This window comes from Lepidothrix coronata, unplaced genomic scaffold, assembly GCF_001604755.1.
Source record: "Lepidothrix coronata isolate B3197 unplaced genomic scaffold, Lepidothrix_coronata-1.0 Scaffold15, whole genome shotgun sequence".
In the NCBI taxonomy this organism is placed as follows: domain Eukaryota; kingdom Metazoa; phylum Chordata; class Aves; order Passeriformes; family Pipridae; genus Lepidothrix; species Lepidothrix coronata.
In genome coordinates this window covers 2,591,174-2,878,156 of record NW_016690195.1, presented here as the reverse complement: position 1 = coordinate 2,878,156, position 286,983 = coordinate 2,591,174, and the positions used below count along the sequence as shown (strand labels likewise).

At 42.0% G+C, this 286,983-nt stretch overlaps 7 protein-coding genes across 24 annotated transcripts in view; 4 read left to right on the top strand and 3 right to left on the bottom strand.

Moving 5' to 3' along the window:
• Positions 1–5,347, bottom strand: part of BAALC (brain and acute leukemia, cytoplasmic) — a 36,472-nt gene extending 31,125 nt beyond the window's left edge. For both annotated transcript variants that reach the window (XM_017806536.1, XM_017806535.1), the window contains exon 1: positions 5,184–5,347. In XM_017806536.1, the coding sequence (XP_017662025.1) occupies positions 5,184–5,346 (163 nt within the window). In that variant the 5' untranslated portion in view covers position 5,347. The remainder of the gene's footprint in view (positions 1–5,183) is intronic.
• A 19,218-nt stretch (positions 5,348–24,565) lies between these two features.
• Positions 24,566–44,437, bottom strand: ATP6V1C1 (ATPase H+ transporting V1 subunit C1). The gene is made up of 13 exons (XM_017806500.1): positions 44,347–44,437; positions 40,245–40,427; positions 38,102–38,169; positions 36,951–37,036; positions 36,144–36,238; positions 32,434–32,525; positions 31,225–31,323; positions 29,811–29,879; positions 28,395–28,487; positions 28,215–28,308; positions 27,601–27,698; positions 26,322–26,448; positions 24,566–25,179 (listed from the first exon to the last, which is right to left on the bottom strand). Exons 2-13 carry the CDS (start codon positions 40,374–40,376, stop codon positions 25,084–25,086), a joined length of 1,149 nt encoding a protein of 382 aa, XP_017661989.1. The 5' UTR covers positions 40,377–40,427; positions 44,347–44,437; the 3' UTR covers positions 24,566–25,083.
• A 29,022-nt stretch (positions 44,438–73,459) lies between these two features.
• On the top strand, positions 73,460–98,783 carry AZIN1 (antizyme inhibitor 1). Of its 2 annotated transcripts, XM_017806413.1 has the most exons (13): positions 73,487–73,767; positions 79,495–79,632; positions 86,105–86,302; positions 87,200–87,370; positions 88,337–88,510; positions 88,770–88,942; positions 92,518–92,652; positions 94,193–94,274; positions 95,122–95,196; positions 96,298–96,463; positions 96,993–97,111; positions 97,285–97,499; positions 98,111–98,783. In XM_017806413.1, exons 5-13 carry the CDS (start codon positions 88,409–88,411, stop codon positions 98,220–98,222), a joined length of 1,179 nt encoding a protein of 392 aa, XP_017661902.1. In that variant the 5' UTR covers positions 73,487–73,767; positions 79,495–79,632; positions 86,105–86,302; positions 87,200–87,370; positions 88,337–88,408; the 3' UTR covers positions 98,223–98,783. The 2 variants fall into 2 exon arrangements, with proteins under 2 accessions (XP_017661901.1, XP_017661902.1); XM_017806412.1 differs by lacking the exon at positions 87,200–87,370 and having other exon boundaries at positions 73,460–73,767.
• A 24,278-nt stretch (positions 98,784–123,061) lies between these two features.
• On the top strand, positions 123,062–128,215 carry KLF10 (Kruppel like factor 10). Its single transcript, XM_017806542.1, has 4 exons — positions 123,062–123,153; positions 124,890–125,129; positions 125,232–126,108; positions 126,984–128,215. Exons 2-4 carry the CDS (start codon positions 124,899–124,901, stop codon positions 127,241–127,243), a joined length of 1,368 nt encoding a protein of 455 aa, XP_017662031.1. The 5' UTR covers positions 123,062–123,153; positions 124,890–124,898; the 3' UTR covers positions 127,244–128,215.
• Positions 128,216–150,104: 21,889 nt separating this feature from the next.
• Positions 150,105–151,071, bottom strand: ODF1 (outer dense fiber of sperm tails 1). Its single transcript, XM_017806338.1, has 2 exons — positions 150,721–151,071; positions 150,105–150,537 (listed from the first exon to the last, which is right to left on the bottom strand). The coding sequence occupies exons 1-2, from the start codon at positions 150,948–150,950 to the stop codon at positions 150,228–150,230; spliced, it is 540 nt and encodes a 179-aa protein (XP_017661827.1). The 5' UTR covers positions 150,951–151,071; the 3' UTR covers positions 150,105–150,227.
• Positions 151,072–173,964: 22,893 nt separating this feature from the next.
• UBR5 (ubiquitin protein ligase E3 component n-recognin 5) lies at positions 173,965–259,552 on the top strand. 15 transcript variants are annotated; one of them, XM_017806386.1, is made up of 60 exons: positions 173,965–174,079; positions 192,126–192,170; positions 192,681–192,762; positions 192,935–193,011; positions 193,803–193,922; positions 196,932–197,121; positions 198,781–198,940; positions 205,517–205,666; positions 207,614–207,825; positions 212,076–212,192; positions 212,272–212,382; positions 213,109–213,263; positions 215,207–215,324; positions 216,144–216,328; positions 217,115–217,224; positions 218,806–218,918; positions 224,542–224,685; positions 224,783–224,894; positions 225,099–225,253; positions 226,053–226,250; positions 227,342–227,552; positions 228,158–228,202; positions 231,542–231,668; positions 233,063–233,214; positions 233,593–233,688; positions 234,121–234,244; positions 234,571–234,668; positions 235,481–235,629; positions 236,061–236,152; positions 237,086–237,232; positions 237,328–237,446; positions 237,543–237,669; positions 237,769–237,898; positions 238,111–238,271; positions 238,813–239,052; positions 239,208–239,331; positions 239,938–240,049; positions 241,161–241,292; positions 241,931–242,188; positions 242,540–242,808; positions 243,960–244,171; positions 244,538–244,768; positions 246,517–246,590; positions 247,192–247,364; positions 247,464–247,577; positions 248,152–248,372; positions 249,002–249,122; positions 249,231–249,338; positions 249,602–249,845; positions 250,382–250,493; positions 251,018–251,162; positions 251,481–251,611; positions 252,510–252,570; positions 252,876–253,051; positions 253,416–253,500; positions 254,453–254,608; positions 254,979–255,026; positions 256,477–256,597; positions 257,189–257,274; positions 258,394–259,552. In XM_017806386.1, exons 1-60 carry the CDS (start codon positions 174,018–174,020, stop codon positions 258,604–258,606), a joined length of 8,361 nt encoding a protein of 2,786 aa, XP_017661875.1. In that variant the 5' UTR covers positions 173,965–174,017; the 3' UTR covers positions 258,607–259,552. The 15 variants fall into 15 exon arrangements, with proteins under 15 accessions (XP_017661875.1, XP_017661870.1, XP_017661869.1 ...); XM_017806381.1 differs by having other exon boundaries at positions 173,966–174,079; positions 207,632–207,825; positions 249,231–249,329; positions 254,979–255,092; positions 256,453–256,597; XM_017806380.1 differs by having other exon boundaries at positions 173,966–174,079; positions 207,632–207,825; positions 254,979–255,092; positions 256,453–256,597.
• Positions 259,553–265,576: 6,024 nt separating this feature from the next.
• RRM2B (ribonucleotide reductase regulatory TP53 inducible subunit M2B) lies at positions 265,577–285,864 on the top strand. Of its 2 annotated transcripts, none has more exons than XM_017806394.1 (9): positions 265,577–265,705; positions 270,382–270,537; positions 272,215–272,331; positions 273,273–273,406; positions 274,999–275,093; positions 277,048–277,181; positions 281,201–281,305; positions 282,998–283,111; positions 283,601–285,864. In XM_017806394.1, the coding sequence occupies exons 1-9, from the start codon at positions 265,652–265,654 to the stop codon at positions 283,751–283,753; spliced, it is 1,062 nt and encodes a 353-aa protein (XP_017661883.1). In that variant the 5' UTR covers positions 265,577–265,651; the 3' UTR covers positions 283,754–285,864. The 2 variants fall into 2 exon arrangements, with proteins under 2 accessions (XP_017661883.1, XP_017661882.1); XM_017806393.1 differs by lacking the exon at positions 265,577–265,705 and adding an exon at positions 270,146–270,274.
• Positions 285,865–286,983: the final 1,119 nt, after the last annotated feature.

Below are 286,983 nucleotides of genomic sequence, written 5' to 3'. Positions count from 1 at the left end.
TCCATGGTTTTCACCATGAGCTGCTGAGGAATCTTTGCTCTAGTTCCTGGAACACCTCCTGCCCCTTCTTCTCCACCAACCTTGGTGTCTGTAGAGTTGTTTCCCTCATGTATTCTCACTCCTCTCTCCAGCTGCTGTTCTGCAGGTTCTCCCCCCCATCACTTCTTAAATATGTTATCCCAGGGGTGCTACCACTGTTGCTGATGAGCTCATCCTTGGCCAGTGGTGGGTCTGTCTTGGAGATGGTTGGCATGGGCTTCACTGGACATGGGGGAAGCTTCCACCATCTTCTCACAGAAGCCAACCCTGTACCCTGCCACCTGCTACAAAACCTCGCCATGCAAATGCATTATATTATTATATCCAGCATCTGGACTAATATGGAATAGGGAATTACTGTAATATGTCTGCAGTCCAGGAAGAGGCTGCATTTATTCACTTTTACTGTCATTTCAAACAGTAATAAGATCATCTCCTGGAAATATCACATCAGAGTCACTGCTTTAGTTGTTTATTAAACCTACCAGATTTTGAACCAACCCATTAAAAAAAATGCATGAGCACAAAGAGATCCTGGTATACCCATGATAACACAATGATCCCTCTTAACCTAAAATAGACTGTTTATTAAATACTTCTCTGCAGTCCGATTCACAAGAAACCCTCTGCTGCACCAAGTTTTTAATTTACAAACCGATGCTTATTCACCTCTGTTGAGCTCTTAACTTTGCGCATACCGGGTAAACTGGTAAACGAAGGAGCGGATGACGGCAGGGCGGTCCAAGCCAGCACCAGTCCCTGTTGTCATGACAACTGGTGCTCGCACAGCCCGGCCCTCGGCTGCCGCTGCTCCCAGTCCTCTGCTGCAAAGGATGGAAACCCGATTTTCCAAAACTTCTGTACCAAAGGTTACATCCAAAACACCATATTCTGCGTACTGAGTCTTGATCAGAGCCTAGCTACAAATATGGGCCTGATCCATAAAACTTCCCACAGTTGTCAGCAATCAGAAAACAGTGGAGCAGCAACATGAGCCAGTCATTTAGCCTCAGAGAACAGAGCAAGAATTATTCATAAACACTCGAGTATATTGAGGGCAATTATACAAGATAAACTGTTAGCCAGCCAGATTGCTAGACAGTGATAAAATTTCTCCTGTATTCCTCTTGTTTTCTCTATTTATTTTACAAAGGACTCAATTCTTTCATTTCATAGGTATTTTTCAAACATCTTCACTGGACAGATTTCATTCCTCACAGTCCACTGACTGCAGTTATGTTTGCTGACGCCCATGAGCAAGTTTTTCTCCTGAATGCATGAAGTGAGTCTGTGCCAAACATGGATAATGTTTTTCCTTAATATGCTTCAAGAAAAAAAGACTTTTCTATAGAAATAGCGAAAAGTAGAAAGCGTAAAAAAAAATTTTTTTTAGCTGATACTGTGAGTCACATAATGATTAAAATTCAACAAATGTTTTACTAGTTGAGAAACTGTATGAGTCCTGAGCTTTATGCAGCTTTTCATTTCTGATATAAGAGAATTATTTTTCACTTGGTTGGTACACCATTTCAAAATTAATTACTTTTATTTGCATTTCAGTAACAATCCCCAGCCAAGACTGGGGTCTTACTGTGCTGGTTGCTGTGCGAAAATAGTAAGGAGAAATCCCGTCCTAAGGCGTTTGCAGCCTATGAGATAAACCCTGATTGTAAGGGCTCTCTGACCACAAAGCAACATGTTGGTTTACCCACTCTAAGCACCTTCAAGTCTAATAAGGAAAAAATAATTGAATACAGCAGCTAACTTAGCCAATGAAAATGGAGAGAAATAGAAATATGATGACTTAAAGCCTTCTTTAAAAAAAAAGAAATTAATTTTTGTTTATAGTTGATTTTGAACGGGTTTATAAAACACTTTTACAGTACTGGTTTCTTGTAGGAAATCGTGCATCCTAAATTACTAGGCTACACATATGTCATGTCAAGGCTGTGCAAATGTGTTCCAAAATACTTGAAAGTTTTTGTGTGGTTTTTGTTAAATCACTCTTTTCCCTGTGGTTTGCTTGTAACCCATGGTGACTGACCTGGGAACTCGCCTGTACCCACAGATTCTTACTTCCCCAGAAAGTCATTACTTGTGCTAACACTTCCACTTAGCTGAATCAGACCCTCTAAAGAGAAGGCAATTTGTGCTAAGAGTTGCAAGGATCAAGGAACGGTTACTAAGCAGAAATGCGGTCTATTATTTTTCCCAGCTATGGCCTACGCAATAGCTGAATCCTGTGAAAAGTTCTTTGCTCTCATAGCAATGGATGTTCTTACAAGAAATGGCTCTATTGTAGGGGCTCATTGTGACTCTTTTTCCTCTCCTGTGGAAGCCACTTGCCCTATGAACAGTATGTACACTTGTCTTCTAGAAGACATCTTTCAATTTCACCATCTGCAGTGCTTCATGAAGCTATTTAGTACTTTTCTATCCCTCTTCATCTCTATCAATTTATCCTGTTCATCATTACCAAAACCTCAGCAGCATACTGCAACAAGTTGCAACCATCTATATTTGTGGCTGTTAGTGACTTCTTGTGACCTAAGTTACTTCTTGTGAACTTAAAACTGTCTATTTTATTTTAGCTATATTATAACAACTAACATTGTCCTAAAAGTATTCCTGAAAAAAATAGGGAGATTACAATAAACTTTATTAAAATGGATGTAAAAAATCAAGTAGGGAAGTTAACAAATATTCTAAGAAAGCATCAATTGAAATGGGGCAAATGGAAAAGGAAATGGTAAAATACTTCCTTCCTAATTGAATAATATTTTAACTTTCAAACGTCTTTGTTTAAGGTACAAAGATTTGGCCACAGAAATACGTACAATTCCAATGAGAGAAGGCACAGAAAGCTAAATGTACTGGCTGAAATTTGTGGTGGGATTTGTGGGGGTGAGATTACTCAGACTAAGATAGGATAGTTCCTACCTTTTCCTCATTGATACACTTGCTAATCCTGCATACACTACATTCTTTCATCCCTGAATGATTTACTCCTCATTACATTTTGATCTCCAGCGTCTGTTGTTTTTTCCATTTAAAAGAAACGTGTTGACAATCACAGCCACCTCTTACTGCTTTTGTCCTTTTCCCAAAATACTTCTTTCATCTTATCTTTACTTCTCTCTTCACAGAATTTCACCAATATATTCCAAGTGAAAAATGAAAACAATTTCATCCTCTTTTCCCCATCCTCCTTTGGTGCCCCCTTCCCTGGCTGCCTCCCTTTCTGTGTCCCAGTTACAGAGTCTTCCTACCTTGATTTATGTCAATGTCATGTCCCATCTCCCCAGGACCCCCATCCTGCTCATGTGCCCTCCCTTACTCTTCCCTTTTGTCTCTCAATCTTAGGTGGTTTTCAGTTCTCACAATAAAGGCATGTTTTCCTCTTCATGTCTTAAACTCATACTTGACCTCATTTGCCCCTCCAATTTCTCCCTTTCATCTGTAAATTCACTTAACATGCTGTTTCTAGTTCCCTAGAGTACCTCTACTTATTCCTTTTCCTTTCTTACTTCAAACCTTACCCTACTATAGCTTTCCGTTAAGTACTTTATGACTTTCAAGGCACTAATTGGGAGCAGTGTGTGTTCCTCAGGTTCCTTAAGCTGCCACCACCAGAGCTGTGTGAAGAGTAAATCTTGCCTTTACTTAAGTCCTACAGTTCCTTTGCTCCTACTAGTCTGTCCTCTCCTCATTCACTTTCCTCTAATCTCTTCTTTCTTGTAAAGTTTCTCTTACCCGAATCAATCTGTGTTGGACTTGAGTGTTGTCCTCGTCTCCTTACTGCTGGTATTCTCATCTCTAAATACAAATTCAACTATCACATGTTTCTGGGAAGAATACTTACTGGTCTATCTCTTTATTACCTCCTATTCAATATCAAGTCTTGGACTTTCTGGCTTCTGTTTATTATGTTCAGGCACCAACTGAAAGTAAACATGGCTAAGATAACACTAATTGTGGGTACAGAGGTAACACTCACTGTGTTTAGCCTTCACGGCTGGAGACGAGACTGACACCTGTCATTCGAACTTACTGGCCAGCACTGTCTTAAACGTCTTTAAATTCCTGATATGATCTTTAATATGGCATTTTATAGACCCATTCACCTTCAAATTCTCATAATTTCACATGTGATTACTACAAAGTCTTTCTTTAGCCTTCAGGAGTAAAACAGACCACTTGTGACTTCTCCCTCCTTGTCGTATTCTGGTCAGCAGAGAGTCATGATCTCTCTATTCCAGATGACCTGTGATGCCCACTTTTGTGAATTTTCACTCCTGCACTTCCATAATTTCTTTTTGGTGCTTTGTCACTTGCTATAAATGTCTGTAAAGCTACTGCTTTTCCTCTGAAGCTGCCTATAGGCATTTACTACTTTATATGGAAATTATAATCTACCTGGAGCAGTGACCACTTTCACGCTGTGTACAATATGAAGCATGATGAATTTCTGGAACTAGGCTGAGATTTCTAGATATTGCTGCAATACATAATAATTCTTAAAACATTTAAAACTCCACATCACATCAGAGCTCCTCATTCCCTTTCCCATATCCGTCTCTACTGTAATACCTCAGGTTCACAGCTAAGGATGTGTCACACTGACAAGATCTGGGAAATTCAAATTTGCAGGTCAGCTTCTGTGCAGCCCACCCTCTGGCCAGTTTTCTGCAGACCAGAAGGTATCAGAGGTAGTGTGGAAGAAGGCTGCGCACCTCTTCCTTAATTCAAACCTATTTCCTAAATGATTTGTTTTGCAGAAGAAAAAGCCACGTATTCCACAGCAAGACCCTCCAAGACCAAGTTCTCTTCCCTTCTGGTGACGTTGTCCCACAGCTGCAGGCGTTTAATTCCTTCGCTCGTAGCCGAGCACGGCCGCGAGCGGGTCTCTGGACCCTGAGCAGCTCTGTTAGCGCAGTGCCCGCTCCCGGCCGGGCAGGGCAGGCGCTCCGAGCGCTCCGCGGCTTTAGCGCATTTCTCGGCGGGAGCGGAATATGTTCCCCTCGCAGCAGAAAAAGGGGGTGCACACACACAGCTCCGTGCACGCACACGTGTGTGTGAGGTGTATACAATGTGTGTCACGGCCGCTCCCCATCCCGCGGACCCCCTGCGCCGCCCGCACTCACCGGGGCGCGGCCCGCCCTGCTCCCGCCCGGGCTCGGCGCCGCCGCCCTCCTGCTGCGGGCTCTCGGAGTCCGTGTTGGTCAGCCAGGTGGACTCAGTCTCCCGCGTCCAGCTCTCGTAGTACCGGGGTTCGATGGCGTCGGCCCGGCTGCCCCCGCAGCCCATGGCGAGGCCCCGCTCACAGGCTCAGTCGCAGCCGCCGCCGCCGCCCGGGCACCATCGCACTGCCGGGCACCGCCGGCCCCGCTCACGCCCCCCGCCCCATCTCCGCTCGTCCGGCTCTCCCCGGCTCCGCTCGTCCTTCTCCCCCTTCTCTCCGGCTTTATTATCTCCGCTGCCCCCCCTCCCTCCTGGCTGTCCCCTCCCCTTCTCCTGCTGTTACCCCGTTCCTTCCCCTCCCGCTTCTCTCCACTCTCCCATCGCACCCCCTCCCGCCTCGGCCCCGATCTCTCCCCATCTCCGGGTGTCCCCCAAAAGCAGGCATTGCTCCTTCCGCCGCGGCGCTGGCTCTGCCCCGCCAGATTCCTCCAGCTGCCCGCGGCCGGGGGCAGACCCACACCTCGGGCGGGAAGCGCCCCCTTCTCCCCGGGTTATGGATCTGTAAGGGCAGGATTTACTCGCACATGCCAGCGTGCCACAGCTAGCAAGGCACAGCAGTCCTCCCGGCCTGCGCTTAGCAGCAAGCGCATGTACCCTGACTGGGTCTTGTGCTCCGTTTCACTAAGCCATTTGTCCTTCCCTGATTTAGCCGGGAGAGCCTTGCTTCCACCTTTTAGCATTAGCTGGTTTGCTGCTCTATAAAGGTGCAATACTGACTGCTCAACTCCAGAAATACTTCCGCTCTTTCCTCTTGGATACTCGCTTTGGGAGGCAACAGAGAATATGAGATATCTGCAGAACAGACTATAATTTAGGTTTATGCTCAGGGTAATCTAAACAGGCACAGAGATTTTTGAGTCACTGATGGTGGTTGCAATTAGTATTGCAATAGCTGCTTGTCAAGGTCCCTGTCAGGGTTCGAACCAGCTCCATGAACACTAGGCACTGTGGGATCATGTCACAAGAAGGAGGCTTTAGCCCAGATGGATGTTTCTCTCCTGGAATCATTTTGCAGTAGAGCAGTAGGAATGACTGTCCCCTAAGACAACCTACAGAGCAATACAGAAGTTATGTTCTACACTCCATAACATTACACAGTGTGGCTCTTGGCTAAAAAAGATATATCCATTGAAATCTGGAGAAACTCAGGCTGTCCTGTTATTGGAGCTGAAAGTAGGAACATGAACTCTCTGGAGCTAAAAGATCTTGTTTCTAAAGGCTGGTACACGATTTTTAAGAGGATCCCATAGGCCTTAGCTCTGCATCACAGCTGCTCTGTCCTGTGTTCTGGTTCTGAAGTGATTCAGGTTGAAAACTGCTATCTGAGTTGCTGAATCACTTATTACGCTTCCTGAAGCAGACGACTGTTCAAGCGTTTCTAAGCAGCTTCCCAGTCAAATACTGACTCACAACAACCTTACTTTCCAGCTGTGATGAGATCCCTCACCCATGGGGGTGCTGCTGACAGTTATTGCCCCCATACTTGTGCTACCAAGGTCCCAGGATCAGAGGGGCAGTGATTTGGGAGGAAGCAGCTGCTTTTCCATCACTGTGGTAATGTTTTGTAGATTAAAAATGTGTTATATTTATAAAAAGAGGGTTTCAACAGAGATTGTATTTCAATCAGACTGCCCCACCAGCAGACTGTCCCCAGAGCAATGGAATATAGTGCTGTTTGAAGCCAATGATGAGGTCTAACACATATCCCACTTCCCAGGAGTTGTGTGTGCCCTGGGTAGGCATAGGACATGGCCCAGAAAAAACTGCCAGACATGCCTGACTCCAAATAAAACCTCAGCAACACAGTCAATGTTTCATGCTGTAATTATATGAAACAGCTTTCTAGGCTGAGAGCACTAGACAAAGTACATGCTGGAACAGAACCTTTTGGGAGCCTTTTTATTTTTTGCCTTAAAATTTGGATAGGTTCTGCTGGCATGTGTATTTTCACATCACTTCGATTTCAGTTCTAGATGTGCTTCATCTTCTGACACTTATTTTTCCTAGCACAGTTTTCAAACCCTTTGAAAGCCACTGGCAAGAGAACAAAAGGCTTCTCTTTCTTTCCTATTATTACCACCACCACTAGAGAGGAATTAGACCATAAATGTAAAGTGGAGTCTTAAAGCATTATGTTGAACCATGTTAATTTTCCTTGAGCCCTACAGAAGTGCCTGCTTTGCACTAGTACTTTGCATCACCTTTCAAATTTCTGCTTTTGGTGGAACATGGAGAAAATTACTGCAGAAAAACAATAATGTAACTATTACTGCTTTTGTATTTAAGCTGCTGGTGTAATTGTGATTTAGAATTTAAAAAACACTTTGAAATAAAAATTTTAATATGACTAACAGAAATAAAAGATGTTTGTTAGCTCTGTAAGTAAATGGCTTAACTTTATTTTCATCAGTTCCAAGCAGAACTGAGAACTACTTTTTGAAACGGGAAATTTTTTTCCACAGCTAGAAGAACTTTTATAGAATCATAGAGTGGTTTGGTTTGGAAGGGACCTTAAAGATCATTTAGTCTCAACACCCCTGCCATGGGCAGGGACATCTTCCACTAGACCAGGTTGCTCAAGGATGCATCCAAACTGGCCTTGAACACTTCCAGGGAGAGGGCGTCCATAACTTCTCTGGACCACTTGTTCCAGCACGTGACCACCCTCACAGTAAGGAATTTCTTCCTTATACTTAATCTAAATCTACCCTAAAAATACCCTGCTTAAATCTTCAGTTTGAGACAACTCATGTTTTATTCTTTGTTGTGTTAAAAATTAATTTACGAGACTAGGAGGAAAAAAGAGATTTTAATTGTTTTGTTAAAAGAGCCAAATGCAATCAGTTGTGGGTACCTTTGTATCAGAATTCATTCTGATTAATTAAGAAAATTACTTCTCACCGCCGAGTGTGCAGGGCACAATGTTCATGGATCTGCACCCTTCTAATTCCCTTCTGAGCCAGAGAGCAGACTCTGAAGAACACAGCCACTGTGTGAGAGGGCATCTGCTGTAGCTATAAAGTACCACAACCTGTATCAGGGAAGTGCGTGTTGGGTGGCATGAAACAGGTGATGACAGCTTTAATACAGCAAGGTAACAACACAAGAATATGAATTCAATAATATTAATTATGCATTGAGAATCATATTGGGGAAGAAAGTGGACAGAAAAGGAAATCTGCCTTCAGAAATACTGAAAATACCCATGATCAGATGAATCCTTGGCCTGACTCCATCTTGTCCAGTAGTGTAATCAGATGGGGACTGATCTGCTGGTGAAGCTGGGGGGAGAGCAGCTGGTGTAGGGCAGGAAGACGTTGATGGCAATATATGAGTGAAGAATTGAAATATGCAGAACTCTTCAGGGGAGAAACTTTACAATTTGTTTTTCTTCCTTTACTTCAGCACCTGAGGAGGTGTAGCCTGGCAGGAGAGGGATTAAGAACGCAATTTTTGGGATCAAATTTAACTTGTCATGCTGTTAGCCTCATGCCAGGAGATGATTAATGCAGTAAAATCTGATCTCTCTCCATTAATTGTTAGAAAAAGGGTGGCCTCCCAGAGATCCTATTAGTGGAGCTTGTACTGCATTTTAGCTTCCTCTGGTTTTGTGCTGTCTGATGCACAGTGTGCAGTGATGCTTTTCCCCCTCCCACTGACAGTGATGTCTGCTCTGTGTATACTGCTTTCAAGATATGCTACTTCAAAAATGGGAGTAGGAAGTAAAGGGATGAGATGGTTAAGGGAAGGGGATCTTAAGGATTTTACATCTACAGTTTCTCTAAAATGGGGTTAAAATAATGAAAAGATACTTTTCCTCATAAAACACATGAAATTGTGGTAGGACCCATTATTATTTTTCCCCACAGATTACAATTCTTTGGTATCTCAATGATCATTTCAGTGCTAAGTGCAAGAGATGCAGTAGGAGATTTATTTAGGAAAATATTTGGATTTTTGTCTGGCATCTCTGCTTGTTCTATTAGATGGTGTTTTAGCAAAGACACCAGTTAAATTTGGTTTTAGGTCCCAGATTTTTTTTGCAAATCTGTTCTCTTCAGAAAGCAGACAGGAGGTAATTTTGTCACTTACCCAGGACCCCTATGACATCATTAGAGAGGAGAGAAGAATTTGTGTTTAAAATGTGCTCTTTGTAGTAAGGTATTTTGTGTATCTGAGGAGAAATGTAATTATTTAGCTGTGTTATACCCACTTGACATCATCACTCCAAGCTTACAATATGCCGGGAAGCAAGATTGCCTCTGAAGCTTTCACACTGCATACTTGAGTCAGCTCTCCTCCTGCCAGCAGATATTTACTTCAAGTAAATGACTGAGCATTCCTCTTTACTGTTGTGAGCACTTGGAAAATATAATTTTCTTGCCTTGATTGCTCAAATATTTTTCTTAAACAGTTTTCAAATGTTATACCATCTAATTTTCACATTGCTCTGCATTATTTATGCATTTCTTTCAACAAGGAAATGATAGCATTCATTCTTGGCCATTCAAAAGGTTTTCAGTTTAGTATTCACAGCTTCCTGGACATATGTAGGTGATACTCAGTTACCGTTGAAGGTTTGGTAAGATGTCTCCAAACAGCTCATAAATAGGAAGAATTTAATTAACTCACTCTTTCACTGCATCTTTTTCATGTTTGGAAATGACTCTGAAACACAACCTCAAATTCTAACATACAGAGCAAGGCCTTGAATTCCTCCATCCCAGCCTGCTAATTTAGTTTCAAATTGGATTAAAAACCCCAGAGGAACAGTTTACCAGATTCTTAATCGTGAGTAACAGTACCCTGGCAGCACAGAAGTTTTCTGTGATGATGTAACTATCAAGAAAATTTCAGTCTATTCTTTCCAGCTTTCTCAGCCTTTGAACCACAGCTTGACTTTAATGCTGACCTGTACTCGTCAGGGTCCAACCTCCTTCCCTTGTGAATAGCAAACATTTCCTAGTGAAGATACTGTAAGTTTTGCATAAGTGGGAGGTTTAGAATCAGTACAATCATATTCACTTTCCCAGCAAGTATTGTAAAACTATTACATAGCAGGCATCAGTGCCCTCACTGCATGGCATCTTACTGATGCTTTATGACTGAAAATTGGGCCAGATGTACATGTTTGCTCTGTGTCCATTGTGTTTTCATTGTGTGCTGTGTGCAAAGAAATTTCCAATATGGGTATGTGGAAAGACAAAATCTTAGGTTTGCCTCCATCTATCTTCTGACCCACTGGGAGTTTAAACATTTCAAAGTTACATGAGAATGTTTGCTTCATTTTTCAATTGAGCAGCAGTGCCTTTTGCTGCACTCAAAATGCAGTGTTACTCCATTTGCAGTCAGGGATGGAAAGTAAATTGCAACTACTCCACAGAAGCAGAGATGTGGTATTCGGTGATGGTGGACAGTGGGGTTTCAGCAAGGTGGGATACTACAGGTATAGCATTCTTGCTAATGGCTTGGTGTGTTTGTCATCATGGAAAATATCTTCTCAAGTACCTTCTTGTGAATTCAAATAGTTCAAAGGATCAGAAGAAGAGGAGGTATGAAAATGGGCCCAATAAAGAAGCTTTGGCTGTATTACTTTGTAACACCAAGAGCTGCTGGTTGTTCTAAACAGCCATTCCCTTCACCAGAGTGTTTGGAGGGCACCAAAACTACCGATGGAAACATACCCTACAAAGAATTGCTACCCTATGACAGCCCAGCTGAGCTCTTCTTCTTAAAGAAGGTAGAATGTCTTCCTCCAGTCCCTTTGGCTGTCCCAGACTTACCCAAATAAACTAGTGAAATAAAATTATTTTCTGAGGAAAAAAAATTGTCAGCTGTGCATCAGGCTTTATTTGGGAGTGTTCAAATATCTGTCGGTTAAGGAGCCTAACTAAAGCACATGCAAGGATATTAAGTGTATGTGTAAGTGTAAGTAAGAAAGGATAATGCAGAGAGAGGCTCAAAATTGCTCACACAGAGAATTTCTGGGTGGTACTCTCCAGAGAAAAGAGCTACTGAGTTTATTCCTAAAAGGGTGCAAATCAATCGCTGCTGCCTGGCAGAGGCTGGCATTGGCACCAGCTGTAATGTCTCTGGAAACCTCAGATGGCAAACAGAGCAGTAACACAGAACAGTGATGGATTTATTCTCATTTACCCCAGTCTCTGTGGAGCTCCTTCACATAATATCTGTTTACCTTGGACTCTGTTCTAAGACTACACTTCGTCCCTAATTAAGAAGGTAAATCATAAAACCTAGTTATGAAACCAGTATTTTATGTAACTAAGTATCACACTGGGTAAACATTTATCACTTCAGATGCTCCTGGCAGAGTGACTTGGAAATTTATGGCCCTAATACCTAAATCTTAATTAAAATATCTTTGACTTTTTCCTTCAGATGCAGTCTTCTCTCTGCGGGTATTACAAGATTAAGCAAGTACTGCTATGTTTTAATTGTTTATAGGTAATTCATTTGTTTTTTATAGACTAGATGCTCTAACAGCCTAAAGCAACAGTGCAGGGAAATCTAAATGCAACTAAAAAGGAAGTAGGCAGACACTCCATTAGTTGTGTACTGTGTTGGGAAAGCTCTGTAAGCTGAGGAATTTCTAATTCTACACATACAGGATCCACTCCAACCTGACAAAATACAATATTTTGTACTCTTCTTTTGCTAGGCTCTGTTTCTGTTCCCTACAGTGCCAAGAGGATGAAAAAAGGAGATGGAAACTGGCAGGATCTGATGACATTTGTGTTATCTGTGTGTAAGAGCTCAATTAGGAGCAATCATGCTAAATTTTCATCTCCATTCAATAAGTACTTCTGAACATTTCTAAACTTCAGCACAATCCTTTGTGTGAGTCTTCCTCTGATCTTCAGTGCTTCTGCTGACCTTATTTGAAAATTACATTGAAAACTTACTTCAGTACAATTATTCTGAATTCATCCTCATTCTTTACAAATGTTAATTCTGAAAGAGCCTGTCCTCCTGTTCATGTCTGTCCCCTTTTATTCTATCTAAACACTGTGAAGCCTAGAGCAGCTTCTTCCTAAGACTCCTCCAAAGTTTTGACTCCTGGTTTTGACTTGGTCAGTCCAGGGGAAACCAAAATAGCGGTACACCATTCTTGCCCACTCCGAATGCCTTTTTGCACTGAGATGTGAAATGCAACTGTAAATATTTTGAGGTTTCAGCCTTTTTAGGTTAGTACACACCATATGACTCACTGGCTGCTGCACGGAGTCTGTGTTTGCTGTTGTGTGTCAGTGCAAGAGGAGAAAGCAGATGATACTGTTATTATGCAAAATCACTTCCACCCACCCTCATGACTCACCAGCACGTCACCAAACAGGATTTACATCAGTTTCAAAATATATCTCCATTACCAATTTCCACCTTAGCAGATTACTTATTTCTTCCTTCCACTCCTTTTCTGAATGACGAGAACATGGCTATGTGTTTTCCGTTCGGAAGCAGAGCAGGACCAGTGGCTGCTCCCGGTTGGTTCAGCTCAGTTTGCCAGAAGCAACAGCCTCTTGCTTAACAGATGGAGCAGAACTGCCCTGATGCAATGTTTGCATCTTTCCTCTTCATTGAATGACCAAGCCCTGTTCCTATGATGGAGGTTTTCCTCTTCAGCTGAGATTTTTTGGCTCTATTAAAAGCAGTTCCATTCATTTGTAACTTAAAGAGTTGACGCATCTGGGAATTAATGTAAGGTAGCACTGATCTCAGCTTGCTGTGATGTGCCAGTCTGTAAGTCGTGTCTGTAAATGGAGACAACTCAAGGGCTCCTTAAGTTGAGAAAGATTCATTTGCCTCAGTTTAAAATTGCTATAGCTTTTAACACCTTAGTCAAATAAACTGCAGTGGGAAGTCAGTCGATTCGGTAAAGGAAAACTAAGATAATCCTCTTTTAGAATAGCTAGTTATTGTCCAGTGGTACCACACTATCTCAGTCTTGCAGAAGCATCTGGTAATGATAGTAAATAACTAAATAAGTTCTTATTTATTTAAGGAATTAAATTATGAATTTTGTGGCTCTCTGCTCTGCCATACTTTGTGTCTAAATGTGAGTAGGTGACATGTAAGTGTACTTGAATGTTTAGGTTTAAATTAAATCAAGATTGGATGGATTTGCAAATCCCAACAGGTGTGGAAATTTGGAAGTTTAGCTCTGTGCCTTATTTCTCTAACCCACAAAAAGGCAATATTCCAACCTTTGTGTTACTGGCAAAGTAAATATACACACACTGTATGGGATGCCATGTCAGAACATCGACTAGGACATAAGGTATAAAAGCAAAGAGGTCTACCAGGAGGAGGCAGACCTCTACCAAGAGGTCTGCTATCCTGAGAAGTATCCCAGCTGCTCTTGAGGAGGCATAGGCTCACTCATGCTTAGAACATTCCCTGAATTTTTCATTGACTCAGCTGCTGTTTCCAGATGGAGCTGTGCTACAGACCAAAACACTCATGGAGGGCATTACCTCACTTGTCCTTAAAGTCTATCCACAACATCCCTTCAGTGCACAGAGTGTTTATTCACAGTCTCAGTCTGCAGCCTGACTTTGTGGCTGGGTATATTGTACTACACCTGTGCGAGCAGAGCATTCTGAGTCAGTTGTTCTCAGAGGAGAGGAGACCAACAATGGAGGCATCAGTGCTTGCTCTTTGCATGCCTGATGGCTGAGACAAAGCCATGACCTGCTGTGTCTGACCACAGCTGTATCACTAATATCACTCCGTTCAATGTTCAGCTGGGTTCACACTCGACAGGATGGTAGCACCTTTGTTCCGTGCTGTGGGTGCAATCCATCATAAGGATAGGGAGAAAATCCATAAATTTAAATAGCTTCAAGAAGAGTTAAAAAGCAACAGCAAAAAAAGAAAACAGCTCTGCAAAACAGTGATTTGCAGAGAGCTTCAGGTAAGAGCTGCAGCTTAAGGAGTTTGGAAACATCACAGTATGGAAATTAAGCCCTTGGGATTCAGTTAGAGACAAAGATATTTGACCTTACTGTAATGGGTTTTGAGTTTAGGCCTTCCTTCCTGGTTTGCCAGAAAGGAAGGAAGGAAGTATTCCATCCTATTCCTTTACGTAACCCAGCATATAAATAGATGGAGAGAGAAGCCTCTTTCTCTCTTCCCTTCTGGCGAGGTTTGGAGACAGCAGACTCCCACAGGTCGGTCTCGCTCCTGTGGGGGAGCGGAGGCCTGGCCGGGCCTACAGGGCCTGTTGTTTCTGCCGATCCGGGGTCTGTTTTGCGCAATTGTGCTACCTCAAAGAATGTATTAAGGTTTTCTTTGGCTAGTTCTTTATTGAGTGTGCATACCTATTTTTTTTGTTTGTTTGTTTTGTTTTGTCCCCTTTCCCTTTTCTGTTTTTGGGTGTTGTTTTTTTTTCTATTATGTGTATATAGTTTTTGTAATTGTATATAAATGTAATATAAGTGTAAATATATTTTTATATATTGCTCTAGCTCACTCTCTTATTTCAGTTCTCTTAGTTTTTTTTTTTCTTTTCCCTCGGTTTTGGCGGGGGGGGGGAGCTCTTGTGGTGGGGTTAGGAGACTTGGCAGAGACCCAGCTGAAAAACAGCACACGCTATCTGTGGCCCACTACAGTCCCTGGGGATCTAAGGAATAGCTTGGAGAGCAGTTCAGCTGCCCAGCCACAGAGGATCAAGTCAGGTAGCAAGCAACTACTGATCCAGGTGGGATCCAGAAGGATATGGGCCTCCTGTTCGCCCCACGTCTTACCTATCAGTCCTATTGTTGGATTCCATGATCTTAAAAGTCTTTTCCAACCTAAATGATCCTGTGACTCTGCCAGGATATCTCAGCTGCCTTATGGTGTGTGAAATGGCACTGGACACCTCTGTTCACACAGTGGTGACAAAAGGCAGCTCAGGCTGTCACCAGTGAGAGCTCAGACACCCAGCTTACAGGCAGACAACACAATTTTGCTGCCTAGAACTGAATTTCACACCTTGGCTAAGCTGCCTTCTGTCTGCTAACTCTGCTCCTTCCATTCTTTTGCAGAAAATGATGATACATCCTGGTTTCTTTGACATGCTATGCAAAAAGATTGGATGCTTCAAAATCTATTGCTTTATTATCCTTTGTGAAGATTTATTTAAGATATGACAAGGTGTTAGTAACTACATGAAAAAATAAATAATTCTGTGAAGCAGCTGACCCACTTCTAAGGGTTGTGAAATTCACAACTATCTCCTGAAACTCAAATTTCACTGATGTGGGGATCTTCTTATTGTGGGTTTCTTAAGGGTCTTTTTTGTTAATTTGTTTGGAGGTTTTTTGAGTGGGTTTGTTTTTTGTATGTGTTTATGGTTTGTGGGGGTTTTTTGTTTGTTTTTTTTTAATTAGAAAATTGTTTCCCTTGAACTATGTACCCACATAATTATTTTAAACAAAAATGGATTTTGTATTATTATTCCAGTTTGACTATTACATTCCTTGCTTGGGGTCAGTTGTGTGAGAGCCAACAAGAGATACAAAGGCCTCTATGAGGAGGCCTGAACTGTCCTCCAGCAAAGCAGAGCAACAGGAAAATTACAGGTTTGATTTAGCATTTTGAGTGCAATCCAAGTCTGACAGAAACAAGTGGCAAGACAGTGTTAACTGAAATGGGGGCAATATTTAAGCCACTCATTTTAGCTTCAAGTTTTGAAGCTCTTAAGTTTGAAGGGTTTGAATATCTATATGAGAAATACACTTTTATTATTACAACAGCTTTTTTCACCTAAACAAAGGAGAATCCTTTTCTACCTGTCTTAAGTGATACCTTTAAACAGGGTCAGCTGAAGTATTTAATAAATCTAAAGCCAGTTTTTTAAGAATTCAAAGTGTGGAGTTTTTTTAAAGAACATAAAAGTTATTTTCACGTAATTAATTATCTTGATATATTTTCTATTAGAAAATATTCTAAGAGTATTTGAAACCACTACTTTGCCGTACAAATCACATTAATTTTTAGAAAAATGCCAGAATGCATGTACCATAATCCATTCTGGTATCAGCTGGGCTAATTCTTCCTAAATAGTTTAATTATCAATTTTCCACAGGGTGGAATCTCTGAGTGTTTTTGAGTGGGACCAAACTCTATGGAAAGGAGTTCCTATGGGCTGGGGCTCTGCATCACAGACATGTCTCTCTGTGGATAGATTACCCATCATGGTCTGAAAAAATAAATTTAAATTTAGGCCTTAGAGTGTCTCTAGAAGTGCTAAGCATTCTAAGCTGTCTCAATGCCCAGTATATCAGTGCCAGGTGGATAAAGCCTCTGTGATGCCATACTGGTACTAACACCTCTCTCTCAATGGTCCCAGGAGCAGTCAGACCTGACACTTTGGGATGAACCTCTCTCTGGTTGCATTTGCTGTGTATTTCCTATTGCATTCATCTAAGTTCATGATGCTTGTTTTTGTGTTCTTTTCTGACACCTATTTAACCTTGAACTGAGCCATAAAAGCACTCATATAGGTAAATCTGATCCACAGTTTCACTGTAGATCAGAATTCCAGGGGCAGCTGGAATTTGACTTCAGAAGTTTGACTTCTGTAGCTGGTGAAAACTTTGTCTTTTCATCTTGCTTCTTCAAACATTTGCTGTACTACTGGTAACAGAAAATCCATATATAATTTAATTTTTCCAGACCCTTAATCAATAGAGCATAATAAGTAGATTGACCAAATAATTGGTCAACCAGTCCTTTGCCATATGATGCTTTGGAGCATTGATTATTGCTGCAGCATGATGGGCCTCAAGCCACGTGCTCCAGCCCCTGGTTCAGGTCAGGTAAGCCCTTACGAGCAGATTACAAGTCTCTTGTTAAAACACTCAAAATACAGTGAATAAGTCCATTGTGAAATATTACCAGTTTGAAACAGTATTGTCCAAGAAATAGTTTTACTAATGACTACAAGCTTTCACATGGGTGAATGGGGCAAGTTAAGCTGCTGTTTAGCTATGAGAGATAAAGACAAGGATGCATCTGAATTCAGGGCAACCGAATGGGGATTGCAGACACTGAATACTTCTAAGAAAACCAGGCTGTTGAGAAGAGAGGAAGAATATCACTTAGCAACATGAAACCATTAAAAACTACAGCCTTTGGTAGAGGGCAGTTTACAAATCCAAGAGGAACAAAGGAAGGGAGGAACAGGAGAATGTAAAGGAGTGTAAGCAAGGGGAAGATAGGAAGTTGGAGTTGCAAGACAGAGAACTAAGATGTTCAGTAAGTGACCTACAACAGTGTTTAGCCAGGGTAATATGATAGAGCAGAACGACTGGGAAGCAAGCAGGGCTAAGGCACTGCCTTGATGTGGAAAGCGTGTCCTTACCAAGTGAGAGTGTTCCATGTAACCCAGAAGGACACTTGTTCTTACAGCTGCTTTCTCCATTATGTTCACAGGTGAAGTCCATTTGAAAACACTTTTTCTGTTTTCTCTTAGCCAAAGGAGGTAACCAGTACACGGGAAAACAGGTGGATTTCAGCTGGACCAGATGGCAGATCTGCCTTGGGCTGGCACTGTTGCTGACACAAGGTAGAGAATAGCAAAACAGACATGCACAAGAATAAAGTAACTGTGTAATGATTTCCACAGTGCCTCTGTCCCAAGAGACCTGGAATTCCTCCTGAAGAGTCTGACAGGGAAAGGCAAGCCTCTGCCAGGCTCTACTAGAAGTTATCAAAGCCTTAGATTTTAACATTTGACTTAAAATTGAAGTTTGTGATGGAAAGAAAACTTGGTAGCTCAGGAACTACAGGAATATTTTCACACATCAAAAAATTCATAAATCTATTTAAAAAGAGACAAAGATAAAAAGGCCTGCATCAAGGTTCTACAGCCTTCAGCTGCAGGATCACTCTCTTTTCTTTCTTTGTTGCCATGGGTGTACATGGCAGGGTTGTACATTGGTACAGAAGGTTGAAAGCTGGGGACTTTTGCTTTGGTGGAGAATGCATGATCCCTCAAATTCCTTCATTCATAATATTTGCTAATATCAACAGAAATAGTAAAGAGTTAATCAAAGAACCCACTTTTAAAACCTGAAATCCCATAACGGACCTTGAATTAGACATACAACATTTTAAGGAGCAATTCTGAGTCCACCAGAATTCTACTGTTGGGACATGCCAACCTCTTCAGGCTTCTTTCATCTCTTCAGTGAAAGGGTGGATATGTGCTTGGCATCACATGAATCTCTAGAGAGTACAGGGGAGCAAAGCATAATAATTATGGACAATATTAAGAATTTCCTTGGTACTACAAGACCAAGAGATCATTCAATGATCAAACACTTCAATTCAAACTCAAATCATTCAGCGAAGGCTTCGCGAGAGCTTTACCCCGGCAGTTACTCAAGAACAGCCCGAGGTTGCTCTCTAGAGGTGGAAAATACAGATTTCATTTCAGATGATTCAATCAAAACAACGCATCAGAGAGCACAGACACGGACAGACTGTAAAAAAAGGAGAGGTCCTTGATAAGCCTACAGAGGACAAAAGCTAAAACCACCACCTTTTAAGAAGAGATACAGGAGCCAAAAAAAGGTGTGTGCACAACAGTGTGCATGCACACACTGCTTTTTATAAGTCTTTAACATAAAAGTGATGTTGTCTGTTCAAAGCTGGCTCTCCAGCATCTACTTTTGCCTAATATAGGCCTGTAGTTTTCCCGTTGGCTCTGTCCAACTCTCTTAAAGTACCCACAGAGCCACAGCTTCCCAGGTCCTGCCAGCACCTCACATAAGTCTTTCAGGGAAATACAGCATTACAGTGATCTGCTTATGGGCTCAAAAGAACCTCAGGAAAACCACATTAAACTCAGTGAAGTTGCAGGAATTCAAACATTATACTTGTATATTCCCAGAGCCTACAGAAAGTGAGCTTCCAGGTGAAACACAACCCGCAGACCTTTGCAAGAGGAAGCGTTCCTGATTTATTCTATCTGTGATTCTCGCTGTTAATGTCACAGTACAGAGAGCTGACGGAGTTCATTTGTTTACACTGAAGAAACACGAGAAGATCCCAGGCATGGATTCTATCCCCATGAAGTGAAGCGTGATGCCATTTGCTTATGACTCATCTCACCAATTGTGCTCTTAAAGATATTTAAGTCAGTATAAGATAAACTATACACTGTCTTCCTGGAGACAACTACTAAGCTGCTGGCAAATATTAGGGTCTTTCACTCTAAGAATCCAGTCCTGGTTGGGTGGAAGACAAACATTGCAGTTGTTGACATTAAGTGATAGAGCAGAATTCAAACATCCCTTCTGCAGTGGGAATTCTGCCAGAAAACCACAATTAAAATACAAAGCTATCTGGGAAGAAGTTACTTTCTAAACACTTCTGTCACTGCATGCAAGGTTTTCTGTACCTAATAGTTCAGCAGACCATAGGTACATTTATCTCCCAGAAAGCTTTCAAAATCATCAATATCTTTACGAAAACTGAATTAATACAGAGGTCTAAATACTGAGCATTTCAAAATATTATTATATATTAAAAACAAACAAACAAAAAACCAAAGCAAAGATCTCACATCTGCTGGTCACTGTGGATTGCCCCATCTAACAGCTATATTCCTTACAACAAAAGCAGACCCAGAAGCAGGTGCTTGAATACTGCAGGGGCACTCACCACCCTCTGCTCAAGAAAATAATTAGTCTCAGGAGCATCTTATCAATGTTTACGAATAACTGCTGGGAGTGTGTAAAGAGGGAACCTGGCTTCTCAGTGGTGCCCAATGAGCACAAACCAAGATATATCACGTCCTGTCTAAACATAACACAGTTTTAATACTTGGGTGTTTGAACACCAGAGAAGGTTGCCCAGAGAGCATTGTGGAACCTCCAGTCTTGGAGATTTTCAACACCTTACTGGACAGTCCGGAGCAATCTGTTCTACCTGACCTTGCTTGAACAGGGGGGACTAGATAATCTTCAAGTGGTGCCTGCCATCTCAACTACTGCCAAGCTGTGATGTCTCTCATTAGTGCCAAGTTGAGGAGCCCAAGCACCCTCCTCAACCCATTGGCAATGTTCTTCCTAAGGCTGTTGGCCTTCACTGCTGCAAGGACTCATTGCTGCCTTGTGCTCAACATTTCCAAAAGGAGTCCTGAGTCCTTTTTCTGCAAAACTGCTTCCCAGTCAGTTTTGTACTGGTATGTGGAGTTATTCTTCCCCAGATGTGGGACTCCACATTTCCCTCTGTTGAACTTCATGAGGGAAGTGTCCCTACTTCTGCAGTGTATTGAGGGCCTTTGATCAGGGACCATTTGGCACATAAGCCATTCCTTCCAATTTTGTATCACCAGCCAACTTGGTGAAGTTGCACTGTTCCTACCATCCAAGTCATTAATAAAAATGCTAACAAATACTGGCCTCAGTACTGACCCCTGGGGCACCCCACTACCCTGGGCCTCTGGGTGGGTGTCATGCCACTGATTACAAGCCTTTGAGCCCAGCAATTCACCTGCTTTCAAGTCCACCTCACTGTACATTTACCCAGTTTGTACTCCATCAGTATGTCCATTATGTTACAGGAGACAGCATCAAGGACCTTGCTGGAGCCAAGGTAAACAACCACCCACTGCTCTCCTCTCATCCACTGCTCTAGTCATCTCATTGCAGAAGGCTATCAGGTTGGTAAGGCACAAATCCACACTGACTACCCTCAATCACCTTCCTGTCCTTAATACAGTTTGCTCCTTGATCCTTCCCTGGGATCAAGGTCAGGCTGCCCAGACAGTACTTCCCCAGATCCTCTTCTTGCCCTTCTTCAAGACAGAGCGATGTTTGTCTTCTTCCAACGAGTTCGTGGTGGTTCATTTTCCTTAAGTTCACTGAAATCCTCTCCCGTCTGACCTCAGATATGGTGACGCTCCCCCGTGCCCCTTCCTGTTCAGTAATGAGTTACTAGGTCTGCTTAACTGCCCCTTCTACAAGCTCCTAGCTACCACATTCCCTCTGCTGCTTCTGCCCCGCTCTCTGCTCCTTCTTCTCCCCAGTCCTGGTGATCCTCAAACCCACTGCAAGTATTGCTTTCTCACACAGTTTTATTACTAAATTTTGTCAGCTTTCAAATGGCATCCATCAGCAGCATTTCAATATCTATCTTAAATTCACTAAAATACTAGTACATTGCTATTTTAGGTACTTCTGCTGTGCAGCAGCTGTCTCCCCTTCTCAGACTTTGACTACAGACATGTAAATTGTGACAATCCAGTTATGTCTGCTTTTTCTATTAGGACATAAATCATCTGCTATTACTTATTATAAGAAAAATAAAATTCCCATACTCCTCACATTCCAGAGTATACTATGTTTTTCATTTCTTCCACAAATTACTGTCTAACTTAATCACCTGGCATCCTTCTCAGAAACAAAATGAAAATTTTCCATTTCTACACAGTTTTAACCTTGTTCCATTTGCCAGAAATCTTTGAAGAACCACAGAAATAAACTATAAAAAGAGAAGGTTCTGTTTCTAGCCTTTCCCTGTAAATCAAATCTAACACAGACTAGCTCCCAGCCCCTGTATCCAAAGTATCCCTCTTCAACACTAGGAAGGCCCAATGGCATCAGACGTCAGCTCTTCTATGGCTGGTCATTAACATTCAATACTCTAAAATGCTCCCTTCCGTGCAAACAGCAATTCTAAGTCAGCTCAGCCACAGGTAACTCCAGCCTAGATAGATCACTGACAGGAAATGCACTGTAGGTATTTCCCTGCAGCCCACAGTGGAGCAGGGACTGTCTGCAGCATTTGGAGAGGTCCATGCCAGAGCACATATCCACACTGTAGCCTCTGGAAGACCCAAATCAGATCAGGTGGACATGCCCTGAAAGAAACCTGGCCCACAGAGGACCCATGCTAGACTAGGTTTACTCTGAAGGACTGCAGCCCATGGAAGGAGCCTTGCTGGAGCAGAGGAAAAGTGTGAGGAGAAGGTGAAGCAGAGAACTGTTGAGAACCAACCATAATCCCCCACTCCCCATTCCTCTGTGCTGCTGGGCACAGAGGTTAGAGATAAAGGAGTGAAGTTGGGCCTCAGAAAAAAAGAATGAGGATGTTTTACTTTTTGTTTGCTTTTCATCATCCAAATCTATTGTAACTGGCAATAAAGTAAATCTTCCTCAAGTCCAGTCTGTTGTGCCTGTGATGGTAACTGCTAAGCAATCTCCATGTCTTTATCTCAACTTATGAGCTTATTCACCTTGTTTTCTCTCCTGTCCCATTGAACAGAGGTAATGGGTATCTGTCACCAACCAAGGTCAATCCACCACGGCCTCCAGAGAATTTCCCACATTCAGACTTGCATCCTTTGCCTCTCCTCTTATTGCCATGTACTTCTGAGAAGTGCTCAGGCACCTCAGAAGGCTCCATCTTCTCTGTATCCTCTGATCAGACAGTTGTAAATACCAGTAAAATCTGTTCTTTGCTTTCTCTGTCTCTTCCCCAGCATGAAGAGATGTGATTTTCCCAGCCACAGTGTCATATGCTTCAGGCCCCTGACAAGCTTGGGTAGCTTCCCCTGGAGTTTCTCCATTATGGTACTCTATTTCTTGTACTAGAGAGCCCAGATGTGACTTTAGAAGTGCCCAGTATTGGGGAAGGATGGCTACCCTCTGACTAACAACATCCCAGGAGACAGCTGGCCTTTGCCACAAGCACAACTAGTTTCCCACAAGCAGTCTCAGCTCCTTCTCTGCAGTGCTGCTTCCTGGCTAGTCAGCCCCCAGCATGTACTGAGGCATGAGGGTTATTCCTCCCCCAGCGCTGGACTTGGCAATTCTCTTGACTGAAGTCCACACAGTGCCTGTCAGCCCATTTCTCCAGCATGCCCACATCCCTTCGTGTTTAGCACATTGACTGTTATCCTCACCTTGGATGGTTTCATTCTACTGTTCACCTGCACTTCACATCCACTCATTTCAGAAGGATCGAGGGCTGACTGAGCAGCCACCAGTTATCCTGAACATGGCCAAGTACATAGCAAAGCAGTTCACACAGTGTTTACTGGAGACCTAAGCCTTTACCTGCACTTGCTTGTAGGAAGGCTTTGAAAACAAAATCAAAAGGGAACTAAGGTGAAGAACAGAGACAACAGTTTAGCCTGATTCCTCCTTTGATCAGAGAAGCAGGACAAAAACCCCTCTTTACCTCTAAGTAGAGTACTTCAGTTATAGTGGGCTCAGAACCAAGATCCAGCTACACATCTTCATGTGTAGCAATAGCAAAAGACAGGGGAAAGAGTGGAGTTTCTGGGTGATAAAAGGGAAAACCCCTTCCATCTGGTCACACACTTTAGCAACCTGGATAGTAAGCAGCTATTATCTTCTGTAAGGAAATGAGACAGAGCATGGGAGCGTGAGCACAACTGAACACTTGACCTCACTCTTTCCCCCTTTATCTGTAAAAATAGTAAGAAAAGCAAATACGAATTTACACAGCAAATACTTTCATAGATGTCAAACCCCATTTCACTATCAGGAGCTAGATGCAACTCTTGCACTCAAAAGCTAGACTTCTCTTTTAATAATCAGGGATCTCAATGTTGTCTTATCAAAGTTAGCGAATTCCTCAAAAATGCTTCTGGGTTATGATTATAGAATCCACAGCACCGGTATTTTCAGTTAGGGACTAAATACTTCAAATACTAATTTTGACAAATCAGTGCTCCTCCAGCCTAACTCTTGATTCAAGTCAGTTTTAAACAGTACTGCAGTTTTAACTGCACATTTAGCTACTCATATAGGTAGAATACTTGTAATAGCTGCTACTAAACAGCCCCTCTCTATACACATTAAAAGGAATTTTATATTCCCTATGTGGTAGAACAGATGTTGCAAAAAAAAAAGCACATTTAACAGTCCCCAGTATTCAAAGCCATAAAGTAGTCTCAAGCTTCAACTGATTGAAAAGAACAAAGAATTATCAAAAAATCCCAGCTCAGCCTAGCTTGCCAACAACACACCTTACCACCATCTTCCCAGTAATTCTCACATCTTTTCTTTAGAGTCAAAAAGATATAAACATGACAAACATTCATACATAAGTTTGGCAGCCAAACAACACACTTGAGCATTTCTGCACAAAGCAAAATAAATTCCTGCATCTCTTTAAAGCATTTGTGCTGAAGCCAATTTCATTTCTGTACCAGTGCATGCAGGATGCAGCACTGGTTAAGACTTAATACATTGCTTCAGTTTAGACACAGGTACCTGCAGTTATATGTGGTACAAGAAAGTGACACTTTTGCACAGGTATGTTTATTTTTTCCTGTGTTTACAGTGCATCAACTGTAATTTTAAACCATTCAGAAAGCACAATTTCATACCAATTTTACATACTTTACATCACAGTTCAACAACGTTAACACAGTTGTATATACTAAATCAAATGAACAAAATGGCCATGAACATTTACACTATTCTTCTGTAAACAAGTTTTTTTTATAAACAATGGTAAATTGAATTAACACAGACCACCATATGAAAGAGGGATAAACTTTTCCTTAAATAAATCACTCTGTTTATAAATACTTCAGTTCTCTCAATATACATTTACAGACATAGTCGATTAAAAGCTGATTACCTACACTGTTCTTGAAAAAGAAAATGTCTAGAGATGGACCACAGTGTGTTAAATTCACCTAACATAAGAAGCAAGCATATGATTAGTATAGTGTTAAAAGTATTACTGTACTTTAACCTCACTTCTGTTTGTTAACATCGACACTGAGAAGATTGTCATGTTAGGGAACTTTTACTTGAATTCCAGCAAGTTACAGTCGATCTTGTAGTACACGTATGGGTAGTACTCCTGTTGACTAAGGTTTAAACCCGGAATATCCATAGTTGCCTGCAAATAAAGTTTTGAAACCAGTTATACCCTTACAATTCAGACTCCTATACAGAAGCAGATGAAATATTCATACATTTTTGAAGCAAATAGGCCAGGCAAGACTGCAAGCTTAAATTTTCACAATCAAGCAACTGTTTAACAACAGATAAAGTTAGAACTTTGACAAATGAATAACAGTATTTTTCAGAATTAAATACAAGTGCTTTTTCAAAATCGAAGTAGTTCCATATCAGTATTTCACATCCGTTGCTACAGTAAACACACACTTTACTACGTGGAAACACCGTCAGCTTCTGATAAGAATGTTATAAGGGTGCTGAACGATCCAGGAAGTTACGTAAAGTTCAGCACCTTTAATTTTCACCTGAATTATCTCACATCCTTGTTCCCCAGAAGGGCCTGGAGATACTCTGGAAAAACATTACATTCAATATTACATTAAGAAAGATTATTTTTAATCTTTTTTAATCCAGCTAAACTTATGGTGTGGTATATATATTTATTTCATCTTTAACTATGAAAATCACTGCTTTTCAATACAAAACAAATTAGTAGAATAAGCCTGCCAGCAAACCAGTTTTAAACATGAAAATGACACCTCTACAGATGGAAAGGCTGACTCCATTTTGACATCAATTCAGCCTCCTTCAGCAGAGAAGGACAACTATGTTAACTTAAAAACAAAGACAGCAATGCAAACAAAAAAAAGTTTTGATACTAAGGCCAATGTTGTCACAGACTGTGGACAATTTATGCATTCCTCTGGGCTCAAAAAAGATACAAAGCATGTTCAAGTTCCTTAAGCCTAGTTTGAGATCAGAGTTGACTTGGTTTGAATTCTTTGAGGACATGAATATGCAGTCCATTGGTAGTAGGAAAGAATATAGTAAGAAGAAACTACATGAGACTTTTAAACCAGACAGCTTATCAAATACAGTGGTTGCAACTTTAAACATCATTTGCCTTGCAAAAATGTAAAATAGAAGAGACATTTTTTATAAGGAGACATAATTCTCTATACTGTGAAAGAACGGAGAACATGCAGAGGTATAACTTTTTAATAAAGCCAAGAGTTTTTTTTCCGTTTAAACAAACTGAAACTAATATTGAAGGGGAGTAGCAGTCACAAAAATACTTACATCAATGATAGCTGCTGCGCTGCTGTCAAGGTGTTTGTATAACTCATACAAAACCTCCCTCAGTTTCTTCATTGTTTTCTTATTAGGCTGAAGCAGCATTGCCTGGAAGTTAACTGGCAAACCATACCTGACAAAGTCAAGTAGAAAACTATGAAAATGCTGAAATAAACCTTCTTTTATATTTCAAAGCAAAATCTGATTTTATTTTGAGAAAGGATCCTATTGCTGAAGAGGAAATTCTGCTCATTACCATTTCTGCAAAACCATTCTGTTTCTACAATTCATAAGGCATCATCAAAGCAGAAATTCTTTCTTCAAGTTGAAAATAATAAAATAGAAGTGCTTTTAAAATAATTTAAAATCTTTGAATACTTAGTACAATCCTCTAAGTTACCTGAACTCTCAGACTAAGTTTTGAACACTCCAATTAGTTTACTTGAAAGACTTTGCTTATGCACTTGGTGGAGAATCCAGTCTCTACTCAATCCTCCTTCTTAGAGGGCTTGAAACATTTGCCAACATTCCAATCAAGTTCAGCTTTCTTCCTTACTCAAATTTTATCTTCAAAATAAGCCCATAGCAGCTATCTAGTGGACTAGAATGAAAGTTAATGTGATTTGTTTTCTTTTTATCCTCTGGTTGTCTCCTTTATAACAACTTATCAAAAAGGCTAAAAACACTTTCCCCTTTCCTAACTAAGGCAGGAGCCCTTTCAACTCTTAAAAAAAAAAAAAAATCAAGGTCCTTCCTTCTGCAGAACGACTACAGCTGCTGTTAACTAGTAACTTCACTTGTGGATAGGTGTGAAGAAAAAAAGCAGAGAAAAATTACAGTTAGAAAATTGAGTGGTTTAATATTGAAAAGTTTAAACTACAAAATTCCTAGAAAAGCACATTTTCAAGAAAAAGCATACATTTCATGATGTCAAACTATTTTACTCAAAGCCCAAATACTTTTTACTCTGAACTACTCTAGTTGGCTCTTGTTACATGCAGCTCATGAAGTAAGCTAGAAATCAGCAAATATGCCTTCCTGCTACTTACAGAGCATGTTTAACTCCTAAAGCACTATTGGAAAGACTATCCACAGTACAAGATACACTCAAATATTCCACAACTGGCAACAAGAGTATTGCCATCAGCTGTTCTTACTGCTCTACTTCTTGCTTCCTCCTTCCCAGAAGAGCAGCATTCACACACCTCAGTTTGGTAATCCCAAGCTAAACGTAAAGTCTTACAAAGTCTAGGAAGAAAAGCACTGTTCAAATCTGCCTCCTTACCTTAACACAGATTCAACAAAAACTCGTAATGCTTTCACATGGATCCATGCAATGAAAGCTTCACTGAAATTAACTTTCAGCCACCGAACTAGAGGCCCCTGTGAAAGGGAAGAGGAAAAAAAAATTAGGTTATTCAAACATCAGAAAAAGATCCAGCCCATTATCCATGTTTGAGGAGCTACTCAATATCTGTACCATGATAATAAAGACAAGTTTAAGGCAGATTACACTATAGACATAATGGCTCAAGGGAATTTGATACTAAGTAGAGAAATTTAATGAGACTTCCCATTGTCTCTTCAGTTCACCATCTCAGCTCTCATGAGCTAACTGTATTAAAGATCATTTTACTAATATCTGATTATGTCATTCAAATACTTGTCCATTTTCAAACTTCATATATTATCAGCTGTGATGCCAGCCCTTGGTTCAATGCAGTGAGGAGCACTTATACTCACTTATCCTAGAGCAGATTAGCTGGGTGGCAGGCTGGATACAGCATGTCACCCTTGCAATGCTTTCTCAGAATCACAAGTTCATGAAATTTTTATGTAACAATTACAAGTCTTAGATGTCTCTCACATTTCTACAATAACTAGTTTATAAAGACTTACAAACTGTTTCTTCTTGTCAGTTGACAGTCTATTCATTTCTTCTTTATCAGCTTTCATCTCTTCTTCATTATACTGGAAGTCACGGACCAAAAATCTGTGTTGGGAAGTGGATAAAATCAGAAGTGGCTATCGAGATCCTTCAAAGTATGAGAGACAGAACACACATAAAATAAGCCTTACTTATATTCTCTGGCTTTGTGCTTGAAGTCATCCACTGCCTTCCTGAACAAGGTGACATTACAAAGGTAACTGTCTTGGTCCTCAAAGAGTACACTACATAGGAAAAAAACAAACCAAGTGTCAGAATTAATAAGGTTCAAGTCAGCACAGATCTGACATACAATAGCATAAGTTGTACTTTATTGCTACAAGGCAAGAATACAAATGTAGATAATCTTATGGGATTTAGTTCCTGAAATAAACCCCTTATAGAGAAAGTAACCAACTGCTCTTAATTACTTCCTTCGTAAAGGATGGCAGCTTATAATTCACAGTCAGAGACTTCACCACTCAGAAACACTTCATATGATATTTGTTCAAAATAAAAATCATTTTACAAAAAAAGGAACTGAAACTAGCTCAGTACTGAAAAGTTTGGACTAGGGATTTATTAGAAATATGTATTTGAAAGAAAAATTAAATGGATTTAAAAGAGAAAAGTACACAAATTAAAAAAAATATAGGTTGACAAGAGAAAGTGTTTTTTAGGCTGTAGATTTACTGTTTTAGAATTCAAAATAATACTGCTTATTTTGAGGTTTCATCTTAGGAAAAAAGCTTGAAGATTTTTAGTCTGTTCCTCAATGTCATACTGTCTTCAACACAACCATTATCCAATAGTTTAATGAGTAGCCTTTTCTTAAGCTACCCCTAGGTTATGTTTTCCCAGTAATTAAGAATCATTAGCAGATCTCCCACTAGGCTTAAATTAATGCAACTCAAATGTGAAGTCATCCAGAGCAAGTTCAGATTTTGTAACTGGCAAAGAGCTGGTAATATCAGATCTGTCTGATCAAAATCTCAGCCTGTCAGTTAAAATTAACCACATCAATGCTTTGTACTACACACTGACTTTATTTTCGATGTGGTACAGTGGTTTAACAGTATTATCAAATTTGCCCACCACAGACACCAAGCACTGCCTTGGTACCAAGGATCTAAAGAGGCAAGTTACCTTTCTTTGCACATAAGAAAACCATTTACACTTCCTGTTCTTCATCCTTTAGAAGCTTTTGAAGAGTATCTATAACTTGTTTCAAGTTCCTCCAAATACAGACATAAAGCATACAGGCCAGCAGCCAGTACTTGTTGCTAATCCCCACAATGCCCCAGTTTGAAGCTGAATATGCCTGACCAGAAATAGATTAACTTTTCAATTCTCTTACTCTTCCCACATAAATTAAGTTTGATAACTTTGTTAATCCTAGAGTTAGAGGTCATTTGAATTTTTCCTCAACTACAACATGATCAGGCTTGATCAATAAACACATTTTGACAAGTTTTTGACCAATCTTTAAAATTCTAAGTCACTCCAGATAAAGAACACTCCTAAAACACAGCACACACAAATATGAGACTTAGCATTTAAAGACTTACTTGCTGGAACGTGGTACAACCATCTCTGCTAGTGTTTCATACTGCTTAACCCAGTCATTATAATTTACCCTAGAGAATACACAGGTTATGGTTAGACTTTTAGCACTGTAGTAAGAAATCTGAGATTAAAGGATCTAGTGTTTTTAAAAGGGTTAAAAGCATTTAATCATCACATCTTCCAACTCAGGTGTAGGTTGTCACAAATACTCAGGACATCAGGGACAGTACTCCTCTTGCTGTTTTTATAATTGCTGATAAATAAACTAAAATGATAGCAAAAGTAATAAATTTTCAGTCTTCATGTAAATTTAAAGTGTAAAATTTTTGAAATAAAAGAACTATGAAATTAAATCAGTCATCATTAAGTACAGATCTCAGAGCACCAAATGGACTTAACTGTCAAGGTTGATCAGAAACTCCTTATGCAACTCTCCTCTTCTGAGTTACTAATAGGACTACTTTTTCCACAATTACAAACAGGTTCCCCATGGTCCTTGCACTTGCCTGAGATACTGAGAATTTTGGAAGCCCTGCCTTTCTGCAGTTGGTGGTGAAGAGGTTCCATCCTTTCAACACCAAAAACAAAATCAAAGACAAATAACAGCTGAGATACACTAACCACCTGCTTTCTGTTGTAGTCACTGCAAAACTGTTTTTTCTTCATCAGAGTTTTACATATGACAGACTCTACTGCTTCATTTTGTAAAGAAAGCCAGTGGGCTTTTTAGAAGTTGGAAGCTCTTTCCGTTCCCAGCTCCAGAAAGACAGTCTAGTGCCATTTTCTCATTTTACACGAGGTGTCTGTATCATCACTTTCCTTGGCCAGGGGAAAAGATGGAGTTTCTGTTGTTTAAACATTTCAAACAGGAACCACCTATTCCCCCAGCAAGCCATTGGTATGACATAAGCAGGGTTCCACCGGTAGAGACTTATCTAAGCAAAAAATCTGTGCTCTGGAAATCCAAAAACATGCAGAGCAAAGCAGTAAAGAGTTCACTTCACTCACTTGGTGGTGAAAGTCAATGTAGTTCTAACCAGGATAATTTAATTATTAAGCCTTCTAATATAAAACAAGTCGTGTTTTTACTCAGCACTTACTATTTTCATAAGGATGCCTTCTGCAACATGACTAGTCACAGAAGACACTAGATAAGAGATTTAAATCTAATCTCCTGTTTCTTCAAGAAATTCATGAGCACTCAGCATTCCTTATGATGAATTCTCGTGAACAAAGGAATACAGGCACACAGGCTCATTTGCCTCTACTAAGCATCTGAATGTTTGTGTTTGCTCATCCAGGAAAGCCCTAAACAAATTCAGATGTCCTTTCTTACAGTATTATAGGGTTGTGAGATCTGTTATTTGATTTAGATTTCTTATTTTATTCTGCTCTTAAGATGAAAAATAAACTTACTTTGGTACAATCACTAATAATGTGACCAAATATTCTGAATCAAGTACAAAGTCCTCTTTCTTTACAATATCAGCAAGACTTCTGGTTAGCAAGCTTCCCCTGCAGAGAAACAAAGACAGCCAGAACAATTACATGTTTAAGAACTGAATTTGTCTGGATAAGTTTCAAGTGCTTTATAATATAACATTTTCAAAAATACATTTTACCTAACCAATTGCTATTAGCAGAGCAAACAAAATGCCCTTACGTGCATTTTTATATTGCACTGTCCAAAGTCACTGTAAGTTTTTATCAGTAGCTCCGCTGCTGTGCGTCATTTCCATATTCCAAATACCTCACATGCTTAAGCAGCCAGCTTTTCTTTTTAAAAGTTATTTAAAACCACAAGAAGCATTAAAACCATGAATTGTGAATACTACTACATGGAGCCTCAGAGTTACAAGTAATCTAGTACAGACCTACATACAGAACCATAATAAAAAATGTCAGAGCAGCCTATTGCCTCATATTCACAAAAGATGAAGAACATACATAGATTTAATGGGGCTCAGCTCACAAATTACCATGGCTTAACAGAGAAGTTATGGCTCACTCCTAAAACAGCTTGTCACATATTATCATTAGTATGACCCATATTTCTGAATCAGCCAGCAGGCTTGTACCATTAACTGTAATGGCAGGGTTGGGGCAAATTAATCAACCATATTTGCACAGAAGAACTACTGTACCTCAGCTGTATTTCAGATAATCATCACACGTACGTGACAAGACAACATGCAGTCCCTGTTTAATTTGTTATCTGTGTGCACACAACTGCTGTCTCTGCTGGTTAATAATGGGGGAAGAAACCCAGTAATATTAATATGCTTAAAGCATAAATTGGAGTGAAGGAAAGACTTCCTTGTTTAGACGAGAGACAACTTCGGAGCAGTGTTACACACCACTAACAGCAAGCTCCTCTCAAAAGCTCCAGCAATTTATACTATTTGTACATGCTTTTGTGATTTCGTAATTGCTTTTCATTCACAAGTAAGCTAATACCAACCAGTCAGCTGGTAATAAATGTTCTTTTATGACAGCTGCTATTCAAGGTCAATAAATACCTCAAAAATACATTAAGCTTAGAGCCTGTATCACTCCACATTTTTTAAGTTTTCATGCTTAGATAACTTCCCTGTGCTCAATTAGCAAAAAAACAATGTGACTTACGCATTCTTTCTTTCCAAATTCTGAAGATTCCCTTTCAGATTATTGTATGCCGAGGCTCTTGCTTTTAGATCATTGTCAATCTGGTTTACTCCCTTAAAGATAAAAAGAAAAGGAACAGTGTCTAAAGAACTAGAAGAGAACTCATGTTTGGCTTGCCATTTCTGCAAGACATCCTTCTCAAATCCATCCTCCAGGATAAATTAGCATGATTACCAAAAACTATTCATTCCCAGCTAAGTAACTTGGCAGTAAGTGGAAGAACACAAAACAAATGAAGCAATTAGTACGTCTTAAACAGCCGACCATACGCATATCTGTGTGTACCCTATACAAGGAAGTATTTTAAATCAATATACCCAGTAACAGTTGGGTAACAAAGAATGTGGCACAGTGTTGGTCTGGCATAATAATGCTGCCTACTGTCTGCTTCACTGCCTCCTCACTATGGTATGGAGGTATAAGCACATTAAAATTCCCAGGGACAAGTTTCTGAACACAGTCAAGGGAGTCTCGCTTTATATGGATTTATGCCATTGACGAAACATTTTGTTTGTATAAAACACTTCATCTGGGAGATCCAGATACAATTTTGTTTCCACAAAATAAATATCTCTTAAAAGCAAGGTCACTTAGTTAAATATTGACCTTGTTTATGGTAACACCTAAGTTGGCTTGTCTGTAGCAGGAAAAAGTCATCAAAATCCTGACCATTCTGGTAGTTTTATTTGGCCACACATTAACAGCTTGCACCATTACAGACACAGCAATGCTTTAAACAAAATTCTCTGAAAATAACAAAATTGATTTAAACAGATGAGTATTTCAGGCTATTTAAATTCTTTGACTGATATAACCTTTAGCAAAGCTTGTGGAACATTTCAGCAGGTGTCACACAAGGCATATACCTTCATGGAAACTATTTTACACTACAAGAAGTAACACTAACACTTTTTTTTTGTACAGCTAGAAATCAGCATAGGGGAAAAATTAATCAGAAGCTACTAAGGTAGTGCCTTGGTGCACTTGGACTTTTTCCCAGACTGACAACCTTCCCCTCTGCCTTTTCCAAGGCTCAAGACTTTCAACAACAGTCTAACTATGCATTACTTAATGACAAAACCCCAAACCATCAATACCAAACACTGCCTTTACAAACCCATTCCATTCACCATTTCCTAACTGGCAACACTCTAGTTGCTCTCATTTGTAAAGTCAGTAGCCTTTTAAAAGAAGACTGCTCAGACAAAATCCTGTTACTGCGGCACTGGCTAGAGTTTACTGTAAACAACAACCAGCTTTGCTTCCTATTGAATGTTAGAGAATGCAGAACCACAAACGTCAGTGTCACAACAGAGCTCTTGAAAATGTAATTATGTAAAATTACCAAATGAAACAACAATATAAACTTCCTTTGGGGAGCAGAATTGGTGAATAACTCACAAAGGTCATTGCAAAAGGAGGCAGACTTGTGATACTGCTAAAGAAAGTATCAATCTAACTTAGTGAGCCTAATTCTACACATAGAAAACTCAGATGTTTAAACCACTTACATAGTTGTTGGCAATACACGAGTGTCCTCTTGCAACTATACAGCTGAGCTATTGTACATCAGTGGATGCCTGGGTTGCTGAAACGGTTGGATTAGGGCACCAAGGCTATCAAGGTTGTCTCCTTGCATAACAGTCTTATGACTAATTTCAAATTCAAAGAATGACTAGATTAAGACAGCTGTCACATGGCACAGATGTCATCTTTGAAGTATTCAGTATTGAGACTGGGGTTCATGGTGCTTATGAACATTATAAGCTGAAAAAACTTGATGGATATTTTCAGCAGATTTCATTTTATTTCAAATGTTTTTAGCACTGCTCTAATTTTTATTCAACTGACAAACTCCCCACTGCAATTGCTGTTACTCACTTTGGCAGACATCAGAATCTGCTGCCACAGTGAGTGAGGATATAAACCATACAGGAAAAATAGAATCTCACGATTTGACAAGCTTTTCAAATTATTTAACATGTCAAAAGGCTTCATAGATTTTAATTAATGTAGCTCTATCGTTTTTTCTGTATCACCATGTTAATCACATGCCAAAGTGAAGACCTTAACTACATCAGGACTCTCTTTGCCTTGGGACAAAACTGTTTGAAGTCCCATGACATGATTTCCTTGTAGAGTCACTTCTACAAGAACATAAGGCAGCTTCTTCAGTCATCTTCCTTCTCTGTCCCTACATAATACAAGTACAGCTAAACATGAAGAGGAATGGAAACCCTCAACAGGAATGACTCAGGCCTAACTACAGCAGAGCTGTTTCGCTGCATTCAATATCCTGCCTAATAATTCAATGAGGTCCCTGATGCAGATGAAGAATGTAAGACAGTTAAAGTTCAGGTTCTGGTATACAACTTTGCTGCAAGCAGATTGTTTATCTAGCAAACTCCAGGACACAGAATAACATGCACTGAATCCTTGATAATTTTCAATAAAGGGCATGTCCCTTCATGTCCTTTGTTTCTTTTTCAGGAAGTTTAACTGCAACAGAAACAAGCTCTGTATTATAACAGCTGGAAATAGATCGAAACCTCATTTTTGATACCTTCTTCTTCTGAAGTGAATATGTACTAAAGTAGTGTCAGATATTAAGATTATTATATCTGTGAGATATTTTCAATGTGCAAATCTTAAGAGCCATGAGACAGACAGTCTTCCTCCAAAAAAATGCCACACTGCAGATGTTTTCCAGGAATAGTAACTGACTGTAATTTGTGGAAAAACTTCAAGATGCAGTGATAGTCCCAAAGAAAATATCAAAAATTAAAAGTGTTAGTTGCATTCTCAGTCAGCTTTGTACCATATATTAAGATTTTGTAATCTCTGAAAAAAAAAAATTAAATTAATAGGTTCAGGAATCTGCAGTTATAGCAAAGCACAAGCCTGTCCCTCAACCCCAATTATAGTCCCTACTTAGCCATCATCAGAGTCTATCTCTACAGGTATCCAAAGAAGCCACTTTTTTTTTCCAGGTTATGTATTTCCAGCTAGTGACAGACAATTCCAAGAGCCAGTCTGCAGATTACATAAAACAGGAAAGTAAAAAAAAAAAATGAAAAAGCTGTGAAGATATTAAAGCAAGAGTTGCTTACAGAGAACTCTCTCACTGTTTGACTACAGTCAGTCACTGCTGAGGACCCTGTCCAGGCTCACAGCAAGCACAAACCAAACAAAACCCTCAAAGTACAAAACATTTTGCCAAGGTAAAGATGAGGAAAACGCATGAAAACTCTCAAATGAGCTTTTCTTACATCTAACACTGAAGGCTTATTTTTCCCCTCACAACTGAATGCCACAGCTTTCAGAAGGTAAATAAGTTCCCTGGTTCACTAATAGCCCACAAGGTCTGAGAACATCAGACAAACAGCATGCTAGTGTAGCAAAATTTGAATGTAAGCAACATCATCTGCTAGCTATTTATTTGTTAACTCAGTGACCTTAGGAAACAAAAATCAGGAAAGACAGCATGATGGCTTTCAGGGAGCACTCTCTAAACCCTATCTGCCTCCTATGTATGTCTTTTGTTACTAACTGCTACAAGGTTCACTACTATTGTTATCTGACTAAAATAGACAAATAGCTTTGAGTAGCAAGTTTTGTGCATAAGTATCTCAAGTTCAAATACGAAATTTTCATAAAACAAATTACCTTACCTTTGTAATAATTTCTGAAATATTCTTCAAGGATTGCTTGATTGGGTATTTGGCCATATCCCACTGGAACCTTGTTATGTAGGTGACCAAGTCAACTAAAATTGTAATGAACTTTGTTAAGATAGGCAACAAAAAGATAGAGGTATTATATTCCATGTAGAATTGCTGTAACAGAACAGAACTGTAACAGAGTCTTTGTAGACCTTGCCAAGTGCGGACCCTGTTGCTTAGAGAAATCTGAAAATAAACAATCAAGTTGTAGGTTATCCGTGACTTCTGCCTTCAAGATATTGGTTTCTCCACCTCTGTAGACCCTAAATGATATTTACTACCAACTCAGTGATTGCTGGAGAACTACAGACAGGAGCAATTATTTTTTGCTCTGTGAGAAAAATGGGTTAGAGGAGGGAGGGTTATGAAGGCAAGAAGGGCAGCAGTGATTACGTGGCTCACTTGAAGCCTCAGCTTTGTAAAGCTACTTAGAAGAGACACTACTCCAAGCCCCTACTTAAGAATCATGCTAATCCACTCATATCAGCCTCTCTTCCATCAATATGAGCTGTGTTAAATTCTATGAAATGGCTTTGAAAACAAAGTACTGATTCAGAGACAAGTGCAGCTTTTTACTAAAATAAAATGCACCCCGAAATCCTTCTCAGCAGGGCTGTTCTCAATCCGTTCATTTGAGGGTTGCCCTGACCCAGGTGTAGCACCTTGCACTTGGCTTCACAGAACCTCAGTAAGTTTCAGGATCACTGCCTTCCCTCCTACAGTTTTAGGATGCACAAATCATGGTTAACACTTTACCTCCATTAGCCAGAAGATTCTCCTGAACTTTATCTTTACTGTCTTCTAGAACATCAGCCATATACTGGGCCACTTTCTTTACAACACTGAAAAATGAAAGATAAAGATATGTAAAAAAACAAAACATGCCATTTGAGAAATATCATTCACAAAACTGATTTTAAATTGCCTCAGATTGGATCCAAAGTGATTGGGTCAAACAAGGACAATGATGATTGCTTTACATACAAGCATTCCAAGAGCACAAGCTGGGCTCAGTATCTAAAGGAGACCAACTTCTCAAAAATATTCCACAACTTTATTTAAAATCTTCTTTAGTGTTGCTACTCATCAGTTCTCAACAAGGTGAGGTGAGCTCCCTCACACTGCAGACTTCAAATGTAATTCCAAACTTTTTGGAAGTCTGTAATACTTTGAAAATCCTCACTCTTTCTAAAAATAGACAGTGAGGTAGAAATCATCAATAATCCAAATTAAACACAAGGCAACTCTGACAAGGAAATCCAATACTCAAGACCTGCTTACCTGACTAGAAAAGGCATTCATAACATTACTCACATGGGCCATGCTAAATAGTTTCCTTTTCTACGTAAAACAACTACTTAAAACTTCTCTCCTTGAAACAGAAGATGGCTCCACAAGTTCTGGTTATGTGAAATATTGTTACTTTTGCTCAAAATCATTTTCCAACAGCCAGTAGTTACTTCAAAATTAACAGGCCTTGCATTTTAATATTAATGCTGTTTAAGCATTTCTGTGGATTAGGAAATAATTTGGTACATCCTCAAAGTTTGTAAATTGTACTCTTGCTAAAAAAATAAGCTTTTACTCCTTTATACCATCACTTCCTGAAGCTGCCAGGCTCAATTCTTAACCATTCTCCAGGACTCAGCAGCACACAGCACTACTGTAGGGACAACTATCCTCCATCAATGCATATTCCACAAGAAGTTCAGATTGTTTTCCTTTTTTCAAGAGCAGATACTAGGAAAACCAGCATCCTAGCTTTCTGAAATCTTAGCTTGCTGGCTGCCTGCAGAGGATCACTATGGAACAAAAAATGTTGAAAATAACCTGTCTATTATTAGGACTCAGCAAACCATCACATCATTACTCTAATATTTTGCATCCTAGTCAAAATAAGCTGTTACCTCTCCACAAATGCATCCAGTTTAGCCAGCTCATCTGACAAACCAACCAAAACATCCAGTGTGCCAACCTAGAAGCAAAGATCAAAATGCATTAGTAGTTGTATATAAACATAAAAGGTAAAAACCAAATAACAATAAAACTTAAATCTTCCCAACAGGCAGCTTTGCAGAGCTACATGAAATGCTGGACTCTAGGACTTCAGACTTGTCGATTTACCAAAGTCACACTGTGTTTCATTTGCTCAAGAGACTCCCACAAAGCACTACAATATCAGATTAACTCACTAGTTTGGTGCATGGTTTCAGTCCAGCAATCCAGCCATCCAAAACATGTTAAAACAAAGTTTAGTTTATGAGTTGGCTGTACTTCCCACAAGGCACTAGCTTCAGCATTTGATTTACTAGTTTAGATCAAATCTGAAATTTCTCTAATCAGGAGTCAGTGCTGGAGGCAACCAGAGGACATTGAAAACTCTGACGATACAAGAGTAGTGCAGCAGTCAGACCAACAAGAGTCTGGACTTTTTGCATCTGGGGTAACAGAATATCTGGCTTGTCTGGCTTTCACTCTTTCTTCCCTTCTCCTCCAGAAAACACTTTCTTGCCTAATTTCAAGTAGTTATCTAGAGTACACATTTCTTGCTGAAATATTACAGGGCATAAGTGAATCTTCTGTCTAGCCAAGACACTATAACTTTATTATATAAATTCTATACATTTGAGCACTCAGATTCACATTATTCCTTTTCTCTTTAGCCTTGAAGCAGAAAGGAGCAGAATTATTTAAGAAACACCACAACTAAATCACTTTCTGTGCCCCACCTTCTTCTAAGCCACATGCAGAATAAGGAAGCTCATGTTTTAACTAGTCACTTACAAGCCAGAGGACAAGTAAGTCTTCAAGCAATAAGGTTGCTGTTCAGTGGAGACTAAATCACTGTTTCAATGAGTTTTAACCAAAGGATCTCACTCAAACAGTTTTACCAGGTCCACAGAAGCCCAACTTTATATAAGGTATATTCAACTTCTGCCCTACAGCAAGTAGAGTAGAAGCAAAATCAATCGTTTCTAGCCCTAATGGGCCCCATCAGTTTTCAGTGACAACTCCCCAAAGTGCTGTACCCATCCTGACTTATGCCAAGGATCCCCTGGGAGGAGACAGACATTTGTTTAGTCCCTGTTCTAATTCAGGACAGTCCGAAGTCATGGCAGTTGGAAGATCCTCTTAAAAGACACACTGAAGCACTTTGTGCCCTGGTCTTGTTCCATAGCAGAGACAGGAAGAAGGCATCACACCACCCGAACTTGATCCACTATGTAGACAAAGATCAATGCCATTTTTTTTCTCTTCATTTTTATAAACTTTGATGAGCTTTCACTCCACTAAACTGAGCTCACAATTCTTCTTGTTCAATAAATATTCAGGTGTCAGGATAGACCTTTTCTTAACAAATACACTGGCTTGTAACTTTTCCATATGCTGATGATCATATTAAACCAAAATAAACTGCTTTAATATTTTCTTCCTACTTGCTTCTCACAGGAATAATTTAAACAGTTTTTTTCCCATTTTCCACAACACACTGGCAGGTCACACTGGAATGCTCAGCCAGAGATAACCACTACTTTAACAGAAGAATGTTACTTCTGGACAGAGAAAAGGCAGCAGCTGTTTGACTACCACTGTATTTTAAATTGAGCCTTTCCACTGAAAAGGAACAGACAAAGCAGAAGGAAAAAAACAAAAAAAGCAGAAGGAAAAAACCAAAAAAAGCAGAAGGAAAAAACAAAAAAAAAGGCAAAACAAAACAGTCAAACTATCATCTCAGTACTCAGATCACAAGTTTCCATTTTTCTTCCCCAGCTAACTGCTAGCAGCATAAGATCACCCTTGGAAAAACTGCTGTATTAGCTGAAAGAACTCAGGTTGCTGAACCTTTAAAACATACAGAATGAGCAAAGTTCACAAAAAAGGTAACTGTTGTCTCAATTATTTTTTGAGATCCACACATAAACATCAAAAGAAGTCAGCTGTACTCCCTAAAGCATCTGCAAGTACTCCTCACCTGCAGTTTTAGTCTAGAGAAACAAAGATGATGCAAAACAAATACACTTCTTAGGAGATGACATAGGGTTTACATACCTTCAAGTCCGGAATGTTGAACTTTGAATTAGTAGAAAGATTGTTGTGTTTTGTAGTTGCTGCATGTAGTTTCTCCCACGTCTGTTGACAGGTTTTTTCCCCAGGAGCAGAAATCAGCCAAAACTCGGTCATTTTTCTGCCTTTATCTTGATGCTTTCTGCTTCTTAAGATAAAGGCAGGACACTAGTAGAAGGAAAGCAAGGGAGAGAAGAAAAAATATCTGCCATTAATGCAGCACTCAAAGCCTGGCCTGAAGAAAAATATCTCATTCCATGTTACTAAAGTGCAGTTCCAATCACTCTAAGAGATTTTACCCAAGAGTATCATGTGGTTTCAAATTCATTTTTCCTATCTTCCAAATCACATCTGCACAGTTGGAAAGTCTTTTTAAACTGCCCATGCTGCAAGTTAAGGTGGGCTGAGTTTGCAACATTAGCATCTTTCAACTGTACTTTCACAGAAAGATTACAAACAAACAATCTAACTGAAAAGAAATCCAAAAAACAGGACCCAAATCATATTTTCACAGCTGCATGTATTTTCCAGCTTCTGTACAACTACTTTTTCTGAACATATCAGAGAGGAAAAAAAGGAAAAACCAAACAAATTTCATCTCTGACATTATATCTTTTCCAATAATTTTTCAGATTAGGACAGTTTTTTAAACTAAGTAAATGCCAAAAATTACTTAAGTGCAAAAAAATTTAGTCTATTCTTTCATGCAACTAAGGTTCTCCTGGCAGCTAAAAATTTCAATGAAAAGGGGAACACTTCCTAGCCTTGATGTCTCTGTTGCTATTGTAGACCATCAATAAAGTAACACGTACTGGCATTAGTCAGGAGAGTGTTGGTACTAAACATAAATGATGTTGAGTTACTTTGCAGACAAGTTCAAGAAGTTAGGAGCATATATGTTCTGTGACTAAGAAACATAGGCTGCTGGTTGACAGCTGCTGGATTTTTTTTACTAAGGGAGTAAAGAACAAAATCAAAGTGCACCTTGACAGAATCTAAATGTCAAATTTTGATATCTGCAATGTCTTCTGTAGCAGCTTTGAATGAGCAGAGATTAACCTACCTTTCGTGAGCACAGACTACAGCACTCAATCTTTTTGAGGAAGAGCAAATCACATATTGCATTTTTAAGAATTAGAACGTGGTAGCAAACTTTGCCCAAAACACCACACATAGGTCTTTCATCCGTGTAATCATTGTAGGGGCAACAAGTTACCAAGTAAAAGACGGAAGAGCCATAACACAGAAATCCAGAATCCTATTCAGTAAGAGAGATGGAACACTGCATTCTCATGTTTTCCTCAAACATAAATACCCTCTAAAGAATATGTATAAAGTTTCCAGAGATTATACTGGCTAAGGAAACAATTATGTATTTACAATGACACAGTCTCACTCCCTGCATTACAGATTGGGAAAATCAGCTCACCATTAAAATTTTAAAAGTCTTTTCCCGTGAAAAAAAAAAAAAATTAATAGACCCATTGCAAAGAAAAATTGCTTTCAATAAGTAAAGTTTTCCAACCTTTCAAAGTTAGCTTTCCAAGACCAACTGTTCAGACTTCATATGATGACTCCAAATCTACCATAAACAAGCCTGAAGTTACAAACACCTAACAGACTTGCAGCAAATCTTTTTTTTATGCTAACATCCCAATGAATTATAGCATTTTATGATTTCTTAATATGTGAGGCAAAAATTAATTGTTCATCTGAATAACCAGGGTCCTTCCCTCCTGCTTAAAGTCACATGGCACAGGTGTAACAGTCGTAGCTCCCAGGAATCATTAACCCAGTGAAGTTCCCTTCCTCACCATTTCTGCGTCATTGGTTTTCCTGAAGTTCTGCTCCATTTCTAATAGGTATGGAAAGGAAGATGATTTCCCATTCAAGGTACTTACTCAATGGAGTTTTATCAAATACATACAAAGAAAAAAAGCTTGATAGAAGAGTTTTAAGTGTTTGTTTTATGTGAGAGAGCTTGAAATCAGAACTACGGGGAATACCAAACAAGAAGTGAAGAAAGGAGAAGTGCTACAGAATGGTTAGAAAAACAGAAACAAATGCTGGTTGGACAAAGAATATATATAGACCCAGTATAAAATGAAAGCCAAGAAATTTAAAGAAAGGGACCACAGGATAAAGCAGGAAATACAGAAAAGAATGGATAAGTGAGCTGTTGCTCACACCATGCAACTCTGTGACCAGCACTTTTTTGTAATGTACTGAGCAGAACGTGTCATAGCACAGTTCCACTGTCACTCTTCGCTATTTTTGCTGTTTCAATTGTTTCAGCCATACACACTTTAGAAATATTCACAAATGGATATCCCCACACATAAATGGAATGGCCCACAACACATATATTTCTCAGTTTTAAAACATTCAATACCATAGTACAAGTACAGATAATCAAGCTGATGCTTTCAAGGTGGTGTTTTTTTCCTAAACATTGTCCATTCCATACCCTACTACACTAAAATATTTTGAATACAAACCATAGTCCTAGTTCTGCTGAATGTGGGTAAAGCCACCCATTAATGGGTGCAACTGCTTCCAAGAGGCCACTGTAAGCAATTTCTGGCCAACACCAGCAAAATGAGTTTGCTATATAACCGAAAAAAAAAGTTAGGAAAATGAGAAATAAAGTTTATACAAGAATTTCTCTACAGACCATGCTGATCCAAAGTTCAGGCCTTCCAGGGACAGGTTCTAGAATACCAACTTTATGGACAGCACTGAGATAGCTACCTTGATATTTACAGTTCTACGGGTCATTCAACTATTTTAACACTGAATGATGAAAACTTTCATATCTCAAAACCAAAAATAAATTCAACCTTGCAAGACCAGCAGTGCTCTAACCCATCTCTATCTCATTCAGTACTATTAAAGAATGCAAGTTGTCACTTATAAGGGCTTAAGAAATTGATTACAATGCTCTTTTACCATTTTAGATTCAACAATTAGGCACCATCCCTTGGGGGAGTTTCCCTTGACACTTTCTCGAAAGCATACCCATAAAGTAACACTGAAGTGTTAACAATTCTTCCATATGCAGTTACAAAGAGACTTCAGTAACATAAACACATCACCAAGATGTTCTACTAGTCAAATAAGCACTACTCATCTCCAAAATGCTTGCAATGTTTCATCCCTTGAACTTTTCCTCTAAAGTACCTGGCTCTGAATCTTCACTACTCTAATGCCTGAAATAAGTTTGAAATATTATTTAAAATGTATTTTGCATTACTACCCATCATTTATACTGCTTCATCCCTACGTTATTAGGAAAAAATGGACTTCAAAAGAAAAATCTTCCATGCAGTATACTACAATCTAAAAGAAAACCTCTCGACAGCCTTTTCAGTGCCGTTACTGGAAAAACATAGTGATGTCAAAACAGAATCTCTGCTAAGGTCCCCAGGGTGAAGCTCGCTCTCAGAAATCACTTCTGACGCTCGGCCTCCACGTTTCACAAACAGAAGCGGCCACAACGAGGAAGCCGGGGAGATTTCGAGATTTCACAAGGAGTCGTCCCCCCGCTCGTGCGGAGGCGATCTGGGCCGGCCTGTGGGCGCTGCCCTCGCTGCCCACGGAGCCGCCGACCTCGATCACCGGGATTACCTGTCAGTTCCCTTGGCCCCGCAGCCGCCGGTGCTCCCGGGGCCGCGCTGTTACTTGGCCCTGCCCGAGGTGAACCCCCGCAGAGCCGCGGCCGGGCGGCCTCAGGCCCGGCACAGCCTCGGGGGCCGCGGGACCGCCGGGCCCGGCCGGCGCTGCCCTTCGCGCCAGGCCCGGCGCCGGGGGAGGCCGGGGCGCTGCGGCAGCCGCTCGGGGCAGCGCAGGCACCCGTCCTTCCCTCCTTCCCCGTTCCCCTTCCGCTCCCGGCCTCGCCCCGCCGTTACCGTCACTGCTCCATCCTCGGCCCGGCCCGGCCCGGCCCGGCCCGGCCCCCCCGTTACCGTCACCGCCCCATCCCCATTCCTGGCCCCCTCGTTACCGTCACTGCCCCACCCCATTCCCCATCCCCATTCCCCATCCCATTCCATCCCATTCCCCATCCCATTCCCGGCTCCCCCGTTACCGTCACTGCCCCATGCCCGGCCCGGACGCGCCGCCCGCACACCCGCCGGCGGGTCACGTGACCCGCGGTCAGCTGACGCCGCCGCAGCGCCGAGTGCGCGCGGGCGGAGCAGCGGGCGGGGCTGTGACGGGGCCGCGCAGGGACTGACGGGCGCGCGGGGGCCGCGGGTTCGAGACGCGGCTCGGTGTCATCGCCGCTTCCCTTCTCTGCGCCGCGGACAGCGACTGCCTCAGGGCCCGGCGGGCCCCGCCCACTTCTGATAAATAAACATGGGCTCGATGAAGGAATTCGTGTGAAAATCGCGTACGACTGAGGGCGGCCCCGCGCACCGCGGGGAGCAGATGTTGTTGGGGAGGTTCTGTACGATTCTGCAGAGAGGGATGGTCGGGTTTGAAAGAGTGTTTGTTCTTGGCTGCGGTCAGTAGATTTTCTTCAGATCACAGAACCACAGAATCAATTAGGTTGGAAAAGACCTCTGAGATCATCGAGTCCAGCCTATGACTGAACACCACCATGTCAACTAGACCATGGCATGAAGTGCCACGTCCAGTCCTTCCTTAAACGCTTCCAGGGACGGTGACTCCACCACCTCCCTGGGCAGCCCATTCCAGTATCTGATCACCCTTCCTTTGAAGAAATTCATCCTAATGTGCAACCTAAACCTCCCACAGCGCAGCTGGAGGCTGTATCCTCTTGTTCTATCACTTGTTAGCTGGGAGAATGCACCAACCCCACCTGGCTACATCCTCCTTTCAGGGAGTTGTAGAGAGCGATAAGGTCTCTTCTCTAGGCTAAACAACCCCAGCTCCCTCAGCTGCTCCTGGTCAGACTTGTGCTCCAGACCCTTCACACCTTCTCTGGGCCCACTCCAACACCTCAGTGTCCTTTCTCAACTGAGGGGCCCAGAACTGGACACGGAACTCAAGGTGTGGTCTCACCAGTGCCAAGTACAGGGGGAAAGATCACCTCTTGGAAAATATACAGGGGTAGTTCAGGGATCACAACTACAGGAACATGTGTGCTGCAATGCTTTACTGCTGTCAGTCTGCAGCAAAAGGCTTGGGAAAGAAGGACACCTGCGTGCAGGTGAACGAGTGGGAAAACATGGACTTGGAAAGAAACTGTTGCAGTGTTATTTTGGCACCAAACCCCATTTGTCTTACTTCGCACTATAAATGCTGAGTGAAAAAGAGCGGTTGTAAATTGCTCTATTACGAACAAAGTCAGTTGTTTTTATTGTGTGAAACTGCCTGTCATCTTAATTCACAACATTATCTGGAGAAAGCAGGAAATGTACACGAAAAGCAAACTATTTTGGTTTGCTGGTTTTGTTCCTATTTTTCTTAGTTGTTTGGTGTTTCTTTTTTGGGGGGGAGTGGTTTCAAATATGCAAGAGTTGGGGCCCTCCTATAGCTGCAGGCAGCTACTGGGGAACTGCAGCACAGAGGAGGAACAAATGTCATCAGGGATACCAGAAAGGTGGCTTCATATAATTCCAGCCCAGCAAAGAAAGGGGGTTTAGGTCTCTGGGAGCAACTCCAGACCTCTACGCCAGTGCTTTTCTCCCCCTTAAGTATTTTTAGATTTAGAAGCTCTGAACTCTGCTTAGTCAAGTTCAAAGTATGAATGTTGTTAAACAACACCTGATGGGACAGGTTAGTCTTCCTTCAGCCATTTATGTTGTCCTTCAACCACTAGAGGCTGCTGAAAATGTTCCCATTGCTGAACTGCCCACAGCCATTTTTAATACTCTTAACATACTCCTACTGGTACAATTTTGTTAGAGAAACTTTTCTCATATCAGTATAAAAAAACTTACCCCAAAAGAATTTGGTAAAACAGAAACTTGCCTACCTTAAAAGTGGGCAAACTTATTTTTAAATACTCACATTAAGAATTCCATCAAGAATAATTTCTTAATAGAGGAATTACTAAGTAAGTTTTCAATAAAAATTCTTATAAAACTTTACAATAGACACATTTTCTCATTATTATTGCAATCTATTTCCTCAAAATGTGGCAATATATGCCATATGCCAACACTAACCAGCAAATGCAAGACATTATCTATGTTATTTTTGGAACAAGAGAAGATTTTTTTGAGTCATGGTAGCTCCAAGCTATCAGACAGAAACTTGGCATCAACCTCTATAAATAAACAGAGTGGTTAGTAAACAATACTATAAAAGCAGTACTTAATAGAAGAACAGCAAGCATTTCTAACCTGCACAATGACAACACGCTTGTAGAACTGCAGCAGGGGCTTCTGAGAACAAAGACCTATGATCTGCCATTTAAAGTCCACTGCCTAATGTGGTTGGTTTTATAATGATATTTGCCATTTGGCAATGAGATCAATGAGGTACAAATCAGGCCTGTAGGCAATCTATAACTCTTCACTAGAAAATAGAAAACAACAAACAAACAAACAAACCACCACAAAACAAACAAACAAAAATAACCCCCCATACATACAAATCAAATAACTGGGATATAAATGCACAGTAACAGTGAGCTGCAACATGGTCTTTAAGCGAGCAGTTGGTGAGAAGCTCAAGCCAGGTGTGCAGTAACAATAAATGCTGTCAAGGAGAAAACTGTAAACAGTAACACCTAAAACCACAGCTGCTACAATAGGAGTGGGTATATAGTAGATTAAGCAAATATGTTCACTAATATTTTTATAAACATGCTTTTCTGTACCATTGCCCCATTTGGCCTGACAGGGATATTTTTATTAAGACTCTGAAGCCTGAAAGAAAAATAGTATATGCTTTTTTTTTCTATATCTTCAGAAATCTATTTGTTAAAATTCCATTCAGGAAGGAGAGAACTGTAATGTGTCTTTTTTATCTCAATTATTTTCTCTTGTAATTTTTGAAAAATAATTGTCTCAAAATCATTGCACAGAAGTTTCATTCTACAATCCGAATATATGTCAAAGATGACTTTTGACCAGCTCTCCACATAGGCCTGTATTCAGCTTTGAATATCTGAATGACTCATCTTTGTTGATGAATACTCTTCTGCACAGGCTAAACACAGATTGACTTGAGTGTACACCGGGGTGCACAGAGGTGTTTGAGGTAAAACTACTTAGGATTGAGAAAGCTTACATAGGAGTTAGCAAGAGGTGGCAGGGCGTAGAGTTGTCCTTGGATATGATCTTTTACCAGCTGCATGAAGTGGTTGCTCTTTTAAATTTGGAGAGTGAAAATAAGAACATATGAGATGGGCTATGGAGTATCTGCTGCTGTTTGAAAATCCTGGTGATGAAAGTAACTCTACCCAGGCCTAGAAGGGTCCCACAGGGTTTATATGACCCCAGGCATGTGTGCTGCCCCAGGCAGCAATGGGGAGTCCCCAGTGAGGGAATCCACGCCTGCTGCACAGGAACCTTGGCCAAAAAACCTATTGCAGGCTGCTATCAGGAGCCATCCAAGGACTCTGTCCCATGGAGTCCCTTTCCTTGTGAGCCAAGACTGCCATTCCACATTCTTTCACAGCAACAAATGTTTCCAAAATGAACATGGTGAAAGGATTTTAGTTTTTCATTCTAATGCAGTGGCTCTTGACATCTCTGAGCATTTCTGAGGGAAATAGAGATTTTATTTGAATTCTGGTGATTCACCCATTCTATATTTATATAATTGATTTGTAGCCAAATTTTCTTCGACAATCTCTGCAGAGCTATGTGTTCTTCTTTGGCATGTGGATGACATATACAACAGTGTCCTAGTTAGAACAGCTGGGACCAGTTCATCACTGTATGGGTGTAACCCAAAACTGTGTGTTCTATAGCCTTCCATGCCATTTCCCAGGAACTGTTATCAATAGACCATTTACACCATCTGCCCAGAGCAGCCTGACTCTTCAGGCTATAAACTGGGTGTTAAAGAGGCCAGAGGCCAGAGAGACAAGAGGATGCTCCTGTCCTCACACCCACTGTGGAACTCCTCGCCCTGAGGGAGGTACTGGGCATTCCTGCCTGAACTGGGGGATATATAATCTTGGGGTCTTGGGACTTTATAACCACTCGTGAGATGCAGAGGAAGACTGCAGACCATCACTCTCAACCAAACTGCAGACCACCACTCTCAACCAGACTGCAGATCACTACTCTCAACCAGACTGCAACCACCACTCTCGACCAGATTGCAACAGCACTCTCACCAACAGGTTTTCCCCTCTCCTTTTACTTTGGACTCAGGGGGCCCAACGAACACCACTCTGTTCATGCCCCAGGGTGCTGGGTTATACATTTGGGTTTTGTGGGTTAAAACCAATTGTTTGTCCGTATAGTCGTACTTATTGTATTATTTTATTAAATTGTTATTCTAACTTATACTCTCTCTTTTGAGTTGGGTTCATTTCCCCTGCCAGTTTACCTTTAAACCAGCACAAATAGAGATTGGCAGAGAGGGTACGGATTTCCCTCAATTTTTGGCATCCTCTGAGGCTGTGTTCCTCATATCATCATCATCATGGCTAGGCTTTGCAAACGAAGATTTGGGAAGGGCTCTACCCACGTTTGTTGCAAGCACGTTGGTGGCTAAAAAGGCCAATACGAGATAGGCATGACCGGTTGCAGTTCCTCAGATACTATACAAACAAAAGCTGACAAACTGACGTGCTGAAAACAATGGGTATATTATTATTAGTTTTAACATGATCATAATTTTACTCACAGTTTTATTAGTATGTCAATGGGATTTTTTTTATTCTAGTGATAAAGGTTCTAAAATAAAGATTCTATACAATTTGCAGAACTAAAGCCCTAAAATTGGAAAGCTATAATTTCTAAAGCTGGAAAATATCTGTAAATCAAAAGAAAGAAAAGAATAATATTGCTATATATATATCCCAGTATCATGTTGCACCGTATTCAAATATCTTAAAAATAAATACAATTAGGTAAGATCATGATGTTCTGTGTAACATGGGTAAACTGCAATATAAGACCCCATCCTGCAGCCTCCATCGGTTTGGATGATAGGAAAACGAGAGAAAAAATATTATCGTTTACCCAAAGTTATTCAAAGAAAGTGGAGTGAAAAACGAACTTATATTACTTTGTTATTTATTTTTATTTTCCCTGGCAGCTTTTTGGAAGCATTTTAATAAAAGATATCTATCAAAACACATTGCACTTTAATCTTCCTTGATGTTGCCTAGGAGACACAAGCCTTAAGATTGAAATGTAAGTCTTTGAAAAAAAGTGTTTGCAAACTGTAACAAAAATTTTTTTCTTCAGGTGAAGCTTTGTGAAGGAGACGGAATGTTTCTTTCCTAGCTGCTTTTCTGTTTCAAAACTGCATCTCTGACTTTCAGCTTCACTTCAAGGACTTGAGGCAAATAATAAATTCGAATTTTACAAAATGTTTTAAATTCCTAAATTACCGCAATTGACATTGAAGTCCCCATTTGTATGTATTTATGCATATGAGCATTTAATTATTCTATACAATATGGGCAACATGTTCAGGACAGGTGCAGAAAGACTTAAACTATCACGCCTAAAAAGCTTTGGGGCAGGCTGTACTCTGACAGACTTGAAATCCACGTCCAAAGCCTTGTTCTAAATCAAGCTGAGAGAAATCATGAGCAGCATTTGTGATCCCAATTGCACACTCCACATGGACAGCAGAGATCACAGCCTCCACCGTTCCAAACATGACGGGGAGTCCTCAAGTACCCTACTGAGCTGAGCCGAGATATTTGGAAGAGCACCTAATTTATGGAAGGGGGCTCTGGGAAGCTCAGTGTTCTCATGAATCTGTGTTTCAGAGACCCTGATTTAGAGTTCTGATGTAGAGATAAGGCCATGGGGGCTTCCTGTGGAACTCTAGTCCCAGGCTTGCACTGCTCAGAAGGGGCTGGGAAGGCTGTAGCCTGTACAGTCAGCAACACCTGGGGACACATTCAGCCTTGTAGCTGCACAGCACTTCCATCCACATGCTGCAGTATCCAGGTCTCATGTTAGTCTCACTCTCAAATAACACAAAGTCAGGCAACACAACACACCTGATTCTAAAGCACCTGATTTGGCCAGCACATCTGATTCTAAAGCAGAGCCCAGCTGGCCTGGCTATGACAGCACAACTTCACAGGGTGCACAGCGAAGCAGTGCACGGTTATGAATTCGTCCGGTGGAAGAAATCTCCGAGTCCAGAGGGGTCTGTCAGGAGAATGGCTAGATGCTTTGGGAGCTGTGGGAGAAGCTATGAATAAGATCTGGGGACACCAGCAATGACAGATGTCACTTTACTGGAGTTAAATGCCTGAACCTCACTGCGAATCCTCACCAAATTAAAATTCAATTTAGGCAATTTCAGTATCATAGAGTAGTATTTAATTGAGTTATATGTCTGTATATTCTGAAAAAAAGGAAGAAATATATAATCACATCATTAATAGCAATAATGTATTGGCAGCTTAAATTTTATAGCAGATTATGAAGATGTAGTGACAATAAAGAACCAACTGTTATATTTGGTACCCGGTTCAGGAAGCACTCATTTAACTTAGCAGGATGTTCCTTATGCCTTTGTAGATGACACTTTGGAACAGAGAATTTACTGGCTAAAGAAGAGATAATGCAGGCTACCACCACAGTGGTTTTGACAGGAAAAGGAATATCCCTGTCTCAATCCTGGAATTGAGAACTGAGAATTTATTGAATCCTAGGAATCAATAAATTCCTAGACATTTATCCTTTAAAATTATTTTTTAAAAACCAATTTGAATAATTTACTGTATTATCATAAATCCTTAGTTTCCTGTCATTCAAATCCTTTGGTTATAATCCTGGCCAAATATTTTCCTCATCACAGCATTATATTAGAAAAGGCTTTAGGGCATATTCTGGTAAAATACTACTTGATGTCAGATTACAAAAGTGACTTATAATGTCATCATCTCCCATCTATGTCCTTGCCTGCTGGTCCTGCTCTTCATTACCTCCCCTTTTGCCCAGCACAAGCAGTCTGTGACCACAGTGGACTCACGTGGCTGAAAAAAGACCCTTTTTTCTATCCCCTCTGTTATTTTTCAGTCAAATCAGTTCTTTAACCTAATCTACTCAGTGGCTGAAAATATGTCAGTGCTTGAAGAAGAGACCTGGTGGGAGAGCAAGGGGCTCAGAAGGTACAAGAGCTGTATAGAGCTGTAGAACAGATCCATGCTGCACTTCCACTGAATCTTGGTGTCACGTAAATAAAATTATGTATATGTTTATGGTTTATGTGATATGTTTCTTTTGCTAACAACAAAAATAACATCTGCTAAATACAAAACTCATAAATCATGTCAATTTTGTCTTTACTTAAAATTTCTGATAGAGGGCAATGTTAGAACAGCTTATCTTCTGCCCTGGTTTCTCACAGTCTAAAAAGGACGGTATGTCTGGCTCTGCACAGACGTGCAGCTAAGCTAATATTGCACTCAAGGTTCCTGGGAGCTGAAGTCTCACTTTGTCACACATACCTCCAAGGCAACCACATGGACTATGTGACACATATCACTGCCTGTTTATTTTTAATTTGCCAAAAGGGCAGTGATTTACCTGCTGGTAAATTTAGATCTTTGAATATATTCCCTATTTCTTTACCAAAATGAAATGATCTCACAGGAGGCACTGGAGTTTATTGTAGCACTTACTCCTTATTTATGAAGATAAGTGACCAGCTAGAAGTGGCATTTTGGATATTTTATCTTTGAGTCTATTCTACAGTTGTATTCCAAAGTTCAGACAAGGAGTATATTTTATTCTCTCTGACACTTGGAATACAGAAACACAATAACCATTTTTCAGTTAATTCCATCACCATCCTTTGCATCTTTTTGCCCTTTGTTTGTTCTGAAGCTAAAAGTATTCAAGGTCTCTCCTTTTACCAGGGTCTTCTGGACTTAGGCTAAATAAGGTACTAGATTCTTCCATGTCAAATTCCTTTGAATCACATTTATTCTACTTGGGTGAATTAGTAATGGGATCAACTGTGTTTCAATTAAACAATGAAGATAGACATGAACTTGCATTGAGTTCCCTGAATTTGGAAAATACAATGTGAAACATGACCTTCTTAAGGCATGCATTGAGAACAAGAGAGATAGCTGGAAGAACTGTTGATGCTTGTTATGTGATTTTGAAGCTGCGGTAAGATAAGGAGGCATCTTTTCTTGCCTAAAGCACAACTTAGATAGCAAACAACCAAATTTGGTAGATGCAGTTGCAAGTTTCACTTGAGGTAATGCCTAACATATTGCAGGTGAGAAGGAAGATATAAAAGTGTGAATAGTAATGGTAACAACAGCAGCAATATCTCTTTAATACTACTTTCACTCATAAATCTTAAATATATGTCACTCGTATCTTAATTTTATGGATGAGGAGAACAGAGCACTGGGAAGGGATCTGACTTGCTCCCATTAAAGCAGTGTTAGAGCAGAGATTGAACCCAGGCTTCCAGCCCCCAGCCCAGGGTGAGAATGGCCCCACTGTGGCAATTGCTGCCTTCTCCAGGCTTTTCTCATCAAAAGCAGAAATCTAGATCTGTATTTGAAATGCACCTCTACTGCTAGGACTGCTGTTTCTTACCATGCAAAGGCTGTCTGAAAGGATGCACTTCCCAGTAAAAAAAGTGAGCACAGTAGAGCTTCAAAAAGGACAAACTCGGTACAATTCAGCTTGGGATCGTTATTATTTGAAATCAACTGTATAAGTGCTGTATTTTACCTGTGTTTCAGGTAAAAATGTGTTCAGGAAGGACATAAATTGCCTATGGGAAATAAATACCCTTGTCTTTGGCCATGATGGAGGGGAAGGACATATAGCTGGAGAATAATTCTATTGAAAGCCTTTATTCTTCACATTATATATACGGGAAAAAAGAGACATTTTGGCAGACAGTACTTCTGGCAATGCAGAGCACGCCTTGCTCACAGAAGTGTTTGGTGGATCACTTCCCTTCCTCTGCAACTGAATGAGATCCCTATGCTAACTGCAACAACTGCTTTATTTTTTAACTATTATTAGGAAAGTAGCTATTTTTTCCTTTCTTTAGTGCATGTTTTATTTCTTCAAGAGCAAGTTAATTGCTCTTGACTTCTTCACTTTGATATGCTTTTCCTGTTTGCTGGTTCTTCCTCCCATGCTGCACACCAATCTGCTCCTCTCCACCATGAGCCCTCCAAGGCAATGCTGTCCTCTTGTTGCTGTGATGTGGTAGCCCTGATTTGGAGATGGCTCTTGAGTTTCTTTCACCCCTCCTCTTTGATAGCAACAACTCCTGGGAGCTTTTGGCCCAGAGGCTCACAGGTTTCCAGGGTACTATGAGCAAGAGTTCAGCTTATCCTGATCTGATCTTCGGGTTGCATTGTTGGGTTTAGAGGAGTTACCTGCTAATACCTGGAATCGTATTTATCCAGTAGTTTAGTAGGAGCTACTATATGCTATGGTCATGAGGACAGAGTGTGTTGGGAAAGCCTGGATGTGCCTATAGGTCATCCCTGGATGAGGTGCCGCAGTTGTGTTTCACAGGGGCCAGACCTGCTCTGAAACCCCTGGCAAGAACAGGGCAACCTCACGTTGAGTCCATCTTAACCTCACAGACCAAAGTGCTCAGCATGGACCTACCTCCACTCCTGGTTTCTGAATCCCACTCAGTTATCCAGAGAAAAACACTGAACAATTTAGGTTGGACGAGACCTCTGTGTATCCCTGGTCTGACTCCTCCTCAAAGCCAGCATGGGGTGAGATGCAACAGAAGTGAGAGATCTGGGGATCGGGGCTGGAGGTCTGCAACCCAAGAGTGGGAATTGGAATGCAGTGGCCCTTCAGCAACCTGCACAAATCATTTAGGAAGCACTGTTGTAAAAAACACAGCAGGAACACTTGGGTCTCGGTGCCCTTCATCCAGGGGCTTCACACACAATTAGGCCTGTTTAATAGAAACACTTCTTTTTACGGATATGGTAGAGACAGGGAAAATGAGGCCTTGTCTGAGTTACTTAAGTTGCAAAAATCGCACTATTAAAATCTCACATTTTCAAATCAATCTAACTAAAGTAGGGCAGTTTTTCCATTATAGGTGCCCTAGGACAGGGAGGGATAAACATCGCACTTCCCAATGTCTGGAGCATCCATGGCTCCCATTTCCATATTTAGGAATATGAATGCTTAACACGCATGAAAATCTGGCCCTCAGCAATGGGCCTGAGGAGATGTATATTTTCTGCAGCAAACTAGTGTTAGGAAGGAGAGTAGAAATTTGGGATTCAGCAGGGAAGTGGCCAAGGAAAACCATCAAGTGTTTCTGTAGGATGGCTCTTCTCTCCTACCTTCCCTATCCTCCACAGACAGCCACTGCTGGTCATATAAATAGGTATAGCTATACCTCCTAGGGGTGATCAGCTTTGCAGTGCCCTGCTCATAAGTGCAGCAGCATCAGGAGGCATCCAGGAGGCCAGGATTGCTGTCTGGAGTACACACAGCGCATCAGCTTGCTTTGCCGTGTTGGTTTGCTTCTGATAAAAGCTATGAAATAAGTAATTTTTAAAAAGCCTGTATTATTGCATTTTAGAGATATTCACTCCTTTCTGATGCCACTAACAGTCCACACCTTTGAGTTTTTCTACACAGCCCATGATTTCTTTCCTTTAAAGGATGTGCAGATCCCTTTACTGCAGCATTTGGGCAGAAACCAAAGTAACATCAGGGGCTCTCGCAATCCCTTAGCAAGCGTTGCGACACTGTGTCTGTCTCACCACGTTTGCAGAGGGACCTTTTGCCTCGGTAGCTTGTGTATCCTGTTGGTCTTAATGTCATGCTGCTGGTCTGATGGATTAATCCAGACTTTGCGATCTGATAAGACCTGGTGTTTGTAGGGAAACTGGGGTATTGGAGTGAGATCTAATACTTGATATGTCCTTTGCTGTGTTGGAGATGTGCACAGACTGCTGGCTATTTCTGCTAGTGTGATTATATTTTAAATTTGACTTCTTACTCAAAGTAGGCTGTTTTTACAGAGTCACATATGTAGAAATAGATTTCTTAGAAGTGCCCCTTTGTGGAAAGGAAGTGTGCAGAGCTAATTATGATTGAGAATTAGCATATATCTAAGGCCATAACATACCTGTAATCTAAGACATGTATCTGTGTTTTAGGGGAAATGAACAAACACTCCTGGGAACCTCTATCTCCCACCCAGTCACTTGGTAGTTTGTTCTCTAGATTTGACATTTTTGGGATTTTCATTTTCAAGTTATTAATGAATTTATACAAGAAGTAAAATACACAAATGGCTGAGAAACTCCATAAAAGGAATGCCACTGTCACCAAGGCTATAAGTATTACAAAGTCACACCGCTCTTTAATGCCACATTCATGTGCATGTCACACCAGCTGTTTTGCTGAGCCAGAGGGCTCACATGGTCCTATATACTTTCTCTGACACTATTCAGCAGAGGAAGGGGCAAGAAATGTTCTAATCTTAATCATTTGAGGATTGGGGTAAACCCTGACTGCTTTCAAAATTGCAAAGTGTTGCAACTCTGAACACTGGTGTTAGTGTCCATGCCCTTACTGACTCGTACAGAGTTCTAGCCATCAGTAACATCAAGCATCTGGGAGTCCACGGGTGAACTATCCATCATGAGAAAACAACCTAACTCCACATTACTTCTGAATGGGTCACATTTTAATTTCTTCAACTGCCCATTTCTCCTTGCATCAGGAGGAAGAATGGAAATCCATACTACACATTTTCTCTGCCTGGAAATAAGCTGTTGTCAAGCAAGTGTGAAATTGAAGGTCAATACCATTTTGCACAAGCTTTTCGTGTGGCCATCCCTGCTCTGCACTTGGAGGGCTTTTAAAACTGTGTTCCAGATTACTTCTACTGCACACAAGGAGCATGTTGCAAAAGTGCCAGTTTACTCCCTACAGGTCAGATCCTTTCCCACCATACCTCAACAAGCAGGGCAGATGTGCTGAGTGAAGCGCAACTGCACAGCAGTACCATCTGGGCAGGACAACAATGTCCCCTGGCAAGCTTCACTGCAATTCTTGTGCAAGCAGCCTCTCCGGGAAGTTGTTGATTACCTCCCCCAAAGCCTCCTTTAAGCCCCTCTGACTCTATAGTTCCTCAAATAGGGTGAAGTGCTGTCATTACGTGCGTAGGCATGGCTGGGCACAGTGCAAAAGGAAGAGCAGAGAGGGTTGTAGATAGATTACTTGGCTGCAATTTCACGAATTCTGGGAAATATGATAGATTAGATTTAAAGCGATAAAAAGGAGAAGGCAGGACAGAAGTGTCCCTCCATTTTTCATATCTGCATTTGCTGTGCAGCTACAAACTCTTTGGTGTTCTGGTTCAAGGGGGATTTTATCGTATGGGTGAGTTTGGAGGGAAGCTGGGTGTAATTTCTTAGATTTTAGAGCAGTAGTATGTCCCAGGTGGGACTCTGCAGAACTATCTGTTTTATTTGTTGGTTGTTGTGTTTTTTGTAATTTACAGATTATCTGAACATTTGAGCTACAAGAGAATGTAGAAATCATTTATTCTGTAAGGACTTTTCCCTTAAAGGCAAGCTCACAGCGCAAAAGGTCTCCCAGGCTCTGTGGAGGGCTGGCAGGAGTTTCTGAGTGACAGCCAAAAATATGTTCTTGCAGCAGTGTTTCCAAGTTGATGGCACTACAACAGAGGCAGCTCCACTAGAGACGAAGCAAGCAAACCCACGCTTTGGCAGGATGGGGAGTTCTGCCTGCCTAGACCTAAGGGTAGCTGTCATCTTTGCAGTTTTATTTGTCTTTGCCTAAGGCAGTGAGAGGAATTAGGTTCGTATGGTAAATAAAAATAGTCTTAGTAAAAATATCCTGGGTCTTTATCCTCTCACTTTTATCTTACCCAAAAGTTATCTGCATCACTTTGGAAAGCTGATACTCTCTGAACACAGCACAAGCCCTATATAGTGTTGGGTGCTGCAACTAATTACTGGAGTTACAAGTGCTGAAAGAGGGTAGAAGAAGACAAACCCCCTGAACTTTCCACTATTTCAGTCTTGCTTTAGCTGCCATGGGTTTAGCACTCCTTTCAGCTGGGGCCAAGAAAAGGTTTCAAATGACTTGTGCAAATGGACTAAAATTTCAGGGTAGCACATGCCTGGGAGGACATTCTCTTCTACCTAGCTAATTCCCAAAATATAATCAGCAGGCATCGGCTGAGCTGAGAGAGCCTCTCACATGTACAGTGCTTTACCCTGCTGGTTGACCTAGTTGTTGATGCAGGGATTCACACACAATGCCAAGTCTGTTAAGTGACTGCATATTTCTTCCACAAACAAGCAAACAAGAAATTAAAGAAAAGCTTCAGCCATGATGATAAGCTTGTAGAGGCACTTAGAGCTTGTTTGTTTGGTTTGGTATTCAGCTTGGCCTTTCTTTGAACCCAGCTAAGATGGAAAGCTGTAGCAAGCTTCAGTGCAGCACACGAGGCCCGAGGAGGCCAGAGATGGCTGCAGCTCCCTGGCCATTTGGGACTTGCAAGAACCTACACAGCATCAGTTCTGCTCTGTGTAACATTCCCCAATGCCCTGGAAGTGTTTGCTCTGTCATGCTGGTGTCAGAGAGATAAAAGGAAAGACTGAAACTATCTGTGCTGTAACACCCCCTAGTCAAAGGCGTCACAAGGTTTCTGCAAGATGAGCAGCTTCAGTGACGTTTCCATGCCTGCCTACCCGTGATTACCATATCACTGAACATTAAAGAGACTTTGAGGAACACTGAAGGGACCTGAATTTCAGAGGAAAAGTGCGTAGCAGTTTGTGAGCAGCTGCTCTGTAAGGACTACATTGTCCTTAAAGAATCAGCAATGAACTTACAACTGCTGGTCTAAATCCTTTTCACTCTTAAAAGGACACCAATACAGAAATGCACATGCAGTTTGTACTAGCCACACATGTTTTAGGATTATATTTAGATGTCATGTAAGTATTTTGTGATAGCATTTAAAAATAATTTCAGTAATATTCCAAAAATTATTTTCAGTAATAATTTTTGTTTTCAGCACCAGGCATGGTCCATGAAGGGTAGGAGATTATGGTAATTTATGGTGATGCTGGAGAAGTGAAACTGGCTTCTGAAGGAAGCCCTTGTTTGTAGCCTATAACATGAATATGCAGGAACTGGTTTTATGTTCTATTTTGAAAGATTATTTGTGAACATTTTAAGAACTGAAGACAGGATTTATGATGCACAGTGAGAAGATAGTTCTTTGCTCAGCAGTATTACTGCCCAAAGAGCCAGGCACTTTACTGGGTCATTTGTTGCTCTGACATTTTTCAGAATATTTTCATCAGGTTATTTTCTTACTTTTAATATACCAGGGCAGGGGGAAGTGACATCATAATTTTGTTTTATTAAAAAGTAGGACCATGAATTTTCCTTCTCAGTTTGGCTATACCTATGAGGTTAGTGCTGTGCATGCCCTGTGGAACTGGGTAGAAGACTACAATATATGGATAACATTCAGGGCTGTGATGCTTTAGATATATAACTGTGATAAGCCAGAGGCAAATTCAGCTGATCTGCATACAAAATATTCTCTTAATGAAAAAACAGATGAAGGAAAGCAGATCTTGCTGTTACAGCTACATTTTTAGGATCCTAAAGAAGATCACAGGCTTTTTCAGCAATATTTTTTATGAGACATGAATGGTCTAGAAACCATTCTTCCTATAAAAGATGCCAGCACGGATGAAACTGTGGAAGTAACCTCCTCATCACCAGCAGTATAAAGGACCCCCAGAGAATTGCTTTTCATTTGACATACATTACACTGCATAAACATTAATGGGCCACAGGTGCTGGAGCCAAACCTTTTGGACCAGATCCAATGACCAAAGGTGTTACCATGGTAGTGTTTCTACCAGCTTCTAAGCAGACTTCTGCTTGAGCAGCTCCACCATGCTGGCTCATGTTCAGAGCCTGGGGCCTCAGCTCAGTCCTGCAGACTACTTTTCCTACACAACTAATTATTATGGTCTCATACCCTTGCAACACAGTTGCACAACCATAGCAAAGGTTTGCGCTCTCCATGACAGTGCTGTCAACAAAAGGTCTCTTTATACGACTTTTGGGCTGAATGCTCAGAGATCTGTACTGCAGCAAGTTCCCAGGGATGTGGACATGCCCCCAGGCCTGTCAGTGGTCATGAAGACTTTGCACAATGCTTTTAGATATGTGGTTTACCTTCTAGGTTGCCCTGTGTGGAGTCAGGAGTTGGATTTAATGATCTTCTAGGGTCCCTCCCAACTCAGCATACTGTGTGATTCTATGTTTCTAGTGTTTTCTACTTTTCCCACTTCCTGATTTGTGACTACAACAATGTTGGCACAACAATTTGGTGAAAACTCTAAGATCACTGGCTGCAAGAAATAAGAATATAAGAGGATTTAGCCTTTTTTTCTTAGCTTTTAATTATACACAGAATATCAAATAGTGTTGCTCATTTACTATGCAACAGAAGTATCATCTGTTGGAGAAGGACAAAGAAAGAAGCTACTACGCAAACTCAGGCTGTCCTGAAGTGTGTATTACAATGACTGGTAGGATTTTTACAATCTGCCTCCACTGCTACTGTCACTTCATCCTGCCATGGAAGTCTCTACTCAACTGAAAGTGCTAGGAACTGATCAATGACCTGCTAGAACCTGGATGTGAACCATTTGCAGGATGAGCCCAAAGTGCCAGCAGCAGCAGCTGGCCAAGGGTTTGCAGTAGGAAGAGGTGTCCCTCCATCTGTAAAGAAAATCCTAAGGCATGAATGAATCAAACCAGAGCTATTACACTGTATTATGCAATATTTTTAAAGGGGTATTTATTCTAATATGTTGTGAACATGGAAATCTCTTTTTCTCTCCCCATCCCCGAAGATGTGTACTAAAACATATAAAAAAATGGTGGCAGCTTGTATTTTTTTATTTGCAGAGTTCATTCCTAGTGCAGAGTGATTCTCTTCAGTACAAGATCTAACTAGAGGCTACATAACTCTCTGCCTCTAGTGCCAATGAAGGCACCGTTTGATTTATGGGAGGAGGCAATTGCAAGGCTTAGGTTTCTTCCTAACAGCTCAGTAGCCACTTTACAAAATCACCACTTATACTGCCCATATTTCCATAGTCTAAATATCCCCAAAGTATGTAGGCTGAAAGAATCTGCGCCTAACGGTGTAAGAGAATTTCCTCTGTTTCACTTTTTGCAATGAATAAGAAAAGCTCAGTCACGGTAAAATGCTCATTGCTGCAAATTGCATTTTAAGCACAATTAACGTTCCAGGCTCAAATCTGGAAAAAAATTCAAGGAAGGATTTCTGTCCTGGGGTTCTTTGAATTAATTCTTTGTGCTGGTTATCATCATAACCATTAAGTCCTTAGTATTGGTCTTGTATATATATGAAGTTGTGATTGCCACATTGTGAATCAAAGCAATGTTTTCACACAACATAGAGGATTGAGATGATACTCATTATCACATTGGTAGTGATTGTGGATAACACTGAAATATCTTTTATTGAATCAACCACTTCAGGAAAGATGTAATATGTCATTGGACTTACCAAAATAATTTATTTATTCAGGGTCTATTTGAAACCTGTTGATTTGCAAGAGATGAAGCTGAAAAATTAGACAAATGTACCTGCAACTAACACCACACCTCTGAAGCATACCTTGTGCTTGGGCTGCCATTATACCTGGAGTTGTTATGACAAGTTTAAAGGATGTGTAGCCTTTTGGGCCAAATCTTATCTTGATAATGTTGATAGTAAAATGAATATACCTGAAGCTTCTGTAAAATTATTCTGCTGAATTTGGGCAGCTAGGATCACCTAAGCTTGAGCAAGAATTTTTTTGGAAAATGTTTCTCTCTCTCCAGGAGCACAAGTATTCCCATTAAATCCAATTGCAAACTTTTCTGTTTGATATTTTTCTCCTAGTGAGCTGTAACTCTCATCTAACTGAATTAACAGATCTGCGTTTGCAGAGGTCTGGACAGCTTATACCCAATGTTTAGGACTTCTTAACCTAAATCATTGCAAAAGAGAAATTTAAATGTTTCTAGTGTCATCAATTCCAACTGTAATTTCAGATTCAACTGTAATTTCTTTCTCAGCCTACCAAAACATTATGTAGTTCCTTGAAACCTGGTGTGCTTTTTTCCGAAGAGCCCAGCTGGTTGTAAAGGGATATGAATGACTGCTAATGCATTCTCTGCTACATATTTTTTTCTCCTGAAATACTGCATATAATTTGTTGATTTTGCAGTTATTGCAGTGGATACTAAATACTGTGGGGCTCTGTGTATTATTATTTAAATCATATTATTTTTAATAGTGTTCCAACATATCAAATTCCAAGCACATTCCTGGCAAGGAGCCTCTGTAGTTCATAGCTCCTCCTCTCGAAGCTTAGCTGCTTCAGTTGATGCTGTGACTGCCATTGCAGTGACACTTACAGAGCATCACTCAAACACATTAATACAGCTTTAATTACTGTTATGGTTACTCAACTGCTATACAAGCACCACTGTATCAACCAGATAATTCTTTGAGGGCATTTATGTTTATGTGTTCACTCACAGACTAAAATCATTTACCCTTTAATAAAGTTTGTTGCTTTATCTCTCTGTACCATGCTCCAGACAGTCCTCTCAAAATTTATTCCTCTCAGGTTTAGAAGTCATCACTTCCACTGTCTTATTATGAAAACCTGAACTTCTTATCTGGGCTCGGGGTTGACTTTTTCCTCTTTATTTCCCCCTGCAGCTTTTTTGGAACATCAGGACTCTGATCTGCCTGCAAACCCAAAGGAGTTAAATAAAACTTTGGGCAGCTTTTCTACATAAGGGCATGATTTCGAGTTGCTTGTTATGATAGCCTTGCAGTACCAGTTGTTACCTGGCATGGGTGGGTGTATAACTCTGTATTTTCATTGGAATCACACTCATGTATTCTCTGCTCAGTGAGTACTGGAGTACTGGAGGTTTAACATGTCCTTTGCATTCTCTGTGGTATTTCGAAAAATATCAGCTGAATCATTGTAACCCAAGGAAAATAGTTATCTCCCAGATTTGTCTCAAGTTCCCCTCCTATTAGGGCATCCAAACTATGTGAAAACTTCGGTTTTGGCTTGAGCCAAAAGCAGTTGCACATAGAGCTGAACATTAGTGCAAACTAATTACACCATCCTCAGCTTCCTGGCAGTGAAAGAAAAGAGGAGTTATCAGAGGATGAGCCAAGAGAATGACCTGGTTTCCCAACGTTATGCACAGAGAGAGACATAAGCTGTGGCTGATGAGGAATGCTAATGGCATCGTGCAGCTGGCATCCCGCGCTGGAGGGAGAAGCCGCAGTGACAGCCTGGTACTGCCATCAGAGGAAATCAGCGCCTGTCTTGCGGGAAGCAGAGCTGCATGGTTTCTCATCACTGTCCTAAGGGATTTCACTGCAGCACTTTATTATTACCTTTATTTTATACTTCACTCATGCGGTCATGAAGAATGACATGTGACCGTGTGATTTAAATCTCCCTTATGGGACTCTGGCAAATGGTAACAGTATCTGGGCCCCATGGCTTTGTGGTGTCACCGTCCCATGGAAGCTCCTCTGAGGTGTGGTAGGAGGAGACAATTTGCCCCATGGACAGCAGCAGTAACCACGTCTGCTTCCCATGATTTCTGCCTTATTTTTTGCACTGCAGAAACCCTATCTCACCTTATCCCATCCCCATCTCTCTCCTTCTCTGCAGCCCCAGGTTCCCTCCATATCTCCTTGCCCACAGTAGCCTGCCAAGGGCTGGCCAGGGAGGAGGCAGTGCGTGCTGAGGCTGGTCCAGGCCATTGCTGTTTGGCTGAATAGAGCAGATGATCACTGAACTCCTGCTGACACTTCATCTCGGTACAAGTAGCCACCCTGCTGCAGAAAAAAATGATAAGCAGAATGTGAGTTTTACCCAGTGCCCTCCCCCAAAAGAAGACAATTCTAGTTACTAAATAAATCCTTTTTACTTGGAAGAAAAAGCAGAAGACAAGACCTGCTGCAGGTGGGTCATTTTAACACGACTCCCTAGAAAAAGATGACTGCTGCCCTGGAGAATGCAGAAATTTTGGAGTGCTAAAATCACAGAGCTGTGTCTGACCAGAGATGAGTGGAAGGTATAGCAAGTGTGATGGATTGACTTTGCTGCAAGGATAGACTGCTATTATTGGTATCTGCAGTCTTCCCTCAAACTGAAAAAGAAGTAGCATTCTGCCACTTTCTGATATTTCTGTTGGAAAACCAAAGTTTAGAAGTCATGTATCATCTGTCAAAAATCTTTATGAATCTTGCTGTGATAAATGCAGGGGTGATGAATATGTACTCTGGGGTTTTGCGGGGGAGAAGCAGAGCTTGCTGTTTCAGGCAGCCTTAGCCCAGTCATGCAGATTTTGTTGAGGGCTCTTTTATCTACACGGAAAACCTCAAGAGAATGTTATCCCAGCCAAAAGGTAGGCAAGGGACAGGAGGTAATCTGGATGATGGGAATATTCTTCTGATCAGAATTTAGAAACCAGACAGTTTACAGTGAAAATAACGAGGCAGAATCTTAGAGAAAAGGGTACCAAACACAGCAGCATCTTAGCTGTGGTCCTGCAAGTGGAATTTCCCATATCAAGTCTCTCTGTTGTAGCTGCTTTTATTCAAGATTGACAGATTTATGGTGACATCATATGGACAGCAAAATAAGGATGATTTGAATGTCTAGTGTATTTCTTCTTCTCCTCAGGGAAAATGCTAAGATGCTCTCACCTCTCCATTTCTACATAATCCTTGGCAGAAGAGAAAATCCATGGTTGTTAATTTTTAAGACTTTACTGAGAATAGTATGATATTTCATGAAACACTGGTATGTTTTCTAAGTTTGCCTTTATCCCTAGTGATCACCTCTTCCTAACATCTTCAGGGAGATTGAGCTGCTGAGAAGAATCCCCTGCACAACAAGGAGCAAGAAAACATGGAGCTCAGAAAATGTGGGAAGGGGGACTAGGATGAGAAAGAAAATCCCCGAGGAATTAGATAAATAGAAAGAAAAAAAAAAACAGTAGGGAAATGGCAGAAGAGTGTAAGATTTAGAGCTGTGCCTAGTGGGGCTGAAGCCAGGTGCAGGTGGATGGGAAGGGAGGAAGGACTGGGAGAGCCAGGGAGGTTTGGGAGGGGGCAAACAAGTGTGTGGGGAGTGACTGTGGCAGACCACCCTGGCTTGCTGTTATTAAGGTAGCCACAGAAAGGGGAAATAATTGCTTACTTATGTAACCACTGATGTTATGAAAGAATTTTCTCTAATAAAACCCAGAATTTACTGTGCCTGCATTATTTTGAAACCTGGAATAAAAGCAATCAAGGTGTACAGACCTGCCCTTTGATGATAAGAGAAAATTTGAATACAGGTGAAAAATTAGGAAATTGCTTTTGTCTTCTCAGGGACCACACTCTGTTCATTGGTTTTTCAATTACCATGGTAAGATCCTAATAAGTTCTGGAGGTTAAAAAAAAAAAAATTGTCTTGTTAACAATTAGAAGATGCATTTTGTCAAAAATGCCACAAGAATATTTAAATCTTGACATTTTCCTAAACATTAAATATTCATTAAGTGACTGTAAATCACTAAGAGGCAGCTAATTATTTTTTTATTTGTGTAATTATGAGAAATACATACAAAATTCTCACAGTTTAAGATTTCTTTCTGAAAATTATTACTTGGGCATTGACAAGGATTTATTAGATGAAACTCATTCAGGGGATGACTTTTTTTCCAGACTGTAGAATCTCAATTTGAAACTTATCAGTTTGCCACTTGTTAACTGGAAGAGTATAATCATTAGCTTTGGATAATAAATGGTCTGTTGTAAGAAATAATTTAGCATATCATCAAAGGAAATAGTAGAACTAATTGCATTCCATTTATCATTGGCCATGTCAAATCTGGTGTGGTATTTAAAAGCAAACTTTGTCTGAGAATTAAATGGAAGTCATTGACATTGATTACACTTATGATTGTGTTTACATGTGGTAAGACCTGAGAAACACACTCCCTAGATACTATTATAGTCATTCCTTTAAACTCTGCTGCTATTACAGAAAATGGTAAACATGCGTTTGGTTTCTCACCGTAAACCTAAGCCCAAAGCCCTGCTCCATAACTAATAACACATTAGGATGTTCTGAGTAAAGGACCATCTGGGAGGCGGTAACCTTAAGTACATGCTGCTTTGGGCATTTCTTTCCCATGATGGATGACACAGGGGCAGCCATCTCTCCCACCAGCTCCAGTGGCACCTGAGCTGATGTGGGCATCCTGCTCAGCCTTGGGACTGCAGCAGCTTCCCAGATGCTGTGTTGGGTCCCCGCCCCACACCTTCTAGCAGCAGAGAAGAAGGGAAACAAATTCTAAATTATGCAAGAAAATTATATATGACAAGAAAGTTGCCTGAGGTTTTTTTGTTTGTTCGTTTTAATTTCAAGAGGGAACAGCAATTATCTGCCCCTTTGGAAAACTGTCTTTTATAAAAAAAACCAAATCGCAGTCTAGGAACACCAGGCAAAGTTAATGGCCCAAGTTTACTTTTTCATGAGTAGGTGCAGGGTAAGTAGGCAGGGAGTGGCCACTGCAGTGTGTTTACTGGTACCAGTAATAGCTCCTCAAATAAGACCACCTCCCTGCTCCTTGCAGTGATTGATCTTGCAGGGGTGGGCAGTTTGCTGTCCCCTGGCCTGGGAGCTCTCTATGGAGAGGTGAACAGCAAAGGCACAGGCATGGGAGAACACCATGGCAAGGAGAGGGCTGGCATGCCTTAGCACTGCCCAGAGCTGAAGGCTCAGCTCAGCTCAGAAGCTCTTTGCCCCTTGGCCCTCCTGCTCTGCAGCCACCCTGTGGGACCCCAGCTGCAGCCCCCACTGTCCTGGTGGCTTCCTGACTGCTTGACCCCACTGTCCTGCACAATGTCTTCCTCGGGGTCTAGTCATGTGGCTTTGGAGGTGTTAAAACTAGATGAGATCTTCTGGATTAGCACTTTGTCTTCTGATTTGAGTGTGCACACTGGGCCAGTTGCCCTTGCTGCTGAAATGGGGCATGACAAAGGGGATCAGGTGCTAAACACAAGACACTTGCCCCAGCCTTGCCTGATGCTCACCTCAAGTTCAGCTTTCACTTGCGTTTCTATCTGGTCAGTTTGGAAGGTACTGACTATTTTGACCAGCTGCGAGGACTGTAATAAAAATAATCCAGCCCTGTTTGCTTTGCTAACTTTCCTCTTGCCTCTGCAAATCTGGTTGGAAACAGCAAAGCCAGGGGATAGCATTGATAGAATATCCTGAGCAGATGATATCCATAGCTCCTGTTTCATGTCCAACAATGTTACATCTTATCCAGGACAGGGCCCCACATTCTTGATAACAACAGTGTCTAAAGTGCTAAGCAAGATCAGAGTTCTTAAAGGCGGCAAAATTAAAAAGGGATTTCCTTCCTCACTTTTGAGGAACACAGAAATCTGAGCCTGGAAAAAGAAATTGCAAGCTACAAATCTTAGCATTAAGCCCTAGTCCCTAGAGAGAAAGTGTGGCAGGTACATGAACACAGTTTCCTCGAGCTGGAGATTAAACTTGATTGAGTGCAATATAGGGACTCAAAAGCATGTTGACAAACAACTTGTTTGGAGGCCCTGAGTACCAGCAGCATCACTACTGCAGTGGTCTGACAACCAAATGCACAGGTTCAGAGCCTGTTTCTTCCTGTATGTAGGTGATGTTGCAGATCTTTCTGTATGGTCTTAACAGTGTTAGAGGGGTAATTATTCCATGCTGGTCACTACTGCCAGCCTGTATCTCTGGGGTTTCTGTTTTTCATGGAGAAGGAAAAAACCCACTTTTTTGAAAAAGTCAACTTCTAAGTGAAAAATGCATGCGTTAAAGAACATTCAAATGCAGAGTGAAGTGAGTAGTGCCACATGCTACTCATCTTCCTCTTGTTAACATTAGCAACTCTAATCATGCAAGCAAAGTAAATAGGAGTTACAGGATTCATATAAAATGGGTCAATTTTTCTTTTCAAATGTGTTATTATTTGCTTTTAAAGCAGTGGAAGAGTTTGCTAGGGTTTTGTCTGTCTAGCAATCCTGCCCCTTTCACCCTGGTGGGAAAGGCCTCTGCATTGACTTGTGGTTCTTTCAGCTCCAAAAGGTGTGAGGCAACAGTGTCAATGAGAGAGAAAATGCAGACACACATTTTGAGGCATCTCTGATGGTGCCGGAGTGCAATCTCAAGAGACCACTTCCCTTCTCACTGCTCTTGGATGACAAGGAGGAGATCATCGCCACCTCTTAGAGCCAGGAGGGTGATGAAAGACATTGACAAGTGGGAAGTGCTTCCCCAGGGGTTAGCTGGAAATCTTTCTCCTGAAGACTGTGAGTCTTCACTCTTGACAAAATGCCCTACCAGTCATGAGAAGATCAGCAAAACTGGAGGCTGCCAGGGAACACTGTGTCTAAAAATCATGAGAGGAGCATGTGCATGTTCAGAAAACGGGAAGGTGACTGACAAGAACAACTAGCAAGCCAAGCAGCCTGAAAACACTCTTAATCATTGCATAAAGTCAGGACCACATTTGGGGAAGATACTTACACAAGAACTACAGTGCTGAGAATAAACATCTGGGAACAAAAACGTCTTGGAAATGCAACCAACAACAACAGAGGGAGTATTCATTCCAAAAGAGTTAATAAAAAAGAATTTCCCCATTCAGTAACCACCAGTCACAGCACATGCATATTTTTAACCTCCTTGCATGGTACGCAGACCGCTTTTTCCTGCTTTAGTGTTTGGACTGTGTGTTTAGAAGTTGATTTATCGCTCCTGATCAGTTCACTTTTCTGGGAACAACCGCCTCCTGTTCATCCACAGAGGGGAACCCCATGCCTCTTCTCTGATCCAGAGATATTTGTAATGAAAAATGATAAATTCCACAGAGACATAAACTTTGGTCTCCAGCTGACCCTTCAGGTATTAGTGATGATCCATGGCACCTGGATAACAGGAATTAGAATGGGTGTAATTAATACATGACTCAATATTTATCACATAAAGAGCCCAAGTAACTTCTAACCTGAACTGGATTTGGGCACATTTCCTGAAAGTCCATATCCTGTTGTAGATACTTAAAACTTTTGAGTTTTCTTTACTAGTTAATGTGTAGTAGGCATGCAGGTAGGTAGACTCTCAAGTAATGCTCATAGCTGAATATTCTCTTAAATAGTCCTTATTTAGTAGCTTGGGTATTGTGCTGGTTTTGGCTGGGGTAGAGTTAATTTTCTCCACAGTGGCTGGTATGGGACTGTGTTTTGGATTTGTGCTGAACACAGGGTTGGTAATATAGTGATGCTTTTGTTGTTGCTGAACAGTGCTTCCACAGAGCCAGGGCCTTTTCTGCTTTTCCTACTGCCATGCTGGCGAGGAAGTTGTGGGTGCATGGGAGGTTGAGAGGAGACACAACCAGGACACGTGATTCAAACTGACCAAAAGGATATTCCAAATCATATTACATCATGGTCAGTATATAAAGTAGGGGGAAGAAAGAGGAAGAGGGAGATATCTGGAGTGATGGCATTTATCTTCCCAAGTAACTGTTACACGTCGGGGCCCTGCTTTCCTGGAGATGGCTGAACACCTGCCTGCCCATGGGACACAGTGAATTAATTCCTTGTTTTGATTTGCTTGTATGTGTGGCTTTTGCTTTTCCTTTTAAATTGTCTTTATCTCAACGCATGAGTTTTCTAGGTTTTACACTTCTGATTCTCTCCCCAGTCCCACTAGTGGGGGAATGAGTGAGCGGCTGCATGGGGCTTGGTGGCTGGCTGAGGTTGAACCACAACAGACATTTCTTCACAGTTCTTTTAGTTTCTGCCAATTCAGTCTAGATTTTTTGGAGGTGAAATCATTTTAGCATTGGACTGAAATGAGCTTATGGTATATTGTTGGATACTCCTAAACCAACACTGACTTTTCTCTTGCTCTTTCCTCCTTTTTCTTTGACTTTGTAAAACAACCTCAATTTAATTTTACTTACTTGTGATGTCTTTATGAAGTATTTTGAGCTGATATTACCACTAACTTCATGTAAACAACTTGGCGTGAGTATGAGACCTAGTCTGTAACTATTCTCCCTAGAAATTACATTCTTCTGAAATGAAAGGGATCTACATTAGAAAGCTGGAATCTTATTTCTACCCCAGTTGTTTTGATCCAGCAAACCAGTGAGTAAATATAGGTGAGAGGTGACTGGTCCCTGTGAGTTAAGGCAGAGATGTCTTTCCTACCATCACCTCTGAGCTTTTAATAATTCTGAATCATCCTCCAGCCGGTTATCAGCATTTCTGTCAACTGGCCTGGAGCAGTCATAGCTCCCAAGTGTGCAGTGATGAAAAAGGTCTGAAGATCAGAGTATCAATTGGTTCTACTTCTACAAGGTCTTACTTATACAGGTTATTTTACTAAAAAGAGGGACTACTGGAGTTGTAGCATTTCTATAGCATTGTGGGCATGAGGGATCCAGAGCTGTCACAGCCTTCATTTCCTTTTGTTGTGCCTCTGCCCTTTGCACAGCCATTCCTGCCCTGAGCTGCACAGACAAAAATGTGGTTTGGACTGATTCTTTCCTCCCACCCCAACAGCCGAGTGCTGCAGCTAGATGGCTACAGATAATTAACTGTACTCAGTGTTAGCACAGGTATAGTTAATATACCAAGTGCCACTGCATGTAACAGGAGCCGGAACAGGGCTCCTTTTAATAAAAGGAGTTCAAGCATTAAGAAACTGAAGCAGCATTTTCCCTACATCAGAAGGTGGATCATTATTTTTATTTCTCTTCTGTTGTGCTGAGTTTTCAGTAGCTAGGAACATTTTATTCTCAATGGAAGACGAAATTCTTGTGTAATCACATAATTCCTGCACCTGAGGCTTTAAGAAAAAACACTAACCACTGCAAGAGTTGGCAGCAGTAGGGGAAGAGGAAGAGGAGATGGAGGAGGAAATAATCTCATTCTCTCACTGCAGGAGCGGAATCTGACTCCGCTGCTGATGCCTGGTGATAGAGGGTACATCCGAGAGGGAGAGGAAATTGAAGAACCAGAGGAGAAAAAAGGTAGCCTTTAGGAAGACATAAAGAGAAGGAAATACTTGGGATCAGCAAGGAAGGTCATTGAGCTGTGCAGCCTTTAGACATCTGGAGCTCCTGGCCACGGTGTTGCCTCACTAGCGAGTGTTTTTTGCACTCCAAAAGAGGAGGGGGGGAAGAGTGTCTTTCCTGCTCCAGTTTATCTGCGTCATAGGGATAACACCTGATTTTGTCTACATCCAACTGTGAACCATGCTGAAAAAAAAAAGCGTGGAGGCAAAAAAAAATCCAAAATGTGGTAGAAGTGCCTCACAGTTGGAAGGGGAACTCAGAGCTGGAGATGCATTTTGTGCTCTGTTGCTTTTCTATCTCTGGAGCAGAAAATGGGAGTTGTTACTCTAGTAATCTACAAAATGTGGGTATGGAGCCATACAAAGTTAGAAATCCAAATATTAAAACTGAGAGAAATGAGGCAGAAGGAAATTTGATGTTAGCTTTTTTACATTTTGCCTCTCCAGATGAAACAGGACTGCTGTTTTGTGTAGCACTGTACTAAATATATATACATTGAACCGCGGCATCAGTTTTCTGGTTCTGCATTAAATATTACCTGTGGCAGCAGAAACACTGTATAAAGAATTCATCCATCATTTTTTCCTATTTTGTATAAATTAACTACATTGTTCAGTCTTGTACTCTTCCAAACAGTGTGCCACTCCTTTTTTTTTTTCCAATAGATTTGAGAGGATGGAGTTTATGTTTCTGTTTTCAAGTGTTGCTTCCTCCATGAGCAGGAAATCCTCCCTCCCTCCATACATTTTAAAGAGTTGACAGCGCCTCCAGTTAATTACATATCAGACTGAAGTTCTTTTTCCTGTCCTACGTGACTGTTCTCTTCTCTTAAATAGTCCATCTGTTTTCTAACTCCCAGTAAGAATATTAAAAACATCCCCTACCTACCACAAAACAAAAACTCTTCTGGGAAGATGAATGTAGATGAGGTGGCAGTAACTGATGTGCCATTTAGATCACCCATATATCACTGGGATATCTTCAGATATTACCATCAAGAGATATCTAAGAATATAGATTTAATACATAGTAACACCTCCAAATTAGTCAAATCCTTTTCCTAGTTTATACCCCTTCCAAAGACGTGTTTTGAAAAATCTGCCTTCCCAAAGAATATAGCTTTCTGGATTGCTCTTCTGTATATATCACTGCAACCTTTGTCCTCCCCTCTATCCCTTCCTCCTTTCTTTGCCTGTTAATGATTCACATTTATTGTGCCATGACCAAGCTCTGTCTAAATTTCTCTTCCTATCTCTCTACAGTTTTTTCTGGTTTGGGTTTGTTTTGGTTTTGGGGTGTATGTGTTTGTTTTGTTTGTTTATTTTTTTTGTTTGGGGTTGTGGAGTTTCTTGTTGTTGTTGTTTTAATATAATCTGATGACTCCTCCTCCACTTGTATTCTGAAATAGGAGCTCAAACAAACAGGTAAGTCACCTACAAAGGATGTGACACTGAACACACCTGAAAAAACAGCAGTGTAAACCACTCCGTTTTTAGTCCTCAATACAGTGTTTGTTGAAAATGTATGGAAGGGGTCTTCTGACTTCCTAATCAATGTGCCTGCTTTTACTGACTGCATCCATAGCTCACTAGCATTGTTATCAGGAAAGAAGAGGCAGTGTAATGAGACTGCATATATTTGTCAGTTCACTTCCTCCTCCTTTAAAATTATTTGCTAAAAAGAAGGTGCTAGCAGATGAAAAGAGTAAACAAACTCCATCCTTTTTCTTGTGGTACCTCAGTCCCATTTTTTTCTAAAGAGATGACCAGTGTGTATCTATTCACTGCTTTTCTAAAATCTCTCTGGTATAAAACTAAACAAACCCAAATTTCCTTTGGAAAAAAATATCCAAACTGTACTAACATACCTTTTAAAAAGAAAATAAATGTGCCCTGAGAGGAAGACGTACTTTCTAGAACAAGTATATCTTTTGGTGGGTCTCAGTGAACTGCATAACTACATATTTTAGTGTTTGGAAAGAATTGTGACTACTGGAATGAGCTTTTAAAAAAGCATCCCTGTGCGATTTGGTAAAATTGACACAGCAGAGCCATGCTGGCAGATCAGGGTTCATCCTCAGCTCCACTATGGAACAGTTTTGTGACCTTTAACTGAGGGACCTCATCTCCAAATGGCTCTTTTCCACTTGCAGCTGAGCAGCGTTTCCTCTCAAGGGTGTTAAGAAAGAACTAAAGGCTTTGGGGTGAGCTGAAGACATTCCAGAGCTTCAGTTAAACTGTGTGTGAATCATAAGGATCAGGTAAATCCTTCCATTCACGTATTTACATACAAGGCTCTTGAAGGCCTGAAATTGCTGGAAGACTGAGGGTGCCAGCTATGGAGCATGATTAGTCTGCTCAGGTGAGCGTTATGACCAGTTTATCAATACCCAGGGGACCAGGGCGAGCTGTTAACTCTGTGAAGGCGATTTCTGGCTGGCTATTAAGCCTTGGGTTCTTTTCACACCTGCTCAAAGCCGTAGCGACACAGGATAGGTCTCTGGCTTGTGGAAGTCATGACAGAAGCACAGACCCCAGATGCCCTATGAAGACACGTGTGGGTAACCGCCTGCCTGGGATCCTGAGGGGACGCCAGCGGTGTCCCTGCCCCGCCTTCTGTCAGGAACTCCCCAGAGACCTGGCCTTTCCTGCAGCAGCCTCGGTGCCGGCCGGGCCGAGCCGCCGCCGAGGACCCAAGAGCCGCGCCGGGGACCCACACCTGCCCCGCGGGGCGGTCGCACCCCGCGCCCATCGCGCCCCGGCGGCCGCGGGGGGCGGCAGCGGGTCCCGCCCCCGGTGCGGTGACGCTGTCGCTGGTCCCGCCTCGCCCTCCCGCTCTATAAAAGCGCTGCCGGCGTTGTCCCCTTCTTCTCGCCCTGTCTCGTCGCTCGTTCGCCGCTCGCCGACCGCGCTCCCGCCTCCGCCCGCCGCTGCCGCAGCCCCCGGCCCGCTCCGGCTCTGTCTCTCTCCGCCTGTGCCCTCCAGTCCCAGCGCCGCGCTGCGCTTTCCCCGCCGGCCGCCCCCGCAGCCTATGGCCCTGGAAGGCGCCGCTGCCGCCGCCTGTATTTCTGCTGTAGGTTCCCACATCCCTCTTTAAAAATTCCGCCTAAAAAGAGAAGACGATTTACCAAATCTTTCGGGCCGTTATCTCACGTGAGTACCGGAGCGGGGGTCCCGGGGCTCTCGCCGGCCGCGGGGAAGGCGGCGGGAGGGAGGGGGCGGCGGCGACGCCCACCCTGAGCTCCGGAGCGGGCGGGGGCGTCCTGGACACCGGCGACTGGGGGGAGCGACAGGGGCTTTCCCCTGCCCGCGACCTGGGGCTGGGGGCAGTGCAGGGAGGGAAGGGGAACGGTGGCCGTGGCGCCCGGGGAGGGCAGAGGGGCGCCCGGCGGGCAGCATTGCCGCCTCGGCGGTTCCTGGCGGGGAGCGCTGGGGCTGGGGCCGGTTCCTGGAGCTGCCCTTTCTCCGCCCGGCGGCGTGCGGCGAGACCGGCTGCGACCGGTGGCAGCAGATGGAGAGCGGCAGGATGAGTCAGAGCCGGAACTCCCCCTGTCCCACGGAGCGCCGGGCGGTGCGGGGCCGCAGTGCGGGGGCCGAGCGGGCGGACATCGGGACCCCCGCGCCCCGGAGGCTGTCGTTGGCGGCGGGCGGAGGGTCAGCGGCCGGCGCACTAACATGGCGGACAGCGCTGCGTGCGAGCGGCGCCGGGGTAGCAGCGGGGGCCGGGCACTGGGGCGAGCGCTACGGCGGCGCCGCCGGCCCCCTTCTCCCGCAGCCCCCGGTACGCGGGAGGCCGGCGGGGCCGCCGGCTCCGCGGGCTGCGGGGGCTCGGCGGCCGCCCTAACATGGCGGATTCCTGCGGAGGGGGGCTGCGCGGTGTCTTCCCCCTCACAGTCGGGGTAGTACCCGCGGCGGGAGACCCGCGCCCGCCGGGTGCTGCTGCCGCTCGCAGGGCGCCCCTGCCTGGGACGGGGATCGAGGGGCGTCCTCGCCTGAACCCCTCAGGGAGGGGGCTGCCCAGTCCCCGGTGCCCTGTGGCAGCTGCTCGGGCTGGGGAGCGCAGGCTGCGGCCCGGGTGCCGGCGGGTCCCTTCCCCGCGGATGACCCGCACGCTGGAAGCTCCCCTGGGCCTGCGGAGAGCGGCCGTATGTGTGACGGGCTTCGGCGCTGCGGAGGGCATAGGCTGGAGAGGTGCTGGTGGCATGGCTGCGGCGTCTCCTCGCCTGCTTCTCAGGGGCCATGTTGTGCTTCTGTAAGCGAGATTATCCATCCGGGCTCCCGCTGCCGTCCTCCTCTTCCCCCCTCACCTGAGCTGCGCCTTCACGAGGCCTCACCTGTCCCTCTCGGCACTGGGGGACAAGGGGGCACGCCAAGGACCAGGGTGGCAGCCAAGGAGCTGTCAGGGCACCGCGCAAGTTGTAAGGGCATTGCACAAGTGACGCTTTCCGGGACAGACGCTGGGATGATGGGACAAGTCGCCTTCACGCAGAGGGTCTGTGGGGACCCCCGGCATGTGAAAGTGGAGCCCTTCCTTCCAGTTAGTAGTCTCCTGCGTTTGCCAGGGGTGTTTGCTGGTCATTTCAATGGCTTTCCCCCTTCCCTTGGTCAGTCTGTTAGTGTAGCAGTAGCAGGTTTGGTGCCGCCAGTCCGAGAGGTCTCTTAGTTGAGCCTCAACCTCCTTGGCTTGGCTGCCTCTGCCAGCACTTTGTCGTCCAGTTAGCTACTGCTGTACCAGTGGCTTTTTGGAAAGTATGGAGAAGAGTCCAGTCATTGCTCAGCTGCTGGCTCTGTGTATATCTAGAGTGTGTGCACCGGATAGTGGGGTATCCTGAGTATGTGTGTGTGCTTGCTGCAGTGCTGTTCCCTGCTTGGTAAGAGCTCAGAAGAGGTGTCCATAATTGGTTATAGTGGTGACAGATCAGCAGATGTGTATGTTCCTGGTGGTAGGGGAGCTGAAAGCACGGTGAGAGACTGGGGGACTCATGCATGTGTATGGGGGATGGTGCAAGTGCAGGATCATGGGGCAGCTGGCACGGATGAGGAGAATGCTCTCTACTAAACAGCACTGCAGGTCTTTTTCAGTCATCAGTCTGGGCTTATTCCAAGCCCAAGAAGACTTATACCTTTGCTGGGGGGAACCTAGTTGTGGTGAAGAGAAAAGAAAGTGAGCTTGAATCATCTTTCAAGCCTTTCTGAAGTGCATCTCCTGCAGTGCAAAATCCTGCACAGCTGACATATGCCCGTAGGCAGGAGAAGCGCTGCGTTTCAGACCTCTGCAGCCGTCTCTGGTGACTGAGCAGGATTTGATTGTGTAGTCCCAGTCGATTATAGCCACCCTAAATGAAAACACCGTGTGACGTCCAATAAAGCAATGTCGACCTGGCTACACACCTAGTCAGATGCGTGGCTGTGTGTCTTATGTGGCTGTGGGTTGCGGGGGAGACCTGTCCTACTTCTTCTGCCCTCCCTGGCTGCTGGATTTTTGTCTCGGAGGATATTGCACTTGCCCGCTATTCTTCCCTGGATAAACGTGGGAGGCAGTGGAGCTGGGGAAGAGGTGGGGGTTGTGAATAATGGTGATGGTAGGAGGGGTTTGTTCCAGTCTGGACTGGTCCAGTCTAGTTCTTTCCTTCCTGTCACCGTGTGAACAATGCTGCTGCTGCTGTGGCTGATGCTTGTGACAAGGCAGCCCCCTCCCCGTGTGCCTCGGGCTGTGGTGAGCTCCCTTCCCTGCCTGCTCTGCCTGCTGTGGGCTGAGACCCCCCTGCAGCCAGCCAGCCTGCTGCCCCCCATCCCTCCTGCTGGGCTTTAAGTTCCAGGGAAAGATTGTGAAATCACAGAAAAAGGGGGGAGTGGGGGAGCTCTTGGAGAGAAAGGGTGTTGTTTGGTGGTGAACAGCAGTGGAAATGTTTCTCCTTTGGGGACAGTTTTACTGGAGGCAAGAGGCAGGCTTGCATTTCAGCACTGCAGCCTGCCCCCGGGCCAGCAGCCTGTGCCTCTTGCTGTTTGTTCCCTGTGCTGGAAAGCTGCTGCAGGTGTGTCATTGCAGCAATGCTGGGCTGTATGCTCTGGAAATGATTCCATCTCTCCAATTAAAGGAGAGACAGAGTGCTCTGGAAGAGAACTAAGACTGTCCCTTCCTGAAAGCGAGGCTTAATTGTGTGATGTGCTAATTTGAGTATAATGGTAAATTTCAGTTCTAAATAATGTTGATGTAGTGCAGGAACAAGAGAGTGGTTGATGAGAATTCCTCGGGGACCTGTTCTTCCTTCAGGACCTGCTCCCCCCTGGGGATTGCCTAGCCACAATGTCCTGTCTCTGATCTGGAAAAGGCTTACTGTAACTCAAAAATACCTGGTTTGGTTTTTTTGTGGACCAGAGTAACTTTGTTGCCTCCAAGTCTGTCACTTGGTGTGAATGTGCAAGGTCATCATAATTCTAGATTTTTAGGGTTTGGTTCATGGATATTTTAGCTCAGGCCACTAAAGGGTCTCTTTTTCAGAAATGGATGTAGTGATCTTTTTTTTTTTTTTTTTCAAAGAAAATGAATTGATGCCTGGTTTTGTAGGCTGGTCAGCATCAGATAAGGGGGGCTGAGTGGGCCTGTGAACTGGAAAAAGCCTGGCCCTAGATGGCCTCTTGAATACTCAGGGCTTGTTGTGGGGATGCAGTTGTTCTGGCAAAACTATACACTGTGGACAATGGGGGGTAATTTATTTTTTTTTCCCTGGGTTTGCTTGGTTACTACTATTGTTGTTGCTTGAGGTGTAATCAAACTTGAGGTGCTTGCTAGTAGAGTATACTAAGAGATGATAGATAAATACATGCACGTAGGTGTCACTTGAGTATTAAAAGGCAGAGCTGCCTTGCTGATTATTCCTACAACTCAAAGCTCACTGCTTAGCAAAGAATGCTTTTATACCTACTTTAAGACCCTTAAGCAATGGATGCTTCATTGTTGCTGATGACATGCAATTCTTGTAAAGCTGGCTTTGTCCTTATGGGTTATGGACATCTCATACACTTCTGGTACTTAAAATGGTAGCCCTGCTCTGCCACAGTACAGCAAACTCCCTCTTTGTGCTGGTTAAAGCAGACTGAAATGACTGTGATTGGAAAGGCTCAAATTGCCCTATTTTTCTCTGAATGTTTAGAATTGGCAAACCTGCACAAAAGAGAGCAGTCGGACTATTTTGTATATGTTTGTGTAGATCCTTTAGATAAGTAATTCTCATTTAAAAGAAATTCTCAAGGACAATTAGAACTCAGCAGAGCTCATAGTTGTCTGTTGCTACAGAAAATGGTTGGTTTTCATTCCAGCTCCACAGGAGCTTTCACTGTACACTTTTCTCCTTGGATCATGTGAGAATATTTATTGGAATAATACTGCAGGTGATATTTGGCTAAAGCATGGCTTCTTAAGTTTTGCACTGAAGGTCATGTGCTCTCCCTAGAAGCACCTGTGTTTAATGACTTGTTTGGCTTGGAAGGTAAATTTAATTCACAGTCATTGGAAAATTTATATAAATTCTTGTGTATAATCAGAACAGCACTGGAAATAGTGGAGCTATTTAGTTAATTTTAAAAACTAGCAACACTTTCCTTTTGTAAAACTGTTGTGTGCATACTCAGAACTAAATGTAGTAACATTTAGTAACTCTTGCTTTAGAAGAATAAAAGGCATATACATTAATTCTAGCTGGCAGAATTTCTTAATATCTCAATTAATTTTGAAGCATTGAGGTTTATTTTTAGTGCTGTGTGCTACCAAATGCTAATTTATGTGGTAAAGCTGAAAGGACTGCTCTGTGGAGTTGCTGTGAAAGAGTTACCCTCAAGTTGCATTAATTCTGTTTGTTATTCAGTACTTTATAGAGTGTGCTAGTTTAGTTTTCCAAGAGCAAGAATAAGTGGAAAAGTACACTTCAGCAGTTTGCTTAACTGATGCAGTTGAAGATGATCATTTAGGTCAGGTGATTCCCAGAAGTCAGGTTTTTATAGTCAGTCCATGTAGTATTTAAATAATGAGATGAGCAAAAGTTTAGTTTTACAGTAGATTGGTACATTCCATGTCTCATGCCATATACCCCAGTGAATTTGTAGAACCTTTGTTGCATGTTGGGTTTGACCAGTTTGGTAGTGTATTTAATTCCATGAAAATTATCTTTCCTTTTAGGAGGAATAACTTCTCAACAGGGTTAATAAATGTTTCCTTTTTATGTTCATATTTGTGTGATTGCTTTACCTGAATTCGAATGAGCTAGCCTTGTACTTTAAAATGCTGCTTTAAAATGCTGTGTAATAGCCTTTAAGGGCCAGCTGAAATGTTTCCTCATTCCTGAAGGCAAGCATAAGTTTCTTTCTTCTAATGGTCTCGCTCGTTTCTGGATTAGTCTGCGTGGTGTTCAGTTTCACTATATAAAGCACTATTTTTCACCCACATGCTGTGTTCATTCACAGCAGAGGGAGAAAGAACGTGGCAAGGGAATTCTGAAATAGGAATGAAGTGGGGAGGGGAAGCATGCAGTGGTTACAGCGTTAAAAGCACTTCTGGGAGGATAGTCCAGTATTAAGATGTACTACCCTATAGCGGGATCTCTTTGCCATTAATTTTCAAAATTTTCCAGTTCAGACTGTGAAGGATTAGTACAAACAAGCAGTTTCATGTGTTTTAGCAGTTCTTAGTATATCTGACTTGTGGCTCAGAGTTTACATTCACTCTTGAAAAATGTATGCTTGATGTGATTATAAACTTTCATGATGGGGTGTTGCAAGCCTTCTTAAAAGCACTGATAAGTCATTTGTTAAATGTTTTAAGGTAAAGCTTTTATTCTGTTCTGGCTGTGAAATTTATTTTTGTGTGCACTTTTTTTCCTACAGGGCAAAATCTCTGATCAAGTTTACAACTATCCAGAGGGCTTAGGAGAAGTGCTTTATAGAGAACAGTTCGACTTCAACGCTGAGCCACCTTGGGAACCTAGCTGATGATAGTAGGGTTCCATCTCCTAACTTGTCCATGTAAGTCTCTCTTTGTCTGTATGCAGGGAGGATAATCACTTCCAAAAATACAGCTTGTATTGGCTTTTTGGTAAGCAAGATAACTGTCTGGATGTAGATTATCAAAATTACATGGGGCTTTCATTTGGTGGGGGACTATAAATTTTATTAATCTAACACTTTTCTCAATATAATTATCTGATAAAGTTCTGAGAGACTTAACCATATGTGAGTAAAGTAGGTGAATAGAGTTACTTTTCTGAATTTGGGCTGTTGGCTGCAGAAATCCTAAAATGAAGTGCTGTAAGTTCAGTCTCTCAGTGGTAATTCTGAAGTAATGAATTGGACTGTGTGACTTAACATCAAATTATGACTTGCTGAAGATGGTATGATTTCTCAGGGTAGTTTATACTGAAATAGTTAAAATTTGCTCATGTAAACAGTAACTAATGCTGATCATGAAGGGTGTGCCTTCCCAAGTGCTTATCTCTATTATTTGCTAATTAGCATCCACTTTCACAAATAGTTGTAGTTGAGCTATAGTAGAATGTGTAAATTAGAGTTGGATGGAAATTGTGTACCGATTACAAATGCCTTTATATTTTGAAGTGGCAAGTAGTTATTAAAGAAGAACCAGACCATGATAACTGAAAACAAATGAGTTCACTTAGCTGATCTTAAGGAGCACAGAAGACTTTGGAATGTGTGTGGTTTCATGTTCTGTTAAGTTAAAATAGCTTTATGTAGTTTTTAACAATAGTCTTAAATGCATTTGTAATATTTGAGTTAAGCTGACTTTACAATATTTGTGCAGTATTACTTTTTTCCTGTCTAGCTGAAGGCGTTTTTATTCGGCTTAGTACCCATAAATTATATAATGCTTTTTAATGTAGAATTTGAGGATGGTTAAGTACATATTACTGGGCCAGGTACTTTTTTTACAGACCACAAGGATTCCAAATGCCAGTTGTGTTAGTATGCCTCCTAATAAGGTACTTAATGTAGATAAACTTGCTCTTTGAAAAAAACCGCAGTAGCAGAGGTGAAGTATGAGCTTGGTTTATCATGACTTTTCGCTTTATCTCCAGAGGGTATATTCCTTTTGTTTTGTTTGGAACGTACTGAATTAACTGCAGATATCTGGTTGGGTTTAGTCAAATACTCTATTCAAGTGAATTCAGTTAACACTGAAAATTTTCTGAATGTCACTCTTAATTTTTAGGTGTGATTTTTATAAGCAAAATATTGAGAAATTTTTTTCTCCTGTTCGGCTTCTGAGTTTTGGCTCGCTCTTGTATGTGGGTAGAACTCTTGCATGACATTTTGCACTTCAACAGGAATAAAATAAAGTAGTTAGACAGGAAAGTTAGGAAAGGCAGAAGAATTGTTAGAAAGGAGTGAATAAAGTTGAAAATCTTAATGTACTGTAAATGCATTTTAACTTTATTCTGGAGGGAATTTTGTCCATGACAGAAGTTTTTACTCTTGGAAGAGAAACTGTTCTGATACTTTCATTGAGATATTCCTTCTCTAACTGGTAGTCATGTGCTGTGGCAAATAGTGCAAGGTATAGCTTGTCCTAGAACAGAAATACCACTGGATTTACAGTATTTGCAACTGAATGCTGAGATGATGTGTGTTAATTTTGAACTTGGATCTATTATGTGTTCAGTAATAATGTACTGTACAGAAATATGAGTAGATCAGTATTGAGCGGTGATGCAGGTAGCAGTAGCGTTTGCCAGGGAATCTGTACCTGTTTTGGTGTGCTGAAGCAGAGGTAATTGCCTCAAAAACAGCTAAGATGCAAGTTAGCCATCTGATTGGTACTTTTGAGTCTTGCTCAAATTGCAAAGTGATTTAATGGGAGAAAGGTCAATTGAACTTTTAAATATAACTGTAATGTTATGTTCTGATGGAACTCAAATAAAAATCTTCTGTCTAAAGGTGTACTTACATTCCCATTAATCTTGCTTCCTTTTTATAATTTTCTCTATCCCACTCTTGTCCTTATATGACACTGGCTAAGGAAGAACTTGGGGTTTAGTTCTGTCTTGCTCTTCATGCACTGACTCCCTGAGCAGTCTAGCAACTGTGGCCTGAAGTCTTGCTCCTTTAAAAATCTGTTTTATGTATTGCCACATCTGGTTTATCGGAAATGATGGGAATTAGCAATGGAAATCTGATCTATTAGCGAGCCAAGTGGAAGCAGTAGCTATCTGGACTGGCTAACCTTTAAAGCTCTCTTGACTTTGTTTAAATGGAGCTGGGTGGCAACTGGGGAACAGGAGAGCTGGGAGTTTGGAGTGTTAGGGTGCAGTGGGGGAGCCCAAATACTAATACTGACTAAGCAAGTAAGAGGAAAGGGTAGGAAAGTGACTGTACTGTTGTGAAAGAGAAGTGGTGGTCTGGTACACCATGGAAATGTATGTACAAGAGTACTCATTTTTTGTAAGCTTTGTGAGCTTATTGGCTCTGAATAATGAATTCAAACTTCAAGAATACAGAAGGTTCCTGAAAGCATGGTTCCTATAGAAGATACAGGATGGGGCATTATTTTTTAGTATCTACCCCCTTTGCTTGCTTACTTCAGCATAATTGCTCAGTTACATTGCTCGTTTAACTGTGTGGAATGCTCCTGAGAGAATGGTAGGATGCAGCTAACCTAAACTGTACAGGTACTCTATGACCCTCAGTGGATTTCTACTGAGAGGTAACTTGAGTAATGCAAAAAGACACCTGGTTCAGCATTTGCATCAGTTGACCTCAGTGGCTTCATTCAGCTAACTGACTTATAGGGATGCAAGCTGGTGAAATGCCATCTTGGAATATTTTTTGAAAAAGATGCTCCCATTATAAATAGGCATTTCCTGCACTGAGAACATAGGACTCATGTTTCTACTTTTCTAGTTTACCTGTTCTGTACTTAATTGCCAGTGTCAGTGACAAAATGCTGCTGCTTCTTTGATCTGCTACCCCTGAAGAACTGGTATTGTAATGAATGTGAGATTAATGTATTTTTACCTCTTTATGATTTTTACATCGGTATATTTGTTAATCTTGTAAATATTTATTTTGTTTAATAAGACATGGAGTTGAAAGGCGTTACTGGGAGCCTGTTTGGGATGCAGAGACTTTGTCATTTGCAGAGGAAATTTTTAATGAAAGAAACAAACCTAAGGGTGTTTGGGATTTTTTTTGTGTTTTTTAGGCCAAGGAGTATGTAGTTCTGACAATGTAAAGAAAAAAGGAAAATTGTATGTGTTATGGATGCTTGCATATGACAAGAATGTGTTTAGTCTATTTTCAGAGCATTTTCATTTTGTTTTATTCCAGATGTCTGCATTAATTGCAGTGTTTAAATATGTACACTTTTATCTTAAGAGTTCTTCATCTGGGAAGTCATTGTGTTAAACCATAAAGAGCCTGAGGATGTAACGCTTACTTCAAAGAAAGCAATTACATGCCTGTGTAGAAGTCTCATACCACTTGACAGCTTTTGTTTGCCTTAAAATATATGTCCTGGAGCACTGTGCAAACTAACATTTCAGGTGCGAAAATGGGTGGTGTTACCACACCAAGTCTGTCAAATAATGACTTGCAGCAAGTCAGCACTTCCAGCAAGGACTGAACTCTGTACTGTAATGATTTCTGACTCATCTTGCAGACATAAAAAAAAGTCCTAAACCACCCTTTAGATTTCCTTCTGCAAATTTTATCACTGATTCTCCTCCCTCCCCTTCAGGAAGGGTGCCAGTCAGAACAGAATGAGATGACAGCACAGTCCCAAATTGTGCTGTAAGGTATTAACCCCTTAAAAAACCATTTCTCAAATATCCACTCTTTGGTAGTGGTGCTGTAGCAGTGCTCCTAGGAATTTGTTTTTTCTTTGTACAATATTCTTCCTATCCTGTTCTCAACAAGACAATGTAATTTCTTCCAGAAAGGGAAAATTGGATAGTAGTCATTAGGCTAATGTTAGCTTTTTTACTATAATTAATTTCCCTAAATGGAAAAGCTTCTATGTCTTGGATGTGCTTAGAAAAAGCAGTTGCCATTTAGCAGCTTGGGAGAGGTTATACCAATTGTTGATGGTTTGTTGCAAGTTATTTCATTAAATTTCTACTAGTATATATTCCTTTTGGTCCCTGCCTCTTGACCCTTAAGATGCTTTTGGATGAATGAACAGGAGACAAGTCTGGTTTAGGAAACAGTCTTCATCCAAACTGACTTACTAGTCAAGTGTTCTTTTTGGATTTGGTGAGTTAGTGGTAAAGAGCCTCCTCTCCCTACACTTTACTTAAACCAATTCTCCCTGTCCTCACCACACAGTGTCCCCAAAAGTAAAAATGCAGCTTTTGGAGGAGAGTATTCTTCTACACCATCTCTGTCTGAAAGCTATAGACACCACAGTCATTAACTATGAAAAAAAGCTTTCTTTTAAGAATACTACACAATTAGCTTAAATCTATTCCACTGTAACTCAGATGAACACCCAGAGGAAAAGCTTGCAGTTGCTTAGATTGAGCTGCTTGATCTGAAATACAAGGTACAAGCAATTAGCCTGCTGGGTGGATGGGTGTCTGGTGAGCCTGAAAATCTATTCAGTGCTGCAATTGGTTCCAGTGGGTGTTCTGAGACCTTCCAGTAGGGTAGATCAGGATGGAAGGGACTCTTGTCTGTCTGTACACTTTAGAAAGCAGGGAGTGGCTTATAGCATTAAAAAAAAAAATCAGCTGAGTAGCACCCTTGTATGTACAGTAATTCCTTAAAATACTTTAATTTTGCTTGCAGGCTTTTTGACAGGTTTATACAATGTATCGGGGAATTGAGAGCTTATTAATAAGAGATCAGAAACACGGAAATTGTCCAACTTGAATAAACAATGAAAAGCTCAGATGTGAGGCTTCTCCCAGCCCAGTGGCTTCTAACATGCAAACAGTTACAGATACTTATAATATATGTTGGTCAGGTGTGAGTGGGGAGAGGAAAGAATCCTGTAGATCTAGATGCAGCAGAAAACATATTTGAAAATTTTTCTTTAGCATTGCTCTGTGTCATGAAAGGATTAAAAAACTTGGGGGTTTTGAATGTTTAACAGATCAACTATTTTTGAATAACCTGCTGAAAATAGAAATCACTTCACTCTTGCATGTGTCCACCATGGTTGTGCTTATTCCTCTCCTTAGTATTACTGTTTTTGCAAGAAGACAGTAAAAGAATTGTTATTGTTGTTATTGTTCTTGTAGAAGGAAAGTTTAAGGTGTTTATTACACAACCAACAAGTTCCTAAGGGTGCATAAAGTACTTTAAAGTGTCTTTAAGCATTAGACTGTTTAGGTCATAGTATAAAAAAAATGGTAAAATAATTAAACTCTGCTGTTAGGCTTTTTTCTTCTTTGTATCTTCATGGTTTGAATATTCCAGAGCTCTACCAAATTATCAGTAAAATGCTGATGCCAGCCTTTCTTTCCTGGGGGAAAAATATCTAAACCTATCTAAACCTACTTCTGAAAATCATGGATATTTTATGAACATGACTGCAGTGCTCATGTTTGTTTCACTGATTCTAAGTGAAACTTAGTTCACAAGCTTGTCTTTTGTTTGGTGGTCTTATTTTTAAGGAATTTTAGCTGTTACTCTCACACTGAGATATGACCGTCTAAAGAATTTTTTCTTGTTATTATAGTGTCTGCCACCTAGCCATTGTTTTTGTAACTGTAATTAAATCCTTACATCAATGTGATAATTATCTTGCTCTTTTGTGATTGTTTTGGATCTCCAGCATTCACTTAAATAAGCATATGACTCATTATACCTGTGAGACGAGTATTTCTTACCCAGCATACTTTTCTTTATCGTTCAGCTTCTGAGTAGAACTGAAGATTCTTGCTGCCACTAAATTCAATTCACCCGGCAGTAAATTCCTCACTTAAGAAACATAGGGGGCATGTTTGAGTTGTGCAGAAAGCACATAAAACCCTGATGGCTCCTTTCCCATTATTTGGTGTAATAAAAAGCAGGAGCAACTGCTGCTTAGTTATCTTAGTACTAGCTTGAGCAAAAGTAACTTTGTTCATATTGTTGACAACATTAACCAAACTTAATGTTACACATTGTGGAATTTTTTAACTGTCTGGAGGTGATAGATGAAATATGAGACGGAATTAATACTGTGGCCTTGTGACCATTTGAAGCCAAAATTTTCTTCTTAACTAATGAACTGCTTTTGACTTTCAGCTTTAATGTTTCTGGTTTCTATCAACACTCCTAATTAGAAAAATAATTCTGCTATTTTAAAGCCAAGCGCGTGTGGCTTATCCTTATCCCTGGCAAATGGAGGGTGAACAGAGTAAAAAAATATTTGTTTTTTTGTAGAGGGTGTGTGTGTTCCTGTTTGTAGGACATCAGATGTAGAAAGCTCTAATTTTTAAATAGTGGCCTAGTATGCTTTGTGCCTAGTTTTCCACTGACTTTTGTTTTCTTTGTACAGTTTGTTGCATAATTTAAGGACCCGGATATAAGGCTTGGAAGCCCATCCCTTGTGTTTCTTGGTTTATGACTGTCGGCTTTGTGGAATACGGCTGAGATGAAAGGATTTCTTGAGGATGCAAATTACTCCATTGGTCTGTTGGATGAAGGAGCAACTCTTGCAGATGTTATTGACAACTGTATTTATGAACATACTCATGTAAGTTGGCTTTCCAAATTTTCTGGTTCAGTTCCATAAGTCTTCAAAGTAGGTCAAGGCATTTAGGACTGGTGAACTGACAGCAACAGAGGAAGAGTCAGCTAAGCTTCACTCACCTTATAAAGTGGTTTGCTCTTCTAATTCTGCTTCTTTGCTGTTCGCTTGCTTTGGGCAGAATTCTGTTGGGGAAACTTGGGCAACAACTCCCTGAGCATGGCTAGCAGGAAAGTAATCTTGCTGATGTAATTAAATACGGGTTCCCATCCCTTTGTTTCAAGAGCTTGTATAGCAATGGGTTTTAGACCAGGAACGTGAAATTGGGCAAGTGGATATATTGAGTTGGAACCCTTTTTGTTGTTTTTGTTCTTTCCCTGAAAATATGGCAAAGTTCAGACAAATATGTGTGCTGAGCCAGTTTAAAGCCACGTTTAAAAGTTCTGTGGGCCATTGTGGTTTATAGTTGTACATCTTCCCATTAGCCTTCTCCCCATTGGAAACTTGGGTATGAGCACATTGTGAGGTGCTACCTTTCAAGACAAACTAGTCTGAAAGCTACTAAGGTTTAGCAACCAACTGGAAAGAAATTTGAATAATTCTGTGATTACAATAATTCTATTGAATAAGGCTTCACTCATTTCTTAGGAGGCAGGAAGATGTAGCCTTTGTTTTGTAGATGAGGTTGTAGAAAGAGCAAGCTTTAAAAAAAGTTTCATTAAGCAAATACTGTATCCTTAGTATGCCATACCTAGAGTTGTTCACTTTTCCCTTGGTTTATCAGGACTAATGTTCAAGTGCAAGTGCTCAACTATAGTACAGCAAATAGCTAAATTCCATGGCCTTCTGAACTCAGGTGTAGGATTCCCAAATCCTGATTCCTAATATTCTTTTTCTGTCTAGCAAATAAATAGGTAAACTACTGGCAACATGTCATGTCTCCAACCACTGGCTGGCTCACAGAGGATAGCTGCCTCCTGCTGCTTTCATTTACTCCTTTAGCTCAAGGGGTAGAGGCCTGTGCCATGGATCTAAAGCTCCAGATCCCATTCCTGCTGGTGACCCGTACAGGGGGTCAGTATGCTTCCACCCGATGGAATTTCTATTTGTGTTTTTTAAACAGAAAAAGACTTTGTATACAATAAGCCACAACATACATAGTTTCTGTGAAAGTCAAGTGCTAGAATTAACATTTGATGTACAGTCTTAATTCAGATCGATCATATATTTTGTAATGGTCCTTAATAGATATGCAGTAGGCCATTCATTTACAGGAATTTTACTGAGTGCACATTATAAACAAATATAGAGTAATCTGTTTGGATTTTGGTCCACTATACACACATCATGACTTGATATTGAGAAAGACTGTGATATAACAGGTGCACAAGAGGGACTTAACAGTTCCAGAAGAGTGTGCATTTTCTTAAAGATTATGTACTTGATTGTGCAACCTTTAGCACAGTGAGTTTAGTTCTTAAAATCCTGTTGGAACTAAATGCTTCACAAGATGTGGAGAACAGTCTCAAACTTGACTTCCTGAACTAAAATACTACCAAACAAATTTTCAGGAAAATGAGCTATTAGCTAGATGTTAAAATAATGTTAGTGCATTAGATTTTATTCCTTGTATAATAAGCTATAAATTATGTTGAGACTGTGGAAGCTTTTATTGCAGTGGATTTTTTTCCTCTAAATAGTTGCAGACTTCTGAAAATAAAAAGTTGGAAGAGATTTGTATTTTTAGATAAAATGAGCATTTGGCATTTAAGTAGAATCTTTTATTCAGGAATCTCAGAATATTGTCTAAATAGCACTCATAATATCTCTGAAGGGGTAGGTATTCCCTCTGATTTTTTTCTTTTTTTTAAAATAGTTCAAATTGCTAGGTGAAAGTAAAAACAAAAGCAACATTCAAGGTCAAATCTAAAAGTTAAGAGCAGGGTAAAAAGGTACATAATCCTTTAAGACTTTGGGTTGTTTGTTTGGCAGCAAACCCACAATTTCAGACATTTTATTTTCCTATTCTTCCTTTTTCAGACTGGAAAAAAGGCATTTTATGTTGGTGATCTTGGAAAGCTTGTAAGGAATAACATACAATGGCAGAACGTGATGGCACCAATAAAGCCATTTTATCCTGTAAGATGCAATTCTACTCCAGGTGTACTCGAAATTCTGGGAACCCTTGGCATTGGTTTTGCATGTTCCAGTAAAGTAAGTTTTTCTTACCTGTGTGCCTTATTTTCTTCCATATGCCTGCTGTTTTAAAATCATCTTTTTGGTGTTAAGTGCCATGATTATAAATAATATAATTTGTGAACTCCTTTGTAACTGGCTGTTGAAAATCTATGCTTCTGCCCTAGAAACAGTGGATAGTTTTTTCTTTGTGGAATAGTAGAGGACATCTAATAAAAATTCAGGAAAGGTAATGCACTGGACTTTGTCAAGCTCTGGTATTCTCCTGTTTTTTCAGTCTGAAATGGCATTGGTACAAGACTTGGGCATTTCTCCTGAAAACATCATATATACAAATCCTTGCAAGCAAGCTTCTCAGCTCAAGTATGCAGCGAAAGCTGGGATAAACATCATGACTTGTGACAATGATATTGAGCTGAAGAAAATTTCACGTAATCATCCAAATGCCAAGTAAGTGTCAATTCTGGCTTTGCTTTTAATGTGGGGGAGACTTAATTTTGCCTACATTCTGGGTTGTTTGATTTGCAAGCAAGTACATGGCTTCTTTAATATAAATCACTTGTATCTGGTTTTCTCCTCTCTTTGTCTCCTTTGAAGGTAGCTTTTTTGCAGCTTTCCCTGCTGGGTCTCAACTTCCTCATATAATAGTAAGGCCCTTGTTTTGGGAGAAATCTTGGGAGAAACTGATTTCATAGGGCAGCCTTGATGTAAAGGTTTCAGTGATTAAAGTTTAGAAGTCTGGCATTTCATCATCTGCAAGTACATCTTCCTCCAGCTCTGTTGTGTCTTCACTGTTATTTTTCAAGAAGTTCTGTTTGGATAGTAGTGGCTCCAACTGAAGTCAGGGCTGAGACTATCAGCAAATGCCCATGTGCTCTGAATCCTATCTTGGGTTTGGGTACACTCTGCAAGTCTATTAAATACACCTGCAGGTATTTCTGCACCACTAAAGCAGTGAGAAATTTGACTCCAGTTCTATTTTCAGTCACTTCAGTATTAGCTCAGCTGTTTTCTGTAACGAAGTGATCAAAGCTGATATTCTAGTTGTTAAATATGAGAATTTTATTGCTGCCGATGTGTCATGGTCTCTTGGACTGATAGGCACTCCAGTCATTAAACATCACATCCCTCACATGAATACTTTGGCTATGGACCATACCTTTAAGTAATTTGGAGTCAGAGCCCAAGTGAATGTTACAGTCCTTTCCAGTGATTAATGGGGTATAGCTTCCCACAAATATCATTGGAGAAACTGAATTCCTGACATCCTTTACAAAGCCCTTGGTTCTAAACAGTCATTATTAAACTGTTATGTCTTCTCCCAAAACTGAGACCGTAGTTGTAGAATTGGGAAGATTCTACTAAATTCAGAATCTGAAGACTCTGGTCATCTCACTAGTTGTTTTTTGGGGGGAGGGGGGTTGGAGTGGGTTTTTGGAGCGGGGGGGAGGGAGGACAGGGTGTTTATTTGAGGGAGTTTCAGTTGTTCAAGGCTACCTCAAGGTTTAATATTGCTGTTAATATTGCTATTGGTAGTGATTACACTTAAACCTCATGGAAACCTGTCAGTGCTTTGCATACTGGAGAGGACTTCCTGTGCAAAGAATGTTAAATGTATTATAAATATTTTTTTCTATAAAGTGCTGGCCTTGGCATACTTAGTGCATTTGAAAGCCTTGGCAATGCTAAAGCTGACTCTTACATTGTTAGTGCTTTACCAGTTATTCACTGGTGCATTTAGTGTTTTGTTAGTTTTCATGTTGATTTATTTCCATGATTCTAACAGCTGACTTCAGACAACCTTGTCTGTGGTAACATCCACAGCAAGAGAAGTTAGGATACCTACTTTTCTTGAGCCAGAGTAACTGTAAAATGGGGAGGCAGAACAGAGAAATTTCATAAGCTACAGAAAAACAACAAACTCTTTACTTCTTTTCAAGGAGCCTATAGTCTAATACTTGCAAAAATTCCCATTTAACAAGGACAAGAAGCTCAATTTCTATAAAAGAACTGCAATTTGCTGTCATAAATTTCCTAGAGGTCTGATTTCTCACTGGACAGAAGTGCTTTTTTTCTCATTTTATTAGAATTACCTTATTCAGGTCATTTTAATGTTGATGCTGAAGTGACAATGAGTTTTTTTCTCTTCCTTGGCATAGTTCAGAAAGTCAAAGCCACTGTATAGCCTTTTTCTTCCTGTGTGTGGTTCTTAGAGCTGAATTATGCTTGCATAGATGAAGCCAATACACTTTGGCAGAGGAAAGATGTGATTCTCCTTCTCACTTTCTTAAAATCTGTAACTTTGCACTAAACTTGGTAAATGGGTGGGTCTTCTTTTGTAACTGATGTTTCTGCCTTTCGAAGTCTTAGTCACTGGAATGATTGCAATTTTCTTTTAAAGGAAGAAGAGATGTCAGAAAGGAGTGCTTAGCGTTGCATTTCTTTATACCTTTAGGTTTTTCTGGGCAAAGTTTAACTGATAAGGTTCTTGCTGTCCTGAGAGCTTCAGTAGAGGCAAGGCTGATAAAAGAAAATGCTTCCTTAAAAAATAAAAAACCCCAAACCCTAAACATATCACCCTCTAGCCCTGCTCTGACTGGCTGAAACCCAGGAAAAAGAATCCTACTAGATTTCTAGAAGTCAGAATTACATTTTTTCCAGTGGTTTGCACTAAAAGAGTACCTCGATTCACTTATAGTGCTGCCATAACCATTAATCAATGAAATTTAACATTGGATGTCTTTTTAAAAAGGGATTTTGACTAATCTTAATGTGAGGTTACAAACCATAGTATTATGGACTTTTTTTTTTTTACGTTTCAAGAAGTTAAACTCTTTAACTTGAATTGTCTGTGCTAGTGGAGAAGTAGGAAATGAAAGGCTAGTCACAGTTTCCCAAGATGAAATGGTATAAATTAAAATTAACAAGGATTGCTGGGCAACCAGTGTGAGAATTTAGGATTTTGTTGCTGTTTACAAAATGCATTTTAAACACCTTATAAGATATTTGGAAAGTACTTGTAGAAGTCATGGGTAGCTGTTAGGCCAACATGTGTTCTGCAGTGGCTGAGTTGTGTTTGTTTCATGTCTTAAAAAGAGCTATTTCACTTTGGCTGCAGAGCTTCTGCTGCTTGTTTGTGCTCCCCACCCTGGTTAACTGCTCTGTGCAGTCTGTCATGTGTGCATGTATGTCATGACCACTTTACTGCATGACTAACTAATTGATCTTTTGGGGGTGTGGGGGTGACTGCCTTAGTGGACAGCAGTTTGAATTGGTGAGTTTTGGGGGTATACCTCTAGAGGTTTTGATGCAGACATGCCTTTGCCACTCAAGAGTTAATTTAACATAGAAAACTGTCAACACTGGCACTGCAGTTTGCCAGACATACCCAGGATGAGGCTTTCACTGGAGGGAGGAAGATGTCTCACTGCATAAGAATGTAAGAGATGGTACTTGCTTCCTCTCTGCCCCACAGTGTCCTGGAAGAAGGGGCAGGGAATGGACTGACATCCCTACCCCATCCCCAGTCCATGTGCTCAGTCAGAAGAGGAGGTGGAGGGATATGGCTGGGGTGTGCTTTCAGTTTGTCAGCCTGGTGTTCTCCAGATGCTGAATTAAACTAAATCTGATACGTGGCTGACCTAAGGGTAATCTCCACATTCTCCTCTTGGCTAGGAAGGAGGTCAGAGATGGGAAAAAATCATATTACAGTCTTACTGGTTTTATGAGGAACTATATTAGAAGGTAACATTCTCTTTTATTACAGCACTCAACAGACTCTTGCTGCTACTAGAGTCTTAATTGCTGCATTTCGAAATCCCTTGTCCTTGTTGGCTCCATGTTTTAGCCCCTAATTGCTAGTTTTTTCTCTGTACAGGATTGTTTTTATTAGGTTTCCTTGATTCATCCATCGATGGAGCTGGAGTATTGACAACATAATCAACACACTTCTGACAGTCTTCAGGCTTCACATGTGCTGATGATGATGTAAACCAACTGCCCCAATCATCTTCCCCTTCTCTTAGGCTCTTACTGCACATTGCCACAGAAGACATTACTGCTGATGAGGAGATGAATATGAAGTTTGGCACCACCCTGAAGAACTGTAGGCACCTCATGGAATGTGCTAAGGAGCTGGGAGTCCAAATAATCGGTGTCAAGTGAGTAACTTCTTTGTTCTCTGCTGGCTGAGCAGATGTTTGTACAGTGTACTCAAGATGTAGAATAGAAAATAATTTTTTCCCTCTTTGACACTGTTTTCCAGGGTTAAAAATAAAAGGCAACAAAACCCCCAAACAACAACAAACTAACTTTGAATCATGAATTTTTGCTTGCAAGCAAAGTGCTAATATAAAAGCAAAAACTAGTATTAAACAAAGTAACTTTTACAGACATCAAAGCAATTTTAAATGGTGCATCAGAAATCCTCTGTCAGCATGAAAACTAACTTTAGAAGCCTCTCCTATTCTCTGACTGTACTCTTGAATTTCTGTGGTAATTTGATTTGTATTTTCCCAGCAATAAACAGCATATCGGATAAGAGCTAGTATAGCATGGAGTAGGTTGGACAGAGTTTGAACAAGATCAACATGGGGTTGGATTTTCTAAGAGTTAGGGTCCTCTGTCACTCTGATCATATCAAGGCAAAATACCTAAGTTTTTGACTTACTCATGGCAGGAATGAATCCTAGTGTTCCGAGATCTTTCAAATGATCTGTGATATTTTAGTTGGAATTTTGACAGATATTTTACTATATGGAAGAAAAATACATGCATTGTTCTGTCTGCCCTCACCTACTAATGTATCAAATACTCATGAATGTTTTAGGAAAGCAACCAAAAGAATAAAACAGGGTGGGTCATTGAGACAGTAAAAAAAGGAAATTTAAGCCAGATCTTGATGACTTAAACCACAGTTGTTTTGATGTGTATCTGCTTGAAATGGATGTTAAAGCATAAACATACTATAATCATTACAAATGACAAATGTAAACTAAAATATTAGAGGATCCTACTGAGAAAATGTGCTGCCTCTTATAATGCCTTAACCAACTTTAACAAAAATCATATGAGTCTTATGTGTTATTTTTATTTTAAAGAAATGTGGATTCATGCAAATAAGTTTGAAAATGGACCTTTGCCTTAAAAATGGTATTCCTTAGAGGAGTAGACTTGGAGTAGTGAGCATTGTGGTACAGATGGATGTGTTGTGGTCTGTCAAGAACCAGTTAACCATGTTCCTCTTGAGGAAGCTCATGGGGCATGTTGGCACTAGTTTTAGCATCTCAGTGACTAACTACATATGGCAGTACTTAAACCTTCTGGGCATGGAACCAGAGGGGATTCAGGAGCTTGTGGGAGGCATCAGGACTTCTCTGCGGCATTGGCACCCACTGAAGAACAAGTTTTAGCCACTTTGGTAGTGAAGACTGAAAAGTTCAGTAAATGTTGTTTCCTAAAGATGAGAATATTGTGGGACATTCTTATACATTAAGAGTGAGACAGGTCTCAAGTAGAAATCCAGTGGCATAGAAGGCAGTAGTTCCTGAGCTTATTCTTTGCACAGTTGCTCTATTATCATGCAAGCTTATTTTGAGCCACTTGGGAATCAATTGCTTTCATTGCTGTTTTACATGGTGAAACAATTTGGTCTGAAAGCTGTATGGTTCAGTGTATTAATTGTGTTTTTCTTTCTTTCAGATTTCATGTTTCAGGCTCTTGCAAGGATCTGCAAACATACATTCATGCTATATCTGATGCCCGGTGTGTGTTTGACATGGCTGTAAGTAGATCTATACACAAATGCAATTGCCACAGTAGAAGACCCCTTCTAATCATATTAGCAAGCCAACTATATTGTTTTCAAAATAAATCCATAGTAGGAGATGAAACTTGTAGTAAGGGACCAAATACTCCATTTTGAGATGTGATAAAGGTAAAAACAAATTTTATGTACTAATTGTGGACAAAAGTTAAGGAATACTTCCCACTGACAGGCAGTAGCCTTGTGTGCTGTTTTCAAATAAAAAATTAGTTTCCCAGTTTTGGTAAAGGCTTTTTAACATTCAAATCTGTCCTGCAAATATGTAGCTGACATTTTTGTTAGGCTAAAATATTGAACAATTGTATGCTGGCATTTACTGTGGTATGAGAAGCTTGTAAACTAAACAGAGAAGACTGGGAGTCTTTTTACTCCTATTACTGCAGTTAGTGCATTAGCTGTGACTGGTAATGCACAGATGGGGGCAATAAAATTGAGGATCTTGCTGATCTTTGTGCAGATTCACAGATTACGTGACAAGACTGCTACACTGAATTCCTAAAACAGTCTTTTGTCAGAATGCACCACCCTGTTCAGCAAATACTGTCTGAATATAACAAAAGCCACAAGATGGGAGTTGATGTTGCTGTTGGACTTGCAGAGAATTGTGTAACCAGCCACTTTTGACATCCCAATGCTGATGCTATGATATTTAATGGAGCTGTACTATGCCCTTATTCTCTCACTAGACATACTCTGCTAAATATGTTCAAAAGTATAAAATACATAGAAAACAACCACAGTAAGGAGCAACAAATATTTTTGCAGTTAGTTGTTCATGTACTTACATTCTGCTTATGCGTTTTAGGAAGAATTTGGCTTTAAGATGAACATGTTGGATATTGGTGGTGGCTTCACAGGCTCAGAACTTCAGCTGGAAGAGGTATCCAATATTTTGGAAGTTGAAACTCTTAATTTTGAAGAAGTGTTTACCTTCAAACTGCAACTAACACTGACAGCTGAAACCTAATCTAAATTCCATGTTAGACTGTACTTCATAAGATCCAAATAGTTGGGTTTGTATTCTTTGTCACGGATAGTGTAATCAGTCCTTGGAGGTGATTATTTCTTTTAATCCTGTTCACACTGGGTTAATGCTGATTTAAACATGTTGCAGATTAAGTTACTATCTAAAGCAACCTTAGCAGTAGTAATTCAAGTTTTTTGGCAGCTGACTGTGGTTGTCTGACTGATGACTGTTGCATGGTTTGGACCAGGGTAGCTTAGCATGCTTTGGATCATAAACCCTGTTTCTACTGGATGAAAACTTGTGATATTTTGCTTTAGAACTGAAGGCTAAAGGCCTTGGTTTTGTCTTTGCTTTGGCTAGCCTCTGATTTGGCCTAAATGCCATCTTTAGTATGCAATGGCACATAAAACAGGATAACCTGTTTTCACTGCTATGTTGTCTTAGAGACAAACTCCTTGAAGGCAGGACAGTGGAAGTGATGCAGCAGTGAGAAGTTACTAACAGCAAACAGGGCCTTTCTTTCTTAGTTCTCACAGTTCTGTTACTTGTCTGAAATACCTCCTATTTTCCAATATGTGGCTTAAGATATGAGCATCAGTATTAGATAATGAATTCTGTTTCTAATGTGACACTATTTGGAACTGATCACGGAAAGACCCTTTCCTTGTTGTTCTGGGTTCATATGTAATTTTACATTATCTGTTGTGCTGGACAGATGTTGAAATTACTGCTGCAGTCTTGAGCGTACCACAGCTTGACCTTTGGTGGGGAGGAGGGACTGTCATACTCAGACTCATGGCACTCAATCTTCAGTGTTTAGCAGAATGACCAGTTTTCTTAAATCTTTTTCATATATTGTGGACCTCCAGTAAAGACAGTTCTCAGAGAATAGAGGACCAGAGTAACCATTTGGTGTGCTGACTGGAACTGACAGTTGCTGACTGAAAGTGGTTGTGTATCTGATATATCCATAAGCTGAGTTCATTGGTCTTACCTCTGACTTCAATTTCCTAGGTTAATCATGTCATCAGGCCATTGCTGGATGTCTACTTTCCTAAGGAATCTGGTGTTAATGTGATTGCAGAGCCTGGATGTTACTATGTTTCATCTGCATTTACGCTGGCAGTGAACATCATTGCAAAGAAGACTGTTGAGTATGATAAACTTCTTCCTTCTGGAGGTAAGGGTTGGATTTATAGTGTCTGTTATGAATCAGTACGTGTAACTGCCCACTACTAGTTGGGACAGACTAGTTTGTCTCGGCGTGTATTTAATGCATTCCCTTATCCTTCTGCCTTCCAGGTTCTGACCATATGTTACCTGTGTATATCACTGTTACTTTTAGGTGGTGGTACTTGTATTCTTACTGGGTTTGGCTTCTCAGTGGTTAAACCTCTGTTGGGTGCTTCACGGGTGGTGTGTTAGAAGGTTGTGTATTAGAAGAACATAAGAAAACCCATGTCACTGAGCAAGCTGCTTCTCTAGGCTTGTATTCTTAGCAGTGATTATTACTGAAAGTATTAATTTTATTAAGCCTCACATTTAAAGTTATAACTGAATTTATAATATAGTTTCATACGGATTATTATACTTGTAATTCTCCCATTCCAGTGTATATGGAACCCCTTGTCAGGAAAAAGCAGCTGACTTAAGTTAGATTGCAAAAGGACTACTTATGCATGCAAGACAACTTCTTTTTTTACTTCCAGTGGAGCAAACCAGGAATGATGATGAACCAGTATTTACATATTACATAAATGATGGTGTTTATGGTTCTTTTGCGAGTAAATTGTCTGAGAAACTGAATACTATCCCAGAGGTTCACAAGGTGAGTCTTTCCATATTCTTCAGAGATAGTCCTTATCCTTGTCTATTTAATATATATGTAAAACTTTGTACATATATAATTACATATTACTTACTAAATTATCCTTCTCTATATTTGAAAATTTTCTTATTTAATAAACTGAAGCCTGAATTAACTTGATCATTTCCATACAGAAATACAAGGACGATGAGCCTCTCTTTGCAAGCAGCCTTTGGGGTCCATCCTGTGATGAGCTTGATCAAATTGTGGAAAACTGTCTTCTTCCTGAGTTGAGCGTTGGAGATTGGCTGATCTTTGATAACATGGGTTCTGGTACCTTAGGTGAACAGTCTACCTTTAACGACTATCAGAGGCCACTGATTTACTACATGATGTCTTTCAGTGACTGGTAAGAAAACTGTCTTGGTAGTGTTGAGATTGCTTTTTCTTCCTTCAGGAGTGTATACTTACAGCCAAATATAAATTCTATTCAATGACAAATGTAGGAAAATGCAAGAATGTGCCTTTTTAGTTTGTGGATTTTTTTTGTCTCTATTTTCTGACTTTCCTAAGACCAGACTGAGAGCTGTGATAAAACCTACTTTGCTTTAAGGATTACAAAGGAAAGCAAAATCCCTAATCTCTCCTGTGAGTTCAGTGGTAGCTGTAAAGCCTTTTCCTGTTTGACATCAACTTTGAGCTTTCCTAGCACCAGTAACTGCAGCTTGTGTATGATATCGGCACCATCGCTGCAGGCAGAAAGGGCAGTAATGCTGCTGTGGTGATGGTGAGTTTGGTAGCCTGTTTCTGTGCTGAGGTAGGCAGGAACCTGTGCTGTGCCCGTGGAGAGTGGGGGCATTTCTGTGTCTGCCAAGCACTGGCACAGCTGGTCTCCCTCCTGCCAAGGCTCGGGCCAAGCTGTGCAGGGGCACTTGGCTTCTAGTGCTGTATTGAGGCTGGTTTCTGATGTGAAGTTGTACCTGAAAATGTTATTACAACTCTCAACCTTCTCTGCTGCAGGGATGAGATGCAAGACGCTGGAATTGCTTCAGACACATTGATGAAGAATTTCTTCTTTGTGCCTTCTTGCATTCAGCTGAGCCCGGAAGACCGCTTTTCCACTGCAGCTTAAACAGGCATTAACGCTTCATTTAGACCTGCAGTTGCAAGTCTGTAGTTTGTCTGGTCAACATTCCAGTGTGGAAGAAATGGAACAATCTTGAATTCAATTCATTCTCTTCAAAACTTGAAAAAATAGTAATAGCTAATGGGGACCAGGCAAAACAAGCTACAGCTACAATTCAGTGGGGGGTGGGAGGGTTAGATAATGGCGTCCAAATTTAAAATCAAGTTCATTCAACCCCTGAGCGTTAAATATGCAACAAAATGGATGACTTAGTGGAGATGGAAACCCATCACTTGGGTTCTTCAACAGTTTACATACAAGTACACAGTTTTTATACTAAGGATTCCTGTTAGAAAAGTCTTGTAAAGTTATTGTCTTTCGCCCAGATATATCAAATGTCAGTGGGAGACCAGTGTGACTTCATTAGATGTTTTAGTGTATTTAGAATGTGTAAATTTGTGCTTTGAACTGTAGTTTAATAAATGTAAAATTGCATCATAGTATTTGTTGTATTTGACCCTTGATGTATCCCTTGTATGATTGCAATAAAACTTTGTGTAGATTTTACTGTTTTTCAGGCTAACTTTGGGAGGGACTAGGCAGGTAGCTATAAAATAGATGTATACGTGATTGCATTGAGAAGCCTTCTTTTCTCTAGGTTCAGCTTTTTGTTAAACAGTAAAATTTTAAGATTGATAAATCTGTATGAGGTGAAAGTCATGTAAGTTGCTGGAAGGCTAAAATGCAATTTCTGGTGTTTTTAGAGCATGACCTTAGATTCAGTTCTTAACACCAAACAGCAAACCTGCACTAGGCATGGGTGTGCACAGAAGAGGTTTAGTCTCTTAGCTCGTGTGCATGCAGTGCCCTGAGTCAGCATGGGGTAGTCCAACTCTGCACGTTGTCACAGAACCTTTGGCTCCTTTTTTTTAATGGTGTTTATTTGAAAAATCTTAACTTTCAACTTCAGCTATTTCTGTATAGTGCTGACTCGTAAAGGAATGGCTGCACAAGTCTTCAGAAACCTCAATGCTTTCTTGCACTGGATTTCATTTAGATACATCCACAATGTAAAGGTAGAGCAGACTGCTGCAAGTACATGTGCCAACTGCATCGAGTAATGAACTGGTCATAATTTCTGTATTGTGTTACTGGAGCCTCTTGATTTCTTCAAGGTCCTTACTTTCTTGTCTTAACTTTCCCTTCTTGAAAACTGGGGGAGGGAGGAGGAGGATTGTCAGAAACGATGCACTGAGATCTGGATCCTGAGGTCAGACTTTTTAAAACCTTTTAGTTGGAGGAAAAATTTCTGCCCTTGGGTTGCAAGTGTATCTTACACAAGTGCCAGCTGGTAGGAAACTTTAACTTCTGTTAAAAAGATTTTTATAAAACTTGATGGGCTTTTACTTGAAAGTAAAGAAAATTCTCAATTTGGACTTGTGAGAACAGTTTACAGGCCAGCTAAGATGTACAAAATGGCTTATGTTTTTGAAGATGCAGTCTAAGAAATATTTATTACTGTATTTAAATGTGGAAGTAGGAAAGGGAGTAAATAATAGTGGGGAAACCTGTGTTTTGGGTTGGTTTTCTGTTTGTTTGTTTTTAACCTGAGGTTACTAACTGTCCCTGTGTGTCAAGAAAGTGGTATGGACTGCAGTCTACCTGTTGAAGTTTTTCTCTAGACAAGACAGACTGCTGCATGGTTTTCAACTAAATACAAGGTACAGTTGCCCAAGACGAGAACTCAACAGTATTCTGTCATGCAGTCTTAAGGAGAGGTATTTTATGTTAACTTACAGATCAACTGAAAAAAGTTTCTCTCTAAATGATGTGGTCAGAGCAGAAATACTTGCTGTACTTGAAGACAGTCTGCCATTAAAGCCAACCTGGAGTCTGAACACAGTATGTGTTTCAGTTTGATTTGCTAAGTGCTACTGTTCATATTGTAACTGCAGTTCGGAATTTTTACAAAATATGAAAGCTGGATGATTTCTCTGTAGTACTTGGAACTAATGTAGCTCTGTTGTGCTCCGTAGACAGCTGCAACCCCTCCTGTTTGCCATTGCTGGTTGTGCATGGCAAACACCCCCCAGCTGCTTTGGCCTGAAAGCTTCCCTAAGACAGCCCTTCAGCCTGCCTTGTTTCCCGAGGAAGATCCAGGGTTGTGGCCCCAGACTGGTGGTACTGGTGGTGTCAGTTACTTCCTCGGGAATGGGAAAATGGTTCCAGCTTTTTGTTGTGCCTGAGCAGCTGCACAGCTGGCTTGCATTTGGATCAGAATAAAAGTGGGTGCCCTGGATCCATCACTGGATGTGTTGCCACTTCCTATGTATTCTTCATTCTGCTTTTTCGGTTTTTGTTTTTGGGGTTTTTTGGGTGGGTTTTTTTTTTTTTAAGTGGGGTGGAGATGTCTGTCAGTATGTTTCAGGTTTGAAGCCTGGGTTTTTTTTTTTCTTTTCTAAAAAAACCCTCAAAACTTACCATGTGAGGAAAAAACCACAACCTTTTAATCCTTGATAGCTGGGTAACTGCCTTTGCTGACCAGGGACTATACCTTGAGTCTCCTCTTCTATGAGAAGGGGGGGATGCTCTTGGGGCTTTGCCAAGGCTTTGGACAACAGCTGGAAAGCAAATGTGGCCTTGAGGAGCAGCAGGCTGGCAGGGGCTGCCCAAAGGAGGGGATCTGTTGTGCTCTACCCACTATGGGTGCTGGCTGCAATGAGCCAGGAGAAGAAACAGGGTATGTGCCAAAGGTAGTTTACCTGACCTGATCATAACCAAAGGAAAAAATTGTTTCTGTGACTGCTATGTGTGCTACAGAAAGGTATTAGACACCACACATTTAATTTTTCCTTGTGCTGGAAGCACTGTGCTGAGTGCAGGCTTCTAGCTCATTCTCTGAGCTCTTATTTCCTCCCTTTATTAAACTTTCAAGGAAGTAGTGGCATGTAATTCACTACAACAGTTTACTACTATTTATGGCTTTAATACGTGAGTGTTGTGTGCATCAAGTACTTGCCCTGAGGTTTAGGGAAAAGCATAATCCATTACTGCCAGCAGCCCCCACCCCACAGGATGTGCTGCTGAGGGGAGTGGAGGGGTCTGTGGCACTGGGGCTGCCCAGGGAAGGCAGGTGAAGGTCTCTAATCCAGGGCTGTTCCCCAAGAACCTGTCTGCTCTGCAGGGGTGGGACTGGTGGGGACCTACCCTATTACAGGCCCTATTATACTTGGAGTAACAAGTTTTCTCTCTACATTTTCAGCTTTTTGCAGTTGCACAGTCTTTGAGCTGAATTAGGGACATTAATAGGATTACCCTGTTGGCTTTGTAGGGCAAAGCCAGCCTGAACTGGGATGTGGCAGCAGGAGCTGGTCCCCACCCCCTTCAATCTGATCTGCTGCTTCTTATAAGTTCAGTTGAACATAATATTTTATTTTAATGTTCTCTGATTGAAATGCTGCAGTGGGCAGTAGTGCAGATACACACGGTGGTGCGTATCATGTAATAACGCAAGTCCTAGTGTACTATGTCAACTAGGGCAGCTATTTGGTTTCAGTCAAAAATGGGAGGGAAAACTGTCAGGCTCAAGAATTTGATTTACTAAGTTATCTGCATGATTTTAGATTCCAATTGTAGTATTTTGCTCAACTGCACAGCCTCTGACCATGCCCCTTCTTCATCCCATTAAGAAAACTACTCATCTCTTTGTGTCACAAGTTTATTACACCGCTCTAATGGCAATCCCTGCTGTGAAGGTGGGAGCTGTGCAGTACAGGTCACTCGTCCCTCGCTCGCTGCAGCCGGTTCGGGGAATGCAGAGGCGGCAGAGGGCTGCGCCGGGCAGCAGCGTGTATGTGAGCAGAAGTGATGGGCTCCAGCACTGTGGTCTGACACTGACACCCTCCTCCCAGTAATTCCCCATTGGAACAACAGGAATAGGAATACCGCGTGAGCCCCACCGCGGGTATTGCTGCTTGGAAGCAGCGAAGCCGCCTCACTGCTCCCGCTTCCTCAGGCGGCCGCCGGAGCTCTGGCAGCGCCGGGCGGTCCCGCGGCCAGCAGGGAGCTCCAGCGCCCGCCCGAGGCCGCTGCGGCGGGGGCGGAGGGGAAGCCCTGCCCCGTTCTCCGCTCCCTTCCCCGCCCCATCCCGGGGCCGTGTCCCGGCCGCTCCCGTGTCCCGGCGCGGGGACTCACGGCCTCAAGGGACACGGCCCGAGCCGCCACGTCACCGCCCAACGCGCTCCTCGAATGCCCCTGGAAATGCAGACGGGGGAAGCCGCCCGGATGCGTTAGGCCTGTGCAGACAGGCTGTCGGGATCCTTTCCCGCAGGCTTTTCCAGCCCCGACGGAATGAAGACCTGGACAGCCCGGTCTGACCTAATGGCTGAAACTGCCCGGAGCCAGTGGCTGGACCGGAGGCCTCTCGGGGCCCCTTTCCCACAGAATTATCCTGTGATCCTGTGACACCGGATCACAAACCCTCCTTCCAGTTTGAGCTGTGCCACCACCGTGGCTGAGTGCTGCTGGAGCTCTGTTAGCAGGTGACATGAGCAGGACTGGCTGAAAAAGCCATTCCTCTTTGAGCTATCTGGGGATCCAAGACCTTCCTGTTCCACATGGGATGGGGACGGGGATTAACCTACCCATTCTAGTACCAGCTGGGGGGGCAGAGGTGGGAGACAGACTCTGAGACATATGACCAGGGGACTCGGTCTCCCCACAGACACATGAACGTTCCCATTGAAAGTTTCAATTTCAACAAAATACTAGTATTTGCCAACAACAAACGCCTCAACGGCAAATTCCCAGCCAGCTCTCAGTCCCAAAGTGCACGTCCCTGGGACACCGGCACTGACGGGAAGGCTGAGGAGCCACCTCCTTCTCCAGCTGTGCCTGACCCCGAGGTGCTCTCTCCCGCCGGCTCCATCCCGCAGTCCCTGGCACGAGGTGAGCTGGTCTGGCACGGTTTCAAGGCCAGTGCTCAAGGCCTGTGCCGTCAGCAGGGCTGGTGACACGCTTCATGTTATTCCTGCAGGACCGGGATTGGCCCCGTCAGCCACCGCACCCAACATTCCTGCCGCTACATCCCGTCCATGGGCTGCACCGAGAGGAGTGACTGCAGCTAGGGAACGGGGGACAGACAGCCCTCAACATCCAGATAGCTGGGGACTGGAAGGTGTAACAGCGGCGGCAGCTGCCACGTTGCTTTAAGGCTGGTACCCCCTGCGCTCCCCTGAGTTGAGGTTTCCTTTCTCCCTGTGGAGTCGCTGCCAGCCCCAGCCCTGCCCGCGTGGCAGGCACGGGTGCGTGCGGAGCCGGCCGGCCCTCCCTGCTGCAGAGCCAGCGGCAGCTGGGCCTCACCTCCCTTAACCCCGCCAGCCGAAATCAGTACAGCTGAAATTTTCCACTTGAGACGCACACAAGACCAGAATAGATTTCCAGGGTATTCTTTTTTCCCCCACTAGCTAGAGGAAGACCAGGACACACTTTGTAATGTTTGCTTTTAAAACACCCTCCAGAAGGCTTTAGGGAGTCCCCACAGCATGGACAGCCCCACAGGGAGAGCCCCTGAGGCTCCAGGGTGTCAGGCTGGGGGCACTGGCTTGCCCACTACTGCCTTGGCAGTCTCAGCCCTTCATCCCTTGGGACCATTGACCCAAGTTCTATGGAGACACAATGAATTTTTCCACAGTGCTGCTGCAGCAGCTGTGGGAGCCATGTGAGATCCTGCAAGGGGTATGGACAAGTTGAGGGTGCCTGGGCTGCCACAGGCAGGGGAAAGGCAGAACAGAAGAGGGATTCCCAGCTTCAGCTCAGCCCCCAAAGCAGCGTTTTGTTTGGTGGCTTGTGATTAAAAAAAAAAAAACAATCTGCAGAGCAAAGCTGGTTTAGCTTAGCGCATTTAGCACGCTGTGCTTCTGCTTCTGCCAAATCCATTTTGCAACCTCCCTGGAGCAGGGGCTCTCCCACTGCTGGTGCTGCCAAACGGCTGGAGCCTCTTTCCAGTGGTGGCAGGCAGCCCACAGCCCCAGCCCTGCTGTGCCCATGGCACACACTCACCTCCGTGGGCTGCTGCTGCTCTGCCTGCATGGTTGGGGTGCAGCTGCTGTCCACTGAGCCTAAAGACCTTGAAGGATGACACCTGCTCGGGCATTCCTGTGGGGTTCAGTCATTTCAAACCTCCAACAAGGTTGTTAGCAAGTCAAGACGAGCCTGGAATCAAAAGGGCAGGCACATGAAGCCCTGCAGCCCACTGCTCACACATAGGTCTGGCTCCAGACCTCAGTGCTCAGGACTCGACCTGCAGGTGCCAATCCCCTGGGGGCAGGCACACAGGGCTGTGGCTCTGGGCACCAGCCCTGCACAGCCATACAAAGCTGCTCCTGGCCCAAGCAGTCACTGGCATCCACAGTGGATGCAGTTTGAGCAGGAACAAAGTCCTGACCCCTGTGTCTGGAGGATGCCAGAGCTAGGAAAGTTTCAGAGGAGGTACCTCTGTCTCACGTGCCAAGGGCCCCAACATGCACTCACTGAAGACTAAAGCCCCCAGGCTGAGATGGTGCAGGAATTCAGACAGCCACATGCCGGGGCCCAGCACCGCAGCCACAGCCAAGCAGCCCAGCCGTCCAGGCACCCGTGTCCTCCACACCCACCAGCCAGAGCCATGCACCTGCCAGGGCACAGCAGGAGACCACTTAGGATGTGACAGGGACAGCAGGGAGAGGAAAGAGGGGATGTGGTGCCACTGGAGTACCCTGTCACACCACAGCCTCCCACAGTTCATTATGGCACCTTCCCCACCAGCAGCACTGGGTTTCCCAGAAGCTGGTGCAGGCTCCCTGTGCCATGGACAACCTGTCTGCCTGGCATGCTGCTCTGGGCATGGAGAGGGCACGGCTGGGCTCGCTACACCTGCCTGTTCCCATATGATCACATTTTATTTCTATCTGTGAGCTTCTTTTGCCTTTCCAGTGACTACTTACAATCCACCGAACTCAGACTGAATTTGTGCCTTCAAGCTCCTGGGGTTTGTCTCATACTGTAGCAACTTCACCTTAAAACATGTTATCTTGAAAGCTCTCTATTTGCACCTGTGTTTTATACACACAGTGCTGGGCTTTGGGACACTTCTGCAGCATATGTCCAGAACATTCAATAAATAACTTATTTCTTTACCCAGTACAGTTCCCAGTTTCACGCTGACTGTTGCCACAAATGAGATTGATGATGATTTGTTTCACTTTTAATTCCAAATGAATGACTGCAAGTCCCAGGAGGAGGGTTTCAGTTAAGGTGCACAATGGAAGGGTGAAGCTGAGGACATGCACCATGACATATAAAGCAGCCTGGTCTGGAATAAGCTCAATCAAACCAGTTCTGACAGCGAGTCAGAAGGCATTGTTTCAGCATTAAGTAGTTTGTTAATACTTTTCAAAGAAATTCAGTTTCTGCACGAGGATCTCTTGCCTGGTTCAGCAAACTGGTAAAAACAAGGAGCAGAACTGTAATGCTCCAGATGGAAGCACAGTATTTGGCTTGGTACCTAGTCCGTAATTCACATAGGGTGTCTATGCTGTCTATAACCGGCAGGATAGGATGAGCAGAGACAGGCCTGTTAAATGATTCCAGCTTCTGTTGGATGTTTTAAAATCAGTGATCATGGGGTTTCACAACAAATTTCTAAAAGGCCCTTTTGCCGTGGTTCACAGTCTGTCCTGTGCCCAAAGGAGGAAGGTGATATGGTGGTTTGCTCTCTCCCTGTCAAGGGAACTTTCCTGTCTGACCATTCAGGAGCCACTCTGGGAGTCTCACTCACATCACCCCAAACTTCAACTGCTGAAACTGAAGCCCCTTTGCAGTGAGTGGCTCCAGTGAGATGACGAGTGCCCCCCTTGACTCCCTACACACACCACTCTCACACAATTTCTGTCTGGACCCTGGGTTTCCCATAACAGAATCTCAAACGTCTGGTTCCTTGAAGCATCTTAATCATGGTACAGCAACAACAGCTTGAGACGGTATCTGTGGGGAGGGACCCCCAGCAAAGAGATCCTTGGGCTTTTCTACCTTCACAGTCTACCCAGCCCCTCTTCACATGCCTTGCACACACCTCTTGGTCCAATGGTGATATTTGGTCTGGGGTCTTGTTGTTCACTGGGCCCTTTGGAGTCTCTGGGTGACCGTCCACCCCCACCCAGTTGGTGCCGCAGCGCCCTGTGCAGGGAAAGGGTCAGCACCCATTCACAGCTCAACTCTTGTGAGCAATTTACCCCCACCCAGGGCACAATGAGCAGCTTGCACACCCAGCTACTGGCACTAGGCGTATTCTTCAACATCCTTCAGGCCCCTACAGAGCTGGCATGAGTTATAGATGAGTAACCACGCTTGCCAGCGCTCCTGAAGGATGATGGATGCAGCCACGAGCTGTCCCTCCCTGCACGTGCGGTAGGTGCTTTCAGCCCACAGCAGAGACCTGTCACAGTATCACAGAATATTCCAAGCTGGAAGGGACTCACAAGGATCATCGAGTCCAACTCTTAAGTGAATGGCCCATATGGGGATTGAACCCTCCACCTTGTTATTAGCACCCTGTCCTAACCAACTGAGCTAGTGTCAGGGTTCTCCCACCCTGACAGCGGAGCTGCTGCACACTCTCCTCCGGCAGAACGCAGGGCTGGTCTTGCGGTGGACACAGAAGGAGCAGGGCCCTGGGGAAGGGATGATGCCTCCAGGTTGCTCCATGGCCACTTCTGTTCAACTAAAGTTAAACCAGAGCATGTCTGTGAGCGTGCAATGGGAGCATGTCCTCAGCCTGGCAGTGCAAGCCCTGCCCTGCTTACAGCCACAGCAGGGACCACAGACATCCGGGACAGCCACAGGCTCCTCTCCTGAGCATCACTGGGGCCACGTGCCTGGTTACAATTAAAGAACCAAAAAGGAGTGCAAGAGAAGGTGCTGGTGCTCCTCATGAATACTCAGCTCCTTTGGTCACAGGGACAGCTGCGAGGCAAGCGGTCCTTCCAGGGCTCGGAGTCTGACCTGTTTCTCTCATTTTTGAAGCCAAGAGGAAACGGTGGGGAAAGCACCTTCAATAAACTGCTGGGGATGAGTGAGTATTTTCTTTAACAAAACACCTGCACCATTTCCAGCACTTGCAAGCAAAACAAAATCTGAGGTCCATGGCATTTCAACACACAGAAGTAATGCAAGGTAATGTTCAAAAACCCATCTAAAACTTTTCAGCATCTTCCTTTGTATGTGCCTAAAGCACAGCCTGTCCCTTGCTCACTCTGAGAATAAGCAAATTCTCAAGTTCTGTTTATTTCAACATGTTATTCCCAAGGAAATCCTCTCCTTGGTGGGAATGAAACTGGAAGATGTCACCCTAAACCAGAAGTCAAACCCTAAAGAGTGGCAATGAGATCCAAGTCAGGTCTGAGGATGGGCTTGTTTTCCCCACACTTAGGCCTGCTCCAGCACAAGGTAGTGCATCAGCTCACCTCCTTCCATCACTCAGGCAGCTCAGAAAGACAACACTGACCCTGTGCAGCCCAGAACTATGCTGGGTAGCCCTGCTAACGCTGCAAGTGTCTACCCGACCAGAGCTGCTACCACTACTCACGCTGGCCTCCCCCACGGTGGCGGTTGATAGTTTACTTGCAGCAGAGCAGCTGGGAGGGCACTGGCATGGAACACCCACGGCTGCAGCTCCTCCAGGCTTCCTGCAGCACCTTGCCAGATATGGAAAGTGGCGCAACAAGCCGCCTTGGGAAGCAAAAATGAGACAGGCTGTGCTTTCCTCTTCCTGCCTGGACAAAACTGCCTGTGCAACACGAGAGCTTCCCGCTCGAGACGCACGTAAACAGAGCACCCACGGCCCCTGCAGCCTTTCACCTACTCAACTCTGTTTACAGATTTCACTCCTCGCTTTTTTCCCACCCCTGCAAACCAATACCTGAGTGTGTGCGGGTGTTGCACTTGGCAGGGCCATATGGTGTTCTCCTGACATACATTTGAGGCCAGATATGTAACTGTGCTGCTGAGAGATTTAAGATGAGAAAACTTTTCCAGGACATTTAAGCTGTAAAAATAATCGTAATAAGAGGCCTTCTTAAATGTGCAGGTTTAGTCCTGACAAGCTCCTTGCTACTCTACTCAGTACAAAGTATAGAGTACTGAGTGAGTCTTAAGACTGTGACTTAAGAGCTTCCTCAGTAAACAAAACAGTAAATGAGTAAAATAAACTAATATATCTAGAAAAACAAATGCTTCTTAAAATTCCACTTAAACACATTTTTATTTCATAGCAGCAAGAAAGGAGCACTTAAAATTATTTTAACGGGGAAAAGGTCTTACCCCAATGTACTAAAATAAGCAAAGAATTATGGCTGAGATTTTCAAATCTGCCTAAGGGATTCAAGTCTCCAACTAAAACAAACAAAGTGAGCACCCAAATCCTTTGAGCAGCCTCAAAAATCCTTCTATCCGTGTGCACAGGGCCACACGTATGAATTACACAGAGTTGCACAAGTAAAAGACTTGGCACATCTTCCACCAAAGCAACCGTTTCAAGGGATTCTGAGAACATAAATACATAAAAATTAACTCCAGTGAGTTGCGGTATTTGAAAGAGTGCTCTGTTGGTCTGTCATATGATCTAATCAATACTCATTGTTTATTTAACAAGAGTAAATTTGACCCAAAAATTTCTAAAGTCTCAAGCTCTCCACCACCCAGTGCCAGCAGGATTATTTAAGGGCATTCACCCAGACTTACCAAATAGCCCTGCAGTAACCAAAAGGACACACACCATTTGAGTTTGGGCTGGCCAGGCCCCGTGCTAATAATAGCCATCCTAAAGAGGGGAGAGGGGTCTGAGCAAGCAGGGCCACACACAGGTCTGCTCCTAAAAAACATGACTTTACTGTATCATCTGCGTCATCCTAATTCTGATCCATAAAGCTTCCTTCAGCACAGGTTGCTCCGCTGTGTTTTGACTGCAAGCATTCACAACACCTCCAGTTGCTCTTACATGAAACTGGAGCCTTTAATTCACTGCTCATAAGGAAACAGATCCAAACTGTGACAGGTTGACAATAATGCAGCTCCCATGGAGCACAAAATATAGGGGTGGAGAAGAAGGGGATGTCACACCAGCTTTAGGAATTCCCAGGACTTTGCCAGAAGTGAGAAGTCCTGGGAACCTGAAGTCCTGGGAACCTGAAGTCCTCTGCCTGATCAAGGAGCAGGCAAAGCTTTCTGGAGAATTGTTACAGATGTTATGTGTTCCAGAGCACTAGACATTAAAGCTTATATCGTACACTGTCTCATGGGGCTGACCTGCATTTGAGGTGGACATCAAAGCTTCATGAAGAAAAAGGAAACCAAAGGCTTCTTCCTTTTTTCTGTACTCATGTTCTAACACCAGTTCCAGCCAGTACTCACTGATTGTGAACAGGACCCACAAGGGTGGCATCCACCACCAGTGCATCCAGGTTTGCGCAGTGAAGGCTGAACACACAAGCAGAATAGAAGTGTGGAAAATATGACCCACCTTATCTGAAAAAGCCTTTCGTAGGCACAAGAACCCTCACTTGCTGCTTTCTCTTTCTCCCACACTCACATTGATGCTGGAAAAGTCCTTTTTTGGGAGGGCCCTGAAGACAGTTCCTGGTAAGCACACAACCCTGATTGTGCAGGGCAGGACGTGGCTGTTTTCTGGTAGTGAAAACTGTTCCAGCTGCAAAACAAACACATGTGTACACACATACATTACAACACCAGTGGTTTTTTTACAACTGGTGCCATCAAATAAATGAAAAGGGTCTTCATCTTCAAAGCCTCTTAAAACTAACTAAAGCATCTTGTTAACTTCTTGAAACGAACCACTAGATGCAAACTTTCTTCTGGTAGACATCTCTCTCTCATTCTGCCTTTCAGTCCTTGCTCAAAACAGCTCACTGCACTGGGATCAACAACTGTAGAATCACGCTCTTTTTATTTCTGCCCAGTATCTGCATTTTCAGTCCCTAAACAAAGGAAGATGAAATAGTATTTTGCAAGAATCATTTTATCTTTCCACTGTGGCAACCTAGACAGGTTTTTTTCACCAGCACCTGTGAAAAGGCTTCCTGGAAGTTCATGATGGAAATGAACACATCGGTCAAGCTTCAGCCATTCCTCTTTGTGTAGAAATAGAGCTTACCTGCAAAACCCACCTCAAGCTAACTCAGCAACAGGAAGAGACCAGAAAAATATTGAAAGCGAAAGGAAAAAAAACATTTCACAGAACTAAACAGTTCTGGAAGCAGTGAGAAATTAATATCAATCGCCCTTGGGAGAATGGAGTTTGTTATACACAGGCCATCTCCTGACTTTTAAAATTATTCTAAATACAAGTTACACTTGTGAAAACCAAAGGGATCACAAAGCCTTTGACCCCAGTCTTACAGTTTCACCCAAAGAGACAGACCCAGGGGCCAAAGAATAGATTCTAGATGGACAAGTACATTTCTGTACTTGTACACAGGAACAGAGCCACTGCCCCTGTGCAGAGCAAACCTCTGAGAGATGGTAACAGTCAGCTGCAGGATAAAGGCAACCAAGCTGTTCCCTGAGGCAGCTGCTCTGGGAGAGCCTGGTTCCCAGGGTCTGAAATTGTCCTCTCTGTCCCCCATCTCAAAGCTACAGCATACCTTCTTATCCACTTCCTTTGTGCCCTTGCAAGACCCTCAGCCTTTTTCAGCTTCTCGTAAAGTTGAGTCCCCACCACAGTATCTCCTCTCTCCTTGCAGTTTTTACCCAGGTCTCTTGGCAGCAAAGGACAGTCTGTGCTATGTTGGAGCTGCAGACACACCAGTGAACATCTGCATGCCAAGCAGCCAGCAAACAGGCAGGCCCGAGCTTGCTCTGTCTCTCCGTCCACGAAACTCTCCTCTGCCCAGCTGATGGTTCTTGTTGGCCTTGTGGGCACTCATGGTGGAATCCACCTCACCTTCCCTGCTTTGTAGTCCCTCACTGGGGTAGTTGCCCAGGCTCCCATTACTGGCATGGCAGATAAGAGTCAACAGAGCTCAGAATGCAATTCATTCCACATCATGGAAAAACGTAACATGCTCGAACCCTGTGGTTTACATTTATTAGCACTTCACTGACTATAAAAAGAGCTATAAAAACAGATGTTTGTGTTAATCTTCAATGAACTCCACCCATAGTGACTCTGGCTACATTTACATATGCTTTGCTGTTGGAACCCAAGAACAACCTTGGGCCCAGGGTCAAACAGTGCAAACTGGCTCCATTTCCTGCTGCTCACAACAGGAGTCCTTTGGGGCAGATGATTTGCACCCAGAGAAAAGATGAACAGGAGCATGTCAGCCCATGGCCCACCTCCCCAGGCCTCCTTGGCCTCCCATGCCTGTGCACTCGTCATGCTCCACAGCCTTTCAAGGCTATTTTGCAACAGACATGTGCTTACACATTTACACCCTTCCGAACACTGACCTCATCCGCCGTCCCTTCTTCAAGTCATGGAGAGGAGACACTGGACAACGGAGACAGCAGTCAGAGGCAGGTTCAGATTGATGAGGTCTTTACAAGGCTACCTGCCAGCCCTTTAACTACAGCACATCACTCCCTGGGTCCCCATCTCAACAGACCAGGGAATCACTCCTTGGAGGCTGGCAGGCCCTGCGGAGTCATGGGTACCATAACCAGCTACACAGGCTCAGTCTGCACCACAGATTCCATTGCGAAAGCATGTCCTGTTTACAACGGACAAGCCCTCTTTTAGAAGAGATTCCCTGAAGTCAGGATGCCACTCTGCACATCACCTCAAACAAGTCCACTGTCTCTCTCTCCTTACTGTGTATCGTAGTTTAACCCCACCTGGCAACTAAGGACCACGCAGCCACTTGCTCACTGCTCCCCCTGCCCACTAGGATGAGGAAGAGAATCAGGAAAAAAGGTAAAACCTGTTAGTTAAGAACAGTTTAATAACTGAAATAAAGTAAACTATTATGATGATGCTAATAATAATAATAATTTAAAAATCAATAATAGTAATGAAAAGGGAGAGAACAAAAAACAGCTATAAATAAACCCCAAGAAAGACAAGTGATGGACAATACAATTTCTCACGACCCCTGTCCAATGCCCAAACCATCCCCGGGCAGCTTCCAGCCAACTCCTCACAGTTTATGTACTGAACACGACGTTCTCTGGTATGGAACATACCTTGGCCAGTCTGGGACAGCTGTCCTGTCTATGCTCCCTTTGACCTTCTTGTGCAGCTCCTCACTGGCAGGGCAGGGGAAGCTGAAAAGCCCTTGATTTTGGGTATGATCTAGCAACAATTAAAACATCAGGGTGTTGTCAACATTATTCTCATCCTAAATCCCAAATACATCACTGTACCAGCTACTGGGAAGAAAATGAACTATAACAGCCAAAACCAGGACATTGTGGCTCCTGCAGAGTGAATGTCTGTAGGACCAAGGATGAGCTGTGGGACAGAGATGACTCTCCAACAGTGAGCTTCAAGCCCAAAGTGCATGTCTCCTAGAGAGAGCTGCAGGAATGAAGTGCACGTCCCTAAAATCAAGCTGCAAGAGCAAAGTGAGACACACAGAGAAGAATTCAGGGAGCAGCTGGATTCTGGTACCATGGTGCCATGCAGGTGGTTGGTATGCATGGCACATTGCATAACCTGCACAATCTACAGCTACAGCTGGGATCTTCAAAGTCCAGGGGTTGGGAACATTTGATGAAAATCTTTGAGCAAGTTTTTCTGCTCATGAGGGCAACCCCACTGACAGGGATTCCCTCCCTATGGTTTCTGGCAAAGCCAACACCATCCCTGCACATTGTGCATTCAGAGAGTAAACAGAGATCTTCTTGCAGCCCCTCATGTCAATCTGAGAACACAGTGAGGTTACTTGCACTGAGGAACACCAAAGCTGGCTTTCCGGAAGGCTCCCGTTTTAAAGATTTAAAGTAGAACTGCTTAATCCTTATATTGCTGCCAAGAGACTACATGAGCAGCATGTGGCTCTTACGACGTCTCTAAATGAAACACAAGGCCTTGATGTCCACGGTCCCACAAGTGTGTCTGTCCTCTGCCCTTAGTTCCTATGAAATCTTAAGAAAATTAAAGAAATCAATTACTAATAGTAAGTGGATTGCTTAACAGCATGCCAGTGTTGTGTTTTGTACCATGATGCCAAGGGTGTAATATATGAGAGAGGCATTTGGCAAGAGACAGCGGTGGAATATGGGAGAGCTCAAGGCCTGCCAGCACATACAGGAGGAGCGCATTGGGTACAGGGAGCCAACTGGATGCAGTTTAGTCTGTATCATATGTAGGACATTCTACCTGCATTTTTTTCTCCGTCATTTTCCTATCTAGAAATCGTTTGCTTGTAAGAGGTATGCAGTGGGATCAAATATTAGTATCAACAAATTAACACTGCAGGAGCTATTAACACCTCTATCTCATCTGTCATATGGAGCTGAAACTAGTCTATAGGTCAAAAATAATTAAAGGTAGATTTAAAGAAAAGAAGGACCTTCAATCACAGGTCTTCTGTCAAAAGACCTGTCATGGTTTAAACCCTGCCAGCAACTAAGCACCACACAGCTGCTTGCTTAATCCCCAAGCAGTGGGATGGGAAGAGAATCAGAAAAGTGACAAAGCTCAGAGATTGTGATAAAGACAGTCTAATAGGAAAAGCAAAAGCTATGCACACAAGCAAAGCAAAACAAGGAATTCATTCATCCTTCCCCATGGGCAGGCAGGTGTTCAGCCATCTCCAGGAAAGCAGGGTTCCATTCCATGTGATGGTGACTTGGGAAGACAAATGCCACCACTTCAACCATCCTCCTTTTCTTCTTCATCCTCCAGTTTCATATGCTGGACATGATGCTGTATGGTCTGGAATGTCTCTTTGGTCATTTGGGGTCAGCTGTCCTGGCTGTGTCCCCTCCCAGCTCCTTGTGCACCTCCAGCACCCTCGCTGGTGGGGTGAGGGGAGAAGCAGAAAAGGTCTTGACTCTGTGTTAGTGCTGCTCAGTGATAACAAAAACATCCCTCTGTTATCAACACTGCTTTCAGCACAAATCCAAAACACAGCCCCAATTCTGCTACTATGAAGAAAACTAAATCTATTCCAACCAAAACCAGCACTTTCTCCCTACACTATGTGGGGACCTGACCATGACATTCTATAGTATGGAATGTTCCTTTGGCCACTTTGGTCAGTTATCCTGGCTGTGCTCCCTCCAGGCTTCTGTGCAGCTCCTCACTGGCAGAGCATGGGAAACTGAAAAGTCCTTGTCTTAGGGTAAGCATTACTTAGCACCAACTAAAACATCAATGTGTTATCAACATTATTCTCATACTGAATCCATAACACAGCACTGTACCAGCTACTGGTAAGTAAATTAACTCTATCCCAGTCAAAACCAGGACAATATCTTTAATGGGAGGTATGGAAATGCTTTTACCTGTGTTAGGAGGAAAGGTAAAGCTGTCCCTGCTGACTTGTCCATTATATTATAATGCCACATAACACCACCGTCTCATCTCCTTCATATCTCCAGGATTTAGCCCGTCAGAGGAATTTTTGAAATGCAGCAGGTATTAGGTCACTGTGTAACAAGCAAATTCTGTTCTGGCATGAAAAAGCACACAAATGTGTTTCTAAGGCTTTCATTGGGAAAAACATTTATTTGACAGGTGCCTTTGTTAGCTACACAAGCTCATTCTACAATGCTTAGAGGCTGTTTGCTCCTCATCTTACTGGATGACAGCTCAGCTTCTAAGTAGCTGATTTTGATAGCAGAAATTCAAACTGATCGGTTAGGTTTTTATACTGAATAGTTTTAATAAATCATAACACCGGGAAAACTCTAAATATAATAAATACACCGTTCCAAGGGATAGAACACACAGACCTGTATGTTATCCTCACAAGCAGAAAACATTCTCAGTTGTGTTTTCTGATATTTTCCAAGTTCTGTCTGCAAACAATGTCACTTATCACTTTGCCACACTCTTCCTTAGCTCTCCAAAGGTATCCATGTTGTTGTGAAATGACAATCCCCACATAACACAACAATGTTGTGCCTTTTACTGGAGGTATCACTAGAACCAGGAGCACTGCACAAGTGAAGAAAGACCACACAAGATACTAAACAAAAATAAACACATGGTTATACCATGTGAAGTGAAATAGGAAGCATACTCCACATTGAAAGAATCAACAAATCATTCCAATTTTAATTCCTGATTTCCACTACAGAGGATTCACAGGATTTCTTGGACCAAGACATGCAATAAGTATGTGACTTGGCTGGCTTGAGCTGACCAGACACCTGTTCTGGCTGACCTTCCAGAAAGACAGATGGGAAGCAGGGCTATAGCTGGTACCACCATCCTGTACATCCTGTCCTGAGAAGAAACACAGCCACAGGACCTGAGGAAAGTTCTAGCTGGCATACAACCTAACTCTTAACTTAAGGAACTGAATATAAAACCTCTCACAATTTTTAGTGTGTACTGAAGTGATCATTTACTCACCTAGACACTTTCTGCCCTGAATAAAACAGCCACCTATCCCACAGTCTTAATGTGAAACAGGTACAAATTAGAGGTTAAAAATACATCATGTCTCTTGTTCACTAGTATATAGAAGCCAGAGAGTTTAGGATAAAGGAGCAACTTAAAACACCATCTTAATTCCGCATGCCAAAGCCAAGATAACAGAGCTGTGTTTGTTAAGAGCAGGGTGAAATTCAGCAGACTGGAGTTTCGCCTGATTTAGCCTCAGTCCTTAGACTGCAGTTACAAAGCTGGCCAGTAATTTACCTGCTATGTTGCCAATTTTCTTCTCTAATTTATTGTCCTAATCCCATGACAATTTAGCTTTCCACATCAGAAGAATAAGATGCTGCATCCCTGAAAGTGTTCACCGCCAGACTGGATGGGGCTTTGAGCAACCTGGTCTAGTGGAAGGTGTCCGTGTCCACGGCACAGGGGTTGGAACTAGATGATCTTTAAGGTCCCTTCCAACCCAAATCATCCTATGACCTGCAGGCTGGACAAAGTGTTTTTGGGGAAAATTTAAACTTAAGATATAGTATAATAAGCACACACAAATAACCCAAAAGTGCTTAACGGTCAAAATCCTAAATGTCTTCACAAAAAAAACCAAACAACCCAGACACGTCCATTTTTCTCCTGGACAGCATAAAACCACATCCCCAGCTTCTCTGGGAAACTGAATGGAAAATACTTGTGAATTGACAGTGATCCTTTAGCTGCTTCCAGTGATTGCCAGAGAAAATCAGCTTCGCTGAAAACAGCTCACTTGCCAAAAAGGAGTTTCTCTTACCTGCCCTTGGCAACATTAGGGGTGTTTGAGGTTTCCCCTCACCCCATCAGGCTGTCTCCTATGGCAGCAGTGCAAACATCAGTACTGCTAACAGCCTCTGAAGCTTTCCACTGAGCAGGCACGGCAGGGCTGGAACTGTGGTGACTCAGGAACAGCCACAAATGCTCCAGAGACAAAGAGCCATGAGCAATACTGTGTAAAATGCACGTACACAAAAACTGGGGTGAGTATCACGTATGGCTGGGAAGGAACATGGCACTGCCAGGAAAACAGGAATTGCTCCATCTGGCAATCAATCAGACTGGCAAAGCAAACTAAAACCCATGACCTGAAATCTTAATGACAAAGTTCTGTTTTTCACTTGGTACTCTAATAAGCAATTGCAGAACCAGGACAAAACAGTTTTTCCCTGAGGTTGGGATACGTGAGGAAAATAGGGCATGAAGAAGGGAAAAGAACTTGGAGATGAAAAAGGAGACAATCCACCTTGTTGTTGATTATACGCTCCCTCTCCCCAGTTGTTTGATATATAAAGCTCTGCAACTGCTGTCTGTAACAGCAGGGATATTTTCCTACTTATCAATAAATGAACAGGAGCAGTAGTAGGCATGCCAGGAAAAGATAACAGCCCCACACTGTACAACCCTCTCTTGCCCTGGACTTGCCGTCTGCTGCCTCCAGCCCTCCTTCCACCCCCTCTGCATTCTCCCTTTTCTCCCTTCCTTCCGTCCTTCCTCTCATGTTCCCCAGCTGCCATTTCAGAGCTGCCTTTCCCTGGCCACCCCCTCAGCTTCAGCTGCTTTCAGACACCCACCGCATTGCTCTGCATATGAAAATGAGCCGTCACATTTTCCAGCCTCTGAAGCAAGAGATTATTTTTGGGAGAGGTGGTTTTCACAGTTCTGCCCTGCAGTTCACAGGCAGAGCACAGGGCAGGGGAAGAAGAGGAGGTACACCAGTCGAACATGCAGGGCTCCTGGCTGTGCACTCAGAAGGGACCGAAGGTCTCTGGGGGGACACAAAGCTCCCATGGACTATGGGAGTCAAGGAACAGATAAGTCTCCTCACTTCCGAGGGCTGCTCTTTCCCAACCCCAGGCCAGCTGTCACCGAGATGACAGTCGAGCCTGCTTATGGAGGACAGGCACAGCAAAGCCCCTCTCCACCCTCTCACAAGAAATCCCTCACCCCACCAGCATCCCGATGCCCCACACCACCAGGCAGCCTTTTACAGAGCCCATATTTCCTGCCAAACTCAGACCTCATCGGAAGATCTGGCCTAAAGGTCCTGAGGAGGGGAAATGGAACAGGATTTTGACCTACCAGTCCAACCCCAGCCTTTCTGTGCCCTTTGACTGCAGCTGGTCAGTGCAAAATGCAAAACCTGCAGGGACAGGAGGTCCTGTGCACCAGGATAGCAGTAGCAGCAGACAAGCACTGACATGGTGGAAACAAAGCCCAGGGCTGAGAGGAGACTCTCACACAGGGAGAACGAGCAGGAGGCTTCCTGAGTAACCAGATCTGCAGACTGAAGAGAGGCACAGCTGCTCTGGAAATTAAAGTTGAAACAAACTGGTTTAAAGATGCAAAGAAAGAGGGCAGTTGGGGAGGCGGGGCTGGGAACACCATGGGATGGAGTGGCTGGAGGTGTCCGTGTAGGAGAAATATATTAGGGAGGATCCAGAAATGGCTGAGGAGGTGGCAGGATATGAATGGCCATAGGTAGTGTGGAGCAGGGTCCGGCAGGTGCAGGTTATGGGAATGGCCACAGGGAGAGGCTTTCATGGAGCAAAAGCAGTAGAGATGTCATGGGAAGGAAGGTGCATTAAGAAGTATTAAGAAGCAGTATGTGTGCTAGGGCACGTGACATTGGCAAGTGGGAAAGGCGAGCTGTCAGGACCTGTGGATAATTGCTGCTGGAAGCAGTGCCACAGGCAGCAAGGGCAATCCTGCAGGACCCTCAGCAAAGAAAAGCTGATAGGGCTTACTGGGAAGCCAAAGCAAGGATGGACAAGGAGGTAAAGCAAGGACAGGGGGAGAGAGAAGTAATGGGAAAAGGACAAAACATAACAGGCCACCCCCTAAGCATGAGCTGCTATTGCAAGACAGTCCTTTCTTATTTTCTCACAGTTACACTATAGTGGAGTGCAGAAGTACCTGTCAGCATTGGGGCACATCCTAGTTCACTTCACTTCACATAAACTGGGGGAGATATGGCCAAAACTCCAAAATACTTACAACAGCTTTGCTCAGTGTCCCCTGAAACTCACCCTTCTGACAAATCTAAAAGGCACATGATCCAGCTCAAACATTGCTATGCTAATTTCTTCATCTTTCCATTTTATATGAAATAATTGTATTCCCTCCAAAGAGCACTTCTGGAACATTATTGCAGAATCATCTTAACTTCCTCAAACAGTCCGGCACATACCTCCAATACCTTGCCATAGCAAGCAAACTAAAAATGGCAACAGTATTTCAGTATTTGTTCATGTGGGCAACTGGGTTTTTAACACTATAAAGTTCTCACTATATCAGTAAAACCTCTGCATTACATACAGGTAAGGGTGAAAAAGGTGAGTTTTCTGCTAAATGCACAGGAGGAAGCTATTAGTTTTGTAAGTGAATTTATCACACAAGCTTAAACTGTAATGCCGGTGCAACTTTTACAGATTTAGTTTTAGGGGAAATAATATGCTTCAAGTGAGAATTCAAAATGTTTTAAAAAAACCCAATTATAATCACAAAAAACATCATAGAACTTACCATAAACAGAAAATACAGAATTTCACCAAGAAGTATTGTGCATTAGTTCCATGACTTCTATTTCAGCTGGAGTGGATGCAGACAGATGCACTTGTGCCTCACTTGAGCTCACGTGCCTCATGTGACAGTAACACCTTTTGGCAAAGGACAGCAAGTTCTGGGAGCCAAGCAACCATTTTATCAACATTTTTTCCCTGTTGATTTCAGTGTGAAACACACAGTAAACACACCTTCTCCTGTTAGGACACCCAGAGATTTGGGATCCAGTGGAATAATTTGTAAACAACTGTTTGCTACTAGTAGTGAAAGGGATTTGGATCATCCTGAAGTGAATTCTCTTCTGGGAATTCCCTCTAGATAAGGCAGTCAAGCCAATCTGTGCTTGCAGGGATCTTATGACATCTGTCCAAAAGGCATGCAGATAACCATAGGCTGCATAACAGAAAGAAAAGATGGGAGATGCAGATTTCCCTCTGCCAAGTGGCACGTTTTCCTAGAGGTGACAATCATGGAAGTTGTAGGAGTAAGGAGAAAGGGATCCTACCACAGGCAGCCTGGTGCAAGGGGGCATAGCAGGAGGGCACATCCCACCTGATGTGTCCAGAATACCAATGTGAAGCCAAATAACAGAGATTTCAGCTGTACAATGTATCAGTGGAAATACTGGAATTAAAGCAATACCAAAGAAAAGTGTCTTCCTGAGAATAAAATTACCACTCTTCTGTCAATAGTCATCTTTGAATTGGTTAAGTATTACTTTAAATTACATACATTTATGGTCATGTTTTGCAATGTTTATATCCTCATTCTAACTTTAGGCTGAAGAAACTGCTCATTTCTTACAGGTTTTTTTTTCCACTTTCCAACACAATTAAACAGTCTGGGAGGCTTCCAGGCAAGTGGGACACGTAGGAGGACATCACCTGCTGTCAGACTCCTTCTGTCAATTGGGATTGGTTGACAAGGGGAAGAATTAAACACAATGAAAGAATACTGCACCATGACACTATTGGAAAGGGGAAGGACAAGAAGTCACAGAATCAATTAGGTTGGAAAAGATCTCTAAGATCATTGAGTACAAGCTATGACCGAACATCACCATGACTAGACCATGGCACTGAGTGCCATGTCCAGTCTTTCCTTAAACATCTCCAACACCACCTCCCTGGGCAGCCCATTCCAGTGTCTAATCACCCTTTCTGAGAAGAAATTCCTCCTAATGTCCAACCTAAACCTCCTCTGGCACAGCTTATGGCTGTGTCCTGTCATCCTGTTGCTTGTTACCTGCGAGAAGAGGCCACCCCCACCCGGCTACAACCTCCTTTCAGGTAGTTGTAGAGAGTGATGAGGTCTCCCCTGAGCCTCCTCTTCTCCAGGCTAAACAACCCCATCTCCCTCAGCCTCTCCTCATAGGATTTACTCTCTAGACTTTTCACCAGCTTGACTGCCCTTCTCTGGACTCTGGCACCTCAATGTCCTTTCTGAACTGAGGGACCCAGAACTGGACACAGTACTCGAGGTGTGGCCTCACCAGTGCTGAGTACAGGGGGACAATAACTTCCCTGGTCCTGCTGGCCACACTATTCCTGACACAGGCCAGGATTCCATTGGCCTTCTTGGCCACCTGGGCACACTGCTGGCTCATGTTCAGCTGCTGTCAACCAGCACCTCCAGATCCTTTTCCACCAGGCCACTTTCCAGCCACTCTTCCCCAAGTCTGTAGTCCTGCCTGGGGTTGTTGTGGCCAAAGTGTAGGACCTGGCACTTTGCCTTACTGAACCTCATACTGCTGGCTTCAGCCCAAAGATCCAGTTTGTCCAGATCCCTCTGCATAGCCTTCCTACCCCTCTGCAGATCAATACTTGCACCCAACTTGGCATCATCCACAAATTTACTTGATTCCCTCATCCAGATCATCAATAAAGATATTAAACAGAACTGGGCCCAACACTGATCCCTGGGGGACACCATTGGTGACTGGGTGGCAACCAGATGTAACTCCACTCACCACCACTCTCTGGGCCTGGCCCTCCAGCCAGTTCCTAACCTAGCAGAGAGTGTCCCTGTCCAAGCCGTGGGCTGCAGCTTTCTCAGGAATATGCTGTGGGAGACGGTGTCAAAGGCTTTGCTGAAGTCCAGGTAGACACATCCACAGCCTTCCCCTCATCCACCAGGCAGGTCACCTGTCATAAAATGAGATGAGGTTGGTCAGGCAGGACCTGCCTTTCCTAAACCTATCCTGGCTGGGTTTGATCTCTTGATTGTCCTGTATGTGCTGCATGATGGCACTAAAGATGATCTGCTCCATAACCCTGCCGGGGACCGAGGTCAGGCTGACAGCCCTGTAGTTCTCCAGATCCTCCTTCCGGCCCCTCTTATGGATGGGAATCACACTGGCCAACCTCCAATCATCTGGAACCTCCCTGATCAGCCGGGACTGATGGTAAATGACGCAGAGTGGCTTGGCAAGCTCTTCTGACAGCTCCCTCATCACCCTAGGATGGATCCCATCCGGTCCCATAGACTTGTGAGAATCTAAGTGGCACAGCAAGTCCCTAACTATTTCCTCCTGGATTACAGGGGGTCCATTCTGCTCCCATCCCTGTCCATCAGCTCAAGAGCCAGCTGTCCTGAGGATAACTGGTCCTACTATTGAAGACTGAGGCAAAGAATGTGTCTGAAAAAAAAGAAAAAAAAAAGAAAAATCCGACTGATTGAATGAGGCTGAACTGCCTAGGAGGAGGAGGGGAGATCTCTTAAGTGAATCTGAATAAGCAGGAGAAATGGAACTCAACCATAATGAAGCATCAATAGCATTTCTAGGGCAGAGCACCATTCACAGCTGCAGCCTGGCTCGGATCCGGCTTCCCAGGTCCCTGACACACACCACCGCCCTTTCTGCTCTCAATAAAACTTTCCGACGGGAAAAAGAACCCGCCTTAAACCCTGCACCGAGCAGAATGTATCGCACGGCTCTCGCCCTCCTGTCGCGCCGCAGCCGGCGGGATATCGCGATTAGCGGTGACCCGGCGGAGCCGCGGCTGCTCCCGAACCAGCCGGGCGGCAGCTGCGGGAGCGGCGGGGGAGCCGCGGGGCCGACCTGCCCGGGTCTCCCTCGGGCTGGGCTCTCTCTCGGAGCGCCCGGTGGCAACAGTGTCTTGGCCTGACGTGGACAGCGCCGGGAGCCCAGTGCAGACCTGGGGTGTCCCGACGCGCGGCAGCGACCACACACCCCACCCCAGCCCGGGGGTGCTGCCAGGACACAGCCGCGTGTCCCCGGGCGCGCGCAGCCGAGGGGATGGGCCGAGAAGGCTGGAGGAGGTCGGACGGACCGCGCCGCCCTCCCCTGCCTCTCCCCCCACCCGTGGCCCCGCTTCACCTCAGCCCGGCGGGGAGCGGGGGCCGCGCCGGGGAGGCTGCTCCCGCTCCCTCCCCCGCCGCCGTGTGACCTCATGCGGGGAGGAAGCGCCGGGCCGCCCCCGCCGCTCCCACACGGCTGCCGGGGAGGGCAGGGCCGGGGGGGGCCGCCCTGACTCAGCCGCCGCGGACACGCCGCGCTGACACTCCGGACACGCCGCCGCGCGGCCGCCGATCACGCGCGGGCGCCCGGCGCTCATTGGCCGCCGCCCCACACACCTTTGCCGGTGATTGGCGGAGGGCGGCCCGGGACCCCACCCACCCCCCCGCGCGCGGGCCCGGGGGCGCCGCCGCCCGAGCGCAAGCGGCGAACAAAAAGAGGAAAACCGGGAGAGCGGCGGCACCGCGGGGCAGGCTCGGCTGGTGAGCGACCTGGGCACCCCGGGCAGGCTGCGCGGGTGGGGAAGGAGGGAGTCCCGGGGATGGCGCGGAGGGAGTCCCCGGGGATGGCACGGCAGGGGGATCCCCAGGGCACGTGCTGGGGCGACCCGGGCGAGAGGAGGGGCCGCGGGCGGTGGCACCGGCGGGAGACGGGGCTGAGGTGGCGGCTGGACGGAGCGAGCCGCGGCGGGCGGTTGGGGCTGCTGGGGGTGATGTCGGAGAGCCGCCCGCGGGGAGAGCCCTCCACGGGGCAGGTTGGCGAGGAAAGCCGCGGAGGGAGGAGGGAGGGAAGGAGAGAAGCCGCCGGGAACCTGTTGGCAGCGCCGGTGCAGCGCCGTGCAGCCCCTGTGCCCGCGTGCCCGCCCGGGCGTGGGCGTCAGGCTCGGCGGCTGCATGTGCCAGGTGGCGGCGGTGAAGGAGGGAGCCGGGGGGATCCCAGCGCCACGCGGGGTGGGCGGTGCGGGGGCCGGGAAGCGGAGCGGCGCTGCGGGAAGAGCCGGCTACCGCCCCCGCACCCGCTCCCAGCGGGGACGCCGCTTCTCTTCCCTTCTCTTCCCTTCCCTTCCCCCGCTGCGGGAGGCGCCGGGTGTGGCGGCGCTGACCCCAGCCCGGCCCCCGCCCGCTGTGACGGCTCCTCCCTCCCTCCCTCCCTTCCTCCCTCCCTCCCCGCCGGCCGGCGCCGCGCGCCGAGGGCGGGGGCGCCTCGCGGGGGAACTGGGGGAAAGGTCGGCGCGCGGTGGCGGCCGATCACGCTTTGTTCACGTGCCCCGCCCCGGGCCGCGCCTCTCTCTGCGCCAGCCAATGGGCGCCTAGCGCGGTTCGGGGACAACCAATAAGGAGCGGGCGGGGGCGGTGCGCGCGGGGGCGGCCGGCGGGGTGCGCTGAGGTGAGGGTGGTGCGCGCCCAACAGCTGGGGGCGGGGCTCGTGCCTGAGCCACGCCCACTGTGCCCTCTGAGGGGATACACTTATATGTGTAGATAAATATATCTATGTATACACAGGAAGTATACATATAGAACATACATACACAGTAGGTCGCAGATTGGACTTGGAGGTCTTTTCCAACCTAATTGTTTCTGTGGTTCTGTGAGAGATATATATGTATTCTGTGAAATATATATATGTATTTCATCTCTCCAAGCTGGTGATTTCCTTGCATGTATGCATGTGTGAGAGAGACCCTTTGAGTATTTTCCAGAACATTTTTGGTAGCTTTTGAAAAAGAATGTCCATCATTTGATTGTTTGACTGGTCAAAATCAATCCCAATGCAGTCCTTTCTCACATGCCAAAATAAGCACACTGCTGAAAGCTGTGCCCAAAGCAAAAATGGAAGGAGGGAAAGTTTTGATTTCCTTTTTTTGGAGGGGATAAAGATTTTTCTTAAGCTCTCAGACACAATTCTTGTAAAGTGGAATAACTTTAGCATGCTTAAATTCAAAGGAGTTCTTTTGTCCCAAGAAAATATGTAATTTTCACCCGATGGCCAGATTTCCCCACTAACAACTTCATAAAAGTATTATATAAATAAGAAAGAAAGCAGGAAAATACAGGCACGCCAAGTATATTTATCTTGCACAGGTTGTTCTGTTTGTTTTTTACGATGCCTTCTTATAAGCAAGCTGCAAAATATATAATTGCAAAAAATATATGTAACTGCAAAATACTTGAACTTCTCATCAAGTTTAAAGTTTCCTTTTTCCCTTTAACTGAAACAGGAGTAAGAAATGGAGATGATGACTGAGAAAGAGAGAGATACAAGGTATTTCTGGAACAATACACCGGAAAAAAGTGATTATGAGGCTGTAGAAGCCCTTATTTCTATGAGTTGCAACTGGAAATCAGACTTCAAGAAACATGCAGAAATGAGACCCATAACTCCAGCATCTGACATGTCAGAGGAAAGTGATGAGGCTTTGCTTCCTGGAGCAGCAGACTTCAATGTGATACCAGCATTTGTAAGTTTTTGAATTTATATGTGCGTGTGCCCGTTTTTAACAATTAGTGTGTCGATGTGTTGTTAACATGCCCCCTTTACTGTGTCTCTCTCCCCTGCACAGTGCCTGACACCGCCCTACAGCCCTTCTGACTTCGAGATGTCACAGGTGATCCATCCACTCAGCAAGTCACTGTCCGAGGCCGCCAAGCCTCCTCTGGCCACACCTCGGAGAGAGGCGGAGAGGTCTCCAGCAGCCAGGCCTCTGAAAGCTCAGGTGACGAGTGTTATCCGCCACACCGCTGATGCCCAACTCTGCGATCACAAAACCTGCCCGGTGAGAACAGCCAGTGTGCTCAAATACCAGGATGGTGCTTCCAGGGAAGGAAACAGTAAACAGAAGGCCACAGCAGAGCACTCCATGTGTTCCGCTGTGATGCCGAGTGGAGCCAGTGCTGAGGGCGGTGGACTGTCGGTGGCAGAAGGAAGAACCATGGAACCAGCTGTTGGTCCGGTGCCCTTGACAAAGCCCTCAGTCAGCAGGGATGAGCCTGTCCCTGAACCAACACAGCAGCCAGAGGCAGCAGCACCACCATCCCCTGCCCAAGGCAGCGGAGCCCCCTCCGTGCCAGTGATTTGCCAGATGGTCCCACTGCCCTCAAACAACAACATTGTGACGGCTGTAGTGCCCAACACCGTGCCAAGCCAGCAGCCGGCTTTCTGCCAGCCCATGGTCTTCATGGGCACCCAGGTTCCCAAAGGTGCTGTCATGTTTGTTGTGCCCCAGCCAGTCGTGCAGGGCACAAAGGCTCCCACTGTTAGTCCAAATGGCACGAGACTCTCTCCCATTGCCCCTGCTCCTGGCTTTGTACCTTCCACAGCAAAAACCACTCCTCAGGCTGATTCTTCGAGAATAAGAAGTCACATTTGCAACTACCCAGGATGTGGGAAAACATACTTCAAGAGCTCTCATTTGAAGGCTCACGTCAGAACACACACAGGTCGGTCACTGCGGCTGCACATTAAAATTTAATATAAAAAATTGTGGTTTTGTACACAGCTTGTTATAGTTATAGTGATTACTGGATTTGTTCATGGAGCAAATTGTGGGGCAGCAATGAAATATTTTTTTTTGCCAGCGTGCATTATAATGCTGCCTAATCTCTGACAGGAAATCTCCCAGAGGGGAAGGTGACTCAGCAGTTTGTTTGTGCTGGACTCACTTTGTGTCAGAAGGTGTTCGGTAATGCCTCTGTGGAAGCAAGGCCTTGCCCAATGCAGAGTTAAAGATGCCTTATTAGGCTTCTCCTCAGGAATGCCCTTGTCAGAAATGGGTAAAACTCGGAGATTCTTTTATGAAACAATGTAAGGATCCATTCCAAACTATTCCTACCTTGGTTATTTTAGAGTAACTTTTCCGTGCCTCAGCCCTTAATTGGAGTAGCAGAAAGAGTCCTCTCTATTTTCACGTAGGCTCACAGTGCAGTACCAGAGCCTGTTACATAAAACATCATTGCAGGCTGCACTTCACAGAGGAGTTTTGGGCACGCTGAGTCATCGTTATCTGCAGTTCATGTGGAGCTGAGTTAAAGTCATATGTCTTGAGATGTAAAGACCATTTCAAATTATTTGGTTCCAGGGAATTTTTAACTCTTTGTACTGCATAGCCTTGAGGATAGGGAGTCTAGGTATTTAAATATTGGTATATAAACAATTTTCCACATTTTGTGTGTGTAATATTTATGTAGATTTTTGGATCAACTGTCATAGTAGAAACTTTCCTTTGAAAAAGTCAGGTCCTGCCAATCAAGGCAGTAGTGTTTGTTGCTCAGTTTGTATTCACTGGTTTTTTCCCTCTATTGTTTTTTTCTTTTAGGAGAGAAGCCGTTTAGTTGCAGTTGGAAAGGCTGTGAGAGGAGGTTTGCGCGGTCTGATGAACTGTCTCGCCACCGCAGAACACACACTGGGGAGAAGAAGTTTGCCTGCCCGATGTGTGAGCGGCGGTTCATGCGCAGCGACCACCTAACGAAGCACGCGCGTCGCCACTTGTCAGCAAAGAAGTTACCGAACTGGCAAATGGAAGTGAGCAAGTTGAACGATGTTGCTGTGCCACCAACGTCTGCGACTGCTCAGTGACAGGACTTGCTCTGAAGATGGTGAAATTAACTGTTTTTGCTGGGACAGGCCGGCTGAAAAAAGGCTTTTGCTCCCAGTCTGTGGTTCTCCTGCGCTGGCTGCTGAGGCCAGTGGAGAGAGGGAGAGGCAGCCTGCACTCAGCCTCAGAAAAAGTTGCTGGGAGAACCAGTGGCTGACTGGAATAGCAGGTGTCCTTTGCACTGATAGGGACAGAGAGAAAGAGAAGGTTCTAGAGCAGAGCAGCCACGTTGTGCCAGTTTTGAAATTTGCAAATTACTCGTGTATACTCTAGATCAGTCAAACACAAGCATTCCTGAGGGTTTGCTGCTGACACCTGAGACCAACTCTGATTTTAGCTACCAGTTGTCAGTCTTCCGTAGGTGCAGACTAGGACAGCGACAGTGTACGGGCACAGTCTTGAAAGCCCAGAAACCACCTGCGTAAGATAATCTAAACAGGTTTTCCTACCTCTGCCGCCTTTTCTTGGTAGGAATCTTTTCCTCCTAACCACTATCCAGCCCCATCATAACCAATGATTTGGTGCCAGAGTCCTGGAGATTTTAGGCCTCTCCTCCTGCATGGGGTGCTTAACACACTCAGCTTTACACTGCTGTCCAGAGCGGCTTGGGAGGGATGTGCGGGGTCACCACATGGGCAGCCAAAGGGCAGGAACGTTTCTGAATTCTCATTAGCTTTGTAATATTTTCCCAGCTGCTTTGGCAAGCTTTGTGATTGTTACAGCTGGTTATACCTGGGCATTGCACGATGCTTCTGCTTTTGTGTTGCTTACAGTTTCCACCTTCTCACTGCGCTTCTTATGAGCGGATACAGGGCACTTTGAAGAGAAACATGGTAACTGTAAAGTACTCGGTTTGATTAAGGAAGAAAACCAAGAATCTTAGGCTTCTTGATTGTGTTATTCTTTGAAAGGCATTTTATGCTAAAAATAAAATGGATATATTGTGTATTGTATTAAATTCGAAAGTTGTGATTTGAAAAGCAAAACAAGGCCGCAAAGACACCGGCCTAGAATTTAAACTAGCTTTTGTGACAATGCATCAATTTTCACTATTTCTATTTTATCATATTATGTTGAGGACACATCAGAAAGCGATGGTTTGAAAATAGTGTATTAGATATGCTTTTTGTGACTACTTCAAAGATTTGCACATTTCTTATGTTGTACTTCTTACTTTGTTTACAATAAACCAATTTTCTTTAATATAGACCTCTGGTTTTTTTTTAATTTGTAGCAGAACCTCTCCTAATTTTTGATTTTTTTGAAGCACTATAAAGGAGTGGAATTTCAAGTCTGCACTTACTACTCCGCATCTCTATTTTGTTGTGGTTTTGGGTTTTTTCTCTCAGCTCTTTGTCTCCCTCCTTTTCTTCAGCACCCAAAACTAAACCTGCTTATGTGGGCCATTATAACACTGATGAAAAGCATTTCCTTTTTGTTGGTGATTGCACTGTCTTCCCCAGGAAGGAACCCAGCCTCTGTTCCTGATGGCTCAGCTGTCAGGCAGAGATGGTGGCAGCTGGCTGCCACCCCCACAGTGTGGGATCCAGGTCCCCTATGACCTTGAACAGGGCCAGTGGGCAGGCAGGGCTGGCACTGAGATGGGCTGGAGATGGGCTCCAGGCCAGGGGTTTGCCCACCACCATTAAATCTGTTCCTGTGGGAGTCCCCTGCTGGGAGGAGGGCAGGGAATTGGGGTTCTCATGTCTCAGGGCAGTGGGCAGGCAACACGGCTTCTCTGCGTGCTGCCCCTTCGTGCCAGGGGTGGCCATTAGTGCTGCTCCCCTGCCTCCCCTGCCTGCAGGGATCCCCGGATTTCACAATCGGTGTTGACTCACTGCCCTTCCCTGCCAGGCGTTTGAGGCAGGGGCACTCCTTACCTTATCCTGTTTGACGCAGGGCTCTGCATAGGGAACACCTGAGTCATGATCCTTTCTTGTTCCACAGGGAATACACTGTCATAGGCCAATGCAAAAGAGAGGCTTCTTCCCCAGGAATGTGAGTCCTGCACACCATCTTGTTTCAATGTACTTTTCATTTCATGAGCATGAGAGAAAATATTGTAACAGCTCTGGATCTCAAACCCTTCCACATCTGCAAGTAGCTTTTGGACAAGGAACCAGCTCTTTTGGTCCTCTCACCAGCTCTGCCTGGCATGCTGAACCTTGAATCCTCTTTAGTGCCTCAGCCCTACAGAAGGAGGGCATAAAGTGCCACCTCCCATCGGTATCCTGCCCATGCTGAGCTGGCCCTATGGCTCTCCTCAGCAGTCCATTCAGTGGGCTTCAAAGCCCCTCGAGCTCAGCATGGAGCTGAACTTAAATCTGACTTTCCAAGTGAGCAGTCTCATGGTGCCATGCAGTAGAAGAGGAAGAAAGTGTTTCCATGCCTTGGCCGTCTCCACTGCCTGTGTTTTCTGAAGAAAAAGCAGCTGCTGGTGCTTTTTGTGTAGCATTCCACTCCCAAGGTGTGCGTGGGGTGTGCCCTGGGAGCACCCACTGGCTGCACTGCCGGGAGGCTGCCTGTTTCTGGCATTGTTGGGAGCTAAATAAAATACTGCTTCTCCCTCTAAATACAGAATTTAACAGCAAGAAGTGCACTTTGACTGGTTCCAGCCGAAGGCAGAGCTATAATTGTGAATTTACCTTATACACAATTTTTAAAGCTTAACCGTGGAAGCCAGCTGGAAATTAAATTAGCTATTTTGGGGTTTAATCTAAGGCTAACCTGAAAAATGTAGTCAAAAGGGCATTATTAGACATCTTTTCAATGATGACTTTATTGTGCAATCAAATTTGGCTGCATAGTAGAAAGCTTAATTTTTATGATTTTTCTACAGATTTCTGTAAATATTTAGAACTTCCTTATTCCTGTAAATAAACCAAAGGCATACCTCGTATTTTATCCTCCTGTTTGGGTTCAGTGGTGAAGCCGAACAGAAATGCAAACCAAGACGCTCTCAACAACTCCCACAATTAGTACTTGGATGCCAACAGTGGCTGTCGCTGGCTGCAGTGGGTTTTGCCAGGGTGGCCACTGCTGTCATTTGCTGTGCAGACACCTGGCTCTGGGGGGTCGAGCTGAAGGGATCCAAGAGGTAGCATATATTGTTGAAAGAAGATTTTTGAAGTATCTATAAACCCTCCAGCTTGCTGCTTAGCACTGTGCTCTGAAGTGATGCATGCACATGAAAGCCAATGCTGCAGTGGTGACATAGATTACACGAGCTGGAGTGAAAGACATTCCCTATCCCAGCAGGCAGCAGGGAAGAGCAGCTGGGGTGTCACAACAAATTCTCTTGGGAAAGGAGGGAGCAAGCCTCTGTGTCCAAAGTAAAGTGATACAGCCCCATGCTTGGTATGCCCACCTTGCTGCTGGAGGAGAGGAGGAAAGGGAGGCTGAGGGTGCCTGCCTGCCCTGGGTGTAGTGCAGGCAGCTCGTTCCGGCCACAGGAGGAGCAGCAGGACCAAGCTGGGTGGGTTAGGGCATCTGGGGTCTGGTTATCCCACCCCCAGCCTAAACCCAGACAGATCAGTGATAGGGAACTGTAGTGCACCCTGCATATACCCTGAGCACTCTGCCAGTTCTCAGGGATTTTAATCTTCAGAGAGGATGAAGAGAAGGTTGGAAAAAGCAAGCATTTTCCCTTATGGTTTGGAAAAGACTGATTTCCATTACAGCAGGAGTATTTGCGGGAGGCTTAGATGCTCTATGAGTGAACGAATGTATTTTAAAAGAAGAGGGGTCCTGAGCTGGGTCAGCTTGTCTGGAATCACAGACACAGCTGAGACAAGAACCAGGGCAGCCTCTCCACCCATCCTGCCTGGTGAGCTTGGCTTTCTGAGGTTTTTCCTCCTGACCTGTACCATCCAGCAGTGCTATTTCAAGACACCCTTAACCAGCCAGTCCTGTGATCCTGGCAGAGGGTCTGTTCAGCCTCTGTGCTGGCGTGGGTGCCACAGTGCAGATGTGGCCTGTACCCAAAGAGATGAGAGGAAGGACTTGATCATCCGCTGGCCTGAGACTTGCACGCCACATGCGGTGGCATCAGGTATTCCCCTGGCAGCTCCCCACTTTTACTGTAAATAGATGATTCATTTGTCTGCTTTGGCAACAAACTTCGATCACCAAGGAGACACAGTCTGTCAGAAAAGTTAGAGCACAAAATGAGGTCAAGAGAAATGATGAATGAATACGTGCATTAAGGGCTCAAGCTTCCAGTTCTGTATCACAAAGTTTTCTGCAGAAAACTTTGTTTCTCCTGGAGCATGTGGACAGGGCAGGGGGAGAGTGTAGGGGGGTAATAATCAGCTAGAACAAATGTTTTCGGAATATGTCTTACAATGTAATTTAACATGTCACACAGAGCTTCCATGTCTGAGGATATGAGGATCTGGAATGTTTTCTGTTGTCACCAAAAGAAAATGTGATACTTTAACAGTAATAAAACAAGAGCAAAACACATCTTTAGCTGTCTTATTATATTCATGAGAAGACAGGAGCTAAACTTGCTAACTCGCTTGGTGTGCAGTAATATAAATCAGGTAATCATCATATAAAATGCATTAAATAATTCAGAAGCTTTTTTAGGATAACACAGTTCTGATGAAACTTTACACTTGATTGTGTATTCTACTCTGACAGTCAAAGTAGTTGTCTGGGGGAAAAAAATTCTGCTGTTACCATGGCTTCAAATACTCGAAAGGTTTCAGTAGATGTCGAGGTACTTGAATGGAAACAACTTCCCAAAAAAATGGATGCAGCTGTGGCAGGGACTGCCCATGTGCTAACATCTGTGGAGAAGCAAAAGTACCCCCTGCCTTGGCTAAATATTCCCCAGAGCCTCAACAGAACTTAGATGGCTTTGAATAGCTGAGGCATATAGAGTCTCCTCCCTGCCCAGCTCATCTCCTGACTGCTTCCAACACATGAAAGAGGATCTGACATTTGTCAAATCTACCTTTTTTTTCAAACTTTCACAAACTTCTCATTAGTGCCATCTGGGCTGAATGCCATACAGTCATCATTTAATGGTGAAGGCTGAGATTTTCTCAGGGATAGCCGGGAGACTGGTGTGGGGTACTTATTGTGAACAGCAGCCTCAGGTACTTTAAACACTTCTGCTTGGGAAAGGGAGCTTTTAATGTTCAGTTGCCTGGCAGGATACAGAAAGTACCTTAATGGCCTAAAATGCAGAGTGGTCAAAATGTTAATGAAACCCCCATCCAGCAGACAAAAAAGCAAGTCCCCTGACCACCCCTCAGCCACAAGGTAATATCACCAATTGCTGCACACCAGAGGAGCAGCCACTAAGTAAAAAGGCATTTAGGAGCCACAGCGCAAGAGGACAGAGAAGCCATCTTCAAACAAGATATGCAATCAGCTTAATGAAGACCAAATTCTTTACCAGCTGTAATCAGTATTGCCCAGGTAATCCTGACTAAGGGGGTAGGGACTGCAAAGGCAGAAGCAAAGGCTGGGAAAACCAAAGGGATTTCCCCCTTTTCAGCTGCAGCACAGAGCGCTGGTCCGGGAGGATGGCAGGGATGGCCAGAGAGCTCCTCCTGCTATGGAGCACATGTGTGTGCTGTGCTCCTGCTGGGGTCTGGTTGCTATGCAGGTTTAGGGAGCAGTTGCCTTTAATGCTCTTGGTTGAGCATAAGTGGTTTTATTTCCTTTTCTTCTCCCCACCATTACCTGGGGCTTTTGAGGTCCAAAGAGATGTCAAGGTCCCTGCCCTCTTGGAGATGAGAACACCTGTTCCTACCTGCAAGTGGCTGCATGCTGTCCTCAGGAGAGGGGCTCCCCCACACTCTCATCCTGTGCAGTGCCTTATTGGGAGCTCCCACCACAGTGAATTAGGCCACATGCTTCCCACTGGCATCACAGCCCTTCCATCTGCAGGTGACAGTCACCCTGTCACTCCATCTCCTGGCACTACACTGCTCCTGGTTTTTCACCGCCTTCTGCAGCCCAGAGCAGAGCTTGGGAAATGGAAAACCAGAAGCAACCTTGCTGCATGGGAGCCTTCGCTGGGGGCACTGGAGCAGCTTGAACCCTGCATTTGAACTGTGATGCTGCTGGCTGCATCACTCCCTGGCCCTGACTCATGGGCTCACCTTCCCTTCCAGCACTGGCACTCACAGAACCCCCAGCCCTGATTGGCAGTAGTCCAAAAATGGGGGTTCTTCTTCTCATGGAGCCTGGGAGATTGTTAGTATCTTTGGGACCTCACCTCCTTACTCAGCTCCAGCTGAGGTGACCCACAAGCATCCCATGCTGCCAGCAAAGCTGATGGCTGCTTGGTGTGGTCACCTCCATCTCCTTTTGCTGGGAAACCATGCTGGCAAAAGAGTCTTGCCATTTTTTGAAATAAAAGGGAAACTGTGGCATCCCTGTGAAATTCTCAATGCAGTACACAAGGCAAAAATACCCATCATTGAACTAAGAAAGAGAAAGAAATTGTTATGGTCTGGAAGTACCCAAAGGGAAGCAGGGTGGGTGGAAAGGGCGAGCACTTACGGACTGACTGGCCTAGACAGCGATGCTGCTGCCTCACACTGATTAATCCTAACATGACCCTCCCAGCCATGGGACAGCAGGAATTGTTTCAGGTCTTCCCATCTGAAGCGGTCAGTTGCTAATCTGCAGCTGGGGGGGATCTGTTTATTAATTTTTTTTCATTTATGCAAAAGGCTTTTCAATGCCCTATTTAAGTGAAGCAATAAGTATGATGAGTCGATGATGAGTCACCAGGCCAGGAAAAAAGCTGCAGGAAGGCTGGACTATTTATAAAATGTAAGAGAAAGAAAGGAAATACATTCTAGAAGCAGTTAGATTTGGAAAGTGACTCCAACTTCTCTTATGGGATAGCATATTCCCAGGTGCCAGACAACAAACCTCCCAGGAGGTGGTGGGGACGCTGGTGGGGCGTACACGGTTTTCAGGAAGGATTCATTGGCATTGTGTGGAGCAGCAGACACCACAGAGCCTGCTGGCCACTGCCCTGTGCAGAGAGCTCTGCAGTCTCCTCGGAGGGGCACGGCCATGCAGCCAGGATCCCCCTCATCCATCGCCTTTGCACTGGCTCCTCATGCCGGGAGGGGAGGTCTGACAGCCCGAGCTCTCCGCCATCACGGCACAAGTGTTGGCTGTGTGTGCCAAGGCAGCTCATCCCAGCAAGGTCAGGTACTCCTGTATGACGGACTGCCAGGGGCGGCACAGCCGTGGGGCTCTGCTGGAGCAGTGGCTGGAGGTGGCTGGAGGGAATTCCTCCACTTCGCTCTCTGCCAACTCCTCTGCCCAGATACACTGAGCCCTGAACAGGAACCCTTTCCATGGTTCAGCCCCTTGGCTCGTCCGGCTCACGCCACCGTACCACAAGGTGGGATACAGAGGTGCCATGGGAAGAACAAACAAACTAAAGAGGTCTTTGGCAATAATTGTGCAGTGTTGTCATGGCTGCAAGGCCATGACTGAGTGTGCAAACTGTCCTAGGTGGTCCCACAGACTGGAGATACCACTGCCTGACATAGAGTTTGGGCAACGTAAAACAACAAAAGCTTTGCCTCCACCAAGCACTGCCTGAGCTGTCATCAAGGGCACACACAAGCAATGTGTCATGGCCTCCTCACACAGCAGATATTCACGCATGTCCCCAGGTTTTGACAGTTAATTATGTATAATTGCTATGGGATGCAGTTGGGCATGGGAGGAGGGAAGGACCCATTGCCAAGAAGGCAAAGAGTACCTGAAGGCTTAAAAGTCCCACCTGCAAAACATAATATCTGCCAGAAGGGGTTAGACTGCACCAGTATCTGATACTTGGGATGCAGAGGGGTCCTCAGCACAAGTCACTAGGGTGGCCAGCACTGCTTTGCCCTCACATTCCTGATGTATGCTCACATTGTCCCTACTTCCAGCACTGGATCAGAATCCAAAAGCCTGTCACAAAACTGTGTCATGACACAGTCAAACAGGTGTTTAAACAGGACAGAGGAGCTAGAAGGTGATGAGCTTCCTTTATCGCTTTAGGCACGGATTATGTGCTGGTGGCTTGATCCAGTGCTCACAGTTCACCAAGACACAGCTTGGTGCTGATGTGCAGCGCACATCCCAGTTTGTTGGACACCTGCACACCTAATGAGATTAACATCTTTAGGAGTTTATTTAGGCTCTAGTTTCATAAAGCTGGATCTGGGGAAGAAGGAGGACAGATTTTTGCTATTTAAGTGACGATTTCTCTTGACTGAGTGTACACAAAGGGAAAAAATGGTCAGTGCTATTTGAACACTGCTTCAGGCTTTGAATGGGCAGCAGTTCAGTGAGTGAATAGTGTGAGCTAGGTGACAGCTCCTCACCTAGTGCATCTTTAAAGAAATCACTCAAATCAGAATATTTCTAGGGGGAAATCGAAGCGACGCCTCACTGAAGAAAAACTAGTTTTGTTTGCTAAAGTCAAGAAAATTGTCTGCCTTCATTACACACAATCTTTAAGAAAAAAAGATAAACAATTTGGATGTGCTTAAAGTATTTTTGGTGTTAGTAGGTAACAAGAAAAGAAAAAGAAACATGTTCCTGCGGGTGTATTTCAGTGGCTCTTACCACCACCATCAATGGAAACTTTGCAACAACGTTTTAACCTCCTCTCTGTGTGATATTGAGGCATTGAAGTTTTGCAGCCCTGCTGCTAGGGAAGAGAATTCCTCATCAGCATGGCACGATGCTGTCTTGGGTTCATCACACTGTACCTAAGAAATACAGACCCTGCCTCCTGAAAGCGCTACTGGCTGGCAGTGATTTTGGGTGTCTTCCTCCTGGACTCTCACCTGCCTGTCTGGAGCTCAGAACTTTTGGTATAGAATGAAAGCTTTGGTCCTTGTCTTATTGGCAACTCTGCTGGATGTACTTGGCAGAGCTGATTGCCTGTGCTGTGTTGGAGGGGAGTCAGGAGGGCCAAGCATTACTCGGGCTCAAGGGCTCAGGGTAGTTTTCACTTCCTCTCATTTTTGCTCTGCTAGGTGTTGACCAGCTGGGGAGAGGGAGCTGCTCTTTTCCCTCCCCATTCTGAGCCTGTGTACTGGTACAGAAGGTACTGGTACCTCAGAAGCAGGGCTTGGGGAGGAGAAAACCAGGCAGAAGAGAGGAGGTACACCCAACCCCACACCCACCTACACAGTCAAGGCATGGCCTTGTCACTAGTGAGTGTCATTAATGCAATGCCCATGTAACAGGAACACTTTGCAACCCTGAGTGCTGTTTGCAATGTAATTTCAGGGTTGGGCTTTACATCACAGGACTCTCTCTAAGTGTCACCGAATTTTATTAAAACAAAATGTTGCTGTTAATTAACTCTTTTTCCTTTTGGTCTGTTTTTTCCTGGTACTTTTTCTTTACTCACTGATGCTCTCCTTTCTGTTTTCCTTGCTGCTGTCTACTTTTTTCTCTCTTTAATATGTATTGAGCAAATTTAATTCCACATCCTCTCTGCAGTTGCTTTGCCACCACTGAAATTTGTCCCCGGCCTTGTGGGTGCACAAGAGGAAGCAGGATGCTTTGATATGCTGGGTTGGATTTTGAAGTTTTGACAAACACTTATATTTCCCATGGCAACAACCCCTATACAAAACCCAGCACGAACCTTGCTCTTGCAGAAACCAATGCAGCTCTGCAGTGTTGACTGCTTTTTGTTTAATTGCAGATGGGACATGAAATGAGGTCCTGGGGCTTGGGCAGGGTGGGGGGAGCCCCAGAGATATGTTGGATACAACAAAATTAATCACCAAAATTTACTGGATGTGACCTGAAACTCTGCAAAAAGAAGAATTTGTGGCTTTTGCTAGGACAGTAGTTGGTGCAAAAACCTCCTCCAGAAAGTCCACCTTGCTCTGGCACCCTTCTGGGTCCCACCAGGCAGCAGGAACTGCTGCCCCCAAGGTGTATGCCAGTGTGTTCCAGATCCCAGCACTTGCTGCCTGAGATGTTGATGTAGTAAACTGAACACCTGTCTGACAAGGGATTTTCGAGGCAGCCCAGGATGTGCCACCATGGAGCCAACTGGGCTCATCCAGCTGCAGCCTGCCTCTCTGGCCTTGGTTTGCCTCCTGGCTTGCCAGGGCTGGAAATGCAACCACACCATGCCATTTTCATTGCATCAAATTTCTAAAGACATCTTGGAAAACCCTCCTGATCCTAAGGCCACAGGAAGAAAATTAAATCCCTCAATCTCTTGTACTCCCAGCACACTAGAGCTGGGACTGACTGAGACACCTTGTATTTCAGTGTTTCAGAGAGAAACATATACCTGTGTGTGTGTGTGTGCCCCCACTCTTTTTTTTTAAGAATGTGCAAAAATGTTTGTTCCTCATATTTTACTATGAACAAGCACTTACACAGCTGCTGGTTGAGAGGTTCCTGAAAGGGGCAGATTTCCTACATGACAGTGTAGGTCACACCATGTGTCTTCTAAGACCTCGCAGACCTGCCTTTGTAGGTGTAGCTTCAGGGAATTTGCGATTTTTAATGCAGGGTTAAAAGAGATCAAGCTTGTGTTAACCACTGCTGGGAATGTGGGGATTGGAGCCTGAACTCTGCCCTGGGAGATGCTGATGAGCCTGTGGCTGCAGCTGTGGCTCCTTGCCAGTGGAGTGGCAAGGTAATGTGGGGTGGCAGACATTAGGTCCCCTCGTTTCCTTCTGGGCTTTGTCCCCAGCATAGTCCCCATGCTTTGGGTCACTTAGGGCCACAGGGCCTGCTGAGGGTTGAGCAACAGGGGAGGCCTTCTGGAAGGAGACAGCAGTCAGGGGAAGGCTGTTGCAGAAGGACCACTTTGGCACTGTGTTCCATTGGGCAACACCTGTGCCGTGGGTAGTGGGCACTGGGTGGTGGTGGCTGGGCACAGCAGCCCCCAGCCCCAGCTCAACAGCTGCTCTGGAGGAGAGGCTCCACAGGGAACTTCTGGGAATGCCAGAGGTCTAATCATGGTGCAGGAGGATTGCTGCCCCAAAGAGGAAGGCAAGACTGTGAGGCAGGGGGTGGAGGGGGGGCAGGAACTGCAATGGGTCCCTGAGGAGTGCACGGTATGGTTATGGCGAGTTGTCTCACATGTCTCAGGCATGCTGATAGTTTGTAGTGGTGCCTCACGAGGTTCAAAAACATGGGTCCTGAGGAGTATGCAAAGCACAAAAAACACAGAAATGACAAATTTAGCTGTAACTCTGCTCCCCTTTTTAATTTGAGCATTTTTAATTAGCTTCCTGTGAAACATAAGCCCTAACAGTGTTTTTCTTTTGCTGTTTTCTTCTCCTCCTCTACTGCAGCATGTTGGCATTCCCTACACATTCCTCTTGTTGACTCAGACCCCTGGGACAGAGAGCATGCAAGGGCTGGACCCGGGGCAAGGGCTGCACCATCTCCAGTTTGGCAGCGCAGAGGTCCCGCTGCCGTGTCCACACTCAGCAGAGGCAAAGGCTGGCACTGCATTACAGGGATGCAGTTTGGGGCCATCCCATCCCTGCTCCTGCCCATTGCACACTCTGGAGTGAAGCGTAGAAAAGAATTGTTCAGAGATTGTTTTTCTTGTAGCTGTTCTTCCTTTTCCCCCTCTCCAAGTTATGAAATCAAGGGCATGAACTCTTCCAGCAGGGATCTAAGACCCTTTAAGAGGAACATCTGCATGTCCTTGGCTTAGGGAACGATGGGGAAGAAGGGCTGAATATGCCTGTCCAGAAGGAAGCAGAGAACAACAGAGGCAAGACAAGCAGCTTCTTTTCTGCTTTCGCTGAGCGTGGAAAGCTGCTGCCTGTGGCTCCTGCAACAATCACCTGCAACCTCCTACCTCCCAGCTTTGAGGCAGAACCTGCAGAACCTGCAGCTGGGAATTTCATCTTGGCAATGTCTTCTATATCCCTTTTTTTCTTTCCCCCCCCTCAGGTAATGCCAATTTATTCCCCCTCCTGCAGGTAGTCCCAAAATTAAACAAAGAGGGGCTGAGAGGGGCTTTTATAACACACAGTATCCATGCAAAGCAGGTGACAGGTTGTGCTGCCAAGGCTTTGCTCCCCATCCTTGCTGGAGCTGGCTCTGCCTGCATGTTTGTCCCCTGGAGCTGTTGTGGTGAGACAGAATAGTGTTTGTCATGTCTTGTGGAGAAGGGGCCTCCCCAGTGCTCAGACCTCCTCCTGCTCTGAGTGTGGGGCTTGGATACCAGCCAGCCACCCTTTTCCCCTTCTGCCTTCTGCTTGCCATGTAATGGCCCTTTTTGCAATTTAGAAGAAAACCAGATAAAATCTGCTTCTAATAATTTTTGTTTTGGCATTAGAAAGGCAAATTGCAATCCTCAGCAGATTGGACTGATCTGATTTAATTCTGAGTGGTTCCTGTGCTGATGGCAGCACTCGAGGTAACTTGGTGGCAAACTAAAAAAATACTGCTTTACTGAGAAATCTGGGAGCTTTACTTTTCAGTCCATGCAGCTGCTCTAAGAATACATTCTTTTTAAAAAATAAACCAACCAACCAACCAAAAACAACTCAAACCCCTTTTTGAGTATGAATATGCTGATCTGCAAACAAAGGCATAAACTATGAACCCATCCCTAGACCTTAGTGTCTGGGACATTGACATGGTATTTTGGAAAGAAGGTGACTGTTTCATTTAGTGGGTTTTTCATTAGTCAAGCTGACAAAAAGCCTCTGGCCTGATTCTTATCATTCTCCTGGAGTTTCCAAGGGCATTTAGAGGATCATAAACACAATAAAATCCTTGAGGAAAGTTTGTTACAAAGGAAGTTTTTAAGCTATGGTTGACCCTCCAGAGGCATGAAGAGCACTGATAACTGTATGTAAGCCTGATTTTAGGGAGTTAGTTCTCTAGTAAAGTCTGTGCTAGTAAAAGATGAACAGGCAGAACTTCACACACCCCAATAACACTGGTTTCCCTGCCATTGCACTGCTAGAACAAATTTAAGGCAGCACATAAGCAGCAGGAAGGGTCTTTAAGTGGTGCCACCTGTGGGGACAGTGCGTATCTCCAAGAAAACCCAGACCCCCACAGGGAGGGCTGCCCTCTCCCAGTATACAACACAGGTCACCACACTTGCTATTTGCAGCTCCTGATGCTGAGCCTGGGGATGGTGAGGCACTGGAACAGATTACCCCGAGAAGTTGTGGATGCCCCATTCCTCCAAGTGTTCAAGGCTGTGTTAGATGGGGCTCTGATCAACATGTTCTGGTGGGTGGCATCCCTGCCTGGTGTTGGGGAGCTGCAGCTAGATGATCTTTAAGATCCCTTAAAACCCAAACCATTTCTATGATTCTTCAGCAGGAACTGGTGTGGGATAATCTTGTCCCTGGTGTCAGGCACTTGGGATCTGAGATGGCTGGGCTAGGTCAGCAGCGAGCAGCATGGGGGACAGACACATCCTGCCTAGGGTCTGGGACATTCCTCCACGCATCCCTGAGCTCCAGCCCATGGATTTCATTGTCCAGGTAAACACTGAAGCTGTAGGAGTGGCCATGGGGAATACACTCTTGCTCTCTCCTGTTCACATTGGTCACTCTATACCTGGAAAGGCCAGCTCTGGAGGGTGGGAGTGAACCTGACTTAGCCAGAACACCCTAATGATGGCAACTCTGCATCTGGTGCAGATGCTCCTAAATGGCAAACACAGGAGAGATCCTTGCCCAAGGCTACAGTCAGGAGCACATGGCCCATTCCCTGCTGTGGGCTTTTCTTGCCCAGCTCTGCCCTTCCTGCCATGGAGAAGAATTGCTCTAGGTTTGCCTACTGTCAGCTATTGCCTGGTGAGATTCCCTGAGAAATGTGGGCTGCAAGGCTGGTCCTTTTGGGGCGGGAGGTGACCTAGGACCAAATCTGCAACCTCTCTCTGTCTGATATTGAGACATTGCTGCAGAAAGAGCCCTGACAGCACCTGCAGCAGAGCTTTAGAGAGAAACTTACTTTATCTGGCTGTGGCCAGTGCTCTGCAGGGTATGACTAAAATAGCCTTTCTGCAAATTCCAGCCCTGTCCCAGACATCTTGAAGTCCTGGGAGAACTGAGCTGGGAGCGGAGCATCACAAACCATAGCGCTTTGTAAGCAAACGCTGGAATTCATGAAGGAGTTCCTGGTAAACTTGGTGCTCCCTGACATGTGGGTGCCCTCAGTGTGCTGAGCAAGCACGTCCCTGCCGCGTGGGCAGCCGCCTGCTGCAAAGTCTGGCTCTCTGCAGAGCTGGAATTGGAGCCAGGTGCAGCAGTGGCCCAGGCAAAGGACAATTTTTTTTTCTTTTTCTTTTAGGCCTATGGACTAAGCAGAAAATCATCCTGTGCTGCAGATGTTTTTGAATGCTTCTTCTCTGTAAATATACCTGCTTCCAAGATCCAAACTGCAGCTTCTCTGTGCCAAAAATAGTCCACAAACAGCATCTGCTGCCCTTCTGTACCTAGAATGAATGCCTTAAAAAAACAAGTAAAAAAGGGGGGAAGAGAAAAAGAAGAAGCTTGATCAGAAGGAATGTCAGCTAATAAAGCAACAAAACTATTTGCTCGCGTAACTTTTACAACCCCTTAGAACTGCAGCCAAAAATTGAGCAATTCCCGTACTTCTCTCTGGTGCCAAGTGACTTTCAATCTGCACTATCTGTATTAACCCATATGAAACTCCTTTACTACCGCTTTGTTGATTTTAAAGCCCAACTATCTTGATGTTTTACATTTGAATTACTGTGGCATTTACCAGTGTAGCTGGCAGAACACATGAGCTTGCTTCTATTCTTTATTTTTCTTTATTTGGATATTTTAAGATTATTTCTTTGTGCAGTCAGTGACACTGGTGATGGTCACCTTTATTTCAGCTGAAATGTGAGTGTCTTAAAACTACTGTTTGGCAGCCTGAGTCACTTCTCCTCTTGGGCCCTCCGTGTGCCACCTGCCACAGCCTGGTGTCCCCACCCCAGCCGGACGTCACATGAGTCAAGGCTTGTCTGGTCAGGAGTAACAAGCCTTATGTGGACAGCATGGATGGATTTGTCATCGTGTGCTTTCACTCCTCAGCACTTCATGGAGTTAAAATGTCTCGCTGCAGCTGCTGCATCCCAGTGGAAACTTTTCTATCTTTTACACGGAGCTGGGCACATCTTTAGAAGCATTTATATGCCTTTCATAGACATCATGTAGGAAAAAAAAAAGGTAGGGTATGTGCAAAAGGATATACCAGCACTTCCAAATAAAAATGCTAATGCTGCCTCAGGCCTCTTGAGGGTGTTCAGTGATGTGCAATAAATAGCTTTTATATGGCTTCGTGAATTTAACACTGTTTTCAAGGAGCAAGAAGCGCCTCTATAATCACAGTCAAGGAGATGGAATAAAAACCATTTCAGCCAGTAAACATAAAAATATCTAGCCTTTACCTTTTGAGTGTTCTTGATAAAGTTTGAAGTCCAGTTAAACCTCTACACCCAGGAGAAAACTAGCACAAATAATGTCAAAGAAACTGATGCTAATGCTAAGCAAAGGAGAGAGCCTCCGGCTTTTCAAACACATTTAGTTACCTTTCCTTCTGTAATAATCAAAGGAATATTCTAAAAATGTTAGATTATTAGAGGTAAGATCATCTCCCTACTTGCTATTTGTGATATTCTGCTCTGGTTGTAATGAACCTGAATTATGAGCTGCTGTTTCTGCCAGATCTCATGGGTCTTCCCACACAAAGTATTGGAAGCAAACTTCTCTTCATTTCTAAATTGGAAGTCAAAGAGGTTGATGGCTAGAAAGCTGTTAGTAGGCCAGAAAGAATAAGCTGAGGTCTAGAAAGCCACCTGAATTTAAGTGGAAAGTCTGGGTCCTCCTGAGGTGAAATAAAGTGGATGAAATGGAAAGGTGCTGCAGAGTGTTTCTCTTCTAAGCCAGCCCCCATGATGGAAGGGATGAAGTCAGGTCTCTGGGGTGTCATCAGGAGACACTTCTGCACAAAACATGGATGCCCCAGGACTGACCCAATATTGCTGGAAGAAAAGAGCTCAGGGACTGAAATTCAAGTCCTGGAGAAACCAGAGGCTTTCTCAGGGCATTACAAGATGTATTGAGGTGATTTACAAATTAAGAACCAATCAAGCTTTCTTGTGTGGAGATTCCTGTTGTGCAAGAATGTGAGTGTTTATTTCTGGTTTGAAAGATAAAATTTCCCTTACAGAACATGAAGTGTGCTGGGATTCGAGCTACTGCTCTCATTGGTGGGAGAGGGATAGGAACTCCTTCTTACACCCTGCAGTGAGACTTCCCCAGAGTGGATGGGTGCTCTGGAGAAGCTAATGAGCCTTTCAGACTAGCAGGAACTGTCAGGCCATGCAGTTCAATACACTGTATTTCAGATCATTATATCTCAAAGGCTATTCTTGAGCTGACCTAAATTTTGTACTTTACTCTAGCATTTGTTGAGGGGAATCCACTACTGCCATGACATACCAATCAGCAGGGGAAAATCCCACCAAATCTATTGGCCCATCAGATGTATCCCAATCCTGTGCCTCTCCCTGTTTTGGCTATTTGTGCAGCCCTGCTCAATCTTTTCCTGTTTGCATCGCTCCTAAGTCAGCTCTCCTCCTAACATGCAGTTTAATGTTCTTGCTTTAAATTTGTCCCTCACTCTGATTTCTTCTGACATTGTTTGGAACCTCTACTCTTTCCTCCTTTAATATTTTGTCCATGTTTTTTTTTTACTCAGGTGAAATATAGACTTGAGTCCTCTCTGTACCATGCCATGCTGGGTCTCAGACATACAGGCCTTTTGCCAAAACAATTAGGTACTGAATGTAGTCCTCGGGCAGTCTGAGGGTGCAGCATCTCCCAACACATGGACTCCAACATCCTCAAACCTGTGCTTGGCTTTTCTATGGGAATTCTAATCTGAATTCTTTTTCTTACACCATTAGGCAACCTTACCCTTGTTCTGTCATTAAAACATTCCCAAACAGACAGTCAGAAAAGCAGGAAAGTCCCAGCATTGTCCCATGATTGTGCACAGCCTGGGTGTCATGGTTCCTCATCTCAGGTGACTCCTGCCTCCAGCAGCCAGGCATGTGGAATGGCACAGGCACAGGGTGCTACCTGGCATGGAGCAGGGGCCACGATAATCTGGCTGCAAACAAGGTGCAGCTTTTCCTGAGGGGTCACCAGCACCCAGAGGCCAGACCGATAAATTCCTGTCACAGAGGCTGTTAGAGGGCAAGTTTTGATTGCTGACTGACAGACCCACAGACAAGGCATCGCTCCACTTCCCGGCTCCATAGTCCTCCACAAATTCATGTTTAAATCTCTTTTAGACCAGATTTTATCTTGCATGTAAATCTTACCAAACTGAGCCTCTGGCTGAAGCCAAGCTCTGCTACACTGGCTTTCCTGCTCCCTGGCAGCACGCGGCACCCAAGGGCACAGGGCCAGGGCTGAGCAGTGGGTGTGCAGCCCTAGTGAGCTGTGCATATGTGTTTTCTCCTATACAGCCCAAGGGCTTGTGCAAAGCAAAGCAAGTGTGGCAAAACATCTGGCTGCATCCCATGCACTGTGCCCAGTGTGCTGTGGTTCCCAGAAGCACGTGCTGGCACCAAGAACCGCATTGGCTTCTGACTCAGTCCTCTCCGTTTGCTGTCAGGGTGATGGAGAACCTCTCTAAGGGTTTGCCTGAGCTTTGGAACATTCCTCCCAAACATATGGGGGCACATTTGCCCTTGATGGTTCCTCTCTGCAAGGGCTCTGGGTGTGCCTGGTGGGATTGAGGTAGTTTATCCCACTTCCACAGTAGGCTGCAGGCATTCTGGTAGCAGAGGCTAAGTGGGGTCTGGTGTGATATCCAATCCTACAGCCACACAAAGTGGGTACCCAGGAGAAGGAAACATGCTCTTCTCATCACTAATGTCCCTGGGCGGGCCAGCGCTGAAGGAGATTGACAACACTGAGAGTGCAAAACCTGCATCCCTGCACTGTCCCTGGCTGGGAGCCAGGAGGACAAAGGCCAGTTTCCAGGAGCTGCCGTGAAGACAGGGCTCAAGCTGAAGGCCGCAGGACTGACCTCTGCCTCTGGGGATTGTAGGCAGCCTGTGCAAAGCTTTGTTGGGAGCCAGCAGGATGCCCAGCCCCAAGGGCCCCAGTCTGGCCAGTGTTTACTGACCTATTTACTGCTTCTCCCTTCATGTGTGCAGTAATCCTCTGCCTTGCCAGGGCTTGCTTTTCCTCTGTTTTCCAGGAAAAACAAGCACACATAAATGGCTGAATAATATTACAGTACAGGCATTGCTCCTGCTCATTTAGTAGCTGCTCTGGAGAGTAAACAGTGAGTGCTTCCTCCAGGTTGTTTAGGTGCTTTCATCCAATGTGAAGTATCATTCCCTGTGCACACTTTGCATACCTCTCCCAGATGAAACCTACGATACTGCTATGAAGTCAGCTGCACCATGTTTGAAATGTCATCATGCTAACTGGGCACCCGGGCCAGACTGCATGGCTTGGAGTTTATGTAGGCCAGTCCCTTGGGCTATTTTTAAATATTGGGGCAAGGATTACACTACACTGGTGCACTAACATCCATAAATCTCTCGGGGTGCCAGCCCTGGATTTCAAACTAACTGCCTGTCTCTCCAGGCACACTGAGCAGCCAAGGAGGGACGGGGACCTGGTCAGGGAAGGTGGATTTTTGACATTTTCCCCAAGATGATGGAGTTTTCCTCTTGTCTCTGCACAGTGACTCACACTCCTGGCCATGTAAATATCTCTGCTTTTCTCCAAGGAGATTAGCTGTGTAGCTGTTCACAGTAACAGTGTAGTTCTGCTGTGTAAAGTTGTTGTCCAGGGAATTTAGAGGGAATAGAAAGTGCTCAGGACCTGCCATGAATGGGGCCCAAGTGCTGGAATTTGAATTTATTTCTCTCTTTTCAGTGTCTTGCTTTCCCTCCCTGCTCACAAACATTGGGCTCTGGCAGAGTCTGTCCCGGTGGCAGCCCAAAGTGCTGGGTCCCGCTGGATCCAGTGCTTTGCCTGGTGTGGGGCTGCTCATCACTGGGCTGTGAGCACACTGATGAGTACTTCCAGCCCCTCTGTCTTCCCACTGACGTGACTTTTGGCTCTAAGCCTTCTTGAAATGTTTTGTTGGTCCATAGCCAGATGCTCTGGGTGGTGTTCCCAGTTCTGTGCTTGCAGACACTCAACCCCACACCCCACAAACACGGGCACGTGGTGGTCGGTGACCCCCAGCCGACAACCCTAGGGCAAGGGGGACTGTGAGGGATGGGGTGAGTGCTGTCACCACCCAGTCCTGTACTCTGGATGCTGTGGGCCCTGGCTCAGTTCAGACCTGGGAACCTCCAAAGCTTTGGGGTCCAGATCTCAACAGGGAGGAGATTTTGTTTTCTCTTTTGATAAGTTTTAAAGTGCCATGTGCACTTGTGTGACTGTGAGGCAGAGCCCTGGCAGCTCTCCCTTTTGCAGGCTTCTCTGCACATCCAAGTGTAGCTGCAAAAAACTATGGCAAAAATAAAACCAACAAAAGAAACAAACAAAAAGAAGCTGCATTTTATTTTTCTGGCAAGTTAAAAACTGTTTTAGTGAGGCACAGGGGATGATGATTTTTGGTTTTCAGTTTTTTAATTATAACATTATTGTCACCTGCAGGCCTTTAAAAACTACATGCAACACCCAAGGTAGGGACTAGCACAAGGGACCAAAGAGCTGAGACACCTCCTATTATTTGTAATTAATGCTGAAATATAGAAGGACAATAGGATGGGGATGATTCACACCATCTACATATAACAGGGCAATTGAGAGGATAACCTTTGGGACAGCAAAGCTTTTTTCACCTTGGCTGAGGTTTCAAGAGAATAAGAAAACCCCACACATCGCCTGTTAAAAGAAAGGTCCAACCTACAGCAATTGAGGTGGAGGGGGACAAATGGGATGGCAGGAGGAATTAGAAGACAGATGGAGATGAAAAAATAACTTTTTATTCCAGAGACCAATGAAGGGACTTGCAAGGCAAAAGGGGAGAAACACGGGCCAGCACCCCATGCTTGTGGAGGTGGCAGCTTCCCGACAGTCACACTGAGCGTGCTGGAAGGATCAGCTTACTCATAACCTAAATTCAGTGCAGGATTATTAATGAGGTGACAAGTGCAGGGTCCAGAATGACAACAAATCTACAGAGTTTTCAGTACAGAGGCAGACTTCAAGCCATGGATCCTGGTCTGTCTTCTAAACTCTTAGGGCTTTCTCTAGGGGAGATGAAGGAAAACAGACTTGGAAAGTTTATCTAAGAGACTGAGGTGCCAAACAGCTTAACAGAGACAATGGTTAAATTTAACTTTAAGCACAAACACGATGGATGGATGGATGAAGCTTCTCACCTCATGTGGAGGTGCAGTGGAGGGTGGCTGTGTCGGCCCCACTTGGCTGGCATGATCCCAACAGACTGGCCACGCCAATGCTCCAAGGACAGGGAAAGGAGATGTGAGAAGCAGAGCTGGCCCCTGCAACAGGCATCAACTTACCCTGCCAGACTGGCACTGCCCACTGGGAGAGCAGTGGCCACCTGCCCAAGCAGTGCTGTGCCCTCGGGAGCAGCAGCACACAGGAGTGTTGGGAGAGGAAAATTGGCATCACTTCGCACCTTCCCAGGAAGGAACTGCTCTCTCCAGGTTTTCAATAGCTAGGAGAGAAACAGCAGTTCTACACAGCCTAAGCTTGCAGAGCACTGCTTGGCTGCAGGAAATCCCCTAGAAATCGATGACTGAGGAGAAGTCTGGATTTAGCATCCTCAGATGACCTCTCGTTACAAATTCCTTGGCTATTTATAAATGCCTCCATAAAACTAGAGTTCAAGAATGCACTAACATTTAGAACTACAGAGCCAATTCACTATCTCTGGCATCTTCCTCATGCCAGGGAATTCAGAGAGGGTATCTGCTACATGAGAATTGTTAAGATTAGCCCCCAAAATAATTTGTTGCAGCAACACACTGAAGAATACATGAACTCCTGGAAGCCCTTGCTGGGCTGATAACTGGAGTAGAGCTGGGCTGCTGAAGCAAATGAAAGTTGCCTTATCTAGGAGCTGTACTCCAAGGGGGAGAGCTGCAGGATCTGAGGTCAATATAATCCAGTGTAGGAACCTAATGTGGTGGTGGTCTGTCCCGAGGGCTCCTGCACATTCAGGATCACAAAACACAGCTCTGTCTCTTGCCTTCCTCTTCATTTGCTATTTGCATAACAAAGAAAAATACCAGCTGCAGTGCGTCCCAGACTTATTGTTTTGTGACACCACCTTCAGCAGGTTTGCTTAGAATAAAATAGTTGTGCCGTGATAAATTTAAAAAAAAATAGTATCTGCCACCTAGTGGCAAATGAATTTGTTTTATGAGAGATGCTGCTGTGAGCATGGCTTGCTTGTTAACAATGGTTTTTCAAAGGTATTTTCTCTTTGCAAACTCTCAGGTTAGCAGTGTTTGGAGGGTACAGATTTTGGGGTATGGCCCAAGTTGTTAACAGCATGTAGGTATTCACAAAACCAAGTGACTATTCAGTGATTTGCTTCTGTTATGGAAAAAGTCCTAAAGGTTGTCCTACCAGCCCAGACTAGCATTTCACAGGATATAAAATGAATTCAAATTTTTTTTCAGAAAGTCACATCTGTCAGTAAAGTGCTCAGGAGTGTAATTTGGTGTTAGGAGCCTAAGAAGCCTAATTTAGGGACAAGTATGATGAGCATGTGTTAAAGGATAAGCTATAAAGATAGGAGCAGTCACAGCTAGCCCTGTGATTGCTGTGGCACTCGATACATTCTGCAAATCATGGGTAAAGGAGAGGTGTTGAAATACGTTTCCCTTCTGCACACTTAGACAGCTTCTGTAGAATTCATTACAAAGTGCGAAGACCGTATCCCAAAAGGGGTTCAGTCTTATTACTCAGTGGGTTGCTTTGTAGGAAGACAGTCTTCTGCAGCACCCCAGTCCCCATCCCTGCCACCTGCTCTCACAGGAGTCTCCCTTGCAGCCTCCCTGGTGAGGTGTGTTAGGTCTAAACATCCTTGGTCAACATCAGCAGAATCAGGTTACCCGTGCACGGGCAGCCTCTCAGTATATAAAGGAAGCATATAAGAAAGAGAGAGACTTTATACCAAGGCCCGTAGTGACAGGACAAGGGGGTTTAAACTGAAAAAGGGTAGATTTAAATTGGACATAAGGAAGGATTTTTTTATATTGAGGGTGATGAGACATTGTAACAGGTTGCCCAGAGGCCAGGTTGGATGGGGCTTTGAGCAAACTGCTCTAGTGAAAGATGTTCCTGCTCACGGAGAGGGGGGGAGGCTAGAGTAAATGGCCTTCAAAAAGTCCCTTCCAACCAAAATCATTCCATGGTTGTATGGTTCTCTACTGACCCAGCTACACACTAAGCCCATAAAGCTTAAAATTTATTATCAGCTGTTATTTTCCAGCCAGGCAGTCCCTGCAAGAATGAAACCAAGGGGACAAAGAGCACAATTTGGTTTTTTTTGGGAGAAGGCTTCTCTCCTCAATGTGTTTATCATCAAGGTTTTCTTTCTAGAAACATCCTGCAGCTCAAATGGAAGAGGTTGGACTGAGAGAAGTGTCCTTACAGAAATGTGACTGACCATAGCTGGTGCCTCTCAGCCTTTAAAATCCATGAGATTGTAAGCCCTAAACCTACCACCTCCAGCCCTGCCTTCAGTGCCCAGCAAGTGACCACAGCCACGTATGCCCAAAAACATCTTCATGTTTCCCTTCTGGCACCCCTATATTTGCCCTCCAAACCCCTTCAAATGAGGCTCACACACATCTGCTCAGAGTGCTGTCTTCTTTTTTGGAAGAGGTGAGAGAAGTTGTTAGCACACAGTCAGCAGGACAGACTTAAAGCTGGTGGGTAGAAGGGATGTGGCAGAGGAATGACTGTGCCTGGGTTCAGCTCAGTAGTCCCGGAGCTGAGGGCAGCCCTTGGGTGCCGTTTCAATCTTCATGACGCTGTTGGATTCCAGAGAGTAGGTCACCTCATCGTCGCTCACCCCTGGTGGCAGGTTGAACTCCTTCATGAATTTTCTGTAGTTACATGTCTTTGACACTGAGGTGTTGCGCTCCTCCCTGTGCTCTGCTAACACCGTCACCTTCCCATCCTTCACCTCCACACTGACATCCCTGGGCTCAAAATCCTTCATGTCGATCAAAGCCAAATGACACTGACTATGAGACGAATTCAATGTCCTGCTAAATCTTTGTATTCTGGAATTAAAAGAAGAGGATAGCCTTTACCTTCCCATTCACCTTCCAACTTACTTCTCCAAAATGGCTATTTCTCTCCCATCCCACTTATCTGTTTCAACCTTTGCTCCTGATAGCAATGCCAAACTTCCCTTATCCTACCTTAAAGGGTGCTGATGCTTGTAGAAAGCAGGCAACTGTTACCTGTTGATTCGTCGCTCCACATCCAGCCTTGCGGGGAGGGCTCTTCTTGCCGGGGGTCGGGGTTCGGACAGTTCCAGGCAGCAGCGGTGACGGGTCATCATCCTCTGCAGGCGGGCTGCAAGCAGCTTCTCACGGAGCAGCTGCAGGCGCAGGTCCAGCAGCCTCACCTGCCGCTGTATCCGCCTCAGGTGCTGGCTGGTGTCTTCCGGAAAGTAACCGCGCGCCGACATTGCCACGCTGCAAAGTGTGTCAGGGCATGAATGAACTCAGGTGCCTCGAGACTTTCATTTGGTGGTGAGCGTGTGAGCAGAGCCACAAGTGCTCCTGCAGCCTTCCAGCAGGCACCTTATGACATCAAGGGTCACAGTTCCACAGTCGCCATGGGAAGCGCAGCCCAGTCTGTGCACACCCGCTGCTGCCACTCCCCCCATGGACCAGGGAGCCCAGGGACACACCCCGGGGGGTTGGGGCACAGTGGGGGTATGTGCACAGTGGCCAGGCAGCAGAGCCACAGGCCATGGGAGCATAACTTGGATGTGGTTTCATGCACAACGTTGCTTCGGTGTGGCTGTCCACAATTCCCAGGAATTACATTCACCATCAGCTTTCCACCCCATCATCTCTGATGAAGTGCTGGAGCCCAAGACATGAACCGTATTCCCTCCGTATCTGCCAGTGATACAGAAGCTAATCCCAGCCTCAGCAGAACCAACACCCTCGTCTCTCAGGCATCTGCCCAGTGGTGAGCTGGATGATGTGTTATTTTCCCAAGACAAAATATGAGTTTGGCTTATCATTAAATCAAAAGAGACAGCTTATTTTATATTGAAAGGTAGTTTCATCCGTAAAAAAATCCCCTTTCCTTATGTGTTATTACTTTTGCATCACTTTTTCAGTGATTTTATTTAAAAGCTGAATTCAAAGGCTGCCAAGTTGTGAAGGGTCCCTTCTGTATGGAGCCTGTACACCTTTCTGATGGCAGTGTTTTGCCTTTGAAATCTGACACTCTCTAGTTTCTTTGGCTATACATGAAAGAGTCCTTTAGGAGGTCTCTCTTGCCTGGTGAATCTGAACCCTTTATTTCCCAGAGGGAGTTTTGTTTGTCAAGCCTCATCTGAAGAGATGAGGTCTGGAGAAAACCACTCGAACTGAGCATCCTGACAGAGTAGGGACCACGAGAGCCACTACAAAGCAAAGATGCTGAACACAAGGATGTGTAGCAATGTAAAATTTCTGCAGGGAAAACAACAGCTTGAAAATAATTTGAAGTTAAACCTTCCTGACACATGAAACTGGGGGGGTTGAGGATTCACCATGAGCACCTCAGGAGACTGAGAAAGGTCTGCAGGCAGGGGTGCCCATAGGGTGCTGACTCCTTTGGGTTGCATCTTTATACTAGGGGATGAGAGCTTTTCCCTGCAGGCATTCGCACCCAGGGAGACTGTTCCCAGACCTGGAGATCATCAGCATGACCCACAAGCAGAGCACTGAGCAGAGGGACCTGCAGGCAAAATAACCTTGGAGGGCTTACATAGGATAACTAGGTGTCTGTGGACACGTATCAATCAAACAGATATCTGCCAAGCTGCTGCTCTTCTCCTCTGCCCTGTTTCCCATCCTATCATCACAGGCAGAAGCACGGCATCTGGTAGTGCTCCTGGTGTGCATTGCCATGTGTTGGGAACAGCACGGGCTTTGCCTTATCTTACTATGTCCCAAAACCTCCCAGAAAATCCTGCAGGAGGATGAAACACTGTGTCAGTGAGTGCACTCTGTGGAATCAGTGAACCCAGGGGCAGCAACACCTGTTTACAGAGCCTTCCCAAAACACTTCTGTGTGGAGCTGTTCATCCCCGGGGGCCCTTTCACACTAGCTGCATACCTGCACTTATATTTGCAATCAGTGCTTAAAAATAATAAAAACTCATTTTTGTAATGAGTTTTGTAATGTATTTTTTCTGAAAACTGGGCTGTAGTTTTTAAACCAAATGGAAATACAGAGCTATGAAAGTAATTTGTAGCCTTGTTTCCTGTTTCTGCAGCAGCTAAGCCAGAATTGTATGCTAGCAGCTAGCAGAGTTGCTTTCTTCATACCTTTATTGCTGTTTTTAGTTAAACACCCCTACTTTAAACCTTTGGTCTTCTGGTGCCAATCATTCACTTTGTACTTATAAGGGATGGATAAGTGGCTAGACTAGACAACTCAATAGTTATTTTTCATCTCATGTTTTATGGTATTTCTGTAAAGATCTGCATGGTGATCACCCTCATGACTTCCTTGAGTCTGAGCAGAAGTAGGCACCTGCTGTGGCTGACAAGTGACTCTCTTGATCATATGTACTTGAAAACAGCTTTGGAGGGCGGCTGCTGCCTCTTTCTAGCACTTAGCACTGTTTGCAGATTACAGCAGCTGAGTATTACAAATTTAGTTTCAGCATTCTCAGCCCTACATGATCATTTCCAGTAGTGCCCCCACAGAGGACATCTGTGGATGTCATTCTTAGGAAATAGACCTCAAAAGCATTCAGAGGAGAAAGACTGATTTGGTTCTCTTGGCAAACAATGGCAGTGGATGGATTGTCTGGTATCCCCTTCCAGGCTTTCACTCCCTTTGGGTGCTGGCATTACACAGAAACCCATGGTCTTAAAGGTTTTGAGAACTCAGATCCCCCCTCAGCCTGGTACACAAAAACCAACAAATGTTAACAATAAAAATCCCTGAATTACTGATGTTACCTGCTCCTTTTACAGTGAGAGAAATGGGGGACAGGTGGGGAAGTGACAGACCTGCTCAGGTGGATAAAGACAAGGTTTATCACCCACCACCCTTTGGAGGAAAAATGTGTGGCCTGATATTGATACCACAGTAGTGACAGGTTGGATGGAGCAAGTTTTTTCCTTAGAGATGCCAAAGCAACCGCCTGGGCCCCTCTGTGCTGGTGAATCCTTTCGAGCCCAGGCTTGACATAGCTCAGTTGGTGGGAGAGAGGTACACAGAGGATCCATAAACTGACTTGGGGTTTTGGCTACACACTTCAAACAATCCAGAATGTCTGTCTTGCCACCCTCTATTTTCTCTCCGCCTTTTCTCCCAGCCTTCTCTCATAGTCTTGCTTCTTTCTGAAAAGATCATGGTATACTTGGTATCATCTGCAACGTCACTGAGAGTAGATGACTGATGAGGCAGTTAAAGGTATTTTAAACAACTCAGTACTCATTCAGACTTTCCCAGCCCTGAAAAGCCTGCTAGGCCCACACTCTGGGCTCATCATTGAGAGTGCATCAGCTTGCAGGGACACAGGGTCTTCCCGAGCCTCCAGGCTACGGGCTACTCCACTCCACTCTCCATAGTGCTTGTTGTGCTAAACTACCCAAACAAAAATAGCCTGTATGGTGCCTTGTGAGAGACATGGTGGCCACGGACTCCATCAGTGGTGGTGGGGAGTCACCTCTCTCCACAAAGCAGAGCTATAGGGAAGTGAAGAATGAGGGTCCCACTTCCCAGCTTCTTCCAGCCTACCTATGGTCTGGGGTGAGGGTAGTCCCTCAGCTACCACCATATATCACCAGACAAGGACAACACACAGTGACACACAAGCTCGCTCTCTGCCGTGGCTGTGAGGCCCACTTCCTGAAGGCAGGTATTGCGTCTTAAGGCACCACCATAAGCAGGTAAAAAGACTTTCTGAGGCTGCTGGGTCTCCACCAGAGACCAACATTCACTCCTGCAGAAAACAAGGGAGACTCAAGGCACCTCCAGATCAGGAGAATGAAGAGTACTGCAGGTAGAGCTGCTAAGAAGGCATCTCTTCAGCAAAGCTGCCCCAAGAAGTCACCTGCCTTTGCCTTTAACTCCTTTATCAAGGAAGGATCAGGATGGGAGGGTACCTCTTCCACGGCAGCACCATGCTGCACCACCTTCAGCTACTCCACACGTGAATCTGGGAGCTGTGGATGTGGCACAGCAACCAGGCAAATAAATTGGAAGTAGACCCACAGCAGTGTGAAACAGCTTCTCCAAAATGCCTGCTACTTTTTCATCCGTTTCTGAAAATATGCAATGCTGTAATAAAGGGTTGGGCTCCTGACTCATGAGAAGCCATTTGATTTACAGAAACAGTTCATTCCTGAGACAGGCTAATCTGCTGTGCATTAAACAAGCATTTCTTGATAGGCTGCTTCCCACAGCCAGAGCCATGTTCTCTACTCCCCTTCTTCCCTAGCTCCCCTGCATCAATGTGCTGTCCTGGGCTTGACTAGCCCCAGGTGGGAGTGGGCTGGATGGCTGACCCGGGGTGAGAGAATCACGCTGGGAAACATCACCCACTATGAGTAATGTTGCTGGTGCCTCTGGGATGTAACAGGAAGAGCTTCATGCTGCAGGAAGATGAGCTGCTCTGTAATTATTTCCTGTGAGTTGTGGGAGAGCTTGCCTGCCCTTCTGGGCATGGAGAGGTAATTATGGACACACACTGGAGGAGTAACCAACCTTGTGCAGGTGACTTGGCCAACGTCACCGCTGTGGAGCTGGGGACTTCTCAGGCATGGGGAAGTGGCACTCACGTTTCTGTGGGTCTGACTAGCTGGCCCCACTTGAAAGAGGCACCAAACACTTCTGAGGAGGTATGTGGATGAATGGGAATTGTTTTGAGTACAGATCAACTCCACTTTGAAGGTATGCTGTCCGTCATTTCAAGAACCAACTCAGCTCCATTTCCCTAGGGGAAGGAGGGACTTCTGCCATAGTGTTACTCCAGCTGCCAGTGGGATAGTTCCAGTACTCCCTCAGGCAAAGAGGATCTCTTAGTGGTTCTCCTTCACTGCAAGTCAGCCGGTGCCGTAAATGCAATGTGGAATTGCTGGTGACATGCTGATGCGTGGATGCTCCATATTACTGGGACATGGAGAATCAGCAGGGTAAAACCACTATGGTATGATGAAGGCTTCAGCTTAATCAGGTCCTTGCCCTGAGAAGTCAAGGTGAGTTTTGACTTCTAGTAAGATCAGGCAATGAAACAAATTTGGGGCTGTCAAGGGAGTCCACTAATAAGCCTAGCTTGCAAGGACTGTTTTGAAATGTTCTTTACTTATCAATGGAATAGGAAATCCTACTGCTTCAAGTCTGCTGCACTCCTAAGGATCCTGCACAGTCAGCTCTGACCTGGCATGAGGAGGAGGATGAAGGACTGCATATACTACAGCATCCATCTCTGATCCAGTCCTTGTCAGTCTCAGGTTGTCTTGAAACTACTCCCACAGTGACCTTAAAGGCAACATCCCAACACAGACAAGTTAAACACAGTATAGATTCTTTGGCTCATTGTTTCTGATCCCTTTAGCATCCGTGGTTGTCAAGGTCTTCTTAAAACCCATGAAGCTGAGAAGCTCCTAAAATGTAAAAGCAGAATGAAGAGATGGAAACCGGAAGATGTCCTTCACTGCTTATGTCAGCTGTGACTGCCTCTTCTTGCCCATGGTGCAGAGCCAGGGAGCTGTCTGCTCAGAATCTGCCTTGTCAGGGGAGTCCATAGAGATGGGCTTTAGGATACTCCAAATGATCTGAAACTTGAAAAAACAACCCAAAACAAAAAACACCCCCTCCAGAGCCCCCCACAACCAAAAAACCCAACCCCAAAACCCCGAAATCTAACTCCCAGGGCTGGAGCACTGCTGCCTTCATTGTCCTTTCAGACATAATGGCTGAATTGACCATTCTTTCAAAGTTTCTCTTGATTTCTTTTGAGCAAGAACAGATCAAGTTCAGCAAGAACTGATCAATTCAGAGTTTGGTCAATATATTTTCAGACCTGTCAAGTTTTGACAGTGTCTGATGTACTGATTTACAGGTATCATCCAGAATCTCTTAACACTCCAAATGCCTTCTTAAGTGGGGTGTAAGGATATCACTTTAAGCCCAGTTTGGACCAGCCAGATGCTGTTTAAATGACGAGAGTGCAATTGCACACAGAGCACTTCAGCCACACACTGCAATCAGGTAACCACGTGCTCAAATGGATAATAATGATCATTTTCCCCTCTCCTAATTTCCATATGGAACAGAAGTAATTAGCCATGTAACTGTGCACCTAGGTGTCCAGCCAAGTATTGCTGAAAGCCTTAGAGCAGACCCAGGGCGACAGGCTCCAGCTCACCCTCCTGCTCCTTGGAGCAGCATTGACTTCCCATACAAACCTGAGGAATTAACTCCTGGAAATGGTATTTCTGGATTGCCAACACACTGTTTATGCAAATGAGATATCCTTTGATGTTCTCTTGGTTTTACTGACATATTTAACACTCTTTAACCTTCATGGGAAAAAATATTCATGTTATATCAATAACTGCTTTTTATGTATTTCTTCAAGGAATCCTTTCTCCACTTGGAATTCATAATGGAGCGATTGAATTCCTCCAGTGCAAATTTAAATGATTCATTGAATGTTTTGCACTGACTCCTCACACTGCTGTTCAGACACACTGATGCCTAGTCAACTTTTAAAAAGTTGTCTTTTCCTTGTTTTCCTTCATCATCCTGGGCTCTCTTCCACTCCTGCTCTCCCACTGGCACATAGTGGCGAGGATCTGAGAGGCAGGACTATGCTTTCTTACACCTAAATGAACAAATGTCCTTCTTCATAACAAGGTTTGTCTAAACAGTCCAGGTGGAAGAAAATGAGTGTCACCCTTCCTTTTCATAGCAAACTAGTTAATCAATTCCTTACCTGCTCATGGTATTATTCACTCTAACTCTGCATGTTTGAATACAATTAAAGCAGTGATAGGTCTTTTGCCAGCACATTTCAGGGCACCATGGTACTGAGCATTGTTGCTAAAGATGCTTTATCCCATAAGTACACAGGATCTTGACCAAAACATCCTGCAGCATCACGCCTTGGAGAGCAAAAGCCCATGGTGTGCCTTCCATATCATGTCAGTTGTGTTCATTCATCAAGTTTGCCCTTTCTTGAACCTCTTCTAACCCCAAAATGTTCCAAATTCTCCCCACTAGATCTGGCTTTTTGCCTGCTCATTGCCCCTCAGATGTGGGGGGCCTGGCCTGGCTGTGCCCCTGCCATTGCTCTCACACTGGTGGGGCTGTGCAGACCACTTGGAAGATGCACTCGCAGCGGCTGCTTGCTATCATGCACATTTGGAGGGGGTGATGCTATGGCAGAGCTCCTCACTCCCTCCATCAAGCCAATCCACTCTTCCCAAAGGTAGTATCTGAAAGCTGTTGCAATGCTTAAAGAGAATGGCCTGCTGATGAATTGAATTTTTTTTCTCTCTGTCACAACCAGAGTCATTTACAGGACTCCACATCACCTAGCACAAGCAGGATTGCAGCAGTTTTCAGGCCCTAAAGCTGCTCTGAAAATCCTCTTGCTTCAGCTTTTGTTTTCAGCCAACATTACTGTATTCCTACTGCTCCCATTTAGTTCAAATAGCTCAACAAACTGAGCACTCAGAAGAGATGTAAATTGTGGAGCAGCTGAAGACTGTGCTTTCCAGCTCTCAGGTGGATGAATGGGAGAGGTGGGTATTATCCAGCTGTGCACAACACCCCTGGGGTACAAACCCCCATCTGAGAACAAGTACCAAAAGCCACTGGTGCCTGTGCAGTTCAGTATGTAGTGTATTTGCTGGGTCTTGTTCTTCTGTTGCAGGTATCTTGTCCACTCAAGTGTAAATAAACAAAATGTTGTTTGGTATGAAAAAGTGCATTTGATGTTGTTAGTTTTCAGTCTGACATCTGCTTCTGTCCAGGTCAGTCCCCTACAAATGAAACCCAGCTTTGCTGCAGGAGTAGAAATCAATGTGCTAGTGCAGTGTGAGAGAGAACTTTTTAAATGAGAACTCTCATTTCTTCAGTATCCATGTTCTCTTCAGCAGAAAAGAGTTTGCATGTGTCTTTTGTTTTCTCTTCTGCAGGATGAAGCTAAGGCCTACCCACTTGTCAGAGATGTGCCTGTGTTACTCAAGCATCAGTGAAGACCTCTACATTTCCATAAGTGTGCTTCAGAAAGTACCTCTCCAAAACACAGTATTAGCAATTGGAGCTGCCACCCTGGAGGGTGACCCCGAGCATCCGATAGGATGTGAACAAGAATTCCCTTTGTGGCAGGTGTGCTGGATTTGTTGCAGCAGGAGGATACTTTTCAGGAGGTGACTTGTCCATCAGCAGGGGTCACTGGACTCCTTGACAGTTTCAGATATCACATTTTCTTGGGAAAGTTGATTATTTCACATCTCCTTTCATTCCAATTTGGAATATAATAGAAATACCAAACAAAGCTTATTGAAGTCCTTTGTTTACATGCTGGTGTTTTGATATTTTACGGGATTCATATAAAATTGAAAAAGATTTAAAGGGCTTGATAATGCTGTCAAGTTTCAGTGAAATCAGTGATTATGTGAAACCTTTCCACTCTTGTCTGTTCTGCTAGGAAGAAAAAAATCTGTCAGTTTTAATAAGAAATGAGTTACAAATTAAATTTATACCACTCTTCAACATTGGCTGCACACTCCAGGCTACTAACAGTGTCTTCCTTTGGCAGTCAGGTCTCTTTGCCAGCCTCCCATCATTTCTGTGACAGCTTCTCTCCACACAGATGGAACAAGGCACAGGCTCTGAGAATGACAAGAAAACACCAACCCTAATTTTGCCTTCCTTTGCATTCTTTCCTGTTTAAAGAAGGATGAGCACTTCCTGATTGCAATGAGGGTCTCCCTGGCAAGGTGCAGCCATAGCACTGGCCTAGAAGGATGAGCTGTGCAGCTTACAGGTCCCACCTCACGGCACTAAGCGTGGTGAAACAGGAGCTGTGGTAGCCTTATATTCTTCAGTGAGTTTATCCTAGGGCCTCAAAGGTGTTATCTACAGTATCCTCAGAGCAGATGTAAACAACTTGGTGGCTAAAATCAAAGGGCTTCTGTTATCTTGTTCCTGCAGTGGTTTAGGGCCAGTCACAGGGATTTGAACCTCTACCTGGAAATACCTCTAAGCATCAGGTACATCCTGACATGCCACTATACAAGAAATGTTTTCACCACTTAAGTATTGTGAAATATGAAGTTCCTCAATTTATGGATTTTTCTTTCATTCTATTTTTATCTCTTTTGAATTGCTGGCTTCCAGTTTTGGGGAATACCTGGAGATGAGCCAAGATTTGTTTGAATCGATTTTCAGCCTCTGTGGGTAATTATCAACTTAAATGGTTTAGGAAGGAAAAATGGAAAAGTTCTTTTTCTAGAGGACAAAAACCTTAGCCTTGGAACTTGTCGTCCTCTCCCAAGAAACTTGTGAAGGATCTCTTATGATGTGGGAACAGTAATTTGATTGTACTATAAAACAGATTGGAAAAATGCACAAATCAGATGACAGGCACTTCTAGTCAGCAGTGATTACAAAAACCCCAGCACACAGCATGAGCCCTCTCTAAACACATCCAGAGGGTTGTATTTTTGAAAGGGATCAAAGACCTGACAAAAATGTTGTTCTCATCATCTTCATTTTGGATGAATTCTGAATCGCTCCATATGCCACCGTGTAAATTTACAATTCTTTCCCTCCTCCTTTGGCAGCACTGTGAGGGTGTGAGACAGGGTCAGACAGTAACTTCTGGTATTACTGAGGAGTTTAAAATTAAGCCTGTGTTTTGATGAACTGTAATGATCACACCCTGTTTCAGAAGCATTGATCACTGAGATGGCCCACATGCATCAGGCAGGTGCTTTGTACCTCCCGGGCTCAGGTCTGTGAGGGCTGCTGCTTTGGGAGAGGCACATGGATGTTGTGGCCATGAGCAAGGCTTAGGTTTACTCTGGCATCCTGCTTCTAACAGTCCTGCCTGTGCTGGTTGCTTTGGGGAAGACTCTTTCTCATTTCCAGCTGGAGATATGGTGCCGCCACGGCATATCCTGATGTGATGTCCAGTGGACACGAGCGGGCCACACGGGGCTGTGCCTGCCATGTGCAGCAGCTGCTATTGCTGCTGGCTTGGTGTTACTAACATCACTTTTTCCTTTGTGTCACACCTGCCTTTGAACTTGCCTTTCCTGTTTGTCCTCACTACTCAGCTGCTCTGCCTGGGCCCTGCTCTGCTCTGCATCAGTGTCATGCCCATGGCTGCGGTGAGCACAGGGACCAACAGACATGTAGTGACGTTAACGTCTGTGGGTGAGGAGATGATTTACAGGAGGAGCACATCCTTGCTTTGGGGCAACTATGTCTAACAAAGGGGCAGGATGGACAACTGCAAGAGGCAACTCCTTCCATCACCCAACACCAAGTGGGACCTGCAAGCCTCCCAGCACCCCCACCTGGGGTGGCACTGCCTTCAGAGCAGGGTCGGGCAGATGTTCCTCAGCTGCAGCCAGCAGGTGCCTTGATGGGCTTCACTCTCTTCAAACCTCTACAGCAAACATGTCCACTCCCCTCTAAATTTTCTCTGCAGCCACCGAAGGAGAGAGGTGCTCCCAGGGCATGGCTATTCCCATCAGCAGCTGTACAGCTGGATCCCCGTTTCTCCCCAGTTGCCATAAGGAAGGTGCAGGGAACTCGCTCAGGTGTGGGCATCACCACTATAAAAGCATGTGAGGCGGGTGCTGTTTTCTGAGTCACAAAGCATGGGATATGAGAGTCTTTGAATGTGACCTTACGCCAGCAACACCACTGAAAATGCTTTCTGTCCTTGTGTGTAATCCTTTCTGAAACAGAAAACCTGTTCCAAACCAGGAAAGCTCCAGATGTTGCTATAGCTCTTGCACAGTTTTCTTGCTCCAGAAACTATACTGGAGGAGAGGGCTTTTCTTTAAATTAACAACTGGGTTCCTGCCATTACTGACTGTTTTGGAGCCCTTCCTCCCACAGCATCTCACAGGGACAGAGATCACAAACACTGCTAGACCATCAAGTGCAGAACTAGTCTAAACCTGTCAGGAATAACCAGTGCTGATTCCATACATTAATTATATGTTGTGTAAAAAAGAATTTCCTAAGAGGTTTGGGATTTTTTAAGTTAAACTGAAGATCTGGATCCTGCCTTTTTTATGTGTCAAGGGACTAGATAAACCAGAATGGAAAATCCTGTTGGAGCCACATTTCATGTTATCAGCACTGCATATCAACATCACACCTTCTCTGGAGTGCCTTCTTTGTTGTGGAATGAATCCCTTTGTTTTAAAAGGAATCTTTCTTTAAAGAAGCACCCTCAGGCTTAACAGGTATTCCTGGTTTCTCTTCATTTATTGCTTATCTTTGAAGGAGGGAAGATCCCATTGTCCACCGTCTGAGTGCTAATGGCTTTTAGCAGTGATGGGTCAGATGGGCAGAGAGGAGTGGGCAATGTGCTGTGTAACAGGGACGAGTGGTGGCAGGCAGAAATTTGCTAGTGACACACCTTCAGGGGGTTCCTACACAAAGGGAATTTCATGGACACTCTTAAACCATGTTCTGTTCATTGTGCTCATGGCAGCCATTCCTCCATCCCCGTGCCTCACATTGCCCATTTTTGGAAAAAGCTACTAAGGAAGTGTGCAGACAAGCAATCCTAGCAACACCTGATAGTCATTACCTGTCTTATCCCAGTCATGAGCAGCACTGACAGATGACTTCATGATGAAAGAAAAACATGTCCTTGGTGATTCCCCAATCTTTCAGCTACCAGTTTCCTCATAGAAACGGGTTTAAAAGGTTCAGCTATGAAGTAGCCATAGTAAAGAAACCGTGTGTTAAGAGGATTAAGACATCATCATAATTACAACTACTTGGTACAGAAATTGGGGCTTTAATATGTGCACGTTGACACTGTGGACCTGCAGCTGTAACATTTTTGACTGATGAACTTCAACTTCCTGGAGCATCCCCCCACAGAGAACCCACCTAAGGTGGGTTTCCTGCATGCCTGCAGGAAATCTCTGCTGGCAAAACAACCCTGAGACTCCGTGCAAAAGAGAAGAGACACAGCAGCCTCCAGGGGGTTAGTCTGGTTTACAGTTACCTTATTGCAATCTCAGTATGGGCAAAGTTGGAGCCCACAAAAGCAAAGATCTTTGCTAAGAACATAATTAGGATGAGTGCAGGCATGTGCTAGCAAAGCAGCCTGGGCAGACCTTGCCTGATCACAGAAGTCAGAGCTTCAGTGTTAAAGTAGACAGGACCTTAGTGTCAAGCCTTCAGGGATGGTTCTGGGAATAGTTTACAGTCCCCTGGAGTTACACTGATTTAAAATGAGCTGTAAGGCATTTCCTGATGCTGCATTTATAGAAATCAATGTGGTCTACAATTTTACACCCCAGTTTTTAGGAAATGCCCAGGCTGGCAGGTGGTAATGACTCTCTTACAGGTGCCTGCGCTGCAAAACTTCCCCCAAGCACTGTAGAGGTTTCCTAGCAACTTCCTTCCGTGGTCTTTGTGCTCAAATTTGTTTTGAGATGCGGGCCATCATAGAACAGTATTTCTGCCTATTTAAACTAGTTTAGTTCTTTTAAGCTGGCCAGGCATGCGCAGTACAGCAGCAGTGTCTGATTTATATCCTTTTCAGCTATTTCCTTCAAAATTAACAAAAACCTGAGCCAATGTAGGTGGGTTTCTTGCTTTTTTTTACTAACGAGACCACCAGTCCATTTCTCAAATTGCAGAGCAATAGTAAAACTCCAAATCCATATTTAAAATCAAATATAAACAGCAGCAATGTTTTGTGCTCCTCTGCCACATCGAAACCAACAGATGTTGATCATGTGCTTTGGACAAGTCTTTCCAAATACATGAGAGACATCACATTTTTGAGCCAAAAATGCTCTTAAGAACATGCAAAACCAAAGCAGCTAAACAGAGCTAACCTTTGTGCTCACGCATATGTATCCATTTTAAAAATGGCCATAGGTTTTAAGTCTGTAAATTCACTGGTAGTGTCCATGTTTGAACACACTGAAGCGTTTATTCAGTATTGTGTACTGGCTCAGACAGGCAGCTTCTGACAAGAAGCCTGAAATAACACCCTTAACTAGAAAGTGAGGGAGTAATTTGGTGAGTGAAGAAAACTGTAAAGGGTTTGGGTGTAAGAGGGTGCAAGAGACAAACCTGGATTACCTCCATCTCCTAGAGCAGCACTGAGACATTGTTTGTTACTAAAGTAGTTCACTACACAAATACATATTTCTTCAAAGATGGGGAAAAAAAATCACACACACATTTAGCAACTGGAAAGCAAATGTCAAGTGCCTTGGTGTTTTCCTTGGAACCTGCACTGCTCTGTGAGGTCTCTCATAGACAGCCACGAACAACTGTGATTGTATTATTCTATTCTATGAACTGAAGTGCAGGAGGAAATGTGGATTCAAGTCCCTCCATGCTGCAGCCAGAGTCCTTCCTGCCCTCAGCAGGATCCATTCCTGCCTGACACTGAACAAACCCCATATTCACACGGCTTGACTTCCCACACGGGCATGACTGAGGCACAAACCACCCAACGTGAACTCTCTCCCTCTCTTCCCAGGCTTGGCCGCCACTATTTTAACCCAGCATCACGCACCTCCCTTAGAGATTATCTGCTCTTACACCCTCATAGCATGTTGGGGATTTGCCTGCTCCTACCATTTGCATTTCCACTGCTATAAAACATTGGATTTCTTGCTCAGCACTAGTGCTGACAGTGTGGCTATGTCAGCTGTTGGCTTTGGTTGCAGAGATCAGGGCAAACTTCCAGAGCAGATCAGACCCTGGATTTCTACCAAAACCCATCTGTTCCTGGCTGAAGAGTTATTCCCTCCACCTTTTATCGCTGGGTGGGATAACAAGCTATTGAACCCTCAAATTAGCACAACATGGAGTTCTTTTGATAGCCTTCCTCTCCACAAGATGCTACTGCATCTTGTGTACACCAGCCAGCCCAGCAAGCTAGAGGACTTCTAGCTGACAGCGTCAATTGTTTATAAAGTGTTACTGCACAGCCGACATTTGAAAAGTAATTTAATATTTCCCCCATGACAGTCACTTCAAATACTCTGGAAACAAACTGTATGACACTGTGGACAACAGTCACGATGCTTGTCTTTTCTGAGATGTCCAGGTTGGATTTGGGTACAGTTTGTGCCAGGCAGGGCTGTGAGGTGAACACCGCTGCAAATACAATACACTTGGCAATGGGTATGTGCAGGAGGGTGAGTCTCACACTTCACACCCTGACTCAGGAGCACTGAACTCAGGAGGAATTCCCGCAGAGCCAATGCAGCATCACTCCGTCCACAGCGAGCTGCAGCACCAAGGGTTAACACTGCTGCCTGCCTCCACAAATCTGCATAATGCCTTGCTTTGGCAGCTCATTTGCATAATTTTAAATTACTCTTTTGTCTGGAAAATAAAATCTAAAACATAGCTTCAAATATAAGTGGTAGATACTAATGTTTTGTATCCTAAGAAGGCTCGTTTAAGTCCATTTGTCTGAACTGGTCAATTGAGTTTGTAAGAATAATTTTAACAGAGCAATGTTGTTTCTTTATTGCAGAGCCTTGAGTGTTCTTTCCTGGTGCCATTTTAACTACCTACATAAGGTCTAATGTGCTCACACACCCCTCATCGAGAGCCTGAAGCTGCCCTACGCATGCTCAGACCCTCCGGAGGGCTCAGCAGCTCCAGCCTTTGCCACGGGGTTCCAGCCCACCCCTCTCATTTGGAGAAACAATGCAGCAGCTGGAGACTGGATCTCTTTCATCAGCACATCTTTACCAGTGATGGGCTTCCAGGCTGTAGATGTGTGCCTAGAGGTGTGGACACACTGGTATCAGCTCAGTGTCCCACCTCCTACTGCCAGGAGGGATCCGGTTCACCAGAGGATAGATACCTACGTTTCATCAGCTGAATCACGCTCCCAGCCCATTGACTCCTGTAACTAAGTCTCCACTGACTAGTGTGGGAGATTAGATGCCTAAATTAAGGGATCTGTTTTCTGGATCTGATTCCTGCTCCCGCCCATGAGGTGCTCTTTGTGGGCTGAGCCTCATGTCTCTCAGCTGTTCTCTCCCTCACCTTGGGAGACAGATACAAAGCGCAGTGTTTTCTACTCTCAGTGATGTGTTTCAGTGTAGGAGAAGGGGCTCTTAGCCTGCATTGGCACTTCAGCGTGTTTTAAATCATAGCTTATCAGAGCAGCAGAATAAATCCTAGTAAATAAGCCAAATGGATAAGTCGCTTGTTGTTATGACTGAAGCCTATCTGAACTCATATACTATAAACTTCTGTACACTCCTCAGGCAAAGACCCCGAAATTGTGCATAAAAATGTCCAGCATTTCTAAATGGGACTTCACAAACCAACGCACTTGAGCTCCTCACTTTGCAGTCCCAAAAGTCAGGTGACATCAGAAGACATTTCCCACTCGATGCCAGCTCCCCTCCAGCAACGTGCCTGGCAGGCATTCTGCCCAGAGGACCAGCCAAGGGGTAGGACGGCTTGCCACCTCCTCCCCTGCCAGTGGGAAGGCACCAACAGGGAAAGCTTTAGGCAAATGTAGCCTGTACAAGCTGTATGGGGAACGGGACAAGTGTAAGTAGGTAATCCTACTTACAGAGTGAGTAGATCTGTCAAATGCTAAGAAGTTTCTACCTGGCTTGTTTAGCTCAGTTTTTCTTTTGCCCAGTGCTCATAACCCAAATTCAGGTGAACTTTGAAGTTCCCTGCAAGTGATAATATACTGATTGCCCTCCTTCAGACTCTAGTGGCATTACAGTTTTCAAGAAAATGTTTCAAAGATGACTTAAGGCTATCTTTTTTCTAACTTCACATTTTGCAAACAGCTAAACTTGACACTTCTGTTAGAAACCAGACAAAGCAGATACACAGTATTAAACATTTAAGCCTAAATAATTAGTGTCAGTTCACAGCAGAAGGCAACATTCACTGCAAGTGAAACTACTTGTATGTTCAGTTAGTAGCAAGTAATTCTGAATTTGCAATCTGCCTGCAGTTTTGTGTTAACTACCTATCTATAGAAATATGCTCACCAACACATATGCAGGCATATACAACTGAGTGTTGCAATTGCTGTTATTCACAATAAAATGTTCGTCCATCAGTTAACTGTGTCCCTTTTCTCTTACACTGCAATGGAAAAAACCCTCCCAGACTATCTATTCGCATTTTTTTCCTCCATTAGTTTCAATGAAGCTAAATGTTAACTACCAAAGCAGTTCCCAGCACAGCCTCCCTGTGCTCCATCTCCTATTGACCACTATTCCCATTGCAATTTTTTTTTCTCCCTTTCAGCACTGAGGCTCCATCACCATAAAAATCCTTATTTCATGGGACTCCCAGCTGTTAGAGCTGCCTCTCTTCACACGAAGTCAACATCTACTTTTCTTACATTTAATCACTTCCAGTACTGGTTTTGATGACCCACTGCATTTATGTTCCCAGTTTGGGAATATCCTACAGGGACTTGGAAACACAGCTGAAAAACAGCCATCCTGTTCAGTGTGAATGTCCTTAGTGATTTAAGGGGGGGGGAAACAAAGAAGAAAAAAGCTCACAAGATTTTTAGCAGAATGGTGCAATCTTCCCTGAAAGCAAAGACCACCATTTAAAAGGAATGGGTGGTGTCTGAAACCTGCCTGCACACTAATGATGGTAATCCTGACTGCTGAAACGTGGAGGAACTATTTCAGAAGGGGTGGTGAATTTGCAACCTCTGCGTACACTCATTTTGCACAGGCCAGATTTCTCCTGAACAGCCACTGTTTATTGCTTCTCAAGTGACACAGCCTCTGGTTTGCTTAAAATGCCAGCTGTAAACGGAGGCTGCTTTGGAGCTCTTTCACGAGCAGCTCAGTTTTCTCTCTGTGTGCCTGTGCTATCGTTCAAATCAGCAGTTTGGGCTTGAAACTCATCACCCCCTCACCACCCTCCAGTTCACTTTGTGGAGCAGCCTGAGAGCACACACCCTGGGCTCCTTTGGGGTGAAACCAAGAGAAAACCTGTGCTCCCAAAGTGCAGCATGATCTTTGGAGAAGCTGTGGGTGTTCAGTCCATGAGCACACCTAGAGCTGGCCAACACAACCCCCCTCAAAAGGGGGTTGGCTGGACACTCACCACCAACTGCTCTGCACTACACTGGACTCCTCAGGAAATTTTTTAATTTCAGTATTTTTTTCAAAGGGAATTAAAGCCAAATGCAAGAGCCATCTACTATTTCTTTCTGTATTATAAATAGTCATCCATGACACATGGTTATTTGATGACAGAGGAACAGCAGTTAAAAAGTACGCTGGAAGTACATACACTGAAAGGTAAATCCTGGCCCCACTGGAGACCATGGAATAATTCACTTGCTTTTGACCTGGAAGGTCTCCACTCCTTTCCCTGCCAGAAACAAATTTACTCAGCAATAATTCCAGATGGCAGTACATGAATCAAGGCCATACAAAACTATTGCTGTGAATGCATTTCACCCTCACAATTTATAAAGCCTTTTTTTTTTCAATCTGCCACTTCTGAAGGTAAATATGGTTAAGACAAGAGTAACTAACCCAATCAAATGGAACCAACAGGACAATAAAAAAATCTTTTTTCGTCCCACTTAATCATCTGGACTCCCTTGACAGCCTGCAGACAGATAAGAAGGAGACAGCAATTCCACAGGGAACCCAGACAACCTGATAGGGACACATGCCCACCTTTTAGGTTGCTATAGTTCAAACAAATTGTGTCTTTCCTTACCAGGAACCGACAGGAAGCCACTCTGATGCAAAACAGTACAACTCTGCTGCGTGCACAAGAACACCAGCCCAGGTGACACAAAGTCTCAGCCATGCACCCACCGTGTACACTGTGCACACCAGCTCTGCTTACACCTTCTTACAGGGACAGTTGCACAAGGTGGCTGCCCACAGCCTCTCTTCCCAGGACATTTGGCTCCTGCACAGTGCCTGGGATGGCTGGTGAGCTCCTCTTGCCATGCTCAGCTGCATTTGTCAGTGGACAGGTCTGGTATACACACATAAAAGTGATCATGTAAACTTTGTGGTGGGGACTGGACAAGAAGAGATGTCCTGGATGCCCAGTCAGAAGGAAGAGGTGTTCATAAGTGCCTCTGTGGGAGCTGGAAGAGAAGGACTCAAGTAAGGGGCTGCAACAAAGGTGAGGAGCAAAGTCAAGCGAGGGATGTGACAAAACAAAATCTCAGTCTGCCAGATACCAGTGGATCTACAAACTCCACTAAGTACTCAGCAGACACTTCACCTCAATCCCAGACATACTGTGCCAACTTCCCTAAACAGAAAAAGTAAACCTAACTGTATAGTAAAGAATGGAGAAACAAATCACAGATTCATTGAATGTTTTGTGTTATAAGGGACCTTAAAGATCACAGCAGGCTCCAATCTCCCTGCCATGGGCAGGGACACCTTCCACTATACCAGTTTGCTCAAAGCCCCACCCAACCTGGTCTTGAACACTTCCAGGGATAAAACATCCACAGCTTCTCTGGGCAACCTGCTCCAGTGCCTCACTACCTTCACAGTGAATAATTTCTTCCTTACATCTTATCTAAATCTAACCTCTCTCAGTGTACATCCTATCACTACATGCCCTTGTAAAAAGATCCTCTTCGGCTTTCTTGTAGGCCCAATTTCTTGCAGAATCCTCATTTCTGGCCCAGGATTCCTTCACTGCAGAGCTGAGGTGAGAAAATGCAGAGTAGCTCAGACAAGAGAGAGGAAGGGAGATCAGGCAGCTGAAGTATTGCCTGATTTCAAAAGATGTACTTCAGTCCACGTGTATGCATTTCAGTCATGCAAGTGTATCTGCAGACTGCCTGTCAAAGTGTGTCAAAGCTCACCATAATCACTTCTGAGTATCTGAGTCTCTTTCTGGTACTGCAGCTAAGGGAAAGACTGCAGCAGAATGAGGGACCTGCATTGGTTCAGTTTGTGGCACAAGGTGCTGGAAACCTTGCAATGTACTTCACTGCTCATTATAGTAACTTCTTCTCAGCCTTGGGAACGATCTAGAAGCTATAGTTTTCTGCACAGCATTCTTGCTGACATTTCCAGAAATGTTGGCCTCATTTCTTCCACAGCAAAATACAATCTTATGCTGCCAGCCTGATGTCATGTCTGTTGACATCTGGAATTAACAGCCTGGAAAGTGCATACTGGAGCTCTCCTTCACTGCCTGAAGCCTTTAGTTCTGCTCAGGGCCTCCTCCCTGACTTCTCCACGCCCCACCAGCCGCAGGCATGGCTGCCTGTGGTACAACTGCTGGCATCTGCTCACACTGTTTACAGAGCAAAGTCCCTTGCAGTCCTCTTACCCCAATCCTTCCATCTCCAGTAGGCCTCCTCCCTCCAGGACTAACAAATTCCCATGCAATCCACCAGGCCTGCAGCTGCCAAGTGGATTTAGGGAGCAGTCAGGAGCAAATCTGTCCCGGTGTCCCAGTGCATATTATTCACAAGCTGTTTCTGATGGGAAAGTTCTTGATCTACTGGAAATGGACATTTGTGGAGCAGGAGGCTGGATGAGATGACCCCCGAAGGTCTCTGCTAATCCATGCACTTCTACCAGTCTGAAAACTTCAGAAAATGCTGACTCTCATCAAAACTCAATTTCAGACATGACAGCAGTGATCCCACAGAAGTTATTTTGTGTGGTATTTCCAAGCTGGCAAAAACTCCCGCACAGACAAGTATACCAGCAGGGAACTTGCTCTGCTGGTTGGGTGTTGGTGTATTTATAGCTGCACCTTCACAAGGAAGGTGCTGCTTTACCAGTAGACCTGAGAATAGCACCATCTATACACCAAAGAACTGTGCAATACAGGGAGTGAAATTACTTAGGCCAAGACAAACAACGTTGTCTTAAAGATACATTTTTTAAAGAAAGAAAATCTAGTTTGGTTCTTGAGGGTTTTTTTCATGACTTGGCAAATATGAATTTTTAAATACCATTGTAGTATCAGATGCTGTCATCCAAGAGATTGGGACAATCCAGAGGACTTAGAAAAAGTCTTTTATTTTTAAGTTCCTAAAAAACACAGGTTGTAAGAAGGAGCAGTTCTACTATCAGAAAGCAATTCTATTTGGAGCTGTTTCAGATAATTAAAGGACCATCAAGCTGTTACCTGCCAAATTATCTTCCAAGAACTGCAGCAGTAGACAAGGCAGGCATTCAATGAGCTGCCACTTCCTGGTATTCCAAAAGTCAAGCAGCAAGATGCAGTCTCACATCCCTGTTAGGGAAGTATGGGCGCTTCTGATGGTGTGCTGGAACTTCTTCCATGTTCCAAAGTCCTGTTAGACTAACAACATCGTCAGCTGAGCACTTGGGTTTGTGTCCTCTCACCTATGCTTAGGGTTAGTTGCCATTTTAGACAGCAATTCAAACTCTGAGTGTGAATAAAAGCTGACATTTGCACTACTCAAGTTTATTCTGGCTCTGAACCCAAGTTCCAGTGGAATCCATTTTAATTTTTTTTTTTTCATTTTTGCTCATGCTGAGTGTTTGCATTGGCAAAGCCACAAGCAATGGCTAAAACTGGGATTCAGACATAATGTAAATAAAGCTACAGAAAAGGACTACCTGGCAATGCCAGCAGCAGGCTGCTGAGGTCTAACAGATGTGTGCCCTCTTTGGGCCTTCCCAGCTCTCTTCCTGTATCTAAGAGGTTTCCATAACCCATTAAGTTTTAAAGCTTGTGTATTAATGTTGGAAGAAGTGAGTAATGAAAATCTCTTCTTTATGCCCAGCTCCTAAGAGAATTCCAATGCACAAATTACAGCATTTGGAAATGTAAATGCTTTGGAGAACTAGATCTTGGACACAAAACCAAACATAAATACCTGGAACTTCCCATACCTTACAAAAAATTCTTGACAGCATTTTCAAGGGCTCTGCAGGAATTCATGTGACCCGTCTTCCTACTATTCAATGGAAAAGAAGAATGACTGTCAAAGGAAAATCCTCTATTTTTTGAACTGAGAAGCAAGACTTTTCAGGTAGTTATCAAAACATTCAAGTGATTCTGATAAAATGACTGAGGTCAAGACAACTTAGAAGACTCTCTCACTACAATAAACACCATGTTTTCAGGGGAAGCATAAAGACTGACACTGAGAACAAAAAAGGAGAAGGAAAAAGCAGAGCAAAGCTAACAAACTTTGGTACAACCAGACTCAGAACTAAGTAATCCAGAAACTCTCTGTCCTAACAGGGAAAAAAAAAGGTATTCATGGACCTACTAGTTTTTAAAAGCACAGCTACTGCACTGTTGCACTACCAAACAGAATGAGTCCCATTTCATGCCTTGTGTATTTCCAGAAACCTGTTAGGATTTTCATCCCAGGATAAGCTAAATTACTTATTTGTATTCCTGAAGCCATTTCAATATCCCTGTCACTTGAGAACAGAACAAACAGGGAAACTTCATCTGAGAACAAGAAATCTGGAACGCACCAATTGAATATTTCTTTTCTTACTACATTTCCTCATGTTAATGATAGTCGTGTTGGAAAAAAAACCCGCAGAAAGTCCCCACATCTCTGGGCAGCAAGCAGCTGCATCAGCTGATTCTTGGATTAGCTCCTTTCGGCTGTACTGGAGAAAGATCTTAGGAGAAGGGGGAATGGAAGATGGGGAGTTGCAAAGGTCCTTACGATCTGAAAGTGGAGGAACAAACTGAGATTTTCAGGGTGCATGATTATGCAGCATCAGAAATTAATTCTAACTCACTGAACTAGGTCCTAGAGGTTTTTTGGTACCGTTATCATGTGATTGCCAGCATTCCTCACATGCCAAAAAATTCCAAGCCAGTTTTCCAAATTTCTGATTTCCTGAAAACAGGCAAGAGCAGGCTGCTAAAGCAGCAAATTCCGGGGTGTGTGGGGGGGTGGAAGAAACCATCAAAATCAGAGCTTGGTACAATCTCTGCTAAGGTGTTCAGTTTCTATAGAAACAAATGGCTGTTTTATTGACTTTGCCACTCAACCTTCGGCACATTGAGATGTTAATTTGTTAAAAGCAGCTCCATCGGCAAGGTGTGATCTTTTGGAACAGTTCAGTTAAACCCTGTCCCGAGGGAGGTGCGCAGGACTGCGGCATTGAGAGCTCCATGGGGGCAGATACCTTTTTATTTTGATATACTACCAACCTAGTGGTTAACCTAGAGAAGAGATGACCGAGAAGGGATCCCATCAATACATATAAAGATCTCACAGGCAGGTGCCAAGAGGATGGTGCCAAACTCTTTTCAGCGGAGCCCAACGATAAGACAAGGGGCAATGGCCATAAACTAAAACCCATGTCCCACCTCAACATGAGGAAGAACTTCCTTACGTTGAGGATGGCAACACACTGGAACAGGCTACCTAGGGAGGTTGTGAAGTCTCCCTCTCTGGGGACATTCCAAAGCCCCTGGGACGCATCCCTGTGTCACCTGCTCTGGGTGACCCTGCCCTAGCAGGGGGGTTGGACTGGATGATCTCCAAAGTCCCTTCCAACTCCGGCTATTCTGTGAACCTCCCTAAAGGAAGGTGAATAATGCCGGCTGTGCAAGGAGAACTGACTATAAACGCAAGTAGGAGGAAAGGACAGGGCCAGTCCCCGCGCGCAGGTACCGACGGGCGGTAGGTTTGGAGCAACTACGGGTAGCAGGGTAAAACCCTGTTCCCCCCCCCAGGGTACCCCCGGGGGCCAGCATAGCCTCACAGCACAACCCGTGCCCCGCTTCCTTCCTTCCTTCCCGGCGCCCCTCCCGCTCGGCGCCTCAGGGGACCGGCGCGCGACGTCCGCGGGACCCGCTCCGGGCGGGGGGGAGGGGGAAGGGGAGGCACGTGGTGCTTTACGTCCCTCGCGCGCAATGACGTCACCGCGCCCCGACGCGAGGCCCCCGCGCCGAGCCAATCGGCGACGCGCTTAGTGGCGGGGGGGGGAGCAGCGCGCGCCAGTGAGCGCGGGGCTCGCACGCGCGCCGCCGCCGCGCGCCGGCCAGGCCCCGCCTTCTGCCCGGCGCGGCGCACGGAGGGCGGGGGAGGGGCGGGGGGGGAAGGGCCCGCTGGAGCCAAGATGGCGGCGCGTGCGTGAGCGCGGCCGGGCCCAGCTCCGAGCGCCGCCGTTGCGGCCGTTCCGCCCCGACCCGCGCCTGCAGCGCCGCGGCCGCCGAGAGCCCGCGACCCCGCCGGGGCGGCCGCGAACTACCCCGGCGGAGGGACGGAGGCCAAGCGCCCCCTCCCCCGCCGCCCCCATTGTGTGCCCGGCCCCCGCCCGCCCGCCTCCCGCCGCCGTCGCCGGGGAGGGCACCGGCGCGGAACATGACCTCGATCCACTTTGTGGTGCACCCGCTGCCGGGCACCGAGGACCAGCTCAACGACCGGTGAGGGGCGGCGGGGGGCGGAGGGGAGGGGAGGGGCCCCCCGGGGGTGTGGGGAGGGGCCCCGGGGCGGCGGGGGCAGCGCGGCCGGCCCGGCCCCCCCGCCGGGTCCCCGCGCGTCCCGCCCGCCCCGAGCGGCCTCTCCCGGCGGCGGCTTCGCCCCCCGCGGGGCTGAGGGGCCGCGACCTTCGCCGTGGGCCCGACGAGGGCTCCGGCCGGCCTGGGGAATCCCGGGGATCCCTGGCCCGGCAGGGGGGTTCCTGGGGATCCGTGGCCGAGGAAGTAGGTTCCCGGGGATCCCTGGCGAAGAAGCGAGAACGTGTCGATGTTAATCGGGGATGGAGCGAGACAGACAATGCGGGCGGGGGATCGCGGTGTGTGAGGGAGTGACGGGAGCGGGGATAAAGGCGGCAGCGCTGTCACACACACCGCGGTGTGCGCTGCCTGCCCCGCTCACGGGCCGGGACTGGGCACAAAAGCAGGCCCGGTCTCCACATCAGCAGTGCTGTGCGGCTTTAGCTGAGGTGGGAATGACCGCTGCCTGCCTGAAAACATCGCGGCCAACTTTATGTAGCACTGGGGGAGAGAAATTGCAGGCTGGGGAGAAACTGGAGTGCTTGGGAGAAAATGAATCTATGAACCAAATTTTCTTCACTGCTTGACATGTATTTGACAGCTCTGTGTGGCTGTCAAATATTTCTTCCGTAGCACCTGCTAATGGTATGTGTAGTAGCTTGTAAATTTTACTTGTGTTCTTTTATACAGGGATTCTTAAAAAATCTGAAGCTTAATTTTTAATTCTTTCAAATTTATGTGTGAGTAAATCGATATCTTTAATCATCGCTGGGTAGAAACCTAAATTTTTTACGCTACAGATAAATGTTATTTAATGGACGTAGACATTATTTAAATATTTATAAGCCTTAAAAAGTATGGGCTTTTGGTTATATTGTTCTGGTTTTGATTTTACCAGGTTTCAGAGTAGGCCAGAGTCCAGCTCGCTTCACAGTTGTTTGTAGTTAGGTCACTTCTCCTAGGCCAGTCTTTGCTGAGCTGCCTCTTGAATGAGGTTTGAGAGTGTATAGTGAGGAAAATAGGTCGTTTTAAAACCAAAATTTCGGCCTAGCTACCTCATCCATGCCCTTAGAGGAGGAAAAGAAACTTATAAAGATAAAATAGGTCTAAAATCTGAAGTGTTTTAGTGTGGAGTGTATTTTTTTTCCTCTTAACCTGATAATATATTTTACAGAATTCTGTTTCCTTGGAGGCCTCCGCATTCCTAACGGATTGATTGGCTTTGTCTACAGTACTACATTCAAATTTGACATACACCATCTTTCTTTAGTGACAAACTGAGAGGTGATGCTGTACTAGGAGATCTTTTACTGGTTGCACTGTTTTGATTTGGAGTAAGATGTAGGACTTTGAACTTGAAAAGACTCCAGTGGATTTTCTTTTTTTTTTTTTTAATGTTGATAGACCCTTAGAAAATATTTAACATGTAATTATCACACTTTGCTCAGAGTGAGAGAGCTCATCTGTTTTTTCTTTAATGTCACCTGTTCTTTTGACTTATTGATGTAAAATATGATGCCCCTTCAGTCTTCCTAATGCTTCCTCGTTTTTTTTTTTAATTTTTTCCCTTCTTACCACAGCAGCACTTCTTAAGACTACTATTTGATAGAGGAAGCTTCCTAATGTGTGGTAATTAATATGTGGAGAAAGCTGCAGAAGTGCTGTTAAGTAGTGACTTATTCTGAAAAATCAAGCAGCTCCTTGATCTGATCTGCAAGTTAGAAATTTCCACTTCATAAATATAATTTTACTAAAAATGCAGTAGCTGTGTATCAGAACTTGTAATGCAGTGAAATCAGAATGATTCATAAGTAGGGTTGAGGCACACACATATGTGCTGGAAATGCCAGTTCAATTTTATCAGTAGCGTTACTGCTTATTACTATTCTGTCAATGTAGATTAGGCTCCAGATAGCTTAATAAATTCTTGTGTACGTACTCACAGATGTTAGGATCTTGAAACGTCTCATGTCTCTAGGATCTTTCTTTCCTCTCTTTTTTGAGTCTCTGCTGCAGACAGTGGTCAGTAGCCCCCGACAGTGGTCAGTTAGGTTTTTTTTTCCTGTCTGTATTCTGAATGATAATTGTTTCTCAAAATCTGATTTTGGGATCATAATTCTGCATTATATGCTTTCATCTCTAGTGTACGTAAAGCATCAATTAGATTGCTTTCAGTAATGGATCTGTGCTCTGTATCTAAAGAATAATCACATCTTAAAGCACGAGGCATTTATTGGTGCAATCCCTGTGTGTTCAGGATACAGGACACTTTGGAATTTTTATAATCAAGTATTTGATACATTATGTTTAACATTATCAGTGTAGACGTGTGAAGAGAGTGAAGTGTGTTCGGAAAGCGTCCTCTCCTGAAGTATTGCTCTGCTCTTAAGTAGTCTCCAAGTAGTTTTTTCCAGTGTGGTTTGGTGCAGTTTCTCTCATTCTATTCTACAGCTTTTATTCGGTTTTCTGTTTAATTTGGTATCCCTCCTATTCATGCAGCAACTCAGAGAATGGTAAAACACTTCAAAGAAAAAAGGAAAAAGGAACTGTAGAACCACAAATAATTGGAGGACTCCTGAGCATGCCTACTCATCATCTGAAAGTACTTCTTAACTAGTGTTTTTACAAATGCTGGTTAATATTGTACCTCGATGGTAGTTATTAGTCCTCTCTCAAATAAGCTGAAGCTGTGTAGGCTTCTTCACTCAGATGTCAGGGAGCTGGTGACACTGAAGAGAGTTCATAGAGGACAAGGTTATACTTAATTTTGCAGTTGTGTTAGGATTCATTTTTTGAAATGAATAGTAGGCTAAGCTTTTGTTTTTGATGAAGTGAAGTAATTAAGCTTTTTCTGGTAAGTTTATTTAGGAAGATAGGTAACTCGGAATTTTTCCCCCGAGCAATTTGTTCTCTGTAAACTGAATATGAAAAGTTTAATGGGAGAAAAATTGGGTATGGCCTGCAGTTTGAAAAACAACTCCATAGAGTATTTGCTATGTAAATAATTAATGGCTTTAATATTTGAAAAAGAGATGTCCAGCTTCTGTTGCATTGGGTGTCAAGTATATTTTGTTGATAATCCACCTCTTTTAGGGCAGGAGACTTTGTGCTTTGTTAAGGAAGTTTGGTGCAATTTCATAGATAAGTTAATCTCAGTAAATTCTTCTTAGTATATTTCTTAATTTTACGTTGGATTAGGAAGTGGGTGTAACCATGACAAATAGCCTTTTCTTGGCTATTAGGAAACCTCAGAGTAGCAGTTTAACTTGCTACTCTGTAGGAGAAGGGGAGTCTTTCACCTTGCATAAACAGCTCTCCATACATCAACTAACCTTCAGGGACAAGGTTTATCTCAAAGCTTTGACTTTGTCTTTACCTTGTACTAAGAAAATTCTTGTCAGCTAAGCCATTTAAGTCCTAATGTAGAGTAAGATGTAATTTTTGAAGTGGTCATTGACACAATGTTAATGTGCTTTTTTCTCTCCTCTTAAAGATGAGATGTAATGAATTTGGTTAAATAGAGGGTATTCTGAGTTTAAGATAAGTGTGAAGAAGTGCCATGTAGTAGGTTTTCTGGCAGTAAGGTCTTTGAAACCATTAGTGCAGCCAAGAAAAGTTCATTTGAAGCTTCAGTGAGTCTGTATGCACAGTCATCTTTGGGGGGAGAAAGGGGGATCTGGCTCTTACGTGACTTTGTTTTCCCTTACTAATATATTCAATGCCTTTCTCTGTTATTTGAATATTACTTACTTTAGGCCTGTGCCTGAACTGAAAAATGAAGTAGTGTACTTTGCATTACCTGTGTTGTTTACATTCTCTGATAATCTGTTTCTGTGGAAAAAAGTCCTTTGCAAGAACACACCTTTTTAGTCTGTACATCGTTTCAAGGTACTGCGAGTGATCAGTGGATATGTGGCTGCTACTCTGGCAGACACCCCCTCTTGCATTTACTGATGAGCAAATCTGTTAAAAATCTCAAGCAGATGTTGCTGGCAGGAGCTGGTGGAGGGTGTGGTGTGGCTGTGCAGGGAGCCAGCAGGGATGTGGAGCTGATGTTTCGGCTGTGCACAGAGAGGGAGAGAGAGCTCCTGATAATGAAAGTGTTTGTTTAGCCTTGAACTCCCTCTTGTACACCTACAGGTGTGCTGGGAGAGTACCTGTGCTCTTGGGGAGAGGAAGGCAACCCCAGCATGAACTTCTCTGCTGTTTCTCATGTGTGATCTGCATTGCTGCCCAAAGCTGGGGGAAAAAAGGGATTGACGGATGTGTTCCTAAATGGAAAATCTGCAAGTTTTCTGCAAATAATACAGTACTCCTTTTAGCTCAAGTGATTTATTTTGGTATGCTTTAAACTGTTTCCTAATCTACTTTAGCACAAGTGCAGGTAGCCTGCCACAAACAGGAATAGATGGTTTAATTAATGGGAAAACATAACTGATGTAGTACTTGAATTCCCTAAGTTACAGCTGCTTGATGAAAATTTACTAATGGGAGAAGAGAAGCATTGACTTTGGTTTTAAGATTAATTTCTTGAAAGCATAACCAAATTTAAATTGACTTCTTTCAGAAGAGAGTGAGGGATAGGGTATGACTGTCATGGCATTATTATTATTGTCATCAGCTGGAAAAACATTTTTACAAAATAAACTGTTCTGGCTGCATCAAAAGGTTCGCACCACCACTGTGGTTATACAGGGTGTTATAGGATTCATACATGCAGCAGCAGTGCATTAAGATTTGATTTTACTTCACTATTGTTATTTATGAACAGTAATTTGGGAAATTAAGCATCAGAATTTACACATAAGCATCATTTCATGTCTGGTTGAATATGAAAAGTTACTTATACACAGGCCAATACTGTAGGTCTTTTTGGACTTTGCTCTGCCAGGGTCCTCTTTGGTTACAATTGTTTGTCATGCCCCACATGCTGCTTTTTAGAGAGTATATATGTAATAGTCTGTGAATGTTCTTGCTGAAACTTTCCTGAGATGTTGTAAGTCAAAGCAATTGCTCCCTTCTGAAGGCGGAGGTTTATTTTCCCCATCTCTTACCTTGCACTAATTGTAAGTGTCTGATCCCGCAGAAAACTGACTTAATTTGCTGAAATGATATAAAGATAGCCCTGCTTTATCTCTGGTTGGGTGAGCATCGGAATAGATGCATAAGAAAGGGGAGATTTTAAAAGGTGCTGCAAGAGGGAGAGTTGGGAATGAAGAACAGGGAAGAGGAAGCGGGGTTGAGTTCCTTCCATTTTGAAAGCAGCAAGTTTATTTTGGCTACTGTAATGTGAAACTGTACTGTGAATGTGATCTGGGCTGAGAGTAGTTGTGATCTGTCACAAGGAATTTAGTAAAATAGTAATTGAGGCACAAATGTTGCTTCTTTTTGTGTTCTCAAATCATATGTGAGGTTTGAGCATATCTGTTGTTAGACCAATGATAAAGTAAGATTAATGGACTAAGATATCAATAGCCATGTTTTAAGGTTGGCACTGAAAGTCAGCTGTCAGAAAACAACTTTTTAAATTCTAACAACAGTAAGGTATCAGTCAAAAACAGTTATGTGCTATATATTTGTAAAAGCTAAAAACTATAAACAATAACATACATTTGAGGTAGTTTTTTGTATAGTATTATTTATTGAATTTTCTAATTGCCATGTAGAATGTTTGTAAAAAACATCCTTCTTGAACTGTCTAAAGTACATAACTATTCAGTATACAATTATATCTACATGAAAAATGACTTGACAGTTGAAGAAAAACAACCAAGGATGTACCTAAGCTTGGCAAACTCTGCAGTGTGTTGTACCTGTGTTTTCACAGTTATGGCACAGTTAATCACTGGTGACTTAAATTGATGGTAGTAGGTATCTGAAAGTTACATAAAGAAGAGAAGGGAGTTTGAGGTATTTTATTGTAGTGATTACACTAGCAGCAATCTAGGTAGTTAAATTTGCAAGATGCTTCTTGTAAAAGCTGCTGTTTTTTCTCTGCATCAACTCAACAGCCACTTACGCAGGAAAAAAACATAAACAAAAACTACTTGTGCTTTTACATTTTTTTTTTTAAGCTTGGATTCACTGAAGTCCACTAAGGATTTGTCTCTTAAAAACAACTTCACATAGAAGATTGCAGTGGTTGGTGTCTGTATATGCCCCAGAGAGAACATGAAGGCGAGGCCTGGTTGTAGTGGCAAGAGGATTGTAAATCAAGAGGAATCATTTGGAGAAAAAAATACTGAAATAAATGTGCATATGTAATTTTCAGGGTGCACGTGTATTTTTTCCAAAACTGTAAGCCTGACAGTTTAAATGAGGATGAACACAGCATTAGTTATTCCACTACAGGAATAATTATCCAGACTTCAGATCTTATTTTCTCTTTCTGGCATAGAACTATTTTGACAATAAACTCTGTAATCTATTTCTTAAAGTCTTTCTGTCCTTAAAAAAAGCAGTCAACCAACCTTGCTTCCTTTTCTCTTACCCTTCCCCTCCAAGGAAAATTAGCATTTTGTTTCAATTTAAAGAGTTTTTTGTTTTATTTGGGAGAGAACATGTACTCAGTGATACAAAGGTATGAAGTTTGACAATTCTAAACAGTTGAAAGACATTGTAAAACTGAGTAGAAGGTGTAAGGTGGGAGCACTGCTCATCTGCTGATTTGGTTCCGCTTGAGGAGCAACGTGACTGTAGAATTTGCAGTCTTTTAAAATTTCGTCTTCATCTCACGAGTCTCACTGCTACAGCCAGCATTAACTGTGTTGGAACTTCTCACTGTCACTGTTGTTTTATTGCCAGCCATGAGATCTGCTGGTTTAGTTTGTGACAACAGTCGTGTAACTCAACAGATGAAGGTACCAAGGTTGCTGGAGACTTCAGTAATCTTAGGAAATTTGTCTTCAGCAAAACAAAAACTCCAAAAAACAACCCACATTCAGGAGGGTGTGTTTTTTTGTTTGTCAAAGGGATCAGTTGGAAATATCTCTAGTAATTGAGGGTGATCATACCCATGCAGCTGTAGTTTGCCTGTTCACTAGAAGATAGCCCAGAAAAAAACTGTGCTCTGTACCAGGTCTTGGTGGTGTTACTTTGTGCAGCTATGTTTGCCCTCATCTCTAGTTAAGATGGATGCTAATTTTGTCGTATTTTCTATGCACTGTAGATGTCATAGTTGATTAGTTTAAGACAAGCCTGTGTTAAAACAGCATTTTAAAAATTTGCTTACAGTCTTACATTATACTTCATAATCTGTTGTCCATTAGGTTTCCCTAAACTCACCTTTTTCACCTTTGGAGTAGGTTATCTCTGTATATGTAGATAGTTCTGATACAGTGAGATGTTTTTTGATTGGGATCTCTGGATTATACTAAAAATTGTAATTTCACTATGTAGCTTTCAATGTGGAATCTGACGTTGACTTAACATAGACAAATGTTTGTGCTGCAAGGTTTTTACCAAAAGCTTGACTGGAAAATGAATACTTGCACATGTGAATGAAGTTGAATGTAGGCCTTACTCTGTTGTCATTTGAAGCCATTGGAATCTGTCACTTCCTTCAATAAGTGTGGTATAATTTTAATCTCTTGTTCATTTTGCAAAATTAATTTTCTTGAATGTGTCTCTCAGTGTTTATTCTTTCATTTATGGTATGAAATTTTGCTGTACTCTATGCAGCCTGAAAATGATCAGGGCTGCATTTTTTTCTCTTTCTAGTAAATATCAAGAGATGTTATTCTAAAGAGGATTTATGGCTTTTAATCTATTGTATATTTTTTAATATAAATGAGTTATTGTTGTCTGACCTTTAATGAAGACCTCTTAGTTGTCGGAACTCTCTTTCCTTTGTCTTTGACCACTCTTAATACATTAGTAACAGCAGTTTTTCTTTTCTCATTTTCTATATTTTTAATTTTTTTTTTTAGTAAGGCATTGTATACACAATTCGCTGACTTTGACAAAATGTATCTGTCTCTAGAGCAGTAATTTAAAGGTACTTAATAAAGTGTTCCAGTGATATGGATCATCCCATATTCTTGTCATTGTGGGGCAGATTGGGTAGGCAGAAGGTAATCTGGCAATTATTGCCCTGCTCCTCATGGGGAGGCTGGGGAATGACAGGCTGTTTGCTGGAATGGTCGAAGCTTCGTTTCTTTCTCTTATGGTGCAGAATCTGTATCTGGCAAGATTGTTACCTGAAATATGATGGCCGTAGGCAAAATGTGAAGCAGGAGGTACTAAAGCTGCTGCTTCACAGGGTCTTGTAGAGGAACCAAACACTGGTTACTCTGAGGGGAAGCACCTGGAGTTTCGTGGCTGGGGTACGGACAGATGGGAAAGAGAATCTCTTTTCAGCAGTGCAAAAAAGTGTTGTGATGAGCTGTGCACCTCAGAAGCTGGGCTTTCTTTTGAGTTATTTCGCCTGTACTGTGCATCTGACAAAGCGATTTGGCCGCTTGTTTTTCTGGCGTGGTGCTTGCTCTCTACTCCTTATGCCAGGCCTCATTCCATTCCTATCTAAATCAAAGATGTAGTGTCTTGAGAGGAGTGTTTTGAAGATGTGTGTTTAGTGGAAGACTGTGAGGAGGGGAGTCCGTGGTATTTAAAAGGCAGTTTTTAACAAGTTTGAAAAAGTGACATGCAGATGACACTGTGATGTCAGAGTTTGTTGAATACTTCAAGGCTTGGAATTGGAGGAGTTGGCAAGTAAAGGACTGGACATGCTAAATGATCTTTCCCTGTTGCTAAAACTAATTCAGCATGAGAATAAGCTCATTGGACTTCATTGCAAAGCAATTAGAATTCAGTTCTTGTTTGTGCTTTGTTTTTAATAAAATCACTTGTACAAAATATACAGTTGCTTTTCTCTAGCCAAGACACAAAGTATTTAATAATGTGACAGTTCTTACTTTTAAAAATATTTTTATAGCATTTGAATGCTCAAATCAAAGGCCATTTTCCAACTTTGCACAAAGTGGTCGTGGCTTCCAAAAGCTTAGAGCAAAGGAAAATGGTGGAGAGATTATGATGTAGGTTCTTGCAGTAGCCTCAGCTGGGACCAGAACCTGTCTCCAGGTTTTAAGCTGGTATGCTGGTAGATTCACAGCCTCCCTGGTGGCTCATAATTAACTCCTGAAGGAGCATTAACAATCTTATCATGATGGGACACAAAAAGGTTTTAAGATTTTCAATGACTGGATTTTTATTTTGATAGCAATTTTTTTTAGTGGAATCACTAGAGCGATGCTCTGACAGTAAAAAATAAGATGTTTTTCCTTCTTTGCCTAGATGTGGTCTTTAACTTTTACTCATTCTAGTTAAACAAGTGTACAGCTTCGTAGCTACTTTTGGTGGCTAACATACGTATGTTGTTCATGTAGTAATGCTGGCTCATGTTATTATCATGTATGTGTTCTTCAAGTATCCTTGAATTTAGAACCATGGGGTTCTAAATTGCCATTATACATATTTCACTGTCACAAGAGGATGTACTTACTGAAATGATGGATAGTTAAATAGTTTACAACCTCAGTTGTTTTCAGATTCAGAACTCTCGCCCAACTGAGTTGGTTGATGCAGTTGTTTAGCTGTTGTGGTGTTCTGGCTGAAGAAATAGCCTTCTGCTAAATGTTAAACAAAACATTTTTTTGCAGCTGCAAGGAATCTGTACAGTTGAACGGAATCTGTGAACACAAAATGATGATTTGATGCATTTTGCACCAGAGAACAGATTTCTGTCTTGTATTGCCTGAATTTGCGACCCATACTTTTGGAAGTCTGCTGCCATAGAAGGGCATCAGATTGAGAGTGACTCATTCTCCTGTAGTGTGTTTTTCTTTTTTCCACAGAAACACCACTAGGCATTTAGGCAACTTGTAGCTGCACTTTACTACCGAATCCTCTAGATAATGTGCTAAAGAACATGTAGGTGTGCTGTAACTGCTCTGTGGTAGTCCTGTCAGGATCATGCCATTTGCGGTTTCTTTCTGTTCATATTCAGACTTTTCATTACAGCTTTCTTTCAAAAAAGGGGCTGTGCTGTTTCATAGCTTGTGGTGTTTGCTTATTTAAAAGACGTAATTGACTTTGTATTCCTCTTGAGCTGGGCTATGGCTGTGCTTTGCACTGTGGTGTGGGGTTACAGTTTGGGGTTTTTCTCTATTCAGAAGGGGATGTTTTCAGTGTCACTTAAATCTGAAGAAAGGGTGTAAGTAGATTTTGAGCTAAAGAAACCAGTCAGCCAGCTTAAAAATTCATTGCTAATCAGAGGCATCTAGTGCTGCATTTCACAAGTCCTACTAGTGGCTGTCCCTCGTCTTGCTGTTCCTGCTAGAGAAACAGAGTTCTTCCATCTGGGTATTTGAATACCCATGAATGCTTTTAGTGAATGTCTAATGTCTCAGACACTTTCCTCACTCTGTGGCATAACTTTTTTTCTGTGCCACTGATCTTACAGGGATTCTATAGCAAAGCATGAGCTCCTAGCATTTCAATGGCAAAACCCTTCTTTTTGTTGCCATGCCTTCAAGTCAAATGCGTGGAGATCACCTTCTGAAATCAGTAAGTCCTCAATATCAATCACAGGATGGCTGAGGTTGGAAGGGACCTCTGGGTGGGTATGGTCTGGTCCGACTCCTGTTCTCAGGCAGGGCTGTCTGTAGCTCAGAACTATATTTAGATGGCTTTTGAATAACTCTCAAGGATGGAGAATCCATAACCTCCCTGGGCAACCTGTGCCAGTGCTGGGTCACCCTCACAGCAAAAGAAGTGTTTCCTCATATTCGGACAGGACTTCCTGTGTTTCAATGTGTGTTCACTGCCTCTGGTCCTTTCACTGGGTGCCACTGCAAAGAGCCTGGTCTGTCCCCTTTACTACCCTTGTATTAGGTGTTCATATGTGTTGATAAGATCCCCCCACAACCTTCTCTTCCCTAGGGTGAAGTCTCTGCTCTTTTAGCCTTTCTTCATCTGAGAGGTGCTCTAGTGCCCTAATCCTCTTTGTGTCCCTTTGCTGGGCTCTGTGCAGTATGTTCATATCTCTTGTGCTGGGGAGTCCAGAACTCCAGATGTGGCCTCACGAGTGCTGAATAAAGGGAATGCTCTCCTCCTTCAGCCTACTGGCAGTACTTTGTCTATTGCAGCCAGAATGCAAAGCATGTTGGCTCATGTTCAACCTGGTGTCTACCAGGACTCCCAGGTGCTTTTCTGGCAAGCTGCTTTCCAGCCGGGCAGTCCCCAACATGTACTGGTGCATGGGGTTATTCCTCCCCAGGTGCAAAGCTTTGCACCTTCCCTTGCTGGAGGTCATGAGGTTGCTGTGCTCTGGATGGCAGTGTGACTCCTTCCAGTCTGGCGTCGTCAGCAAATTTGCCAAGGATACACACTGCCCTGTCATCCACATATTAATGAGGGTGTTGAGCAGGAGTGGACCCAGCACTGACCCCTGGGATACACTGCTGGTCACTGGCCTCCAACCAGACCTTGTGCCACTGACCACCACCCTCTGGGCCCAGCTGTTCAGACAGTTTTCGGTTCATCCCACTGTTCGCTCATTCAGCCTGAACATCAACAGCTCCTCTATGGGGACCTTATGGGAGACTGTCAAAAGCCTTGCTAAAGGCTCTAGGTAGACCATATCCACTGCTCTCCCCTTTTTCTTCTATACAGTGATGTGAAATCTGCCTTGTTTTCTTAAAACTAGAACTAAAATACATGCTTACACTCTATAAAGGTGAAGAAGATGGTTAAGTCATTTTACCTGCCTCTGTAGTGTGTATTTAACTGAATATTAGATATTGGTGGGTATCTGTTGTTAACCTTCTAATGTCTTTGCTTCTATCCTGTCTTTGCTAATTTTTCTTGTCCTGCTTTAACCTTCTTGTGGGCTAGTTTATACCTAACTTATGTCATTGTCTACATCAGTGTTGTTATATCATTAAATACTGATGGTCTGCTCTAAGGGAATTTTCGTTCCGCAGTTACTGTATTATCTGAAGACTTTTCAGTGATATTGCAGAAAGCTGTTTTTAAGAGATTAATTTGTTTGATCTTTGCCATATTAGCTTTCTGCTGCAGCTTACTGATCCAGCACAGCATGTTACCATTGTTCCAGAGAGGATTATTAAATGGTCAGAACTGCATTTATCAGCCAAACTAATAGTCCTGCAAAATAGGAAATAAAGTTTGGGAACCATATTCTGTCAAACTGTGTGGGTTGATACCATGAAATACAAGAGATGTTGAAGCTGTTCAAGTCAACTCCATCTTGTTTTCCGCCTCTTTGTGGCAGAGACCACAGTACTTGGTGACAGGAAAAGTGTTAGAACAGGGCAAACATACAGTGATGCTTTTCTAGCTTCTGTGGATTTGCAACTCAGGGATTTCCTGAGCTGTACGTGTTGGTTTAGTATGTAATAACCAAATAGTCCTAATTTATATTTCTTGAAAGGTAGAGAAGGACACAGGGTAAGCCCTAGTACCCCTGATTACTGAGTGGAGCACTGAGTTTCTTTGTCATCTAGTTTGTTTCAGTGATCTGTGTATTATAGTCTAAACATGTTGTCCCACTCTCCTGCTGAGTAGTACTGGTTACCTTGGAGCCTGTCATTTTGTACTTGCCCTGAGAATGTCTTTTTTTTTTTTTTTTTTCTTATGTGCATTACTTTGTTTTGTACAGATAGTCTTATTGCTTGCTTTTGAAGGTACTTCAGCATATGGGTGTTTATGGACTCCCCCCTTAGTACCCAGAATGACTTAAAGCACACTCTAAATTTCATTAATTCCAGTAGGAGAAAGGTGTAGCTGTGGAAGGCTGCCTCTTTGGAGACTGCTCTCTGATGTTTGACGTGGCAATCGAGGACAGGATCCTTTTGTATGCTGTATTGTGTCATGGAAGGTAGCTGGATGTGACTTTATATCAATGTCATGTCTGGTGTCCAGGACATGCTGGCATTAGGAAGCAAAGGCAACATATTTGCCTAAGTTTTTCATTGGTGTTCATTTTCTGCATTTCTGAGACTCTGTTTTCATGACACTGATAGACAGGCACAGGAGCTCATTTCCATGTGATTCAAGACAGGCAGGTGTGAGAGGGCTTTGATCTGGAGGCTGTGCAACTCTGCTGGGCCAAAACCTGCAAACTGGCCACGAAGGTGCCTCCTTGGGTCTGGCTCACTGTGCTCAGAGCACTTCAGGGGCTCAACTGAGGGATGGAGATGGTGATAAGTGGTGATAGGTATGTTACTCAGTACTGTTTTCCAGTGCTTGAATTGATTTTTCATATGTATGTCCCCTTGGATATTTGCTTATTATTATTATTATTAGCCTTCCCTTGGAAAAGCAGTACTTGTGTCCTTCTGTCTGCTCTGGTGTGAGTGTCTCGTTTGTTGCCTTACAGACTTCATTGGCAATATATTAAGTTGTCTTAAAGAGGCCTGATCACTTAGAAAAATCTACCAGGACTGAAATAGTTCTGTTTATATTTCCCTACTCAAAGTTGTTCATCATACCAAACAGTGTTGTTTGTTTGTTTGTTTTAAAGTACCTTTTATTTTCTTCCTCTGCAACTCTTACCATCACCATGTGGTGCTGAAGTGATGAAAGCTCTTGTGGTGGGGCCTTGCCTGATATTTTAACTTTAAAGTGAACAAATAATTTTTTAAGGCTATGAAGGTGGAGCTTCAGGAAAAATCCAAGAGAATGTTCTGAATATTGTGTGTGGGATTCTGAGTGTTACTTGCCGAGTACAGAAAGACTTGCATTCTTCTGGAGACAGGCAGTATGTGAACATTGTATTTTACATCTCTGTGGTTAAATCCTTTGTTTGGATTGCTTAGCTGCAGTGATTTTTACTGTGTGTTCTTTAAGGACGTAGCTGACATTTAAAAACGTAGTCTAAAGTTGTAGCGAAAAATGAAAAATAGCTTTCCTTATGATAGAAATCAATCTCTGAGGTGGCAGAAATTGCTTTAATACTTAAAAACATGTGCTAGATGTACTGTTATTTGATCAAAGCTGCAAAATGTCAGATTAGATATTAGCACCTGTAAATACTGTTTCTGTTCAACAGCAAGTAAGTTTTTGAGGGGAAAATTATTTACATCTTGCTATATATGATTTCTATTTACAGTGCACTTTTCATGTTAAATTGCCTGAGACGATCTTGCAGATGCAGATGATGTAACTTAGTTTCCTAACATGCAGGGAGAAAGATGAGCATACATTAATTGAATTATTCTAAAATCTTAAAGCAGTAAGAAGGTTCTGCTTATGTCTTATGTCTTGTCTGTTGGTCAGCTGTTGCTGACATGATGGAATTACTCAAGAAGGTTGAGTATTCCTGCAGGATGACTGGCAAGGTAGGGCTGTTGCTGGTGCAGGGAATTGAGTATAGTGAACATGTACTATAGAAGTCTATAGTGTCTTAAGAAAAATAATTCTTGGGACAGCCTGCCTGCTTTAAAACAGAAGATTTTTATTCTTAGAAATTGAGTAGAAGCACAAATTGTAAAACAGTATTTTGCTTATGTGGATTTAAGCAATTGTTTAAATAGGGTACAGTTATTATAAATATACTGAAGTCCAGTTTTTCTGTCACATACTTAGTACTTTAAAATGGAGTTTCTCTGCAACTCTTGCATTTTTGAGCCTTGGTTTTATAAAGCAAGATCTGGTGAAAGGATGGGTCCTGAGCTAAACTTGTCTGGAAATAGAAATGTACTTCGAAAGAAGTAATATCTTGTGATGAATAAAAGTGTCATGTGGGAAATCTGAGCTGCTGTAGTCCTGACCTAGAGCTTCTTCAGTTGCTTAGTGTGAGCATAGTTCCCTTCTATTCTGATTAGTTTGTAGAATGAAAAAAAATCCATACTTGGCTTGGACAAACTGACTTTGTTTTCCTTGCAAGAGTTTTTGGATTAAGAATTAATTAAGAATATTTAAAGAATGTGTGTCTTGATACAGGAGCTATCATCGCTAACCTTTTTGTCTAAAAGCATTGCAAAGATAGTGGATTTCCCCAAAGATCTCTTTGTGATCAAAATACATGTTGCTTCTAACTTGGTCCTTTGAAATAGTTTAACTGCCTTTAATGAGAATTTTTCAAAGCATAGCCTGTTGAGGCATTTGTATTGGAGATTGTTTTACCACAGAAAGGTCTTAGTGGAAATGTTGACCTTCCTTAATGTGAGAATTGATTAAATCATCTCTACCTGTACCTCTTCCTCCAGCGCACCATCAGTTGAAATGATTGCATTGTATTGTTAAAATAAAGCTTTTTTCCTTCAGAGGGTCAATGCTACAGTGCCCTGCAATTGTGCAGGTAGAAAGGCTTGGATTGCTGCAGGAAATGTTTTTGTGAAATTATTTAGAGTTTTTATTTGCACAGACATATTCTCCATACAGAGTATATAAACACATCTTTCTGCCTTGTTCTTGTTTTCCTGCTGGTTTAGTTTTGTGACTGGTGTTCATGTGAATGCTGGTGCCAGCACAAGGAATGGGAGGAGAGAGGGTGAAACCAGCAGCCCAGCAGGGACATGGAGCTAAAGAACAACTCCTTTTTCACTCAGTGATGTTCTACATCACGTTCAAGTCCTCACGGATCTTTTAAGTTTATTGGCGGTACTCAGTAGTTTTGCTGTTACAGCAGCTGCATATGAGATGTTTGGGGTGTGAGATCGTTTTTACTTTTTTTTTTCTTTCCCTAGATGAGTTTAGTACTTTCAGCATTGTCATTTATATCCTGCTCTGCTCCCTCCCCTTAAAGGTTGACAGCAGCCTTTTTTTCGACAATGTTAGATCCCTTTTGACCTGTGCTTGTTGCAGATAGACCTACTCTCTTGAGGCTGATGTTACTCATGGATTCACTGAGTATTCAAGTCTTAGCTTTCTGTGCATATTTCTTTCCTATTATGCCTTTTTTTTTCCCTATAAAAGGTTTATGATGGTGTTTTTCAAATTGAAAGATGTCTATTTCTTTGGTAGAGCTCAGATCTTGTGACACAAGGCTCAGATAAGGAAGCTTTAAATGTTGCTCATAGATTATTTTAGTAACCGTCTCCAATAAAGCGCTACTTTTTTTGATGTCAGCTTTTCTTATAGTCAGTGCAGTGAATTTAAAGGCAGGTTTTCCTATTCTAGAATTATAACTCATGGGAGAAATGTTAGTGGGAAACTGCTCAGGATTCCTGTGGGAAGCTGTTAGGTGATACACTTAAGACATGAAACTTCAGGAATGTTTAACTTGTCATATATGACGCAGCAGATCCCTGTTGGCTTTGTAAAACCCTATGGTAAGCTGTGGAGTGTGTGCCATTCATCTTCAGGGTTCATTCCATAGTCTCCCGCAGTAGATCACTCTTGTGGGGTACTTTTCACGCAGATTGCATATGAGGTGTGCTTTTTCTCTTTTCCTTTTGTGGGCTTTCTTCCTAAACCTTATCTGGCTATGTACTCTTGGCCTGTGTGAAGTAGTTGTGGCTGGAAATTGGGAGTGTGAAATCGCCTACTTACAAACCAGCAGCTTGGCTTGGATAGCAAAAGGCAATTCTAAGCACGTTCACTTCCTTCCTGCTGTCTTTTCACTGTGGTCCTTTCTTCTTGGGCATGGAAGTTATTTCTATCAGTATAAATCACCTTGTTTCTCAAGCAGACATACATTTTTTTTTTCCTATGTTTTCCCTCAGAACAAATGCTTTAGAGTTAAACACTTGATAATGTTAAGATTTGACTGTTTGTACCTCTAATTGGTATTCTTTCTCATGCTCAGGGTTTGCAAGTAGCTGAAGTCTGTTGTCCATAATAGTCTGTGTGTAGAAAGTGAAATGAAGCAAGTGAAAATAAAGGATTTAAAGACATGGATTCAAGTAGAGGAAAGCAGTGCTGTTGTGCATGTCTTTTTGTTAGGTTTAGAAAGGTGTTGCTGATTTATGCTAGGATGAATATGATACCAAAGATGAGATGATTTTTCTTAATTCAGAAGACCTTGCATAATTTTTACAGGGTTCATCTAGATTTTGTATCTTGATATAATGTGAATACTCTGAATACAGCTGGAAGCTCTCTGGGGTCTTTTTCAGATTGTTTGTGTCCTTTGGGAACAAAGGAGCCCAAGCTTTAACTGAAGTGCCTACCTGATATTACAAGAGAATCTTTGCTACCTGTAGAGGATCTTTAGGATCTTTTCTAAGTGAATTAGAAATTACCTTAGAAATTATCTCTGTTGCTTTCCACTTTTGGACACTATCCTCTGAGCAGGAGTGGTCTGTGGATTGGCACTTTTTTTTGTGTTCTCTTCCATTTGGTGAGGTACCATGAAAGTGAGATGGAAGTACTTTTGGAAACATTCTTTACCTTCTAGTAAAGGTAATGTTTTACATAACCCTATAAATAGTGATGTTTCTCTGGATTGTTTCTTCTACTAGCCTGAATTTGTTGTTCATCATTTGTTGATGTTGGCTTTTGTGCATCTGTTTTCCTGTCTTTTCTGTTTTGGGGAACTTACTGTCATATTTTTGTCTCTAATATCCCACATACTTGGATTTCCTAGAAAATGATAATCCTGTCTGCTCTGGGATACTGTATTCAAGCTTATACAAGGAAATTCAGGTATATCTACAGTTAATGCTCATTGCATCATCTGCTTATTTTGTGTGTGAAGTTGTAAATGGTTGTAACAAGGCAGGAGTAGAGTTTTCTGATAGTGGCTTGCAAAACACACAGAAATGTAATCAAACGTTGGTTCTTTGGCAAGGGTAAAACTCCAAAGCAAAAACCCTCCAGAACAAAAACCTGATTTGAAGATGAACACTATCCAATTCTTATACAGGCTCCCAGCACCAAGTAGTATTTATATCAAGCTTCATTGAATGTGGTAAATTGTCCCCCTAATGTCATAAATATGCTGTATAAGTGGTTGTCATGTCCCGTGGAATATGTCGTCAAATTACAACTTCATTTCTTTTTGTTTCAGATTGAGGGAAGTTTCAGAGAAGCTGAACAAATATAATTTAAACAGGTAAGGCACGTCACATGCTGCTGTAAATCATTTGGGAAAGTACAGTTTCTCTAACAGCAACATGAAGCAGGTGATTGTATTGTAGATGTAGCCTTAGAAATCCTCAATATTGAGGATTTCAATATTGAAGTCCTACTAATACTAAAGTCCAGAAATGCTTCAGATAACACAGGAAGAAAATGGGAGGTTTTCAGTTATGATAAAATATATTATTAAATAGCCTCCTTATGAAATGACTCCTTACTTTAAAGTATAAACCCATTTTTTAATTGCCGATCACATTAAACGAAAACATCACCTTTTAAGGTTTTTCTCCCCTGCATTTTGTGTGGTTAATGATCAAAAATATATTATAGTTGCTTCAACTAATGCATGTTTAGTCATTCTTGAATGTTTCTCATATTGGTAACCATCACCGCACATCTTTCCTTTCATATACAACTAGGTTTTTATTTTCTTTCAGATTTCAAATGTTTTAAAATGTTATACATCCTCACTTTTTATTTTCAGCCACCCTCCTTTGAATGTATTGGAACAGGCCACTATTAAACAGTGTGTGGTGGGACCAAATCACGCTGCATTTCTTCTTGAGGTAAATTACTGAAATCTCAGATAATAAACTTGAAACCATACAGTTAAAATTAGTTCTTTTAACATTAAATTGATCAATATTCTTCAGTAACTGAAGACTTGTGTTTGTATTTTTTTTGTAACTTGTCTTACATTTCAGTTTTGAGTGTTTGCTTTTCTTGTTCTAAATACAGGATGGCAGAGTCTGCAGGATTGGTTTTTCAGTCCAGCCAGACAGATTGGAATTGGGTAAACCTGAGAATAGTGATGGGTAAGAAATGCTTTTCTTCTAAAACATTCTTTTGAACTTGATAAGCAGCTTGGCTGCTTTTTTGGTTTTGTTTTTATTTGTTTGTTTTCAAAGTAGATTGCTTTAGGAATGGATACTTTGAGTAGAGACACAATGGTTATTGGTGATGCAGCCAAACAGCCTAGCTTGACAAACTGGCGTAGGAAGAAATAGTAGATGTGATTCTAAAAGAAATGAGACAGGGTCTCTTTAACTTCAAGGAACAAATTCCTCCAAAAATAATCCTTATGAAAGAAGCTCTGTTAAATTATTAAGCTTCATGTAGAATCCACTCTAAAAGTGGTCCCATCTGGCAAGGCTCGCTTTCTAGACCTGTGGTCTGCAGTCCAGGTAAGTCCCCCTTAGTAGGACTATTGAATGATTCATATTTGAATGTAAACCACTTAATACCGAAGTAGGTACTCAGGGTCAGGTTTATGGATAGAACACCTGATTACAATTTATACATATATGCTAACAGAAGACTTAGCACAGTTGCTACCTCAAATCACTAATTAGCTTAATATGTATTTGCAACTGTGCTATTATGGATTGCCCATGTACATAAGGTCTGTTAGGCATGCTTTCCACTTTCTTTTTCCAGTGTACCTCTTAATATGCAGTTAGATTAGTTTGGAATATTCCCCAAGGGTGTTGCTTAAGCTGGTATGTTACCAGATTAAGTCCCTGAGAATTTCAACCTGGGATTCCAGGTTTTGTTCTTAACCCATTTGGGATTGTTTTGTGACTGATTTACCATCTTTTACTTTCAGTTCAAAGTTGAGCAGTGGCTCAGGGGCAGGAAGGACATCCAGGCCAGGCAGATCTAGTGACTCCCCATGGTTTCTGTCTGGTTCTGAAACTCTGGGCAGACTGGCAGGCAACACCCTTGGGTAAGTTTTGATAGGATTGAGGCTGCAATCTGTTTGTTCCTTATTTGAGTATATGTGTATACACATATATAAATTGTATGCAGTATGTATAAGGGAACGTATAATTACAGCAGTTGTGTAGGTAGGGGATAATAAAAAAATACTTAATTTGTTTAAAATAACAGACATTTAAATGACCCTTCAGCATCTAGGATACAGAGAGTTTTCTTATATGTGTGAAGAATAACTGGTTTTGGCTGTGTTGTCTTTTTTTTAATGTTTTTTTAGTTCCTTGGTTTTTGAAAAGCAGATTTTTAGAGGGACACTATCAATTTAAACTGTGGTAGGCTAGAAGCATAAAGAAAATGAGTGCATTTATACAGGAAGGACCTTCATTACTTTTGTGTGCTCCACTGCATTGTGCCCTCCTTCCCCAAGTCATGACCAGTGTTTTGATAGCTGGAGTCCTATACATAGTGATAGGAAGGGAACATTGGAAAAAGATCGTTGCTCAGAACCTTTAAAATTGTACCATATGCTAAATGTACAGATTCAGTTTTCTTACCATTAGCTTTAAAATTGATGGTGTCCCTTTTTATAGAAATGTAACTTAATCTTTGTTACATAATCACAGTGATCGCTTTGTTTTTGTAAGATGTGTCGAACTGTGCTGCTTCCTAAGGTTACTAACTATAGCAAGGAGAACTGTGTTTACAAGCTGTGGTTTCTGCATGTGAATGATTTAAGAGGGAGGAACTATAGCTTTTCCGTGATAGCAAATTTGTTGTTTATATTACCAAATAAACTAATTTCATTTGGGCCTTATTTACATGAAAAATAACCCCCATTACCTCTCCAAACTTTTTGTGCAAACATTGTGCATTTGAACGTAAAAATCCATGTGTTAAATGTTAAAGGCAAACTGGTATTGTCATGTTTAAAAACTTATTGTTGGAAGTGTGAGACATTTTTTGCCTTGTTATTTTAACTGAGTACAACCGGTTAAAATTGTTTGAAGCTATGTGCTTAGGAGACCAACCCTGAGAGTTCGTATGTCTTCCCTTGCATGTTTCAGAACTAGATAGTTGAAAGTCACTGAACTAGTGGAAAAGCAGTAGGCACTATAACTAGTCTGTTAAATAAAAGGAATAATTAACTTAATAAATTGAGTCTGAAAACATTCGAACTGTAGAGCCCTTAGATTAGATAACTGGATTTGGAAAATTGCTAGCATGCTGCTGGACAGTAGAGAGATGTGGTAAACTAGCAGGCAAACAGAAATGAGCTGAAAGATTTCCATTCTATATTAATATTTATTTTAGGTTTAGACAACTTTATTAGAACAAGACCAAGTTAGGACACACTGGGAATATTTTCATTATTATATGAATAGAGATGGATTTAACTGTTAGATGTCTAAACTATGTCATTGTTAGTTTATAACTTCAAGTAGCAAATGCATCTGTAGTAAGTATTAATATCTAATATGGAACATTTTCTTTAAACCCACACCTCCCTGCTGAGAGTTGAATTAAGAATTCCTTTGTAGGAAGAATCTGATTTCTCCTCAGCCCCATTCTTTTCCCATCAGCCGCCTTCCCACCTCTAGAACAGATTAACTGGCTCATTTTATTTAAAATGTCACATTCCTCTTGATTTTTGAGGGGTTTTTCCATTTTCAGTAGTATCTTTTTTTTTAGAATTCTCTTTCTAACTCATGAGACAAGACTTTTCCTAAAGCCATCGTTGAATTGCTTTTTGTCTTGTCATTGTCTGTGTGGTCGCTGGCTAGAATCCTGAAAATGTGGATGTGTCTGACAGGGCCTTGTCTTAGGCAGACACTCGAGTTGCTCTGTGGTTGCATGGTCTTACCAGGAGGAAAAAGAAAACCCAACCAAACAAGAGAAGGGTGTTAGTAATCAACTTAAGCCATAAAATATAAGAGAAGTATTCTTACCTAATTAGCTTTTATTAGCTAGATGTGATAGACTTTTAACATAAATTTATTAGATACTGTTTCAGAGAACATACCTTTTTCACATCTAATTTGAAATGTTTTTCTTGAAAGGAGATTGAGATTTAAAGTGATTGGTAGCAGGAAAGTTCTGCTGATACTGATTATTAAATAGCAATAACACCATATGCAATATCCTTTAAAGCAGAGATTGCAAGATAAAGTTAACCTTAAAGAACAAACTAGAGGCTCTTGCCTTTCATTGCAGCAGAGTATCTTAAGTCCAAACTAGATTCAGTTTACACAGTTCTGTGGTGATAATTAAGATTAGTGGATAATTGTAATGATGGTGAGTAGTCTATTTCTATGAATCAGGGCCTTTTTGCTCCCTTGTTTTGATACTGATTCATACAAATGAAAAAACTGTTCAGTCAGTTCAGGCATGTTTTTGCAAGGTAGAGAGTTGATGTTGATTTCTGAAATAGGAGTAGATACAAAGTAGAATATCTCTTGAAAACCATCCATGAGGATCAGAGAACTATCTAGTGTAAGATTTCTTTTGCAGTAAAGAAGATTGCTTGATTTTTCCAGTGAAATCTTAATGAATTTCTTAATGTAAATCAAGTATCAGAATCTTCAGAAGACCCCTCTGAGTAGAGTGACCTGCTGTCAGAGCCACTGACCATGAAGCTGCTGCATGTGTGCTTTTATAGCAGGGAGTTGACAACTGAGTGTTAGATGTTACACTGCTGCTACTGTTGCTTTTAAAAAATCTGGGAGTTGATCCATGTATGTATTTATGTATGTATACATCCACACAACTATATGAGTAGGAAAGAGTGCAACTTCCTGTTGCAGTCCTGTTTTTTTATTACTTCTATGTATTTCAGAAGTTTATTAATTGCGTGATGCTCTTGTTCATACTGGTTTTGAGAGATACTTTTTGTCTATGAAGTCAAGCTGCAGTGTTTTTCAGAGGCTGTTTACAAGTTATTACTAATAAACCTAAAGACTTCTTCAAGTAGTCCCCAAAGTATGCTGCTGTATTAATAAGATAAATAATCCAAATCTTCTAGAAGTCGCTGGAGTTCAGGAGTTGGTGGAAGTGGAGGAGGATCTTCTGGTAGATCATCTGCTGGAGCTCGAGATTCTCGAAGGCAGACCCGAGTTATACGCACAGGACGTGACAGAGGATCTGGACTGCTGGGGAGTCAACCACAACCAGTGATTCCAGCATCAGTCATTCCAGAGGAACTCATTTCACAGGTACATGAACTAGAAACTGCTTGTTGCCGAAAGCTTGGATAGCTTCTCACAGCATATGTACAGGAATGTGTTGTAGTAGTGCACTTTCTCCGAGGAGTGATGGCATATAATTGAAGAGATTGACTTTCTCTAGGTGAATTGGTTTTATTCTTAAATATGTAGTGGGAGTGATAGACTTTTGGATTCTAGAATTTTCGTTTCCCAGACTTCCCCTAGATAAGGTATATATTTAATCTAGATGAGGAAGGCCATGTTCAGTTGCAGATGGGAGATTTAGTGAGAAAGTAAAAGCGTTAAGTTTCTTGAAGGAGTGTAACAGAGGGGGGCAGGTTGACTTCTTTTTTTCTCGTTGGATAGAAGTGATCTGTTTTAGATTTAAATAGAAGACATTGAACATATTTAATCTCTTTAAAATACTAATAATTTTTCTTCCTAGACACCTCTACTTAATTTTTTATAAATGTAACTGATGAATATTGGATATAAATTTGTCCACTTTTGCCTCTTAATGCACTAAAGCCTGAAGAAGGTGATGGACTTTGCATTGTGTGGTTAAATGGAGTCTGTTAAAACATTTTTCTCTATATTTGAAGAAAACGAGATATTCAAAATATGTGACTAGTTAATGCATTTTAACTATTAGTTTAAAACTAGTTTCTGGTCTACCTTTGAAATACAGACCTTAGTTGCTAGGCCTGAGATAATCAGCTTTGCTTCCCTTGCCGTGGTGTTTTGCTTGCCCTTTTGGTTTTTTTAATAGTGTACTTTGTCTACCTTTAAAACTGGAAGTGTTTAAAACATTTTTGAGTTAACTCTAAAGCAGGTCAATGGGAAAGATCTTTACAGATGGTTTATTTAGGGGGTCTCAAATATCTGTAAACTTCTGGCACAGAATGTTATGACAAAAAGTTTACCTTTGTGTGCTGTTAGAATGTCCCTTTTTTTTAGTTGGTACCTCATTTTTACTGTGTTACGAAAATACTCAGTACTCGTTCCTTATGTTCTTCACACAGTTTGCAGTCTTGCAGAACTCTCATCTTCTCTGACATTCAGTAGAGGGTAATCTGGAAAAACAAAGTGCCCTGAGTCCTAGGCTTAGTGGAATAGATCAGAATTCTCTGGGGTTCTCTGTTTAACATTTGGAACATTTGCATTTTGTTAGTAAAATCTTAAATGTTGCAGAAGCTGCTGAAGATAAGCCTTTAGAAGCAGAATGATGAGAAAAATAGAGGCAGTAAGTAAAAGTGTAAAAGACAGGGATTGAGGTGTAGTTTTGGTACAAAAACTACAGTTTGTTTGCAAACTCTGTTGATTGTCATACTAAGTTTAAATACTCCTGGGTTACAGAGTGTTCTATATGTTTCTGTAGATTTCGCTTATCCTTTAACTACAGCATTAAGCATTCCAAGCAATAGATTCTAAGATTCCATTAAGAAATTCAGCACCAAAGTTGGAATTCAGTAGCATAACTGAAACTGAGAGAAGGCTGCCTATCTAGTACAAAATACTGTGAAAAATTTATATGATCCTTTGTCTGTACGTACTGTGATTGACTTTTGGGTTTTACTGGACTTCTTTAAGAACTAAGCATTCTTTTCTCGTGAATGGTGGTTGATGAACTGAGAATGACCAGTAACCAGTGATATTCTGCTCTTACAGGCACAAGTTGTTTTACAAGGAAAGTCCAGAAGTATTATTATTCGGGAACTCCAGCGAACAAATCTTGATGTAAACCTTGCTGTAAATAATTTATTGAGTCGTGATGATGAAGATGGGGATGATGGGGATGACACAGCAAGTGAATCATATCTTCCCGGAGGTTTGTATCCTGCAACTTTTGATTAAAAAAAAAGCTGATGTGTTCATATTTTTCTGTATTTAAGTACTGACAGCGAGCTGTGTGCTGTGCAAGAGATGCAGCGAAGACAATTCTTGCTTATAGAAGCAAAATCTAAAGATGCAAAAAACAAAAGATGCATTGGAATGTCTTGAGGGATTAGGTTAGCCATTGAAGAATAACTGTTGATACTGTTTGTGGTGGCATGAAAGTTATTTTTTGTTTTAGGATCTCAGGCTTTGTAACATCAGCATTACTTAAGTCTGTTTTGCTGCTTGACAATATCCTGAGACTGCTGTGTGGCTTGCTCATAAAAGCTAATTCTAAAACCTTCTAGTGACTTGCATGTTTTTTTCCTACTAACATATATTCTTAATATTTTTCAAGTTCTTAGAGCAAAAATTATACAGCTTTTTTAAAATCAAAATGCCTCAATTGAGGGCAAAACAATGTACAGCAGTTACAGTTAGACTGAGAATTTATTCTTCAGCTCAAGTTCCCCTTATAAAAGCTGTAGTATTCTGGCTATAGCAGCAAAATGCTTTAATTGACGTGCAACTATTTTTGAAATACTGTCTGTCCCACACAATAGCTTTTTATAAAAGACTTTGAATCTTCTTTTGCACTGGCTAACTAATTTAGGCAATCTTTGTTTGCTCAGTAAACAGATTTGGAAACATAGCAGCCAAATCTAATGTTCGTCTTAGGTGCACGGCATGAAAAGAGCACATCTAAACTCTGACTACATAGTAGCTTTTCTTTCTTTGTGTCAAAATGACGTTTTGATATTTTTCTAATAAATGTTTTTTGGGTTTTTTTCTGCTCATCTGGTTCACCAGGAAGGTTCATGGGCTTCCTTCATCTTTATCTTGTCAATCATGTGATTAGACAAAAGGTTTTTTTAATTTCTGCAATAAAGGCTTTGTGTTTCATTTTGCCTCTTCTAGTTTTAGTTGCATCTGTCAAACATCTTTATTTTGCTGTAGAATCAAGAATATTCTGGTGGAAGGGTGAAAAATCTTTAATCTGAGTCTTGTTTTTTAGCTTAATAGCATTAGACAGATGCACTGGAGGAAGTAAATTCTCTAAAGTCTTTCTGAGTATTCAGTGCAGGAGTTCTTAGTTTTAAGCATGCCCAAATGCGTTTCTCCGGATCTGGCCTTCAGAAGATAAATCAGAGTTAGGAACTTCTGCTGTAAATTATTACTTTTAACCATACTAACCAGCTTTCTACAGCATTAACTGTTCTCTTAGTACCTCTTGTGATCATAAGGATCAGTTAATAGGGACCGTCCGACAACCTGTGACTGGTAACCTTTATTTGAAGATGCCTCCATTACAGTCTGTGAGTCCTGTGTACTTGAGAGAGGTTCAAGTAAAATGCAGAATTTCACTGTCCTCACTAGATGTCCAGAAAACAATTTTGTCCTTGGCTTAATTTTTAAAGCTTCTTCCCTGTTTAGACTAAAATTTCCTATAAGGGATTGCAACCTCCTAATATTAGGGGTTTTTTCTCCTATTTTCTTTTACTCCACATAGAAATTGCGCCAGTTCTTTCCCAGTTTTTGTGGGAAAAGATCTGGAAATGACAACTGAAATGAAACTTGATGTGTTTTAGCTCTAGTCTTCAAAGATGTAATTCATGAATTGTAGAATGTGCCATGCCTTCTCTCTCCGTCTTAAGTTTTACGGGACAAAATCAGTCTGTTGCACAGAAATGAATTTGAATCTGATGAGAAGGAGTCTTGCTGAACACTAATCAGTGCTGTCATGACTCTACTGTTGGTACATTACATAGTAAAAATTACCAGTCCTTGGGTTTGTCACATGATCATGCAAGCTAATTTTCAGGAAAACCTGATGGCCAGGGAAACTTGCATATAGCTCTTTTTGAAAGTGTTTTGCTCTAGAAACTTTGTACTCTTCCTGCTTTCACTTCTCATCTTGCCTCTGGATGCCCTTTTGGAACTATAACATTAAATTTCATAAAGGAAAACTGTAGATAACTGATAAATGCTATATGTGGTCAATTGTTAGACTTTTTTTAGGATTCTGAAAGAGAGAGAATCTTTTTTTTTTTTTTTTAAATTGTCAAATTATGCTTTAAAGCTTTTTGATTTCATTCATTCCAAGCACAAAAAAAGCAAGTGACAAGAGAGCTTTTGCCTCGGGATTTTTGAGGCTCTTGCATTTTGATTAAAAGCATATGCTAATTTTTTCTTTCTCCCTTCTGCATGTCTGATGTTTTGTGACCCTTAAATTTAGGGGTTACTCTCTAAGCCTTCCAAGACAGAAAAAGTTTTTTTAAAGTGCTAAGAGTAATTTCCATTTGATTTAAAAAAGGATAATAAAATAATTAAAAAGCTAAGATACTTTCCAAGTATGTGAAATTAATAAATTCTTGTTTAATACATCATAATTCCATTAATATATCAGTTGTGATAATTCCAGTTAGTACTGTGAAGGTTATGCATCTGAATTTTTTTGAGGTAATAAAAAACAGGTCTCAATTCTTCCTAAATTCTTCAAAATTTCTTAAGTGAAGAGCAGAACTTTAACTTTTCTGTACATATTGCCATCAATGAGTGTCTCTTAAATATTTATTTTTGGACCCTAGTGTACTTTGATTTTTGGCTTCTCTAATCTAGTCCTGTTTCTTTTGTTTTATGATAGTTAGCAGAGAGGAACGTGGGTTCATTTGATTCATAACAAATACATAAGGAAAATAATCAAGGTAAAAACTACATAGAACATGATCATCTAGCATAGAAAAGACTTGAGGGCCTCTAGATTAATTTTCCAGCTCATCTCAAGTTGTATTAGAGCCTTCTTCTGGGCTTTATGTTCTGTTAATTTTCTGAATAGAGATTCTGTAGAAGTTAAAATGTTTTGTTGTTTGTACAGTTCGATGTGTGCATGTTTGCTCAGTAACTTTTGCGTGGTACAGTGGGTTCTCTCTAGTGGGACTTGTGGAACGTGGGTTTGAGAACATCCAGGCTGCTCTGGAGAGAAGAGACATGGGCTGGTATCACAGCAGGACTGACTGTGCTGGCTTGCAGTGAGGGGTCATGGGAACTGGAGCATAGCGTAGGATCGCTACAATGGCTTGCCTTGGGGGAAAACAATTAGATAATGGGGTTGGGTTTTTTGTGGTTTTGTTGTTGTGGTTTGGTTTTCTTTGTTGTTGGGTTGGTTTTTTTGTTTTTGGTTTTTTCTGGACTTCAAGTTGGGTAATATTTTGAATAAATACTATTAAATGACTTCTGGAGTTCTGTTTTAGTCTGGTTTCCTAGGAAACCAAAATACATGTTTCTCTCCCTTCACTGTCACAGTTTTGCCAATTTAATCCAAACTTGAAAGAGGAGGAGGTACTGAACACATTGAATTGTTGAATATTTCATAAAAATATGCAGCTGAGAAGGGGGGAGAGAACTTACATGATTGCCCCCTTAAGGGAAAACGTTTAAAGTGAGCTCAGCTTGAGATGAGAGTTGATCTAAGCAATGCCTTCAGTTAATAAATTCAGTGATAATGCTACTCATGGAGCTATTGAAAACAAAAATTTTCTTAGTACTCAAATTGCTGCTTATGTGTATACTGAAACTTAGGGGTTTTTAATTGGTGGGGGTTTGGTATTTTTCTTGTTTTGTTTCTTTCCTCTGAACTGGATATCCTTTTCCTTCCAATTTTCTGTAGTATTTACTGGTGAATCCTGGGTATTTCATTACCTAAATAGGTTTGTCAGAATTATCACATCTAAATGTGAAGAGTTTTGGTCTAACGCTGCATAAGAGATGAATGATATAATCCCATGAGATTTGTCTGAAGAGCAGGAAAATAAAGTCATAGAGAATGTCTTTTTTTTTTTTTCCCCCATGATTCTTAAACTGGATGTAGCCTTGCAGTATCTGTGTTTTCACAGTGCTAAAAAAATTCCAGTGATGTTTGAAGGGGAGTGGATTTGGCTCCTATCCCTACTGGTTTTAGCACCTTTCTTTGGTGGTATAGAAAATGGAAGAAGGGGAATCTCTTTCAGAAATACTGGAAGAAAATTAAAATCTGATTTGAAGCTGAAATAAGAGGGTAAGAAAAGGCTTCATTTCCTTACTCATCTTAATGCATACTTTGCAAAAAACATGTTTTGGTTCTTAAGTCTGATGGCTTGAACTTTTACTTTCCTTTTTGGAAACACAGCTAAACTCAAGATGCCTGACATGGTGGAGAGTGTGTGTATGTGTGTGTGTCACAAGGTAGTGTGTGTTTTCTGTCAAGAGGATTTCCTGCTCAGCTTGCCTTAAAAAAACCATTATTGTCCATTTTGAACAAGGGTGCAGAGTTCTTTTCTGTTTTGACCAATTCTTTTCCTACAAAGAGATCAAAGTTCTTTGGAGTTTTTTCCTGCATAGTGACCAAAAAAAAGTCAGAATGAATTACTAGGCTATAGAGAGGTTGGAACGTACCTAGGAAGAGATGGTCGTGGTGTGGGATGAGGGAAAAGGGAACAGCATGTCGATCTTGAGAGATACAACAGAATCTCAGCTGTGTTTCCAGCTCTTGAAGTCTGTTACGTACAAATTGACACTCTGAAGGTGAAGTGTACTGCAACTTTAATGCTGTGGAAAGTCAGTGAAAAGTATCAGGCCGGGTAAGGGTACTCTGAGTGATCTGAATTGTTTTAGTAAGACAGAGCCTGTTTGCCAAATGTGAATTTTTTTCCTAGGATTTCCAAGCAGTCTGTCAAGGATGACTTCCTAAAATGTACTGTGTGAACCACAGAGTCCCAAATGGTGTGCTTTTAGAAGCACAGTCTACACTTGAGTGGATTACTTAATTAATGCAAGAAGCATTCATGTGGGTCTTGCTTTGAAATCCACAGCGCTCACTACTTACAGTGCTGTTTTTCTGGGGACAGCTGGTTGTACTTGGTATGTGTTACGTTTCCTGGAGATGAGAGTTTAGATGTATAAGGATAAATGATCTGCTATGCAGGGATGTGAAAGTCTTACATGAATTAATACTAGCTCTAAGTATGGACTTTTGGCTCCTTTTCAGTTTTTGGATATCTTCTACTTTGTGTGTTTTTCTCCCTCCCCTCCTTTTATTCCAGACACTGAGCAAAACACCCATAATAATCAGTTCCTACTGTTATGAGTGCTGTTATTTGACTTCAGACTTTGTTTTCTAGCCACTATTTTGTTTTATGCTTGGGATGAGAAAGAGGCTGAGAACTGGATGTGCTGAAGTTCTATGTGCTCCTTCCACGTTTCCTGAAGGGAGTGTGTGTGTGCAGCCTCATGTTGGCTTCAGGGATGGTTTAAGCAGATGGTCCTGCTGCCAGAAGGTGCTATCCTGCCATTCCCTCACATGGTGGTGAGGTTTGTGGGCCTGTATGGGCCAGTGAAACCTAATTTGGGGAGCCTGATTTTTACTAGTCAAGAGTTGCCTGAATGTTTGGGAAGGGACAAAACTATCTTCTTTGGCAGCAGTAGGGTATGGTCAGCTTTGCTGCATATGGTGAGGCACCACCTCTGGGGCTCTGAATACCCAATTAAGTCAGTCTGAAGATCCCTTCCCACCTTACTTCTATACTCTTTTAACTTCTGTTTCAAGCCAGGTGAATGTGCTAGTTGTAGATTTAGTAGTCCCACCTTGCCCCAAGGAGGTGCCTGCCACAGGGATGAAGGAGGGAAGTAGGACTGTCCTTTCTGTAGCAGCAAGATGGTAGTCAGGTTCAGTTGTCTTGTCAGTCCATATTGCTGGACTTCAATAAGTTACCTGAATTTCCAGTAGCCTCTTTTGTGTTTGGATAGTAGCTTTAGTAAGTGGAAAGAGATTGTTTTACACTTTAACGATTGTTATTACTTCAGGGAAACTCAAGTTTTCTAACATAGAAACTAGGGCAGTCGTGGAACTTTTGGGTTGGTTTTTTTTTTTTTTTGACTGCATGGTATTAAAACATTGTGCTTTTTCCAGATAACTTGTTCTTAATGTAGCTACCATTTAAAGCTTTGTACTGAGACCTGCAAGTTACTAGCTTATGAATTAAACAAGTATGTCATTCTCTGAAGGAAGCGTTCCATGGAGAAACGCTCAAAGACATGGCTGTGTGAAGGCCGGCTCTCTCCATCGGCTCTGTCCTCCCTTCATTCTAGGTCATCTTTGGAGTTCTGCATTACATGCATGAGTGTGTGTGCACATGTATGTATATGTATCCATCTTCTCCTGGGGCTTTGTTCTTTCAAGTGATAGGCAAAAATCTGAATTTCTGGGATACGGAAAAATATGCTTTGGGCAAGTCTTGTTTGGGAAATGTGGTTAGATAAGTGACAGAGCAGCTCTTGTAGGGAAAATGGTTTTGTTCTTCACTAGTTCACCAAGCTGATTGCAAATGTGGTTGTATAGGAGGCACATGAGTTTGCACTGGTGAATCTGAAGAGCAGAAATTCAATTACTAGATAGGATATTTTTTTTGTTTTGATATTTGTTTAGTTGATGGTCTCTCTAGCTGATGTTTTAAGTAGCTGATTATTCACTTAAGACCCTTGTCTCCTCTTATAGAGGATCTTATGTCTCTTCTGGATGCTGACATACATTCTGCTCACCCAAGTGTCATTATTGATGCTGATGCTATGTTTTCAGAAGATATTAGTTACTTTGGTTATCCATCCTTTCGGCGCTCATCACTTTCCAGGCTAGGCTCATCCAGAGGTAATTTTGCACCTTTTTTCTTTGTAATAAGTAGTTTGCTGTGGAAAAAGCTAGTGATAGTACACACTCGTGGTTTAGATTCTGATTTAATGCAAAAGTAGACTATGATATGTTGTCAAATATAGAGTAGACAAATAGACTGTTAGTCATCAAAATTATTAATGAATTCTGACTATTAGCAGGTAAGTTCTGCAAGAACCTTGGTAGTCAATTATTTTAAATCTAATTGTTGATCATTGGTGTTGCAAAGTGTTATAAAATTTTGCATGTTAAGTTTATTTTAAACAGTAGTGTATGTACCTACTAATACATAGGTTGCATTAAAAATATTTAATTTGGCTCAAAAATGAGTAACAATTGATGACATGCAGCATTCTTAATGTTTTTTTTCCCCTTCTTTCTTTCTTTTGGATTGCTCTTTGTACACTATTCTTCACGTTTCCTTAGTTGTTCCATGACAGAAGTTACCTTTATGGAATGAGGAACTTTAGATACTAAAGAGGGAGAAGAAATCTAAATTTTATTGTTTGAAAGGATATTTATAGTTGGATAAGGAGAACTATTGGCAGCTGATAATAAAAACTCCTTGAGCAGTGTTAGGGCATTTTTTTTTTTTAAGCGTATTACACTTAAAACATTTATAACAGACCACGCAGCAATTTCCTATCTTTTTTGAAGCTGTTGTGCAATGCCTAGAGTATTTCCAAACTGTTAATCCAACCTCTACTGTGATTGTTTGTTTAGTACAGCTTTGTTGCCTTTCATGAACATGTTTTAGTATATTAATTGCTGAACATGTAAGCTCCTGTTTCAAAATTATTAGTCAGGGGTCAGTGTGATGTTTGCTAGAAAATAAGTACAGTACTTTATGGAATGCATCTGTAAGACAAGCTGTTGTGTTTGGCTTATGTAAAAACTTTCCCATTTGTCTAATACAGCAAAAGACCCAAGACTTGGTGTAATTCATTGAAACTGATACAATAATGCAGTCATCTCATATATGTAATTCCAGTTGATTTTTGTGAGCCTAAGTGAGGTACTTCATAGGTTAAATGCATTTATGTGCATGTGCGAATATTCAGCATCTGACGTAACTCCTTCTGAATTACTCCTTTTTTTTCCTTTCCTAAGGTTATTCTATATAAGACGTTACCACGAATTTTATAATCCTTATTTTCCATGCATAGTTGACTCTTGGAAAGTTAGTTTGATTCCTTGATTTAAAAAATTTTTCTGCATGAGCGAACTGCAGAGTACTGGCTTTAGACAGTTTGTAGGCCAATTGGAGGGGAAGCATTTTGGTAAGGAACATTTTCCTATGAGGATCTTTTTAAAAACTTGTCTGAATCTTGAAAAGTTTTCATTTGATCTACTCAAAGCAGATACACTTTAATTTATTAAATCCACTCCTATGGAATATTGCTTTAAACAAAAGTGGTTGGATTATCAAACATGTATATGAGAGCTTTTTTTAATGCTTGCTTTCTTTAACCTTTTCAAATTACTGTTTTCCTGGGAAAGTAGTTATGAAACTCTCTAATAAATACTCTGTTTTGGTTTGCATAAAGATATCTGACAATCTGTATAGACTTAAGGGGTTTTTTTGTAGTTGTTACTAAAGACATTGATAAAACAGTGCTACAAATCTGCATATTGTACTAGAAAACTTTAAATGGCAATGTTAAGTGCATTTGGCCTCTTATGATGTAATTGAAAATGCTCTAGCAATTTTTTATAGTGCACAAAACTGTAAGACTTTTGCTTATTTTGTGTTTAGTAATTCTAAAGTACGTATGCTTGAAAGATTTAATATATTGAATGTTGCATGTCAGGAGTATATTTTTAATCTGTGTGAGTAGATTTAACTGCTGTTAGTTGCATCCTGAAGGGTCTTTACTAGAGAGTGGCTTACTTTTATCCCACTGGTGTGACCCAATTGCATACCAGTTCTCCTTCTTCCCTTAGAGAGAGACTCTGAGCTGTTGCGTGAACGTGAGTCCGTTTTACGTTTGCGTGAACGAAGGTGGCTTGATGGAGCCTCATTTGATAATGAAAGAGGCTCTACAAGTAAGGAAGGGGAGCCAAACCTGGACAAGAAGAATACACCTGTTCAAAGTCCCGTTTCTTTAGGAGAAGACTTGCAGTGGTGGCCAGATAAGGTATGGATTTTTTTTAATCTTTTATTTGCATGCTCTGCAGTAGATCTGTTTGTTTTTTCCAAATAAATACTGTGTGTTTCCTTTTTGACTGTCACATCTCAGTTTATGTGAGATAATGTAATAAAGCATATTGTGCACTTAGTTAAATTATACATAATTACACCCTTAGAAGCTACATTTCTGTTATTACTGTTTTAACTTTCTCCTCTGTGTTTTCAAGATGCTGTTGGTGATCATAAGGTTTGTGTTTTTTCTTTTTTCTTCTTTTACTTACCTAGACACTCAAAGCATTTAATAGATAGGAAACTCATGGAACAATTTAAACTATCCTTCATCAAGGAAACCTTTCTTTGATAAGGATTATTATTCCTAGAGATACTTTCAGTTCGTGTGAATTGGGCTTTTAAATGACAACGGTGAAAGTTGACATTTATTTGCAGTTGTGTTTTGAGTTGATCAATAACTTGTGTTGGTTGCTCCGTCAAAGTCTCCTTTGCTTTGATTAGCTGGTTTTCTTTGTAACCTTAATTTGATTTTCAAGGCAAGAAGTAATTCCCACGTGAGGTAAAAGTAACAGGAACACCAGCTCTATGTTGCTAATTGGGTGTCTGTAGTCACTGTCTTTGTGAATTACCTAGATGCTTAGGGAAATGACTTTTAGAAAAACCCAAGCGGAAAAAACCCCAAAGCAACCAAACAAACTAAAAAGCTTCCTAAGAATGGAAGTGATAATCTGTGTTAATAAGACTATATTTCTGTCTGTCTGCAATATCTGTGAGGTTGCTGTTTTGATCTGTAATGCTTATTTTTCCATGTCTGTTCATTTCAGAGTAAATCTAGATAGAGAGATTGAAGAGAGAGGTGAATATAGAGACTTATTTCTGCTTAGAGCAGCATGCCTTTAGCTGCTATCATCTTCATTTGGACATTTAAACTGAGACATGAAGAGACCTAAAAAGAACATTTGTCTAATAGTTGCTCTCTCTACCAGACGTTTTATGTCCAAAGTGTTTTATTGTTTGTTAGGGTGGTTGTTGGTTTGTTTTTGTTTGTTTTTGTTTGGTTTTGTTTGTTTGTTTGTTTCATCCAGTAACATTGAACTTATTTGTCAGTGAAAATTTTGGTGTAACTTTAGTCCCCCTTGCTTAGAATGAGAGAATCTAGCTTGGGTAGAGAGATATTTCAGGGGTTTAACATCAAAGAATAAATGTAGTTTAGACTTGTAACATTCACTCACTCACAGAACTGCTTCTCAGATACCTCTTTGCACATGCACTCATATAAACCCTAGCTTCCAGATCAATGAAGATGTCTTACTGCGAAGGCCTTCCATCTTTATCCAAAAGTAGTTAAACCTTTCATCCTGTCTTTCAGCTGAACATTCATAAGATGGTTCTGCATCTTTCTTGCTATAGCCCCACTATGAAGTTTTGGTGGTGGTGTTTTCCAGCAGAAATTCTTCAAGGTGAAAATCCTGAGGAAGATGGTCTAGCGGAGAGGCCAGTTCAAACATTTCTTCCATTTTGAAAAGTGGAAGGAGGTCTTGAAATGTTAAAGACAGTAAGCTAGGGGGCAAGTCAAAGCACATGAGAAATTGCTACAAAAAACCCAGGCTTGTTTGCAAATATTTTTTTCTTTATTTTTCGTTATTTAGACCTTTTGTATTTGAGACAGAACTGTAGTAGTTTGTGATGAGGATGGTTAGCTTTTGTTTGTGGGAGGTGAAGTACCACCGTGAGAGGAATGGATGAAACTTTTGGAAAGCTGATAGTGTTCCCAAATGTATCAGTTTCACCCACAATCTGAGACTGGTGTATAAACATGTTGCACAGGTACTGAGTTTTCTCCCACCAGGCGTCAACTGCTCCAGAACCCAAGTCAATGACTACGTCCTTCTGAGACCTCAAATCCTGTTGGATTGTTGTACTATTAGTCTGCACTGCTGTGTAGCATTGTGTATCAGAGCCACTGTAGTATGACAAGTATAGCTGTTTTTTCCCTGCTAGGCTGTAGTTAGGTGCAAACCAAGCCTTTGGTTTGTTCAAGTAGCTATGTTCTGTTTACCTGTTGGGATATTAAGATTTTGTCAGCAATCTGCATCATCTTCAGGTATGTAATTTTTCTGGTCTGAAATCAGAATTTATAGTTAAACATATGAGTCTCAGGTTACAGAAGCAGAACTGTCATTTTGTTTGGGTGTCTCTGGGCAGTTAGTCTGTTGAATGGTCTAATGGAGATAAATGTAGCATTGGTCCTGGAATATTTTGACCACAACTGCTAATATTTTGGTGGAAGAGAGAGAAAAATTTTGAGTGGCAGGTCTCTCTACTGTTCAGCTTCTGGTACAAAACTGTTTGTTTATAAAAAGTTTTAAAATATGTTAGCAAGATTAAAAGTGATAAAGATAATGAGAGTGTCTTGGAGCAAAAATTAATTACTTTCCATACTTAAGTCAGGCATTGGGCCAAATAACTTTGGAAGGTTCTTCTGTGCTGATGAAGTAGAGATGCATCTCATCAGATTAGAGTAGGTTCTGATGGCAGTTCTTTCTCAGAATATGCAATGTTTATGCCATGGCATCTATTAATCATGACATGGATTAACATTCGTGTTACTTCTGTGCTGTGTTGGTAGATGGCCTCTAGAGCAAAATAGTTCTCTAACGATTTAACTAATTCTGGAGCCTGTTAGCAGGGTGTAAAAGAGAATTGCTTGTGATTGCTTTTGTCTTTTACTGCTGCTGCCTTTCTCTTTTTCCACAAATATTGGTAAAGAGCTTACTGAATCCTCTGTTATTCAAGGACACTCACACCTTTTGAAATGTGCACTTCTGAGTATGAAAACAGTAGAAAAAGTGTCAATCCTGTTAAACTTCTGTAGTGGAAAGAAAAGTCTGTTAATTGAGTGGACAGATAAATGCGCTGGATGATGGGACTTTCTTCATGGCTGACAGAGTTCAGCTTCCTCTCAGATGGGGGAAGTACTTAAATGTGAGTTATATTGTAATCTGAGAGAGGCCGTTAAAGCTATTGATCTGGGAGATAAATATTCCTTTCTGTCGTGGTTATCATGTACCTGTCTTTCAGATTTGTAGCTATAGAACACAGCATTTAATTTTTTTTTGTTTGTTTTGTTTTGGAGATTTTGTTTGTTTGTTTGTTTTGTTTTGTTTTGTTTTTTGGTAAAGCTGGATTCTCCCATAAGTGGAAGGAAACTTTTAGTTGTTACTGGTAAAGAACTCAGAAAGACCATGTTTGTCCTGTAGCTGCACTTGCTGAGGAGCAACAAAACATTACAAACGTTTCTCAAGAAGCAGAATGAGATGTTTTGTGAAATCACTCGAATTCTGTGTAGTTTAAGACCCATTTCAATACAAGGGGGAACAGGAATTTGGCGGAAGTGAGATTGTAACATTGTGTAGTTGCTGCAACATTGATACAAAACCCAATCTAAGAGGGAGGAAAACAGGTCTGTGAGATCCAAGTAAGGCACAGGATTAAACAAGTGAACAAAGTGGTGCTATCGAAGTAGTAGAAAGATGCAATCCATGTGAGTTTTGATAAAACGTTAAAAAGGAGAACAGGGTGAGAGGGAGATTAACCAATAATTAGAAGCTTTTTCGGCATATCAGGTTATAATGATGCATTAATGTCACATGTAGCATACTAATTTTTTTTTTTTTTTAAACTTGATCTTCTTTGCAGTTACTTACCTTCAGAAGTGAAAGCTAAGCGCTGTTTAATTGATGAGACAGTGAGTTTGATAATTAATTTCTTGAGTAACTGGAAGATACCTTCCTGAGTATACTTAGCAATGGAATAATGGAATTATGTTGCTCTTTTGTTAATTTCAAAAAGCCAGAATTTTAAGCAGAAACTTTTTTTTTAATGTCACAAGTCAAAGAGATCTTCTCATCTTTAATTTTATGAGCAGTGTTTTATTCTTAAAATACTGTGGAAGCTTTTAGTAAACAGTCCAAGTTAATTACCAGGTATATGCTATTGTTAAACTTCTGGGAAATAATATCTATTTCTTTCTTACCTCACTCCATCAGAAAGAACAGTGCCTTTGTGTGTCTGAGGATATGCTGAGCTTCAGACAAGCTGGATATATCTTTATTTTCAGGTTCAACATTCATGGATGCTCTAAAAAAAAATCAACAATTCCAAGTTTATTTTTTGGCATTTATATGTTTTTCTATATGTATTTATACTATTGCTGTCTTAGGCTTTGTATTTCTGTGTTTGTAGGATGGAACAAAGTTTATTTGTATTGGAGCTCTGTATTCTGAGCTTGTTGCTGTTAGCAGTAAAGGAGAACTCTATCAATGGAAATGGAGTGAATCAGAACCGTACAGAAATGCACAGGTACTGTACAGCTTTAAATGCTTACCTTCAGAATCATTTATATGCTTTGAATATCTAAAATATGTCTTTGTTTCCAAAGAATCCTTCGCTACATCATCCACGGGCCATGTTCTTGGGGTTAACCAACGAAAAGATAGTGCTCCTTTCTGCAAATAGTATTAGAGCAACTGTTGCCACGGAAAATAACAAGGTATGAGAAGTCTACTGGTTGCTGAATTTGACAAAACTGGTTTCTTTCAGTTAATTCCAGTATATTATAGAGAAGTTGATTTTTCAGCTTCATCTGTAGTAGAAAGTGTTTAATTCATGTATTCATTCATTTCTTTTCCTCCCCAACTGCTGTTTTCTAGAAATGCAAAAAGTTAAAAAAACCCCACCAAAACAAAAAAACCCCAAACTGGCAGATTTACAGCTGAAACAATGAAAAGATACTTGGTTTACCTAATTATCTAAAACATTTGACCTTTTGCTGTTACAGTAGAAACTGACACTGTTTTGAGAATAGAGAAGTTTGTTCTGTACAGGTTTACTAGAAAAACTAAGGGCATTGAAGCTTTCAGTGATGTAAAGTAAGTTATCTAAATATGCTTTTCTGCCAATTAAGAGTGAACTTGAAACTTACTTGCTAAAGACACCAACACATCCATATCCTTTATGACAGCTTTCTCTTTTTTTTTTAAACTTTTTTGTTAATGTTGAAGACTGGAAATAAAGGGGGAAAAAATCCTGAAAAGCTCTTTTTTGGGGAAAGAAAAGATGGTAGGGGAAAAATTTCCCAAGGAAATAATTGTTTTTTGGTGTGTCATTTTTTTTTTTTTCCTTTTCAAAACCAGTAAAAAATTAAAGCTGCAATTGAGGTGCAACTTGTCTTTTTTTTCCTCCACCTTCTCTGTTCCTTTCTTCCCTTCTCCCTTAGGTTGCTACATGGGTAGATGAAACTTTAAGCTCTGTAGCTTCTAAGTTAGAACACACTGCACAGACATACTCGGAGCTTCAGGGAGAACGGATTGTTTCTTTACACTGTTGTGCTCTTTATACGTGTGCTCAACTAGAGAACAACTTGTATTGGTGGTAAGTAAATACCGTGTTTGTGTACAACAGTGTAGATTCCCTGGATGTCTTCATGTCTTTGGTTCTGAGAAGCATTGAGAAACTACTGAACCATCATTGCTCTGAGTTCTGTAACTCTGCACTTGAGCTTAGGTTCTCTTTTTAAAGTATATTTATTCTCTTTTTTAATGCCTATGGCTTTTGGATCCAATTATAACATCTTTAACAGAATAAGGTCATTCTTTTAGGAGATGTGTGTAAATGCTTTAGCATTCAGATGTATCAGTACTAATGGGGGTCAGAGAATAACCTTCTCTATCTATGCCTTTTGGGCCTTTTCAGATTATAAATGTGGAACAAACTTACATATGAAGTCGATGTTCTTCTGTCTGGCTCTTAGAAAATCTCATCTGTTAGTTTGTAGTCCAGATCTTAAAGAAGAGAGAGATAACATCAGATGCTCCCTCTGGAGTTTGTTGTTAAAATATAACACTTCTAAACAAAACATGAAACGCTGGTTAAAATATTTTAACAAGCAAGTTGATAATTAAGAAGCCTATGTTAAAAACAAACAAACAAAACCAAGCAAAAAAAACCCCAACACCCTCAAAAATAATACTCCCTAAAGGCTCTGAAATGAATTTCTAATTTAAGTGAATTCATTGAATAATACTAATGCATTGTCGGCATGCATTATTTTTCAGTGTGTCAGGAGTCATTGCATTCTATATCATGCCCAAAGTTCAAGTGCCTTTGAGGCATGGATGAGTTACATACTTGATGATGAGCTGGAAATCAGAGCATTGAAAATTAATTCTATGAAACAGCTTTCTCATTAAATTCTGTTAACTCTTTAGAAAATATTTAAGTAGAATTATAACTAGACTTGTAAACTTAAAACACAGATGTATTTTATTTTAACTTCTAGATCTCAAAATTACACCTCTCTGGTTCTTGGCCCTTTCATTATATCACAGCTGACATACCACACTTAATTACTGTTAATATAGAACCTACTAAGCCGTAACGTTGGAGATACCTGGCTATTACAACCTGCCACCTTTACTCCTTTTAGAATAATCAGTGCAATATATAAAAAGACTTGTTAGTATTTATATGTAGTCTTTGGAAGCAATTTATTAACTAACATGTCCTTTCTGGAAGGGGTTAGATATGGGCTGTGGTGATTTTATGTTACCGGATGGATGTAGACAGAAACTTCTGTTCCTGTTGATACCCTTAGTTACAGTGGTCTGTAGGACACTAGGCAGGATTTCAGTTTCCAGTGTTGCACAGGACTAACACTTTTCATGTTTCACTTAACCTGAAGGAGCTTTTCAAATCAAAGCATCTGACTCTATAACCTACTTATTAAAACATGAAGTATCAAAATAATAAGCATGCTTAACTGTGTATGTAGGCATTACTTCCAGTTAAACCGAGTGGATCCAATTACAAAAGAAGTGTCCTTTCTCCCCCCTCTTGCAGCAGAAGTCTGTTGTAAGAGTCTTAAGACTCCTTCAGCCGCATCCCCAGAGAGAGAGGTTTTTAGAATTTAGAAACAAAAAAGCTTATCTTGTTCCCCAGTGACTGCAAATTCTGAGAATTATCACTAGTTGTGGGAAAGATTTGGAGAGACAACCCATGACTTGGAGGCTGTGACTGGAGCTTACCACTTTGGGACAGAGGTCTTGCAGCACTTCAGATGGAAGGAAAGCCATTTGAAATAACCAGTGTGCTCTGCCTCTTCTCCTGCTAATAAATTGGCCAGTTGAGATGAATTTGGAAGGTGGGGGTCAATATAGAAAAAGATGACATTTCTACAGTGCTTTGAGATTTTGGAGAAGGTGGCACAGACACTTGCATGTTTTATCGTGATTAAGCAGAAGGAATAAACTGTTTGAAGTTCTGAACAAAGCTTTTCTTTCATAGCCTTTCTTTAAATAATATGCATTTTTCCACAGGGGTGTAGTTCCTTTCAGCCAAAGGAAGAAAATGCTAGAAAAGGCCAGAGCAAAAAATAAGAAGCCCAAGTCCAGTGCTGGTATCTCCTCTATGCCAAACATAACTGTTGGAACCCAGGCAAGTGCAGCTCTCAGCAGTAGCATTTTTAATCTGCTGTATGATGAACTTACAACCTCCTCTTAAAAAAAAAAACCCACAACAAAATGAATTAGGTTCTGTTCTTCTTATGCAAAAAAGTGGTATCAATAATATGGAATTAAAATAGTATGTTTTAATTATATGGCTGTAAATGGATGTGTCTTGTTAGTGTTTTTATTGTTTTACAAGTCTGATTATTGCTGCACACATGGAAGAACAAGCTGTACTCATCCAAAGTACTTCTGTTTTAACTTACCTACTGGTTCTGCATTTTGAGTGAAAGTAACTGTAGAAATACAATTCTTGATAGAACACACAGGGTTGTAAATGATTTGGCATTTAAGTGCCTGCAGTATTAATGTCTTGGTTGGATTTACTTATGCAGTAGGATAGACCTTAGTTTGAAGCCTTTACCAGAAAGGCTAGTAACTGATATAGAGGTGTAGAACTTTTCTTTGATTAGTACTACATCTAATATAAGACAAAGCAGCTCCTTCCCAGGGAGCACATTTCTTTTGATTCCAAATCCATTCTAATGGACATTGGGATGAGTCTGTTGCCGGATTAATTTTCCTTTTGTGGTTGAACAACTCAATATATATTAAACAGCTTCACTGCTTTCAGCTGTGAATTGCACGACAGCCTCTTTTTCCGTACATCTTGCTGACCTTCCTCTTCACTTAATTCCATAAATTTTCTGTTTTGACTACTACATATTCCACCAAGAAAAAATGCATGCACATACGATTTCCCTCAGTATAATCCATTGTTCTCATAGATAAATGCTTCTGTCTGTAGGTGTGTTTAAGAAATAACCCTCTCTATCATGCTGGAGCAGTTGCTTTTTCAATCAGTGCTGGAATTCCTAAAGTGGGTGTGTTAATGGAATCTGTTTGGAACATGAACGACAGCTGTCGATTTCAGCTTCGGTCCCCCGAGAGCTTGAAAAACATGGAGAAAGCCAGCAAAACTACTGAAGCAAAGTAAGTGTGGAGAACACACACATGCACACACACAGAGAACATTTATTTGATGTTCTCATGAATTGGTGAGTGATTAAAAATTGAAAAGAAGGAAGGTCAGGTTTTTATAATTTTGAAGTTTTTGCCTTCTTTATAAGAGACTGCGTTCCTTGTAAACTGCTAAATGTACAGAAATGCTCACTGCAGGGAAGGTGTCTCAGTTATGTGAAACCACTATGGACATGTGAAATACAGAAGGAATATCAAATGGAGACTTGCCTACAGTATTTCATAAAGTTTTCAAGACTTTATATTTTAGTAGCTGAAACTGGAACCAACTGTTTTCCAGCCCTTCATGAGATTAGCAAATCTGTTTCAGCCCCTCCATAGTTTGGGGAAAAAAAAAAAAAAAAGGTTGACAATTGCTATTTAAATGTTTCTTAAAACACATTTAAACAATTTCAAGTAAAGCTTGTAAACATTTAGCAGTTCTGGAGTTTCAGGTTGCTGTATAAAGCTAATAATTCTTCCTGTCTTCAAATGAAACTCATCATGTTTATTTTATGTAATATTTTATCTATGCTCAGTTAATACTAAAAAGCTAATCTCTGATTAAGCAGCATTGTACTGTTCCCAACATCAAGATTTATAGCCTTGTCAGTTAGAATGATTGTTTGCAAGTGAGGAGTTGTTTCATTAAGGTATTATTAAAGGAGTGTGGCTGGGATACACTGACACTTTGTCTATTGTCAAGAAAAAGTTTTCAGTTTTTTCTTTCTTTATTCTAAGTACTACCTTTTATTCTAGACCTGAAAGCAAACAGGAACCAGTGAAAACTGAGATGGGTCCTCCACCATCCCCGGCTTCCACTTGTAGTGATGCATCTTCAATAGCAAGCAGTGCATCAATGCCATATAGTAAGTGATGTTTAGCTCAGAGTAACATAAAATATTTGTGTAGATAAGAAGTTTCCATAAAAAGCAGTTCTACAATGATTCTGTGCTAATTTCAGAATCCTTCAGTCTTTCAGTCTACAATACAGAGTAAGGCTTTTGTAATAGATTTTGGATAATCAGTGAATTGTCAGTGTTAAATTTGAATATATTAGTATAAGCAGTGACTACTTGATATCAGGTGTATCTGTGCAAGCATAAGTATTTTTCAGCAGGTGAGAGGAAGTCTTAAGATAAAGCTGTTCATGTTTAATTGCCATGTGATAATGAGTTTCTTTACAGCCCAGAATTTGAACTTGTTTTGGAAAACTCCTTTTAAGATTAAGCTGTTGTTGCACAGCTTGCCTTGCAGTTGAATTTCAATGCATGAAGCGGTTGTTTGTCATCTCTTACAAAAAATGTCTAAAATTAGGCATTCTTTACTAACATACAAAAGCAGAGAAGTTTCGTAGTGCAAGTTGTGTTTAAAAACCTGAAAGGCTACATCAGAATTCATGTTACTGGACTCCTTAAGTATTTTTTCTCTCCATTTAAACACATACATTTTTAAAGTGTTAATTACAGTGCCATCATTTGAAGAAATCTTCTCTCTACCTCTTTTCCTTCTTATTGTTCACATACTGCAGTTTTAAGATATGTTCACTTCAAGACTTAAATGGCCTCGTGCAGTGACTGAGAATCTTGTATGTTCAGATCTTCAGTACTAATTAATTTTACTATTAGTCTTTTACTGCTGATCTTTTTTGCAGTTCATTCGACTGTAATTTTTCACTGGCTCCAACTTTGCTTAGGATTTTGAACTAGCGTTTGAAGTTAACTGTGCAATTAGCTTGGAAGTTCTCTGCTTCTTATTTCAAATGTGTTTATAGTATTAGTTACACTATACTCAATGCAGAAGATTAAAGGTTCTTGTCAGTGTTAATTTAGCCATGTTATGTATTTAAATTTGATTCTGAGTATACTACAGTTAACAGTTCAGATAATGTCTTTGCAGTGAATCTAACTGTATTGCAATTGCTATTTGCCCAAATGGCTATTTTCTCCTTCATTTGCTATTCTTCTAGAAGTTTACAAAATAATCCATATGTGGTAGACAAGCAGACTTTTTGTAAGGTTGATATAAAGCACTGCAGCAGGGCTGAATGAAGGGTCTTACAGTGTCAGATGTTTTACTTACAGTATCTGAGCCCTTTGAAAGCAGGGCTTGTTTCTTGTATTTTAATTTTATTGTATTCGTATTATTGCATTACTTAAAATTTAAAAATTAAAAAAATTATTTTACTCTAATTACTTTGCTTAAATGCCCTTAACAATTGCTTTCTTTATCATATAGACTTTATTAGTTCTGAGTGCTTAGAAAAACATGAAAATTACATGATACACTGTTAGGTGTCTCTTAATCTCTTAATCTCTTAATCTCTTGTTGATTTCTAGATTTGATAATATTTTGCGGGGAAAAGTTTGGTATTTTACTGAACTTTGCATTTTGATACTTTGATTAAATCTCTAAAGTCTTTCTTTTTGGTAATAACTTTTTTGTCTCAGAGCGACGACGATCTACTCCTGCCCCAAAAGAGGAGGAGAAAGTGAATGAAGAACAGTGGTCTCTGAGGGAAGTTGTGTTTGTGGAAGATGTTAAGAATGTTCCCGTCGGCAAGGTTTGTCTAAAATGCACTGTCCCACTGTATTTGGGGAGGAGAAAAGAAGTTTTTTCTTTTAGATAATCATACTTTTGGAGATGCTTAAGAGTATTTCTCATGAGTATGACTTTTGTTGCATTTTAATTTGTCCATAAAGCAGTGATAATAGTAGAATGGATGTGTTGTGAACAAAACATGCTGAATCTTAAACAGTAACATTCTGGTACTTTAAGTTGAACCACAACAGTAAGAAAAGCAGATGTGGTTTTATCCGAAATATTATTTCTGGTGTATTGAGCAATAGCTCCCATATGTCCAGTGAGACTGCAAAGAGTTTCACCTGTTGTGACTGACTTTTACACACACATGGTGGAATGTTTGGGTGAATCTCATGTTCTGGCGACCAAAGAACAGAAATATTTTGATTAGAAATGACATGCTTCCTTAATACGACTATAAAGTTATTTGATTTATTACTGCGGAAAATCTGTTTAGTCCTTGTAATTTTTTTCATTTTCTCTCTAATAAACCTTTGCTGTGACTCGGAGTCCTATAGAGGAAAATACTTAATTTCTCCTTTTGCATTGTTGTGCCATGTTAGGGGAGATTAGGGCCTCTAGACAGTTCTCTGGTATGCTTTTCAAAAATAAGAGCAACAAGAAAGCCAATAAAGGTTTTCCACAAGAGGAAATGATTGGGCTGCTTTCTATTTGATTAACAGAAAATGAAAAAAAAAGTTACCAGAAGAGAAATAACTGTCCAACAGAAGGCAGTTGGGTTTAGTAAGAGTTATATTTACTTGCATCCCTAATAGGTTTACTTGTGCAGCAGTGTAAGAAAGATTTGCCTTGAGCAGTATCTTGGAAAGGAGGAGGCCTGCAATGAATTTTCATTATCATGTTTAGATCATTTCTGCAGAAGGGAGCATGGAGCAACTTAATCCATTGAAAGTTCAAAAAAAAAATGAAGTTTTGAGAGCTAGTTGAAGTCACTGAAACCATTGTTTCCTCTGATACCAGCTTTGGGGAAGTTCCTCTTGTCCTTATCTGTCCTTCCTGTTTTAGACCCCAGGATTTTCAGGGCAGAGACTGTTCTCCTGTTTCTGTGTATAGTTGCAAAGGTATCTGTGCTTTGCATCAAGAACTACTATCATAAATATAGATGACCGTGAATTTTTATGTTAATATTTTCATTAAATTGCTAAAACGAGTAAGTGGTCTGTCTTCTGTTACTATTGCTGAGTCTATTGGCAAAGATGCTTTTTTTAGTTCATAAAGCATGCTGTTCTGTTCCAGTGATGTATAGTGTCATTCATGTTTTTCCTTTTACAGTTTTGTAACACTTTAGTGTTTAGATCAAATCCAGCAGATAAAATCATAACGAATTTTGCCTGGTGGTGTCCAGGTTAAAGAAAGAAATACAGTTTATGACAAGGGTATAAAAGAATTTTCACTTAGTCTTCAGGAGGTGGAATTTAGAGATAGAAAAAAGTTTCAAATTTACTGATGCTCAGCCTGTGTTCCTGAAATAGTTTTGTTTTTACAAAATTTACATCCCTGTGCTTTCAGATACACACAGCAACTTCATGATGTCTCTAAAAACTGATTGATTGTAATCCTTCCAAGCCCCCTGCTATGTTCTGTTTGTACAATGGTGGGCACGTAGTTGGTGTCAACTTCTAATATGCCTGTTTCACTCTGGGCACTTATTGATTATGTAACAGCTCTCCCCTGAGTGCTTGTGATCATCGATACCAGTAGATCTTACAACCAGCATTTTACACACACTTTGTAAGTGTGTATTACATACAATGCCAAAGCAGCAAATGACCAGAGAGTACAAAAGTTGTTAGATTGGGGTAGTCTTGAAAGAAATTAAGAAAGCATGTCTGCTAGATGTACTCTTGTGTTTAGTCATCTTACTCCTTGGAATTTATTACCTTCCAGTCTTGTTTCAATTTAAATCCTTTATGGCTTGGAACAAAACTAAGCCTTTATTCCTCCAAGTCTGTCATTAGATGGAGAAGGTAGTCATTACAAGATTGTCCACCTAATGGAAGACTGATGGAATGAAAAAGCTTGGCACTTGTCTCTTGTCCGTGTTAGTGAGAGGTCTGATGGAGTCTTTCAGTGTCATTTAGAAAAGATATGGACTGAAATAAGCCTTTTTTACAGCTCACTGGTATCAGAGGAATAGAAGCTTTTTTTGTCAATCCCATGCACTTTGGGATATTCTGCTTAACCACATTAGCTTCTTCATCTCTTTTCTGAAATGGCTTAGATGGTGTCTGGAACCCCTGTTAGAACAGAGGGGTAGGGAACCTGAGTTGGAGCTGCTTTTTTCTTTGGCAGCTGCGGTTCATTTTGGTTTGAGGCTTTCCACTGGCAGTGACCAAGGTCTCCCCAAACTGCTTCTGGTCATCAAAGTTATCCTCAAGCAGGTGAGACTCCTGTGTGTTACCAGTTTTGCAGTTCCTATGCCCAGAAAGCTTATCAGCTCCTAGGTATTTTGTGAAACATTAATTTGGATTGAGTAGTTTGTTCTTTAACCTATACTTTCTATTGCATTATTTCAGTCAGTCACTTGAATTTTTTTTTTTTTTTTAATTTCTGTCTGAGATTGAAGCCTTGCAATGAGAATGATAAATTGAAAGAGGTCAGGCTGGTTATTGTCCCAGAAGAGTTAGCCAGTCCCTATTAGGAGTCTGGTTTTAATCCTTCAAAGTTGAATATTTTACAAATTATCCCAGTATTTCTTTGAAAGTGCTCATTGTACTTTGCGAGTAGAGGTAGAAGCCTTTTCTGTGATGTTAAAATTTCTTCCAATTCCAACAAGGAGATTGGATAAGAAATAAAAAGTATATTTTCTCTGGTCTTCTGCTGCTGTGTCTTGAGAGGGAATGTGGTGGTTCTGGAGAGGGAAAGATTCTACGATTACCTGTGGCATTGTGGTGTCAAGGAGTGTGGCAGTAGGTTGATGGTAAGGGTAAAGGAGATAACAACTATGTTCATCTTTCAGTTTGTCAGATCATTTTTCTTCTTCCATTAAAAGGCAAGATTGGATCTTATTATCCTCTAGTTGAAAATGCACTAAAAAGGTATTCTGCTTTTAGAAAAAAAATCTTTAAACTTCCTTGTTGTTGCTTGCTTTTTTCATTCGATTCCATTCTTTTAATTAAGGCCTAATAAGGCAAACACTGTATATGTAGTTCTGTAAAATGCTTGTTTCTAATTGGTGAAACTTCTGCATCAGCAGTATCAACAGTGTAAGTACCTTAGTTCTGGAAGCTAAAGCATCTAAATCCTTTAAGCTTTTGCATTTTATTTTTGTTAATGAGTTTTTCAATTATCTCAGACTTATATAATTTCAATTAAAGAGGAATGTTTGTTGCATATTTACCTTGTTTGCTGCCAGCTCATTATACCACATTTCTACTTTGGGGCTTTCTGTGTACAGTTGCTGTCAAGTGCTTCACTCAAGCTCCTTGCTCGCTACATCAATGGATAGTTTTATTTTCTTTCTGTGTAACAGTCAACAGTGGTAGCCTAGTAGTAGTAGTAACTTAAACTAAAGAACTGATTTGAGTTACCCTTTGAAGAATCTTCAAATGCTGTGAATATCTTCTCAGCCAAATCAGTTTATAAAGATACATGATTTTCTTCTTGAATGAGAAAGAAAAAAAAAAATTTGCCATGTGGACTCTGAAAGAGTCACCAAAGAGTTCCAGCACTTTAAAAGCTGCCAGCATTTCATTGAATACATCGAAAGTGATGTGAGAAGTGATGTAGTTGATAACACTAAGAGCAGCCAGAAAGCATGTTGGAAAAAACTTTCAGTTATGGAGATAGGATATGTTAAATATTTGGGAATTGTGCCTTTTCTTAAGGTGTGTTTCTTTCAGAAAGCAGCCCAAATGTACAAAGCTGTTGTAGGAACATTTAGTCATTAAAAAAAAAAAAAAGATGCTACATGTTGTCTAGAAGCTGTGGTTGCACCATTGGCATGCAATTTCAGGCTTGTAAATTAGTCTGATTATCTTAAAAACATCCAAATTTTCATTGAATAAATTTTATGACTAAATCACAGCTTTTGTTTAGTGTTCCAATCTCAATAGAAATCTGTCTTTTTATAGTCCAGATGACAGTTAATGCTTGTGAATGTGTGACTGGTCTGAATTTTGCAATTTTTGAGTAGTATTCTTACAACCATTAGTGATGCTCTACCACTAGAACTAGTAATTCTGCTTCTAGAGAGAAGTTTCAGCATGTGAGGAGCAAGAGCTGTGCCTATCTACAGTAATTTTTGTAACAAAAAATCTGCTAATGCTTTAATGTTTGTCAATATATCATTTTCTCTAGTGCACTTGAGAGGATGCACTTAGATAAAGAAATTGGGAGAAAACATGGAAATGCCTGAATTTTTATTACAGTGTATTGAAAATCTGAGAGATGTTTTCTTTTGTTGGGGCGTTTTTAGATAAAGTTGATTACATTTAGGTCTTCAATATTGCTTGGTAAGCACTTTCTCTGTAGACACTACTGAAATTAGGGCCTAATCAAGATTGATGGTTGCTTATATCTAGTTTTGATCAAGACAGAGAGCACACAAAGTTCTTATTTCTATTCAAAATTAAAACACTGTAAATCCTTCCCTCATTCCCTTCTTTCTTAGCTTTGTTTTCCTTTTTAGAAAATTACGGTCTCACCTGGAAACTCGAAGGGCCTTGTTGTTTGTTGATAGCATAAGAAGTTTCTATATCAAGGAAGCCTGTTTTGACAGTTCTGATTAGATATACATGGTAGCAACTCTTTGGAGAGGCTTACAGTCTTAGAAATGACTGTGTGAATGTGGGGTTGAATAACTTCCATTTCCTTGGGGGCCAGAGAAAGACACAGATGCATGAAGAATGTCTGGATAGACTTGTCTGTATCCTTCAGTCCTAAGGACTGAGCGGAGAACTTTATCATTGAGTGTACAGAACAGGTAATAGACCATAAACCAACAGTTCTTTTTTCCACTATACACATTCCTCTTGAGGAAGGAGCACTAAGACTCTGTGACAGAGGCTTTAAAAAGTCTCAGGGGGCCAACAAGTATCCAACCAAAACCAAGGTATTTCCTTTGTCTTGTAGTATAAGAGCTAAGATGCTCAGTGTATTTTTTTTTTTTTTTTTTGTCTTTAAATTTGTTTTTTTTTTTTTTTGGTTAATTAATTTTTCGGCTTCATCGCCACAAGGATGGTGTTTATTTCCAAATGTGATTGGACAAATTAGTAAGAGAAGGATCTATCCAGGCTATTAAACATGAAGTTGTCCTGCTGTTTACAGAAGGCGGAAGCTGGGAGTATCAGTAGGAGCTTTTCTAGTCAGTTGATGTTGGTTCCTGTTGGATGTAGGATGTTGAAATGGAGGGACCTTTGATCTGATTCAGGGTGCTTATGAAGTCAATAAGAAATCCAAGTTTTTAATATTTCAGTAATTTTAGCAAAATAACAAGGCTACTGACCAAGAGCTGTAGAATTTAACAATGGTAATTTAAATGGTAAATGGTTTTCTTTTCCTGTTAAAGGTCTGGTTTATTTTGAAGCAAATCAGATTCTGTTCAAAGCTTTTGATAGAAGTGCAATGTGTTCTGCCTGTAGGTGCTAAAAGTGGATGGTGCATACGTTGCTGTGAAATTTCCGGGCACCTCCAGTAATGCAAACTGTCAGAGCAGTTCTAATTCAGATCCCGATCCTTCTTCTCTTCTCCAAGACTGTAGGCTGCTCAGAATAGATGAACTGCAGGTATGTGTTTGTAAAACACTGAGGAAGCAATCAGTATTTTGAAATGTCAGCACTGTGTGTGCTTAATTGCTGTGTAAAATTTTACGTATGTTTTCAGGTTGTAAAAACTGGTGGAACTCCAAAAGTTCCTGACTGTTTCCAAAGGACACCTAAAAAGCTGTGTATTCCTGAAAAAACAGAGATCCTAGCAGTAAATGTAGATTCAAAAGGTAAGTAGGACTTACCCCATAAGTCCAGTTCTGTTTATTATTTATTATCTGTCTCTTGTCCTAGTGGAAAACACCTACTGTCAAAAGAACATGCACAGTTGTTTCCATTGATATTAGTAATTCCTTGAAAGTGCGTTAGTTAGAAGTTCTTTTACTGGATGCCATCAGTAAGACACTAACTTTTTTCTTGGTGTGTTTTTGAAGGAGTGCATGCTGTGCTGAAAACTGGGAACTGGGTTCGATACTGCATATTTGACCTCGCCACAGGAAAGGCTGAACAGGAAAATAATTTCCCTACCAGCAGCATTGCATTCCTGGGTCAGAATGAGAGAAGTGTTGCTATTTTTACAGCTGGACAGGTTTGTGGTTTTCTGTCTCAGTCATTTAACCTCACTGCAATTCACTTCCATCATCTTTGAATGAGATGGTACAGCCTTCTGTAAGGCTTTTCTGAAGTCTGGCAGAGAAATAGTTTTTCAGACAGGTTCTGAAAGACTTGATGCTGCCATTAATATTCTGAAGGCACAAGGGGAATAGCAATCAATTCACCTAAGCACATCTCACTCAGATTCTACCTTGAATGTAAAAAAAGGGGGAAAAACTTGACAGAATGGTTCCTGGGTTAGTGTAAGCTTGTTATCTAGCTATGTTTTGGAACTGGATCAGATAAAGATCCACTCTTGATAATAAATGGAAGTATTAACAGAAAAAAAACCTGTATTTGACATTAAAAATATATATTAAGGTTTTGTGCAACTCTTGCACAAACACAATATACTTCGTTTAGGATAATTGAAAGAAACATTTTTGTCAAAATAACTGAATTTGAATTTCAATGTATTTAAATTTATTTGGAGCATTTAAGTAAGCTGAAAGTATAGGTACTATACATTTCACTGGTAACATTTCATAATGTATGTATATGATGAGAAAGATACTTTTAATAGTATTTACTATATTAAGCACATTTGGGTATTTGCAAAGGGGAATCTTGTATCTTACGCTGGATCACTTGTAATGATAGGAGACAATGACATAAATGAGGATCTTAGGTAAACTTGTCATTGTTGACAGTCAAGAAGAACTGGCCCTTTTTGGAAGGATAATATTTATAAACTATGGAGACTTATTGATAAAACCTTTTTTTCCCAAATGTAGGAATCACCTATTATTCTTAGAGATGGAAATGGTACAATCTATCCAATGGCAAAAGATTGTATGGGTGGAATACGAGACCCTGACTGGCTTGATCTTCCACCTATTAGTAGTCTTGGAATGGGTGTTCATTCCTTAACAAATCTTCCTGCTAACTCGACCATCAAAAAGAAAGCTGCTATTATCATTATGGCTGTCGAGGTAAATATTTTCTTTACTACCCAATTATGTGGTTTTTTCCCTTTGGTGTTAAAAAGTTATGCTTACAGCAGTTTTGTGTTTAGATATTGCTTTGTATTTTTGCTGTTTCGAACAAGCTACTTTCAGCAGAAGATTCTCTTAAAAACATGAAAACACAAACATGTTTACCAAGTAAACTGAAAGATCCATTTTGGGGTGCATGATTTCTGTATCAGGATTTTAATTAGTAAGTTTCTTTCAGGCATTGATTTTAAAATGATTACCATTTTAAAATGTCTACCAAAACTGTACAGTCTTATTTGTCTCATGGGTGCACAGTTTTTCTGAGGGATCCAGCAACGTGTTTTCTTGAGAATGCAATACATTTTAAGTTGCTTTTTTTTTTTTAATCATATATTTGGACCATACACTAGGAAACTGTGAGAGTCAAGCGAAGGTTTTTTCACTTGAATCGCCTGTAAAGCCTCTATGTCATACTTGTAAAAACTCCTCAGTGATTTGGGGCTCTGTGGTTAGATCTGCCGTGTGCTCTGCTGCCACCCCGAGGTGCTGTGTACCTGTTAGACTGAGATGGATTGCACAGTGTAGTACTACTCCATAATTGTGGAAAAGCTCGTTATATATGGGGTGAACCTCCCAGACCTTCAACACTTCTAATCATTCACTTCTCAGTGCATATATCACTTGTTTAAAAAGAAATATGTAAGAGCTAGTTCATGTAGCCCCCTTAGGTTTTTTCCATGGTACCACTTTCCCCATGTTACATGTAGCCATGAAATAGAAGTAAGCTACCTTAGGAATCCAGCTGTGAAGCCAAAGGAATGCTTTTGTGAGCCTCACAGCTTCTGCTGCTTAAGCCTCTCTGTTCCTTTCGCTTGTCTGTACCTGAATGCATGCAGTTGTTTTTAACAGTGCTATAGTTGAGATCATGCATATTTCCAACGGTTCCTGCACTGACTTCCAGCCATTATCCTAGATAAAGACTTTTCTATTAACTTCAAAAATGGAAACTTAGAAGTATGTATGAAGGTTGGTTATATGCCTGCTGTTTGTACTTTCATTTCTAAAATATTTTGTTCTTTTGAGTACAGAAACAAACATTAATGCAGCACATTCTTCGATGTGACTATGAAGCTTGCAGACAATACCTGATGAATCTTGAACAAGCAGTTGTTTTGGATCAGAATCCACAAATGCTGCAGACGTTCCTTGGCCATAGATGTGACGGAAACCGTAATATTCTGCATGCTTGTGTATCTGTATGCTTTCCAACCAGCAACAAAGAAACAAAAGAGGAAGAGGGTGAGCTCAACAATATCATGAAAATATACTGAAGATAAACTTTTTATACATTTTCAAGAAATCTGAAATAAAGGTTGCTCTCTTCATATTTGGGTATATTATAATTTAGCACCTAAAATGTGTCCTAGCCTTTCAAAGGTGCTGAGACATTTTTATCGCTCTCATAAGGTTTTATAAGAATTCAAAAGTTGATTGATTATAAAAGACAAACTTTTGACATTCACATGTTAATTTTAGATGAAGAAAGTATTTTTCTACTGTTATATCACTAGTATCCCCATTATATCACTAATAAACTTTTATGAGAAACAGTATTTAATATTTTTCAAGTGCTATAGTGTATGTTAATGCCTCCAATAAGAAATGCTACTTGCCATTGACATGTAGCAAGAAATGTGAAAGAATGACTTATTAATGCCAGTTACTGACACCATTTAAAAAATCTATTAAATACTGATATGTAAAAAGCATGTTAACAGAAAAAGGTTGCTAAGTCAAGCACTCAAAAATTAGGAAATGCCAGAATTAAGTTTACCCATGTGCTATACATGGGTATGCATTGTGAAATGGTCTTTAATTACACCATCATACTATTTTTTCCACAGGACTACCTCATTCAGTGCACAAGATGGACGGTGCTCACCGAATGGGTAGCTATTCAATATTTCTTTTTATCCTCATCATTCAGTGTGTGGCCCCATTCCTTACTATTGCACACCATACAAACCCTGCACTGAATAATGAATGAACTTCCTTGTGGGATTTTTGTATGGTGATGTCATTGAATTTTAGTCATTTATAGACCTTAATTGTTCCTCATATCCCTATTTGTAGAATGGGGGTAATGCTGCAGCTTTCTCATCTCTTGCTTGAAGTTTTTCTATATTCAAAGTATTAACTAATTTTGAGGGTTTTGTTTGAGAAGCCTAGGGCCTGATCTCATTTTTTTGAAAAGGTATAATTTCAAAACACTTTATTCTAGAGCTGTATAATAGTAGTTTTAGTTGATTCGTGAATATTAATTATTTCTGTGAGTCAGACACCTTTTAGGTGTCGAGAAATTAGTAAAATGTATCACAATCATCTGTATAAACTTGTTTTGCAAAGTTCTGTGTGCTGTTAGATGTGGCAGAAATAGGTTCCAGTTCTCCAGAGTGATGTTCAGTGGCATTAAACACAAGACAATGTTTCTCCCTCTCCTTGTCAAGCTGTTGCTGCCTTACTCACCCCTTCCAAATGTTGCAGCAAATAAGGCATAAACAGCTTGCTCATTGTATAACCCTTCATCTTTAGTGTGTCGTCCATCCTGTGCACTGATTGAGGCAGGGGTCTTGTTGCCTGGGGCAGGGTGGGTGGAGTGACAAAAAAATTCAAAACAAAAAAACAACCCAAAATAAACAAACCCCAACTGTGTAACTGAAGATTGGTTTACTGTAAGCACACAACGAATTTGAAATGAGGATGCATAGGCAAACTTAATCTGACTTTTCCTAATTTGAGTGCTTGTCTTTGCAACCTTGACGGTTTTTTTCCAGTAACTTCATTTGGATGTAATTTAACTTTATGAAAAATGAAAAACATGAACCTGATAGACTTGTAACACTCCTCTGCCTCTCTCTTTCCCCTCATAAAACTTGTTCTTGAAGGGGATTAATATCTTTAGATTCAGGTCACATTTAGCTTCTACTGTAACTGTTAGTGATGGGTATTAGGGCAAGCTTATTTTTGTTGCATCATGTGGAGGCCAGTGGTGACTAATGTTACTGTCTGAGAGTTATATGGCCATCTCTTAAACCATAAGAGAAGTTTGATTTGTGAGTAAAGGCTTCAATTCCAGACTACAGATGTGATGTTTCTTAACAATTTCAGAACATAGTACCCCTTCCCAGCTAGTACCTGCCTGAGATTCTTCGCTCTTCTTTATTTAGATTCTTCCCTAATTGGCAGGAAATTTTGAGGGCAGGGATAAGCTTTTTTTCGCCTTTTCTCTCAGATCCTGTGCCTAGTTTTACCATAGCTCCTGCAATGTTGGGTAAATGAATTGCAGGAAAAGTGGCCCCAGATATACAAAGCTGGGGGAAGGCTGCTCTGTTTCTATGTTTTGGTATGTCCTCAGTCTTGCCAATAGAAAAGATCTTGGAAGAAACGTGTCCAAAAGAAGTGTCCAAAGCATGTGAAATCATTGAAGAGTTATGATGTGAATTTCAGCCAACATCACTGAACACATGAAAACTGAGGGGAATTGGGACAGATTTAATTAGCCAACAGAACAGCAAATTACCATTAGGGCCAAAGCATTTACAGTTGATGGGTCTCCAAAAATGAACTGTGTAAGGGGAACAGCGAAAATTCAGTTACACTTTACTTTCACCAGAACAAGTGAAACCTGTTGCAGAGAATGGTTGTATTGCTGGAGAGATCACTGTCAAGAGCTGTGATTTGCTGCGTGAGGGGTCCAGAAGTACTAAGTGATGGGTCATGAGTTAGGAGAACTAGTGGATCTGAGAAAGGAGTACAGCACAAATACAGTGGCAATTCATTGTCAGCTACAGGTCAACTTGTGTAGAGCCAGGGGCACATGAACAGTATTCTGTAAGTGCTTGGTCGTCTGCTGTGGGTAGTTGGTGATTTTTGTCTAAGAAGCCTGCACATGCTTGTGAACAAGCAAAATCTAAGATCTTTGCTCCTTCAGGTTGTGATGACTAGAAAGATCTAAAGAATAAACATACAGTAAAAGCTGACAAACACCACTGGTTTGTCTTTTTCATTCTTTGAATGACAGGTATTAATGACACTTTCCTGTTTAAAAAAAAAAAAAGGAATTCTCTAGGTCTTAGTGCTGTCAGTGTGAAAATAAGTGTATAAGATGACTGCCAGTTGGAAAAGTCTTTAAGTGGAAGGTGAGCACTAGCCCTAGCATCTTTGAAACGTGTCCTGAAAGAATTATCAGAGTCACTTTAAGGAAATATTTTTCTGTGTTCAGAAATACAGCTTTTCCTTCTAGTTTGTACCAAAAATTGTCCTTCACTCCACTGAAAGGAAAATTATCCCTTTCCTGGCCTGTGTTGTGCTGAAAGTGACTTCTCTTTCAGTTGTTTCTGGATCCATGGTGCTAGTGATTCATTTCAATTTGCTGTGTAGTGGTTATGCGATCTTTAATTGTCAGTAGTTCCTAAAGAAGCAATGACTGTTACTCTGTGCAAACCTTATACATCTGACTTTACTGCTTTATCTGTGTATTTATCTTGCAGATAAATAAATCTACATTAGGTCTTTGATTCAGGTGGTTGCTTCAAGCTGTATTGTAACTGTACAATGAAGCTTTTGCCTTTTTTTTTGTATTGCACTTGACACAATTGAGTCCTCGTTATGAATAAAACCTTTAGGTGTTACTGTGCTTAGGGTTGTAGATGTTAGAAGAAATGCTCATTCTTTCTCATGCAAACTGTGCTGCCTTATTATACTCATAACCATCAGGGGGTTTTTCCGAAGCATGTTTGTATGTACAGTGTGTATGGTACAAGCCTACAACTTTGCATTGTTGTTCATGGATGCTCATTGTGAAGTGTGGTTTGTATGCTTGTTTTCTCATAGTGGTCTGGGTTTTTTGGTTGGTTGGTTGGTTGATTTTTTTGTTTGGTTTGGTTGTTTTTGTTGTTGTTGTTGTTGTTGTTGTTGTTGTCATTGTTTTTGAAGCCTCGACTCAACAAGTATCTAGAACCAGCTACATGTTAGGTCCTTGTCTCCTGATACTGAAAACTGAAAGCTTCTACTGGAGCTTGGGTGCCTCGAATTTACTTCCTTAATGGCCTTTTATAAACCAAACCCAGTCAGAATCATTGTTAAGTTCTGTCCCTCTAAATGTAAAAAAAAAAATAAAATAAAATACAGGGAACATTTTCTGACTAGTGACATTTCATATTTTATACTCCTTTCTTATAATTTTCCCAAGTGAAATTTTAGCACTGACACTTTTCTTGATTTTTCAGAAGCAGAGCGCTCTGAAAGGAATACATTTGCTGAAAGGCTCTCAGCTGTGGAAGCTATTGCAAATGCAATCTCTGTTGTGTCAAGTAATGGTCCAGGAAATAGGGCAGGATCATCAAGCAGCAGAAGGTAAATGCAGTAGTGCTTTCTTCTTGTTTTCTGTATGCTAATTTCCATATTAATTACCAATCTGTTATTAATTCTTTCCTTTTAGTTTAAGAATGGGCTCTACTACTAGCCTTAAGTTGGATTTCACTTCTTCAAGCACCAAACTGCAACTCTAGTGGGTTTTATTTAAGCTTTTTCTGGTGTGAGAAATAATGGTGGGATATTTCTAAATTAATTCTGTTTTCTGGGATTGGTGCTTTGTCTCCTCAGTTGTGAAGTGAAAATGCTCCTTTTTGTGGGGAGAGGGAATTTGAGGTTAAGCTCTAGTGTTCTTTACCAAGGAATATTAAGTATCATGGAAGTATTGTACGGGTGCCCAGGCTTGTTTTAAGAGAATTTCTGAGAGAAGTATTTATGCAGATAAATACTGAGACCAACACCAGTGGGGAAGAACTTAAGTTGATTCTTTTTATCCTAAGCAATCATTGTCATAGCGAGAGTCCTTTGTATCGAGGGTGCTCTAAAGGATGTTTCTGACCCTGACAGAATTGTAATTTCTGATGACATTTATGTTCTTCCTCTTTTTGTGATGGAACTGAGTGGTGCTCACTTGGAGGGAATTTGACAGTATCTGTACTGAGTTCTAGTCAGTTCAGTGAACTCTGGCTGAGAGCATAGTACAATTCTTTTACTTAGCTCTCTATTCAGAGCAACTGACATAAAGTGATGCCTTAATCCTTCCCAAGCTACAGTCCTCATCACCATGATCTTTTTGATATGGAGGATAAGGGTAAGGGTTGAAGCTTCCTTCTGACGTGCTTAGGAGACATTAATCTTAAGAGGAAGTACTTATTAAAAAAACCCAACACCACCACCTATTCCTACACCTTTTCCTCTAGTAAGATGATAGAGAATTTCTTGAAATTGTTTACTGACTGTCCTCAGTGAAGTAGTACTTTTGTGTTAAATAAACAAATAACTCCTCTGAAAATAAGTTTTTTCAAGACCTATTTTTTTATTCCTTCATTAACCTCTTGTAGTTAGATTTTAAAAAGCAGTAGCAACAAGAGCAAATCCTTGCACAAGCTTAACACCCTTTGCAGTGAACTTAGGGTGAAAGGAATGTCAAATAGTGGTGATAATGCCCACCAGCTGCTACCTACAAGAGGCAGTGCTGTGGTGACTAGGGATGCATTCTGGGCTCAAATCTGTCTTGATGCATTGCTGGCTGACTGTTCTTCCAAGGCCATTATATTCTATTGCAGCAAGATGAATATGGTAATGAAAAATACCTCTAGGGTAGTTCTACTTTATGCTGAAATAAAATGGTTTCCTTTCCCAGTATGAAATTCTGTTTTAAAATGTTCTAATTATAAATGAAAATGAGAGTATTTTTGCCTTGGTTTTGTATTCAGTTTGAGATTAAGGGAAATGATGAGAAGATCCTTGAGAGCTGCTGGATTGGGCAGACATGAAGCTGGTGCTTCATCCAGTGATCACCAGGACCCGGTTTCTCCACCAATTGCTCCTCCCAGCTGGGTTCCAGATCCTCCTGCAATGGATCCAGGTAAGTCTGCTCATGTATCACATTATACTGTAGAAGGAGAGAGTTGATCGAGGAACTGATGGCTATTAAGGTGAACAACTTATTTTAGTCTCACTCTGAAGTCTGTCTAATGCCATTGAGGTAACTTTAAGAGTTTACTGAAGACTTAACAACTGTTTTCAAATCCAGTTTGTGTCTTTCTAACACTGGTGTCAAACTTCTGGCAAGTGCTCTTTGTAATGCTGAGTTACATTACTGATCTAGGAATGTGGCCGTTTGTAGGAAAGAGTACCAGTTAAATACAGAAAACCTGCAGTGTGTTAGACACTGCAGCAAGAGCATGTTGTTAGGGATGTTTTTATGTATTGATATACATCCTGCTGTTCTGTTTACTGAAAGATGGTGACATTGATTTTATCCTGGCCCCCGCTGTGGGATCTCTTACCACAGCAGCGACTGGCACCGGCCAAGGACCTAGCACCTCCACAATACCAGGTGAGGACATACTGCTTATTTAATTATGCTTTAGAAGGAAAATTATCTCAAAAGCTGTCTTTGCTTGCACAGACTTTCTGCATATGAAAATGGCTCTTATCAGATGAAGATTGGATTGAAGCAGAATTTCACAAGTGTGCAGAAAGTAAATGAAGCACCATGTTATGTTTTATGTAAAAATTTATTTTTACCTGGGGAATGAAAAATATGTAAAGCCGTGGTAATCAGTATGAAATTGGGATTGCTCTGTGTATTTCAGAATGTAATTTGGAACCGAAATTTACAGTACTTCAGTGAAGTATTGCTGAAAGCACTGAGTAGTCAAGCTACTAATTAATCACCCCAGTGAATCATTGAATTATTTACTTTTAACAGGTAGTAATTTTTTGAGGAAAAACTGTTTCTCTTCAATTTTTTTTTTTCTCATTACAGGTCCTTCTACCGAACCATCTGTAGTAGAATCAAAGGATCGGAAGGCAAATGCTCATTTCATACTGAAATTGCTGTGTGATAGTGTTGTTCTGCAACCTTATCTACGAGAATTGCTGTCAGCTAAGTAAGGATTTTCATATGAATTCTTGCTCTCCTTTGTAACGTTATATCATCTGAAATATATTATGTAGAAGCCTTTTTAAAAAGCTTATTTAAAAACCTGTTAGTTAAAATGATGGGAGTTAGAATATCAACTGTATTTGTGTCCTGCCATCCTTTAAAAATAGGTCTGTTTCACAGAAGTAAAACAAATAAGAGTGCTTATTCACTCTGTGGCTTTTCTGTTTGCACAAGATTAGCAGTGCAAAGTTTTCCTATATTTGTGTCCTACATTGCCTGTTATAACAAAAAAATTCAGTGTTTTAACTTGTCTGTTGGTTTTTTCCCTAGGGATGCAAGAGGCATGACACCGTTTATGTCAGCAGTTAGTGGCCGGGCATATCCTGCTGCAATTACAATTCTAGAAACTGCACAGAAAATTGCCAAAGGTACAACAGTTTCAGTAATTATTAGCATGTGGTTTCCTAAAGTTTTCTGAAGTTTAACATGTATGCAGAATCATTATTAAAACTGTATATTGCTTCATGTTTTGGACATTTTGCTGTTATGGAGTATCTTCCTCTTTAGTGTGTATATTACAATAGATTTCTTGAGTATTATTGCTTTTGTGTTCTTTATAGTCTTTTCAGCATTTCATTGATATTCAAACCAGTGGATTAAGGTACTATTTTTTGGTAGCACCAAGGTATCACCTGGAATTTATTTCTTTGAATTGAAAAAAACCTGATATGATAAAGCAATATGCCAAGCTAGATCCTGTTCCTGAAAAAACTTATACAAACAAATGTTTTTTATCTATTTTTCAATGTTGATATTTAATTGTTTGAGAGAAATATGTGAAATTGAACTTAGGGAGAAACTTAAGTGGATTTGACATTGTCACACCACAGTTCTATAGGACTGTGTGTGGTATAAGGACATTCCTTTTAAGAATATTGTCCATAATCCTTCGAAATGGTGGTTCACTGAATTGATAGAATTGATTAACGTATCAGTGAATTTAAAACTAGGGAAGAGCTCATAGTTGCGTTTTTCAGTTAGGGGTTTTCAGCAGCTTCTATAAGAAATAATGTGACAATCAGAAAGTTTTCTCAAAAAGCTGTAACAGATTTTATTTAAACTTCTAATTCTGTATGAGATTTTGTAATGGCAAACATCTGCTGGGTATGGATTCTGTTGGTAGGTTTTGGTTATTTTTGGGGTGTTGTTTTTAACACCGGTGTTATATTGATTGTTTTAGCTGAAGCAGCTTCCAGTGAAAAAGAAGATGATGTGTTCATGGGAATGGTTTGTCCTTCTGGTACAAATCCAGATGATTCTCCTTTGTATGTGTTGTGTTGTAATGATACATGCAGTTTTACCTGGACTGGTGCAGAACATATAAACCAAGTAAGTTTGGGTGGTTTTTTTTCTTTTAAAGTAAATATGAATATGTTTCGATCATGTATTGTGTTAGTCTACTAATCCGACTCTTAAATTATTAATTGCATTGTTTAAATTACTGTGACTTTTACGTCTGGTGTAGTTACTGCCTCCCTGAATTCCTTTATACTTTCAAAGCTGATTAAGTTCCTCAGAACATGGCTATTAATGGGTGTGGCTTTACCCCCCTCTGCTTAACTTTGGCAAGAAGTTGGATGGACACAGCTCTTTAAAAACACTGAACACTAACTCACAACAAAGGTTCACTCTCTAGAACTGACCTCCTTCTAAGCGAAGACATCAGTTTGAATAAGTGCAATGTTATTGTATCCTGAAATACTGTGAGATTGCAAGTAGGAAGAAAACTATGCACAATATTTTTGGTAACTTTTTTTTAGGATATATTTGAATGCCGAACATGTGGCCTATTGGAATCACTTTGTTGTTGCACAGAATGTGCAAGGGTCTGTCACAAAGGGCATGACTGCAAGTAAGTACTGTGTTCTGTTTCTTACAATTAAAGCAATATTTTGTTGTTTCCTTTGTTTACTGATAGTTAATAAGTTTTTTCCTTGTCCAAAGTGTTCCAGTCTTAGACAAAGAAGATTAATACTTCAAATGCCTTCTTTTAATTCTACTCTAAGATTTATTTTATGAGTCAGAATTAAAAGAGTAACCTGAAGCAGTCTTCTACTTTTCACTTTTTAGAATTGAGAATAAATGAGTAATTCTGACACCCACAAAGTGCCTAATGTTCTAAGAATATTGTATCTAAATAATACTGTTTTGATTTTGGGTGCTTCCAGGAGTTTTCTGGAGCCAGTGAATCCTGATGACTGATCATTCTTGTGAATTTTCTTAAAGAAGTGTAGCATATTAATCTCTTAAGATAACTGTAATAAAGGGAAAAATGAGCAAGCAATCAAGAAGTGTCAGATCAACCTGGCCTAAAACTTCAAAGCTGCAGATGTTTTGTGCTGCTGTTACAGGCTGTGAATCTTATAGCATTAGTATCCTCGCTATAATAAGCTACAATAAGATACAATTATAAAGATATTCTCAGCACTGTAACAATTACTGAGATTTTACTGCATGTCATGAGCATTTCCAACTTAACTTTCTTGGGTGGAGGCTATTTTAGAGAAGAATAAATTGTCTTGGATGAGTTTTACTAAGGAACTATGAAAAGTTCTGTAGTGAAACTGCCCTCTTAAATGAGTGTAAGAAACATGAATAGCAAATGTCAAGTGCTGCCACATATAGACTCTGTTTCTCCTTTAAGCTAGGTTTTGTCATCTTGCTACTGTAAGAAACAAACTCCAGCAGGAATCTTAAGGTGTACACTTAACCCCCCTCAGCTTGTTCAGAGAAGATGGATATATTACTGAACAGAGTTGCACCTCACCTTTTCCATTTCTTGTAGGCTCAAACGAACATCTCCAACGGCCTACTGCGATTGCTGGGAGAAGTGCAAGTGTAAAACACTAATTGCTGGACAGAAGTCTGCTCGCCTTGATCTCCTTTACCGCCTCCTTACCACCACAAATCTTGTCACCATGCCAAATAGCAGGTAAGTTCATATCTGCAATGGCTAGGGCAGAAAAAAATTTATTCTTTTTAAATATGTGGTATATCATACTGCTACTAATAATTTTTTCATTGCAGGGGAGAACATCTGCTGTTGTTTTTAGTACAGACAGTTGCCAGGCAAACTGTAGAACATTGCCAGTACAGACCACCTAGAATTAGGGAAGATCGTAATCGTAAAACTGCAAATCCTGAAGGTAAGAGCCATTTCAGTGAAATAAATGGCAAATTCCATATTTCAGTACCTCTTTCTTATATTGATTTTTTTTTTGTTTTGGTTTGGTTTTTTTTAGATTCTGATATGCCTGATCATGATTTAGAACCTCCTCGTTTTGCCCAGCTTGCTTTGGAACGTGTTTTGCAGGACTGGAATGCACTGAAGTCCATGATCATGTTTGGCTCCCAGGAAAATAAAGACCCGTGTGTATTTACACATAGTTGTCATTGTAAAGTTTAATCTGATATTTGAGACCTGCTGACTTACATAAATTTATTTCCTTTCTTTTTGTTTTTTCCAAGTCTTAGTGCAAGCAGTAGGATAGGTCATCTTCTGCCTGAAGAGCAAGTTTACCTTAATCAGCAAAGTGGAACTATTCGCTTGGACTGTTTTACACACTGCCTTATTGTCAAGTGTACAGCAGACATTTTGGTAAGCACTTTTACTTATGTTTTACATAGATTTTTTGAATAATATGATACTATAGTGTGTCTTGGATCATATGCTTGGGGACTAATTTGAAACTAACTTCAAGTTAGTCTTGGTTTTGTGAATTCATACTGCAATGACTGTGATCTCCCTTTGAATCTTAATCTGTCTTGTTTCATGCGTCTAAACTGGGTTGTAATGACCTGTTTCTTCAGCTCTTAGATACTTTGCTGGGTACTCTGGTAAAGGAATTACAAAACAAGTATACGCCAGGACGCAGAGAAGAAGCTATTGCTGTTACAATGAGATTTCTGCGTTCTGTGGCAAGAGTGTTTGTCATTCTTAGTGTGGAAATGGCTTCCTCCAAAAAGAAAAAGTAAGGGGTGGAGATGTGTGTATTGATTGTGGTGGTGGGGTTTTGCCTTTTTTTCTTTATTTAAATATTTATTCTCTTGTTAAATGAGTTGATACAATTCAACAATAGGCAGAAACATCTGAATTAATTTGTGGTCTGTAGACAGATGTGGAAAGATTCAAACCTCAGGATGGCACAATAGCTGATGATATGTCATATAGCCTTTTAATGCAATGCTTGTTAAACTTACGTGTTCATACTGAACCTTTCTGTTTACAGTGTTAGGATTTTTGGAAGTAGGGTTTTTTTGACATGCTAAAATTGGAATCTATTGTTGTTTGTCAGTAGTAGATTTAGATACCAAACCTTAGTATTGAATTACGGAATGATGCAACTTTTTAACTACCATGGATAGCTGTGCATATTGTTATTATCCACACAAATGTATGTATCTGTTAAAGATATTTTTTTTCTCAAAAACTCAAGACAAATAATATTGCCATGAAGGTTTTTTTTTTGGGAAAAAGGCATATTTGACCTTTATTTTTCTTTTTTCCCCTAGCAATTTTATTCCACAGCCAATTGGAAAATGTAAACGTGTATTCCAGGCATTGTTGCCCTATGCTGTTGAAGAGTTGTGCAATGTAGCAGAATCTCTAATTATTCCAGTCAGGATGGGAATTGCACGTCCTACTGCACCATTTACTCTTGCTAGCACTAGTATAGATGCTATGCAGGGAAGTGAAGAACTGTTTTCTGTGGAGCCTCTGCCACCCAGACCATCGTCTGACCAGTCTAGCAGGTAAAATTTGTTAATGCTCGCTATTCATTTTTCTCAATGACTTTTAAAGGTGATTTTATTTTGGAGTTTTTGTTAGCTTTACATTAAGTGACACCCAGAACTCCAAATCTACTTTTTTGGTAATTTTATTTTATTTTATTTTTTTTTTCTTTAAGCTCTAGTCAATCTCAGTCATCTTACATCATAAGGAATCCTCAGCAAAGACGAATCAGCCAGTCCCAACCAGTTCGTGGCAGGGATGAAGAACAAGATGATATTGTTTCAGCAGATGTGGAAGAGGTCAGTTTTCTTTTTTGTATTTGGTTCTTTTTGTCGATATGGCACATCTTTAACATGTTTAACATCTGAACCAGAAATCCATGCATCAAGACCTCAAGATACTGAGTAGTACCTCATGAAATCCTACTGTGCTGTAAGCATTTTCTGATAGACATTTGTAATGGTTGTTTTCTATTCTATTTCTATTATAACTCCCTGTTAAAAAAGTTTTAAGGTCTTTCAGCACACGGCTGCTCTTATGTAGGTTCTATTGGAGAGCAAAAGGGTCTATTAGCAGGATGATACCTCTTCAGTATTTAGCAACTAACACTAGGTTTTGTAGTCAGTTCTCCCCTTTCAGCATTAAAATCTAATATTCAAGGCTGTTTTATTTGTAGATCTGATTTTTTTTTTCTCCACAACACTGTAGACTGTACAGCCATGCACAACTACTGTGGCTGTAAGTTCATTTTTTGTTCACATCAATTCAGTTTTGAGGTCATCTTTCTAATAAGTGATTTTTACTCCTTAGTTTCTAAATTAAATTTTGCACTGTGTTTCTGAAAACACATAGATTATCTCTGATATGGAAGATATTCTAGCATAAAATTACAATGCCCTTTCCAGGTTGAAGTGGTTGAGGGGGTGGCTGGTGAAGAAGACCATCATGATGAACAGGAGGAACGTGGTGAAGAAAATGCTGAAGCAGAAGGACAGCATGATGAGCATGATGAGGATGGTATGTATAATGTACATCCTACACACTACTGGTTGAATGAGAAAACTTCATCAAAAAGTAAAGGCATCTTTGAATTCACCAGTTATAAAATTTGGGAGACTTGCATGAGTAGAGAGACTCCAAGGGTTTCAGACTGCACATCTTAGAGAAGGAGGTAAAATTATAGATAACTTGCAAGTACAAGAACATTTTTATTTTCTCTTTCTGCATGAGGAAAAAATATTAAGGTCCCAAAGGATTAAACAAACCAAAGGCATCAAATGTTACTATGTTCTTGGTTAACAATATGTATTTTGCTCTATGTATTTGCTACTGTAAAATTTTGACATAGAGTACTTGAAGAACTAAAAAAATAGCCTAGCTCTTGTATGGCTGATGATACAATCCTAGTTGTGGTAGATGTGTTCTCAGAAGGGATCTGAATCACGTGAGCTAGTTCTCAAACTAATCACAGAATATTAAGTTATGGTTCAATATTTTGTAGATAAAATTATTCAATTCTGTATGAAAATGTTTGACATTAATACCACTTGTATTACTTAGTTTGGAATTAGATGGCCCAAAGCTATGATTAAAAAAAATTATCTTCTCTTTCTGACTGTGCTTTGTGTTTCCAGTCAACCCCTCTACGGTACAGTAAATCTGTTTAATTATTTGCTGAGTATTCAAACATTTCATTCTCAAAACTTAAACTGGAATAGAACCTTTATATTTACTCAGATCTTTTTAAAGTTTTCAGATATTCCTTAGATACCAGTTTGAAACAGCATATGGTTAATTGTCCTAATACACGTGTATGAAGAGTTTTGGAGTCTTTTGGCTTGAGTGACTAATTCTGAATCCTTAAAATCTTTATTTTCAGTGTGTGTTGAATGCACATGTGCAGTGCACAGTGAGAGGGCTGGGGGTCGCTAATTTCTGGAAAATAAGAAAACATGCTCCAAGTGTTGTTGCCTCTCTGCACTGCTTTTATGACCTCCCTGTGTGTCTGTTAACTTCTGCTAGAGTTAGAGGCTCTGGGTTTTGTTTAATGTGTGTTACCTGAGTCACTACAGTAATTCTATTTTTCTCTCTTTCTAAATATGGGATGTTTTGTATATTGTTTTTATAGGCAGTGATATGGAGTTGGATTTGTTAGCTGCTGCTGAAACAGAAAGTGACAGTGAGAGTAACCACAGTAACCAGGACAATGCCAGTGGGCGCAGAAGTGTTGTCACTGCAGCTACTGCTGGGTCAGAAGCAGGTACACCACATCTTTTTGTGTTTAATCTAGCTGTTTAAATTTAGATATTAGGATTAAGTACCGTCCTCCTTCCCCACGTTTCCTCTTTTTCCTTTGTTCTAATAGTAAGGTACTATGCAGACTTTTTGGACAAGATATGCGTTAAGATGTGATCTATCTTTCTTGCTCTTAAGGAGCTTCTGCATGTGTTAGACAGACATCACCTTGTACTCTTATGAAATGAAATCAAATGTTCTCACTTTTTAGCATAGAAGTTTAAAACAATGGTTTATGGTTTAAAACAATACACAAAACCTGAGCAAACATTGTACAGCTTTTTGAGAGCAACTGCTTTATTGTCCAGTTTGAAAGCATAGTTTTTAGAATTCACTGCCCTGGGGTTAGAGTCAGCAAAGAATTTTAAAATCAAATTACTTCTTTATTTATATTTTGAAATGTAAGGAGTCTGCTTATTCATTAGACCTGAAGACAATTAGCAGTATGTTAGGGGGATAACTTATTTAACATTTTCAATAGTGGTACTTGAATCTTTTTAGTATATGTAGTTTTTTCTCATGGAAAAAGTTTACAATGCTGACATGTATACGTGCACAGATGTGCAGTTGTCAGTTATTGTTTATTGCTTATTTTCTCAACAGGAGCAAGCAGTGTGCCAGCATTTTTTTCTGAAGATGACTCTCAGTCAAATGATTCCAGTGACTCTGATAGCAGCAGCAGTCAGAGTGATGACATAGAGCAGGAGACCTTCATGCTTGATGAGCCTCTGGAACGAACCACAAATAGCTCACACGCCAATGGTGCTGCCCAGGCTCCCCGTTCCATGCAATGGGCTGTACGGAATACCCAAAACCAGAGGACCACTAGCACAGCTCCTTCTAGTACGTCAACCCCAGCAGGCAAGTCTGAGTAAATTGCATGCATGAGTGTCAGTTAGCTCTGGCTTTGTTCCTTCCTCTGTTTTTGTTTATTCTCTCAAGGATGAAATCTTATCTCTTTGTCTTAGTGCTGACCTATCTTGACTGTTCCAGTTCTAGTTTTGAATTTTAAAAAAAGGAAGGGATCTGCTACAGTTCTTAAGAAGATCTGTGTATGCTTACTGTAGCTAGTAATTTTTTGCTAGTTACAGTTGTGATGTCAGTAATATTTACAAGTTTATTTCTGGAAATCTTCATTATATCAGTCAATACACAAAACATACCGCAGAGATCAAATGAATTTATTAATATCATATCATCTTTTATGTTTAGCAAGTTCAGCAGGCTTGATTTATATTGATCCATCAAACCTCCGTCGAAGTGGTACCATCAGTACAAGCGCTGCAGCAGCAGCTGCAGCACTTGAAGCCAGCAATGCAAGCAGCTATTTGACATCTGCAAGCAGTTTGGCAAGAGCATACAGTATTGTGATACGGCAGATATCTGACCTGATGGGTCTGATTCCCAAGTACAATCATTTAGTATACTCCCAGATCCCAGCTGCAGTGAAGCTGACTTACCAAGATGCAGTTAACTTGCAGGTAAGAGCATGCCAGTTTTTGTAGAGGAATGTAATTTCAATACATCCTTTCTGTGTTATGTGCATATTTTTTGGTACAGTGCTCTTGACTGTCGTTTTTTGAAAGTATATGTAAAATGCATCTCTAGAGAAAATACTTGAAGGGGAAGGCTGGTGTCTGATGTGTAGAGGCATAAGTTTCAAAGACTTGACAACCCAGGAGGAACTCCAGTGTGTTCAGGAAATATGTATCAACTTGTATGTGAGCTCTGTGTATAGAGTGAAATAATCTGTGCTGAATGTAGTACAAAAATCAATTGTCAGAATAACATAGCTGCTTGGGGGGGGGCAAGTAATCAAATGATGCTGTTTTCTGTTAATAGTGCTGCATGCTGGGATGTGAAAACCTGATGACAGTATATTTCCTTGTAATTGAGTCACATGGTATTTTTATGGCTCTATTTTCACAGTGTGTTGGGAGGAAAAGGCTTCTGATTTGAGAGAGGAAGGTTAGAAAGATATTCTGGTATCAAACACTGGGGTAAATATACAGGGAAAGAGATAAGGGAGTGTAATTGTACTATGGAGAAAGCTAAAATAATTTTCTGTTCAGGAGATTCTTAACAGTAAAAGTGAAGAGGAGATCTGTCCAACTGAGGCAGCAAGATATTTGTTATTAGCATGTGAAAGTTTGACAGTAGGGGTTTTGTTTGGATATAGAAATGGGGTTGAGACAGCATTTTGTTAGTTTAGTGGACACAAGAACATTTAAGAGTGTGGGAGTTGTTTTTGAAGACCAGTTTGTAGAGAAATGAAGAAAGCAGTCTGATTTGGATCAAAAAACTAGGAATTCAGGAACTGAGCTAAAACCCCCAGATGTGTGCACCTGGGAGATGCTGAGTGGTTGTAAGGTGAGGAGTAGAAGAGATTCCCAAGAGAGAGGGGATGGTGAGAATGCTTTACAGGTATCAAAATATTAAGTGAAGAGAGCTGCATACCACTACAGTAAATCAGCAGTCTCAGAAGAGCTTTCAAAACCTGATCATTGGTCATTCTCGAACATGGTTTTCAGCCTCTTTGTAGGGAATCAGGTTTAGATTGCTTATGTTTAGATTGCATTATCATCTTCTAGTTCTGTTGTTTGCAAAGCTAATTAAATCTCATTTTCTATAGAATTACGTAGAAGAAAAGCTTATTCCTACTTGGAATTGGATGGTTAGTATCATGGACTCTACTGAAGCTCAGCTGCGTTATGGTTCTGCATTATCATCTGCTGGTGATCCTGGGCATCCAAATCATCCTCTCCATGCTTCTCAGAACTCAGCTAGAAGGGAAAGGATGACAGCCCGTGAGGAAGCCAGCTTAAGAACACTTGAGGGAAGAAGGTATAAAAATAGTTTGATTATTGCATGTAATATGAATTACCATTTTTACAGTCAAATCTTATTCACTGACATTTTATGAATTTGATTTTGTAGTGCAGCAGTGTAGTTATTGTTTTGATTGAAGTAGGCTTCCTGTGTCATTGCTACTGTTTGGTTTATTGGGATGCACTAGACTCCTCTCAATGTTGTTTACAATAAATACACTGCATCTGAACTGCTTGTTGTGTGATTGTAACTATCAGACTGTTTTTGTGTGTGGTTTACTGAGGTTTTACATCCATATTTCAAATATAGAGACTAATACATAAAGGTTTCATTCTCCTGTGATGCCTGATCTCTCTGTATTCAATCCTTTTGTTTCTCTAGACGTGCTACTTTACTCAGTGCCCGTCAGGGAATGATGTCAGCACGTGGCGATTTCCTGAACTACGCACTGTCCTTGATGCGTTCTCACAATGATGAGCATTCAGATGTCCTTCCTGTTCTAGATGTCTGTTCACTAAAGCATGTAGCATATGTTTTTCAAGCCCTTATTTATTGGATTAAAGCAATGAATCAACAGACAACATTGGATACTCCTCAGCTGGAAAGAAAAAGGTATCGAGGCTGACTCCTAGAAAGAAAAACTTTTGCAAAAGTGATGTTTGCCCTTTTGTTTCAGTCATTTGCATTGTTACTCAGCAACTCATATAAATATATACATCAATCTACATATCTTTGTGTGTGTGTAATAACATACATATTATAGAAAGAATATGCATGTGTGTAATGTGCCTGTGTTTGATAAGCCTGTTGCAGAACCCTGTTCAGATCTTTTTCTGCTCATCGCTTCAAAAGGTTTTCTTACTGTTGAAACTTGAGTTGGATTTTTAACTCCATGGCAGTGCCTCTAAAAGACATACTCAGGAAAATTTCTCAGCTGAAAAATGCAATCTGCTCCTAACATTTGACATAATAACAACTTATTTAGCTGTCTGTCAGACATGTTAAAGATGACGTTGGAGAAAATGTCAGTGTCTGGTATAATGAGCCTTAGTGATTTTGTTTTCCATTTGGTTGTGTGTATTTGAGACTTACCTGGTATTTAAAGCACAATAGGAAAATCAATAACTGAAAATGTCCTTGAGTTGAAAAACTCTGCACTTCAACTACAGCATTTCACGAGGTGCATTTATTAATTTTTAAGATGTTTTAAGATTTCTTTTTATAATTTCTTTTAAATTTCAAATGGCAATTAAGGATCATAGAAATGTCCACATCTGTTCTCATCTCTTACTGGACTTTTAGGTAATGCGCCTGAACAGTTCTAGTCAACAGTTAAATAAATGCAGCTCTTTGCCCCTTCCTGTTCCTAATTTTCAATACTGCAGGTCAAACTTAACTTTTAATTTTCTCTACAGATTTAGTAACTAAAATACAAGGTGTATTTTCGACATATGTTGGACTGCTACTTTAGTTTCAGTGTTATCTTGGTAATGTAAGGTTGGGTATGACCTCAAAATGTATACCAGAGGGTGCTGTGGTCAACAGGATTTTCCTCACAAGTAAGAATGATATAATACAATAACCAAGTTTTTGTACTATCCAACTTGATTTGTTAGAGCCACAGCTTTAAGCCTTTTCCAGGCAATATGATGCTTCTGGAAGCCACTTTTCCCCAAAAAACTGACATATTGAAATCTGTCAAATAACTGATCATCAAAGAACTGTGAAATTCACATGAAATACTTCTAAAACTGTGAAGGCCTAGACCTTTTTAATAAAAAATAAATGGTTCAGTCAGTCAGTTGCTTCTGTTACATGACATTTTAGTAGTCTAGGTCAAATGAAATTTTGTTGGTCTTCATCAAGTTTCAGAACTCATTTCACAATGCATAAGCTGCCAGAAATGAATACTAAGTTCTTGATCCTTTTTAATAATACAAGGAAGTCAATTTTTTTAATGTGCAGATTGCAGATTTACCTGCTGAAATGTGATCAATGACATTATTATTAAATTTTGGAATAGTATTCACTTGCATATTTCTTCTGCTAATGCAGGGTTCCTAGGATTTTTATACTGATATAGTCTTTGAAAACAAGCATATCCATCACTGCCTGAAGCTGTAACCTTTAAGATCAAACTTGGTAGGTGGCCAAGTGGCTCTAAGGGTAACTGTGCTAGTGACATAGTGAGTGAGTATATAATGAGAAGTTCTCTACAGTACTTCGATTTTAGAATGAGTTTGTTCTTGTTATTTATAATTCTTTAAATACACTTCCTGATTATGCTACAGATGTAAATGTTTTGGCTAATAATTTCTTCAAGGTGATGGACTCTTTTTTATTTTCTTTTTTTTTTCAAGAACTCGAGAACTTTTGGAACTGGGTCTTGACAATGAAGATTCAGAACATGAAAATGATGATGACACCAATCAAAGTTAGTATACAGAAACACCTAAAATAGCATACCAAAATGCCAGACTGTCTTAGTGTTTTTCCCCCTCACCTAGCTGAGACTTTGAATAAATTTTGCTACTTGTGTATGTTACATTAAAGTTGGATTTTTTCAAAAGTTATTTTTCTTACCTTTGTTACTTCCCCGAATTTCTTCTACCATTGCCTGTTTTATTGCCCCTCAGTTCAGGGCCCACTTTTTTTATCTCCTTTCTCTCTAAACTGCAGCATTTGTGTCCTTACTTATCATTCTACACAATGACAAAATTTAAAATCTGAATTTAAACTGATTTCTTTTAATCTGGTGAAACTGCTACTGAAAATGGTAGAATGTGTACCCTAAATGAAGTATATGCAGTGTAAGGGTGCCTGTTCAGTAATGCTAGGTATAGTAAAAAGAATAAAAGTGATGACTAAACAACTTAATAAAGGTACAGCATTTGTGGAAGCATCCTGTAGAAGTAAATTTGCAGAGATACTCCTCCAGTCAGATAGCTAAGAGGGAAGGATATTAATTTTCGGCATTTTAAATCCTTTGCTTTTATAATTGTGAAAACTGATTTGAAATCTTCTCTGATATTTAGGTGCTACGCTCAATGACAAAGATGAGGACTCCCTCCCAGCAGAGACTGGCCAAAACCATCCATTTTTCAGACGATCAGACTCTATGACGTTCCTTGGCTGCATTCCACCCAATCCTTTTGAGGTTCCTCTGGCAGAGGCCATCCCCCTGGCAGACCAGCCCCACCTATTACAGGTGATATCAGAGATGGTGTTCTGGAAGAAAGCTGCAGTTTGCTTTTTCATTCCTAACTGAAGTATATTATTTACCCAGAATGCTTTTGTTACTTTTCAGCCAAATGCTCGCAAAGAAGATCTGTTTGGCCGACCCAGTCAAGGTCTATATTCATCTTCTGCCAATAGTGGGAAATGCTTAATGGAAGTTACAGTGGATAGAAACTGTCTTGAGGTAAATGTAAAGCTTTTTTTATTTTAAACAATATGGTAGTTTAAACTAGTACCTTCATTCCTTAAAAAGACACTTGAATGTTTTCAGAGAGAATTCCAAGTAGCTTTCACAATGATAATTTCAAAGCCCAGTGCATGTGAAAACTTGGATTTTTTTTTATGTAAAATATGCTTATTTTTTAAATATAGGAACTTTTATGATCATTGATTTATAGCAAATGTCAGGTAATTTTTTAAATGCTCTGGTACAATCCTGAGTTAATTTTGAAACACCAATTATATAACTATTTGTGATAAAAAGATTTAAATCTCCCTGTAGCCCAGTAGATTTGAGTTGCCTACAGACTGAGCATTAAATGGCAAGCATATTAAATGCAAACATAAAGTGGGGAAAATGTTTTGGGTTTTTTTTATTTTTTTAAATTTTTGAAATTAGGGAGATTACTTCATTTTAACAGGTCAATTACTGTGCTCAGTTTAGTGTGGTTTAAAATACACATGTATGTATAGATGTGCTAAAAAAGCTGTCTAGAATGCTTTGAAAGTGCAATTAAATTTTACTTCTCCTTGTTTAGGTCCTTCCAACTAAAATGTCTTATGCAGCCAACTTAAAAAATGTTATGAGCATGCAAAATCGGCAGAAGAAGGAAGGGGAGGAACAAAATGTGCCTACAGAAGAATCTGAGAGCTCAAAACCAGGGCCTTCAGCTCATGATCTTGCAGCACAACTGAAAAGCAGCTTGTTGGCAGAGATAGGACTGACAGAAAGTGAAGGGCCACCTCTCACATCTTTCAGGTAGTTGAGTTAAAAATTAATCTATGAAATATATTTCTGAACTGATAAACAGATATTTGGGACTCTGAAAAAGTATTTTTAAATTAAAAAGGGTAGCTTAATTTAGTTTGAATTTGTAGATTGTAAATGATGATAGTTTCTGAAGTGAAGAGTAGAACAGTCTTCAAAGAGATTTGTGGAAACTGTAGACAAAATCCTTTACTCCCTGACTTCCTGGTGCAGACCTACTATGATGTCCTGGGTAGCTAAGTTTAACATGTGTAATTGACAGCCATCTGTATCTGATGGCACTGACCAAACTTTATGCACTTAGGGATTGAACTGCACTCATGTTGAATTACAGCTTTTTAAAATAAATTAAAGTCTTGATTGAAGGAAGACCAATAACAGTGAATTCCATATAGGAGCAAGGTTACATGCTTTTAGAGTAATTTCTCTGTGGATGTGAAACATGTGTTTCAGCTGAAACTAAGCAGTTTCATATGCCTCTGTCCACAAACTTAGTGTACTGTGTTGTTTATCAGGAAAAAAAACTTAGTTGAAGTCAGAGGGTAAGAAAAAGGTGAAGCACACAAAATGAGTCTGAAATTTGACTTGATTTCACGTCTGTCATTTCTCCTTCCTGTCAGGCCGCAGTGTAGCTTCATGGGCATGGTTATATCTCATGACATGTTGCTGGGACGTTGGCGCCTTTCTTTAGAGTTGTTCGGTAGAGTATTCATGGAAGATGTTGGAGCAGAGCCTGGATCGGTATGTACTTCTCTGTGTAAGGACAGTTCCTCTTGCAGCTAAGTTATGATACTCTCTCATTATTCTGATTTTGGGTTTTGTGTTTTGTTTGTTTTTTTTTATTTTAAGATCTTGACTGAATTAGGTGGTTTTGAAGTAAAGGAGTCGAAATTCCGCAGGGAGATGGAAAAACTTAGAAACCAGCAATCAAGGGATTTAACGTTGGAGGTAAAAAATGTTAGTTTATCTTCTGAATTTATTTTCATTAAGAGTTGAATTATTGCAGTAACTTTGTAGGAAAAGTTGTATTTCAGAGTCTGCAAAGAGGTGTCTTAAACCTAACTTTGGGAGCTGTGTTCCAATTATTCTGTATTTTTTCACAGTCTGACTGGTATTTTCTGAGTCTATGCAGAAGTGTTCAGAAATTTGTCATGAAGCTGTAATGCTCTCTCTGTGATGATTGGTAAAGAAAAGAAAACTAATTTTTTATTTCTTGCTAGGTTGATCGAGACAGAGACCTTCTAATTCAGCAGACCATGAGGCAGCTCAACAATCATTTTGGTCGCAGGTGTGCCACCACTCCGATGGCTGTACACAGGGTGAAAGTTACTTTTAAGGATGAGCCCGGAGAAGGCAGCGGTGTGGCACGAAGCTTTTATACTGCTATTGCACAGGCTTTTCTGTCAAACGAGAAACTGCCAAATCTAGATTGTATTCAGAATGCCAACAAGGGTACCCATACAAGTAAGTGATGCACAACAGTTAATCTACAGAAAACATTCATACGAGCCTTGGGTGCTTTTTTACACTGAAATACTTGGCATTGTGTCAGAGATGTCTCTGAGGCAAGGAAATTGCTTTTTTTCCCCTGCTTTCAGAAACAGGAAGCTTTTGTTTTTCTCAAAACAAGAGTCTGCTTTAGATGCTCAGCTTTTTTTGAGCATCTTTTTCTCCAGTTGGTAATAATTGTCAAGATTTTAGCTATTAAGAGCTTATGCTTTTTAATATGACTGCTCCATCTGACTTTTCACAAGTATATTTTTATGTTTTTGAAAGTATATATAAACTCTCAAAGTATTTTGTCATTTTTAAGTTGGTAAAAACATTTCAGGTTAGTTTATTAAGTTTGGCTGAACCCCAATCACTGCTTCAAGTGAAGTGGTTTTGTCTCATTGATGTCTGTCAAGCTCTTCCAAAACTGAAACTTTCCTTACACTGAAACTTAGGTAGGGGAGAGAAATATAAAGATGTTTAAGTTTATGAGGTTTTTTGCCCTTCAGGTCTGATGCAGAGATTGCGAAATAGGGGAGAGAGAGATCGGGAAAGGGAGCGAGAGAGAGAAATGCGGAGAAGTAGTGGCTTGCGAACTGGTTCTCGGAGAGATAGGGATAGGTAAGTGATAAATTTTAATTTGTTGAAGATACTTTGTCGAATAGAATAATTGCCTTGGATATCTTCAGGAAAGATACTTCACTTCCTCCAGTTAAGGGAGCCTTTTTCATTTTCAGGAGCAATTTGCTGGGTAATTTCTTGAAATTCAGTATATACTTCTAGTTCTTTAAAGAATAATTATGCTTACTTTAGCATTGATAGATGATGTCTTAACCATAGGCCATCAATTTTACTGCCAAAACAATAACAAAACCTTGCATACTAGAATGAAATTGTGAGGTGGTTTAGAAACAATGTTGCCATTGGTGGCATGTCTGACTGCTGTATCCAAAATACTAGTAATATTAAAATCTCCGGTTCATTTTGGTTCTGTGTTTCTGATTCATTCTCTCCAAGCAGCTGTGAGCAACACTACTATTCCAGCATTAGAGCTAACACTAATCTGAATCTGTGTGCAAATTATATTGTTCCAGAGGATTTTTGCATATTTCCTCTGAAATACAAACTGCTCTGATTTTCTTAAGGGACTTCAGAAGACAACTGTCCATTGACACACGGCCTTTTAGACCAGCATCAGAAGGAAATCCTAGTGATGACCCTGACCCTCTTCCAGCACACAGACAAGCCCTTGGAGAACGGCTCTACCCTCGAGTGCAAGCAATGCAACCAGTAAGACTTCTCTAATACACTTAATGATTGTTCTTGTCATCTTTTAATGTAAAAATTGATTTCCTTATCCATGAATGTTTAACATAACTGAAAATATTTGAACACATAGGACTGGTTTTATATTCTTTGTCATTTTCTTAAGGTTTTGGTTTTGTAATTTGTTGTTTAGCTTAGAAGGTATCTTGTAATGCATTCTGTATTTAACAGAATTATATTTAAAGCAATCTGTATTTAAAATACCCAAACTTTTGTAAAGCAGTATTTGAAAATGAGAGAATTGGAGGAGAACAGTAAAACCTATCATTCCTTTATCCCTAGGCATTTGCAAGTAAAATCACAGGAATGTTGTTGGAATTGTCTCCTGCTCAGCTGCTTCTGTTACTAGCTAGTGAAGATTCCCTTAGAGCAAGAGTTGATGAAGCAATGGAACTCATTATTGCACATGGGAGGTAAAGTATTAAGAATTTAGATAAGAAGTGAGAACTGATTTTGTGGCCAAAGAACTAGTACTGTTCTACATCTAACTCTGATAAATGCAGCTTATTCCTTGATATTCTACATATTTTTCTTTGGACGAGTAACTTATTGGCTTTAGTTTAATCTATTGTGACTGGTTTCAAAATATGACAATTCCTTATCAAGAGCAGCCTTGCTGAAAAAGGACTTGGGGGTGCTGGTGGATGGGAGGCTGGACATGACCCAGCAATGTGCGCTCACAGCCCAGAAAGCTAGTTGTATCCTGGGCTGCATCAAAAGCAGTGTGGCCAGCAGGGCGAGGGAGGAAATTCTGCCCCTTCTCTTGGTGAGACCCCACCTGGAGTGCTGCATCCAGCTCTGGGGTCCTCAGCATGGGAAGGACATTGACCTGTTGGACTGAGTCCAGAGGAGGGCCACCAAGTTGATCAGAGGGACAGAGCACCTCTCCTACAAGGAAAGGCTGAGAGAATTGGATTGTACAGCCTGGAAAAGAGAAGGCTTAGGGGTGATCTAATTGCAGCCTTCCAGTACCTGAAGGGACCCTACAAGGGCATGCAGTGACAGGACAAGGGGGAATGGCTTCAAAATGAAAGAGAGTAGGTTTAGATTATATATTAGGAAAAAATTCTTTGCTGTGAGGGTGGTGAGGCACTGGAACAGGTTGCCCAGAGAAGTTGTGGATGCTCAGTACCTGGAAACATTCAAGGCCAGGCTGGATGGAGCTCTGAGAAGCCTGGTCTAGTGGAAAGTGTCCCTGCCCACAGCAGGGGTGTTGGAAATAGATGATCTTTAAGGTCCTTTCCAACCCAGACCATTCTGTGATTCTATGATTCTGTGAAATTAAATCTACCTTTTTATTTCCTTTTCAAGGGAGAATGGTGCTGACAGCATATTGGATCTTGGATTGCTAGACTCTTCGGATAAAGTGCAGGTAACAACAAATGAAATTTACACACAATTCAGTTGTGTGAGTTAATTTTAAAAATGCGAGCAACTGGAACCTTTCTTTATCATGCAAGACAAAGTTCTGTTTAATCATCTTGTGGAGTTATCTTTTTTATTTTCTTTTGAAAAGATTAAACAGTAATTAGTCAAAAGTATAAAATTACCATTGAGAAATATGGAAATTTTAAACGAATGGAACTTGAATCTTTGGGTCTAGTAGCAAATAGCTTGTTGATGCGTGTCAGTAACTAGAGGTGAGCTTGCTAATTGCTATTCTGACTTTCAAACCAGGAAAACAGAAAGCGACATGGATCCAGCCGCAGTGTAGTAGATATGGAATTAGATGATACAGATGATGGGGATGATAATGCACCACTTTTCTACCAGCCTGGAAAACGAGGGTTTTATACACCGAGACCTGGTAAAAACACAGATGCAAGGCTGAATTGTTTCCGAAACATTGGCAGGTATGCTCCTATTAACTCTCTAGTCTGAAAAAATTTAAAAGACAAACATACACAAGAGCAGGGAGAGTACCAATGGTCCAAGTGGCAAACACTTTCTTTTTATGCTCTGTATTTCTCAGCCTGAGCTAAATAGGGGAATTTTCATACATCAACTTGAGGTTTCTATTCCTGTTAAATTTTAATTTTTCATGTATTTATTTTTAATTATGTATGTCCATGATTTTCTTTTGTGGACTGATATGGCTGGAAAGCTAGCTGCAGCTTAATTCTTAAAATATATATGGACATTTTAATGTGCGTTTTCTGAAAGATCTTTAGTGTCATTTCTGCTGTATCAAAACAAATCCCAAACATTTATTTTCAGAATCCTAGGATTGTGCTTGTTGCAGAATGAACTATGTCCCATCACGTTAAATAGACACGTAATCAAATTTCTACTTAGCAGAAAGGTAAGTTGAACATATAAATTTTAATTTCCTGTAGTTACTTAAAATCTCATCTTAAAATTGGGTTTTTTCCTTAACCACTTATGTATTAACTATCAAAGTTGATACTGGAACTGTATTGATATCTTTAATTTGAGGAGTTGTATTTAATTTGAGGAGTACTAATTTTTTCATTTCCTAGATTTTGAACAGAGTAGATGTACTAGAATTCAGGTATTTGACTAAGATGTAATGGCTTGTAATACGTTAGCCTTTGACTCTCCAGAAACTGCTTGTTGTCTCCCTTTTTCTATTCCTGAGAGAATCAGGAGAGACACTGTTAGACAGACATTAGTAGACAATAGTATCTTAGCTTATAGAAAAGTATTTTTCTGGATATTTGAGAGAACTCATTAATTTGTAATTAAAATTTTGCCTCAGGTGTAGGTATAATTTAATTCAGAGCAATAATTACCTAAACTTTTGACAAAAATGTTTCCCCGCCCCATTAAACTCTAATACTGTGCTGTACACCTCATGTATTAGTCAATGGCATTGTAAATTCTGTCTGATGTAACAAACTTAAACCAAAACAAGATTTATTACTGCAGGTCTTTCCTTAAAAACAATTTTGATCACATAATCAGTTATACAACACAGGTATAATCTTTAATGGAAAAGAGTTAATGGCAGAAATGATCTCTGAATATCCCCTTGGATCTTCCAAGAGCGATTCCCTTCTAAATCTTTTCTTCAGGTTTTTCGTGTTGAATATATATTCCTTCCAGTATTCTAAAGTAAATTCTAAAGTGGGCTGAAAATAGGAGTTTGACTGCATTTATTTCTGTGTTTGTATGCTTTGTTGCATGGGCTATGCACTGCTGTATGCTAGTGCATAAACCAGGCACAGATCACATAATTTTGAATCTGCTCTTAAACAACTGATATGTTTCAAACATCTGTCTTTTTTCTACAGGTGAACTGGCACGACTTTGCTTTTTTTGATCCGGTTATGTATGAAAGCCTTCGGCAACTTATCCTTGCTTCCCAGAGTGCAGATGCTGATGCAGTGTTTGCAGCAATGGACTTAGCCTTTGCAATAGACCTGTGTAAGGAGGAGGGTGGAGGGCAGGTAAGCACAGCTAAATCTGTGTTTCCGTAGTTTCACAATTCAACAGTTCATGCGGGTTGTAGTGTACACATGATCCATGCTCTTCTCAGGTGGCAGTCATAACACTTTACTTCTTCTAGATTCAAATACAGTGTTCTCCACAGACATTGAAGCATGGAGTTTTTTTCTTGAAGGTGATGTAAAGCCTACCATAAAGCCTGGCTAGCACAGTCAATCCTAAGGAATCTTTAAAACTAACCTGTACTAGTAAATTTGCTTGTTTTTAGAGGTATATTAATCAATAAAGCACTGTGTAGTGTACTGTGGTGGTTATAATAATCTCATTTCCTCCCTCCCCCCCTTTTAAATGGTCCTTGCTTCTTTTCCATAGGTTGAACTTATTTCCAATGGTGTAAATATACCAGTCACTCCTCAGAATGTATATGAGTATGTCCGGGAATATGCAGAACACCGAATGTTGGTAGTAGCAGAACAGCCTCTACATGTAAGTCTTTGGTGGAAGGTTTTTAAAAAGAAGAAAAAAACCCTGTAAGATTTCAGTTAGTGAATTATTTTTATTAGGTATTGCTAATCAGGTTCTTTTGAAGTCTTTTCAACTTGATTAAAAGTATTTAATTTCCTATTTTTTTCTTAATTGTATAGCTATTTATGGAGTACTGTGAAGACCAAGTACTTTGAGCAATTTCTTTTTCTTATAGAGTGAAAGATAATTTCTTTTATGATAGATCTCATTGGTTAAATATATATGTTCATTTTTTGAGCTCAGATGGCATGTATGCTCTTGGAACTTTGGCTTTGTATTTGGCAGCTACTTTGTTCTAATAATGTATCACCTTTGATTTGTTTATACTTATAAACAAAGATAGAAATTAAAATTCAAAATATTTACATAAATCGCCTTAAACTTTTGATTTGCATCTTTGTTTTAAAAGGAAAAATCAGTTATGATACAGACAACTTTGTTCTTATATTACTAGCCTGGCAGGAAACCTAAAAATTGGCTAGGAAACCATATTAAAATAATTTTCTTTTTGAAACCCCTCTAAAATAAAACTTAAGGAATAATATATCTTTGTAGACAGTTAATGAAGGTCTAGTCTGTCCTATGATGCTACATGTAAACTTGGTCACTTGTACTGATTGTGGTTTCCTGCTGCACATCTGAGATAAGTGAGCAGACTGCCTCTGTGCAGTGAACAGATTACCTCTGTACAGTTGAGGTCCAAAATTTTCACAGACAGAATGTGTTCCTGGAATTAAGCTACTTGATTTCCATGTCTGTCTGTATTAATAGTTTGACTCTTTTTTTTATTTTAAGAGTTGGAAACCATTACACCTGTATTCAACTTGGAATTTACTAAAGCAAATTTACTCATAATATTCCATTTTGAAAAGGGAATTTCCAATTTTTCAGGGTATTACTTATTAATATAGGATATAAGTGTGTGTGTAACATTTTTAAAGCAGAGTTGGCATGTAGGTCTGAAGAAGAAAGGACATTCAAGATGCATTTTTGTTTTGAATTCTTATGAGATTCAGCACAGCTCAGCAAAATACCTGAACTTTTTAGCATTAGAGAGTGCATGTGCTTCTGCTCCTGGTGAAATATTAGCTCAAACCATTACTGCTTTCTTTTGCTGTAGTACATAGGGTTTAGCAGATTGGTGCAGTTCTTTGTTTCAGAAAATTTGCATCACAGATGATAAAGCTTTGAAAGAAAAGAACAGCTCAGAGAATGAGTTTTGAGTTAATGGCAGATTTCACATGGAACTTTTCAGTAATGCTTTTGAAGTCAGTCCTAAAGTTATATGTTTACAACGTGCATCTTGTGGTTTTCACTTAAGGCAATGAGGAAGGGTCTCCTGGATGTACTTCCAAAGAATTCATTAGAAGATTTGACAGCAGAAGATTTCAGACTTTTGGTAAATGGCTGTGGTGAAGTAAATGTGCAAATGCTAATCAGCTTTACCTCTTTCAACGATGAGTCAGGTATGAAATAACTTACTCATAAATAGAGTTGCACAGATAACTTAACACCGTTTGTTCTGTGTGGAGTAGTTACCGGCATTAAACTACCTCTTCAAATTTGACATTAGTTAGTAAGTCAATGAAACTTGTAATAAAATTATTACTTTTTTTTTTTTTTACAGTCCTTTGAAAATATTTACTGTCAATTAGGAGAGGGTGGGGAAAGCACATTTTCCAGCTTTGCTGTCACATGGTAAAAATAGAAGGATTGTATTATTGGTAGTATATCTTTCTTGTGAAAATTATGACCTAACTTTAGGACTATAAATGGGATGGATGCAAGTCTAATATTTCTTACATAATTTTTAAACTGCATTTAGCTGTAGTTAGGCTTTTTGGGAGGGAGAGGTGGGAGCTGTACTGAGGTATATCAGAGTTAGCCTGGCATTCAAAGGTACGTGCATTAGCTTTGAAATTATTAGTGTCTCCAATATAAGGACTTTATGAATGTGCTTGTAGCTGAGATCCAACTTGCAGCACATGTAAAATGTATCTCTTAATGTTATTGTCCAGTGTACCAGCTAAATTGTGTATCTTTTTTATTTCACACAGGAGAAAATGCTGAGAAGCTTTTGCAATTCAAGCGTTGGTTTTGGTCCATAGTTGAGAAGATGAGTATGACAGAAAGACAAGATCTAGTAAGTTGCTCATTCCCAAGGGAAACATGCAGGAAAATTGGAGTAACTGTGGCATCGTTACTGTTTTTAACTGTAATTAAAGATTTTTTACAAGAAGAGTTAATATAGCAGAGCAGAGTAGTAGGGTTGGGTTCGACTGTCAGTCCTGGAAATGAGGTGTGAATCCTAAACCTTCTTGCAACTGGAAGTAAGTGTGGTGTGTCCTTATCCATAATTATTGGTCTCTTATGGCAGCACAGTTTTAGTCTGCACAGTTGTTCTTAAGCTGACTAACTGTGGTTACTCAACTGTGTTGTGGGCTAGTAGGGTTTTGAGGTTGAGTTCTCTTTATGGATCATCTACTCATCTGACTTCTGTGTCTCCCAAGGGCAATATGTGTGTCCTCCCTGGAAGATGTCAGTAATGACACTATGTCCTTCTCAAAGGCCTCTGGGAAAAGGCTGATGAGAAGCATGAAAGAACAAGATACTGTTCAGGGAGCTTAATTTTTTAAAACTTGCCTGTAAATTGTATTAATTGTACGCTTCCTAAAACTGTTTGATTTTAACTTTCTACAACTTAAAGTACTATCTCTCCCTTACAGTCTACTAAATAGGAGCAAGGACTGCTCTGAAAACTGGAAACTCTAAAGCATATATTTTAAGGAGTATCTGTGGTTACTCTTTGGTGGTGACTCAGCTCTGCAAGTCAGTATTTCACACTTGAGACAATAAACCAGATACTCCCTGTTGCCGCCTTTTGTCGGTACCAGTACTACATTCTGTAGTCACTAACTGGTTTGCAAGAGATTTCTGATACATTTTATATGGATGGCAGTCACCACCTTCCCAGATGATTTGGGGAGATTTCATTTACTGAGGATTTGTTGATACAGGATAATGTTGAGTGCTGCTTTTATTAGTTTTAACAATGAGCAGTTGAGGAAGGAATGTGAAGGAAGCTACTACAGAAGCATGGAGCATGACTACGGAGTCTAGTTGGCATATTGAAGAGAATGTAGTGTGATCAAACTTGCTGTGACTGTGCAGTTCTTTTTTAACCTATTCCCTACGCAACATGTGGGCAGTATGAATTTCAGCCTTGTACAGCATAATTTTAAATGCCATCTTCTTTTTCCAGGTTTACTTTTGGACCTCAAGTCCATCATTGCCTGCCAGTGAGGAGGGATTCCAGCCTATGCCATCCATCACAATAAGGCCACCAGATGACCAACATCTTCCTACAGCAAACACTTGCATTTCTCGCCTTTATGTCCCACTCTATTCCTCTAAGCAGATTTTGAAACAAAAATTGTTACTCGCCATTAAGACCAAGAATTTTGGTTTTGTGTAGAGTATAAAAAGTGTGTATTGCTGTGTAATATTACTAGCTAAGTTTTGTAGATTTTTCCATTTGTCTATAAAAGTTTATGAAAGTTAATGCTGTCATACCCCTGGTGGTACTTTAAAGATTTAAATGCAAACATTCCTGTACTAAATTTGTAACGTAAAGGCCTAAGGAGCACTAGCAATTTGTGATTGCAACAGTTTGCTAGTCAATAACTCCTTTGCCTAACCCCAGCCAAAGATGACAGCAGAACAATATAATTTACACTGTGATTTATCTTTTTGCTGAGGGAAAATATGTAAAATGTTCTGAAAATTCACTGCTGCCTTTGTGGAAAGTGTTTCAGCAAAGGTTCTTGTATAGAGGGAGTAGGGAATTTCAAAATAAAAAATTAAGTATGTTCTGTGTTTTTAACTTTTTTTTTATGGTGTTTAATTTGTGGTTGGCTGCAGTTGTGTATCATGTATATTGAACTTGTAAAAAGTTCCTGACAGCTCAGATCCTGGAGTTGGGATCGTTCACTTATGAAACCACTTTCATTGCAATTTTTGTTCTATTGCATTGAACTCTGGCGCATCAGATACCATCCCTAATATTTTGCATGTAACCTGTACCTTTAGTGTTTTTGTTTTTTTTTTTCCCCTGTACATATATGATGAGGCCAATGCACAGTATTTCATAGTTCACAATCAAAATTTTTGTATCCTTGTTACAGTGAACAGACAGTCAGGAGATTGTTCCACTACCAGTTCTAACCCAACACTTGTACTCCATTATCTAACTATGTAAACTCAGCCTGGGCACTTTCTGGTAACTGTAAAATGTTTATAAGATCATGATTATTGAAGATACATTTTTTTGGAAAACTTCAATGTTCGTGAGCCGCTTAACTTCTTTTGTATCTAGCCTTTTTTTAAGTATCTTGTTACAGTTTTTTAATAAAGAAATTACAGACAAAATACCAAGTCATACTGAGGAAACAATAGTTTTTATTTATTTAGCCATTTGTACTTCAGCTAACAGCATACACTAAACATAGTTGTTCATTAAAAATCTGAATTTTGTAACTGAAAAATTGACATGCAGAAGACATTCAGCCCACATTTTACAGTTAGCAGAGAATCCTGAAAGAAATGGGCCAGGCAACCCCTTCTTTTCACAGAATTGATTTGAAGGAAAAGTGGCTTGTTCTGAAAAATCTCAAGGTAATTAGGTTAGAATAAAATTCTCAAACTGCATTTTATGTTCACTTTTGAAGTGGTTGGTTGCTTTTGGGGAGGGCAGTCTTTGACCTATGACTTCTTTTCCCTAAAGCTTGAGAGATTTTTGAGAGATAGGAATTGATTAATAAAGGAGGAGATACTTTTTCTGTGTCAAAACAAATTTCTGAAAGCTTAGCAGACTGAAGTATTGAAGGGGTAAGAGCTTTTGTGGTGCTGATGTTCTCCCTCTTTCTTGCTTTTCCAACCCCATGAGTCCATGTTAGTGGGTTTTTTTATTTCCTTTTGTTGGGAAGAGCTAAAATAATGTTCCATCAAAATCCGAGTTGAACTCACCTTTGCCAGAGCTCCATTGGGTCTTCCTTTCTGTCAGCAAGTCTGAGGATGACCAGAAGTTACCTACATCTGATTTTCAAAAAAAGCCTCTGTTTTCATCATTTATGTAGTTGCTAGAGATATGGAGTACAGTACAACAGTCTCATCACCGTTGCCAAATTGTTGCTAAAAATCCTGTTTTCTAAGTAAGGCTGTTTCGGGCTTGTGTAGTTAAACTGCAGATAAATTAAATAAATAGATGTAGAATTATTTCTGCAGGTACTAATACTTCCTCTAAATCAATCATCCTAGAAAAGGATAGTTTCAATATACGAGGATTGGAGGCTGTTTGAGATTTCCTGTTGTACCTTTCCAGTGTACCTTAAGTTCAAAACTTATCAGATTTTACTATGTTAGTATCAATTAAAAATAAAAAGCAGTACAGCCTCACAAATCTAGATAGAGGTGTTTGGTATGGCTGCTCTCTAATACTAAGGAGGGTGAGTTACAAAGGTACAGAGCAACATACACCTTATGCCAGGATTTCAAACTGGTGTGATTATTTCTACTACCAGAATTGCCTCTAACTGAAGTGTGTAAACTGAAATGTGGAAAGCAACAAAAGAAACTGTTTAGAATAGGCATCAAATCTACAGTCTGTAAAATAAAGCTCCCTCCCTCACAAAGCTTTGTGAGGCTTGATGTACTAAAAAGTATCCAATGCCCTTGGATGAAAGGCCATATATACATGTAAAGTACTGTGTATATATATATATGTATTGTGTGTATATGTATATAAGTGTATGTGTATGTATAACATATAAATATATGTTATATGTATATATATTTCTGTATATAGCTTAAACATTTTTTAAGTCCTGTAATGTATAGCTAGACAAAAGTTATGCAGATAGCACAGTAGCTCACCATATATACACACACAAGGCATTCTGATAAGCAGAGAGGGAATTTAGAATGATTTATGCTGTCATCATCGACTTGAAATGTGTATGTAGCTTTATAAATAGCTTTTTTTCCTCTGTATGGTATATTTAAACTATATCAAGATTTTAATAAGAAAAATGTTTATTAAAATCATACACCTCCTTTCCCTTTGACTTAAGCCCTTCTGTTAGTTCACTTAAAATGTGGTAAAGAAACTAGCTAAAGGAAAATTTTGTAATGTTTAGACTTTTTTAATAGTCTAAATCCCCAGCTGTTCATAACTGCTGAAAGAGGAGATAAAGGTAGCTACTAATAAAATGTTATGATCAACTACTAGAGTAGTTCCTAATCTGAATCTAGGGAAAACTGACACTGTAGTTCTAACTTCCATGGCTAATTCTTGGCGTTGGTTTCTGGTTTTAGCTGTGTCCAATATAGAAGGTAATCGCTTGCTCCAGCTTTGATAATTTTCCAGGAGTGAAAAATTGTATAGACTTACTTGACATCATGTGGCCTTTCTCATCTGTTTGATTTGGGAGTGCCTTTTCTTCCTGCAAGTTAGTCATTTGGTCATTAGATAACTGGTAAACTGGTAAATTTGTGAATCCAAAGCAATACCCTTGTACAGCAGCATTCAGGGAAGCAGAAGAAAGGAAATTTTCCTCATCTCTTAAGCTATGTTTATCTTTGCAATTGTGCAAATTATAGAGACCTGCTGTTTTTCAAAAGCTTACTTCCACATGTGGATCTGAAGTGTGTAGGGAGCAGGTAGTTGCTGTGCAGGTGGGAGAAGTTCCCCAGTCACCACCACCACCTCCCATGAGTTGGTTTCTCAGGGGAGCCCAAATTCAGCATGGCTCTTGGTCACTCTTAACACCACATGAAAGATTGCTCAGTAGGTTTGTAGTAACCTCCTCTTCAGATGCTCATTGCTGTGCCCTAACTCCCTTTTTATAGTGTCCTATGACCTGTGGACCATGTCTTGTGTGTGTGCATCTGTAAATGCCATTCTGAGCTGCTTCTGCGTTTGTACTCCTTGCTTCACTGACACTTGCATTTCTCTGGCTTCCACTCTGTAGGGCAAACTACAGATACCTTGCTCAGTAGCTCTGATTCCCTTTCTCTTTTCAAGCTTTGTAGGATTTGACCTTTTTTCTGAACTCCTCAGTTTGCCTATTTAATAACAGGTCTGCCAAAGTCAAATAGAAAATTCTGTAAGTTTGGATTAACTGCATTTCAGGACTTGTAGCATTAACTTACCCTGAGGTGGAATGAATGTCCACACACATTTAAAATGGGTAGGTGAATGGGTCATGTGAAAGCTTCAGTGACTACAGTCCTTGAACTCAGAGTGCTGGAAGTTCCCACATGGTCTGTGTGGGGAGGACGCCAACAGGCTTCACAGCTGGAATCTGGCCTCCATCACAGTGTAGTCCTTGCCTGACAGGACTTAGCATCAGCAGGAGCTCTGATGCATCCTTTGCTAGTTGGAAATTGCTTTTGTGGTTTTCATTTGCAGCTCTTTGAGTATCTTACTCAGCAGATTTGCTAAATTGAGAAGCATGAAGGGCTTTTAAATTTTTTATATCTCTTAAGGATTTTTTTGTGGAGTTGTCCAAGAGGATAACTTGAGAGGATGTCTTGCTTGAAACACAATCCTGTGAAAGACTATTTCCCCCCCTTTGCCAATGGCTTAATATAAAGGTATTTTTTGTCTATTATCACTGTGAGTTACTATCATAGTAATAGACTTTAGTATAACAAGGCACTTGGTTGCTCCCAGGTGTTTCAGGACTTTTTTTCTATAATGGTGAAACTTTTCAGTATCCCTTTGTCCAGTGGCTGTGGCAGCTTGAATGCCTATGCTTGAATACTGTAGTCATGTGAACCTATTGGAAAATAGCTTGTTGCCACAACCTATAAGGTTTCTCTGCTAGGAGATTTAGGGGAATTTTATGCTTTAGACATACTGAAATTATTCAGAAATTGATTTTCCTACAGTAAACAGTACTAAGCTGAAAAGCAGATTTGACTCTAATTTGTGAATGAAAAATTTTCAATTTGACTGAAATGGTATTTTCATATAAAAAAAGAATTTTATAAACCATTTTTAAAAGGCAGCTAAGTATTCCCCAAAAAAAGTAACAGTTTTTGGGGGAGGAAGGGAAGAGGCATTATAGTTAAAGCAGCAATGACTGCATTTGGAATGCCTTAGATAAAATTTGGGGACTTAGCCTTTCTGTGAAAGTGCAAGCTTTGGGCATGCAAAGCTGTGCTAGTGAGCCTGTTAGGTCTGTGTCTGTCCAGTAGTGTCCTAACAATGTGTGCTGCTGCTGCACCTTCATTAATTGCAATTACCGGAGTGAGAGAGCTGTTGTGGAGCCGCGGGCCACCCTTGGGAGGGCCTGTTCTCATAGGTCTTCTTCCCTCCCTGCTGTGGAGTGTCCTGCACCTCCAAGAGTTGTGCCATGCTTTCTGGACATAACAGTGGACGTGGTCCTGTGGATCAGAGTCCCTCCCTATGCAGAAACACCTCCACAACTCCCAGCACATGCGCTTGTTGTGATCAGCGCAGGTACTGGGCCGTGAGGGCCGGGGCAGGACCACTGCCATGACACCTGGCATTTGGGAGCTAAGGAAGGACTACAGCTTCCATGCCCCCAGCAGGGAGCTTGTTCTAAACAGGGCATTGTAGGTACAGCTGAGTAATGTGGAATTTTGCAAAACTGAGCATAATGCAATATTGCATATGTATGTTTATTCTGCTTGTAAACTCTTCTATAGTTCCACAAGTGCTTTTCAGTGTTGTGTACGTGATTTAATTAATTTATATAAAACAAAGCTAACAGAAGTTTGTGAATTTTTGTGGAGGTGCAAGAACAGCCAACTACTGTTTTGTTAATCCTTGAGGTACATTTCCTTTGCAGTATATTTCCTTTGTATATGAATCTTTAGACACCATGTAAATAGACTTTTGCTGTGTGTTGGTAAAAGGGCAGGTGTGAGTTTAAGAAGTTATCTCCAAATAATTTAATTCCTATCTTTTGCTAATTATATTAATTTGTGGTAGTGCTTAAACCTTGTTAGAACAGGACATTCCATCATTTGGGGAATTCTGAAACAGCAGCCAAGATAATCAGGTTAGGGGACAAAGACAACTGCCAGGCATGTTGATGTCATTTAATACGAATAGTCTGCCGCTTGTTGGTTTTGGCCCAGAAATTCATGCATCTCCCTCTTACCACCATCATGCTCTATTACACACACCAGTAGACTTTGCCAGTGTAAATGAGTCAGTCAGGTTTGCTCTGCATCAGTGTCCCTCTAATTTTGTGCTCCGGACAAAAAGCTGAAATCTCTGGTATTCAATACACGAGTGGAGTGGTTTTGGATATGAAGATTAAACAACTTGTACAGGTATCTCTGGGTAATAAAACTTAAAGGCTGTCTCAGAAAGAGCAGTACTCAGGTAACAGCGGATGTTGTTAGTGTGAAACCACCTTTTCTCATTTACTGTTTCTGTGTTCTGGTGCACTCTTTAGTAACTTGCTGCTTAGGCAGGTGTTTCTGCACCTCAGAAAACTCCCATGTAAGAAAACCAGAGCTGTTCTCATGCTTACTCAGGTGTGCTGCACAGATTTCACCACTTTCCTTATCTCTTGCCCTCGTGAGGCTTGATTTTCTCTCACAAGGCATAAAAAAGCTGTAGGAAGCAGATGCAGTCCAGAGGAGCCCAGCTGGCCCAACTCCCACTTCCCATGCTCGGGAAGGGAGAAAGGGGAGGCCTCAGTCACTGTGGCAGCCAGGTGCCCTTACAAAAAAAACAACAAAAACCAAACCAAACCAAATTCCTAATGACAGAGAACTAACAAAACCAAAAGTTACCTTTCCAGAGAGGGACACCAGAATCCCTTGAAGTCCCTACCTGTGCACTGTGTCCCTTCCCTGGCTGCAGGGGGGCTGAGGATGTTTGGCCCACACTTGGACTGAGGAGCACTGGGCAGCAGTCACAGGGAGAGCAAACAGTCTTTACGGACTCATTTCCACTGAGGATCACCAGGCTTCCATGTCTTCCTTCTCCTCCTCTTCAAGGGACCACCCTGGGCTCCAGAGGACTGGCCTCCAAAGAGTGGGTCAGTCCTGCTTACTGTGCTGCCTGTCTTGATGCTGAAAACCTTTTAGTTCTCACTGCCGTTTGTTTTTAGATTTGCATCTTTGATTTCAGGTCTCTGTGACAAACTCTGCTGTATCCATTCGGTGGGGCCTTTGTTCTCTCCTATAGGACTGGTTATTTTGGTACAGGACTCACATGTCTACAGAAAAGGTGCCCGAGGGCCTGGCCACCTTCGGGATGAGGAGGGAAGAGGAAACCAGGGAACTCTCATGGTTCCCAGCTCTGGATGAGATCTCTCAGCTTGCAAGAAGGGACAGAAACAAATATTAATCATACGCACGCTCACAGGCCCTTGACAAGCTGCCTGTGTGTTACGCAGTTACCGAGCCGTCCCCGGGGGCGGAGCGGCCGCGGCCATTCCCCTTCCACCGCCCCTTGTGGTGCAGTCCCGCCGGCCATGGGCGAGTGCCGAGGGCCGGCGGCGCTGCGGGAACCGGCGGGGCCGGAGCAGGTAAGGCCGGGCCGGGCCGTGAGCGGGGCCGCGGGCGGGCGGGGGCTCCGGGAGCGGCGGCAGCGCCGCCCGGCCCGGCCTGGCCGGGCCCGCGGCCTCCCGCACCGCCGGGCGCTGCGCTGCCTCCCGCAGGGGAGGGCCGGGCCGGGCCGCCTCGGGGGGACCCAGGGCACCTCCGCCCACCCCGGCGATCTGCTGGCACGGACAGCCCTGGAAGGGGCACGGGGCCGCCCCCGCGCCCTTGTCCCGCCCGGGCTCGGCAGGGCCGGAGCCTTCGGGCACCTCGCTGGCGGCGCCTTCGGGGGATGCGGACCGCTAGCCGGGATCGGGAGCAGGGAGCGCTGGCAGCACCTGCGGAGGATGCGGACCTGCCCCGGGAGGCCACGGGTTTCTCGGCACAGGACGGGGCAGCGCCGGTCCTGCCGCCCCGGAGCGTCTGGGCTTGCAGAGCTGCGCCTGCTGGGAGCCGGGAAGGCAGAGCTCGCCCCCTCTGCTCTGAGCTGCCACGGCGGCAGGTGTGGATGTTGGTGGCGGACCTGGCTTCCCAGGCCCTGTGTACCAGGAGGGTCCGCCCCTGGGAGGTGTCTCAGCTCCGTTCTGGTGTCTCCCCAGTATAACCGTGCTAAGCCGGGCCGGGGTGTGCGAGGGTCAAGGGAAACCGTGTGGTCTTCTGAAACCCTTGTGTCTCATCAGTACTCATTTCCAAAAACAGGTGTGCCATGTTAAATACAAGCCTAAGAAGCCCCTTAATGTTTCCCCCTGAACAGTGACATGCTGTACCCACAGTGGAGAGGCACATGGCAGTCGGTCCTGTGCATGCCCTCGATGTGTGGAACCAGTGGGTGGGTGTTGTGCTCCTCAGAGGCTGTACAGCGCAAGCCGTCTCTCCCAGGAATGCTGGTGGTCTTCCCAGTCTCCCTGCTAGCATGGCTTGCACTGCCTACAGCTAGCCTGAATGCTTTGGGAGCTCATGGAATGCATGTACGGCCTCTTGCTAGGGTTCATGGTATGTGCCACATCACAGTGCTGGCTCTGCCAGCACCTTTAGCTTTTTCCCTGGCTACAGCTGATACGCAGCATGTAACTGTGATACTTGCACATGTAGCCCAACAGCTCTTGCTGTGGGGTGATGATTGTATGTTTGTAAATATGTTAATTATTTCCTAGTTTGCTGATTCTGAAATTAATGGAAGAAATTTTGGTACCACTAAGCAGTCTTTGTTGTCCATTTGCTTTATTGTCATCAGCAGAAGAGTTTGTTTCTAGCAGTTGCAGAATAAGTGGGATATGATGTATTGGAGTGTGTCCAGCAAAGAGCTGATGATTAAGAGACTGCAGCATCTGTCATATGAAGAGAGTCTGTGAGTGCTTGGTCTGTTCAGCCTGGAGAAGAAAAGACTCCAGAGGCTCTTGTGAGTGTGTAAATAGCTGATGGAGGGAATAAAGGAAACAGAGCCAGGTGCTTCTCAGTGGTGTCCCATGATGGGACTAGGGGCATTGGTCACACACTGAAACACAGGAGGTTCCATTTCCATGTAAGAAAAGAGTTGTTTATTCTGAAGGGGGAGATAGTGAAACCTCATCTGGATGTGGTCCTGAGCAATGTGCTGTGGCTGATCCTGCTAGAGCGTGGGTTGGCCTGTGCCCACCAGCTTCAGCTCTTTTATGTGTTTGAGTCACATTGTCTGAACAGGGTGAAGCACATACACATAATAAACTGGATGCCCTTTGTTACTGTGGTAAGTGTTAACTGTTTTATGTGCCATCATAGGATTAAGTAAAAGATCTGGGGTGCAGATTGAGGGCAGTGTTGACCTAGTGACTATTACTTTCTCCTGCTCCTCATACCCCTGCCAGTGCCCTGTGGAGCCAGGAAGGCAGGGCTGGGAAACCATTGTGCTCCTTCAGCATGAGGTGGTGGCTGCTCAGAATTCCCAGCAGTGACCAGAATGTGCAATGCATCTGAAATTGAGTTAGAGAAGATCTTCCATGAATTTTCAGCTGAGTTGTGCCAAGACATGTTGGTACATGCCTGTGTTAACAGGCTAGGTAACGAGTATTACTCTGGTAAAACTTTTGCTAAGAGGAATGGGAACCAAAATGGAGAGAGATGAGACTGTCCTGTAACTAGCAGCTGCCTGCCTGCCAACTTGGAACCTGCCTGTAAAACTCCACTCTGGAAGGGGATAGTGGAGGTCAGATGTAGGTTGAGTGGGAGGTTTCAGTATGGTGTAGTTTCTGTGGCTGATCCGTCCTTTTTCAAAATTAAAAGCCCAAAACAACAAAAAATTAAAAAAATTTTTTTATACAGTTTGTAAAACTACAGGCCAGTCAGCCTGATCTGAATCCCTGGAAAGGTGATGGAATCTTCAGGCCACCTCTAAGCACGTGGAAGACAGTTATCATGAACAGTCAGTGGGAATTCACCAAATGGAAATCAAGCTTAACCAACCTGAATGCTTTCTATGATGGGACAAGTGGCTGTATAGACAAGGGGAGAGCATTGGATTTTGTCTGCCTAGACTTCAGTGAGGCTTTTGACAGTGTCTCCCATGATATCCTCATAGGCAAGCTCAGGAAGCATGAGCTGGATGAGTGGATAGTGAGGTGCCATTGAGCACTGGCTGAATGGCAGAACTTGAAGGGTTGTGATCAGTGGCACAGAGTTGGAGGCCTATAATTAGTAGTGTCTCCCAAGGGTTGATACTGGGCCCGGTATTGTTTGACTTATTCATCAATGACTTGCATGAAGGGGCAGATGCCTCTCCAGCAAGTTCATTGACATCACATGACTGAGAGGAGTGGCTGACACCCCAGAGGGCTGTGCAGTCCTTCAGAAGGACCTCGACAGGCTGGAGAGATGGGCAGAGCAGAATTATCTGAAATTCAACAAAGGCAAGCGCTGGGTCCTGCACCTGGGGAGAAATAACCCCCTTCAGCAGTACAGGCTGGGGCCACTGTGGAGGAGGATCTGGGGGTCCTGGTGGACCACTGCTGTCTATGAGCCAGCAGTGGCTGGGCTAACAAGGAAGACTTTTGCAGCATTTCCATTTTTAAGGATGATGATAGATGCAGAAGCAGATCGAGATGTTGGCTGCCTGGCAGGCCCTGAGAAGGTGTATGCTAAGACAAGGTGCCATCCCCACTGAGCCCAAATTCTTCCAGTGGGTTACTGAAATCATCTCTGTGTCCTGGGAAATACAAAAGGTCTTGCATTCTCATGGTCTTCAGCAGAGACTTGGCAAGATGATGCTGGGAAATTTGTCTCATGTAGTTGAATAATACTTAAAAATATAATAAAGTGGTAAAATTGTAACCCAGAATATGCTTCCTGATACGTTTTCTTTAGGAATCTGTGGTGCCTATGCCAGTTTTGCAATGTGTGTTTGGGTTTTATTTGTTTTCTTAAAATGTAAGTAGCTATATAAATAAAAAAAATGTAAGTAGAGTATTTTCCAAGTTGAACTACAGGATTACTTTTTATTATGTGAGTTGTTACAAGCAGATGGGTAGGGAAAGGACTTTGGCACCTCCTAGGAGGGTAGTAACAATGGTATTCAAAACCTTTAGCTCCCCTTTCCTGCTGTATTATGTGTAATACTTCATATACTACCTGTGGTTGGTTATCCTCTACAGCAGTGTCAGTGGGATCTTGGAACTGACCCTGAAAGGCATCTTGCTGGCTAAACTTCTCCAGCCCTTCTGGAGAGGTTGCAGTATGCTGTCCTGATAGCTCTTCACAATTGTTGTCTTTAGTAGGTGCTTGCTGATGTGCCTGGTAGAATGCTGCCTGGAATTGGTCCTGGCAGTAGATGTCCTCAGCTGGAGGTGAGGTGAAGGCCCTGCTCATAGAGTGCCCTCTCTGTGCTGCCTTTCACTGGCCTGCCTCCTAAATGTCAGCTGTCCCCATTTTGGCCAGGCTGGGAGCTCTCTGAGGAAGAGCTGTGCTCATGTGTTCTCTGGGAGCCCACAGAAGGATCAGGGTGGAGATGAGTGACTCCAGGCAGAGGTTTTCCTGCTACCAGCTGTTGGAAAGAGAGTCACACAGCTGCATATTGGCCCTTGAGGGAGAGCCTCCAGAGCAGCCTACAGTGGTGTGTGGGCTGCCCTCTGCACACTACAGGGTTGCATACACGAACCTCCATGCTGAGACTCGCTGTGGCACAGGGCTGTCCTCTATCAGTTGGAATTAGTTTCTGTGATCTCATGGCATTTTTAAGCAAGTCCATCCAGGCCCCAGTGGCTCAGTGTAAAGCAGATGTCTGTGGGGTACCCTGGGCGATGAGCCTGGTGGAGCTGTGCTTGCTGTGGGCTGCAGCTCTGAGTGGTGACCTCACACATGTGTGAGTACCACTGCAGCTGATGTTGTCTCCCAGGGCAGATTTCCTCCTCGTGTTGCAGAAAGGCTTTGTCTTTGGCACACAGGTGTCAGGCACTTCCTGGCACAGGCACAGCTGGGAGAGGGTGTTTGGTGTGAGCTGTGCTGGAAAGAGCCGGTGGACAGGCAGTGCTGCTGCCCCAGGAGCACAGATGGAGGGCAAGGGGGCAGGTACCCCAGGGACAGGGCAGGTGAGTGTCTGTTTGACATGGGTGGCCTTTGAACCACACCTTTGGGATGTGGGGAAGAAGAGGAATAGGTCATGGTAACTTTAACCAGAACTGTGCTTTATTTTCAGAGCTCCCCACCGAGTGCTGCTGAAAATGGCTTGGACCTTGATGAGGAGCCTCTTCTCAGGAAGAATCACCGCCGCTTTGTCATCTTCCCCATCCAGTACCCAGACATATGGAAGATGTATAAGCAGGCTCAGGCCTCCTTTTGGACAGCAGAAGAGGTGAGCCCTGGGGCCAGTGGGTTGGCACAAGGCACTCAGACCACTGGTGTCCTGGTGCTCCTTTCCCAGCTCTGCCGCTGGCTTCTGTGTTGTAAGGATTGGAGTTAATGGCATAGAACAAGGGATGCCAGCACCAAAACAGAACTCCCTTCATGGACAGTGGAAAGCAAGCTGCTTCCACAGGGCAATTCAGCAGAGCTAATTTAGGTGTTTGCTTTAAGATGAGGTGGAGTTGTATCCTGGGTTGCTCCTCTGGTTATAGAGTGACTCTAGGCTGGATAGCTCTGAACTGTGGTCACATAGCTCCTACCCTGCTGTGATGTCTGAGCCTGCAACTAACTCCTTGCCCTGTAAGATATTCTGGGCAATTTCAGGTGAATTCTGGTTTTTAATGTTAGGCACCTAATTTCCAGAAAGATTGTGTTAATCAGAGACACTTGCTAAAAATGCTTCTAAGTGACTCCTGATTGTTCTGGTGAGATGCTTGCCCTGTGTTACAATGCCAGCTGTAAGTTCTTCCCTGAGGCTGCTGGTTAGCCAGACCTGAGCAGTACTTGGTTTGCTGTCCTTGCAGCAGTGGAGACTTCTGAACACTGCTTTGCTTTGGAGAGATTATCTGCAAGGGAAGCTGCTTGTTCCAACTCTAAGCTTATGCAGCCTTTGCTTGTTTGTGAGCAGTGATCTGCAACTGCAGAGAAGTGAAGTGAAAGGCTCTAAATAGACCAGAAAGTGTCCTGGGATGATGAGGAGCAGTGGTTCATAGAGGTACTATTCCATTGCCTGCCTGGAAGGCTTGCTGCCCTGTTGCAGCAAACGTTGATTTAAAGCATTAAAGAAAAAGCATTTGAACTCCTGCCTCATCAGCATTTCCCTTTTACTGTGTTACTGGTTCCTTCTTACACTGTCCTACCATCCATGAGTGCATTTCCAAACGAACTGGAAAGTTACCTGTAAAACTGGTTTGTATGTGTTTTTAGACACATGTATAAGTGTACATGTTTATATTCACACGTGTGTATATATATATATATAAGTTTTTAGGCCTCTGTATTTTTCACACCTGGCCCTACTTAACTGTTCCTGTGGTTCAGAAATCCCTCAAACAAACAAACAAACAAAAAAGGCCCATGGGAAGGAAGCTGTGGTTTTCTGCTATGTCTAGAGTTTGGTCTGGTAGACAAGAGCAGTTGCACAGCATTTGCTCCATGTGGTTCTTCAACAGGATGGAGGCTGAACACCTGCCAAAGGCAAAAGTCCCCTCAGGCCATCTTTTGGCACACTTGGGTATAGCTTGCTTGGAGTATCAGCATTTATTTCAAGTAAAGTTTAAATGCCTCAGAGTGAGCTCTGCTTGTTGGTGCATGTTCATACTCATGACAAAAAGATAGTAATATTTTTCAAAATCTGATCTATTTATTTAATAGACACTGATTTTTATTCCATGTTACAAAAGCACAAGCTGTGAAACAAGCACATGATATTACTGTTGCAGAGAGAGACAGCAGTACTTCAGTGTGTCTGTTGTCTTTTACAGCCACATGTATTTAAATTCTCTGCATGTAAAGATTTGAGAGCAAATGCCAAAACTCTGCCTCGGTCATTTGACTGGGCTGCTTCTGTTCTTACAGAATGACAAACTCAGAAGTCCAATAATGTTTTTCTTTTTTTTTTTATTAGGTTGATTTGTCAAAGGACCTTCCTCACTGGAACAAGCTCAAAGCAGATGAAAAATACTTCATCTCTCATGTTCTGGCATTTTTTGCAGCCAGTGATGGAATTGTAAATGAAAACCTGGTGAGAAAGATTTACAGAGGGATTGAATGCTTACTCATTTTATTGGCAAATTGACTTTTCATTTTAGCTTTCTCACATTAATGCATAGCTTTATTAGGTGTGTACTTTTTTTCCTTTCCACATCACCTTTGCCAAGGGGAACAAGCAGCTTGTTCTTCTGGGAGCAGTATTTGATTTAAATTGGGTCAACTGGGGTCATCAGGACTCCAAATCACATTACTCTGGGTACTGTTTTTAAATTCAGCCCCTGCTTGTCTGTGTTGATGCACATTTCTGAATGACTTAATAGATCCCCACATTTCTTCCTGTACTCATGTTGAATGGGAAGCAGTGAATACAGACCATGGCTGTGCCATGATCTGTACGGCCCATTTTGGTAAAATCCATTTTGCTCTCACTGAATGGCATCCTAGGACCTTTCAGGGCTGCAGGTGAGTGCTGTTAGAAAGGTGGGGAAGTCTTTCTGCTGCAGTCTGTTCTGGGCTGGAGAATATCTCGCCACAGGTTAGCAGTGGTATCTGTCTGCAAATGCCCAGTTTAAATCTCGAATGTTTATAATGTGTAGAATATACGTGCACATATTGCACGAACATGTCTTATGTCATATTGTTTATTTTTTTAAAGACCAACAAAAAGTCTGAGGCTTTGTTCAGTATGAAATGTTTAGCATTGCAATATTTTGCTGTTCTACTCCTGTATATGTATGCTCTCATGCTTCAGCTTTCTGTCCAATATATGTAAGAGATGTATTTACTTCTAGCTAACTTGATTTATTTTCCTCTACACTACACCTGTGCTATTGACATACCTCTGAACAAAGTAGGACTGAACTGCTCCCATCTTGTCTTTGTGGCAGAGATCTTTTGTCTCTCCTTAAGCTCAGAGTAGTGTCATGCAGGACTGTTTTACTGTACTCATTGTCATGTTTCTGGTTTTGATAGGTGGCACGCTTTAGTCAGGAGGTGCAGATCCCAGAAGCTCGTTGTTTCTATGGCTTTCAGATTCTCATTGAGAATGTTCACTCAGAGATGTACAGCTTGCTCATAGACACCTACATCAAAGATCCCAAGAAAAGGTAAACCTCTGGATGTGTTACAGACCCATGGGAAATCTGTCACTTAGGCCAATGGCACCGTATTTGGGCAGCAGCATGTCTCCTGTTTCATACTGACTTACTGGGGGAGTTGGGGAAGGTTCCTTAAAGTTTTCAAGGCCTGCATGCCTGACCCCCAAAATACAGAGGAGAATTACTGACCAAAAGACTTATGTGAGAGTGTCACAAGGTTAGTTAATATTTGTATAAATCTTTGCAAGAATTGCAGACTCTGTGAAATGTTGTTAAAAGTTAGACAAACTCCTAATGGTTATTATGCTGCTGTGGTTCTTGCTCTCCAGCAAAGGATTAGCCTGAGGAAATTGAGTGCTCACGATTCAGCTGGTGTTTGTAATATACTGTGATCAATGTATTGCATCCTCGTGACATTTTTGTTGTTGGTGCTTTTTCATACAACTTGAACTGCTTATTTTTGAAGGATTGGGTTCTTTGGGGAGCCCGATCACCTTTGTTGTCTGAAGAACTTGCTAGTCCAAACAGTAATACATTTGAAAAGTAGCACTTTCCCTCAGAGACTCCACCATGGTGATGGTCAGCCAGAGCTTGGTTTTCCGTGGTGGCATCCTGTGTGGTGACAGTGGGAGAACTCTAAATTTAGTTTCCCTTCATCGTGGGAACAGAGTCTCTGTGTGTGGGAATCCAGTTCCTTTTGTTAAGTTGGGCAAAATGAGGTTTTGCTCAGTGGGTAGGCTTGAAGTGACTGGCTTCAAGTCTGAGAGGCAGTGTGGTATGGTGGGTGAGCACTCCTGGGATGGGTTTGAGTTCCCTTCCCATCTCTGCATCTTGCCTCCTCTGAGCCCTTGGGTTTGTTGCTTTCTGCACATCTGCCTCTCTCTGCCCTTGCTGTCAGAGATCATGTCGTGATTTAACCTGTCAGGCAGCTAAACACCACACAGCTAATCACCACACTGCCTGCCCTCACCCAGTGGTATGGGGAGAGAATTGAGGGAAAAGCTAAAATTCATGGTTTGAGATAAAGGCAGTTCAATAGGACGGAAAAGTAAAATAATAATAATAATGTACAAAACAAGTGATGCACAATGCAGTTGTTCATCACCTGCCGACTGATACCCAGCCAGTTCCCAAACAGCAGCTCCCAGCCAGCTTTCCTCTTAGTTCATGTTCTGAGCTTGACATCGTATGGTATGGAATATCCCTCTGGCCAGTTGGGGTCAGCTGTCCTGGCTGTGTCCCTGCCCAGCTTCTTATGCCCCCCAGCCTACTTGCTGGTGGGGTGGTGTTGGAAGCTGTAAAGTCCTTGGCTTAGTGTAAACACTGCTTAGCAACAACTAAAACATCAGTGTGTTATCAACATTATTCTCATCCTAAATCCAAAACAGAGCACTGTACCAGCAACTAGGAAGAAAATTAACTCTATCCTAGCCAAATGCAGGACAGATCATCACTCCTTTGGGGTGGGAATAATCTCTTAACTTGGGTTAGTTCAGAGCCTTGCATAATGGGATCCTCTGTCTGGTTGAGCCAGAAGGGACAACAAGGGCAGATTTACATAAATCACTGTTTTGATATTTTGCCTCTATTTTCTTCTGTAGGGATTTCTTATTTAATGCTATTGAAACAATGCCCTGTATCAAGAAGAAAGCAGACTGGGCTCTGAAGTGGATTGAAGACCGAGAATCCACTTTTGGTGTGTAGCTTCTTAAAAACTTTTTTCCGTTGCGTGTTGCAAACTAATCCTCTGTGAGTAAGCTGCACCCTTGGAACGTGAAATGAAGTTCTCCACAGATGAAGTGGTTTCTGGGTCTCTGGTTTAACTAAAGAACTAGAAGGAACTTCTAGTGAGCATGTATGTTTTTATCTTCAGCTAATGAAATATAGTAGTGGCAGTACCCCCTGAAATTGTGTTATGAAAAATGCTTATGGAATTCTCTGTCTTTTTTTTTCTTTGTACTGAACAACCCTGGTTTTTTCAGTTTTTCCTTGTAGACCTTATTTTTTAGTTTTGATTATTTCTTCCACTTGGCTCCGATTTTGTACTCCAGTGTTCAGAACTGGGCAGCTGAAGTCCAGGCATTTTCTGTGTTCTGTGTTCATTCCACATAGACAAATCCATGGGGGTTTTTTTGTGACTGAGGCTGGACAAAAAGACTGAAGAACCATCTGTCGCTGGTGTTTCTGGTTTGCTATTGGAACCAGGTTTCTAATTTTTGTATCTCATTTCAGAGCTGTGACACTGGCTCAGCTTCCATCAGCACAATACAGGGCATCCTTTCCAGTGTTCTGCATTCAGCTTACAAGGTCGACTCTGAAGGATGGGCTGTAGCTGAAATGCATAATGGGTGGACTGGTGAATTTTTTAAACCAAACATCCTCTATATTTCAAGAAAGTATAGGAGGTGGAGAGATTCAGCCTGACAAGCAAAACAAATCTGAATATCATTCTTTTGCAGCATCTGTTGTTCACACCGTTGCTTGAGTGGGGTTCTTTTTTGTTTCTGTACATTGTCCTGTTCTGGAGTGTCCCACTCCTTCCCCAGTCTGGCTTTGCTTGCTGTGTGTGGAGCCCCTTCATCATCTCCTTCATTTGGCTCCCAGCAGTGTGGGGTGTGCCAGGAATCAGAACATTCCCTAACTCAAAAAACTACACTCCCCCCGCTCCCTGCCCCCAAACTTCGTGCATTCCATTCACACTCATACTCGGTCTCGTGCGTCATTAAACTGTATTGTATGAGCAGCCTTTCTCCACTTCTCTATAGAAGTAAACTGGGAGATTTTTAGTGTTACCAGAAAAATTCTTTCCGTAATAACTTCTGTGATACTTTTGTGTTGCTCTCCATGTTTTTTTCCTAACTTTCTTCAGATGAGCCAGTAGTTGGCATATGTATCTCATAGAGGAAGTGGGACGTCTGGCTATTTTGCAGTTATTTTCTTTTTTAAACAAAATTCTGTGCAGTTCTCACTGGGAAAAGGCACCAGCACAGTGCAAAAGCCCTTCATGTTAGAATATACCCAAGGATCTTGTGAAGTTTTTTAAAGTAGTGTACATGGAATAGTGTGTCTTTAAGCAGTCAGATGGTCTTGCAGTCTGAAGAAACACACACCTGTAGAGAACAGGGAGAACTGGAACCAATAATGCTATACTTTCCTTGGATGAAAGGTGGGATAACATAAATAGTTTTTTGTGTCTTGATGAATTATGTTCTGTCTTCTACTCTTGTAAGAATATGGTTTTATCTAGATTCTCAACAAGCAGAAGGTATAAGGTTTTTTGTTTAATTTATAGGAGATTGGGTCTTGTCTCAGTTTGTCTGTCAGTTACACAGCCGTTTTCCTGCCTTTTAGGAGAAAGAGATAATGGAGTACTAATGTCTTGGCCACAATTATGTTCTTTCACTTCTGACCCGCAGCAGTTTCAGTGGGTGCCCTCGTTCTTCAGTTCTGCTGGGGTTGCCTGTGGTTGAGTGCTGTTGGGTTTGTAGACCCTGTATACCTCGGGATCTGCTGAAGGATGTGCTCAAAAACAGCACCTAGTGCTGCCAAGGGGATTGTTCCTCTCTGGCATTAGTCTGTCTGAGGGTGTATCTTTGCTGATGAGCAATACAGTAATTTGTGTCTAACAAAAAACGTGTTATGTTAAACAGGTGAGAGAGTGGTTGCCTTTGCTGCAGTGGAAGGCATCTTCTTTTCGGGTTCCTTTGCTGCTATATTTTGGCTGAAGAAGAGGGGCCTGATGCCTGGACTGACTTTCTCCAATGAACTTATTAGCAGAGATGAGGTAATGTGGCATGTCCTACATACTGTTTGGGAAAAGTGAGTTTCCAGGGGAAGGGCAGGATTATATTCATGAAGAATGCATAGTGTTGACAGAGAAAGGGGAAAGAAGCAGACTTCTAGCTATAATTATAGAATCATAAAATCATTTAGGTTGGAAAAAACCTCTAAGATTGCTGAGTCCAACTGTTAACACTGCCAAGTTCACCTCTGAACCATGTCCCTAAGTGCCACATCCACATGTCTTTTAAATACCTCCAGGGATGGTGACTCAACCACTTCCCTGGACAGCCTCTTCCAATTCTTGACAGCAATTTCCATGAAGTTGTTTTGATCTAACACCCTGTCTGATGGAATTTGGGGCCGTTTCCTCTTGTTCTGTTGCTTGTTACCTGGGAGGAGAGGCTGACCCTCACTTGGCTACAACCTCCTTTCAGGTAGTTGTAGAGAGCAATAAGGTCACGCCTGAGCCTCCTTTTCTCCAGGCTGAACACCCCCAGCTCCCTCAGCCACTCTTCATCAGACTTTTGCTCCAGACCCTTCACCAGATTTGTTGCCTTTCCCTGGACATGCTCCAGCACCTCAATGTCCTCCTTGTAGTGAGAGGCCCAAAACTGAGCACAGGATTCGATGTACAGCCTCACCAGTGCTGAGTACAGTGGGACAATCACTGCCTGGTCCTGCTGGCCACACTGTTTCTGACAAGGCCAGGATGCCATTGGCCTTCTTGGTCAGCTGGGCACACTGCTGCTTCCTGTTCAGCCACTCTGAAACAGCACCCCCAGGTCCTTTTCCACCAGGCCACTTTCCAGCCACTCTTCCCCAAGTCTGTAGCATTGCATGGGCTTGTTGTGACCCAAGTGCAGGACCCAGCACTTGGCCTTATTGATCCTCATGCAGTTGTACTCAGTCCATTGATTCAGCCTGTCCATATCCCTCTGCCTTCCTACCCTCCAGCAGATCAACACTCCCACCAAACTTGGTGTCTTCTGCAAACTGACTGAGGGTGCACTTGATCCCCTTTACCAGATTATGGATAAAGATGTTAAACAGGACTGGCCATTGGAGCCAGTAACATATATATAGCATATATAACATAACATAACTGAGCCCTGGGGAATACCACCTGTTACTGGCCACCAGCTGGGTTTAACTCCATTCACCACCACTTGTTTGGCCTGGCCATCCATCACTCCCTTCCCCCACTGTTAGGATCGGGGAGAGAATCAGAAGGGTAAAAGCTGGAAAACTTGTGGGTTGAGATGAAAAGAGTTTAACGGGGAAAGCAAAAGCTGTGCACACAAGGAAAGCAAAACAAGGAATTAATTCCCTTTCTCCCCATGGGCAGGCAGGTGTTCAGGCACTTCCAGGAGAGCAGGGTCCCCTCACGTGTAACAGTTACACGTTGGAGGACTAACGCCATCACTCCGAATGTCCCCCTGTCCCCCTTTCTTCCTTTTTCCACCCACTTCATATACTGAGTATGATGTCACATGGTATGGAATATCCCTTTGGTCAGTTTGGGTCACCTGTCCCAGCTGTGTCTCCTTCCAACCTCCCATGCACCCCCAAAGTCCTTACTAGTGTGGCAGTACAGAAAGCAGGAAAAGCTTTGGCTCTGTAAGCACTGCTCAGCAATAACAAAAGCATCTCTGTATTATCTTAGAGATACATACCAGCCACTGTGAATAAAAACGAACTCTTATCACAGCCAAACCCAGCACACTAATGCATCTAGTATTATCAAAAAGGTGAACTTTTTAGATTGAAGGGGATGTTTGTTTTCCTCTACTGTGAAGGGAGGCAAAGGCCTGGCTGCTCAAGGACTGGGGTGGAATTGCATGGTCCCCAACTGTAGTGGGTGCTGGCTGAAGCAAGAACCTGGCTAGTGTGTGACTCTGAGCCTTCAGGCAAGTTCAAATGGTCTCCTTGTACCACTCCCCACTTGCTCCTAGTTGTGGGTTCCGACGGTTGCAGACAACCGCCTGCCTCTGTCACTAGGCCAGCTGTGGCAGGTCGCTGCAGAAGAAGCAGATACTGACCCTCTCCATGTTCTTGTGTTGCTGCACAGCAATAGAATCTCCTGGAAGGGGCAGCTACAGATCTGCCTTAGAGGGGAGTGCTTCTTAGCTTAAGATGTGAGGGGTCTGAGGGGCTGCGTGTGATCACAACAAACATGGCAAGCCGTGTGCTGACAAGTGCCCCTTTCTTTCTCTGCTTCCTGCCAGTTGGCAGCTGTTGCTTGTGGTTGAGGCTTGTGCACCACACTACTTACATTGCTGTCAGCACTGAAAAAGTGGAAAGACCGGTTTTGTATGCAGTATAAGCATGCTAGTGGTTGTAACTTAAAAGAGTTGGTCTAAAAGAGTAAAGAGCTTTATCGTAATGGAAGTAATTTTCATGGGTTAGATAAACTGATGTGAAAGGAGACATCTTACAGTATGTCTTTAAAAGACACTTGAAGAAAGTGATATGATCAGTAAGTAAAACCAAACAGTTCTCCAGCCTTGACCTTCCTTGAGTTATTATGAACTGATCCATTTGAGTGAGGAAGGACTTGTTTGTTAGAAGGATCACTTACAGGTGAACGAGTGTAACTGTGCTTCTCTGCAGAGTTGAGCACCAAAAGACTGAATTTTTCTTGGGCTCTGCTGGCATAATTCCAACTGCAGTGCTGTTATGAAGGGCAAGGCTTGGTGCACACAGCACCTGCGCCGAAAACCAGGAAATGCTGTTACAAAAGCAATAGCAGTAAAAAGAATCCACAGTGGAAAGCTGCACAAACTGTTTTTTGATGCACCTGAACAGATAAATGATTAACACTCAGTATGTTTTTTGAGCTGGAGGCTCTGTTCCCAGGCTGTTCTTGAGCTGGTGTATCTCTGATTCTGAAAGGTGCAAAGATGGTGGGAGTACCAGTCAACAGAGCACACTGGTTCATTGGAGAAGCCAGGCATATCCTGCATCCTGCTAGTGATGTTGCCCTGGACATGACAGCAGCAGGCAGCTAAGGCTGTCCCTAGAGGCAGGATATTTCCCAAATTGTGGTATTTCAGGACTGTTTCATGACCTGAATCACAAAGGTTTTATAGCCTTTCCAAAAAAATTTTCGCTTCTTGGTTTTGTTTTGACCCTTGTTAATGGTAGTACTGGATTGTCTCGTAGCCCATAGTCTGCCAAATCCTTCTGACTGGTTTTCACTCCGGATGTGCCATCATGGTGCTTATTGGCTGTTATGACCACCTTGCTGTTGAGAGGAAAGACAGTAGCACAGTGCTCCTTTAGTCTGGCAGTGGTGGATATGGCTGAAGCCAGAGGCTCAAGCTGTAGCCATGCAAGTCAAATAGCAACCGAGGCACCTCTTGGAGTAGCTGTCTGGTATTGTGAGGGATTGCTTATCTCCTAATGTTATCTTATCTTGGCTGGAGGCTTTTCTGGAAATCCTGGAAAAGAGCACAGTTTCTGAGGCTCTGTGCAGAATAACTGAGTGAAACGTGAAGGTGGGATTAGTTGGGGCAGAGATGATTTGTTAGTCTTGGATTTGGTGACTCTAATCTGAATTTTTCTTTCTTAAAATACTGTTAGGAGAATCAAGGGAAGAAATGATACTGAAAGAACTTAAACCAAGTATTTTGAAGCGAAGAGTATGTAAACAGTCTATTTTAACTTGCAGGTAGTTGTGCAGGTCTTGATGTAGGAGTCTTTCTGCAAAATCATCTCTTATGGGAGGCAGAGACCTAGCAAGGCTCTGTGTAGGATCCCTCACAACAGAGCAACCCTCAACAAAATTTTACCTGAGAAACATGTATGCTGAGCATTATTTTCGCATAGGTGGCATGTATTGGATTTGAGATGTTACTTAATTGTAAACTGAAAATGTGCACTACAGGTGATAACAACAAGACTGTCAAAGAAGCAGGAGGCTAGGAAGCTTCAATCCAAATGAGGCTGCCTCAGGGTAAGAGCAAACTATGAGAAGGAGGGTAAAACTGACTTATTTTTTTCATTGTTCTCTTATTTCAGGGTCTACACTGTGATTTTGCTTGTCTAATGTTCCATTATTTAGTGAACAGACCATCAGAAGAGCGAGTCCGGGAGATCATCATTAATGCTGTTGAAATTGAGCAGGTAAGTCTGACTATGACAGCGTTATGGGCAGTGCAGGACCAATCTGATGTGTGAAAATAAATAAATTACTCTTCCAACTTTTGGGATTCCGTATTTAATACTTGGCTTAGGCCTGAGTCCCTGATGCATCATACTATACTTTCCATCTTCCTTAATGGTAACAGTAAGAGTCAGAGACTTTCTGAACGTGAGCCAGCAGTGTGCCCAGCTGGCCAAGAATGCCAGTGGCATCCTGTCTTGTATCAGGAATACTGTGGCCAGCAGGACCAGGGCAGTTATTGTCCTCCTGTACTTGGTACTGGTGAGGCCACACTTTAAGACCTGTGTCCAGTTCTGGGTCTGTCACTTCAGGAAGGACATTGAGGTGCTGGAGTGGGCCCAGAGAAGGGCAACAAAGCTGGTGAAGGGTCTGGAGCATAAGTCCTGTGAGGAGTGGCTGAGGGAGCTGGGGTTGTTTAGCCTGGAGAAGAGCAGGCTCAGGGGAGACCTCATCACTTTCTACAACTACCTGAAAGGAGGTTGTAGCCTGGTGGGGGTCAGTCTGTTCTCACAGGTGACCAGCAACAGGACAAGAAGACATGGTCTTTAGGTGTGCCAGGTTGGACAGGAAGAAGAAATTCGTTGCAGAAAGGGTGATAAGACTTTGGAATGGGCTGCTCAGGGAGATGGTGGAGTCACTCTCCCAAGAGGTGTTTAAGGAAAGACTGGACAGGGCACTCAGTGCCGTAGTCTAGTTGACAGGGTGGTGTTTGGTCATAGGTTGGACTTGATGATCTCAGAGGTCTTTTCCAACCAAACTGATTCTGTGATTCTGTCATTCAGTTGTCAGGCAACTGGGAGAAGCTGAAGCTGGTAGCTGGTTTCTTCCCCAATGACAGTAGGGAAGAAAGGGTGTCTTATTTGATATTGAATAGAATAGTTCCAGTTGGAAGGAACCTACAAACAATTATGTAGTCCAACTGCAACTGTCTCTTAGAGAAGAGTTTGCTTATCTTGGGCGTTTAAGGATCTTTGTTTCTTCTGCTTGTCCTCGGGAAAAGGCAGGGTCTGTTCTGGCCATGCGTACCATGCTGGGTTTTAACTCCCTCTGAGACTGATGTCGAGTTCTTTCATGTGAAGTGCTACCCATCCGCAGGTACAAGTTTCTGCACTGCCGAGTGTTTGGCAGGATTTTAGTTTGGTCTTTCTTTTCTGTTGTCATCTAACTACTGTGATGATGACAAATTCCCCAGCTTTATCTCAACAACACTGACAGGTGCCTAAACATATACATACTGGGTTCAACTCGCACGTATATCACTACTTCTCTGGTCTCTCATTCTATAATGTCTGGAACCCAAGGAAAACTGGTGATTTCTGGATCTATTCCTGGTCCCACTACTATGGTCTGTAGGTGTTATTGAAGTTAGAGCTTAAGCTTATACTGAAGCTTAAGCTGGGGGGGTGGGGAAAAGCAGATGAGAGGGCAGAAATAAGAATCCTTGTGCCTTTTCCAGAACAACATGCTAAAAATAAAGGAAGATACAAACAACTACTGAAAACAGAAGACACTTTTTGAATTTAGTGATGCAAGACAACTGCCTGGGGAGCCTGGGACATCATAAATTGTGTTACTGTGAAGCACAACTGTCTTCTCTCCTTTCTCTTCTTAAATTTCATTTATCTAAATGTCACCTGTATTTTAACTTCTAGGAGTTTCTGACAGAGGCATTACCTGTAGGTCTGATTGGAATGAATTGCACCTTGATGAAGCAATATATTGAATTTGTCGCAGACCGGTTACTAATGGAGCTCGGATTCTCAAAGGTAAGAGATGCAATTGCCCCGAATGCTGGCCCGCCAGTGCAGCCCAGGAAAGCTGTCACCACAAAGCACTCTCTTATCATGCCTGGGAGCAGGTCATATTTAGCACATGGACTTTCTGTGGGTGACAGCTGAAACCATGGTATTAATATATCTGCTTCACTGTTTAAAAGAATAAGAACAGTTTAGGCCATTGTTTCTCTTCAGCTGCTTGGCAGGTTTGTAATGGAAAGAGTAAGCTGTGCTCAAGTGCTGCAGTCCTCAAAGAATAACAGGCAACTTGTACGGGTGAACTTCACCACAGACCAAACCCCTGGGAGTGGCAGTACTGAATTTGCTTAGATAGGTGTCCATAGATCCGACAGCATATTGCAGCGGGGATGGTCTAGTTTGAAGGGATTTGACTGTTTTGTTTGTTGGTTTTTTGTTTTTATTTTTAAAGCATTATTTCCTTATCAGAATCAGCACTGTAATAGTTTTTTCCTTCCCCAGGTCTTTCATGCAGAAAATCCTTTTGATTTCATGGAGAATATTTCTCTGGAAGGAAAAACAAATTTCTTTGAGAAGCGCGTTTCGGAATATCAACGTTTTGCTGTTATGGCAGAAACAATGGACAATGTCTTCACTCTGGATGCAGATTTTTGATAAATGAATAGTGACTGCTTCCTGCTCCTTGTTTCCCTTTCTACTGTGAAGTTGACTTAATTTCATCTTCTGGAATCAGAGTCTACTGGGATTTTTTTTTCTGGGTTTTCGTGTTGTTTGTCAGAGGAGTAAATATATTTCTTTCTGTGTCATTTGAAAAAAAAAAAAAGGAGGGGGATCATTTTTTAAAAATTTATATGGCTTTGTAAAAAGATGGCCTTTTTAAGATTCCCCTGACTCATCTGCTGTCATTGCTGTCTTTAAAAATTACCTGGATACTACTACTTTTTTAAGACTTTGTTAGTGTTTTAAGAAAGCAAACTGCATATTTACCTCATGTTATGGTATTTTAATCTGAAAACCAGATGAGGTATCACTCTGTATAAATGTTGCAATAAATTATTTTCATGTTTATAGATTTGGTCTTGAGTAAAAGCTCTTCCCTTTCATCCTGCTGCAGATAAAGTAATAATTGAATGGGGGAAGACATTATTCAGGTCAGAACTATAAACCCAGGAATAAAGTTTGATCTCCCCTCTAACCTGGGTTTTGTCTGAAAAAAGTTTTACTCTGGTTGAAAAGGTGATGGCTCTTGGTAAGTGTTTAATTCAAATACATGCAAAATTTGTCTTACAGCTGTTACTGAGCAAGTCAGTGGACTTTGAATGATCCTTGAAAAGGCATACCTATTAACAGAGGAGAAAAACCACATCCTGTAGTTCTTTGGCTTGTGCAGTCTATTTTTCCCTGCTTCACTGATTAAGTGCCTTATTAAGCCGTCTGTAGTTGCGCTGAGTTGTAATCAGCATCTAACACTGGAACAGCCACCTCTGGGTGTTGTCCATCTTTCTCTGACATGCTGGGGGAAACCTCAGTTTCACTTGTGCATTGATGGGGTGAGAAGACATATCCTTCCAAGGGATTTTCCCTTGAGGTGCTACAAACATACTGCTTGGGCAGTAAGGAAGCACCAATAATGTATGAAGGTAAACCAAGTTGTGGGTTTAATGTGAACCATTGGAACCGTTGTCACAGAAGAAGAAGGTATTAAACCTTTCAAAAACAAACCTTGAAGTAGTATGGATTAGCAGTATTTTACGAAGTTGTTTGGTTTTTGGTGTGTTCCAGTGTGTGCCTGAAAGCTGTTTGTAATTTTTTGACATCACATGCAGAGAATGGAGCAACTGAAGAATGGCTCACGTGCTGCAGTGATACTTGGGGTGGAAGGAATACTATTCAGTTGTAGATGGTTTATCTGCGAAAAGACGCGCTCATTTCTTTTCAAAGGTGAAGTGAGTGTTTACACAAGCTAGACAAAGGATTCTGCTTTATTAAACCCAAGAGTTTTTCATAATGTTAGCATTTTGTGCGAGAGCTTTTATAAGTCTTATCATTGCAAACATCTTTTGCTGCTTTCGATAGGCCTGGCATGAGGTGAGCTGACAGCCCAGGGTTATCGGTGATGGGATGGTCTAAGTGTTATTTCCCTGTCAGCCCACATCAGCCATAGCCCTGGGTACCTGAGTTTCATAAACAGGTTCACTGCCTTAGCATAGGTCTTAGTGAACAATTGTCCCTGCTGTAAAAATAAGCAGTAAAACCGACTCCGTTTGGTCTCTGTAAAAGATCAGGAGGATATACTGATCGTGGAAGTGGGACAGCTTTCTTTTTCCTAGAGAGGAGCCTGCATCATTTGACATAAGCTACTTGGAGGAGGGCAGAGGGCAGCCTGGAGAATACAGAGAAAAGATGGAACCAGTGTCCCTAACTAATGTCCTGCAGCTGCAAGAGAACTGTGGACTCAGAGAGGAAAATCAAGCGCCTTTTGGAAATACTGTGTGGATAGGGAGAAAGAGAAAATATTGTAAATGGGTCTGTTGTTGAGTAATGGAACCTGTTATGTCACTGAACGTACTAAAAAGCATTTGTTTTGAGTGTTGTTAATTAAGATGAGAGTATAGAGAGTATTCAAATATGAAACTGCAATGTCCTCAGGTTCTGTAAATGTATATGAGATACCAAAGTCTGGTACAACAGCTCTCACTCAAATTGTGTGTAAAATATGTGTATAGTTTCAATAAAATGTGAGCGTGGAGAGAACCGTGCCTTTATTTACAAGTTTCATGCTTCCTTGTGAAATCCAAAAATAGAATTGGGCTGTGACAGTCGGTATTCACACCTTTTGGGTTGTGGGAGAAAGTTATGAGTGCTCCATACATTGTCTTGTGGTTTGAGAGCTCTTGACTTGCTATTTCTTGTTTCTGGGAATGGGGTTTGCAGTCCAGAGAGAAAACAGATGTTTTGAGTGGGGTTTTTTTGTTTGTTTGGTTGGTTTTTTGCTTCTTTTTTTTTTTTCTGAAATTTTTTGTCTCAAGGAGAAATCTAGGAGTCCCTAAGATTCAAAGAAGAAAGATTGCTAAAATATATTTTGAGTGGGTGGCCCCTGATATATCAAGAGCATCATGCCCTCAGGGCAGGCACCCTTACTGCCTGGGCACAGCATTGCAGGGTTCAGCCCCCTGAGCTGGGGCTGGCTAGGCACCCAGCACTGGGCAGCTGGGGCTGAGCTGTCAGAGCTTCACACCTGCTGGTATCGATGCCCTCAAGGCTGTCAGGTCAAAAGTCTTGCTCCTGCTGCCCCTTTGTTCCTCCTTCAGAGGCAGGAAGGGCACAAGATCCCTTCCTCTCCCACTAGTGGGAGAGAGTCTGGAGAACTGGGTCTTGGACAGAAACCTAATGTGCCTGTGAGGGCTCTGGTGGACAAGGTGGGTCTGGCTCTGTGTGTCTGGCTCATGCTGTGGCCATCGCAGTCAAAAAAGCCTGATGGGGGTGTGTGAGGGAAGTTGTGATTTGTCGCTTCAGTATATGTGGTCTGTGTGCTCTGGCTTGGAGTAAGACTGGTGTGTGACTTCCATTATAGTCAGCGGGACAAAGAAGGTGCTTCTGGAGGGGTTGTCTCATGGTGAAGAACATATCTGCAATGGTCAGATGAGCAGAAACCTGTCTGGGGGCTACAATAGGAGCCAAGGCTCATGAGTACAGTCACACCTTTTAAATTCCAATTTAACAAGAGGCCATTTGACTTGATTGTCAGTAGCCACAAGCTGACAGTGTGCTCCCAGCCCTGCACTCTGGCCACGAAAGCACTGTGGAGTGTGGTAGGTCAGTGGCTACTCCCAGACCTTGCTGGAAAAGGAAAGAAAGTGGGTGAAAGCAGGGCAATTAGCAAC

What these genes read in the sequence shown, in the direction of transcription:
- AZIN1 (XM_017806412.1), top strand. Translation starts at nt 86,201, where the DNA reads ATGAAAGGATTTCTTGAGGATGCAAATTACTCCATTGGTCTGTTGGAT. An exon ending in GGTGTGTGTTTGACATGGCT is followed by an intron (nt 94,275 to 95,121) that starts GTAAGTAGATCT and finishes TATGCGTTTTAG; the next exon opens with GAAGAATTTGGCTTTAAGAT. An exon ending in CAGAACTTCAGCTGGAAGAG is followed by an intron (nt 95,197 to 96,297) that starts GTATCCAATATT and finishes TCAATTTCCTAG; the next exon opens with GTTAATCATGTCATCAGGCC.
- KLF10 (XM_017806542.1), top strand. Translation starts at nt 124,899, where the DNA reads ATGGAGATGATGACTGAGAAAGAGAGAGATACAAGGTATTTCTGGAAC. An exon ending in TCAATGTGATACCAGCATTT is followed by an intron (nt 125,130 to 125,231) that starts GTAAGTTTTTGA and finishes TCCCCTGCACAG; the next exon opens with TGCCTGACACCGCCCTACAG. An exon ending in TCACGTCAGAACACACACAG is followed by an intron (nt 126,109 to 126,983) that starts GTCGGTCACTGC and finishes TTTTTCTTTTAG; the next exon opens with GAGAGAAGCCGTTTAGTTGC.
- UBR5 (XM_017806377.1), top strand. Translation starts at nt 174,018, where the DNA reads ATGACCTCGATCCACTTTGTGGTGCACCCGCTGCCGGGCACCGAGGAC. An exon ending in TAGCACCTCCACAATACCAG is followed by an intron (nt 233,689 to 234,120) that starts GTGAGGACATAC and finishes TTCTCATTACAG; the next exon opens with GTCCTTCTACCGAACCATCT. An exon ending in TAACGTTGGAGGTAAAAAAT is followed by an intron (nt 249,339 to 249,601) that starts GTTAGTTTATCT and finishes ATTTCTTGCTAG; the next exon opens with GTTGATCGAGACAGAGACCT.
- RRM2B (XM_017806394.1), top strand. Translation starts at nt 265,652, where the DNA reads ATGGGCGAGTGCCGAGGGCCGGCGGCGCTGCGGGAACCGGCGGGGCCG. An exon ending in AACCGGCGGGGCCGGAGCAG is followed by an intron (nt 265,706 to 270,381) that starts GTAAGGCCGGGC and finishes CTTTATTTTCAG; the next exon opens with AGCTCCCCACCGAGTGCTGC. An exon ending in AGACCGAGAATCCACTTTTG is followed by an intron (nt 275,094 to 277,047) that starts GTGTGTAGCTTC and finishes TATGTTAAACAG; the next exon opens with GTGAGAGAGTGGTTGCCTTT.
- ODF1 (XM_017806338.1), bottom strand. Translation starts at nt 150,950, where the DNA reads ATGTCGGCGCGCGGTTACTTTCCGGAAGACACCAGCCAGCACCTGAGG. An exon ending in GTGGAGCGACGAATCAACAG is followed by an intron (nt 150,538 to 150,720) that starts GTAACAGTTGCC and finishes TTTTAATTCCAG; the next exon opens with AATACAAAGATTTAGCAGGA.
- ATP6V1C1 (XM_017806500.1), bottom strand. Translation starts at nt 40,376, where the DNA reads ATGACCGAGTTTTGGCTGATTTCTGCTCCTGGGGAAAAAACCTGTCAA. An exon ending in AATTTGGAAAGAAAGAATGC is followed by an intron (nt 31,324 to 32,433) that starts GTAAGTCACATT and finishes GTTTCTCTGCAG; the next exon opens with GGGAAGCTTGCTAACCAGAA. An exon ending in TTTGTTGAATCTGTGTTAAG is followed by an intron (nt 26,449 to 27,600) that starts GTAAGGAGGCAG and finishes TGACTTTGTCAG; the next exon opens with GTATGGTTTGCCAGTTAACT.